The sequence below is a fragment of the Microcebus murinus genome, chromosome 19, assembly GCF_040939455.1.
Source record: "Microcebus murinus isolate Inina chromosome 19, M.murinus_Inina_mat1.0, whole genome shotgun sequence".
Lineage (NCBI taxonomy): Eukaryota > Metazoa > Chordata > Mammalia > Primates > Cheirogaleidae > Microcebus > Microcebus murinus.
Window position 1 is genome coordinate 48,333,298 of NC_134122.1, and position 216,562 is coordinate 48,549,859.

Genomic DNA, 216,562 nt, shown 5'->3' on the forward strand with positions numbered 1-216,562 from the left:
CACAGACATGCACAAAAACCCAAATGGGTTAAAAAAGACAAAAAAGTGAATAGCTAATATGAAGCCAGGAATGAGTTTTACAGAAGCATAGTATTAACCACATCCCTTTACTGTAATATACAAAGTAGATTTTAAATTTTCTGGCATCCAGGCCGAAAATGAAAGAAAACAGGAAGTATGGTCAGTTTCGCAATTCAAAATCTTGCTAAGGAGAATATTAAGACCTTGCTAAAAACTTTCCCTGGTAGAGTCTGTTAAAGACAATCTACGAGGACCCTTTAGATGAAATTCCTGGTGGGTCTTAATAAGAATAATCCACAGGTGAATTATGAACCATGTCATCTTCCTCCCTAAGGTTGTAGAAGATGCTTCAGATGGGGAAGGTGTCATTCATGGTTAATCATGAACGAAAACGAAACTAAGAATACATGCGGTAGAAAAAGAAGAAGAAAAGCTGCAAGACTGCTTAAAAAATTCCTGTCTTACACATAAAATAGTGAGTGTCCTCAATTGGTTGTGTTTTGCAAAATTTGGTTATTGCAATGAATTCCATTTTTTTTTTCTTAAAGCTGAGCTGATTGTCCTTTGGACTACTAATGGGTTAAGTGCTATCAAGGGAAATTAGCCCTGACCAAACATTCCTGCTGGCTCTCAAAGGCAGTGGGCTTTGGGCAGTATAAAAACTGAGAGAAATCAGTGTGTAGGAGAGACAGTTCTCTCCGTGGCAGAAACAACAGTTGTGAAAAATACTTCAGCAGCTATGGACTCATCTGACATTCAGAGGAAGAAGGTAGCTGTCATTGGTGGTGGCTTGGTAAGAATCTTTTTCAATGTATTGTTACTGTTGGTGGTATTATATTAATTACTATTCTTAATTATTGCTCATCACTTGTACAGATTGTTAATTTTCTTGTGAATTTTTTTCTGATACTTAAATGCACCTATTTTAAATACGTATTAGCTTTAATTGGCTCTTTTCCAGGAAAGGTATTTTATATCCATTAAATATAGCAGTATCTGTTTTTCCTCATTATTTTGGTTTAGCATTTCTTGAAAACCAAAAATAAAGCGAATTGAACCTGATTTTATCCCCAAATTGGCTGTGCTTTTAAGAGCAGGTATTGGGCTTAATATTCATTTTAATAAAAACATTTGCCTCACTTTGTTTAATAACTCAGTGAATGCTGCATAATGAGAATAAAGGGATCAGGGAATACAAGGTTATCACGTTGAATGTTGGCTAGTTACATGAGTAATTGGGAGTAATATTTATTCGATCGCCTGACTTACTTGGCTGTTCCTACAGAGCGCTTAAGGCAGTGAGCAGGGCGCTCACCTCTCACTGGCCAGGACGAAGGTGGTGGCAGTTGCCCCGCACCTGGCAAGATGTATGGAGGGGCCGCTCCTCTGCTTCCATAGTTATGGTGCCGAAGCCAGTTCTGTTTAATGCGAGTCTGCCTCAAGCAAACTGCATTTCCCCCCTTTCGGCATAATTCCTGTTTTAGACTGAAAATATCCCCATTAGTTAAAGTTCAGTTGTTTTACTTTCACCTTTGGTCAAATCACGTGCAAGCTTTTAAGTCACAGTTATTCATTCATTCGTTCAGTTACTCAACAAAAATTTATCAAGGGGCTAACACTGTTCTAGGCTGCACATAGACTGGTATATTTCATGCCACACATGTATTTATGTAATATATACTAATTTTGTCTTTTGTTCTGCCTTCCTCATTGTCTTTCCCCCAAAGTGCTAAGACAGTTCCTTTAACATTTCTGCTTCTAAATGTCAAAGTGCTAAGGAATGCTTAGCGTTCAGTTGGTCACTGAATGGGACATCATGTTGTCATTGCTGAGTACTGGGCTCGCGTCAAATTCTTTCCTATCAAAACGTTGCACAAAATGAAAATTCCTGCATTTGATAAAATCTTATTGAGTACTTGCTATGCGCCAACATTGTTTTAGGTAGTCAGGATACAGGGGAAGAGAAAGACAGTGAAGAAGAAAACAAATAAGATAATGTCAGTCAGGTATAAGCACTATGGGTGTGTGGGCAAGGAAAGCTTCTCTGAGGAGGCGCTATATGACGAATAGCTTGAATGATGACATGGGACCATCTAATTTCAGGAAAGAGCATGTCAGGCAGAGGGAACAGCAAGAAGAGAAACCCTGGGTCGATAATGAGCTGCACATGTTCAAGGAGCAAAAAGAAAGGCAGGAGCGGAGCAAAGCCAAAGAAGAGTAGCTGATGAGGCTGGAGAAGCTGACGTAGCCAGATCTTGTAGGATATTAGAGAGCCAGGCAAGAACATTGAATTTTATTTGAAGTGCGACGAAAAGCTATTGGAAGATTTTAGGTAGGAAAGCAAGCTCTAATTTTAAGAGGTCCCTCAGACTATTACATGGAGAATGACTGGGAAAATGGTAAGAAGACTAGATAGATGAGTTGGCAGGCTGTTATGTTAGTCTAAGACTTGAACTCGGGTGGCAGCACTGATGTCTCTTTTGTCTCTGAGAATTCCAAGGGGGGATGACAAATATGTGATTGGATGCATGATTTTGGAAGGCATAAAGATGTGAGTGTTATCCATGGATTTCTCCCTAAATAACACCTAAATTCTTCGTCATGTAATAACTTCATATACGTCCTGGAAAATAGAACACATGAATTACTACATATGTTCTAGAAGGTACCTAAAATTCCTCTGCAAAAGAATTCTATCCATCCTAGTGCTCAGGCCCATGCCTAGGCATCATACTTGATTTCTTTTTTAAATTTTATTTTATTTTTTTCCTCTTTCCCTCTATCTGTAAGCTGTATATCCAAACTATATTTCAATTATGGCCACTGCTATCATCCTAATCCAAGTGATCATCGCTCATCCATACTCCTACAACAGCCTCCTAAATAGTTTCCCAGCTTCAGCTCCTATCCACTTGCAATCTGTTTCATACACAGCAACTGGAATAGTCCTTTTAAAACATGAGTCTGATCATTATCACTCCCTGCTTAACACCTTTCCTTTCAATAATGTCTCGTTACAAGTAAAATAAAATCCAAACTCTTTACCAAAGGCCCTGTATGCACTAAGCCTACCTACGTTTCTGGCCTCACCCCTACCCCATTTTATGTTTTTTATACATCTATCAATATCTCAAATTGTACACTTTGGGGTTTCTTTGTTTGGTTGGTTGGGTTTTGGTTTGTTTGGTTGGTTTTTACCCATTTATCTGCTCCAACCTAAATATAAATTCTTATTTACTGATGTATTCCAGTGGCGGGAATCATACTTGACATTATAATGTATTTGACAGATGAATAAATGAGAGAAATGAGAAACCTTAAGGATATGAAAGTGAAGGAAATTTCATAACACATGCAAGTTTGAATATTCAGGAAATTATTTTTTAAGAAAGTTTTGATTAAAGAGAGCAATTCAAGAAGGTTAGATTCATTATGTAGAGGATGCATTTTTTTCCCCACTTCTTCCTTGTGTCTTTTTCGACATTTCCCATCTCCTCCTCCCCACGGGCTGTACCCTGTACCTTATGTTGTCTAACACATTAAAGCTCTCCCCTGGCCTCTAGGGGAAAAAATTAAGAGTCGAGAACCTTTTCTTAGAAGGCCAAAGAATACAGTGAACTTCCCTCGATTTTTATCAGTGGTAGCATGTCATGTCTAACAACCTTGCCCAGTGAGAAGTCACCCTGAGAATTTGTCCTTGCTCTGCTCTAGTGATCACTTGATCCTGGGCTAAATCAGGTTGATTTCCTTTGTTTGAAGACATGTCAAGTCAAAGAGGTCAGAAGGAATTAAAAGATCGGTAAAGGGAGCTCTTATTAAGAAACTAAAGTGGAATGAAACTAAACCATGATCATAAACTGGAGAGAGTTTAAATATTGAAGAAAAGAGCGGAAAAAGATGTTAAAATGGTATGTCAAGAACATTGACCTGAGTATTTGGAAAACCCACTGTATTGACTTGGACATTTTCCCTCATGTGTGAATCACAGCTCCCCCGTCCCTTCCCCACCAATTCCAGAAAATAATTCCAGTATCAACCTGTAAAGATCTTTTCCCTTTCAAATGCCCACAGGGCCTTGCCTTTATCACATGCTGCATTCTGCTAAAGTTTTGTCGTACATAGTTTACTCCTCATAGAAATATTTTCACTTCACCGATCTAAAGATTGTCTGGTCTTGGGGTCTTGCTTCTGTCCCTTTTATGAGGGTTATCCAGGTGTCTTATACTGCCAAAAACACTAAAACATTTTCTGTGCATGAGTTTGATTTCAGAACAAAGGGAAGAATCACTCTTTGAGAAGTTATGAGAAACTTGACAATGCTTTTCATCAGAGTAGTGTAAGAAATGTAGTCCTTTCAAGGACTAACTTGAAAAAGGGTTTGGAAAACAATCTTTACTTTTCAGGCCAGAAAGAGTTCTACAGGTATAGATTTCCAATTCTAACCAGTCAGCTCAGTAAACACCTGCCCTACAAAAAACTGAGACACAAACGACCTTATCATGTTAGGGTGATATGTTTCTTATTCTTCACAAAGCAAGAGAAATTTAAAAAATAAACAACAAAAAGATCATGTAACCTATACAGGTGTCCTTAAGCCATGTCCAAATTCAGGGCCCTTGGGATTCAGAAATACTGCTTCTGATGACTATTTGCAGTGTTTACGGGCACAATGCAAATGATTGATGCCACAAAGCACCATTTCAGTAACAGCTACAGCTATGTGAGCCCTCATTTTATGGCTGAGATCAAGAGCCTTGGTTAAAAGGATTATGTAGCATTCCAGGCTTAGCTGTCTTCTGCTGTTACAGTGCGTCCTCTGTTTCAGCATATATTCTGCAGATATATTTTAGGGTACCATTGAAATATTTCTTCTTTCCCTTCTACTGAAAAGCAACTCCACCACAGAGTGTGTTGAGGTCATCCATTTTCCCTGTTTGCCCCAGCAAAATTATCCATATTTATGACTTATTGTTGACACTTGTGTCCTGCCCCTGAGTATTCATGTCGATTTAGTGAAATTTAGTCAAATTAGTGAATTTCATGAAACTGCCTTTGAAGCAACTTGACTCTGACTCTATGAGAGCTTGTGTCCCACAGATACAGATATTAGATTCTGTCATGGATTTGTAGGCTCAAAATGGTCGTGGTGCCAAATTGGGCCCAAATGGTAGTTCCTGCCCTGTCTCCTTCGGGTCATTCCACCTCATCGCTTACCCTTCACCCCGTGTGGTGGGTTGGAAACACCATGATGCAGTAAGGAAACTGCACACAGAGGGGTCTGCAACCAGCTGGGATCTCAGGAAACCTTCCTCTATTGGTCTGTTTCTTCCTCTTGGGCTAAAACTAGGGCTACATCTTGTAACTCTAAAATTCTACTCCTTCTTTTTTGCACTTCCTCACTCACAGATCTCTAGTTTTGCTCTCAACCTACTCCTTTCCAAAAGCAGAAGTCAGATGCTACCCAGAATTTTCACTTTCCCCAAAGTAAACATCTTGAGCACATAGAAACCGTCCAATGTCTTACAATTTAGGGTTAAGTTCTATATATATCATTCAGTTCAAGTGTGTCCTTTCTTATTTTCTGCAAATCTTAATGAGATATATACCTTGTAAAAGACTTAATCACTATGAGCTTTATTATTCTCGTTTTATTAGTATTAAACTAAACAAAACTCTATAGACTCTACCCTTGCTTTCTACTCCACAGGCTCTGAGCCTTCTTAAATATGAAAAACCCTCATTACTGCCCGGTATCTAGAGGCCTTCTATAAACAGAGGTGGAATGAATTTCTTTGTGGCTGTAGAAGTCATTCTGAATTTGCTCCCTGTCAGGGGACCTGTTTTGATCTCCATTCCTCTTCCTGGACACTTCAGTTCCTCTCATCAAACGAGTTTTCTTTCCACTGCCTTTGTGGAGGAGCCAAGGGAAACCTTCTCTCTTGCCCTGTGAATGTTTGCTGAAAAATCAACTCACAAAAGACAAGCTAATGGGATAAAAGGCGTACCAATTTTATTAACGTGTACACAGGGAGCATCACACAATTTGCCCAATCACAGATTGCCCAACACCTAATGAGGTACAGAAGTTTATATACTATCTTGAGGTTACGAAAAGGATGGGGCTTGAATCATGGCAAACAGGTATGGAAGGGAGAGAAGAGGAGTCCTGGCTAGCAAAGGTGGTCTTGTTATGTAAATGAAATCCCACAGGTAGCAGCCCTCAGAGAGAATAGATGGTAAATGTTTCTTTCAGACCTTTAAAGGTGTCAGACTCTCAGTTCATCTTTCCTAGGTCAGGACTAAGGAAGATCTGGCCACATCAATGCAGGTTCTCTCCATGTGCAAATTTGCCCCACAAGACAGCTTTGCAGGGCTACTTCTGTATTTGGGGTAAAATACTTTGATTTTTCTTCACTTGCTATGTATCTGTATTTCTCTAACATCCCTGACCAATATTTTGACATATTTTTTTGCTACCCTGATGGACTCTTAACGTGCCTCATAAATCCCACTGTCCCCTTCATACAGAGAACTCATCCTTCCAAGGTTAGCTCATTTGCAGCTGGTACACCTGGTATCTAGAATGGAGCCAACCACTTTAGACATCTTAAAGCTTTGTTAACTGTCTACAAACAGTGTGTTTTTCCTTCCTTTCCATTTGGTCCATCCTCCCACAGAATACTCTCAGATTCTTTGTCCATCTGTTCCCATTCGCCCATTCATCCATCTATTCCTCATCTGTCCACACAAAGAAAGGAGCACTCCCATACACTGTTGATGGTAATCTAAATTGGTGGATTTTTCCTCCCTCTGGAAGACAATTTGAAAATATATACGTCTGTAGTCTTAAAAATATGGAGGACTTGCAGAAAGCAGCACCAGCTACCTCTTCCTTATAGTCAACATCAGCATGGCATCATATTCAGAGAAATAACTGTCCTTCAACTGAAGAGAAGTAGAAAGCAGTTAGAATCTTTAATGTGGTTTCTCAAAAACACTCAATCTGGAGTATATTCAAAACTCACAGCAAAATCGTCTAAAAATGATCTTGCCCCATGCACTCTGAATCTCTTTCATGCTTTGTAGCTATTCTAAAAATAAAGGAAGATTGAGCAGACTTCCCCACACACATACTCTAGGCTGTCAAAATTCTTTCTCCAACTCTCTTCAGACTTTCTTCTCTCTCCTTTCTGTCTGTTTCCTCATTCCCCTATAACTTTACTCTGTTCTTCCCTGGGAATAAGGCCCAAGAGCCAGCGGGGCATGTTCAGGAAATATGCAGTTGATTTGGTATGCCTGTTACAGATAGTGCATGAGAATAGCAAAAAATGAGTGGGAAAGAGAGGTCAGGATCATATGTAAGAATCTATTATGTCATATAGAAAATTTGGAACTCTATCCTGAAGATGTGAAAAGCCAATGAATGACATTAAGATGAAAATAAGTCAATTTCTGAGTTAGAAGATAACTAGCTCTAATACAGAGTATGGCTTGAACAGGTAAAGACCAGGAAAATAGCATTATTAGAAAACTTTTGCAGGAGTCCAGGTGAAAGATAATGAGGGCTCATGTAGGGATGGTAGGGGCGTGGGTAAAAGGAGATCTATTGTTGATTCAAGAGGAGCAATCCATAGAACTTGTAGCCTAATTACACACATATTGGTAGGTAGAGAGAGATGTTAAATATTAACTAAGCTATCCTGGTTGGGAGAATTAGTGAGTGGAGTTGCTATTCTCCAAATATGGAATATAGGAGGAAGAAGGTTTATGGAATACAGAATGCAGGAGAAGGAAAAGATTGAGGATGGGAATAAGCTGAATTTTAGGTATGTTGAGGTGAGGATGCCCATAAAGCACAGTTAGACAGGTTCAGTAGTCAGAGATGAAGTTCAGGAGAAAGATTCGAGCTAAAGAATCATAAGATTTCCTAAAAGCCTCCATGGAATGTAGGACATTGACCTTATCCTCATCAAAGGAAGGAAAAGCACGACCACTGCTTAGCTTTAGAGACCAATTCCAGATGACACAGATGAGAGAGTTCAGGGTAAAAATTAAATAATAGAGCAGTATTTGGCATAACATATGCAATTCTAGCAGATGTAATAGTTACTAACAAAGTATGAAGGCATGTTTATATGCTTATTATGTTGTAAGTAGAATTAATGATCTGATTCTTCTTATAACATTGGTATGTCCAGAGACAAATTCTTGAGAGGCTAAACTATAGTTCCATGACTACATATTTCAAGACAAGCTTTCAAAAATCCTATTAGACAACAAACTCAGCAACACCTATGGTTCTTAGGAAGAGTTTTACATGCTTCATTAAATAAAAAATAGTTGACACATGTTTAACGTTACATTATCAGCTAAATTTCAAACACACTACATAAAGAGGCATAAAATGAGTGAAACTTTTATAATCCTGATCCCCCTTCCTAATGGGGTCAGCATTTATGAATTAAAAGCTATAGTTTTCTCATAATCATTGGATACTTGCACCATCACTGCTGCAGGGGTCTCCGGGGAACCAACAGAAAACCACAACAGCTGAACACATGAGAAGCATATCTCAACATTTATATAAAAGACATTTTCAAATAATGTTTTTTAAGTGGTAAGTGGACCAGAATGTGACCAAAGCACATGACCTGTAAAGACGGAAATGTGAAGAGGCAGAAACAGGAAGTGGAGAACTGGGAGAATGACAAATTGGGTAAAAAAATCCATAATTATGTAATCAAGGAATCTCTTTAGAGCTCTTATAGAAACAAGCTAGACAGCTGTTAATAAAACTTTCAATTTGTAAATTATTTTATGACTAAAACAGTTTACTGTTGTGGACTTCTGGTGTATCTAAACAAATAAACTTTTCATAAAAGTCCATGTCTTTAATGGGAACCATTCCGTTTCTTTCAAGGCTTAATCCCAGAACTGGCATCATGAGTTCTGTTCTGTATTTCTCCCAGGTGTCTGACCCTGCTCGTTTTCTTTTCTCCTCTACCAAGTTCCTCCCTGTCTGTGCTCAGAAACCCAGCAGTGCCCTAACGGAGAGTTTGTGGTGGGCTTAGAGGAATGGCTTACACACCACATTTTCCACTCTACTCATATCTTTATGTCTTAGTCTTTTGTGGCAGTGTAACAACTAAAGATGGCAATGGCAGTTATTCCCTGTTAAACACTTCTACAGAAAGTGAGAAGGGAAAATAGAGTCTAAAATCTATGTTATTAGCCACATTACTAACCCTTCCAGCTGAACTTACCTAAGCAATATATTTTTTTCTTTTAGATTTATTTAAGCCTCAGTTACACAGAATTGGGATTATCCTAATCTTTGTTTCAGGACACACTATTGTGACTGGTCTTGAGGAAGACACTTTTATTTACATTTTTGCTTTGTTGTGTTAATAACAATAGTGAGCAACTTTGGGAGGCCGAGGCAGGAGGGTCACTTGAGGTCAGGAGATTGTGACCAGCCTGAGCAACACAGCAAGACCCCATCTCTGCAAAAAATAGAAAAATTAGCCTGAGTATGTAGTGACAGGTGCCTGTAGTTCCACCTATTCAGGAAGCTGAGGCAGGAAGATTGCTTTAGTTCAGGAGTTTGAGGTTGCAGTGAGCTATGATGACGCCACTACACTCTGGCCCGGGTAATAAAGTGACAGCCTGTCTCAAAAAATAAATAAATAAAAATAAATAAACTAAATAACAATAATAATAATGGTGAGCCCATTAACCCACCACTTGAGAGTTCAGACATTGCCAGTGATTTCCATCAACCTGTGTGCTTCTCCCCCACCCAGTAGAAGCATTGCCTAAATCTTGTTTATCATCCCCTTGCCTTTTTATATGTAGTTTTATCATATATGTTATTTATATATCTATTATGTGTACACATGAATATGCATTTCAAAAACTATGTGTATACATGTATCTATGGCTTCGTTTTGGTTGTTTTTATAAGAGTAACATGCAGTATGAAATCATCTGGGGTTTATGTTTTTCATTTACAATATTGGTAATATATTCATATTGTTGTATTTCATTATGTGAGTATACCATAATTTATTTGTCTATTCCTCTGTGATGGCTACTTAGGCTGTGCTTAGTATTTTTGTTTGTCTATTTTAGTTATGAAAAGTGCTACTCTGAACATTCTGGCATGTGTCACCAGGTCTACATACAGCAAATTTTCTTTTAGGTATATACCAGAAAGAGGCATTGCTGGTTTGTCGGCTATTGTGAATGTTTGACTTAACGAGATAATTACAAGCCATGTATGAGATCCCATTAGCCCTCATCCTCTCTAGCACTTCCTATGTTACTGAACTGAGGATTAGATTTTTTTTTTTTTTTTTTTTTTGAGACAGAGTCTCACTTTTGTTGTCCAGGCTAGAGTGAGTGCTGTGGCGTCAGCCTAGCTCACAGCAACCTCAAACTCCTGGGCTCAAGCGATCCTCCTGCCTCAGCCTCCCGAGTAGCTGGGACTACAGGCATGTGCCACCATGCCCGGCTAATTTTTTTTTATATATATATATATCAGTTGGCCAATTAATTTCTTTCTGTTTATAGTAGAGACGGGGTCTCGCTCTTGCTCAGGCTGGTTTTGAACTCCTGACCTTGAGCAATCCGCCCGCCTCGGCCTCCCAAGAGCTAGGATTACAGGCGTGAGCCACAGCGCCCGGCCTGAGGATTAGATTTAATCCTGTTATTTCCACACTGTCTGAGTTTCCTTCTGGGATGTCCTTCTATCTTGTCTGGCTTGGTCATTATGGTCCGTCAATTCAATGAGTATCGTCAACTCCTTCACTTCATTGTCTTTCCACCCACCCACATGCTGTGTTTGCTTCTGTTGGGTGGCTGTTGTTAGTGGCAATCTGATGAATGTAATCCAATTTGGACTAGAGATGATGCTCAGACAGGCTTTGGACCCTCGGACCATTGGTTTCTTTCCAGTTTGTCATACTTCTAAGATATACCTGTTAAGAGTCCTAACCCAAAGCCTGCAGGTTTATCAAAACCTGCACTCCTGAGCAGGGGCTGAGGATAGGTGTCCAAAACTCCAAATTTTGTCCTTCTAGCGTCATGAGTCTATCAGAAGTCCTACTGAACTCCTCAGCCTCTCCTGCATTCAGTAGCCGCCCCTAGGAGTGACTCCAAATGCCACATTCATCTCTCTGTTTCCTTTTCCTCTCAGCAGAGGAGTTAGTTCCAATGACCTGTGACACCATTACCCCAAGTGGGTGCTTGTGGAAAATAAATTAGCAAGATGCCAGATTAATACTAGTGGGAGAGACAGAAACTTGACATTAGCCAGGCATAATGATTCTGATAACTAGGAGCAGAATGGTGGAAATGAGATGGGTAGGCAGAAAACATTATAAGGCAGAATTGGCAGAACTGTTACTAGATGGGAGTGGCTGTGAGGGCAAGAGAGAGGCCAGGGTGACTGTCGGGTTCCTAGTTTGAGCAGCTGGATGGATGGCACTCCATCCACTGGCACAGGCAACAATATGTGAAGAGAACTGATGAGATGGGCCGCAAGGATCTCAAGTTTCAATTCAATCTGTCAATTTTGAGGTACTGTGAGACACACAAGAAGCTACATCAATTAAACATTTGTATTCTTGAGCTCAAAAAAGAGATCTGGACAGGAGATAGAAATTTTTGCACCATCATGGATGTCGAAGACAGATTAGGATGACAGACTAGACTAGTCTGAAAAACTCCAGCATTTGATTGTCTAGCTTTGCGAAAGTGAAAGAGGGAAAGAAGGAATGGCCAAAGACGAGTAAAGAAAACCAGAAAATGAGAGAAGGTCACTGTTTCAAGGTCTGGTTAACAGTGTTGACTGCTGTTGAACATTCAAGTGTGGTAATTAAATATAGATGACCTTACCAAATTCAAGTTGCTAGTGATAAAGCAGCAACCTATCTAGAGCTTCCAGGAGGGCAACACTATATAGCTTTAAGACAGAAGACAGAAAAAAAATTCCTCATGATCTCAAAATAGGGAAAATTTCTTAAATAAAACATTTGTAATTGCATTAAAAATAGAATACCAATTGCAATTACACTAATAATAAAAGATTGATAAATATGGCTACATTAAAATAAAGAGCTTCTCATCCTCAAAATATACTATAGTATTTAAAAAGCAAGGCACAGAATCAAAGGAGATATTTGTAGCATCTAAAAATGACAAAGCCTCTGCACTCAGAATCTATGAATAACTCAAAAAATCAATAGGAAATGGCAGACAATCCAATAGAAAACACATCTTACTATTTTTGCAACTGGTACTTTCCAGTAGTAACTGAGAAAATCAACATGAAAAACACGGCTAGTAAATAATAGCCACACATGGTATTTCATTTCATCACTGAAAATTCCCTATACTTGTGGAATCAGATAAAGATATGACAAAAAACTGTTTTGTTTCCTTGGTTGGATCATTAAATGCATGCTTTGTTGCAAAAGTCTTAAACAAGTACTTTGCAAAAGAGGAGACTCTAACAATCAATATATGAAAAAAATGCTCAACCTCTTTAATAATCAAGCATCTGCAAATTGAAACCACATTCTTCTCCACCTCACCTACTTCCATCCCACCATCCCTACCCCACAATATTTAAAAGTTTGAGAACACCCAAGTGCTGGCAAAGATGAACTTTCAGAAGTTGCTGGTGGGAAAACACATTGGTATGAAATTTTGAAACAGTTTGACATAATAAAGGTGAAGATACATAAACCTTTGACCAGCGACTCCACTTCCATGTACAAACCCCTAGAGAAAAATCATCACATATATACCAGAACACGTGTACACATGTGTTCTTTGAAGCATTGTTAACCGTATTCCCAGACCAGAAATAATTCAAATTTCCTTGGAGAGTAGAATGGCTAATCTGTGAGACTTAATGCAATGCAAAATCACAGAGCAACGAAAGTGGATGAACTGAAGTTTCTCTGCAATCACGCGAGTGAGTTTCGTAAGCATGATGAGGTGTCTAAAAGGCAACATGCACAAAAATTCACAGAGTGTAATTCTGCTTATATGGTTCAAAAGTGGGTGAAATTAAACCATGTTACTGAGGGATATATACCCAAATGGTAAAACAATACAACAGCAAGAATAACGTTTGCCTCTAGTTGAGAGCAAAGGGATTGTAACTGGAAAGTGGGGGGAGTTGGGGGGAGCTGTAATTCTCTTTCTTGATCTAGACTGAAGTAGTGGTTATAAGGATTATAAGGTTTTAAAGGTTTCCTTTCTAAGTATCTATAAACCGTATACATGTTTTATGCTCTTTCTGCATGAAAGTTATATCTCACTATGAAAAAAGTACAAAGAAGACAAAATCAAAACTACCTCTAAGATAATACCACTTAATCCTGAATTAATCTTACTATTTTTGCAACTGGTACTTTCCCACAGTGACTGAGAAAATCAGTAGATAAACAAGACTAGTAAAGCATAGCCACGCACAATGTTTCATCACTAAAAATTTCCTACTTTTGTGGAATCAGATAAAGATATGACAAAAAATTGTTTTGATTCCTAGGTTGGATCATTAAATGCATGCTTTCTTGCAAAGAGGAATTTCCAAATTGATGTATATGAAGCCAGGGAAGGTAAGCCAAGAGTGAAAATTGTGAAACATGGTTCTGATTCTTTTGACCTCTTCCTCTTTAGATTTTCTGAATTTAAAGTTTTTTAATAAAAGAATTTTTTTAGAAAAAGAATTGTTAGATTTTTTTGAGAATCTCAACTATCTACATTTGATTTATTTTAATACAAATTTGCTATTAGCGTTTTCTTTAGAGGAGTTAAGAAGGTCTTCCAACTTGGTTCTGAATGCATCAATTAGTCAGGTGCAATAATATACTCATCCCATACTAGGATTTAAGGTGTGTGTAACATGGAGTCTGCTTCCAATGTCCTAGATATTCGAGTGACTAAATTTACACGTGGAAGAAGCATTAACTTGGCCCTTTCACACAGAGGACGGCAAGCCTTGAAAGCAGTTGGTCTGGAAGATGAGGTATCTTATTAATGCATTTCCATTGAGAAGATAATGCCTGATGGTTTTCAACAATTGTGTGTGCTTGATTTCATCTTGATTCAAAGTACCTTATAATGCCAAGAACCTCTGCATGTAAACTTGTTCTACAAAGGTTTTCAAAATTCTAAATTTGGCAAGAGGGTGAATGTTTGACACTTGAGGCACCGGGTAGGGGGACACTGCACCGCAACCCACCTGATAATTGCTTCTGACACTGGGCTCTCAACAGGATGGTAGATCACTACTTACAGTAGATTGTCTTCATATTGACTTAATGTTGTAGAACTTCTCACTGTCTATCATGGAGCTTGGAAATGTAAACTGAAGTGATATATGTATTTTTCTTGATACTACTTTAGGGACAATGTGTCTTTAAACTGATAATTTAAGTAAATATAAGTGCCATTTGGATTTCTACAATTTTCTTCCAATAGCAGCAGCCATGCGTAGGAAAACACTTTGCATTGGATTTTAGGAGACCTGGGTTGTCATCATGAGGAAATCACCTAATCTCTCTAACACTGAATCACTTTCCTCAATCTGTGATACTTGGTTTAGATCATATAACTTCAGTCAATTCTAAGATCTAAGGTTAAAAAAAACCACACAATTCCAGGAACACCATTTTGGTTGAATTAGTTTCCACAAAGCTGGGCTTCTGTGCTTTTTTGTTTTTGTTTTATCATTTTTAAATTTAGGGGGGAAATATTTGAAAATCACATTTTAAAATCAATATCTATCTTATTTCCACAATGTCATGGTATAGTCATTGAAATCAATATTTCTGATTACATTTCAGATTGTGTCCCAGGGTATTCCCATGAAAGCCAGAATGATTCACTCCCTTTCAGGAAAAGTGTCTTCAATTCCTTATGGGACAAAGTCTCAGGTAGGTTTAGTCCAGAGATCATTGCTTATACATTGATAATAACTCAGTCTGACGTCTGGAACTTGCCACTTGCTTTATGGCCCCTTTCTTCCTCTCTAGTTTTTGACATTGCCTGCCTCAATCTAAACTCCAGTTAGCAAATTAACTCACAGGAAATGCTCAAAACAGGACCTGGCACAAAATAAGCATTTAAAAAGTGTTTACTATTATTGTTCTCATAATCAGGTTGTTTCTTGCTTTGTTCTTGATGCTCAGCTACTTGGGACACCCTTTCTCTACCTCCTCCTTTTCAATCAGATAAAGAAGATGGCCATGTCATTTGGTGTCAAGTATAATACCCAAGAACAACCCTAGACGGTTTTGTGATGTTGTTACCTTCCCCTAACTAATCCTCCTGCCCAAACTTACTTAAAGTACAGAGTGAAACAGAGATGCTTCTGGTACTGCATAATTTCTAAAACAACAGAGGCCAGAAGGTGATGGAGAGTTTATGGAAGAAGATTCACTATCCTACTTTGTACTTTCCTTATCTTTCACATAGTAACATGAAGAATTGGGCAAAATATATATTTTTTATCTAATTGTGCCTTCTAAGTTTGTTTCCTGCAGAGAGAATGAAGGCATGAAACATCCATCAATGAGAAAAAAACTTGCTTTATTTCCATCCAGCAACACCTCATTTTGTTAAGTGCAGAATCTGAGTCAGGTTCATATTCCTGAGTTTTTGACCCTCAGCAGAGCTCCTAGGGTGGGTGCATCCGCATTTCTCAAACTGAACTGGGATCTTGTTAAAGAGCAGAGTCTGATTCAGTAGCACTTGGATGTAGACTGAGTTTCTGCATTTCTAACAAGCCTCCAAGTCGTGTTCATGCTGCTGGTCTGTGGACCAACTTTGGGTAGCAAGAGATAAAGCACGTATGTTTATGGGAACAAGGTCTTCATGGCTCTTGTGATGATCAACATGGCTGAAAAGTAAAACATTCCAACAGCTAAGAGCTTTGGGGCAGAGGCAGGATGGAAATTTTCTATCTAATGACTTTTTCATAAGTAATGCACTTATTTTGGCATTATAGAAACATAGGTACAGAGTTTTAATGCATGAGACTGGCCGAGGGGAGGAGGGAATGAAAGTCCACTGAGCTATTCTTAGCGAGATAAATATTTTTAGATAATTAACATCTCCTGTTAATTAGCCTGTAATGGAGCTAGGTACTACAGGAAAGACAAAGGAATTTTCTCCTTAATGGGCAAGTAAGATGTACACATGCAAATAAGCTAAGCATACTAAGTGTATCACTCCAGGATACACTCCTATGTGCAATGTCCTGTGTTAGCTGCGGAGTATACAGAGAGGAGCTTGTGGCCTGGTAGGGACAGAGAGTAATCAAGTTCACAGCAAAAATACCTCAGATGAGTGATGGTCAGAGAGCCCAGCTGTGTGGTCGAGACACGGTTCACAGAGGGAGGAAAGTTTTAGTTTTCAGAAAAGACTTCACAGAGAAAGTTGAGACAGACATTCTGTTTGAGTCTTAAATTGGTGGTGAAATAGAGTTGTCCCAATCAAAGGGGTGTGTATCTGTGGAAGACAGTTGAATGAGACCAGATTTCTAAGAAATATAATTTTTTAATTCACAAATAATAATTTTATGTATTCATGGGGTACCTTGTGATGTTTCCACACATATATGTGGTGAGTAGATCAGGGCACTTAGTATATCCGTCATCTCAATTTCTTTGTGTTGAGAACATTCACTTTTTAAGTGCCAAATGTATACTGGATGAGAAAACTTGCAAATACATTTCAGCATGATAGAATCTTACAGTGATCAGCGACCTTAGATTCACTGAATCCAACCACCTTGTTTTATAGATGAGGAAATGGGCTACATAACTTACTTAAGGGTAACATCAGGGGAGAAACAAGGCAGGTTTCCTCACCAAGGAGTGGTCAGCCATGCACAGGACAGAAGGCCTGGGCAGTCCTGCTTACTCACATTTATTTCTGTGACTCAGTTGAGAGTGAGTTAGAATAATCATCTCACCCTTCGCTTGTATTAACATGGAATGTGCAGAGGAAGTCCATCATCACACCCATCCCCCTCGAGAGATAGAGCCCATAAAGCATCAAAAGGCCAAGGAGTAGGATATGGTTCAAATATCAGAAAAGCTAAATGAGGAAGGAGAGTGACTTAGACCTGAGATCAAAATTGGGTTCTTCACTCCCATCACTGTATGCGTGTGTGTGTGTGTGTGTGTGTGTGTGTGTGTGTGTGTGTGTGTAAGAAAGGAGAGAGGGGTAGGTAATGTGTTGTTGGGAGTTCCCATTTAAGGGCCTGCGATACATTTCAAGAGGGAAGAAATGGTCCCTCCCCCATCATTCTTGCTATTTCTCAACTCCTAAGAACTAAGTTAATGCTAAGTTTACAGCAGCCCCTCACACTTCAGTATTTCCATCATTTATATGTCAGTTGAACATGGGGGACTCTTTGCTCTTTACAAACTATATAAAATTGCTTAGAACTGCTCAATTCCACAGCCTATGGAAACACAATGCTGTCCCCATGGCCCCAGGATCTCAGCAAATCCCTGGGGAGCCCACCTTTGCCTGGCCTCCTCTTCCTCTTGGTGTTCCACTCTCTCACCTGGTATTGGCTGTGTACCACAACAGTCCAGATATGAAACTCACCCTCTTCACCAATTTCTGGAAATAACACTCACACAAAAGACACATGAGTCTGCTGAAATCCTACAGGTCATGGAGAGACCACATTGCACATGGCCCTGCAAACAATTTAAATATCTCCAATCTGCAAAATTTGACCTCCAAAATCCTTCCTGACCCCCTTCTCTGGTCTCCCTCCTTCAGATATTTTTTCTAGACCCTCTCTCCATGTGGTGCCCAAACTCCTCCTGTCTTGCTGGATCCTCCTCTCTCTCTCCTAAATTGCCTTGGGAACTGTTAAAATATTCATTACTATAAAGAGCATATCAGATTTCCTCAGTTCTTAATCCTAACCTTCTATGCTCAAAATAAATGGCACACTCGTACTAGGAAATATTCTCATTTAAAGGTATTGGGGACAGAGAAAGTAAATATTTTTCCTAAAGTATTTGAAGTAAGTATAGCACTTACAACTGTCACCTTGTAAATCTCCACAGTAGATTTTCTAACCTCTTTCAGGTTTTGCTATTATTATCTTTTTGGTAATAGGAACCACTATTAGCTCTTGTTTATTCTTCTTATTATTTATTCTTCATAAGACCAACTTCTTATAATGAATTATTAGAGAAGTTTTACTCGATGAGAATGACTCAGACTTTTGCTTATGATAAGATACTGTGCAAAGATATGAAACAGACCAGACAGGAACATTCTAGTGTTCCCATAGGACTGACTGACATATTGATGGGTTCATGGATGATATAAATGTCAACCAAGCCTGATAACCGATATGGAAAGAATATTTTCCCCATATAAATGAATCTTCATAATCTGAATGTCTCCTAACACACTTTGAATAACAGGTTTGGTTTCCATTGAAATGCAGTCTATTGATGACATAGAACACAAGAAAACAGGACTATGAAGCAGAGGATGAAGAGGTTGCAGCCCAACTTAATTTGTATAAAGACAGGAAGCTCCTCCTCAGTCATTGCCACTGTGGTATGACCAGGTTATTTTTTCGCCAAGTATAGATTTAGCTTGTCAACAGAAAAGCACCAAAACCATGTAAAATAATAAAGAGGCTTATTGTGGGTGAAATCTGCATGATCACAGCCTGGAGAACCACTCCCAAGAAGCCTTGAGCAAGTGGTCCCACCGTGGTTGGGTTACAGTTTGGTTTTATACATTTTAAGGAGACAGAAATTACACGTAAAATCATAAATCAAAATATGTGGAAGGTGTACATTGGTTTGGCTCAACAAGGCAGGACATCTTAAAGCAGGGGCTTATAGATTACAGGTGGGTTTAAAGACTCTTTGATTTGCAATTGGTTAAAGAAATGAAGTTTTGGCCGGGCATGGAGGCTCACAACTGTCATCCTAGCACTCTGGGAGGCTGAGGCAGGGGGATCACTGGAGGTCAGGAGTTTGAGACCATCCTGAGCAAGAACGAGACTCCATCTCTATCAAAAATAGAAAAAATTCGCCTATATCAAAAATAGAAAAAATTAGCCAGGCATGGTGGCATGCAACTGTAGTTCCAGCTACTTGGGAGGCTGAAGCAAGAAGATCACTTGAGCCCAGGAGTTTGAGGTTGCAGTGAGCTGTGATAATGCTAGTGCACTCTACCCAGGGCAACAGAGTGAGACTCTGTCAAAAAAAAAAAGAAAAAAAAATGAAGCTTTGTCTAAAGGTTTGGAATATTAAGATAGATAAGGATATCTGTTAATCAGAGACTAGCCACTGGACATATGCCAAGTCTCTGTGATCTGTTAAGTAAATTGATGATTTGCAAGTATGGTTTAATCTTTGCTTTATAGGTGTGTCTAACCTCTCTTCTTCTCATGGCCAGCACCTTAACTTTAACCTTTTTCTGGGATCCCATTGGCCAAGAGGGGATCCATTCTGTCAGCTGGGGAACTTAAGATTTTATTTTAGTTCACAAGCTGTTAATGTAAAACTTCTACTTTTGGATGAGGAGAAGATTCGTAAGTTAGTATATTTGTGTTAAAAATATTGTGATGGGCCAGGCACAGTGGCTCATGCCTGTAATCCTAAGCAATTTGGGAGGCTGAGGAAGGAGGATGGCTTAAGGCCAAAAGTTTGAGACCAGCTTGAGCAAGTGTGAGAAAATTTAGCCAGGCATAGTGGCATGCACCTGTAGTCCCAGCTACTCAGGAGGCTGAGGCAGGAAGATTGCTTGAGCCCAGGAGGATTTTGAGGTTGCAGTGAGCTATGATGACACCACTGCACTCCAACCTGGGCGACAGAGGTAGACCCTGTCTCACACAGACACAAAAAAATTAGTTGATGTCCCATAATTTGGAAAATTATATGCTTTTCATTTTTAAAAAACAGATTCACCCTGAATTGCAAGCTTGCATTATGGCTTTTGTGGGCTCTGGGTAGGCACTTTTGCCACTGTGGGCTTCTTTTCCCATAAAACAATAAATATTAAAAATTAGATTTTATGAGTACATTGGTATAAGGATGACTATAATGTAGGCTGTATTTATTATTATATATTCTTTATTATTGCACTTACTTTTTTCCTTCTGATTTTAAAATAAATTAAAATTAAAACATTTTCATCGACTCTTTTTTTTTTTTTTTGAGACAGAGTCTCACTCTGTTGCCTGAGCCTACAGTGAGTGCCGTGGCGTCAGCCTCGCTCACAGCAACCTCAAACTCCTGGGCTCAAGCGGTCCTCCTGCTTCAGCCTCCCAAGTAGCTGGGACTACAGACATGTGCCACCATGCCCGGCTAATTTTTTCTATATATATTAGTTTGCCAATTAATTTCTTTCTATTCATACTAGAGACGGCGTCTCGCTCTTGCTCAGGCTGGTTTTGAACTCCTGACCTCGAGCTATCCACCCGCCTGGGCCTCCCAGAATGCTAGGATTACAGATGAGAGCCACCATGCCCGGCCTTCATGGACTCTTAATAGTATTGTAGGCCCTAAGCACTGTGCCTACCTTGCCTCATGGGACAGTCAGTTTTGTGGAATTGTCCTATAAAGTTAGAAACAACCATCACACATCCAAGTAAGGGTTGGTCCTACTATCTCCAAACCCTGGCACCTCCCACAACCAACACACACACACACACACACACACACACACACACACACACACACACACACACACAAGCATACATGCCTTATAATTGAAATGAAGGCCTTCAAAGCAGTCTCTTTAGGAAATAGTGCTTTTTTTCTAGAGATTCTGTCATTACTGAAGTTTTTCTAACAGCTAAGTTTAGAGACTAAAGATGAAAACAAGACATTTATCATTTTTTTCTTAAATAAAACTTAATGAAAATGTTTTAGCTACAAGAGAAAGATTTGTTTTTTAAATTATGAATCTTTGAAAAAACCTAAGTGTAAACTTGAGTATTAGATTACATGTATTTTGTTAAAGTACTTATTTTAGCACATTGACTGCCCTAGAAAAAATTTTTTTTCCTTGGGGCAACAGTGTTTTATTATAGAAATAGAATAAAAACTTTGAAAACAAAATGATCCTTTCTAATTTATTATTTTTTATTGTTTTCTGTGTGTGCCTTATATGCAACTTAAAAAATAGTTCATGTAGCTCCCAAGGTAAAAAGATGTATGAGTTTCATATGTTTCATGAGGCGCCAGGCTCAAAACTAACATGGGTTAAATACAACTCACATGGCAGTTAATTTGTTTTAAAAAATTCCACTTAGCTAGATGGTTATAAAACTAAGCTTGCAACCTTCTGCTAAATAATAAATATTCCTATTGCTGAGTGAATAACTTAGAATTATATTCATCCATTCTCCAGAAATGAACAGTGTCTATTCTGTTTTTCTTGCAGTATATTCTTTCTATAAGCAGAGAAAATCTAAACAAGGTTCTGTTGACGGGTAAGTCCAAAGCTTTTATTCACCAGTTGCCATTTTGAGTAAAGAGTATGAGACTAATATTGTCACATGATTTATTGGGATTTGTTCACTCTTCCTTTTTATGGGTTAATGAAGAACAAGACTGTGTACATTACAAAGTCCTTCTTGAAAAGTAATAGAAATATAGCCTCCAGTGTCTATTTCATCTTATCAGTTATCTAAATTAAAATCATTAATTTAACATGTACTGAATTCCTATTGTCTCCTTGGCACTGGAATGAATGAGTGCTTACTCTCTGATGAAGAACTCACAGACTAGTGGAACAACAGAAAAACTCAAACAATTTGCAAAGTGACACAATCACATTTGCCTTTCAGAAGGAAGAAAAGCAATAGTGTGAAGACTGATAAGGGGATGCAATCTTCAGAGCATTGCTATAATCCTAGGCAGAAAAATGAGGCCCTAGAATAAAGCTATAGCAATGTGGTTAGAGGGGAGGGAATAGATTCATGAAATCTGCAGGAGACCAAATAGGAGGTAGAGAAGTTGAGAAAGAGGTAGATTTAAAATATAACCCTGGCCGGGCATGGTGGCTCTTGCCTATAATCCTAGCACTCTGAGGCAGGCGGATGGCTCAAGGAAAGAGTTTGAAACCAGCCTGAGCAAGAGCGAGACCCTGTCTCTACTAAAAATAGAAAGAAATTAATTGGCCAACTAAAAATATATAGAAAAAATTAGCCGGGGATGGTGGTGCATATCTGTAGTCCTAGCTACTCAGGAGGCTGAGGCAGAAGGATTGCTTGAGCCCAGGAGTTTGAGGTTGCTGTGAGCTAGGCTGATGCCACAACACTCTAGCCAGACAGCAGCATGAGACTCTGTCTCAAAAAAAATTTAAAAAATAAAAATAAATAAAATATAACCCTGAATTTTCTAATCTGAGTAACTACAAAGGCCTACTCATTAATGGAAAAGTCACTGGGTTGCAAATTAAATTTGTAGAGTGGATGATCAATGCAATCTTTCCCCATGGATCCCTTCCTAAACTTAAGCCTAGACTGTAGTAACTTTTCCTCTTCCTTAGAATGTATATGAAACAGTTTCGTTCCCAGCAAAACATGCCACTTAAATATTTCTGCTATCTTTTACACCAATCCCTCTTGATGTAGTTCAGCAGCCTCTGATCTTTGGAGAACAGAGTTTCCACATGATTTATCTTTGAATGAGGAAAAATCAAAAGCATTTCTGCTTAGAAATAGAACCAGACAAGGTTGCTCTCTATCACTGCTTCTATTCAACATAGTGCTGGTAGTCCTAGCCAGAGCAATCAGACAAGAGAAGGAAATCAAGGGCATCCAAATGGTAGCAGAAGAGATAAACTATTGCTCTTTGCTGACAATATTATCTTATATCTAGAAAACCCCAAATATTCTGCCAAGAGACTACTGGAATTGATAAATAAGTTCAGCAAAGTCTCAGGTTACAAAATCAATGTACGCAAATCAGTAGCATTCTTATACGGCAACAACAGTCAAACTGAGAACCTATGAAAGGCTCAATCAATACCTTTCACAATACCAACAAAGAAAATAAAATACTTAGGAATATATTTAACTAAGGAGGTGAAAGACCTCTACAGGGAGAACTATGAAACACTGAGGAAGGATATAGCAGAGGATATAAACAGATGGAAAACCATACAGTGCTCATGGGTCAGCAGAATCAATATTGTTAAAATGTCTATACTACCCAAACTGATCTACAGACTCAATGCAATCCATATTAAAATACCAACATCGTTTTTCACAGATATAGAAAAAATAGTTCTATGCTTTGTATGGAACAAGAGAAGACCCCGTATAGCTAAAGCAACCTTAAGCAAAAAGAACAAATTGAGAGGCATCAATTTATCAGACTTCAAGCTATACTACAAGGCTAGAGTAACTAAAACAGCACGTTACTGGCACAAGAACAGAGACATAGACCAAGAGAACAAAACTGAGACCCCAGATATAAAACCATCCTCATATAGCCATCTGATCTTTGACAAAGCAGACAAAAACATATACTGGGAAAAAGAATCATTATTCAATAAATGGTGCTGGAAAAATTGTATAGCCACATGTAGAAGACTGAAATAAGATCTGTACATCTTACCTCTTACCTCTCATGAAAATCAACTGCACGATGGATAACAGACTTAAACTTAAGGCATGAAACCATAAGAATTCTAGAAGAAAATGTTAGAAAAACTCTTACAGACATTGGCCTAGGCAAAGACATTTGGGGTCTTCTTATGAAGAAGCATCAGCATCAAAATCACAACATCAAAAATAAATAAATAAATGGGACCTGATCAACTTAAAAAGCTTCTGCAGAGCCAAGGAAACCTCACTAGAATGAATAAACAACCTACAGAATAGGAGAAAATATTCACATGCTACACATCTGATAAAGGACTGATAACCAGAATTTATACAGAACTCAGGAAAATCAGCACACACAAAAAAAATAATCAAAAAACTCCATTGAACAGTGGCAAAAGAACATGAACAGAAACTTTTCAAAAGAAGATAGACTAATGGCCAAGAAACATTTGAAAAAATGGTCAACATCTTGAATCATCAGGGAAATGGAAATCAAAACCACAATGACATATCATTTAACTCCAGTGAGAATAGCTTTTATCAAAAAGTCCCAAAACAATAAATGTTGGATGTGGAGAGATAGGAACACTCATATGCTGCTGATGGGACTACAAACTAGTACAACCTCAATGGAAAGTAATATGGAGATACCTCAAAGAACTAAAAGTGTAACTACTATTTGATCCCACTACTTGGCATCTACCCAAAGGAAAAAAAGACATTTTATAATAAAGACATCTTCACTCGAATGTTTATAGCAGCACAATTCACAACTGCAAAGATGTAGGAACAAGTGCTCATCAATACATGAGTGGATTCATAAAAATGTGGTATGTGTGTGCCATGGAGTACTTACTCAACCACAAAAACAGTGGTGAACTAAAACCTTTTGTATTGTCCTGGATAGAGCTGGACCCATTCTGCTAAGTGAAGCATGATAAGAATGGAAAAACAAGCACCACATATACTCATCATCAAATTGGTACTAATTGATCAACACTTATGTGCACATATGGACGTAACATTCATTGGGTGTTGGGCAAGTGGGAGGGGGGAGGAGAGGATAGGTATATTTGCACTGTCTAGGGGCTGGGCACACTTGTAGCTCTAACTTGGGCAGTGCAAAGGCAATATATGTAACCTAAACATTTGTACCCCTGTAATATTATGAAATAAAAAAAAAACTTTGTTTCTCTACAGTCTTTTCACAGAGTGAGTTTGCAATATGTCTGTTGAGTGGAATGAAAAGGAATAGAATTGAACCGAAAGGAGGAGTGCAATGGGAAAGCTCCATTCATTAGTATTTAGGATTTAGTATTCTTAATCCATTTCTTTGGTTATATTTATAAAACTGTCTTTTGGAAGGTTAGATGGGTAACGTTGGAGCAGTTTGCTAGATATATTCATGTTGATCTTTTAAAATAATTTTTTTTTTTTTTGGAGACAGAGTCTCACTTTGTTGCCCAGGCTAGAGTGAGTGCCATGGCATCAGCCTAGCTCACAGCAACCTCAAACTCCTGGGCTCAAGCAATCCTTCTGCCTCAGCCTCCCAAGTAGCTGAGACTACAGGCATGCGCCACCATGCCCGGCTAATTTTTTCTATATATATTAGTTGGCCAATTAGTTTCTTTCTATTTATAGTAGAGACCGGCTCTCACTCTTGCTCAGGCTGGTTTTGAACTCCTGACCTCGAGCAATCTGCCCGCCTCGGCCTCCCAGAGTGCTAGGATTACAGGTGTGAGCCACCGCGCCGGGCTAAAATAATTTTTTAAAATATTTTGTATAGTTGAGGGTCTTGTTATGTTGCCCAGGCTGATCTCAAACTCCTGGCCTTCAGCCATCCTCCTGCCTTGGCCTCCCAAAGTGCCGGGATTACAGGCAGAACCACGATGCCTGGCCGCAATTTAAGAATTGATCTTTAAGATCAATTCATGTTAATATTAAAGAAAGCAAATGAACGACCAAATGGCTTTTTAAGAACACAGTATAGCAGACCTAAGACAACCTTCTTTTAGCATCCTCTAAATGTATGAAGATAAAAATAATAGCAAACATTCATTGAGGGTCCGGGCACAGTTAAGCGTTTTGTATGCATTGATTTACATAACCCTCCCAGCAAGTAGGTGAGGTAGGAATTATTTTTATCTCAGTTTTACAGATGGTGAAATGGAGGCTTAGAGAGCTTGGGTCACAACAAGTAGCGTAGAATCTGGATTTCGATTTGAGTCTGTTTATTCCAAAGTGCATACTTTTAACTATTACAGTTGCTGCCTCCAATATTATATATAAAACATCTACTAATACTAAGGAGCTAAAACATAGGAAAGGTACAATCTTTGGTGTACACATCAGGAGTTCCCCTGATTGTTTTTTATTAGAAATGTGCTGCTCAGCATGCAATTGCATAAATGCCATAAGTACGTCAATAAAATGAATGCTGAGTTTCTTGAATCCTAAAATTTGTTTGGCATATAAGGTTCTTTATTTCTTTACAAGGTATGCAATGTGTCAGCTGCTCATTCCACATGTCTAATCGGTTATAAATGCTCATTCCTCCCTAACCAAACAATCTCTCCTATGAAAACATTGCCACTAAATCATTTCCCTCTATCAGCATTTCATGTAGGATTGTTTATGGTTCATTCAGTATTCTGTGAGATGTTAATAATTATGTTAAGTAAAATAATAAAACAGACAAAGTATACGTGGCCAAATAAGTTTGCCAAATCCTGCATCAAGAAGTTTTAAGTCTTTTTTTTTTTCTTGCAGTACTTCTCAGAGCTTTTATTATACCGGCGTGTGTTGTAGCCCTTCAAAGCAGCACTGTTCCAACATGTGCCCACAAATGCCAGACATATGTATAATTTTCAACTTTATAGTAACTATGTTAAAAAAAAAAACAACTAAAAAGATACAGATGAAATTACTGGTAATAAGAGATTGTCACCTAATATATCCAAAATATTATCATTTCAATGTGTAATCAACATAAGAAAGTTATTCATGAGACAGTGTCATTCTTTTCATATATGTATTTTTGTCCTAATTAGCCAAGATCCAGTGCATACAACACATCTCAGTGCAGACCGGCCACAGTCCAAGCACTCAACAGCCCCACATGGCTGGATACCAGGACAGCACAGCCCAAGACAGGGTGCTTGGTATTTCTCTACTGTCTTTGACCACGGAATGGGGTTTTTTTGTTTGTTTTTTTTTTAGGGAATATTCACCAGGACTAATATTTTGTGAAAAATTCTTTGGGATGTAATACCATATATTTATGTAAAAAAAATAAAAATAATTTCTAAAAGTAGTTAATTTCACAAATACATTTTTTTACATGTATTTCTAAAAGATAACCTTAGTTAGGTTATCTGATTTTTCCAAGGTTATTTGCCAAAATATTTCTCATACGTATTTATATTTCTTTGGCTTGAAGAAGGTAAGGTCTTAAGGTCTCTCAGATTTCAATATTCTACAATTTCCAAACTTATATTCAAGAAAGTTAAAATCTTCTAACCCCAAATCAAACTCAAACAGAACAGAATAAGACAAAACTGGACATGAAAAGGGGAGATAAGTACAGATAGGAAAATTGAGTTAGGAGTCTTGTTTTCCTTAATTTTTTTTCAAAGTCAACATTCTTTTTTATTTATGTTTTTGACATACAAAGAGTTGTACAGAGTTAATGTATACAATTTGCTGAGTTTAGTTTTTAATTTTTTACTTTGTGTGATCTCTGTCATCACACATCCTCTCTCTCCAGGACCTTGGACCTTCTCCCTTTTAAGATGAAGGGTTTTGGTCGGGCGCGGCGGCTCACACCTGTAATCCTAGCACTCTGGGAAGCCAAGGAGGGTGGATTGCTTGAGGTCAGGAGTTCAAAACCAGCCTGAGCAAGAGCAAGACCCCGTCTCTACTATAAATACAAAGAAATTAATTGACCAACTAATATATATAGAAAAAATTAGCCGGGCATGGTGGCACATGCCTGTAGTCCCAGCTATTTGGGAGGGTGAGGCAGGAGGATTGCTTGAGCCCAGGAGTTTGAGGTTCCTGTGAGCTAGGCTAACGCCATGGCACTCACGCTAGCTAGCCTGGGCATTAAAGCAAGACTCTGTCTCAAAAAAAAAAAAAAAAAAAAAAAAAAAGATGAAGCGTTTTGAACTACATCATCTCTGAGCTCTATTCCAGCTCTAACACCTGGATTCTGACTTGTACCTTTAAGAACCATAAATAGGCCATAGTTACAGATCTATAATAAAAACAAAATCATATTTTGCTACTATAACGACAAGCTTAATAATTCAGAAATTAAAATACACTCCATTCCATAGATGGCTAGCAGCTAAAATAGAAAATCACCAGAATAATTTGGTTCTATTTATTGAGGAGTTTCAAAGCTTCTTACTCACTTTTCACCCCTGAACTATTCCAGTGTTTGATTTCAAAGAGATTTAGTATCAATAATCTATATTTGTGACAAATTCCATCGGAAGTCCAGAAGACTTGCTAAACAGAGATACAAAGACATGCAAAACATGAAAAAGAAGTTTGGCTAAATATTTCCAGTCACAAATAAATCCTTATATTAGTGGCAATTTTTGAAATATGTGATGCTTGCTTCTTACCCAAGGTGCTAACAATTGCAGTGATGTGAGAGTTTGTATTAGTCCAACGGAATTTGTTGGTTTTTTTTTTAATTAAGATGAGGATAGCTGATTTTTATTCATCTATTTTACTAATAAATTACACTCGAACATTAGCCAAATGGTTTTCAAATTACCGTTGAAATGAATTTATTTTTACATAGTTAAGTACAAACATCTCTATCATACTGTTACCAGAAAGTGATCACAATTTCAATTGGATTAAGTGGAATAAAAATTGAAATTTCATTTCTATTTGCCTTCTTTCTTTGTTTCTGCAGCTGTTGAGAAATGCCCCAATGTGAAGGTGCACTTTGGCCACAAGCTGTTAAAATGTAACCCTGAGGAAGGAATGATCACAGTGCTTGGGTAATTGTGGGTCAGGTTTTTGACTTTAAGGGTAAAGAGTTGGAGTGGAGAACTGTGTCTGTAAAGTTTGTTTTTTGTGGCTCTTTTGCAAGAGTTAAATGAAAGTTACTGAAAGGGTAATTCACATGGTTTTTAGATTCAAGGAATTTTGTGTGGAAAATAAGGCCCTACTTTTCCTCTGAATACCGACACCAGCGATGCCTCTAAATTCTCACGCTCACTCACCCCTCTGCAGTACTGTGTTTGAAACTGGTGCCTCTACTCTGCTTCGGACTCTCTCCTCCCTTGAAATAAGTGCCATTTCTCTGCCTCTCCTCAGCTGATTCTAGAATATTTCCTCTAAAGTTCGGCCCTCATAACCCACTCTTGAGATGTCATGGATTCGTGGTCATGGGTTCGACAATCACTTGTAGATTCACATCTCTAAAATAAACATCTCTGGTCCGGGTTTCTTTCTTCATTCTCGATCCTGACCAAAGTCTTAATCAATCAATATTAATTTCCCCTCAAACGTCTTTGCAGGAACATCTCTCCATTATTCAAACACAACTAAAACCTTGATGATCAGTTTCTCCCAAAACATGTCCCATGCCTGTCTTCCCCAGTACTAGTGCCCAGATAATTAGAATAGTTTGTGGTGTGTCCTTTTTCACTGTTCTCTCTATAAATGCTCGCCAGTCCTTCTTACTCCCTTCTGGCTGCACAGTCTGTCTTCCCTCTTCCTGCAGCAGGACGGGGCTTGGGGCTCTGGTCCCTGCATGTGTAGGCTGTTGTTATCACCTCATCCCTGTGTTCCCCCCTCATCTGCATGCTACCTTCATTACAAACTGCCAAGCAACGTTTCTTAAATTACCACTCTTCATACATCATCCTCCCAATGGGAGAATTCATTTTCTCCCTTTTGCCAGAATAATATATTTAAACCTTTTGTCTTAAAATTCAAAACTCGCCTCTTCTCCTCCTGCCTTTCCCTCCTCACATTGTACCATTTTCTCAAGCTTATCTTCTTATACCTTCTTCTCAAGCCAAATGTTTTGCTTCTAGTCATTCATACACTTGGAATGTATGAATACATTGTTCATTCATTCTTATGTTGCCCCCTTTTCAGGATTCTCTTTCTTCCCGCAGAGTTCAACTCTTTGTCACACTTTTGTGGCGTAGCACGTCTTTGGTAATCAGTATAGTTTTGTGCAATTCTCATAGGCAAACTTATTACTGGGAAAAGTGTGGGGTTTTTTTGGTTTTTTTTTTTGAGACAGAGTCTTGCTTTGTTGCCCAGGCTAGAGTGAGTGCCGTGGCGTCAGCCTAGCTCACAGCAACCTCAAACTCCTGGGCTCGAGCGATCCTGCTGCCTCAGCCTCCCGAGTAGCTGGGACTACAGGCATGCACCACCGTGCCCGGCTAATTTTTTCTATATATATTAGTTGGCCAATTAATTTCTTTCTATTTATAGTAGAGATGGGGTCTCGCTCTTGCTCAGGCTGGTTTTGAACTCCTGACCTTGAGCAATCCGCCCGCCTCGGCCTCCCAGAGTGCTAGGATTACAGGCGAAAGCCACCGCGCCCGGCCCCTGGGAAAAGTGTTTTTAACTTAATTTTGTATCTATTGACTCTAAGTCAGATATATAAAGGTGAGTTTTTCTAGGTTAGTCATTTATCCACTACTTCTCACAGCCAAGTAGAGGCACATTATTATTATTTTCACCACGAGACTTTATTGTTTAGGATGGCTCATTCTATTTTTCAGATCTGACAAAGTTCCCAAAGACGTCACTTGCGACCTCATTGTAGGATGTGATGGGGCCTATTCGACCGTCAGAACTTACCTCATGAAGAAACCTCGCTTTGATTACAGTCAGCAGTACATTCCTCATGGGTACATGGAGCTAACCATTCCACCCAAGCGCGGGGATGTAAGTCCTGCCCCTCTTCTGTCTTCCTTCCTCAGCCCGTGTCCCGCACAAGTATGGAAGCACATCCCAGCGCAGTGGTTCTCAGCAGCACGTCTTGGTCACTCTTGAGGTCTGTCACAACCACCTTGTAATTAACAATGCCCTGATGCACAGGTATCTCTTTCGTAATACCATTCTCACTCCCTTACTCTCTGATACTCTTTCTTGAGTGAAAAAGAAAAGAGGGGAGTCACAACCACGCTACTGGAAACACTCAGAGGGTTTGCATCATATAGTAATGTTATCCACATTGTTTTTCACCAGCATTTCTGGCCTTTAATATTGCAGTCAATGATGAACAAAATTGGTTTGCTCTGTCATTTCTCTTCCCTTCCTTGCCTTTGGAGACATGAAAGATCGTAGAAGCGGTCAAAACATAGCAAGAGAGAAAAGTAAGGATATTCTCTCATCCAGCGGTTTCCTCACTACCCACCTAAAACACTGGCTCCTCTATGCCTCTTCCATTTTGCTCAGCAAGTTCACCCAACCAGAAGCCACTGTCCTTTGCATCCTACCTCATCTACACTTTCCTCTTCCTTATGAATCCTTTGTTTTAACCACTCCAGACCCACAAGTTTTTACCTGCCAAGCTTTTATCTCCTGTGCTTCTAATTTGACACCAAGCCACTCATTGTCTTTCTACCACTTGTATTGCTGTTAAAAATAAGTTATTTGGCTTTTCATATGTATCCATCTTGCCTATTCAACTGCACCGAAAGACCTCTGAGGTCAAGGAGATATGCACTTATTTATTTCTATCTGTGTGTTGGGCTTTCTCTGGGGATGAAAAAGCAAGGAAAGCATGATCCCTTCTCCTGAGACACAAATAAGTATAATATAGTATGAAAATGTTAGGTAGAAGACTATGCTGTTCTTTCAGTGTTCTTCTTACTATGTCAGATACACATGGGAGGTGCTCTCTAAATATTTGTAGAAAGTAATACAAATTGAAATACTTGGAATAGTGACTGCACATTTTTATGTATATTATTAATAACCCTGGGAACTTTCAAGAGTTTGGGTCCACTGGGTCTTTGGGTCCATTGATCTACTCAAGCAATCAATACTTACTCAGGCTGTTATTGTAGGCATTGAAGGGGAGTCCATAAGGAGACAAGATTCCCCTGTACTATTTATGTTTTAGAAAACAAATGATAAGAATGTCTTATCATTGTAGAATTGTTTTTCAAAATGTTTTGTAAAATAATTTGTAAAATTTTGATTTTGGCTCATGAAATTTAAACGTAAGACTTTTCTGTCCAGTATAGATAAGTACAAAATAAGGCAAAAAATAAAGCAAAAGACTTTTACATATATACCTACCCACATTTATATTTTTTATATATATATATTTTTAGGTGTGTATATATACATATATACACACACACACACACACACACACACATAGAGAGAGAGAGAAGTGAGAACATGTTATACTATGTTCTCAAATCTTGAATTATATTAACACCCAGTATCAAAAACCCACCTAAGGCTGAGTTTATAAGAATAGAACACAAAACATTTTTCAAGGCAACTACTACTTTATGTAGCAATAGATGTGCATATCACCATGCATATGTTACTGGTTTACATTACTATGGAAACAATTATAAAGCAGAGTTAGCTTTATAGATGTGCCATATTAAGCACTAATCAAACATATATCCTTTTTGTCCTGCAGTTTGCCATGGAACCCAACTATCTGCATATTTGGCCTAGAAACGCCTTTATGATGATTGCACTTCCTAACACGGTAGTATAAGCTCTCTTATCAACTAATTTTTCATCTATAATTAAATTTTTGCTGCTTTTGTACTTAGCATGTGAATACCTGATTGATCTTTTCATTGTTTAATCTATGTAGTGATCATACGTTTTAAACTTTGGGGTTACTGAGGAAAGACCCTAAGGGCTTCTAATCATTAGTATCTACTTTGGCAAGAAGAGTTAACTAACATCAATGAATGATGGGAGTTTATGAGCCTGTCATCTCCACCAAGATAGTGCAGGAGGGCTGGTGCTCCAAAGAAGCCAGAGAGATTTAGATTAAATATTAGGGTGCTCTTCCAACCTTTAAAGTCTGTAGGACACTGGAATATATATTGTCAAAAAAAGAGCATGGTTTTACTTTCATTGAATTTTAGGGGCTTTTTTCTACCCATTTCAACTGGTTAGTTAGTTGCTATCTGTCCTAGGGTCAGTGGCTATGGTGTTTGCCTGGTGAAAATGGACAGTTCTCAGTGTAGAAATTCTCCTGATAACCGAGGAGGCCAGGGAACACCCCTGGAACTTGGCAGAGTTTTTCTCTGGGAGGGAACAACGTGATGGTGCCTGTCTGCTTGGACATTCTTTCCAAGAGTTGGTCACAGCAAGAAGCCCTACGATTCAGGGATCAGCTTGCAGCGTCAGATCTCCCAGCCCCCATCCCCTCTCACTGTGCTCCTCTTCCCAAAGAACAAATTGTTTATGTGCACTTTGTTCCTGCCGTTGGCCCCAGTCCTTCTCACGCTGTTCCTCCTCTTCCCACAGAACAAATCATTCACGTGTACTTTGTTCATGCCCTTTGAAGAGTTTGAAAAAATTCTAACCAGTAGTGATGTGCTGGATTTCTTCCAGAAATACTTTCCAGATGCCATCCCTCTCATTGGAGAGTAAGTTTCAAGATGTACAATTGTGCCTTTAGCTCCACAGATTTAAGTTATTTCAAATTCAAAAAAAAAGATATGCATATTATTTTAGTTTTGGTTAAACTCAATGGGCCATGCACTGACCTGCACAGAAACCTACATTAGAGCAAAAGTCTAAGTGGATGTTGTGCTGTGAGCAGGAATTCTAAAAAACACCCATGCTATAGCCAGTTTCTCCAGGACAGATGAGCCACCAATGTCCCTAAGCTTTTGTGCATGGTGTGCAGCCTCCTACCTCAAAGGGTTGAGAACTAAATGAGATCATGCCTATAAATCACTCAGCACAGGGCCTAGCACGTATTAAGCTCCCCACAGTTGACAGCCAATTGTCAGGTTCATGACCTGCTGCTTCTCTGGACCATGTCAACATCACCCTCCACATGGACTTTGTCATGTATTCTCATTCAATGCCTCTGCTCCCACCATTCCTGCCTCCTGGAATCCAACTCTCTTCCCACTGCCAATGGTGTCTTCATGGAGGCAGCATAGAATTACAGAAAGAGTAGGCCTTAGTCAGCTCAGGCTACCATAACAAAACTACCATAGACTGGGTGGCCTGTAAATGACAGCAATTCATTGCTCACAGTTCTGGAGGTTGCGAAGTCCAAAATCAAGTCACCAGCAGATTCGGTATCTGGTGAGGTCCCACCCACTTCTTGGTTCATAGGTAGTAGTCTTTTCACTGTGTCCTCACAGGGTGGAAGGGACATGGGATCTTTCTGGGGTTCTGCCCTTTCATAAGAGCACTGATCCCATTCATGAGAAATTCCACTCTAAATACCTAATCACCACCCAAAGGCCCCACCTCCCAATACCATCGCATTGGGGTTTAGGAGTTCAACATATGAATTTTAGGTGGACATAAACATTTAGTCTATGGCAGAGCAAGATTTTAATACTGCTTCTGCCCCTTACTGCCTTGAGTCTCACCTTTAAAATGGGTATCAGAATACTTACCTTAGGGCAGTTGTGAAAATTAAATGAGCTAATTATGTAAAAGAGATAGCACACTGGCTCATAGCAGGTCTTATAAACAATTGCTAGTTCACATTTTTTGCTGCAGACTAATTCAGTCCATGTTGATCCCTTTTTCCCCAACCATGAAGAGAAATCTTTGTCTGCACACCAAAATTAGCCCTTATACATTTTAAAAACTGGTTCCATGGCTATTTTTCAGCTCTCTAGCCAGATTTAAGATTCTATTTACTGTTTCTCCATTTATTGCTTCCACAAAACTCTATAGATGCTTTACAAATATTAGTTGTTTTTTCCTTTTTCACTAAAAGCATTATGTATTACAATCGATCTCTTGCACTTATTTCTCCTGTCTAACTTAAATTTTGTACCCTCTGACCAACATATTCCAATCCCCCAAATACTAGTTTGAATGGTTTTGTACATTTCCAAATACATAAAGGTTCATATTAATTTTAATTTTGTTTTAACTTTATTGTTGTTTAATCAAATACATGACAGCATTTGTTTGATTTTTTTCTACAAATACACCCATGTATTTGAAATTTTTATGGTCCATATGACACAGAAATATTCAAATTATTCAAATGCAGCCAAACTTGTTCTTTTTGTGATTAACATTGTTGCAGACCAAAAAGATAAGAACAATGGAATTCTAAGATTGGAAGAAACTTTATTTTTTCTCTTTCTTTCTTTTCTTCCTGGCATTCTTGTGTATTTTTAAATAAAATTCACTGGCGAGAAATTCAGTAAATCTAAAAGAATTTAGCAATATTTAATACCTAATTTAATATCTTTACATTCTGATTATCTCCCTCTGAAGGAGAGAGCTGGTGCAAGACTTCTTTCTGTTGCCTGCCCAGCCCATGATATCTGTAAAGTGCTCTTCATTTCACTACAAATCACACTGTGTACTGATGGGAGATGCAGCTCATGCCATAGTGCCATTTTTTGGGCAAGGAATGAACGCGGTGAGTTCTTTTTTCCTAGGTAAGTCACTGAAATATCTCCATGTCAGTCTCAACTAAACAGTCTTAAATTAAAAAAAAGAGAAAACATGTCTAAGAATATCACCACATAATTTCTAAGAACACAATCAATTCAACAATCATATCAGTTGTTTAATTAGACTGATCACCAACCCACTCAGGATCTGGATTACTTGATCTAATAATCCATAGTAGAAAAAGGCAGAAAGTATATTACAGTTATTTCTTGAGAATTGGTTTCAGGACACCTGTGGATACCAAAATCTGTGGATGCCCAAGTTCCTGATATAAAATGATATAGTATTTGCACATAATCTATTGATATCCTGACATATACATTTTTCTTTTTTTAAAGAATTTATTTTTAATTATGTGGATAAATAATAGTTAGTTACATATATTTATGGGGCATATGTGATGTTTTGATACAGGCGTACAATATGTAATGGTCAAACAGAGTAATTGGAGTATCCATCACCTTAAGCATTTATCATTTATTTTTTTTTTTTATTTTTTTTTTATTTTTTTTTTTTGAGACAGAGTCTCGCTTTGTTGTCCAGGCTAGAGTGAGTGCCGTGGCGTCAGCCTAGCTCACAGCAACCTCAAACTCCTGGGCTCGAGTGATCCTTCTGCCTCAGCCTCCCGAGTAGCTGGGACTACAGGCATGCGCCACCATGCCCGGCTAATTTTTTTTTTTATATATATATCAGTTGGCCAATTAATTTCTTTCTATTTATAGTAGAGACGGGGTCTCGCTCTTGCTCAGGCTGGTTTTGAACTCCTGACCTTGAGCAATCCGCCCGCCTCGGCCTCCCAAGAGCTAGGATTACAGGCGTGAGCCACAGCGCCCGGCCTATCATTTATTTTTATTACGAACATTCCAATTCTAATCTTTTAGTTATTTTAAAATATACAATAAGTTATTGTTATTGTGCTACCAAATACTAGATCTTATTCTAACCATATTATTGTACTCATTAACCATCCCTACTTTATCCCCTCTTCCCACTACCCTTTTGAGCTTCTGGTAACCGTCATTCTACAATCTAATTCCATGAGTTTAATTTTTTTTTTTTAGCTCCCACATATGAATGAGAACATGTGATATTTGTCTTTCTGTGCCTGTCTTATTTCACTTAACATAATGTCTTCCAGTTCCATCCATGTTGTTGCAAAACACAGGATTTTATTCTTTTGTATGGCTGAATAATATTCCATTGTGTGTATGTACCACATTTTCTTTATCCATTCATCCATTGATGGTCATTTAGGTTGATTCCATGTAGTAGTGCTGTAATAAACATAGGAGTGCAGATATCTCTTTGACATACTGATTTCCTTCTTTTGGATATATACCCAGTGGTGGGATTGTTGGATCACATGGTAATTCTACTTTTAGTTTTTATGAACCTCCACACTGTTTTCCATAGTGGCTGTACTAATGTACATTCCCACTCACTGTATAAGAGGGTTCCTCTTTCTCCACATCCTTGCCAGCGTTCATTGTTGCCTGTCTTTTGGATAAAAGCCATTTTAAGTAAGATGAGATGATATTTTACTATAGGTTTGATTTGTATTTCTCTGATGATTAGTGATGTTGAGCATTTTTTCATATATCTGAAGTTAGGTAGTGTATTTGAAGTTAGGTAATGTATTTCCTCCAGTTTTTCATATATCTATTGGCCATTTCTGTGTCTTCTTTTGAGAAATGTCTAAACAGATCTTTTTTGCCCATTTCCTAATCAGATCATTTGTTGTTTTCCTATGAGTTGTTTGAGCTCTTTATATTCTGATTCTTAATCTCTTGTCAGATGAGTAGTTTGCACATATTTTCTACTATTCTTTGGGTTGTTGCTTCACTTTGTTAATTGTTTCCTTTGCTGCATAGATGCTTTTTAGCTTGATATAATCCCATCTGTCTCTTTTTGCTTTGGTTGTTTGTGTTTTTGAGGTCTTACTCAAAATGTCTTTGCCCAGACCAATGTCTTGGGATGTTTCCCAATGTTTTCTACTAGTAGTTTCATCGTTTCAGATCTTAGATTTATATTTTTTATCTACTTTGAGTTGATTTTTGTATATGGTGAAGGGTCTAGTTTTATTCTTCTGCATATGTATATCCAGTTTTCTCAGCACCCTTTTTTGAAGAGACTGTCCTTTCCCCAGTGTATGTTTTTGGGAAAATGAGTTTACTGTAGATGTGTGGATTTACTTCTGGGTTCTCTATTCTGTTCCATTGGTCTATGTGTCTGCTTTTATGCCTATATCATGCTGTTTTGTTTAGTATAGCTTTATAGTACAATTTGAAGTTAGGTAATGTATTTCCTCCAGTTTCATTTGTTTGGGTTTGGGTTTGGCTATCCTGGGTCATTTGTGTTTCCATATCAATTTTTAGGATTATTTTTTGCACTTCCATGAAGAATGTCCTTGGGGTTTTGATAGAAATTTCATTGAATATGAATATTATCCTATTGAATACCACCCCTACTGCTTGGGGTGGTAGGGACATTTTAACAATATTGATTCTTCCAATCTATGAAAATGTAATATCTTTCAATTTATTAGTGTCCTCTTCAATTTCTTTCACCACAGATTTATAGTTTTCATTGTAAAGATCTTTTACTTCTTTGGTAAAGTTTTTTGCAAGGTATTTTATTTGTAGCTATTGTAAATGATATTATTTTCTTGTTTTTTTAAATATTGTTTGCTGTTGGCATATAGAAATACTACTGATTTTTATATGTTGTTTTTGTATCCTACAACTTTATTAAATTTATCAGTCCTAATAGTTTTTTGGTGGTATCTTTAGGTTTTTCTAAATATCAGATCATATCACCTGCAAACACATATAATTTGACTGCTTCCTTTCCAATTTGGATGCCTGTTATTTCTTTCTCATGTTTAATTGCTCTGGCTAGGACTTCCAGTACAACGTTGAATAAAAGTAGTGAAAGTGGGCATACTTTTCTTGTTCCAGAAGCTTTTCCCCATTCAGTATGATATTATCTGTGGATCTGTTTTGAGTATGTTCTTTTTAGATGCAGTTTTTTGAGAGTTTTTATCACAAAGTGATGTTGAATTTTAAACAAAAATTTTGGCATCAACTAAAATGATGATATTTTTGTCCTTTACTCTGTTGATATGATATATGACATTTATTGATTTGCATGTGTCAAACCAACCAATGCAACTCAATGCATCCCTGAGATGATTCCCACTTGATCATGATGAATGTTCTTTTTAATGTGTTGTTGAATTTGGTTTGCTAGTATTTTGTTGATGATTTTTGCAACTATATTCATAAGAGATATTAGGCTGTAGTTTTCTGTTTTTGTTGTATCTTTCATTTTGGTATCATTATATGATACTGGTTTCATAGAATGAGTTTGGAAGTTTTCCCTCCTTGGTTTTTTGGAGTAGTTTGAATATAATTGCCATTAGTTCTTCTTTAAATGTTCAGTAAAATTCAGCAGTAAAGCCATCAGGTCCTGAGTTTTTCTTTGATGGGAGGCTTTTTATTACTGCTTCTATCTTGTTACTTGTTATCAGTCTATTCAGGTTTTGGATTCCTTCATGATTCAATCTTAGTAGATTGTATGTGCCTAGGAAATTATCTATTTCTTCTAGGCTTTCCAATTTATCAGCATATTGTTGCTCATAATAGTCTCTAATGATCCTTGGAATTTCTGTGGTATCAGTTGTAATGTTTCCTTTTTCATCTCTGATTTGATTTATTTAGGTCTTTCTTTTTTCCTTAGTCTGGTAAATGTTTATGAATTTTATCTTTTCAAAAAACCAACTTTTTGTTTCATTGATCTTTTGCATTTTTTAGCCTAAATTTCATTTATTTCTGCTCTGATCTTAATTATTTGTTTTCCTTTACTAAGTTTAGATTTGGCTTGCTCTTATTTTTCTATTTTTTAAGATGCATAGTTAGGTTGTTTATTTGAAGTTTTCCTACTTATGTGATGTAAAACTTTATTACTATACATTTCTGACTTAGTACTGCTTTTTCTGTATCCCATAAATTTTGGTATGTTGTGTTTTCCTTTTTCAGAATTTTTAAGATTTTCTTCTTAATTTCTTAATTGATTTGGTGTTCACTGGGGAGCATATTGTTTAATTTCCATGTGTTTGCATAGTTCCAAAGTTACTCTTGTACTTGATTTCCAGTTTAATTCCATTGTGATCAGAAAAGATACTTGATATGCTTTTAGTTTTTTAAATTTTTTGACACTTGTTTTGAAACCTAACATATGCCCTATTTTTCAAAATATTTTATGTGCGAAGGAGAAGAATTTTGTATTCAATTTCTATTGGATGAAATGCTCTGTAAATGTCAATTAGGTCCATTTGGTCTATAGTACAGATGAAGTCCAATGTTTGTTTGCCAATTCTCTGTTTGGACTATCTGTCCAATGCTGAAAGTGGGGTGTTGATGTCCCCAGTTATTATGGTATTGGGGTCTATCACTCTCTTTAGCTCTGATATTTGCTTTATATATATGAGTGCTCCAATATTTGGTTAGATATTTATAATTGTTATATCCTCTTGCTGAATTGACCTCTTTATCATTATATAATGGCTTTCTTTGTCTCTTTTTACAGGTTTTGTCTTGAAATCTATTTTATCTGTTATAAATATAGCTACTCTTGCTCTTTTTTGGTTTCCATTTGGGTGGAATATCTTTTTCCATCCCTTTATTTTCAGTCTATGTGGACTTACTACTGCCAATTTGTTATTTCTTCTCTGGCTGTTTTGTTGGTCCTCTCTTTCTTCCTTCCTTATTTCCTGTCTTACTTTTTGTAAAAGTGATTTTCTCTGGTAATATGTTTTAATTTATTGCTTTTTATTTTTAGTGTATTTGTTATAGGTTTCTGTTTTGTGGTTATCATAGGCTTGCAAATAACATCTTATTGCCAATTATTTTGAACTTATGACAGTATAACTCTAATTACAAAGCAAGAAAAAAATAAGCAAAGAGAAAACTAAAAACTCTACACTTTAACTCCATCCCTCCCACTTTTTGACATTTTGTTATCTCTATTTATATCTTTTATACTGCCTAGATCTTAAAAAGTTGTAATTATTATTTTAGCAGGTTGTCTTTTAGTCTTCCTACTAAAGATATGAGTAGTTTGCACACCACAATTGCAGTGTTAGAGTATTCTGTATTTGTTTTGTACTTACTATTATCAGTGAGTTTTATACCTTCAGATGATTTCTCGCTCATTAGCCTCCTTTTATTGAGATCTAGAAACTGCACATAGCATTTTCTGTGAGACAAGTGTGTCAATGAAATCCCTCAGATTTTATTGTTGTTGTTGTTCTGGAAAAGTCATTATTTCTCCTTCATCTATAATGAATAATTTTGTTGTATATATATTCTTGGTTGAAAGGGTTTTTGTGGTTTTTTTTTTCTTTTAGCACTTTGACTATGCCATCCCACCTTCTCCTGATGTACAGTTTCTACTGGGAAGTCTGCTGCCAGATGTAGCAGAGCTCCTTTATATGTTATTTGCTTCTTTTCTCTTGCTGATTTTAGGATCCTTTCTTTTTCCTTGAGCTTTGAGAGCTTTTACTATATTCTTTGAGATAATCTCATCTGGGTTGAATGTACTTAGTGTTCTATGACCATCTTCTACCTGATTATTCATATCTTTCTCTAGGTTTGGAAAGTCTTCTGTTATAATTTCTTTGAATAAACTTTCTACCCCAATCTCTCTCTCTCTCTCTCTCTCTCTCTCTCTCTCTCTCTCTCTCTCTCTCTCCTTCTTCTTTAAGGCCAATAACTCTTAGATTTGCCTTTTTGAGGCTATTTTCCAGATTTGGCAGACATACTTCATTCTATTTTATTCTTTTTCTTTCTTCTACTCTGACTATGTATTCTCATGTAGCCTGTCTTCAAGCTCACTATTTCTTTCTTCTCCTTGATCTGTTGAGAGACTCTGATACATTTTCAATTTGTTAATTTTGAATTTTTTATCTCTAGAATTTCTGCTTAGTTTTTAAAATTTCAATCTCTGTTAAATTTCTCTGACAGAATTCTGAATTCCTTTTCTGTGTTATCTTGCAGTTCATTAAGCTTCCTCAAGACAGTAATTTTGAATTCTCTGTCTGAAAGGCCACATGTCTCCATCACTACAGGATTGGTTACTTGTGCCTTATTTAGTTCTTTTGGTCATGTTTTCCTGGACATTCTTGAGGCTTGTGGATATTCATCACTGTCTGATCATTAAAAAGTTAGATAATTTTTCCAGTCTTCATAGTCTGGGCTTGTTTGTACCCGTTATTCTTGAAAAGGCTTTCCATATATTGAAAGGGCATTGAGTGCTGTGATCTAAGCCTGTGGTCACTGCAGATGGATCAGCACTAGGGGTCCCCTTAGCTCAGGAATGCTGAAACTCTTGTGGACTCCTAGAGGCACAGGCTCAATGGATTTGGGTAAGATAAGAGAGAATTCCTTGGACTACCAGACAAAGTCTGCTTGGGGTTGGAGAAGAAAGTCCCACATACTTTAAATCATCTGTAGATTGTTTATAATACCTAGTACAATATAAATGCTATGTAATTTTTATTATACTGTATTGTTTTCTATTTGTATTATTTTATTGTTGCATTATTTTTATTGGTTTATTTTTGGAATATTTTCAATGTGAGCTTGATTGAATCTGCAGTTGTGGAAACTGAGAATATTCCTGCAGATCAACTATATAGTATACCGTTCAGTTAGAAAACTCTATCCATAGCTCAAAATTTGGAAACTTGGCTATCAGAAATTCAGGACTTAATTTTTAACATTTTTTTCTAGAGGTTGTGCATAAGTATACAATGTTAGCTTCAAAGAAAGAAAAGAATCTCAAGTTCTCTGGTTTTTTTCCAATTTTTCTTTCCAAAGGAAAGGGAAATTTGGTTGACAAGATTAAAACAACTATGACACTTATTAAGTGTTGAATAGTATTGCCTTTATAGAAATTTTACTATTCTGGCTAGAAAAAACATTTCAGAAAAGAATAGTCTTTAAAAGTTTAACATTAATTTCAAGAAATCCTAAACTAAATGCATGTGTATGTGTGTGTGTGCTCTAATAGCTTTATAATAATTAGTTATATATTGTTTTGGTGATTGGGATATATTCCAAATAAAAAATAGGTTATGAATCTAATTTGTTATATTTTCTACAAAGTAGTGGTAAATATTTTGTCTGATAAAAACATGAGAATATGTTAATCATAGTATAATAGATAAATGCCCATCATCTGACATTAGAATATCTGGTTTCAAATCCTGGCTCCATAAATTACTACAAATATATTCTTGTACAACTTGCCTTGTTTTCTTTATCTATAAAATTGGAATTTTAATGATGCTTACCTCAGAAATTTGTGGAAAGTAAACAAATTAACATAAATAAAGAATTCTAAACTATAATCTCAGACCCATATTGTATGTTTTATTTCTAAATGCATATAGCATTCAGTCTATATAATTTATTTGACAAGTAAATTTACTTGTTACAGATGCAATCTCTATAATTGATGTGAAAATTTTAAAAATAACTTTATATTATTTCTAAAACTATAGTTTGAATTCCTAGAAAACAGAAAACCTGGTTTTCAATTTTCTTATTTCACTCTGCATTTAGCATAGTATGTTACTAATTTTGTGGACTATTATTTGAAATTTGCTTTAATCTTAAATTACAGGAGCTAAAAATTAATATGGGAGTAGTTTTATCCTATCATTAAATTGCTGTAAATGTGAACCTCAGAAACCTGAATAGTTTAAATATGATTCTAAAACTCATGGTAGAGCAATATAATTATTTGTTCTTCTCAAAGAAGCAATGGAATCCATCAAAATCACAATAATTTAAAACCTTGGTCAAATTCTAAATCCTTATATATACATATATGGGTGGGGGGAGAGAGAGGGAGGTAGATGTATGAGTTGAACTAAGACAACACCATCAAGCATGCAGTTGGTGGTCTTTTATAATCGTAATTTAATACCAGGTAACAATTCAACTACTTTGTACTGGTTGAGGATATACAGGCTATGAATTATACTTGCTAATGGAAAGTCTGTTCAAAATTGCTATGAAGTGTTTCCTTATTTTTTTTTTCTTGTTTCAGGGCTTTGAAGACTGCTTAGTGTTTGATGAGTTAATGGACAAATTCAATAATAACCTTAGTAAGTAAAATTTCTCAATTGGACATGAACTGCCTCTGCTGATTGTATACTTGTTTCTGATCCTCAGTGAACACAAACACATGATGTATATTCCCTGTTTAAGATTATACATTTTTCTGTTAACAGCCTTTGCCACTGTTGTTGTCCATTTCAGACAATGAACACCAGGAGAGGGAAACCTAGTTTCTTTTAAGTTCGTACAGGAAGGGCCGTGCCATGATCCACAAAAAGACAAAAGTTCAGAGTACCAAAGCTTGGCCATAATATGATTTCTCTCCCTTTCAATCTAGGTACATCCTGTGCCTGCATCTCATACAGGGTACCCTAAGAAACACTCCCAGAAGCTCCAGTACTTTCTTTCTTGCTTTTTGCCCTACCAAAGTTCGCATCTGATAGGTCCATTTGCTTTTTCACTAAAATTGATGCAGCCAATATATTATTTTACGAGTATTGAAGTTTTAAGTTTTTATGTAATTCTGGAATTAAATTAAATTGTATACAATTATATAAATAAATTCTATATGTACGTGTGTGTATATATAATTTTTATATATATAAGAAAATGCAAACAATAGCCTAGCAGCTAAATAACCTTTTTCTGCTTCCCAATGGCTACTTCTGAATTTAAACCCATTGCAGTAAAAGACAGACTAGAGAACTGGCCTTACACTTATACCAGATTCAAGTCCTGACTCACCAATTTATTAGCTGTGTGATCTTGAGCAAGTCACTTACTTAACCTTCCTAAAGCCTCAGTTCTTTTTCATGTATATAAATAATACCAACTTCAAAGAGTTGTAAAGATTAAATAAAATGATGTATATAAAGCTTTAAAAATAAAAAAAGAAAAAGCCTGGCATAAAATAAGTTCACAGTAAATGTTTGTTATGGTGTGATAGGAAGTCACTGCATACTGGTGCCTAGGTCTGAAGATATTATGGTTTTGGGGGAAAATTTCTTCTGTTTTATTTTTCCTTTCTTCCCCAGTCATCTCACTCAGACACTTGGGATCCAGAAGCATTTTGTTTCCTGCCTTCTTAACCCTCGCGTGATCAGTTTCCACGATGGAGGTAGATGGAAGGTTCATGTATCCGAGCGTACTGTGGTTTGGGGAACTAGAGAACGAAGATAAAACAATAATTGTGAAAAATAATGATAACTAACATCACCCAGCATTTAATGTGTTGGGTATTAGTCTGTTTTGTATTTCTATAAAGGAATACTTGAGGCTGGACAATTTATAAAGAAGAGAGGTTTATTTGGCTCACGGCTCTGCAGGCTCTACAAGAAGCATGGCACTGGCATCTGCTTCCAGCGAGGGCCTCGTGCTGCTTCCACTTGTGGTGGGAGGGGAAGGGGAGCAGGCATGTCACGTGGTGAGGGAGGGAGAAGGAGAGAGAGGGAGATGTCACACTCTTTTTAACAATCAGATCTCATGAGAACTCATAGAGTGTGAACTCACTCATTCCTGTGTGGAGAGCACCAAGCCATTCATGAGGCATCTGCCTTCATGACCCAAACACCTCCCATTAGGCCCTACCTCCCACATTGGGGATCCAATTTCAACATAAAGCCAGGCCTGGTGGCTCATGCCTGTAATCTCAGCATTTAGGGAGGCCAAGGCGAGAGGATTGCTTGAGGCCATGGGGTTTGAGACCACCCTGGGCAACATTGCAAGAGCCCATCTCTACAAAAAAATTAAAAATTAGCCAGATTGGTGACTGATTTTTAATTGACTAATTACATGCATGTAGTCCTAGTCCTAGCTAATCGGGAGGCTGAAGCTGGAGAATCGCTTGAGCCCGGGAGTTACAGTGAGCTATGATGACACCACTGCACTCAAGCCTGGGCAACAGAGTGAGACCCTATCTCTAAAAAAAAGAAAAAAAAAATTTCAGCCAGATATTTGGAAGAGACAAATAATATCCAACCTATATTAAATATCTTGCTACTTTTTAAATGTATTATCTTATTTGGTCTTCACAGAAAACATGGGATACAGGTACTGTTCTTGTTCCCATTTTATAACTGAGGAATTAAGGCTTAGAGATGGTTAAGTAACTTGCCCAAAATCATGTAGCTAGAAAGTGGTAAAGCTGGGACTTGAACTCAGGTTTTCTGACATTAGAAATGATAATCTCTAATAAGTAGAGTTGTTAGGCTATGTAGGAGTAATACCAGTTAGTCATTCATTGTCATTCATTCAATATTTACTATATACCAGGTTAAGATTTCAAACATGAAATTCAGGAGCTGCCTTCTAGGAGTTCACAGGACAATGGGGGAGGTGATGTTTAAGCTGATAAAGTGTCTCAGGCACAATGAAACAAGTGTGTACAGGGCACCAAAGGAACACAAGAAAGAGGAGCAAATTCTAAGACCTGGAGAAAGGAGAGTCAAGTACAGTAATATTTGTTATGGACTGGTTTCCATGTGTGAAATAAGAAAAATAATGATTTTACTAATCAACAAGTATAATATATATTAACTTCATTGTAACTTTTATTTAATCACAACAGGAAATTCTCTATGTGTATTGTTCAGTAGTCATAGATTGTCTCATAGAATGGTTATTCGTGGTTTTGAAAGAATAGAGAAGACATTGGTAGTGAATATACCATTTAATTTGACCTGTGTAGAGCCCAGGACATTTTTATAGATTGTTTTAGAAAAATGTAATCATTTAACTTGGTTTCTAGGTTTGTGTCTTCCCGCATTCTCAAGGTTTAGGACTCCAGATGACCACGCGATTGCAGACCTATCCATGTACAACTACATAGAGGTGAGTGAGAAGGTTTGGCTTGATTCTATGAGATGGTTCACTGATAGTCTAACAAACGTTCTTTTCTTGATCTTTGCTCCAGCCCTCATCTCACGTGTGCTGCACAAAAGTAGGTACAAACAAGAACACACACAAAGCATTGCTTAGGCTTGCACGGATGGTGACTATGTGGCTAGTTACAATGACACACACACATCATTTCTACTTACACTTCAGGGACGTTTAGGAGGTAACAGAGATGACAAACCCTCTGATAATTCACGTGCTTAAATCTTAGACATTTAATAGAGCTAGTAATATGCCATTTTAATGAAAATATAACTTTCAGATGTGTCAACATATTTAGAAAATCTAAGAAATGTTAAGTGACCTTTTCACTCTTAACATTATAACCTGCATATTTAAAGTAGCTCTAAATATCCTTTGGAGACTTTTCATACTGAAGAAATTCATGGTCAGAAAGATTAGTACTTTGAAGAAAAACACGTTACTTCTATTGTGAGCCAGTTATATGACAAACTCACAATAAGTGTTTGTGATTATAGTCTTAAAGTAATCAAATGGAAGAATTTATAAGATAAATTTAAAGAAGAGAATAGCTAGCTGTTTTCCATCTCTCCTGAAGACAGACAGAAAGAAAGTGACTTCAACTTGAGAATTGCATCATATATAGTGAAGGAAGCTCTGGAAGACACTGGAAGGCACTTTATTGATGTATCCTGCCTGAGTCTTTAAAAACAGGACAGCTACAGCACATTTGTCCTGAATAAGAAGTAGGTCAAGGCAAACACAGCTTTAAACAATCTTTTGTTGCCATAAACAGTATTTCAAACCAACCAGGAAGCAACAGAAAATTAGCCTAATCTTTGAGCTCACAGATTACTCCCATATCTGGTTGAATAAACTCTCTGCTGAAATGGAATTCTTTTATTCCATTGAGAAAAGTAGATTTCCCTAACAGGTTTTGTGTAATTGCTATGTATTTCCAAGGTAATGTCCTATACTACAGACGTTTACTAAAAGGGATTAGGAATGAGTATCATAAAAATTAAAAATTTGACTACTTTGTGTCTGGAATTGTGACGAGTAAGAATGATGAGTAATGATAAGTTGTGATAAGGAAATGCATGTACTTTGTTCAAAAGTGTTCTTTAAGACTCTCATGTGATTGCAGATGCGAGCACATGTCAACTCAAGGTGGTTCATTTTTCAAAAGAGCATAGAGAGATTTCTTCATGCTATGATGCCGTCTACCTTTATCCCTCTCTATACCATGGTAAGGTCTGGATTTAAGACTGTTTCTCATTCTAATCCTCTGTGCAGCCATTAAGGAATACCCAAAACCACATTTCAAACTTTCCTACAGGTCGTCTTTTCCAGGATGAGGTACCATGAGGCGGTGCTGCACTGGCGTTGGCAAAAAAAGGTTGGAACAGATTACACTCCATTTAAAAAAAAAAATCTAGTGTGTTGAAATGTCATAGTGTTGTGTTATGATTATATCAGGTAAATACAGAAATAGTGGGACAGACACCACCTGTTTGCCTTCCAGCCAAAAATGTCCTGAGGCACAAAGAGCAGAGAGCTCACTGAACAACATTACAAAGAAGAGGCAAAAAGAGAGCTTTTGAAGGGAAGAAATAAGAGAAAGAAATTAATGCCAGTATTTCTCAACTTTTGACTTTATTTTAGCAATGTGAACTGTTCTTGACTTTCACTTCCTGCAATAAGTCTTATGGATTTAATTTGTAAAAGTGGAAAAAATTGAATCCTGTATAAAACACTTATTCCAATGTAATGCTATGATATGTTCATGTTGGGCAGTTGACCCAGGAATACCATCAAATAGAATTTAAATTTCTGATCTTCTTTGGGAATTTTACAACAAATAGTTTTTGTTCAGTGCAGAGACATTGAGTGGCCGTGGTGACGAGCAAGACACTGCCCCTACCTTTCACATGGCTCAGAGGCTAGTGGGGGAGACAGTGGAGAGGGCTAACCTGCTCTGGGGGGAATGGCAGTGGGCTGGACAGGGGAGGCTGGAAGAACGTGAGTAGCGTGCCCAAGTAGGAAAGGCCAGGACTCCAGTAGAGCCGGAAGGCAGTGCACGTGTGTAACAATGGCCAGAGGGGAAGCTGACCGGTAAGCAGAGCCTTAAACATCTGGAATACTATCTTGAGAGAAACAGGGAGACCAAGTGGCTCATAGACTCAGGTCTGGATTTTAGAAAGATTACTCTGCTGTGTGGAGAATGGATTGGAAGCAATCAAGATTTATCCACACAAAGATGGATAAAATAGCATCCCTGGAACTAAAAGGAGCCTAAAAGACTAAAAGAGAGAGGCAGCTAGAATGCAGGACCGCAAATATGGTGAGGATGGCCCTGGAGTGTACCTGACCAGGATTAGAATGAGCCTTGGGCTGTCATTTTACTGCTGGTAGCAAAAGTATGATGTTTGAAAGTCTTTGGGCCAGTGTGTCTTCTCAGTCACAGGGGCCACCAGGCCCACTACTCTTCTTGGAGACTGTGCAGCATCTGAGAAGTGACTGAATTGTTTGTGTCCTCAGCACAGTGATCTGCTAAGACAGAATTCACAGCTCTTTCTCTAAACTGGGGGTGGGGCGGGGAAGGGTGGGTTCTGGCTGCACAAATGTTGACTGCTAAGAATTCCTCATACAGAACTGCCTGGAATCGTGATTTTCTTGAGAGAGAGGGAGGAGGGAAGCTCACAGTTCTTGACTTTACCTTGACCATTTCAATTCTTTGCCTGGTGATCATGCAATTAGATTGCTGTTTGTAGATTAAAGAATAAAAAGGAAATTGAATACTCTTTTGTCATTTAAGATGAAGTCTATTTCAAGATTTTATCTCTGGACAAATGAAATGAGAGCTCTTGCTGTCTTTACAGGTGATAAAGAAAGGACTCTTTTTCTTTGGATCGCTAATAGCCATGGGTAGTGCCTACCTACTTAGGCACTACGTATCACCAAGTCTTCTGGACTACTTGAGAAGGCCATGGAACTGGATCACTTACTTCCAAAATACAGGACATTGAAAGGTGGTCTTGCTAATAAACTAACAAAAAAAAAAAAAAAGGAAGAGAAAGATCACTATCCTGTGTTTGATTAACAGCATGGGTCTTAACTCGCTGTCTTTAAGATTAACCACTTGTGGAGATCGTTTTTTCCAGCATTTGGAAAGAGCAGAGTGTGTGAGGTTCCCTGGTGTAATGGTTAGCACTCTGGCCTCTGAAAAGAGGAGAGACGATAGAAAAGGAATGTAAATCCTCTGCCAGACCAGACTGGCCAGACCACATTCTGGAGGAGACTGATAAGACAGCTTCAAGGAGGAAAAAAAGGAAAACATGAACACCCTAACATTTCACAGCTGTCTCCTGCTAATCAGTGTACAGCAATACACTTTTTTTTTTCCCCATAAAAGTCTCGAGCCCCTTAGCCTTGGGGCCAGCACTTCTCCTTTCTTTCTCTTGTGCTGTGCCCTTCCCCCCTTCGGGAAGTAAAATAAACCTTCTTTCTTTAAAACTATTTTAATCTTTGTGCCTAGAATTCTTTCTCAGCCCGAGCTGTGAGCTCCCACCCGAACACACGTTTCCCTGCAAACTCCATGGAGGCACTAAAATAAATTCCCTGTTTCATGAGCAGGTGTTACAAAGGTTCTGAGATAGCAAATGCCTGATTTCTCTGTGGCCAAAATTAAGGATCAAAAACATGTTTCCATCACCATGTTTAATTTACTAAAGGAAGATAGTTGTCAGTTTATAATTAAATTCGATGTAAAATCTCTCTGTGTGTGCTTGTTAGGTAGATAGGCTCCCCGGCTCTTCTGGGGACAAGGGTTCCCTGTTTTGGTGCTGTCTCAAGCAATTGCTCCTCCTGGGAAGAAGGATGAGGGCGGGCCCTCCATTTTGGTGCTGCTCCACCCTTAATTCTATCTTGAGCAGCTGCTACCCCTGAGGACGGAATGAATGCTATATCAATATGGGAATTCCCAGCCCATGCAGGATAGGATTTAGAAAGTGACCTAGAGTAACCTAAGTGTAATTAATATACCATTAGCTTGAATCTGCACTGCAGTTCACACTGCAGTTCACACCCCCCCTCCCGCCCCAGCTAGTCTTTTTTAGAGGGAGCTTGTATATGCAGATGGAATTTTGAGGACACTTGTTGATCATTTGATAACTTCCTATACTTCCCAAGAGCCCTCCCCCAGACTGAGATAATAAAAGGAAATAATCCAAGAAGTTGAGGAAGTGAGTGGATAGTGAGTGAGTTGGTCTGTCTCTCTCCACCAGTGGAGACAGACCTGTTTTATGCTACAATAAAGAGCTGCTCTTGTGAAACTGTTCCCTGCCTGAATTTAGTCTGTTGTATTGGACTTGCTGGTGATTTTTCTAAGAAAGGAGTCAGGAGACTGAGATAATAGTCTGGACTTGACACTTTGCTGTGTCTGGTCATTCTGAGGCCGAAAAAACAACAAGAACTGAGGGCAGACTCCCACCCTGGCATCTTTGGTGTCAAAACCTGGGATTCTGACATGTTCATTGCAATTATTGGGGAAAATACACCACCTTCTTAAAGCTGCAACAAGCAGCTTCCCCACCATGTCATGCACGCTCAGGTCGGGTCATTCTAGCTGTAAAAGTGCAGTGGCTAAGGTCCCTTCCACTTCTCTAAAAGGCTCCAGAAGCTTCCGTGAAGGTACAAATCATGTTTTGTTTTTTTTTTTCCCTTTAGAAGACATAATAAAATTCACAATAGGATTGTCTCAACACCGGGACTAAAAATCACAACCTGCCTAACATGGTAACTGTACTTTTCATTGCCTGAATGGAACTTGTCTAACCACAGGGCTCAGATTCAATACTTGGTAAAACCAGAAGTGCAAATGAAGAATTCAGGGGAGTTCCAGAGAGTTACAAAATGAATCCATTTTATTTTCCAGTCTTCAAATGCCAGTATTACCTTCTAAAGATAAGAAACATGCTACTAATGCCATACTAAAGATAGTAAAGGGTTTTATCTGTAAGTTAAATGTCTACGTTGTATAAAGGAGACTAGAAAGGAGACCAGGGGAGATAACTCTTAGAAATACAAAGCCACTATTTTATTCCATTTCAGACCCTCAGAAGCTACCCTAGTAACTTACTCTTCAACTCTTCAACTACATACTGCAGCAGAACCAGCAATAAACTTGATTTTTAAAAGTACATTTAGTGAAAATGTTTTCTTTGATTCTTCCCTCTTCAATAGGATAATAGAGTCAGAAGTCCTTCAAACATGATTATGAAGATGTAACACTAGAAGGAGTCATCTAAGAAATAAAAATTAGGCAATAAAATAAAATGATTCATTGTTTCCTTTCTGTATTGTCAAAAAAATTCCTTGAGTTCTAATAATCTATGTTTAGTTTGTAGGGGAGGAAAAAATAATTTTTCCTTCTACACATCTTAGGTTCATTGGCTGGGGCCCTTATAACAAAAGACAGATTAACAAGAGAAAAACAAACAGAAGTTTATTAGCATGTATATTTTATATACACACGGGAGATACCAGGGAATGAGTAAATCTCAAAGAGCTGGCTTAGAACTCCCCGGCTTATACATCTTCAACAAAGAACAGTAAAATTTTAGACAAGTGACGAGACAAAGGAAAAAAATTTGAGTCTGTAGGAGCAGTAAATTGTGGGAGGCAAATATATGGGAGTTTGTTATGTAGATTCTTCTGGCGCTGGTTTCTAGGCTGATAATTATCTAAAGTTGTCTCAGGTGATCAACCTTGTCCTTCCTGATGGAGAGTGGAGGGGAGGATGTCTTTGTGAACTTATGTCCTGCTTTTAGGCAAATGGAGTAGGCAGAGATTGTCTTGTATCTGCTTCTTCTCAATTGTCTTCAGCTCAAAATAATCCTTATGCCAAAGAGGCATATTTTGGGGTAGCACATCCTGGTCTCTTAGAAGACTAAGCAATGACCCGTGGAAAAATGGCCTCTTCACTAAGATTGACTATCAGTTATGCAGTGGACTGACTGATGAGCAAAACAATTTAACACTTACTTTCATCTCCCTCCAAATTTGTCTGTTGTTTTACCTGGAACTCCTTTTCTAAATCCAGAACTCTTGGCAACATTGTGTGAAATGTGAAAAGAAGAGGATAACTCTGCCATGCTCATGTTTGAAATGAAGTAGATGGACATACCATTCTGCCATCAATACCATCTTCACCACATACATCTTCTGCAGTATAATTGTACACCATGATTACCTTAAAATTCATCATTCTCTTCTCTTTGCTATGACGCTTGTCAGCAGTACCTCCTAGAGCTCGCTCAGGAGCACGCTAACTCAAGCTCTTCTCTGTCATACTACGCATACAAGTCTTTTGCTTCTGATAAAGTTAGAGGATTGATATTCCTTTTACATTGTAGAATTATCTCCTTGATAAATTTGAGTTGGTCAAACTAGACATATGACATGACAATGAACAGAGCACAGCAGGACAGAAAATTCGATATCTTCTAGCTATTTCACACACATACATGAGACAAAGTTATTTTTACAGTGAAGTATTTTTGAGAAAAATGTATTATGTGCCTTGGAAAATATAGTCATTTAAAAAATATATTTGAAATGAAAATCTCCAGCATGTTAGAAGACGATGGTGCCAGACGGCCATCTTGTGCCACAAGTGGTTTTTCGTTATGTAAAGCACCCATTGAGTTAAAATAATTTGTTCTTATTCTATCGCTTCCTGAGGCCAGAGAGCACATAGGCGATTCAGATTTCTGGCTGGGCCGCAAATGTTCTGCTGATATCATATAGATAGAATGCGGATTCCAGAACACTCCTTATAATGGAAGTCTACAAGTGGCATCCAATTGAAGGCCCCATCTTTCATCACCTATAAAGGACGAACTTGGATTACATCAACCTTGGACCCACTGGTTTTGTCACTGTTGTCAACTGATAGTGATTCATCACTGGTGATGATAAAAATGATGGAAGAAGAGTTAAAAGTCACTTTTTTCTTTGGCCTGTCCCCATCTTTCTGTGACATCACAATAGGTCTGATCTGCATTTCACTCTCAGACGCTGGAAGGTCTTTAGCAGGCCGCTGGCATCTCAGCAGCCGGAAACATAGGAGCTGCAAGAGGGATCTTCGGAACTGGGCAGAGAAAAAATAAAGTTGAATATTAAGTAAAAGGTTTAGCCCTCAATCTGGATTAACATTCACGGAAATTAGTTGAGTTTAATTTGATTTGTTTTTTGTTTGTTAACTGATGTGGATGTGGGGTTATAGGGTAATGTCCAGATCTACCTCAGTCACCCTGGAGTTTTATGTCTTTTATTTATTATGATTCTTACTAACCAGAACACATAGTACTGTTTCAATACCTTATAATTGCCATTGCTTCAATTTGCATGCACTTACTATGAGGGCAGCTAGATCTATGAGGGATTTTAAATATTAATTCAGTCTACAAATATTCAGCGAGCACCTACTAGGTGACAACCACAGTGCTATATCTAGAGATATTCTAAGCAGCCAAAATAGACAAGGCCCTTCCTGGCAGAGGTTACGGCCTGGTGTACTCAGTAATGTTCCCTTAATTAAGAGAAGAAATTTTTTTTCTTTCAAGATTACTAATCAGTTGGGGGGAAAAATACCATAGCAAGGAGTACTCATGTCACCAATACCCAACATTATTCTCCGTGTCCTGGGTACAACACTGATACCATATGTCTCAGCTCCCTTCCAGGGGCTCCTCTCTTCTCTTCCCCTTCTGCAAGAAGCTTGGAGGCCAAGGTCTGAAGATAAGACCACCATAAAATGGAAGGAACCTAGATTTCTGAATGACTGCATGGCACAGATGCCACCTCTTCCACTGAACATATTAGACCACAGACTCTGATTTAGACCAATAAACTCTTTCTGTGTTAATCCATTGAAATGTTGGGGTTGTCAGTTACTGTAGTCAGTCTATCATGGCCAATAAAATATATAAAGTTAACGTACTTGTCATCCCCTTTGTTTAAAGTAAAATAAATTGTTTAATACATGGACTTGCCCAGATGAGGAACTATCAATACAAAATATAATAAATAGCTACATTGATTTCTATATTCATTGATCCTCAATTATATACAAGTTATCACTTAGTTTATATTCACATTTTAAAACATTTATCTGTCTGAGTCTTTATTCATCAAACCATTGTTTGGTATAGCTATGTGCTTAAGATATATTATTATAAGGGTTAAATAGATTATGTACAGCAAAAAAAAGTTTTTTGTTATAAATATCAAGTTTCTTGAGGACAAAGATTACCATCTTATTTATTTGTTTTTCTTTGCTTATTATATCTTTTAGAATTCCTGTTTAAATTGTGCCCCTGGGAACCAGAAACATCAGGACTATATGGGAGCTTGGTAGAAATGCAGAATGTTGGGCACCCAGACATACTGAATCAGAACATGCATTTTTATAAGATTGCCAGGGGTGGTGTGTGCACATTAAAGTTTTAGAAGCACTGATTATATGGCCCATTGGCTGAGACAAAGGGCGCAACAAATAATTGTCAGTGAATATGTTTAAAATTTGCCTGTTGAGGTGGCCCTTAAAATATCTTATACTCCTATAGAAAATAAATTAAAATTATAATCCATATCACTAGAAAACTTCACATGTGCACATACTCAAAAAGTTTTATAAATAATTTATAGAGTTTCAAAGGCTGTCCTGAGGCCAATTCAAGGAATTCTTAGATTCTAGGGACCAAGTTTAAAATCTCTGGGTTAAAGGAAATAGGCAAATAGAAAGCAATGAGAAAGAGGGAGACAGATCATCAGTAAAAGGAGATGAAGCCACGTGAGAATGAGCTGAGGAAGAGGGTAAGGCAACAACCATCAACGAAAAGGAAACGCATATATGAAAAGAGAGGGAGAATTAACACCGAATATAATAAAGTTACTACAAAAAAGTGTCCTCTCTCTTCTCCCAAAATCTCAGGCATTGGAAGTCAGATTAATTATTATTGCCTGTTATTATTAATATTTTTACTTATTACCTTTACAATTTCAGTGGACTAATTAACCATTATTCTTATTTTTTAAATTTTATGGATCTTTAAACTTTGAAACTTAAAGGCTCAGCTTTGTATTAATCATACTGTCAGCTCCCACAGGCAGGACTGACAGCCATTGAGTCGAAACCTCTCTACTGCAGAAATAGATAACGAGCTTTCGAATAGACCTAAAGGAAGTTTCTTGAACCAAATTAATTTTGTCTAAACGTGGGCTATGGCATGTGAATAACAACTCAGACAGATTGTTAAAAGTATCTATTACCCCAAGCAAGGAGCTAAAAACACTGGATTTGGGGATTCAAGCAAACCAGGTTCAAACCCCGGCACCGACACTTCCCAGATTAGGCAAGTTATTTACCTTCTCTGAACTTATTCATAATCCATAAATAACAAGAAATAATATTTATGGAGCTTTGTAAAGATAACGGGTGTAACCTGCATAGTACAGGAAGAATTTTAAATGTATCATTAACTTTGTAGCCATTATTATTATTACTAGGTATTAAATATTTTCTCATGAATTAAACATTAATTTTAATAGAATTTTACCTTACAAGTATGAATCTCTATAGGCAGATCTTAGAATTGTTATTATTTTCTTTGGGGATATTCTACATTTATTTCTTCCTGAACCCTGTACATTCCTATGAAATTCTTGTTTTGGGTTTTCATCATTGAAGTTGCTCTGAATTTTCCCTGTAGAGAAGTATTGTACTGTAGTTTCCAACCCCACCCCCAGGGGGGAAAGAATCAGTTAATTACAAAGTTTACCTTTCTGATCATGAAGATATAAATAATTGGATTGTATACAGTGTTCGATTTGGCAAAGAGATAGGATACAATGGATACTGTTGGGGTGACCAGATGTCTCTGACCATTAACCACCAAGAAACAGATCACAATATAAGGCATCCAGCAGACCAGGAAGGTGAATATCATTAGAAAGCACATTTTGGCCAATTTCTTTTCATATTTTAAAATCTTGATTACTTGAATTGTCTGAAGATCTTCAACACAACGAAGCTGCAGGAAGAGAGAAAGAAAGGAGGGGGCGCTGAAAAAATGAAAGAATCGGTTTTCTTTTGTTGTTTTGCCAACAGATACTCAGACACCATCTTGGCCCCACCAGAAGGGAAAGAAACCTGAATAGGATCCTTCTGATCCCAGACCTGCCGCTGGGCCCAGCCTTAACCTCGCTGGGCCATAGTCCCCTCGCCTGTAACGTGTTATGGTTGAGCTATATAGGCTCTCAGATCCTCCACTGGATTTTAATGCTTTGCTAATTTACTTAATAAGAATAAAATGAACTATTTTGCCTAGATCTTCAAGCTGCTCAAAGCCTGAGGCATGATAAAATGAAAACAACTTCCCCATGATCCTGGAAACCCTTTTATCTGGAGCATTAATTCTCAAGTTCTCAAAACAGCAAGCAAAGCCATGTCATGTCAGGAGTTCTGTGCGTTAAGCCTGTAGCGGACCCAGATGAAAACTTAATTCCCAGATGAATTATTGCTTGAAACCACTGTGTGTTTCAATTCACTGCTAATGACTATAAAGTAAAATTTGGTGAGGAATTTGTAATTGGTTTCATCAGGGGCTCATTTGCCGAGGAAAGCGCTTGATAAAACTCAGGGAGCCCCACTCCTCTAAAATCAGCATTTTTGCTCGCACTTTGTCCCATTAAAGGTATTGAGGAGCAATGACGAACAGTCTGGAGGTTCTTTGAGTTTCCTGGATATAAGTTTCTTTTAGCTGTTTCTCTTATTATTATTTATTATAAATGCATTATTAAGGTGAGGGAAAGAATATTCCAGCATACCAAAAATATGTTCATAAATAAAAAGTTATTTCTGAACATTGTAAGAAACTGTACTAATTTCACTACAAAAATACAAAAAGGCTTTATACATTGATTCTTAAAAAGGTACCAGGCATGCTGTTGACACTTAGTATTGATAATTTTAAACTTGGAAATTTACTGCATTTCAATGAACTCAAAGTGTACCTTTTAGTTCTAGCATTATCATAAAAATTAAGGGAAATTTTCCAAAAAAATCATTTAAAACATGTGCTTATAGTATTTAACATATATTTGAATTGAAATCCCTAAATTACTGATATCATCTAAAATTATATTTAAGAACCTATGTTCTAATCAAAATCATGTATTCAGGTTGACAAAGAATAAAGGGAAACATTGAAAATGGTTGATTTTTTTATTAGAGTAGAGAGAATGTATACGGGGGCATTGAATCTTAAACTTCTGGTACTGTTATATTATGTGTGTGCAATTCTATTTTAATAGAAACTATTTTACATAATGTGATAGAATATTATTCTATTTTCAGAACATCATTTGGAGGGTGATGTCTCCTTAGACTTTATAGGGAGGTCATTGGGTTCTGGTTAAAGCTCTACAGTTGGAATTTAGAAATCTGGGTTCTTATTCTAGATTCACCACTTTTGCTCCCAGTATGATATTGAGCAAGTCAATTACCCTCTATAAGAGTAAAGATGAAAGGAGGTTGAAACAAACAACCTATTAGAATTAACAGGACCTGGGTTCCAGTTCCACATACATGTGACTTTGTGGAGTATTTTCAAGATTAAATATATATTTATATTTAAAGCTGACACACTTATATGTATATGTACTTTTGTGATACTAAAGAATATTTGGAATCATTATTTTTGACTCTTCATAGTTTCAATTAACTAGTAGTAACATAACCACATCTCAATTATCTGTGCCCTCCCCTACCCGCTGCTGTCTAGGTCCCAACAGTTTTATCTGTACCATTTTTGGGGCAAGTCAGGCTTTTTCCTCTCTCATCATTTATCAAAGTGGAGCACTCATTTGTCACCTTGGAATTGCATGCACACTGGAAAAGTTAATCTAAACAAATGTTAGTCTACTTCTCAATTCCTCTTTGGTATAACGAGAGGATCCTGACTAACGTTTCAGACTGGGTTTGCGTATGTGAAGTTTTCATCATTATTTTTTATGTATCTCTTTTGGGATTTGTTTCATCACTCTCTAGTCTTTTACTCTGATCACTGGACGTTTTCTAGGTAAAGAGCTCTACTTCATGTCTCGCACCCTTTATCCAATCATTTGAGAATATTTTTCAGAATTGCTATGGATGAAGCAGGAGCACATGAACAAATTTGTCTTAAAGAATGAACCGCTTCAGACAGATTCTCCACAATTCTCTCTGAAAGTGTTCTCTGACTACACAGATGACTGATCTCTAGTTCTTAGTGATCCAGACACCTGTAGATTTTCAAAGATTTCCCTCTGAACCCTCATTCTCAAGGGAGCGGCTATGTCTTCATTGCTTCTATGAGTCTCCCCTCTCTAAGTAAGGAAATAGAGACAAAGTACTTGCACAGAGTTCTGCTGAAGTAATAGCACGGTCTGAAGTTAAACCTCCTTACATTTTCACCCCTGCCCCTCTCTTCCCCTCTCTGTGCCCTCTGCGTGTAACTCATTCCAAAAATAGGCCCGGATCACCTATTACATGCAGATGTTCTCTCAGCTATAGGTGAAAAAATAAGGTTCAGTTTCTGTTCTTGAGGAACTCGCTATTCGATAAGGGTGACCGGCACACAAATAGACTACTTCAACAGGTGCTACACACCGTCAGGGAGGTGACCAGGGAGGCTCTGGGTGTATGTAGGATGGGTAACCCGTTCTGAAGGTGAGTTCGAGCAAGAAAATCCTACTGTAGGCCTTCAGGAGTTAGCCAAGTAAGGAGGATAGACAGAATGTTCCAGAGAAAGGAGTGTGCTAAGACAAAGATGCAAAAGAACACATGTCAGGTTCTGTGAACAAGAAATATTGCAGTTGGCTGGAATCTGAGGTGGCAAGAGGAGGGGATTCTTAAGAAATGAGGCTGGAGAGATAGACAGGAGATGCCACACAAGAACCTGCTCACAGTACTCAGGGGCTTTGTTTTTATTCACAAAGACAATGGAGCCTCTGAAGGTAACATCTGAGAACAATTACCCTCGTGGCAGTGCGCACAGAATGGCTTAGAGCAAATGACAGATTAAAGAAAAGCAAGAACAAAGGAAGGAAGACTAAGACTCTTTTGAACTGAGTCTGCAGCAGGATCTATTGAAAACTATTTAAGTGGAATAGATAAGAATTGATCCTTCATTGGTTGTTGGGGGGAAACATGAATAAAAAATATTCACAAAGATTACTCCCTAATTTTTGGCTTATGTACAGAGCTAGGAAAGATGAACATTCAATGAGAAAGAGAATGGAGGAGTGGAGAATTTGAAGCAAAAGATTTGAGGCAAAAGAAGATTAATTTACCAATTAATCTTCACATATGCTGAAATTGAGTCTGTGGACCATCCAAATGTAGGTGTTCAATAGGCAATTGACTAGGAGGATCTGACAGAGGTCAGAAGACCTGGATTGGAAACAGAGATTTCAGAGTCATCAAGCCTGTGTTTGAAGGAGAAATTCTGGCAGAATACAAGATCACCCAAGGCCAGCATGAAATGAGACATAAACACAGGATGCTGGGGAGGTCTGAGGAGGAAAAGCCCTTAGAGGAGAAAAGAAGATGGGGCCAGGGAGTCAGTGATAAAGACAGCAGAGGTCCTAGAATTGATGGGAAGGGAATGTCACAAAAAAGTGGAAATTGTCAACGGTCTCAAATGCCACAGATGCCGGAAAGGAATAGAAATATGTCCATTGGATCTAACATTTGGGAACTGATCAATGACCCTAAAGAGAGGGCTGTTTTGGTGAGAACATGGTAGAGGAAGGAGGCACCAGCTTGCAATGGGTTGAGGAATAAATGCTAGAGGAATTCACTAAACTACAAACTCCTTGAACCACAACAGATCTCCCAGCTCTGGAGGCTGGGAAGTCCACGATCAAGTTGCAAGCAAGGCAGATTTTACTCTGAGGCCTCTTTTCTTGGATACTTTCTTGCTGTGTGCTCCCATGACCTCTTTTTTATGCACGTATGGGAAGAGAGCGAGCGAGCAAACTCTCTGGTGTCTCTTTTTGTTAGGACACTAATGGCATCAGACCAGAGACCTGCCCTGATGACCTCATCTAACCCTAATTACCTCCCAAAGGCCCCATCTCCCAGTACTGTCACATGTGTGATCAGGGCTTCCACATTTGAATTTGGGAGGGACGCAAACATTCAGTCTATAACAGTAAGAAATTGGTACATTTCTGATGCTCAGTAAATACTGGTTAAGTGAATGCTTATTGAGTGATGATGTGTCACTAAAAGCCACCAAAGGTTCTTTGAGTTAGCAGTGATGAGAAGGAGAGAAATAAAGTGATAGTTGGGGCAGCTGAAAGTAGATTTTCTTAAAAAAAAAAAAAATAGCATGGCAATATGCTAAAGGGAGAGAGCCAGGAGTAAGGGAGAGATGGAAGATGCAAATGAAGGAGAAAATAAACTTGAGAGAGGTCCCTGGGGCAGAGACGGGGTGGGGAGACAAGAGGAACATGGAACCAGCGTGGTCCCGGGAGACCCTCCTGTCCCACCCTGTAACTGGAGACAGAGGTCTAAGAATCAGTGGTTTGTATACAGAGAGGCAGGGGCTTGAGGAAGTCCTTGATAATGGCTTTATTTTGCCCAATAAATAAGAAGCATGGTTATTTGATATGAATGAGAGAGCAAAGCAAGAGATTAAAATGGAAAATGAGGATCTGTATTATAATGGCCTGGATGTGGAGGGATTGGGTACAAGGGATACAAAGATTGCTGGACAGGGCTGAGAGGACATCTCAGAATGAACATGTGTGGGTTTTCTTCCATCTCCTCTTTGTAGTTTGACTACAGGCAGGGAGAAAACAGAGAGATTGATCCAGGGATTTTTTTTCTCCTTTTAACAAAATGAGCGTGTGTAAAGAAAATAGGAACGTAGAAGTTGAGGGTGGTAAGTCATGATTTAAAGTGATGCATGTGGCAAAATAGGATGACTTTACAGGGGTCCTCAAACTTTTTAAACAGAGGGCCAGTTCACTGTCCCTCAGACCGTTGGAGAGTGCTGCGCACATTCCACACATGCGCACTGTGAGTCTAGGACTAGTCAGCTGCTAAGCAGGACAGGCAGCGGTGGCAAAAACACCCGGCGGCCTGGATAAATGTCCTCGGCGGGCCACATGTGGCCCTCAGGCCACAGTTTGAGGACCCCTGATTTAGAATAACGAGTGAAAGTCAGAATGGTCTGCCAGGCTGCCTGGGAGACTGGAGTGTGCTGACCACGGTAGAGAAAGGACAGAGTCGGAAGAAGCAGCGAGCAAGGAAGACACCCGTGGCTGAAGTGGGGGACTGGCACGTGGGGGGAGCCCCACACTTGGTGGGTTAGTTCAAACGTCCCTCTTGGCAGCACCAAACATGACACCTGTTTGTGGTCAGTTCTTGTCCTTTACGACGCTGGAGTTATTTCCAGACAAAACATCTGCGCCATTCTCTAGTGGTGGGTTCATGTGACCTTTGACTGAATAAAATTATAGGAAGTGTGCAATTCCTTTTTTTAGAGTTCTTAAATTTTAAGAGTGCTGGATAATGTAGGGGATTTTTGTCATTGATTTTGTCCAGAAACCTTTCTTTCCTTCCCTTGGCTTAGAGAGTGACGTAGAGAGAGTAAATGCCATTCCTCACTGGGCTTGTCAGAGAGTGACTCATAGTGCAAACCTCGACCCACTGGGAAGTCCCCTAGCGTGACTCCAGTTCAGTAACTACCAACCACGTGGGAAGAGTTTGATTCTTCTCCACACAAAATTTTCAACCCTGGATGTGGTTTGGGGGAAAGGCATTTGTAGTCTTCAACTCACCATTCGAACGGAATACAGAATATGGCCATAGCAATGGACCATCACGCCCACAGGCACCACCAGGCAGCCAAGAAATAAGAAAAGCACAAAGGAGGAATCGTTGGCATCCTTGGATTTCCAGTCCACGGTGCAGCCTAGTCCATGTACGTCCAGGATGTACCTGTTCCAGCCCAGGAGAGGCGCTCCTGCCCACGCCAGTGAGTAGAGCCAGATGTAGGTAATGGCCCTCCAGGCCCAGGAGAAATTGATCACTCTGGCGTGGACCACACGAATGTAACGTTCATAGGCCAGCACAGTTAGGGTGGCAATGGAAACAATCCCTGCAAGAAGAGAAAGCGGAAAAGTATAGCACGGTGCAGGGGAGAACCAGACATGAGAGAGCTGATACCTTCTCTACTGGAAACAGGCAGCAGTCCCCAGCCTTTTTGGCACCAGGGACTGGTTTCATGGAAGACAATTTTTACATGGACAGGGTGGGGTGGGGGAGCTTGTGCTGTGGTGCAGGTGCGAGGGATGGGAGCGGCTGTAAATACAGTTGAAGCTTTGCTCTGCTGGCTGGCCTGCCACTCACCTCCTGCCGTGCGGCCTGGTTCCTGAGTTTCACGGAAGACAGTTTTTCCACGGGGGTGTGTGTGGGGGTGGGGAGTGGGGTGTCAGGCAGTGATGTGTGGCCCAGTTCCTAACAAGCCACAGACCGGTACCCTGCTTTGGCCTGGAGGTTGGGAATGGCAGCCGGAGTATCTGAGGCAGAGAGAGTGCTCTAAAAGCTAAAAGATCTAAGAGTAATCGTGCCCCATAGTCCCCAGGAAATTTGATTGATTGAAAACGTATTTATCCGTAAAAGAAAACATAGAAAATGGCATGTGGATGGAGGAAAGACAGGAATTAAAACCCTAAAATTAGCCCCACCCCAGTGATGCAGCTATTGTATTCAATGTTCTCCTAAAGAGAAACTCTGGAGTGAGTTGGGGAGAGTTACTGGAGCAAGTGTTGCCCTCTCTCGGCTGTATCTGGCTTGGCTTAGTAGCCAGACGTAAAGTCAAAGAGGGTTCCAAAAGCTCAGACTGAGCAAAGCCGTGGTGAAATGATGCAGAGGGCTGCCTTGACCTGCCCGCTGGCAGATGGCAGCATAGGGACTGTTCACATGCAAGAATGGCTGAAAAGGGTGGGGGTCATCCTCTGTTTCCATGGTCTTCATTTATACTTATACTTTGCAACAGATCCACAGAAAAGAAAATTAACAATATTATTCATGTATTTCTCTGTGGCTCCCCAGGGAGTGATTTATTTACTCAGCAAGCACCTACTGAGTACCTACTACGTGTCGGGCACTGTGCTGACACTGAACATCCAATGCTAAGAGGAAGAACTCTAGATGTTTGAAGGGACTGTGGACGTGTAAACAACCGACACGATGCATCGGAGTCACAGAAAAGGAAGCCTTTGTGCATAAGGCACGAGAAGCACATTCCAGAAGAAGGAAGAATTATGTGCCAGAGCATGGAGGTGTAAAACGACACAGAATGGTCTGTAAATGGGGAGAGGATTCTGGGATGCCAAGGCCCAGAGGAGATGGAGAGAGAAATTTAGAGAGAGCAGATGAAGCCACACTGAGACAGACTTCCAAAATTTCTAGCTAGGGTGTTTCATGAGTCGTTGTTGTTGTTGTTTTGAAGCTTTTCCTGTATGAGACAGGAATTGTGAATTTGTTGTTGTCGCATTCTTTTTAAGCATGAAAATGACAGTTAAATTCCCCTTTTGCTTCCCTTTCTTTTTCTTCTGAAAGGACACTCATTCTAGCAGTAGTATAGAACTTAAAACACAGTCCAGAGCTGTGGAAACCAGCTTGAAAGCTACTGCAATAGTTCAAGCAAAATATGATGGGGCCCCAACGAGGGTGACGTTAAAGGCATGAACAGCGGAGACTCCAACGCAGAGACATTTAGCAACTAGTGTCGACAGAGTCCGTCTGCTTCCTGAATGGGGGAGTGAGGGGACAGAGGCGTTAACAATAACTTGGAGACTTCTAACCTGCTTAATGAGCCAAGAGTTAAGGGAAATGAGTGATAACGTTAACGGAAATAAAACTACAAGGTGTATGAGAAGATATGGGGAAGGCAACAAAATCGTGAGAACACAGAACACATCAACAGCAGTATTTGTTGAATGAGTGGACAGAGAGACGTTAGAGAAAAAGTGGCTCAAATGGAGAATGAAAATAAGACTGGGGCCCTGAGAAATAGGGGGAAGGTGTGGGGGGTAGGTTTTTAGGGCCAAGTCCCAGCCCCTCACTAAGCAGTGCTGTTGGAAGCATTCGTCTTCCCCTGGGCTTATCGTAATGTTGAGGGAAACACACCAATAATGCAGCAGGCCCCATGATTATCCCTCTACACGTGGTAGGCCTCCTTTTGGAAAAAGCGGTTTGTGGCTCAGGGGGTTAAGTAACCAATCCGTGGTGGACACAATTTTGAGAATCCACAACTGACTCCCAAACCCACGATTTTGCCTTTACACCACCTGCTGCCACTAGAGGGCGACTTGTATTTCCCCGTAAATTCTACCAGGGGTAGAGTGATGTCTGGGCTCTCCCTGCAAAGCAGCAGATTGATCAGGTGTGTATGAAGTACCTACTTATCACTGTGCTGAGTAGGTCTTGTAGGAGAAACCAGAGACTCAGGGGCCTTACCCTTGAGGAGACTACAATACTGTATTCTTATAAAACCAAGACTCATACCCAGCATTAGAGGGCAAAGTAAGATGATATGTATTCATATGTCAAGGTTATGATGCAAAAGCAAACCATAAAAAGTAAAATCCCAGTGGACTGTGTTGTGGGAATTGCTTCATTAAGAGAGAAAACTTGGCCGGGTGCAGTGGCTCTTGCCTGTAATCTTAGCACTGTGGGAGGCTGAGGTGGGAGGATAGCTTGAGGCCAAGAGTTCGTGACCAGCCTGAGCAACATAGCAAGACTCTGTCTCTACAAAAAATAGACAAATTAGCCCAGTGTCTTGGCGGGCACCTGTAGTCTCAGCTACCCGGGAGGCTGAGGCAGGAGGATGGCTTGTGCCCAGGACTTTAAGGTTGCAGTGAGCTGTGATGTTGCCACTGCACTGTAGTCTGAGCTACAGAGCAAGACCTTGTCTCAAAAATAAATCAATAAATAAACAAATAAAATAAATAAAAGAGATAAAACTTAAGTTGGTTCGCAAAATATGGGATAGGTATTAAGGGACAGAAAAGATCGGAACAGGCATGGCTGGAAGAGCAATTTCTACAAAGGCAAAGTGAGCCTCCTTGAATTCTTGCAAGAGTGCCTTGGACTCCAAGCTTGGAGCCAGGCCCGAGTGAGAAGATCAGTCACTACTAAGGATGGTACAAAGCTCATCACACTTTCCGTGGCTGTTCGTGGTCCACAGCAAGGATCTTCAATTTTTTTTTTCCTAATAGAATTTTGAAAAACTATGTACACATTCATATTTAAAGGGCAACATTTAAAAAATGGTCATATGGATTGAGTTACTAAAGTGTATAATATTATGGGATACAATTGATCAAAATATTTTGTTAAATATAGAAGTAAAAAATTCAATTAGAAATGTATCTCTTAAAGAGATCAATGTGGCTTTCTTTCATCACAAAATTGTATCTATCCATGATTACTATTACTGTTACCTAGAATGAGGCAAGATCAATTCTACTTATAATTTTTTCTATTTATAAAGTTGGAGAAAGATTTCTGGGTCACATGTATATTAAGATGGCAATGAAAGGAGATTTTTTTATTTTCAATTTTTATTAATTATACAAGCATTCTTTCTATATTCAATTACTATAACTCTTCTGAATTTATGTGCCCAAAATCACATAGTGTTTATTGTCAAAAATCATTTTTAGTGATCTATCAGCTAAAAACTCAATTTTGTTAAGAGCAAATCATGGGAAACCACCTGAGTGGCCATTCACTTCCTCAATATATTCATTAATATTTTAAATTATTCTTTTGTTTGCTATCCTGGAATCTAGCCCCTCCCCCCATTGGCAATATTCCACAGTAAGATTTTATTTTACTGGAGAAGGGTGAGGAGTTTGCTTTTTGGGGTAAAGTGGGAGAAGGGTGATTGAGGAGGGAAGTGCCTTGAGAGCAGGTAGCTGATTTCTAGGAGAGAATACAAATAGAAATTGAGAAGTTAGAAATCAACTCTCCTTGCACAACCATTGGAAAGGGTTTATGTATCCCTAGCAGATTTGAAGACAGCAGTCTATAAAATCTAATCTCATTGGCAGATCACTGGGCTTTGCCTAATCTTGCTGCATTGCTAACATCAGGAAACAAACCATGACACAAACTGCCAGCCACATTCATTGAGAGCTGGCTGCTTCGATACTGCTGTCCCTTCTGCCTGAAATGCTGACAAAGATCTCACAGTCTGCAGAAGACAGATGTGTAAGCAAATAATTCCAGGAATGTGGCAAGAGCTGAAACAAGCTGTGTCCGGGGAGCTGGAGAAGGCAATGTAGTATTGATCTCTGCCTGGATAAATACTGGGGAATGTTTTAAGAGAAAGAAATATTTGAATTGATGAATAGGAAAAGTTGATCAGTTGACAAGGATGAGGATATGCCAAATATAGTGCATCAGTTGGACTCAAACAGTTCTTTGTGATATAAATTAATGATTATACAATCATTTATGACATTCATCATCAAACATATACACATATAGTGCGCCAGGCACTGTGTTAGGCAATGGTAAAACAAATATGAATTATAAACAAAAATGTGTTTGGCCTCAAACACATTCCCCTACTGTAAAATTTATCACATTGTTTGGCCTCAAACACATTCCCCTACTGTAAAATTTATCACATTGTTTTATAATTATAAATATAAACAATGTAATAATTTTTACAGTAGGGGAATGTGTTTGAGGCCAAAAGTCCTGGATTCAATTCCAGTTTTTTCCATGTTTGCCTAACGAAAAAGGAGTGGGACTTTGGATCAATTCCAGTTTTTTTACATAATTATCACGTGATTCTGGGAAAATTAATTAACACTCTGAATCTAAATCCGCTCACTAGTAAGATAGGGATAATAGTACCAAAATATTGTCTCATTATGTGTTTGTATGTGTATATGTAAATGAGAACATGAACGTGTTTAGTAAAATGGTAATACGCAAGGTATTATTATTATTGAATAGATGAATATATGCAAACAAAATTGCTTTAAGTGGTAGAAAGTAGGCAAAGGCACAAAAGTGGGTACATCCATGATGACTTGATTAATACGTACAAAATATGAAGTTATTTTCCTACTTGGCCACTAGATGGCCACATTGAATAGCTTATTTATAGTCCAACTGCCCTAGCTCTGGGTAAGCAAGTTAAGGTACTGCCTGGGCCATGAGCCAGATCTGTTAATCCCTAACTATTAGATAAAAGAGTTAATATGACATAGTTCTTGCCTTCAAGGAGCACAACTCACTCCAGAGAAGGAGGTGGAAGGAGAAACTCTGTCTAATAGCGGGAGGAAGAACATCCAACTCAGGAGATTTTCTGTGGGAAGCAGATACCACCTGAGTGAGTCTTAAGGATTAAGTGCACTTTCACCAGGCAAAAGCAGGACGAGGGGGAAGGGGCTGCCAATCCTATTCCAGGAAGGAAGAACAGCTTATGTCAATACATGGAGACCTGGCAGAGCTGGCACCATTTGGGTGTCTGCAAATAATTCAAAATAGTAGATGCAGAGAGTTCTAGAAATAGAGCGTTGAAGGACCAAGGACTGTCCCAGGAAGAGCCTCAAGTGCCATGGGAGGAGTTTGGAGTGTATCCTGAGGGCTCCAAGGGGCCATCAAACCATTTTTGTACACTTCTGTCATTGTGCAATTCTAGAGAATTTTGTTTTCTTTTCTTTTGATTTTACTTTTGTAGATTTCCCTTACGGAAAGTTCCCTTTGGCTGCAATGAGGAAAAAGGATGGTGGGGAGGGACGAGGCTGGTCACAGGGAAACCTAGTGGCAGGGGAAGGAGAGGGGAGGAAGGTCCCACAAAGTTAAGGAAGGGCACTTTGTTGGCTGTGGGGATGGACAGAGAAGAATCAAAGGGAGTCTTGGGTTCCTGGCTTTGGTAAATGAATGGATGGTATTGCATTGACTTGGAAAGGAAATGTGAGAGAAGTAGATTCGGGAGGGAAGGTGACTAGGAGATAACTCACCTCATCATGGATTCTCTGGGGCTTTTTGAACAAATCACTCCATGTGTTTCAAATTCTCTGCCTATAAAATGGGGCAACTGTAGAAACCTGCCTTGCTGCTTTGAGAGTTGGCCAGGAGGGTGATCACACAGGAAAATCTTCCCCAAAAAGTGGGTGCACACTTTCTCAAACTAATGAAAATTCCAATTGTGTTCACTCAAAAACGTATATTGATTTGTAGAAATTTTTAAACCCACAGCGTTAATTACATTGGTCCACAGATGATAATGGACGCAAAGCTATGTGAAGGTTGCTTAATAAAGATGTTACTTTAGTAATTAGTGGCCTTTGCTCATATTTGAATGTTAAAGAAAAACACTACTTTTGATATGCCTGAAAAAGTTTGTTCTCTTAAGCAAGTAACAGTTTTTCTTTGAGATCTTGTTGACGTGGCTTATTTGTTGAGAAAGTTTCCTCACTCCTTTTTTATTTAATTAAAAATGGTAATTTCAGCTGACTAACAGAGTGCATACTATGTGTCTCTATGAGTATATAGAGTTCTAAGCAGTTCACCTGTGTTATCTCATTTAATCCTCACAACAAGTCTGTGGGACATGTAGAAATTGTTATCATTTCCATTTTACAGATGAGGAAACTGAGGCAAAATTGTCACAAGCTAATCAATAACAGAGCCAAGATTCAAATCTCACAGTCTGATTCTAAAGTCCATACTATGCTATACTTATTTTCTAATTCGCCTTTGAGAATTATCAAAAATTTTATATTAGTGATGTAGTCTCTACAGAAAGCATATTTAATCTGTTACCTACTACCTATGTTCAGTAACCATGTCCACTTTTGATATCAGAAGAGGTCATTTTTTTTAACTCAACTTCTTTTAAGCTGAAGAATTCTGGAGGAAATTAGAGAAGACCATCAATCTAAATAACTTTGCTCAACTATTGGAATGAGCAGTTTCTATTTAGTCAATAAAAGTGGTTCTCTAAAACACCAAAATGGCAGTTGGCTTTTACTGTACATTTTTTAGCCATTTACTGGATGTCTATGACAGAAGAAAATTAGTTCTAGCCAATTAATCCTTTTTACATATCTGTTTCCTTCCCTTTATTAAATTCTTTGTTTCTATTATTTGTTCCCAAACCAAATCATTTATGTTTAATATTCTTCATGTTTAGTATACAAAAATTCAGTTCCAAAGGAAACCTAGTGTAGCATAATAGTGAAAACCCTTTCAATGGGTTAAAAAATTATGATTTCAGGTAAGCAGCTTAAATAGATACTTATTTTTGACTGTCCTGTACAAACATAGCCACCCAAACAGTGCGTTAGAAACCAGGAGACCCCCAGTGAACGGCCGGGAGAGAGTGACTCAACATAGCCAGCCACAGGACACAGCTGTGGGCTGGCTGTTCACAGTTTAAGGTGACTGCTGTAGAGGACTGACATATATTTTCCTAGTTTAAGAATTAAAGTTAGTAATGTACGTGTTCTGCCCAGAATGTTTGAAAGTAATGTGCTCCAGACAAGGTCCTTGTGATAAACAAGGTTGTTGCCTAGAGGCATAACAAAGGACCTGAGTTGCAAGTAAGCAAGAGCTGCTCCGCCCCACAGCATTGGGGGTCTGGAAGCCACACAATAAACAGCCCATAAGATGGCTGGTTAGTCAATGACGGGTAAGACCCCTCAAGGGAGGGGCGACCTAAGCCAGGTACAGCCACCGGGGTTCAGTCGAAGATCTTAGGGGGTCACCCTAAGAGAAGCTGGGGATGAGAAATGCCCCCTGTGGCTCACCTTGCCCATCCTTGCTAATCTCGTTCTGTGATCTATGCCTAGTGCCTAGAGCAACCACCTTGAAATTCTGAGTTAGGGGATATCTGCTTCCCTAAGGCTACACATTCCGGAATTTATGGCTATTGCTGCCAGGCCTGGGTGGTTACATACAAGGAACTAACTTTAATCTTTTAGAGTATAAAAATAAAACTGACCCGGTGTGTTATTACTCAAGTCAACCATCTGTATGTGTGTCCGCAGTTTTTTTGTGTGTTCTGCGTTTGTGTTTTGTGTTCTGTGTTCATCCTCCGTCCTGTAAACGGCCACGACAGACTGCCCTGCTGTTTCTGCTGTGCTCGCTCATGCCACCCTTCATGGGTATTTCACATGCACTGAACAGGGAGCGCATTTTTTCCATTAAATCTGGTGACTTTTTTTTATAGGGGTGGCCCCTGCCAAATACTTGTTGATACAGCTGGCGAAACATACAGACTTTGTCCGCTCTGGATATCTGCTCCTCCTGGATGACCTTGGTAACTGTACAGTAGCTTAGAAATCATTCCAGGCTCATCTCCCCTGTTCTCTTTGATTCTTTTAATATCCTCTCCCCTTGGACTCTGACTACTCTCCCTTTAAGCTTGTCTTCTTTCCTGCCTATAACCCCATTTGCACAGATATCTCTGCTTTAGACTGTTTGACTTACCTCTGATCTGACACACTTTTAGGCTTTTTTACCTTCCCCTAATAATTGCTTAATTCCATATACCATAACCAAGGCAAAGGGGTGCCCTATCTTGGAATAAAGCCTCATCAGAATTTATTCCGTACTTTATATCTCAGCTTGTCAGAAAAGGATATTCAACAAGATGGTTAACAACAGGGGAAGGAATGGGTAATTGTTACACTAAGAGACCTGGGAAGCATCCATTGTGACTAGAGTCTACAGGTCAAGTGGGAAAGAACAGTTTGAACATAAAGCAACTTCTCTGTGGTATTATTTATGGTTTGGAAGAACCACAGACATAAGTACAGTGGGGATAAAAGCTGGCAAACAGTCAGATGGAAACACTTGTCAGGAAATAAGGTTTCTAAATTCTAATCCTAATTCAACTGCACTCATGGAGTAAGTACCTTAGGCAAAATGGAAAGCACACACTTTCCTTGGTTTCAACACTTAATCAAAATTATTTCTTGAACACATTAATCTAGATTTTGTGATAATCCACCACTGTGTGCTCAAGAAAATGCTCTCCTACCAGGGCCTTGACTCTGATGCACTTTAGGAACACATCTGAAGAGAAGAAATTTTCCATTTCTTCTCTCCCGTCTCATATTTGCATTTATAACTTTTATAACTTTTCTTTTGAAATTTTTCTAAACTCATCTCTATGTCTCATGCCATTCCCTCTATTCTAGTGCAGACTCATATTCCATAAACGATGGCAGTCACTTACTCCTACCTTATTTTTCTCTTTGTGTGGGACTTGTCATCTTCTTGTGCACCGAACACCAGATTGATCATAGACTGGACTCAGTTTATGTGCCATCCCCTTGACCCAGCTCACAAGTCCCCTCCCCCAACTGTGGGTCTTGACCATTTGCCTCGCTTCCCAGCAATGGTGGTTCTGAGACTATAGTTACAAAGTTCCAGCTGCTGCCACCATAACCACCACCACGGGCCTACATACAGGACCAAGCTGCACCTGCACCCCTGCGGAGTGGACTCATGGAGGCTCTGGCTTCCCCAGCAGCTGTCTGGACCCGGCTGCCCCAACTGAGAAGCAAAGGGATATAACACCTCATGGAGCAGTCTTGGACCAAGTGTGAACTTGGGTGTAGTATAATAGACACATGAACACTTATTGTATCATCCTTTGCACTTTTCTGTACTTAAAAACTGTTAAAATTTTTTATAAAATAAAATTAATTGAGGATATGGAGGTAGCAAGTGGTAGACAGTTAGAAGATTGGCTCTTTGCAGAAAGAATAGAGGGAGGCAGTCATAAGTCGAGGGACAGTTGGAGATGGTGGCGAGGCTGTCATATGATAGAAAAGACCCAGGAAGGAGAAAGAAGACTGTGAGTGGCAGACACAATAGCCCAAGAATTCTTGTATTCCCTACACATCTGAGAGTTAAATTTTGTAGCCTCACTATGGGCAAGTGATGACGAGGCAAAGGGTTTTATAGAATGGGGAGTGATGCTTTGGAAGCACCAGTGATACTCAACGTGTCACCTGCTACCTGGGCCTGGGGTACATGGGATGGCATGGAAAAGACAGCTGAGAGAGCTGGGAAATCAAGATCCTTGCAAGAAGCCAGGGTTAAGTTAAAGTAAGGAAGTAGAGAAAATGCTCAGAGGTGATGAAGATATAGGGGAGTTTACTGCTCATAAAGGGAGGGTCCAGAGGGGAGACCGTGGGAGCTCAGAATTGGACCAGATCAAGAAATATACTGGGTCGTAAAGAGATGTGAGTCCAGTCATGGCCAACTGGAGAAGTTTTCCCTCTGCCAACCACTAACATTAGCAGGGATGTGAGACACGATGGGGTTAATTCTGATCATCTTTTGGGGAGCAGCAGGGTAAAGAATGTTTCCAGAGTCGCATCCTGAATGATATGCTTTGGTGGTGTGCTGATTTCTGGTATGTGTGCTCTCTCAAATTTCACACTACGGACTTTTAAATTTCTTCCATTCGTCACTCTTCTAACACTGCTGTGAGGAGAGACAGCAATATAACATAGCAAGCAAACACACTGGGTTCACGTTCCATATCCCCCACTTTCTGTGTGACCTTGAACAAATTGACCTGTCTGTGCTTTAATTTCCTCAACTGTAAAATGGGCTAATAATAATATCTAACTACCTCACAAAGTTGGTATGAAGATTAAGAGTTAATTAATATGCATAAAGCTCTTACCACAGTACCTGATGTATGGTATATGCTTAATAAGTGCTAGCTATGACATTATAACCAATGTAGCTGTATATTTACAGACATCCATGATTATCTCCTTAAGAGAAATTCTTGGCAATACAATTGTTAGGTGAGAAGATGTACAAAATGTTAATGTTTTCAATACGACTTGCCAAAATACCCACCAGAAGAAAAATCAAATCCTACTACCATCTCATATCATCATATACTTGTTTGATTCCCTCTTATTTAGGCTGCAATGCATGATGATCCACTGTCCATCCAGCAATTGATTAAAATTGCCCTCTGTATACCCACTGACCCAGAATGAAGGAGTGGTGCCTGGAGACCTGCATTTTAAAGTCCCATTGGATTCATACGCACTCTTTGGTTTAAAACTATTGCTCTAGAATTTCATCAATTGATGAATCAATTGCCTAAACACTGGTTTACCCAACCTCTTTGCAGTATCAACACTGGACCATGCTCTTGTCAAAATCCTCTTGGCTTCTACCACACTTTTCTCTCCTGCATCACCTGCTATTTCTATGTCATATTTTTTTGTCTTTTAAGGAAAATACAAGTGGGTAATCTTACGTAACTGGGAAATCCAGAGAGGCACTGGCTTCAGGGACAGGGCCCAGCAAAAACATAACGTGAGCCTCATAATCTAGGGGCCTGAAGTAATGCCATAAGGGCTTTGTCTCTTTCCTCCTGTCACTAGCTTTGTTCCTCTCTATTGGGCCCAAGTCTCAGACAGACTATTTGGTAATCAAGGTGCTAGCAAGTTTCTGACTCAAATCCTTAAGTCCAGGAGAAAAAAAAGGGAGTATATACCTAGAAATCTTAGAAAAGGAATCTTTCTAGCCTAGGACTAATCCAGGGGAAGGAGTTACTATCTCAAACCGGACAGGACATCATGTTTGCCTTCCCAGCAAGTCCATATCTACCAGCTCTTTCTCAGTTTCCTCCTGATTTCTCTTCCCTTCTTGCAGCACTCACATCCCATCAATTACTGAGTCATGCTAATTGAATCTCCTCAATAGTTCTCAAATCTGTCCTTTGCAGCTCTCGCTACTATTGCCCTAATTCAGACCCTCACCAACCATCTCTTGCCAAACTATCTTAACAGCCTTCTGTCTGGTCTCCCTTCTCCATTCTTGGCTCTCTTGAATTCATCCTACATACAGCAGGTGTACGTACACACACACACACATACACACACACACACACACACACACAGACATATCCAAATGCAATCTGTTTCCTTATATATAATAATAACATTAAAGGCTTTTCCACTAGGATAAAGTCAAAAATCCTTGGCATGGCATATGAAGCCCTCCAAGACCTTTCATGCCCATAACCTCCTGATCGCCTTGTATGACCAAAAGCAAAATGCATTTGCTTTTCCTCGAAATCTGTTCCCAGTCTCGGTTAAATGTATTATTAAATACATGCATTCAGAAACCAAAGCTGAAATTTTTAGTCGTGTTCAATTCCTTTCCCTCTCTATCTTAATTGCAACACAGATATTCTCCAGGCCCTGTATCTGCAAATTGTTCTCTGCCTCTTCCACTCCCGTCACCCTGCCTTGTCCCGGCTTCATCACATCCTCCGTCTGGTTACCGCTTCCAGTCTGTGCACCTTCTTCCCAGCCTCCTCCACGCCGCCGCCACGCTAACCTTTAAACATTAAGTCTTATCTAGGAAAACCTTCCACAGTCCCTCATTATCCACAGAAGACAAGCCCCAGCCTGAGTTAGCAAGCCACTCGGGGCCACTGACACTTTGGGTTCTATCCCCAGCCCTCTCCTCGCCAGTTCAGGCACTCCACACCCAAGCCACGCAGAGGGCGTCCTCCCTGCCCCCAAGCCTTTGTGCCACACGGGATGTCACTCCTCATGTCAGCCTGTGGAAATCCTTCTCACCTTCAGGGCCCAGCACAAACACCTTTTCTTTTGTGAAGCACTCCCAGACTTCCCTAATCAGATCTAAAAATCTCTGTGCATCCATTAACGCTTATCTGTACCTACATCACAGAAATTACCGCAGCCTGATGAACGCAGTGGCTTCTCGTGCATCAGTGTCAGCCCCAGTAGACTGAGGGTTCCACTGCTTTCCAACTCTGTGACTTCGAGAAAGTTACTGAGCCTTGTTTCTTATCTACACATGGGAATGTTAATACCTACCTCACGGGGTTGTTTTAAAAATTGAGATAAAATGTGCGAAGAAGTCAGAACGGTTCCTGGCACCTAAGCAGTTACTTGTGTTCCTGGACTTCATCTGACACCTCCGTGAAGACACCACGTCACATTTCAGTCAAAGCATGTGAGCCACGGAGGCAAACTGCCTGGGTTTGAGGCCCGCTTCTACCACTTACCAACGGTGTGATCTTGGTCAAGTTCTTTGTCTTCGCAGTGTCTGTTTCCCCATCTGCAAAATGGGGATAATAACAGTACCTACCCAATCGGTTGTTTCCAGTATTAAATAAAACAAATGTAGCAAGCACACAGAACAGTACGTGGCGTTCAGGAAGTGCTGAGTGTTAGTTACAACTATCATCTCTGTTTTCCCAGAGTCTAGCACAGAAACTGGGACACAGCCCATCTCAATCAATACGGAATTGTATTGACTCCTGTGCTCCACTTTGCAGTGTAATCTAGTTAAGGTTCTTATCTGCATCAACACTGACTCATTCCGTTACAATTAGGTTAACTGTTTTCTACACTTAACATGCATCTGCAGAATGCCAAGCTGCTGCACTGTCTCACTGCTTGGTGAACCACCAGTAAGTGCCTATGTGAGTACAATCCTATTATGGATGGCTTATTTAGTCCTGCACTGGCTCCTCTGAAACTCATAGGATATTGTTATATACATGTAATTTGATTAATTTGCCAATAGTCTTGTCAAGTGCCCAGCATCCCTTCAAAAACAAGTATGCTAAAATATTGTTACATTGATTTTGAGATAGTTGTTTACAGTGTCTAGAAATATATCCTCTCATATCGATAATTGCTCTGCAGAGGAATCACATTTCTGGATGAAATGAATGCATTAAAAAAAAACCCACAAAAATTGTAATCTATACCTGACAATTGAGGCAGGATGAGAAATATTGCCTAATTCTCTGACTTTTTGTTTTGGGGTTTAAGTTGCCATACACCTCCAGAAGGAAGGCACAGTGGATTGGCAAGGAAAGGGAGAAGGGAGTGGGCGGTAGATATGGGAGCAGCAAAGGCAGTAGTTCCTATCCACAACGACGATGCTGCTGAGGAAGCACTTACAGAGTCAGAAACCCTGAGGAAAAGAGGTAGGAGTGGGGAACATAAAAGGAAAATAAATTCCTTATGAATATTCAAACCTTCACTTACTCTGATGCAGTTTCTCAGCCTTGGCACTATTGACATTTGGGGCTGGATAATTCTTTGTAATGAGGGGGCTGTCTTGTGCATTATAGGATGTTGAGCAGCACCCCTGCCCTGTGTCCGCTAGATGCCAGTCGCACGCCCTTTCCAGTTGTGACAACCGAAATGTCCCCAGGCATTGCTAAATGTCCCCTGAAGGGCAAAACAACCTGGTTTTAGAACCGTTGCTCTAATGGGAGAAAAATCAGTAAAATTATTGGATGGAACATCTTATAGATTGATTAGGTTAAATATGCACTCTTTTTAAGTCGCTTTTATTGATTCACATAGGCTTATCAGCTCTAAGAAATAACGGTGATATAGCACATCTTATATTTTCCTGGTTAGAGCTGGAACCCATACTACTAAGTGAAGTATCCCAAGAATGGAAAAACAAGCACCAGATATATTCTCCAGCAAACTGGTATTAACTGAGTAGCACCTAAGTGGACACACAGGTGCTACAGTAATAGGGTAATGGGGAGGTGGGAGGGGGGAGGGGGGCGGGTATATACATGCATAATGAGTGAGATGTGCACCATCTGGGGGATGGTCATGATGGAGACTCAGACTTTTGGGGGGAGGGGGGGAAATGGGCATTTATTGAAACCTTGACATCTGTACCCCCATAGTATGCCAAAATAAAAAAAAAAATAAATAAAATAAAATAAAATAACTAAAAGAGAAAAAAAAACAAAAAAAAAAAACAAATTCCCTGTACTAATATTATAAGCCAGGACTGTGATACATTTTCCCAGAGATGGGCCCCAGTGGTGCTCCTTACTCATGCTGGAATCTCGAAGGGGCTGAGGAAGGTTAACAGTGATGTGGAAGAAAAGAGACACTGGAAACTACTAGTTGGTCTTTCAATTAGCAAATCTTTTTTTGCATGCCTGTGATATGCAAGAAACTGTAGGGAATGCAGAAGTACAGGACACAGTCTCTTAAGGAGATTACAATCTAATGACAAATTATTTCCGGTGCAGTTCTCATCATTTGCCTGTTTTTTAATAAGCATTTATGTTTCAGTAGCAGGGGGCATTGTAAATAATGCTATGCAGTCATAAAATAAGACCAGAGGACATAGAGCTCATTTTTCTACAGTACTTCACTTAAATCATTTTAGGAAGTTAACGATTGTATTATTAGTGGCCTCAAAACAAGATTCCTGGCTTCCTCAGACAGTACATTTCTCCAAAACGTCTTCATTATTAATGGGTGATAAAAATATTGAAATTGTTACAAAACTTTATAAACTTACAAATATAATAAAACATATGATGTGAAAATACTTCCCCCATACTGGATTAGTGAGATTCCTGTTCTTATTTTTAAATATAAGAGATGAATAAATAAAGGAAGAAGTAAAAACCTCAAACAAACAAAATGAAGGGCTTTAATGATATGATACATAATAAAAAAAAAACTGGCATAAAACCCACTGCACCAGCATTCCCAAGGATTTTTATTTCTTTAAAACTATAAAATGCTCAAAGATGTTACCTCCTTTCCTGACCGAACTACAAATAGGTATTCATCTTCCTGCTACACTTTGTCAATCCTGCACCTCCGAATCCAAAGTCATTCTCATGTGTATGGTTTTATTAACATTAAACAGTTGTTTGCAGAGTGTATTAGGGTTAAATACATATTTTTAGCAACAAGCAAAGGTCAAAATCATAGGACAAAAGCAGGAACTAATAAAGAAATAAAGCTCCTGTCGTAAATATGAGGATAGTTTGTTTTGATTTTAGGAGTGAGCTTAAATAATCAACTCTCTTCTCCTTTTTCAAACCCACCTTAATTACTAAAGTTTTAATTTATAGGATTATTTTGTTATTTGCTGAAAAGTAAATGTACTCTAAAATTTTAGAAGCCACCACTTTTTAAATAGTGATTTATGTGTCATACACTACACGCAGTACATCACTCTCTTGAAAGGGAGGAAAAGCAGAACAGTAGCATTTCAATTCTTATTAATGGATCTAAATACTTACTAGGAGCGAGTTCAGACAAGTCACTTAATTCCTTCAGGTCTTATCTACAAAATAGGCACAAATACCTGCCCTTTCTTACCGTACATAATTTTCCTGAGGATCACATATGAAAATGTAGTTGTCAAGAGAAAAGCATTCCTACAAATGCCGTAGAACTGCCATCATAATATTCAAGTTATAGTCAAATTCTTTCAGTTGAATCATTCAGCTTCCGTACTGTTGTTCATGCCTTATAGAAAGCTGGAGGTACTGCATCCCCTGCCGTTGACAATGTGAATACATTCGGATGTTGGTTCAAAAAAAAAAAAGAGAGAACTATACTGGAAACAATCCCTCTTTACAATGCAGGTAAAAATTAAAAATACTAAAATAAAAATTTAAAAATCTTCAAAGAGGAAGCAGTTACCTCAATGCAATAGGAGCATGACTTCCACTTGATCCACCAAAATGAAGGAAAATAAAGTTAATCCTAATCAGAATTTTTTGGTCTTGAAATTCATCATTTGCTTCCCTCACTTTGATTTCTTTACACTTCCTCCGCCTTAAACCTTCAGTGCCTTGGGCTTCTGGACCTCCTCTCCAGGACTCCCTCTTGGATTCTCCCCCCCCACCCCCAGGCAAGAGAGAAAGCTTCTCATTTTGAGAAACTTAACTGAAAGTTAGCTTAAGTAGATGTCAGAAAGTGTTAAATTATCCAGCTTTTAACCTTGAAGCCACTTGCTTCCACTGTGTAATAAAAAGTTTTGGCACCCTTTAAAAACGAATGTCATACACAAGGCAGAGATTTATCTTTTCTTTTGCTTTTGCATGGAGAAGGGTATGATAGCTGGGGGGAGTGTGATGGGTAGAAAATGTCTTAAGTGCTCATTAAGGTAAAAAGGTACCTTACCTTAAAGTAAATGTTCCAGCAGAATATTTGTCAGGTAGAGAACTTGTCTTATTCATTTTTATATTTCTAATCCCCAGAATAATGACAATTGATAACCTGCAGTAGCTGCTTAACTGTTGTTTGCCAATGAGATCACTTTGATTTGGATCTCTCAGGCTAAGTGGAAGGCAGGCTCAGCCCACAACCTCAGCTTCCTGAGACTTCTGTTCTTAGCACAGGTTTCTCTGCAAAGCCATCTCTGGCCAGGGCTGGATCACATCTGTGAATCCAACTTTCATCTTCCTGGCCTGCAAGGCTCCCAAATGTCATGTGCGTTCTTGGATTTAGGGCCATACTTTAATTAGTATGTAATGTCTTAATGATGATGTCCTGGATGCCTGCTACTATTTCTATTATTATTCTATAATGCTGGGCAAACGATAAAAGATACAAAGTCCAACTTGAGCAAGAATTCCTTCCCACCAAGTTTGTAAAACTTTCTGCCACACATTTTTGGAGATTATCTTTTTTGACTTTAACATCTAGAAATGTATAATTTTAATTTCAAAATAATTTTAGAAGTTTCTAAGAAATCAGTAATTTTATCACCGATTCAGTAAGCCACTTTACAGTTAATCTTTTATTTTTTTATTGCACACATTTTACAGAAAAAAAAAACCCCTAATGTTAAACTGCAATTACATATATGTTGTCTTCTGACTCTTTCCAATGTAGAGACCTAAATTTTTACACAAATATAATCAATTAACATAATTTATGTTCTAATTAACATTTCTGGGTCTCACTGAACCATTTTTACATACAATTTTACACATATCAATATTGTTTAATGGTTATATAACAGTCTATGATAGCAATAACAATACACCAAAATTTACTTATCCATTTCCCAATTGTTGGGCTTTTTTCCCTTAAACTCATATGAATGGAATTGCTAGAAACATCTTTGTACAAATAACTTTTCTTTCCTTTAAATATTTTCCTAGGCATATGCTACTCAAAGTTATCATGTCAAAAGATAATAGGTTATAGAGCTCTTTTTATAGTCTTCTAAATAGTTCTTTTAAAAGAGTACTAAAATACAATGCTATGAGGATGAGGACACAGACAATTTAAAGAATTCTGCTAATATAATAGCATGAATTAAGTCAAAATTGTTTCAATTTGTATTTTTAGTATTAGGAAATTTGAATGTTTCTAATAATTTATTTTTATTTGTATCTGCTTTGTACACTATCCCTTTATAAACCTGTGTAGGAAAGAGTAGAGAGCTTTATGGATACGTATCCACTTTTTAAAAAGTATTAAGCACTTTATCCGTGTACAATACAAATAGCTTTTTAAAAATTCCATCATCTTTTGTCTTTTCTTATTTAACACACATTTTTCATTTTTCTCTTAGTTGTTCCACCTTGTCAATAGCTATGAAGTTCCTTTGTATCACTATTGGCATCATTATTTTATACTTAACATTTTAATTCATCTGGAATAAGTTGCAATACCATAGTAAAGTGGACCTAATATCTTTTTCCATACTGACAATCCAGCTACATTATTAAATAACGGCTGCTTTCCACCAACAGTTATTAAATCTTTTTCTTTCCAATTGGTTTATTAGTTTTAAACTTTCCACTCAGCACCACAGAATATTTAGAAAAGTTGCTTAACAGCATGTTTTAAGGAATTGAAGGGCAAGTCTCCATTTTTTCCTCTAAGTTGAAAAAAACATACATCTATCTTTGTTGGCTTACTTTCCTAAATAATTTATCACAATTATCTCAAATTACATAAAGCATCCAGATGGAATGCTAAATGGAATTGTAGTAAATCTGTTAATACATACTAATGTCACATGTTGGTGCTCCTTTGGCTGTGATTTCATATACGTTATCTAAGTTAATCCTCAAAATTACTCTGTGAAGTATTACTTCTATTCCATTGATGTGAAATGGAAGCTGGGAGTGATTTTCCCAAAACTATATCACTGGGAAGTAGTGAAGCAAGGACTGTAATTCTGGTTTTCAGAGGACTCCCCATTTACTACTTTTCCATTACACCTGGCTGACTCTCCCAGCAGTTTGCTGATTTTTAAAATTTAGTTCCTTAAACCTATTTCTATTTAGGCATCTTTCTTAATTTATCCCAATACAGTTGTGTAACTTTATTAATACCCGAACACTTCAAATTGCAGTTGGTCACTGTTATAATCCAGAGACAAAATTTTTAAAAATTGTATATCCTTATAACTTCCTGAATTAGTCTTTTATTGTTAGTACATTTAAGTGATACTATAGGTCTAGTCATAAAGCCACATTAATGGAAAACGTTTGTGCTTTATCTTCCTCATTTTGTGAATGCCCGTTTCTATTGCAATGACAAGTTTCTTCAACATAAATAAAAATGATGCCAACATTGTTTAGTTTTGCAGAAGACATGTTTCCTGTTTTCCCAATAGGAATAATATTACTTCTTGGTTTTAAATAATTATTCATCAGACTGCAAGAAACCTAGGAAATCATCACCAGAGGTAATTAAATCAAAGATGAAGGATGAATTTTTAAAAAGTTACCTGTAATTAATGTTTTGGATTTTTACTTTTGTTCTGTTGATGTTTAATGGTTGTTCTGTTGAATACCAGCCTCATAATCTTCAGTGACAGTAATCATTTTTATTTGTTGCTGTACTGTTTGCCAATATTTTGTTTTGCATTTTGCTCTGTGGGGACCCTTTTTAAAATGTTTGGTTTTTAGTACTGAGGCAATATTTGCCTCAAAATGCAATTAGAAGCATATTGTCTTTCATGATACATAGATATTACTTATTCTTTAAACATTTAAAAAAGTTCACCAATAAGCCCATTAGGGTCAAATTCCAACTTGTAAAAAAAATTATACAAGGTTACAATATCCCTAAATTTTTAAGTGCTTTTTATTGGTTGTAATCATTTCCCATTTTGCATTTAAGAAAATAATATTTTCATTTTCTTGGTTTTTAAACCAACACTTATTTTGGGCCAGCCTGTCACTTTTTTCCCTATTTCCACTACATGAAGCTAAACCACCGTTAGCTTCTTTCCTCAATGACTTATAAATATTGGTGATACTGGGAAACCTTTCAGTAGATCTAGATTACCATCAACACTATTTTATTTATCATCTTAATTTCTTTTCATTTTAACATTTTATAGGTCTATTTCAGGCATTTCAGTTGTTTTGACAGAGTTAAACTAGGATCCTCCCACTTTACTATATTCAGAAAAGTCAATATTAATACCAATATACAACTTTTCTACTTTAAGCTGTCAATTACCTAAATCTGTCTTTTCTTTTTTTTCACTTTTAGAAGAGCAACAAAGACTACATTCAGAACATAGTTTGGCCTAGAAACATTTGTTTTTTTGTAATTCAATCTTCAGATCAACAGATGTTAATGAAGAGCATTATTTTGTTAAAACTCAGCCAAATTCTGCTTCAATGAGATCCATGCTCTAAAATATGTTTTTAATTAATTTTAATATTCACATTTCTCCAATTTGTTATCAAGCTGCAAGACCACTGTCTGCTCTTCTTCCCCAGCACTGCTAGACTGATTTTCACGGGCACTTTTCCCTTCTCCGACAGCGTCTATACTCTTCTAACAGTGAACATAAGAGGAAATATCAAGGGTTTTAGAATCATGAAAGCCTGGGTTCTAATGTTGGCTCTTCCACACAACAGACTCTGAGCAGATTATTAATAATTCTCTATTCCTTTTAGAAAGTGTGTATCTGTCTCACAAGATTGTTGAGAAACTGTAAAAAGAAAGCACAACATTAAGTGCACATAATAAATACTGTGTTACCGGGCAAAAGCCGTCATGAAGGGCTTCGTCATTCTCTGTCTGAAAATGGAAACAGAACTACAGGAAGAGGAAGTTCAGCTCTTCTGATGGCTCCACAGGTTTTCACCAGTGGAGTACAACCAGTTTTATGACTGCTGATGGTTCTGGGAGAAAAAATTTTTTACCTTCTAGATTAAAGAGCCAAGAGGTTCAGAAGTATTTGTTCTGGAGCAGGCTGGGTTTCAATAAAAACGATAGACAGCCAACAGGTGGAAGTGATTATGAAGGCTGTTACCTCAGTAGTTGTGGGCTGGGACACAACCAAAGGGACATAGTAAACCCCACTTTGATTCACTCCTATCAGTTGTAGTTAATGTCACTAACTACAGTGGTAGAGCCAACATATGTTTCGTCCTGAGAGACCTGGATAATCTATTCAGAAAGGGTTTTAAAACCATCTGTAATTCCAGGTTAAAAATTCCTCACTCAGTTTCTCCTTAGGAATTTCACAACAGTCATTCTGAAGTATCTTTGCCTGGGGCACTTTATTTTTCCTTTTGGCCTGAGTTACTTGTTGGAAGTTCTTTCCTTTTAGGTGAAGTATTAACAGAAAATAAATCTTACCCCTTAGACTTTCTTTGGCACAAAACTGCCCCAAATGAGATTTTTAACTACTAACTGAACTCCAACTCTTGTGGTAAAGTGCAAGATGGTGGAGGTGTCATTGCGTCATCGGTTACAAGGGTCATGTAGGTGAGTTAAACTGCGAAATGTATTATAAACATCAACTTTCACAAAGAATAAAGGATCGTGCAAAGCTAGTCTTTTAACAATCTTTTAATCTATAAATGTATTTTATTATATTGGCACTTGTATTAGTTGCTATTCCTACCACCATGACTACATGTTTATATTGTATACAGAAGACACACATAACTTACTATTTGTGTGTATTTCACTATTCAGAGGTGGTAGCAATTCTAATAGTTGAAAAAGTAATTCCTTAGATATTAATTATTCTGTAGACAATAATAAAATCTGAAGATAGTTAGCAGATACAGTATTATCTTCCTTTAAGCAAAGTTGCTAATATGGAACCCTCACATATATACCCAATACTAAAATAAAGCTAATTCTGTTTTAAGATTCTGGATCATGGAGTCCATTCTGAAACAAAGCGTCCAATAATCAATGAATCAGCTAACCGACAGGTTAACAAAGACATCCAATGCTGAATGGCTCAAAGAGAGTTAAAGACAACATCTGCATAGAATTCATCATACAACCACTTCTAATTAGTCATACGGGATACTGTCCTTTAAATGAGAATATTCAGATGCCAGGATGAAGGCCCAAAGTAGCATTTCCAGTTTGTTTTTTTCTAATTTTGAAGGTGCTTCTCTGGGCTTTCTTGGTTTTTGCTTTCCTCGGAGGATTCTAGCTTGGCCATTATTAGATTATTGGTTCCAGGAGTGTCTGATTGCTTATCATCACCTTCAAAGATAATGTCCTCTGGATTTGGAGGTGGGGGGCAGAACTCTTCGTTTGGAAAGATCTCCCGGAAAAGTGTTTCGGCTTGCTTAACTGCATGCTCGTTTCCCAGGCCACCATCAGGCCCAGAGCAGACATAAACATTGGAAGGTAAACCGTCATATGAGCTTCGGCTGATTCCTGAGGAATCTCTCATATTAAAATAAAGAGCCCACAAGACTCTTGGTTTTGTAAGTTCTTCCTTGTCTATTTCTGCTTCAGCATAGGGTGTGAATAATTTCTTCACCACTGATTCTAAGTCTTCTCTTGCTGTTTTAGAAGAGGAACATGTCAGATGTACCAGGTAAGTGTCTTTCATGCATGTCATGGTTGAAGAACATAATTCTGTGACCCGAACGGCACAAGTTCCTGGTTCTGCTGGAGGCACTATCAAAATGGAAATCTGCTGATCTGAATCTGTTTTTAGCACAGACTGATCTGTAATGAGCACTGCCCTAGAGATCTGCTTATATTGCACATTTGAGCAGGTGTCCTCAGAAAGGTAACTATCCTCTACAATAAAATATTTAGCATTTATTCTTTGACCAAAGTGATCTATGATTGCTTTACATCTTCCAGATTCTTTGTCAACTACAAAACATTGTACTTTATGGCGAAGACAATAAATTCCACCAAAAACTGCACACATCCTGCAGAAACACTGGGGAATTTCTCCTTGGCCATATAAAGGAAATAAAAAGGGAGTGTTACCAAACCGTCCAAGACACTGAAGGAAGTTTTTTGTTGCTTTAAGGCCATCAACTGTAGTGCAAGATGATTCTGATGTCATTGCAATTGAGTGCAGTACAAAATGCTGGAGGTTAGGAGTTAATTTTTTAGTTTTTAAGTACTCTGAAAATGAACATTGCTTGAAAGCTTCATATTCATCAGGATGGTGTTCATAGTCTAAACAAAATGTGAGAAATTTCATTAGCATCCTCTTTTCTACCATTGTGAGTTCCTTGCTATTAAAGACGTCTGCTCTGGAACAAGGCACCTGTTCTACCTTTCCTTCCCGAAATGCAAGAATCCTAGTGACATTTTTAAATTCTGCATAACGACTAACATTTGACTTGATTAAAAGATCAATTAGCAATCCTTGAGAATATAGCAGCTTTGATACCAAATCAATGTTAAACCTCCGGCCTTCTTTAACTATTTGAGAGTAAGTAATCCTATTTTTCTTTGGCTGATCAGTGTTATCTTCTACTATAGGTTTGTTTTCATCTTTATCTTCCTCTGAAATAGTATGTATACAACTTTTAGCTCCGCAGTCCTTTCCTTCCTCCAGCGATTCCTCTACATCAGTTACTTCTAGTGCAATCTCTTCATCACTTTTCTGAGGGTGCTTGGCAGGCATTTCGAGGCCAGTAAAATATGATGAGTGCTTTTCTTCAGGTAAGGATGCAGAATCCAGAAATTCAGTGAAGGTACTAGATGCCACTGAGGAAGGACTTTTCTGCAGAGCACCAATCTCTTTAACATTGTCCTCCACATCCTGACTGGCATAACAAAAAACTTCTGTGTGTTGAATGGTTTCATCCTTCTTGCGAAGAGGGATGGCTTCTTCTGTTTCGTGGATCAGTTCTTGCCACGCAGCAGTACTTTCTTCCCCAACATCACTGTTTTGCTGATACTCCTTCAACCAGGATAGCAATCCTGAAAAGCTGAAACTAGCCCAGTTTCCTCCATAGTAACTTCTTGAGTCAATATGCAGAACCCTCTGACCACTTCTTGAACATGCAGCTGCAAGGATGGATTCAGGCAAACCTGTCCCTATTATAACCACATCAAACTCTGTGGGTAGACTGTCCGCCATCCTACGACGTAAAGCGTCTGGTGACGACTGCCGATGAAGGAAATGCGTATGAGTCTAAGCTGAGGACTCAGCTGAGGTATGATTATGGTGTAATAGAATTTCTCCTTGTGATCTTCCAGTTCGTCCCAGAAACACTGAGGTTGCAGGTCCTAGCTGCTTAACTGTGACCCTTTTAAAATATTTTTTCCTTATAAGTCAGTGGCATAAAAACATGAGAAAGTACATCTAATCACATCTGAGAATACTAAAACGGATGTGTGGTTTCATTTCTGCATTTCATCTTAGCAGTAAATGTCAAAATGCATCATATATGCATTTGTGACTGGAACTCTTCTCTGAAAGAAGAAAATTCAAGAAAGAATACAACTGTAAACAATATAAAAGTAATTTCATTCAACAGCAATTACAATCCACTGGATCCCAATTTGTTATCTGGATATAAACCTCTACTAAAACAAATCATTAAATGCTTTCTCACATATTTTCTAATTTCTTGAAAATGAATAATAGAGATATAATCCCCCCAAAAAAATCAAGGAATACAGTAATAAAGGATTGACAAAATGATGCCCCACAAAAATAAAAATTAACATAATACCATTCTCTAACTTTTTAAGTAAATTGATATTTGAATAAAACTATATACACCTGTAAGCTTAGACTAAAAGAAATGTGTTGCTCCGCTGTGTTTATGGAAACAGACTATATACTATGTGCATACTGCCATGATTAGAAATATCCCTGCAGCCAATACAGTCTTTCGGTGATTCCAGAACAGCCAAATAGAAGAACTTTCCACGCCCCAACCACACTTCAGACCTCATGGTAGCAACATGAGACTATTTCTACTGAGTTAACCAGTCAGATTATTACAAAAGGATTAATTCAGTAAAACAACTAGCATTTAAAAATATTTAGGTACATAAAAGAATAGGCCCACCGAGGAGAAAAATCTAATTATAAAAAATCTTTATATGAATGTACTTTATAAGTACATTGTGTATTTTATCATACGTATAGAGTGTTTTACAAGAATAAGTTAAAAAGGAAAATTCTTGGTTTCATGTTAACATATCTTAACATAAAAAACATCTAACATTTGAATAGGATAATGTTTGCATTTTGCCAGACCGTATCTGCAACCTCGAGTCTCTGTATCCCAAGAAAAAGGTCTGTTTAAACATCCTCTGCCAAGACAAACACGCTGTTTGTTGTTATTATTTCAGCACAATGCTGGTTATATTCCATATGCAGAACATCTGTGTGATGCCAGATGTAGCTAGAGGTGGCACAGCCAAGGGGCTGAAGGGCATACTCACCTGGAAGTCTTTAGGCCAAAGTACTGCACATACGATATAGCTAAACTTTCTATCTTTCATCATTGCATAGGAAAAGTAAGAGTTCTTTGGGTTCTGATTTTCACTACTGTTAAGTCTACTGAAATCTAATCAGTACAAACTGGACCTGATTAGGCCAAGATGACTAATTATCTTGGATATCTGTAAAACAAGCCATTCAGTTGGAACTTAGATTAAATTGTGCAGGTCACTGACCTGATTGCCATTCATAAACTGAAATGGCAATCCTAATAGTCCTATACAGTCAAAGCCTCTGCCTCAAGAATATCAGGGATTCCACTCATTTTCAGTATTCCCTGAGAAGCCAGGAACTGAAGACAGAATGAATCAGTTGCCTGGCCTACTCACGTATAAATATAAGTATGTCTGAATTACTTATTCTGCCTTCTTCCAGCAGGGTGTGAAGAGGGAGACAGAACCTATGATGGTATTTGGAGAGGTATAACCATAGTGCACACTTATTTTTGGCATAGAGGGGGATAGAGTTAAGGGTGGAAATAAGAGCTGAGGACACAGGCTCCAAGTGCTAAGCTCAGGCACACTCTCATCTACAGATAACAAAGGGGTCATCAGAATACAAAGCAAGTAGCATAACCTTAAAGAACATTAAGTTTAAATACTCAATAACAGAGATGAGAAAATTGATGGCTGGAAAGATTACACAACTTGGGGAAGCCACACAATGCATTAGCCACAAGATCAAGAGCAGGACCTACTCTCGTGCCATCAGGCCAATGGTCTTTCCACTAGATAGAGCAGCCTCCCCAAAGCCTCAGGAACAAGCAGCTACTTCTAGCATTTTTTAATTTCCTCCCTGTTTAATGCTCCACAATTGGTTATTTGCTTGATCATTGCTCCATTGCTTCAGAGAATGCGATAACAACAAGGAAGCACTCTCCCTTTTTAACCCTAATCTAGAAGCAGAAACCCTGGAATTTACTCCAGGCAAAGAAATTCTTATCTTCGCTAAGAACTTTTTAAGCTCCATGGTAACACTATTGACTTGTCCTCAAGGTTTGTTAAACAAGTCTCTGAACCTCTTAGCCCACAGTTTCAACCTCTAATTTAAAAACAGGGATAAAGTCATGGTTGAAAGCACTAACTAAATGCCTTGAGATAAAATACTCTGTGAATTTTGAAAATTACTTCTGATAGGGATGGGACAGCAGGAGGGATAGTGAAGGACAGAAAAAAGAAGGAAGAGACTAGGAGACCCAAGAGGGTGGGGTCAGCAGGAAGAGGTGAGGAACAGGATGGGTACTAGTACTTATAAACAACTCAATATATTCTTGTTTTCAAACTCCCAGGCACAGAAATAGAATTTTCTAGCACATAAAAGGCACTTCGTGAAAATAAGAACTTTAATATCTGTGAACAAACACTTGTTGCCCACCCTAGGGAGCATTATTGATGATACTTTAGGCTTGGGCTTGAATCAACTTCTTTAAAGCTTACCCTGCCTAAGAAATTGCCTGCTACGTATTTTTAATTAATATAGAGTGTAATCCCATAGCCATATATATCACGCCCTACATACACTTATAGTTCCCTCCCCAAGTTTCAAATCTTCGTACAAATGACATTTTCAGATCAATGCTTATTGGGGGGTAGGAAGAATATTATAATCATTAGGCAATCAAATAAATGAAATGATTTCTATGACATTTTCTTATTTCCTCCAAAATATCAAAAAGTGAATCATTACAAACATTGTAACATTTGGGTCTGTCATAGCATACTGCTGAATAAGAAAATATTTTTCATAATGTTACAAATATTTGTTCTCCAAAAACTACTGAACTAAAAGCAATAATAAAGTACCAATGGATTTCAGCATTGAAAAAAGGAAATTTAAAACCTAAGACATGCACATCTCTATTTCAAGTCATGGTACAAACGAAATTCCCAGAGCTCACAAAAACATTTATTTCCCAGGCTGAGAAAAAAAAAAATCACATCTTCAGTGATATGCTGGGCTGTTGATCATCCTTCAAAATGTCAAGTCTCATTATAGACTTAAATCTTCCATAATGATTAGGAGTACTGTACAAATAAATCTTCAATGAATATGCAAGTTCTACTTCAATGAAATCTACTGGCCGCACAGCTAATTATTTGTTCACCTGAGACAGGATTCTCTGAGCCATTTGTAATCTCACCTTAGATTTTGGTGTGATCGAATCTATAAGAAAAACATGGTAAAAACAGCTTATAGGGAACAGACCAATTTGCATTCTGAGGACCTGAATGACACCACCTCACTCTCCCTAGAAAGCATTCAAAGGTTCACAACTGCTAATGAGAAAGAAAAAAATAAATGACACCTTGCTATTTTAGGTCTTTACCTCTCATTTTAGGAAACAAATAATAATAGTATATAAATCAAATCTCATCACCCCCCTCTAACTTTCACGAGTTAATCACTTTTTCTTCTTGAATCTCTTGACTCTACAGGCCCTCGTCTCTGTCCCCAAAGTCTACGAGCCACTGTGCCGTGCCCTGCTGAATTACATCAGGAGGTGAAAACAGAGAAATGAGATGGAAGGGGACGAGCTTGCCAGGGGCTTGCGGAGTTAAGGAGGGGCTGGCGTCTAAGGGGACCTGGGGATGAAGACGGGCTGGGGTTCGGGGTCAGGCTGGGGAGGGATGAAGGAGCACAGGACCCGAGCCGCGGCCGGCGTGGGGTGAAGGAGGTGAAGGAAGTGAGAAGGCATGCCACGCAGCTGGGTCGAGGAGGGTGAGGGGGCCGGGGTGAGCCGAGGCCGGGCCGGAGGGAGGTGGCGGGACAGCGGGGAGCGGAGGCCGAGCGGGCAGCGGAGGCCGAGCGGAGGCCGGGCGGCTGGGCGGCAGGCGGACGCGCGAGGGGCGGCAAGGCGGGGAGTGGGAAGTTTGCCGAGGAGGGGAGGACGCTTTCTCCTCCCAGCCCAACTCACCGAAAAGGCTGCTGCTAAACCCGTCCCACACGCAGCCCACGGTGTCCCACACCCAGCCGTTCCTCAGGCAGGACACGAAGGTAAACGTGACCCCGAAGAGGGACACCAGCAGGTCGCTGAGGCTGATGTTGACCAGGAGGAGGTGGGTGGGGGTGCGGAGCCGCGGGAACTTGTAGTAGAGGACGAGCACCAGCAGGTTGTTGCCGACGCCCAGCAGCCCGATGGAGCCGAGCAGCAGCGCCAGGCGCTCGTAGGTGCCCGGGCTGAACAGCGGCGCCGGGCTCAGCGTCCCCGCCGGCGCCGGCCCCTCAGCGCCCGCGGCCCCGCCGCCCTCCCAGAACCCCTGGCCGCCGCTGCGGTTCCCCGAGTACATGGCCCGGCGCCGGCGCGCTCGGCGGGCGGACGCGCTCAGCGTGCGGCGCAGCTCGCGGCGCGCTCCGCACTGGGTGGGGCTCCGGCCCCGCGGCCCGCTCTGGCCATTGTGCACGCCGGGGCCCGCGCCGCCGCGCGCCCGCCCGCCGGCTCCGCCCCTTCCGCCTCGCGCGCCGCGCAGCCCGCCCTCCCCGCGGGCGTGTCCCCGCCGCAGCCCCGCCCCCAGCGCCCCCCGTAGCCACGCCCCCACCGCGGGCGCGCGCCCGTGCCTTCGCTTCCTTGTCCCTGCCCTCCGGACCCCTCCGCGGGCCGCCGTGGGCGCGCGCTCGGGACGCAAGTCGAGAGCAATGGCTCCTCACACTCCGTTTACCCTCGCCCAGCTTGAAAGCAGCGAGCCTTCACCCATTCACTCACTGTGACTCATGCATTCGTTCATTCATAAATATTTCCGCGCGCCTGCGCCGGCCACACGCTGAGGAGAGATTTGGGTGGATGAAGGTCTCCACCCTAGGCCGCCCCTCCTCCCTGTAAGCTGTAACAACCCACCACCAGCCTACAGAGCCTTCCCTGCCTCATATACTTAATGGAACCAGAAGAAAACAAAACACTGAAAAGCTGGGGGTAGTCTTGCAAACAGGAAAACTGAGGAAGAGAAGTGCTAAACTGATAGCCCTACCTACCTAACTACCTGAGAGCTGGGGGACACGTCCAAGGGCTGACAAAAGAGGGTGCCACCCTCAGAGAGTGTGGGATAAGGAAGGAAATGGTATTGAGTGGGACTGAGGCTAAGACCCAGCTTGGGCCCCAAGGCCTGCCCATGTCATCCTTCCTGCCCTGCTCTAAAGTATTGGCAGATCTGTCCTCTTAACCGAGGCCTGCTGAGGTCCTTCACTGGCCGTGATTGCTTAGGCTGTGCCCCCAAAGCTTCAACCTAAATCTAGCAGGTATAGAAAGGTAAGTGCTATATTTAGAACAGCACACGTTTTCCACTGGGCCTTTTCCCCGGTAGCGAAGAAAATATAGTACAAGTCAAATATAGGTTGTGGACGTCATCACACTCTGCAAGGACTGATTCTGCCCCTGTCTGAGCACAGTCCCTGGCAAGGCCCCAACAGGAGGATAGCAGTCCTGAGCCACACCTGCAGGCTGTCCCGGGCACTGGTGACCAGCACAGGGTTTGTGGAAGCTGAAGTAATTGCTCTCCATGAGGGTTTGTACCCCTCCCAACTCTGTTCAAAAGATCAATAAAGAATGACTAGCTGCAATTTCCATTCCCAATTCTCTGGAGATAGAATCTAATCAGCTGGGCCACCCTAGTGCGTGGAGCAATAGCTGAGAGGCAGTGTGTTGTGCTTTATAAAACCTTGATTTCCCTTTAAGTTTTCTGATCTGGACTTGCTATCCATGAGCCTACCTAGTCCACTCACCCCTTTAAAATTTTTTTAATTTTTTTATTTTAGACTTATACAACCGTTTAACAAGTTCTATATGTTTAATGTCTACTGTGTTTTCAGCATAGTGCCTAGTCTACACTAAGTTCTTAATAAATGTTAGTTGAATGAATGCATAAAGAGGGACCCACTATATTTTTTTCTAAAGTATTTTCTTTCACCCTTTGGTGCTACGTCCCTGTCCTCATAAAGCTTACATTCTGGTGGTGTTGGGAAAAAAGATGAAATCAAAATAAGTACATATGTAGGGTGTTAGCTGCTGACAAGTGCCATAAAATAGTGTATGTAAGGAAGTGTTGTTATTTAGAGAAGGGGTTGTTATTTAGAGAAGGTGGTTACAGATAGTAGGACTGTGCTTGGCATTTTGGAGGAACGACAAGGAAGTGAGAATGAGAATTAGGAAATAAGGACTGAGAGGTGAGAATGGTGACTGGCGAGATCATGCAGGGCACTGGCCGTTTTAATGAAAGGACTTTGACTTTTACTCTATCAATGAGAATAAAGTCCAGGGCAATGCCTATGCATGAGGAATAATAACGGTGCATGTAAAGGAGGCTTTTGACAGATGTTTAAGAATGTTGTTTCTTTCTTTATTATTATTATTATTATTTTTAAGAGAGACAGGGTCTCACTCTGTTGCCCAAGGTGGAGTACAGTGGTGCCATCACAGCTCACTGCAGCCTTGAGCTCTGGGACTCAAATGTTTTAAGAATTCTGATACAATTATTTTACTATACTATGAACTGTTATGGATATCTATTGAATTTGACAGAAACAGGCAATGATACCACACATACGATTTCATTTGTCGATAATGATACATATTTCTTTTCAATTTCAGAATTATGTAATGATGGGATAATGGCAAAATACTACAATTTAAAAAGCAAGTGCAGTGCTATCAAAAGGACAAACATATAGACCAGTCGAATAGAATAGAGAACCAGGATATAAACTCTTACATATATGGTCAATTGATTTTCAACAAGGATGTCAAGAGCATTCAGTAGGGAAAGAACAGTCTTTTCAACAAATGTTGCTGGGAAAACAGTACATCCACAAGCAAAAGAATGAAGTCTGGAGTCTTACATGACATCATATGTAAAAATTAATTCAAAATGAATCAAAGATGTAAATGTAAAAGCTAAAATTATAAACTTCATAGAAGAAAACTTATTGGGTGTGACACAAAAAGCACAGGCAACAGAAAAAAAATAGATAAGTTGAACTTCATCAAAATTTAAAGCTGTTGTGTATCAAAGGGCACTATCAAAAGAGTGAAAAGACAGCCCACAGGATGGGAGAAATATTTTCAAATCATATATCTGAGAAAGGATTAATATCCAGACTATATAAAGAACATCTACAACTCAACAACAACAAAAACTCCACCCAACCCAATTCAAAAATGGGCAAAGGACCTAAATAGACATTTCTTCAAAGATCTACAGACAGCCAATAAGTACATGAAAAAAAGCTCAACACCATTTGTCATTAGGGAAATGTAAATCAAAACCACAATGAAGTGGTTGGATGGATGAATGTATACATTAGAATTGTAGAAAAGATGTTCCTTCAAATGTCATTGCAAAGTGCTTTGAAAGCTTTATAGGAAAAATGATAAGGAACAAATGAAGGTGGGAGATTGTTTTCTGTGTAAAATCTTACTATGCTTTCTGAATAGATAGTAATCAGAGGTGGACACCAAGAAGACAGTACTGGAATTGGAGGTGTCCTGAAATGCCATCTGCTTCGCATCTGAATGCAAAGTCTTACAGGATGTTTTAAAAGATGGACTACCAAGGGGTAGAAACTTCAACTAACTCACCTAAACCATACAAAGTTATCTAATTATTGATAAAACGTTAGACAATCTTTCCTTCCCATAAAAAGTTGAAAATTGGAAAATGAATCAATAGCAATTGGACTGAATGGGATTGGGGATTGCAATTAGAAGAAAGGAGATATGTAGATAGGCCTCTTCTCATTCAGTGGCACCTGGAATGAAGTTTTCAGTGGAAAAACTTACTTAACAATCAGGAACTTCCTCAGCCTTGGCTTGCATTTTTATTTTAATTGAAGGGACGATACATAAAAAGAAGAAGAGGCATTTCTATTCCCTATAACTTCTAAAAATGTCTTCATTTGTGGTAGAAATGGCAGGTGCTGAAATACATTTTCATCATAAGAAGTTCATCAGAAGTTCAAGTTTCCATATACAGTACAGCTGCAAGAATGAATATGAACTTTCCTTCCCACAACATTGAGGAAGGCAAAAGGTTTGAGGTGAGAAGAGATAAGGAGAGAGGGAAGTAGGATGTTACAGAGATATTGTGATGCAATGAGCGCCTAAGGAGGACGCTGGTAACATTATGAGGTCAGGGTTTTTACTGCAATGTTTGCCAATATGAAATGCATCAGACCTAAGTCAGCTTTCCCACCTGCTAAAATCCTAGTGGAAACTCTTCTTCCCACCCACAGTATGGGATTTTAAGATCAAAGGAATGAGTCCTAGGGCAAAAATTGAGACAGCAGGGACGCATTGTAACAACTGGAAGGTTTTCCAAATTGGCAAGTTTGCAGTATTATTTCTGTACAGAAGTAAAAGATTACCTATTTCCCAATGGATGACAAGGAGGACATGCATCTTGCTGCTGCACTTCAGGCTAGCAATTTCCAAATGGCCTTGAAAGGGTTTGAAAAATTGGTTGAACAAACAGCAGCCCAGAAAAGAGATGAAAGAGCAGGCTTATTTATCCCAAAAGAAGGTAAGATCAGTGATTTCAGGGCAGTCCAGTTCAGTCTGTTGGTTAAAACTGGGATATGTTTTAAGCCAGCAGAGAGAAGTAACAAAGCTTAGTAGCAAAGGCTACTGAATGGGGGGGCCTTAAATAGCTAAGTGGACTAGAGGAAGCTTTTTTTTCTACTTCTCTGAACCTAAATTGTCTGGATGGTTAAATTAGGGGATTGGACTAAATGACATCTTAGGGTTCTCCTGTAGGCTCTGCCATTTGATGTCTCACTGGTTGACCTGGGACTCTCAGTAGGACGCAGTGACCATCGGTAAGCCATGTGTGCCACTCTGCCATCTCCGTACCTGAGGGTATCGTGAGACCATAGGACTTTCATAAGCAATGCAGTTGCCTGACTCACTGTAATTCCCCACTGTCTTGGCCACTCCCCGGCAGGAATGATTTGGGGGATGTCAAGGGAAGGGGAATATACTACACAGTGGTCTGCTAGGCATATTAGCAGCAGAACTTAAAAGTATACCACCATGGCCACAGTTCAAGCAAGTGAAGTGTGCAGCTTCAAGGCATTGAGGGCAGCAATAAAGAGTAGGCCAAAGAGCAGAGTAAAAGACTAACAGAACGAATCCCAGGGCTGTCATAAAAGGAGCAGGGCCCATATAACTGCTAAAGGGATAGCATGGCCAGCCACTCCATGTGCCAGGCTGTATAGTCATATGTAAGTGAAAATCCTGACTTTGGGTCCTCAAATCCAAACCGGCATTATTTAAATAGTATCCAGTAATTTATAAATCATTGTAATAAATATAATTATGCTCATTTTAATTGGGAAAAATGGGAGGTGCAGATAAATCGTTTACCTGAGTCACTCAACTTCTAAGTGTTAAAGCTAAGACATGAACCTTTTAGATATGCTCTTCAGAAGATTGTGAACTTGGCTGGGCTTTCTAAACTATTCACCAAAGCCTTCATTTTTCCCTAGTCAGTTTATTTCATCTCTCTCTGTAGTTGGTTTTCCAAACTCTTGCCACTTTTCCTGAATTCTCTGCAGGATCTCTGCTTCTCTCGGTCAAGCTTTCTGCATCATAAGAAAAAGCAAGGTCGGAAGACAAGAATTCTCTCAAGCTCCCTTTTCTCCACTTCCAAATCATCTAAAGCAGCACGTGTCCTTGCTGTCTCGCCTCCCCTTCGAGGCTATTACTTTGCTGCAGCTTCAAAATCTCCTTTTCCACTGGATTTTCCCTCTCAATCTAAAAATACACTCAAACCTCATGACCCTGGCTTTCTCTTTCCTTTAAGCTACCACCGTGTGGCTCTCCTTTGCTTCGCCACTAAACTTCTCCACCGCATGACCGCTTAATTTTCAGTCTACTCGTTTGGCTTCGCTTGTCACTTTGCTGAAAACGCTCTGACCAAGGTGTTTGATAACCTAATAAGATTGCCAAATTCAATAAATTGTTATCATTTTCCAGCCCGCTTGGCCCATTTCACTGCATTAACAGTGTTAGCTGCCTCTGTTTCCAGAAGCTTCCTTCTCCTCCGTTTCTTATTTTTCTTTTCCCCTTTCTCATTCTTTCTTTGCCCCCTTTTCTCCTTGCCTACTGCGCTCTCTCACAGCATTACTGCCTACCTGGTCTCTTAAACTAGATGTCTTGCTACAGGTTGAGCATCCCTAATATGAAAATTTGAAATCCAAGATGCTACAAAATCCAAAACTTTTCGAGTATCATGTGAGATAGTGACACCTTTGCTTTCCTATGGTCTAATGCACACAAACTTTGTTTCATGCACAGAATTATTAGAAATATTGCATAAAATTACCTTCCGGTATATATAATGCATATATAAAACATAAATAAGTAAATTTATTGTTTAGACTTGGGTCCCATCCCCAACATATCTCATTATGTACAGAACATGCAAATATTCCAAAATCCAAAAATCTTGGATACACGAAACACTTCTGGTCCCAAGAATTTCGGAGAAGGGATACTCATCCTGTATGAGCTTTGACTATGTCATGCTGTCTCTCTCTCAGGTTAATAATACCACAGCCTCTTACTATAGTGGACTTCTTGCCAAGAGTTATTCCTTTCTCTATACTTCTGCCAAGAGTTTTTCCTTTTAAACAAATTTTTGATCTGCCATATTCCTGGTTTATTAGTGCACCTCTGAAATCCATATATGTTAACTTGGCACGTAAGGCCATTCACAGTTTGCCTCAACCTACCTCTCCACCTCAGCTCCTGGAATTTCCCTTCATGCACCTTCTGCCCTGCCATGAACTTTTCAGCATTTCCAACCATGTCATCCTCTTAACAACTGTGATTTTACACATATCAATCCTCCAGTGCAGAGTGCCTTTCCTCCTTTTTGTGTGCCGGTAAACTTCTGCTCATGTTCTAAGAACCAAATTATTATTATTATTATCATTATTATTTTTGAGACAGAGTTTCACTCTGTTGCCTGAGCTAGAGTGCCACGGCGTCAGCCTCGCTCACAGCAATCTCAAACTCCTGGGCTCAAGTGATCCTTCTGCCTCAGCCTCCTGAGTAGCTGGGACAACAGGCACGCGCCACCATGCCTGGCTAATTTTTTTCTATTTTTAGTTGTTTGGCTAATTTCTTTCTATTTATAGTAGAGACGGGGTCTCGATCTTGCTCAGGCTGGTCTCGAACTCCCGAGCGCAAGCAGTCTTCCCACCTCAGCCTCCCAAAGTGCTAGGATTACAGGCGTGAGCCACCACGCCCGGCTAAGAACCAAATTAAATATTACCTCTTTGTAAAAACTTCCAAAGTTTCCCCAAGCAAAGCCAATCTCAGTACTGTTTATGCTATTGGGTTTTTTTGTTTTTGTTTTGTTTTGTTTTTTGAAACAGAGTCTCACTCTGTCACCTGGGCTAGAGTGCAGTGATGTCATCATAGCTCACTGAAACCTCAAACTCCTGGGCTCAAGCGATCCTCCTGCCTCAGCCTCCTGAGTAGCTGGGACTACAGGTGTGTGCCACCACACCTGGCTAATTTTTCTATTTTTTGTAGAGATGGAGTCTCGTTCTTGTTCAGGCTGCTCTCAAACTCCTGACCTCAAGCAATCCTCCTGCCTCAGGTTCTCAACGTGCTAGGATGACAGACATGAGCCACTGCACCCTGCGAGTTAATGCTATTGTCAATGCACTTTATTGCCATCACAGGGAATTTACCTGCTGCATTGAACCTGCTGGAATTGATATATGTGTGTGCATTCCTGCCCCTTTCCCTCTGCCTTGGACCTGTGAGTGGCTTGAAGGCTTTGGAAACCTAGGCCTGTTGCAGGGGCTGGTGTCCACGAGGTGCTCTTTAAATGTGTGCTAAATGTGCAAATTAACCTTGCTCTCATTAAGAAACTTGCAATCGCAAAGCTACAATGAAAATTTCCTTCCCCAATAGTTTTTAAGATTTGATGCAAACTAAGTACTACTAGACAAATTCTGTTCTGTGACAGAGTGGTCTGAAGGATTGAAGAGAAGAGAGATATGATCTTAACTTTTTACCAGGCTGCTAATACTGTCTGGCATAAATTTATGTTTCTTAATAAATATTGGAAAATAATGTCTACCTCTCACTAGAGGCAAGGAACTAAGAACTAGGAGCTAAGAACTAGAGAGAATATTTTTAACAGAACAAGGTCTGCCTTAAAAATTATATCAAGTAGACTGCAGGAATTAGTCCAAGCAATACTGCTCTTAAATCTCGTCGATGACCTGGTCGAATTAAAATCATCCCTGGACAAGAAAGTCTCATTATCCTCATCTAGTGACATTTACAATGAACCATATATCTTGTACTAGTTGCTGTGAATTTAAAACTATTTAGATGTCTCATACAAATTTCAAACTTAATATGACCAAAATGGAATGCTTTCTTTTCCCCAAGAATCATAGTCCTTGTTTAGTTGCTCTTGTTTGGATAAATCCAGTAGACATCCCTTCTCCAAGGGGGATAATTCTGAGACCCCCCCAGTGGATACCTGAAATCACAGATAGTACTGAACCCGACTGCCATCAGTTGGGACACATTTCTGTTCATGTAACCCACACATTTAAAGCTTTTTCCATCTTAACTAATCAATCACTTATCATACACTGTGGCTGTAACTTTTGCAATTTGAGATGCAACAGCAAAATTAGCATGAATTTCTTTTTCCTTCTTCACAATTTCACAGGTAGAAGATTTGTTCTTACCACAGACCTTAGCAACCTCAGCATTTGATTTTTTTTCTTTCCTTATTAAATTGAGAACTTCCCTCTTTTCACTCCAAAGAAGCACCTCACTGCTAGCTACTCTTCGGCATATCTAAATTGCCAATATCAGTACTCTTGTGTTTTGGGTCTTGTAAAGTAAAACAAGAGTTCCTTGAACACAAGCACTACAATGCTGTGACAGTTGATCTGATAACTGAAACAGCTGCTAAGTGCCTAATAGGCGGGCATCGTGTGCAGTGTGGATATGCTGGACACAGGGAGGAATTCCATCTTGGGCAGGATGGGGTGTGATGGCGCGTGATGTAGTCATGCTATTCAGAACAGGGTGCAATTTAAAACTTAAGATTTATTTCTGGAATTTTCCATTTAATATTATCTGACCATAGTTGACCATGGGTAACCAAAACATTGGTAAGTGAAATCACAGATAAAGGGAAACTACTGTAGGTCCAACATTTTCTGAGTTTTGAAACCAGAATTCTAGACTGGAGTTTCTTAACCTTGGCACTATTGAATTTTAGGCTGAATAATTCTTTGTTCTGTATATAAATTGGAGGGGCAGGGATGTAGTGGGGGCTGTCCTGGGCATTATAGGATGTTCAGCAGCATCCCTGGCCTCTACCCACTAGATGCCAGTAGCACACCCAGCCCTAGTTGGAACAATTACAAATGTGTCCAATTGCCAGGCCTGGTGGCTCACACCTGTAATCCCAGCACTTTGTGGGGCTGAGGCAGGAGGATGGCTATGAATTCGAGACCCAGCCAGGGCAACATAGCAAGACCCTGTCTCTATAAAGGAAAAAAAAAAAAGAATTGCTTTTTGGGAACTTCTACCTTCCACTCAAGATGAAATCTAGTAGATATTCCAATTGGTGAAATTTTTTACAATAGAAAAAAAAAGTAATTCGTTTTCTTATCTTTGTATTTCTGGAAAAAAACTCTTAAAATAGCTTAAACAAAAGTTATGGAGAAGGTACAAAACACCAAAGTAAAATATTTTCTTCTGATTTAGTAATAAATCAGTAATAACTAGGCCAAAGGCCTAGTTATATTTCCAAAGACAAGATCTTTCAAATGCAAATAAATCTGGTTTTTATACATTGAAATAAGAACGTAGAAAGTTAGGAAATAAAAAAGGCAGCTGCAATACAAAAGATAGTCCTTGAAATTTGATGAAAATATACCTGTACTTTTTCCAATGCAGATGCAATTGATTATGAGAAGTTTTATGCATCAGTACAGGAACTCTTTGGTCCAGAAGTGAAGAATCAAGATGTGAAATGCTTTTACAGGAAACTCTGCAACAACCCTCATGCATCCATGGACTGGTGTGAGGTAGTCTTTTTCATGTTTATAGTGGGAAATCCAGGTATCATGTCTTAGTTCAGAATAAATAATTAAAACAAAGTGTTACTCCCACAGGAGTTAAATCCACAATATGAATGTGGCATGTTTCAATGCCTACACCCATTAAGACGTAGCTACTGCCTACAATTGAAAGTGCGTAAACCAGATAACTGTTTAATTGTATTATTAATGAGTAACTCTTAAACACTTTTAGATAAAGCTGACAATTGGAAGAACTACTAGTGCTATTAACAACCACCAAGATTTTAATGGCCTCATTGCATTCTAGATTCCATTCACAAGAGCTACAATTGGGAGAAAATATCAAGGGATAAATCTATTAAGGAATGTATAAGACCATGAAACTTTACTGAAAGAGTAAAATAAGATCAGGAAAATAATTCAGAGGCTCAGTTTGTAAAGATAGTATACAAGTCATATACAAGTCTAATAGAAAAACTCAGGACCAGGCTCTGGGACACTGTATGTATATGAAGAGTCACTTGAGGTTTGAGAAAATGGGGCAGGAAGGTTTTTCTCTTATTGTTCTGTCATTATTCTCACCAACTACTTGTGCCAATGTTCCTAAGAGGCATTTCTATTTTAAGCCATGTGAGTTAACCTTTTTGGACTTCAGATCCATCATCTGTAAAATGGAAATTCAATGCTGGAAGACTAACTTCATTTCAGTATAGATTACTTGCTTTTTTTTTTTTTTAATCAGCCAATATCAATCTTCTCAGGTAATAAGAACCAGATTTATTATTTTCAATTCAGACACAGTCATACACATCTGATTCCAAATATAAATCTCTTTGTTGTAGCAATGCCACAAAAGGTTGCACTTTCTAAATTTTTAGATGCAAAGGCACTTGGAGAATTCATTTCATAGAATAATGAAATCTTAGAACTCAACTAAAACATCATGGAAGTCTGCCCCTTCAATTTATAATGAGAAAAATTAGATGTAAAGAGATCCAAAGAAATATGATTGCCTTAAGTTTACAAAGTTAATTACTGGAAGAGTCTGATGTAGGCACTGTCTACTTTTCCTACCAAGCCATGTTGATCTGTGCTTCCATTGGAAAACTCACAAACACATTGTTTTTTAGGAGCACACTACAAATTAATTCAAAGAAGAGGCATACCACACCATATGGATGCCTATAATTATATTCCCCCTCACAAGTGAATTTAAAGTGAATTATTATAAATCTAAAATTATATCTGCTAAATTCTAAAATGTGAAAAGAACGTTCCAGGGTGGGTTAAAAAATAAGTTGCATACAGGTTTTTATTTCTTCTATCTGTTTTTTTATTTTCTCTACATGTTCTACAATGAACATATGTTCCTTATGTAATCAGGGGGAAAAGGTAGTTAAAAATAAATCAATGAAAGCATGGAGAACGCCTTTTAAATAGCATAGTTAAAATAATATGAATACTCTAATAGAAAATACTCAAATCTTGTCAAAAATACAGTTACTGGACTGAAATTTAAAATGTTTTTTTTTTTTAAGTTTTACATATCTTTGTTTTATTTTTATTTATTTTATTTTTTTTAGCATATTATGGAGGTACAAGTGTTAAGGTTACTTATATTGCCCATGGCCCCTCTCCCCCTGGAATTTAAAATGTTGAAAGAGAAATTTGAGATCCCTGTGGCTACAGCCTGTCACAGGAAAAATGAGTATTTTCTGCTCTTCAACATCATTATTTATTTGATACATTTCCTTTCAAAATGTAAAACTTTTGCTGTCTCTTCTGAAGGAGTTTATCTGGTATATCTTAAATTTTTCCTCAATAAATTTTACTTAAAGTCCTTTAAATGGCCTATAAAAAAGAAATTTTAGTAATTTGGTGTTTTTAGTATCCTTTGGAAGTTATTTTTCATAAACTTTATAATTTTGTGTTATTACAAGTGAAAATAGCAAAATTTATCACATCCATAAGAGCCGACGTACACACAATGCCATCTATCTACGCAGAGATGTGACAATCAAATGTATGTATGATAAACTACATGGCTGATGCATTGTCTTAGCAAAGGTGCTTGGTGAACGGTTTTTAAGCTAGCAAGAAGGACACTCGAATTCTGTTTCCTATATTGTCTCTGGAAAAATTAGAAATTATAATTACTCAAATATTGACATTGATTAAGCTCCTATCTGGCACTTGGTGCAATATAAGAACTTTCCAGTCTTCCTAATTACTAAGCAATCTAATCATGCACTTCCTCATTTACTCCTTACAATAGGCCATAAGGTGGTGTTATTACTGATTATCCTCATTTTATAATACAGATGGGAAAAACTCAAGCATGGAGAAATTAAGGAACTTGCTTGAGGTCATGTGACTAGCAGAGAGTAGAACCAGGATTTGGATCCATGTCCAAGTCCTAAAGCACCTACTACTAATCTCTCATAGGGCATTGCTCCTGGGTTTCTTCTCATATTATATATGTTCTTAGACACTTAGATGCATGATCATTATGTCCACAAAAATTACACAGAGATTAAAAATCAAGTTAAATGACTGTAAACTGTTCTTTGAGTATGGCTATCATAGACATATAAGACATAATTTCAAATTACATGTCAGCACATATGGTGTAGAGTTCTCCCACCCCTGAGAAACACTGGAATTCATTAATATAGAAACAATCATCATTGTCATTGTCATCTCACATTATTATCTGAAAATTATTTTTCCACACTATTGTCTTGGGCTAAATTGGCTGCTAACATTGATCATCAATTTTTCATTTATTTGGCACAAGTAGTTTCAATTGTATTGAGTCATGTTTATAAAATGAGGCAGAATTCTAAAGGTGCTCCCCCCAAGATTCCCGTCTCCTGGTTATTCATTCAAACACTAATCTAGGGACTGCTGTGAAGGAGCTTTGTAGATGGAATTAAGGTACTAATCAGTTGACCTTAATATGGGGAAATTATTCTAGATTATCCGGGAAGGTCCAGTGTAATCACACCAGTCTTTAAAAGAGTCAGGGACCAACGTACTATTAATAAAACCGAATAAAGATCTCTAGGAGAAAAAGGCAGCCCCAGTTGACAGCCAGCAAGGTAATGGACCTCAGGCCAGCAACCTGAATGAGCTTGGAAGCAGATTGTTTCCCCAAAATCCCCAATAAAGAATACATCTCCACTGATACATTGATTTTAGAAAAATGAGATCCACTACAGGTCTGTGAGGTAGTAAACAGGCATTGGTCACTATGTTTGGGCAGCAATAGAAAACGAATTCAGAGAGGCAAGTGTCAAAGTTCGCAAACAGTGTGTCTACTGTTACAATCAACAGAAAACAAAATTTAGCTATAAGTAGATTTCAAACTGAACAGCACTGTAAGGAGGGCAATGCTTGGGCAAGGATGCTGAAGAAGGATTATTCTATTATCTATAACTGACTGTGGAAGGTTTATTGTATTTTGTTTTAAGATAAAAGAGATATGAACGTGTCTGAATGCTAAAAGGGGAAGTCAGTAGAAAGGGAGAGGTTGAAGATACTGGGAAAAGAAAAAGGAGAAAAATGGAAGAAATGAAAGGGACTAGGATGCCAAGGATAGATGGAAGGATTAGTATTGGAAAGGAGAAATGCATCCGCCTTTAAAAGGGAATGAGAAAAGACAGGATGAATCCAAGACCAGGCCGGTGTATAGGTAGGGTGGCAAGAAGCTGGGGATGCTTTTGTTTGGTGGCTTCTACTATCATCTGAAGGTGAGGTCAGCTGCTGAGAGTGACCAGGCAGCAGAGTCAAATGTTGGATGAGCTTGGACACTTGACATTGTTTCCATGGATAGTGAAAGAGATAACCTAAGGAAGCACGCATGGGTGATGGCTGGGTGGCACTGAAGCCCCAGGAAGTTGGAGCTCAAGAATAGTTAGTGGCCCCATGCACGGGCTGGGAGATTTTCTCTGTGCTGATCAGCCACAGTAGCATGGGTGCAAGGAATGCAGCAGTTGGAGCCACACAGTGGTGGAGTTTCTTGCCTGGCCGAAGCACTGGCGTGAAGGGAGAGAGGACTTGGAAATATATGACTGAGGTGAGAGACCACTGATTGATTCTAAACTGAGTAAGGAAAGAAGCAGAAGCTGTAGGGAAATGATGGGTTAGAGGGACAGGAGACTGAATTTCCTTCTTCGTTCTGATTGGCAGTGGAAGTCATACAACTTTCCTTGCAAAGTTTCTTACACCATCAATTTATCACAGTGCTCACTTGAGTAGCCTTTCCTATCAGAAAAAAACAGTTCCATCTTCAAGTGCACTGATGGTTTTAAATTACTACCTGTAAACAGAGTCTAATTTTCTCATTTAGTGGCTGGGGTCTGGCTATAATTTATAAAATATTTTCCTCTCTCCCATGAGGCCCTCTCAATCTAAGCTTTCTAATGAAAATAATAGCTAATGTTTTTTAAAATTACTATGTGCCAGGCACGGCACAAAAATGCTTTATGTGCATCGTGTCATTTAAACCTCATTAAAACAAAACAAACGAAACAAAACTCAGAGAAGTTTGTCCTTTTATTCTACTGATGAGGTGGTTGAGTATGTAAAGGAAGAAGTGGTAACATTTGTGAAGCAACCGATGAAAGGACATGTTAAAACATAATATTAAGCCACCACCTAGCATCAAAATAAGTAAATCCTATTAAGACAAATTGACAAAGGAAGTCAAATTTTCACATTTTGTGGCTGTGGTCTGGACTTAATTTATGATTCATTTTTCCTCCCTCCCATGAGGCTGATTTTTTTGTTTATTTTTAATTGGGTTGGTTACCAGTTCCTTTAAACTCAAAAGTGTGGTCTTTCCCGAGAAGCTTGTTAGAAATGCAGATTCTCAGAGCCCTGCCCAGACCTAAATCATAGCGGCAGAATCTGCGCTTTAACAGGATTCCTGGGCAGTTCGTATATTTCAAAAGCTGAACTCTGCAGTTCGTTTTGTTCATTCAACTCCATGAAAAATACTGACATATTAACTATGGAGAGATTTAATTATAAGAATTTTATTAATTAAAAAGAAATTTGTAAATAGTTCATTCTTTTTTTATTCTCACATTAATTTATAAGAGTTTTATGTCTGTTTATTAATAAGACAATTGAAGAACAGCTGCCAAATTTCTCAGAGTTACCAAATTTGACAATATCTTCACAGATAAAGAGTTCTTTTCTTCTTTGGGATATTCTCTCATGGTAATTTATTCTCATACAATGCCTAGAGAGTAGGATTTGGAACAGTTAAATAAAGAAACTGTATATAGTCTCTTAAATTCTGAAACTCTCCCTAACAGGGATGGATAATCTGGCCCTGAAAGATTTGTGGAAAATGGGTAAGATAGTCATTTGTGAGTGGCCAAATTCAGTGTCAAGCTTCTTAGCTAGGGGCCAGTATGATGAAGACTGATTTGATTTCCAAATCGGTGCCAGCTCCTAGTAGATCTATCGGTCTAAGCAAGGACACCAGCCTGACACATCACGTCTCCTATTAGAAAGAAAACTCAGTGCTCAGAAATCATGCACCGTCAGTATACAGTTTGTTGAATACATTAAACTGATTTTGGTATTGGGAGCCCCCTGATATTTATAAAGCAAGATGTTGGCTGTGAATCCAAATTAGACTTTCAATTCAGCTGACACAAAAGCTGTTACTTTACAGCCAATGCTGAGATATTGTTTACCTTTATATGTGTTGTTTGGGATTTTAGATCTTTGGATACTTCTCCTCTGAAGATGATTACCTTGCTTCCCAGATGGATGAAGAAAATTTGATTTTCCTTGTGTCTAGAAAACAGCGGGTTGTAATTTCAGGTGACATTTTCATTTTCCTTTCCAAATTAGTATGGGTTTTAATATTTTTCTCAAGAATAAATATTAGGAATATAATTTTCCATAGAATCACTTTTTATTTTATTTACTTGATCAATATTTTATTTATTTATTTATTTCAGAATTTTACGGGGGTACAAACACTTTGGTTACATATATTGCCTTGGCACCATCTGAATCAGAGCTACAAGTGTGCCCATCCCACAGAAAGTGTGCACTGCACCCATTAGGTGTGAATATACCTGTCCCTTCCATTCCCCTCCCATCTGCCCAACACCCAATGAATGTTATTGCTATATGTGCACATAAGTGTTGATCAGTTAATATCAATTTGCTGGTGAGTACATGTAGTGCTTGTTTTTCCATTCTTGGGATACTACACTTAGTAGAATGGGCTCCAGTTCCACCCAGGATAACACAAGAGGTATTAGTTCACCATTGTTTTTTTTTTTTTTTTTTTTTTTGAGACAGAGTCTCGCTTTGTTGCCCTGGCTAGAGTGAGTGCCGTGGCGTCAGCCTAGCTCACAGCAACCTCAAACTCCTGGGCTCAAGCAATCCTGCTGCTTCAGCCTCCCGAGTAGCTGGGACTACAGGCATGCGCCACCATGCCTGGCTAATTTTTTGTATATATATTAGTTGGCCAATTAATTTCTTTCTATTTATAGTAGAGATGGGGTCTCGCTCTTGCTCAGGCTGGTTTCGAACTCCTGACCTCGAGCAATCCGCCCACCTCGGCCTCCCAGAGTGCTAGGATTACAGGCGTGAGCCACCGCGCCTGGCCTCACCATTGTTTTTTATGGCTTAATAGTACTCCATGGTATACATACACCACATTTTCTTAATCCACTAATGTATTCATGGGCACTTGGGTTGTTTCCACATCTTTGCAATTGTGAATTGTGCTGCTATAAACATTCTAGTGCAGGTGTCTTTATTACAGAATGTCTTTTTTTCCTTTGGGTAAATACCGCATAGTGGGATTGCTAGAAGTCCTTGCCAAAGCAATCAGAAAGGGAAGGAAATCAAGGGTATCCAAATGGGGCAAAAAAAGTCAAACTATCATTCCTTGCTCAATAATTTATAACTGGAAGGGGGGCATGTGACAGTTTCATATGCAGTATCAGAAGAATCTCTACTATAGTTGAAATTAAAATATTATCATTGCTTTCAAGGACACTAAATAGGGCATGTGAGCAGAAAAAAAAATCACATTTTCCTAAAAAGGCTCAGACCTCCAGTTGAACCTCTCTACAATGGTATCTCAATAATGCATGTTCCAGTACCAACTGGAATCATGCTTCTTTTAAAACATTCTTAAAATTGAGTTTTCAAGTTTTCACTAAATAGGACTCTTCCCCATATGCTAATCTACCCTTGACTGTCTTAACAAAGCCTAACCCTACATCTCTAAAACTGTGAGTTGGGGCCATTTGTGGAGGGTATTGCCTCAATTTAGGAAGTCTTCAGTTTATGTGTGTTATTTTTCACATTTGAGCCTGGGACCTGGGAATTCCCATTCCTTTCCATTGGTGGCACTTTGGGATTTTCTTCCCTCCTCAGTGTGAGAAGTTCAGGAAGAAAAAAGACAAACCCTCACACCTACTCCTGTCCTCCCGCATTTCATCCCGTATTCTGACATGAAATGTGTAGTGTAGGTCGAATCTAGCGTCCCTGAAAAAAGCACCTGGACTTCAGTGCTTCCTGAACCAAGCTCGCCTTCATCCTTGACACTTCCTTAGCCTAAACGTAGGCCTCAGCGGAGCCTCGCCTCTGGCCTTGGGAACAGATGAATAAATGTTTTATTCATCAAAGAACAGACACAAAAGGGCTGTTCCTGCTGCCACTATGCTAAGCTGAGGAAGGGCCAGTGAGCAGGCCAGACGTGATGCTGGCCCCCTAGGTTAGAACTTTGAAAGCATCTTTCTAGATGGCAGTTGGGTTCTATAGTTCATTTATCACTCAACAAATATAAGGGGGCCAGGTACCTTTCTAAGTGCTGCAGATACAGCCGTGAACAAATAGGCACAGATCCCTGACATTGTGGAGTTTACATTCCAATGGGGAGAGACAGACAACGTAAAAAAGTCAGTCAAACAGACATTATGTCAGATAGTAATATGAGCTATAGAAAAATAAAATAGAATAAGCAGATTGTGGAGAAAAATAAAGCAGGAACGTGGGAAGGAGCAGTTGGTTTGGGGATGGGAATGTAGTGTTAAATAGGATGGTCCCCGGGAAGTCCCTCTGAGAACTGAAAATGACCTGAGGGAATTGAGAGAGAGCAAACCTGCCTTTCAAGCAGGGGAGAGAGAGCTAGAAGACCAAGTTGAGAGGCAGGAGTGGCCACACCGGTAAGGGGCCTTGTGGGCCCTGCTGAAGATTTCTGAGTGGGACAGAAAACTACAAAAGGGCTCCTAGCAACACGATGTGAGCTATACTTTAAATTTTCATTCCGGCTTCTGAGTTCAAAATAGTCTATAGTGAAAGAAGCGGAAGCAGAGAGAATCCTGGTGGCTTGAAATAGGACAGCATTTCTCAATCTTTTTTTCATTAGCAACTACTAAGGAGACTTTTTAGACATTTTTTTTTCCTATTCGCCTCCCCATCCTACCCTGCTCCATGACATATTAAGACTTCAGATATTAATTATTAAGTGTATCTGATTATGTATTATATGTATGCCTGTGCTTTATACACAAAAAGAGTAGGACTTATTCATGTCCCACCCAAGAACTAATTCGCACCCCCTGGGCAACAGTGTCTTTCCTGTTGAGATGTAGGGATGCCAGTGGTCATCCTGGAGTATGAGGTCTGTTCACTTGCCGTTCGTTCCTCTCTAAGAGTTTACAGTTATAAAAATTAACACCCTGGGAAGACACCCAGTATATATGGCTTTATCATTCAGTATATAGGCACAGAAACATGAAAGTGTCTAGTAAACATTTTGTTTTGCTTTTTTTTTCAAAATTCACAAAGTTAAAAAAAGCTTTAATAACAATATTAAAGTAGTTTCATTCTTTTATACTGGAAAGCCTGAGATAGTATTAGGTGTTTATTACGTGTAAACTACAATGGTAACAGTTCAAAGAGAGGATTCCTAAGAGATGTGAAAAATCTCAAAATAGAAAAGATTCCAAAAAATGTTCAGGAAACTCATTCTCTGTGAAATGTGCACACGTACTTGTTCATGTGCTAGGATGGGTGGGTGTATATATGTTACATTTTCTCTGGGAATCCATGTGCCACATTTAGTTGGAAAGCTCTATATATTCAAATTAATACCTCTGGGGATAATTTAAAGCAATGGTTGTTGGTTTTTATGGTTTTAGTTTACTTTAATTTTTAAGTAACTTGGGGCTTCCTAGCAAAAAGTTGGTTATTTTCTTTCTTTCTTTCTTTCTTTTTTAAACAAATCAAGCAAATGATTTTTAGGGTCTTTACTGCTGGAAGTTGAAATGAATATTATGCCATTGACAGGTAGTAGAAGACGGGATGTAATTAAGTGCATTGTCAAGATTCCTCAATTGGATTTACTATTAACAGCTACTCAGAGAGGAACAATAACTGTCTTTAATAGCCAGGTAAAATGAAAGCTTGGGTTCCTCCCTCCCTCCCCTCTCCTCTCTTTCTCCCTCCTTCCCTCCCTCCCTCCCTCCCTCCCTCCCTTCCTTCTTTCCTTTCTCTCTTTTGTTTGTCTATACATTATGTACATGTATCAGGTACAGCAGAAACCACAAACCATATTTCAGAGTTATTCCAAAACATAAAGCCAAATATTTAGCAACAAAGAGATCGATGGGCCTTGGGGCAATTTTTGAGATTGGTAACTGCATTTGGCATTGTTCCTCGGGGTGTTATATTGAACCATGTGGCAATGACACAATTAAAGAACGATCCTAGATAATTTCTCAGATAAAATCAGAAATACATCAGATATCGATCACATAGCAGAAAGAAAAAAAAATCAGAAATACTCACAAGCCAGGTGATTTTATCATCACCCTATTAAGTAATAAAAGGTCCCATCAAAAACCTTGGACTTAGAGTAAAAAAAAAGGCTCAAATTCTAGCTCCTCTATTTAAGTAGCTATGGCATTAAATAGGGAACTTAATGAGCCATTTATATCTTTTCACCTTTCTTTTTTCACTTCTGTAAAATGAGGACAATAGAACAAGTCTCCGTCCTCTCTCCCTCAGAGGATTGTAGTGAATGAAGGTCAAATGAGATAATGAATGCAGGAACACTTTATGAACAATAAATGCCTATATACATGTAAGGCTTTGTTACCAATGTCATTTCTTTCTAAATTTGTAAGTTTTGGACTTTCATGTTCAAAATACAAGAGATTGCAACAAAATATATGATGATACACCCTACATAACATTTCACCTTGAAAATAAAAGGGGACTGTTTGGTGTTAAATATAAAAAAAAATCTAATTATTAGTTCCATTTCCAACTAGAGGCAAGCTTTGCACAAGTAAAATATATTTGAAATAATTACCATGTGATTAAAATTTCCATACACTGTTTAGCTCTTCAGTAATCTCCAGCTCAGGGCATCTTTTAGAAGTTGAAGTTACAGGTAGCCAGATTCTGCCAGAGGAGAGGGCTCTGGGCCCCTAGGTGGTGCAGTGGGGCCTTTGGAGCGGGCATGTGGAGTCTGGATTTGGCCAATCGCTCACACTTAGAGCTGTGCATGTTCTATAATATCTCCATGCCCTGGCTCCTCATCCAGAATTGTAGAATTTCCCTCCCAAGGTAGTTGTGCTATTTAATGCTCATAAAGTGCTTACATGGTTGGAAGAACTCATAGATGGGAACAATTGCTATTGTGAACACATGATGTGAAAACAAATATGAACTTGCCTCATTTAAATATAAAAACCTTCTCGATCTTTTTTTTTTTCCTGTCTGTACATTTTTTCCCTTCTCATTGTTTTACTTTTATTTCCTCAAAAACAGAATGAAGATGGTATCTAAAAAATAATGTGAGGAGGAAAAAGATGATCTGCATAATGAAATAGTGTAGGATTATGTAAAATAAGTGAGGCTACACTTTCATATTTTCAGAGATGCTTCACACATGTGCACATACACATGCACAAACCCATGCACATGCGCACACACAAAAGCATGTATACTCGCAAACACGCACACACTCATATCTGTTTCTAATAAGATAATGCAATTGGAGAGAAAACATTGTTAAATATTACTTATTTTAAGATTTGATACATCACAAATAAATAGCATTTTATTGTTGCATGCCTTACAAATAAGATGACACATTATGTGAGAAAAGTAGGTTGGAAGTGTAGGTTACAGAAGTAATTTACTAAAAGGTAGCCACTAGTAACACAAAATATAATAGATTAATCCATAACTTAGGCTCTATCTGAAGTAGAATAAATATAGTTAAGGATTTTCTTGGTGACATAAACTGTGAATGTTATTAATAAAAAAAAAAGCTCCTGCAAAAGCTAGATATTAAAAATTCAGAATATATCTAAGGATTATGAAACTTTTAAAGAAGGTAAGAGGACTTTAAACAGGTGACTTCCAAAATAGATGGATGTAGAGAAATAGAAGAGGAAACCACAGGTGGTGTGTTCTGTTGCTCAACAATTTCCTTAATAGCATTTTATTTTTCCCATCTAGAAATAAGTCCCTGATGAGAAAAATCTTTTTCGACTTTTCAGATGAAAGACAGTTTGCAGATAGCCATGACTAATAGCGATCTTTCTGATCCACTTTTAAAAATTTCACATAATCTATTTCTTCTGGACAGCTCTTTCCTAGATATTCTCCAAGGCCATCTGAGCTTGCAAGAGAAACAAGGCCATTGAAACACTTCAACTACTTGCCTTCACCTTGGGAGCAATTATCATGCCTCAAGGGTATGAAAGGCTGCTCGTATACATACTAGTTCTCTGCCTGGGATAAATCTGCAAGTCTCAACCAGCATAGTGCCTAGTACATGATATTCGCTCAGTAGATAATTTACTGAATGAAAGAGGAGGCCCACTGGATAGAGTGTTCTTTAAGTGTTTCAATAACATGGAGAGAACTTTCTAATGAAACAATGCTATTTTTTCGACATCACTCTATATTCATATTGATCTATTTAGTATTTGCTTAAGTAGTCTTGCCATTGCTGTTGGTATTGTTTTGCATTCCCAACTTTTGGTATCAAATGTTCCTCTGAATAACTAAAGAATGTGAGGTAGTTTTCATATGGAAGGAATAAAATAATAAGTGGAAGACTCTTAAGAGCAGTCACCAGGCTTAAAGATAGGCCCTAGAGATCCAAGCCTTGTCCAAAGCAGTGTGCATTATTCCACAGAGATGTTTCAGGGGAAGGAGACGCATGGAGGGTAGAATGACAAGAGAAATCAAACCAAGGAGAGACATTGTGTTGTTATAGAGGCAGCATTCTCATCTCTAATTGTAGTGCCAACGAGTTTTCATTATTCTCTTCCTTTGTTCATAGATGAAAGTTCAGACCAGCACCAATATTACAGTAAGTATATGTTAAAAATCAAAGTTGGGGCTATGATGATGTTTCCTCCAAAATTCATCAAAATCTCAATCAAGTGCCTGAATAGGCTCCGAGCATGTTTCATAGATTGTAAATTTATGTGTGTTGATTAGGATCAAAACCAAGCCTCGAGCAACAGCAATGAGGATCCAGGTCTTGCTTTCTGGAGTTAAATTGGCTGCAGAGAATTGCTTGGAAACCGGTTATTCCTTGGAAGCTTCAATTGAAAAGCTTCTCCTAAGGTTTTCCAAGCATTCACTATCGGGGAATGTAAAAAATGGGCACAACTTAAGTTGTGGGAACAACAAGGAGGTAGCCAATAGGAATGATTTGGAAACGTTTTATTTTAAACTTGAAAGCAACGTTAAAAATTCTAGTGCCATTCTGTAATTCACTTAACTTATATTGCTAATTGGAATAGTAACCTTGCAGCAGATGCTTTAAAGCTACTGTGACTTGCTTGCAGAACCCTACCATGGATTTATGAGACAGGGGGAAGCTTGCCTTTTTCACCCTGCTTGCATGCACTCAGCACACTGAACTACAAAGCAGCATGCCATGCTGCCTGGCAAAGGAATTTGGGTTCTCTTTAAACCTCAGAGCCTGATTTCTTAAGCTGAAAAAAACCATTAGAATTTCTAATACGTTTTACAAAAGATTCAAGGACGAGCCTGAAAAGCATATAGCACTCATAAATGGGAGCTCCTAGCCAAGCTAGCTTGGTGTCTTTAGTCAAGACACAAGACAAATTCATTGACTTCAACTTATCATTGACCAGGTACTTCCTAAGATCTTTTCTAGCTAAAAATTTTAGCGTGGGGACAGGGCCAGAGAGCTTGCTCAGTCAGTGGCCTAAATCTAGTCTCCCTGTGCCCCTGTGAAGCGCAGTCTCACAGCAGTGAATGGTGCACAAAGATGCCCGGCCAGTTGCCATGCACTTCCAGGGGGCAGTTTCAGCTCTAGATGAATCACTCTCCAGATGATGGTACTGAGAAACTCAGGTAAGGGTCAAAGGGGAAAAATGGATGCACTGTGAGCCTCCCCTGTAAATAAGGCAGCGAAACGGGCTTTTCATTTAATTAAGCTACTCATTAGTAGCCATCACCATGCCATAGAAGGAAACGCATTAGGTCCTCCAACGCTATGCTTTTCTATTAGGACACCTCCTGGATTACAGGATGTGACTACCTGTCACAGCTGAAACGGATCGTTGCCACTACAGAAAGGACCATTATTGTCTGGGATTATAAAGCTCAAGGGAGCAGCCAGGTACTGTGACAAGAGAAATACTCAAAGAAATAAGATTGTCTTTTTAGTACTAGTAGGATATGAGCAATCCACTTTCTCTATTGAACGTCAGTTTCTTCATATGTAAAATGAGAGGGTTTAAGTGAATAAGTCCTTAAATCAAATTCAGCATTAATATTCCACAATTAAAAGAAAATGTTCTTTCCATTTAGTGTATATTTATTTATTTATTTTTCTTTTCTTTTTTTCATTTAGTGTATATTTAATTTGGGGCTTTTTGTTTTGTTTTGTTTTCAAGAGCAAAAGAGAGGCTAATTCCTTCTTTTATCCCCTTCTCTGAATCAAAGTATATTTCTCGTTATACTCATGTTAATAAGTTCAAATCCTTTCTCTCAAGTCTAGCTTCATTAGGTAAGAAAATTACTAAAATCAAGTGCCTAATTCTGGCAAAAAAAATCTAATGAGGCAGTCTTTAAGTGGCTGAGATGTTACCACTTAACCAATCTATAGTATTTATTGAGCATTTGCAGTCATTTAGAAGTAATGAACATGTTCTCTGCACTCAAACAAAACTCAGTCTTGAAGCACATCATGAATAAACATAATGTATATTATAATGGTCCAGAAGATTATACAGTAAAAAGGAACAAGTACAATAGGGGTTCAGGGAGAGGTGAGATCACTGAGCATAGGGGTTATAAAAAAAAGTCTTCAGGAAGCCGGCTGACTTTGCAGGACATGAGGATTAAGAAATAATTTAACCTTCCTCCATGCCTTGCTTGTTCCACACGTTGTGAAAAACTAAACTTCCTGTGCTATTTGTCCACAATGTTGTAAACAACTAACTGGTGACACCAGAATAATTGCAAAGAAGGCAGCTTGTTGCTTAGCGTACTTTATTATGTGGTGTGTTACTGTCGCCTACGATTATAGACCAGGTGATATTAATTTCCAAAACCCTAAACTGCAAAGTCCTGGACTTTGAATGTAAACTCTTCTCCTTTTAGCTCTCTACTGTGTCCACTCTTGCTTTTCAATCCCATACACAGAAGCCTCCAGTTCCTTGAAAGTATCTTCTTCCAGTCTTAAGTCCCCTACTGTTCACTTCTTCCTTTCCAGCCTGTACCCCGTAGGTGTGTCATCTGAGATGGTCAACCACGCGCTTCAATCTCTGACTTTCAACCTGGATAGATGCTCCAGCCCTTCTCTGTCCTCCACAGTGGCTAAGCATCGCTGGAGAAAAACACGAACCATGCTATTTGGCATCAGGGTCTGCAGACTTGGCTGAGCTCTTAGTAGCAGCTTCTGTCAATCTCTTTCTTGTCCTTGCCAACTCACTCTCCCATTCCTCACAAGTAATCCAAAATTTCAGTATTCTTCCCAAGCCCTCTCCCTCCAGCAGATGGACTTGCCTCTATTTTCCCCAGAAAACTGAGTCTACTCTCAGACTTGTCTTCTTCAAAATTCCAGCCCTCCCACCTACAGCTTTAACTGGAAACACATCCCTACTTCCTTCTTTTCTTCTTCCTTCCTCTCCCTGAAGACAAAATATTGTCTTCTGACACCTTCTGACACCCCTGGCCCCTCTTGTCTTGGCCAGCATAATGCTCCATAGCCTCTTTCTTATCTATCTTTGGACATTACTTTCTCCTTTTAGGTTCCTTCCTCTCAACCTCTTCTTAATCTACCTCTTAATCAATTAAGGTCTCCAGATCAAAGGTCACTTTCCCTGACCATGGGACCTAAGTGGTCTCTTCAATCATTCCGTATCATAGCACTATAATTGATTTCCTTAAGTGCACTTCTATTATCTGAAATGATCTATTTTCACTTATCTGTCTTCCCTCCACTAGAATGCTAGTTCCATAAAGTCAGAAACTTTGTCTTAATCATCATTCATTGTATAGCCATGCCTGGAATAGTTCTTGGCACATAGTAGGTGCTCAATAAATATTTTTTGATTGATTGAATAAATTTGTAGAGACTGAATTTCAGAAGAACGAATAGCTATATAGCTTAATGAACCCATTCAATAGTACAAAGTTAGCTTAACAAATACTTGCTGAAGATTTCTGATAAACTTGGATGTTAGGATTTTTTTTCTCCTGATGACTCCTTGTAACATAATTGAGACTTTGATATTTCATTTTCCTGTTTAGCACCCAATTTTATGGCAGTGATCTGGTAACACCTGAACCTTTTTATGCTTACTTTGATATTTTCTTATAAATATAAGAGAGGGCCATTTACAGTAATGGATCAGAAAATCTCATTCCTTATTGAGCCAAAGGTAGAATGCTCTACCCTCTTTCCCCACAAAACAACCAAAAGCATAATGTTAGGCTCACAGTGAGTGTTCATTAACTTTACTTAGTTAACTGTTCTTTTCAAGTTATTTTAATCACTGTAGGGGTATCTAAAATGAGAAACATCAGAAAGTAAAACTTTTATCAAATAATAGGAGCAACATTTATTAAATAGAGCCAAGTAATAATTCATTGAAAGTATTCTTCTGTTTCTAGGAAAACTATTTTGTCATAAAGCCCATGGATCACTGCCTCCTGTGTGTGTGTGTGGTGTCTCTGCCCGACCACCTTTGCCGAGACGACATCATCTTGGGGGATGATGGTGGTTTTGTGAACAGATTCACAGTAAATAGTGATGATTTTGGACTAAAGCAGGCAAAATCCAAAAAGAAATTACAAAGTCAGGTCTTAGACTCAAAGAACTTTAAAAGGTAAGGGTATTATATGGGCACTATAATCATTTTAATAATTATAGTCATTGTTCAAGCATATATAGGGGTGTGTGTGAGTGTGGTGTACATATATATGGAAAACAAGGTGCAAGACCCCCATGGTAGATATTTGAGATACAAAGCTGAAGAAGAAATGCTTCTTGCCTCAATGAACTTCCAGGATAATTGGGAAGATAGGAAAATCAAGTAACTGAAATTCCTATTTCAAATGTTATTGACGACTAAAACTTAAAGGTACTTGAAGAGTTAAATGAAAAAAATTAAATCATAAAAAAAGTATAAAAATATATGTGACTATTTACTGGCATTTGGATATGGGAAAAGATTCTGAACATAAAAGCAATGGATACAAGATTCAAAGAAAAAGTTTGATAGATTTGACTATGTACAAAATAAAGCCTTCTGGACATCAAAAGATAACATTTAAAAAGTAAATGACAAATTAGAATAAATATTTGTAACAAATATGACAGACAGTGGGTTGATATTCTTTAATAAGTGTTAGAATTCAATTAAAAAATAACAATCCCCCAAGAGAAAAATGAACAAAGGCAGGAACACATGAGTGACACACATGCACACACAGTACAAATACATTTCAAAATAATCATCAGACAAAAATGCTAACAGTTATCTCCAACTCATGATTATTATCTCCCTTCTAATTATAATATCTTTGAAGTTTTTAGAGTAAGGTATATATTACTCTTATTATCAGAAAAAAATAAATTTTGTATTAAATACATCTTCCTTAATAATCAAAGAAGTACAAGTTAAAATATAATATAATTTTTGACTTATGAAATTGGAAAAGATTAAAAATGAGAAAGATTCTGTGAGATGGGTATTCTGAGGTGCTGTTGGTAGGAAGTGTGAATTGCATCAACCTTTCTAGAAAGCAATTTGGGAAGATTAATAAAATGTCTTCATAAACATTTATAGATTGGGACCTGGGATCCCCATCTTCAAAAATGTAGGTATGGTTATCACAGCATTATTTCAAATGGTGAATTATCTAGTGTCCAATAGTAGGAAAATGACTAATTTAAATAACTAGTCATTTACATACAGAATTCAGATATATGAAAATAAAATATAAACATAATGTAATATAAGTGAAATTTATGTAACATATTGATATATAAAACACATTTTTTGTCAGACACTTAAAAATATTTAAGGTATTAAGGATATTCAATAAACCATAGTATAACTATGTTAGGGAATGCCACGTACCCATTAAACTATGTTTTAAAAATATTTAATAATATGGAAAATGTTTATGATATAATGTTAAGTAAAAAATTATTTTTGTATGTACATACGAATTCAATTTTGTAAATGCACTCGTGTGTATGTATTTTTACTTAGAAAAATATTAAGTGTAAATATCCAAAATATTAATAATGGTTTCTATAGGACTTAAGAGTGGTGATTTTTTTTTCCTTCTTTATGTTTCTTTACTTTCTAAATTGTTCTTTCATTTATTTTCTTTCATAATTAATTTTCTTAAATACAGGAGTGTACTTTGTTGTTAATGTAACAAATATTTTATCCTGGAGTTAGAATATGAAACTAAAAGCTCATTACAACTGTTCCTACATGGAATTAAAGCTAGTCCCATTGCTGAATGACACAATAAAACCACTGGCTCCATTTTCCATCCTTCACATGTGAGCAGTAGTACTCAGCCTCCCCAAAGTACGAGACACAGCGGGGGATTTCCCCAGTGTGTGATGTGCTGCTCTATATACGATCAAGCGTTGCGTTCCAGTTACGATAGGCTGTTAGAATAGGTGCTGAGACATGAGACATATGCCACCTGTCAGAAAATGCCACGGCCCTTTGTTGTCAATTCCTGTTTCCATTAGGTAGATATGTCAAAAATGAGATATGGGAATCTGAGGAATTTGAGGAATCTGGGTACAGTTAAATGAAATTAATTCTTGTGAATAATTATTTGCAAGTAGATGATTTAATGATGTAGATGATTTAAATCATCCAAGACTGGGGTGTGTATATATGCTAAGTGTTGAGGCATTTTCTTCACCAAGAGATCTTCAAACCTGAAAGAATGAAAGTATTAAAAAGAAAAATACCTTTTTAAAAGGAGTAATTAAATTCTGAGGCTATCACACAAATTTTCCTGAAGCTATCATCCACAGAATTCATTCATGTTGAATGGGTGGGGGGTGAGGGTAGCAAACACTGATATGCAAAACATTGTGCAAATTAAAAGAAAAAAGTAGTCAGCATCCAGAGTTCAAAATTAAACACAATCTGGCAAGGAAATAGAAATCTCTTTCTCCACTCTGATTAAGGCCATGTTGTGGAACTTTCATGCCTTGAGTTGTAAGCGTGTCTATCCCTCAGTTAGAAGCTAAGAAACTTGGAGACAAGAATTTTACCCGGTCTTTGGTACCTGGGATATAGTAAGTGTACAATAAATGTTTGTGAATGAGACCAGTAAACCACTAAATATGAGTAAATATAACCCCATGACGATGGCTTCTTCCAGATTAAGACAATAATGTTGAAGCAGAGATTTGGCCTCTAAGTCTCTCACTCAAATGCTTTGTGAACTGAGGGGCAACTCTCTGATAAGGAATATGGTGTATAACCCAGCCTCAGCCTCACCAGCGATCTGGGGTTATAAATTTCCCAGTTGTTCAGTTTTGAAAGTATTAATGGAAAATATAAATAAATATTTTTCAAATGAATTGACTCATATAATATATAAAATAATATGAAACACAGTGCTCCACATGGATGATCAGAATTTTTTAGTAAAATAAGGATAACAGTGCCAATATTGGGCTGGGATTCTCTAGTCTTCTAAAGTTACTTTTTCATTTTAAATATGCTTGATTATCAACATTTAGTTAAACAGTTAAAAGTGGTATAATGCATAGGACTGTATTATACATGCAGGTTTAGCACAATTCAGAGTTACAATTTAGTTAAAGTCAAGGTAAAATGCTGAGTAGAAACTCAACATCATATGTTTATGTGTCTAACACAAATCCCATCCCAACTTTTTTCAATTCCCAGTGTTAAAAGGAAGCTACATAATGACTGGGTTATGAAAGTTAAATATATTCCAGCCCTAGAATGCTTTGGATCCTGCTCCTTAGACAGTGTTCATTCATTGGTCTTGGAAACCTTGAAGAGACTCGAGGATAATTTGTAAGTACAGCAGTTTATATATGTGAACATTCTATGACTCTCAGACGTTTTACAGTGATAAGCCCATGGCAGCTTTGAAACTTTCAAACTCGTTTTAAGAAAAATCAAATGTTAACTGTTCCATTTGTTTGACGAGGTTAATTAGATTTTTTTTCAGGAGGAAATTGAATTCACTCCTGCAAATGTAAACATGATATATCCTCCTGACAATTTTGCTCATTTGTTGTTTATTGCTATAAGCTACTTAAATATGCACGTGTATCTGTGACTATATTATATAGAGTTTTGTTGGTAAAACTTTGCACTTTTAAAATCATTCTTGCAAATCAGTTGGCTAGCCAGTCACCTGTGAGTATGATCTGCAAAGCAATCATCATGTTTCATGGGTAATACACAAGATAGCATTCATAGAGGAAGGTGAATTTGAATAGTGTTCAGTATTGTTTTCAATGTGATTAAATATTAATAAGTAGAAAACAGCTATCGTGTTCCAATTTTTGTTATTAAAAGTTCATTGAGGTATATACCACAACATGGATAAATGTCAAAAACACATTATGCTAAGTGACAGAAGCCAGACATAAAAAGACTGCATATTAGATGATTCCGTTTCTGTGAAATGTCCAAACAAGGCAAATTTATAGAGACAGAAAGTACATCAGTGATTGCCCAGAACTGGCAGGAGGAGCAGGTATTCCAAATGGGCACCGGGGGACTTTCTGGGGTGACAAAAATGTTTTAAACTTATTGTGGTGACTGGTAATTGTTACACAACTCTATAAATTTACCAAGAATCATTGAATTGTACACTTACAATAGGTGAATTTTATGCATGTAAATTTTATGGTATATACTGAGGTATTATTATACCCCAATAAAGGTGTCTTAGAAAAATACATTCAGACTTCTGGTTTCCAGTCAGGCATATAAGAAGTTTGGAAGCTGTCATTCCATCCTAACAGTAAGTAAAAAGCTTAACAAACTGAAAGATAAATAACTTTTCTTAGATTTGTCAGAGAAGTAAGGTCACATGGCAATTTTGTTGCCCCCAAATTGGAGAAACAAAGAGGTAAATACTGAGAATCACAATTTACTTGAACAGAAACCCAAGAGGAGAATCCTCTGAAGTAACCAGGAGTGGGGCAGGAAAATCTTTTTGTTTTTTTATTTTAGCGTATTATGGGGGTACAAGTGTTAAGGTTACTTATATTGCCCATGCCCCCCTGCCCCCTCGAGTAAGAGCTTCAAGCATGTCCATCCCCCAAACGTTGCACATCTTACTCGTCGTGGTTGTATATACCCGTCCCCTCCTCCCCCCTCCCACCCTCCCGACACCCGATAAATGTTACTCCTATATGTCCACTTAGGTGTTGATCCATTAATACCAATTTGCTGGTGAGTACATGTGGTGCTGGTTTTTCCATTCTTGAGATACTTCACTTAGTAGAATGGGTTCCAGATGTATCTAGGAATATACAAGAGGTGCTATATCACCATTGTTTCTTAAAGCTGAGTAGCATTCCATGATATACATATACCACATTTTATTAATCCACTCATGAATTGATGGGCACTTGGATTGTTTCCAAAGCCTTGCAATTATGAATTATGCTGCTATAAACATTCGAGTGCAGGTGTCTTTTTCATTTTTGACTTTTGATCTTTTGGGTAGATGCTCAGTAGTGGAATTGCTGGATCAAATGGTAGATCTACTCGTATCGCTTTGAGGTATCTCCATATTGCTTTCCACAGATGTTGAACCAGTTTGCAGTCCCACCTGCAGTGTAGGAGTGTTCCTCTCTCCCCGCATCCATGCCAGCATTTGTTGTTTGGGTACTTTTTGATAAAAGCAATTCTCACTAGTGTTAAGTGATATCTCATTGTGGTTTTGATTTGCATTCCCTGATGAGTGGAGACATTGAACATTTTTTCTTATGTTTCTTGGTCATTAGTCTATCTTCTTTTGAAAAGTTTCTGTTCATGTTCTTTGCCCACTTTTTAATGGAGTTGTTTGATAGTTTTCTTGCTGGTTTTCCTGAGTTCTATATAGATTCTAGTTATCAGCCCTTTATCAGATGTGTAGTATATGAATATTTTCTCCCATTTAGTAGGTTGTCTGTTTGCTTTTGTGATAGTTTCCTTGGCTGTGCAGAAGCTTTAATTTGATCAGGTCCCATTTATTTATTTTTGCTGTTGTTGTGATTGCCTTTGGGGTCTTCTTCATAAATTCTTTGCCTAGGCCAATGTCTAGAAGAGTATTTCCAACATTTTCCTCTAGGATCCTAATAGTTTCACACCTAAGGTTCACACCTAAGTCTGTTACCCAGCATGAGTTGATTTTTGTGAGAGGTGAAAGGTGTGGGTCTTGTTTCAGTCTTCTACATGTGGCTATCCAGTTTTCCAAGCACCATTTATTGAATAAGGATTCTTTTCCCCAGTGTATGTTTTTGTCTGCTTTGTCGAAGATTAGTTGGACAGTTCTGTTCCACTGGTCAATGTCCCTGTTCTTGTGCCAGTCCCAAGCTATTTTAATTACTATAGCCTTGTAGTATAGTTTGAAGTCTGGTAAATTGATACCTCCTATTTTGTTTTTATTGCCTAGGATTGATTTTGCTATATGGGATCTTCTCTGGTTCCATATGAAGCGTAAAATTATTTTTTCTATATCTGTGAAAAATGATGATGGTATTTTGATAGGGATTGTGTTGACTCTGAAGGTCACTTTGGGTAGTATAGACATTTTAGCAATGTTGATTCTGCCGTCCCATGAGCATGGTATATTCTTCCATCTGTTTATGTCCTCTGCTATTTCCTTCTTCATTGTTTCATAGTTCTCCCTGTAGAGGTCTTTTACCTCCTTAGTTAAGTATATTCCAAGGTACTTCATTTTCTTTGTTGCTATTTTGAAGGGAATTGAGTCTTTGATTTGGTTCTCACTTTTACTGTTGTTGACGTATATGAATGCCTCTGATTTCTTTGTATTGATTTTGTATCCTGAGACTTTACCAAATTCATTTATCAGATCAAGGAGTCTCATGGTTGAATCCTTGGGGTTTTCTAGGTATAATATCATGTCATCAGCAAAGAATGAGAGTTTGATCTCTTCTGCTCCCATTTGGACACCCTTAATTCTGCTCTCTTGTCTGATTGCTGCAGCGAGAACTTCCAGCACTATGTTGAACAGAAGTGGAGATAGTGGGCAACCTTGTCTTGTTCCAGTTCTAAGTGGGAATGTTTTCAATTTTTCCCCATTCAGTATGATATTGGCTGTGGGTTTGTCATATATGGCTTGTATATGACATCATTGTGTCATATATGGCTTGTATCCCACATATGGGAAGCCATATGTGGCTTGTTTGTCACATATGGCTTCCCCTTAGGGAAGGGGCAGGATAATCTCAACTGCAACTGATAAATTTCTGGTGGCTCAGTATGGGCAATTATTTTTTTTTTGGCATATTATGGGGGTACAGATTTTAAGAGTATGGGCAATTTGAGAGTTAAAAATTTCAGGGTGGGGGGAGCCCAGTCATAAAGGATCTCCATACTTTTGTGAGTTTTACCTCCAGGAGTTCAACCAGGTTCTCACAGTGAATATCAACGAAAAATCACCTCATGCTTCTGTCAGGGAGAAAGGAAAAGGAACCATTTGGAACTATGCCAGAACATTCTTCTCTTCTCACCAAGGCTTGCCCTCATGAGAAACTATTTCACTGGAGCCTAAACTACTGGAGTTTTGTCAGACCATAACCAACCTAGGGAGGGAAATATCCACTCTAGGCATCTGGAGTAAACAAAACAGAAGCACTTGTGAAGTTCACGGTTCAGAGGCAGAGGCTCACTGAAAGCCTGAGACCTAATCACAGGACTGTAAACCACTTCACCTTCCTCAACAACTTGCCACCACATTACCAAAAGCCTATTTACAGCAGTTGTCTTTACAACTGTCCAGCTATCAAGAAAAAATTACAAGGCGTGCTAAAAGGCAAAAAAGAGTTTGAAGAGACAGAGCAAGCATCAGAACCAGAATCAGATATGGCAGGGAGGTTGGAATTATCAGACAATTTAAGACCACTATGATTAATATACTGAGGGCTCTAATGGACAAAGTAGACAGCATGTAAAAAAAGATGGGCATTGTAAGCAGAAAGATGGAAAATCTAAGAAAGTCAAAAAGAAATGCTGAAGATTAAAAACACAAAGAGAAATCCTTTTGATGGGCTTGTTAGTAGACTGGACATGGCTCAGGAAAAAATTTCTGAGCTGAGGATAGCCCAATAGAAACTTTCAAAACAGAAAGCAAAGAGAAAACAACTGGAAAAAAAAAAAACCCAACCAAACAGAATATCCCAAAACTGTGGATCAACTGCAAAATGTGTAACATATGTGTGATGGGAACATCAGAAGAAGGAAGGGAGAAAGGAAGAGAAGGAATATTTGAGCAATTACTAAGAATTTCTCCCAATTAAAATCAGACACCAAACTCCAGATCCAGCAGTCTCAGAGAACATCAACAAGAATAAATGCCAAAACCCCCCTATACCGAGGCATGATGTACTCAAACAGCATAAAATTAAAAATGAAGGAAAAAAACCTTGAAACAAGCCAGAGGGAAAAAAATACCTTATTTACAGAAGAGCAAGGTAAGAATTACATCTGATTTCTCCTCAGAAATCATACAAAAAGAGAATGGAGTGATATATTTAAAGTGTCTAAAAAATTCACTGGCATTTGTACCCCCATAATATCCTGAATAAAAATAAATAAATAATCTACCAGCCTATAATTGTGCACACTGTGAAATTCCCTTTAAAAATTAAGGAGAAATCATCACTAGAGGATGAGGTTTAAAAAAAAAAGTGAAGGATAAATGAAACTTTCTCAGACAAATAAAATTGGAGGGAATTTGTTGCCGGTAGACCTACCTTTCAAGATATGTTAAAGGACGTTCTTCAGAGAGAAGGAAATTTATATAGTCAGAAACTTAGATCTATATAAAGAATGAAAGCATCAGAGGAGGAAAAAGTCAAAGTAAAGTAAAAATTTTTATTTTTGTTATCTTAATTTATCTAACAGATGATTTGTTCAAAATAATAATGGCAGAATGTATTCACTTATGTATGTTTATGTGTGTGTAATATATACACACAGATGTGTATACATGGCATATATGGTATGTGTAAGTAAAATAAATGACAGCAATAATACAAGGAATGGGAGGGAGGAATTAGAGTTTTTTTGTTATTCTAAAGTAATTGTACTATCCATTTGAAAGTGAACTTGGATTAGTTGTAAATGTATATTATAAACAATAGGTCAACCTCTAAAAATGTTTTTTAAAAAGTATAATGGGTAGGCTAAGAAGATAGAGGAAACGGAATTATATAAAATGTTCTCTTAAAAACACAAAGGCATAAAAAGAGTGAAAGACAAAAATAAGAACCAAGAAAAGGGACAAAAAAACCAGTAACAAATGTAGTAGGTATCAATTTAATTATATCTATAATCACTTTAAAAGTCAATAACCTAAATACATCAATTAAGAGACAGAAGTTGCTAGAGTGATCAAAAAATAAGACCTAACTATATGTTGTCTACAAAAAACCCACTTTAAATATAAAGATATATACAGATCAAAAGTAAAAGGATAGAGAAAGATGTACCATGCTAACACCAATTAATCAAAGGAAAGTAGGAGAAGATATACTAATTTCTGAAAGAACAGAAATTAGTGCAAGGAAAGTTATCAGGTATAAAGAGGGACATTACATAATAACAAAGGAGTCAATTCTTCAAGAAGCCATAATAAGCCTTGAACATGTCTGCACCTAACAATACAGCATCAAAATTAATGAAGCAAAAACTAATAAAACTTCAAGGAGATTCTACTTCTTGCTTTCTATGAAAAAAAAAAAAAAAAAAAAACTTCAAGGAGAAATAATAAATCCACTATTATAATTGGAGACTTCAATACCCCTTTATCAGAGCCAGCAAACAGAAAGTCAGTAAAGGAAGTTGAACTCAACTGGATCAATCAACTGGATATAACTAACGTCTGTAGACTGCTTGTCAACAACAGCAGAATACACATTCTTCGCAAGCTCACATGAAACATTATCCAGGATAGACCACAGTCTGAGCCATTAAAAACTCCTTAACAGATTTTTAAAAATAGAAATCATACACTGTATACTCTCAGATCACCATAGAATTAAACCAGAAATCAGTTAACAGAAAGATAACTGGAAAATCCCAATAAACAACTTAAACAACACACTTCTAAGTAGCATGCGGGTCAAAGAAAAAACTTCAAGAGAAATTAAAACTTATTTTTAGCTAAATAAAAAGGACAATACAACTTATTCAGATTTGTGGGATATAGTGAAAGCAGTGTTTAGAAGAAACTTTATAGCATTGAATGCATATAATAGAAAAAAAGATATAAAATTAATCATCTAAATTTCCACCTTAAGAGACTAGAAAAGAAGAGCAAATTAAATCCAAAGTAAGCAGAAGATAATAAAAAAAAAATAAAGCAGAGAAATCAGTAGAGAACCAAATTGATAAGCCTAACTAAGAAAACTAACTAGCCAGGCTAACTAAGAAAAAAAAAGAGACAAGGCACAAATTACTAATATTAGAAATGAAAGATAAAATATTACTACAGATCTCAGGGACATTAAAAGGATAATAAAGGAAAATTATGGACAACTGTATGCCTACAAATTTGATAACCTAGATGAAATGGAATAATTCTTTTAAAGATACAATCTTCCAATATTCACACATAAAGAAATAGACAATGTGAAAAGGCCTATGTCTATTAAAGAAATTGAATCAATACTTAATAACCTTTCAAAACACAAAGCACCAGGCCCAGATGGGTTTGCTGGTGAATTTTATGAAACATTTAAGGAAGGAATAACACCAAGTCTCTATACTCTCTTTCAGAGGATAGAAACAAAGGGAATACTTCCTAACTCATTCTATGAGTACAATATTACCCTAATACCAAAACCAGACAAAGTTATTACAAGAAAAGAAAACTGTAGACCAATATCTCTTATGAACATAGGCACAAATACCAATAGAATATTAACAAATCCAAATATGACAGCATATAAAAAGAATGACTGTTATGAACTAAATGTTTGTGGACCCCTAAAATTTTATTTTGAAATCCTACCCCCCAAAATTATGGTATTAGGAGGTGGGCCTTTGGGAGGTAATTTAGGTCATGGGGAGAGAACCCTCAAGAATAGAATTAGTGCTTTTATAAGAGATACTCCAGACAGTTCTCTAACCCTCTTTCTGCCATGTGAGCATCTCTCAGCAATGTAGGGATAGAGGGAACATCCTTCTTTGTAGATAAATAAGATCTATAAAAAATCTACAGCTAATATCATACTTAATGGTGATAAACTCAGAGTTTTTCCATGAAGAGCAAGCATAAGGCAAGAATGTTCCCTTTCATCACTTCCTTTCATCATGATATTGGAAGTCATAGCTAATGCAATAAGACAAGAAAAGGAACTAAAAGTTATAGTGATTGCAAAGGAAGAAATAAACTGTCTTTGTTCAAAGATGATGTGATTGTCTATGTAAAAAATCCAAAAGAATCAACACAAAAACTCCTCTCAGAACTAATAAGTAATTACAGTAAGTTTGCAAAATACAAAGTTAATGTCCAAAGTCAATCACTTTCCTATATTCCAGCAATGAACAATGAATTTTAAATTAAAAACACAATACCATTTACATTAACACCCAAGAATGAAATAATAAGGTCTAACAAAATATGTACAAGATATATATGAGAAGAAGAGCAAGATATTTTGTGAATCTCAATAAACTGATTAAAAGTTTATATGGAAAGGCAAAAGATCTAGAGTAGCAAACACAATAGTGAAGGGAAAGAACATAGTAAGAAGACTGACAAATAAAGACTTATGATAAAGCTACAGTAATCAAGACAGTGTAGTATTGGCAAAAGAATAGAAAAGTAGTTCAATAAAGCAGAATACAGAGCACAGAAATAGATTCACATAAATATAGTCAGCTGATCTTTGACAAACAAAGGTACTACAACAGAGCAAAGGTATTTTTCAACAAATGGTGCTGGAATAACTAGACAATAACATGCAAAAACAAATCTAGACACAGATTTTATACCTTTCACAAAAATTAACTCAAAATTGATCATAGACCTAAAAAAAATGCAAAGTTATAAAACTCCTAGAAGGTAATATAGGAGAAAATCTAGGTGACCTTGGGGATGGAGATGTTTTCAGATACAACATCAAAGGCATGATTCAAGAAAGAAATAATCGATACACTGTACTTCATTAAAATGAACAACTTTTGCTCTGTAAAAAGACACTGTCAAGAGAATGAGAAAACAAGACACAGGATGGAAGAAAATATTTGCAAAAGACACATCTGATAAAGGACTGTTACTCAAAATATACAAAGAACTCTTTAAATTCAACAATAACTAACCAAGCAATCCAATTGAAAAATGGACAAAAAATCTGAACAGAAACCTCACCAGAGATATACAGATGGCAAATAAGCATAAGAAAAGATGCTCAACATTATATGTCATTAGAGAAATGTAAATTCAAACAAAATACCACTGCATACATATTAGAATTGCCAAAATCCAGAACACTAACACCACAAAATGCTGGTGGGGATGTGGAGCAACAGGAACTCTCATTCATTGCTGGTGGGAATGCAAAATGGTGCAGCCACTTTAGAAGACAGTTTGACAGTTTCTTACAAAACTAAACATACACTTAGCACATGATCCAGCAATCACACTCCTTGGTATTTAGCCAAAGGAGTTGAAAACATATGTCCACACAAAAACCTGTACATGGATGTTTATAACGGCTTTATTCATTATTGCCAAAACTTGGAAGCACCCAAGATGTCCTCCAGTAAGTGAATTGATAAACAAACTGTGGTAATCCAGGCGATAGAGTATTAGTCAGCACTAGCAGCAGGGAGTATATGGGAAATCTCTGCACCTTCTACTCAATTCTGCTGTGAACCCAAAACTGTTATAGAAAATAAAGTCTATTAAAAATATACTGAGCCACGAGCAAGAATCTGACTTGTTGTAAGAATAAACAACAGCCATATTGTTCAAACTTTGTTTTAAGAATAAGCATAAACCTATCTAAAATATTGGTTAAAACACATAACTGCAAAACTGATTTAATTCCATTATTAAAACTTATTTTCTAAATTCTAATCAATTTTTCTGAATTTCAGCTTTATTATCTAAATATGGGTGAATTGAAATGAGACTGAATTTTAGTGAGAGAACTTGGCTCTCCCCCACCCGTTTGAATTTAGGGTACAACTAAAAGAAGTACTATAAGTGGCAAATAGTCTGTCTAAAAAAGCACTAGTGATACCTTTTATGTACTCTTGAGCTGTTTAATGGAATGCACAGAAAAAATGGAAAACAAAAGATAGCCTCTGCTCATAAAGAGCAGAGAATTTATCTAAATTCTAAAGTTTTTAATTTAAGCAATGGAATAACAGAATTAGAAATTTCATGGAAGAACAGAATATCACATCTCTAAGATGACTAACTACCTTACTTTTTTTTAAACTGTAGACTTTATAAGAGACATATTTTTCACTCATTTAGAAAAAGATAAAAATGTTTATGTTGGTGCATAACATATTGCACTGAGAGATGAATTAAAAACTTTTCACAGCATGTTAAAAACAATTTAATTTCTTGACACCAGATTGGATTCCACAAATATCATTTATATGGCATAATTAATTGCAAAGTTTCATTTAGTTTCTGTAACAAAATTAACTGCTGGTGATTATACTCTGGCATTTTTAAAGAGTGCATTTCTGAAACATTTAATTAAGAAATGGATGCAACTTTATATCCAATTTGATTTTATATTATACTGGCAACTCATCATATATTCATAACCATAAAGAAACATTGTGAAAACACATGCAGATATAATAAATATGCCCTGTGGTCCTATAGAAGACATATATTCTACTTCAATATCCAGAAAAAGGGTTTTCATTTCCAAGATACACAAATCTATAGCTGTGATTTTACCAGGCAAATATTTCCAATACCCTTACCAGGGTAATTAGAACAGCTAGTGGTGCAACTGGAAACCTATATAAGTCATATACAGCCTTTAATCCATAAGTGTATTAATTATCCAACAAATATGTAGTAACTTACTATAGGTTAAGCACTGTAGACAATAAAAATATATTTAAGTCATGATCCCTGCCTCTACATGCTTGAAATTTAAGTGGAAGACACGGATATAAAATCAGTGGTAGGTATGCTGGAGCCAGCTCACATCAACTTATATGCTGAGTTGATTGCTAAAACTTCATGAATTTGGTAAGCCTGTTGTTAAACACTGTCATCATTAAAATTTAAATTATATAGGCTCACAATTCTATTATATTAAAAACAAAGACAATAAACATTCAAAACACCTCAGTTCCTATTTCTTTCTTTTTTTTCTTATTTTTTAAAATTTTTTGTATTTATTTTTTCTCTTTAATTAGATGATAGTTGATTGGTTGTGTAAATTTATTTCTTGTAATTTACTATTATCTGTGTTCTTAAGGTTTTTTATGTTCTCAAGAAATACTATACAGTATAATAATGCACAGCCTAATCTCTTGATTTCTATTTTATAATTTTAGCATTGGAAATAGCCAACTAAATGTACAAATGTAAAAATACTCTTTTAGAAGGAAGAAATGAGCCACTTCATCCACCTAAATGCAGACTTGGCTCGTTTATATTTTTCCCAACTCCACGTTCAGAGATGTCACATTGGTAGTTTGAAATAGGCAATGGTAGAAATATTTATACCTTGGAAAGCAGCAAACCTTACAAATCAACGACCACCTCCTCATTCCCTGGCCCCAGCTGAATACACATTTACCGGAGCACCATTGCACAGGATAATACTTAACAATGCAAAACAGGGGATGTCAGAGGCTAGTTGAATGGTTTAGGATTATAGGTAGAGTAGAAGTTCGGAAAAGAGAGTAATAAATGATAGTCTTTTAGCAAGCCCAGAAAGATAAGAACAAGGAGCCTCATGTAGAGGACTGAGAGAATAAAATTGGCAGTGATTTCATTAACAAGAAAAGCTACGGCAGCCACAATAAACATGCCAAGTCTGCATTTAGGTGGATGAAGTGGCTTATTTCTTCCTTCTTAAAGAGTATTTTTACACTGGTGCATTTAGTTGCCTATTGCCAATGCTAAAATTATAAAACATAAATCAAAAGATAAATCTGAATAACATTGACAAGCGCTAACTTACAGCACTTGCGATTTTTTTCTTCAGAAACTTCAATGTCCCTTTCTCTGACCTCTTACCTTACCAGCTCTTGAATACTCTAACTCCCACTACATCTACTCAATGACCTCATTGAGGTCTCTGATACCTTGATCTCTCTATTATCTTAAATACTGTCAGCCCACTCCTTGACTTTCTTCCCTTCCTACCCACTTGGAGCCCATGTTAATCATCTGAGCTCCTATCTCACCAGCATTCTTCTTTGCAGTACATCCCTGTCTGGCGACTGCATCAATCAGCAAAATCCCAACCCTTCTGCTCAGGATAGCCCATAGCCTGGAGTCCCAATCCTTCTACATGCCTTTGTTCTACATCCTCTCCCACTCCCCTCAGTGACTATTCCAAACTTCAACTCCTTTCCCTCTCCACTGATGTCCTGTCCTCCCATATGATGTAAAAACCTGAGGTCACAAGGTGGAATTCTTCAACACATCATACCTTTCAAAATTACCTATAGCCCCATCTATCCTTTTTTCTCTTTCAGAGGTTAAAGTATCAAACCCTGCATTGGTGACCTTGCAGTTAACCCCTTCCATCTTCTCTGGGATCTTGCCATCTCTCAGTTTCTCCTACTCTCTCATTATCCCATGATGCTGAATTCTCTTCTGATATAAGTAATCCTCTCCTTGACCTACGATCTCCTTCTAATGATCTTCCCTTCTTATTCTGTCTTCTGGAAAGAGTACTCTGCATTCACTGCTTCCATTTCCTGGACATTATTCATGCCTTCCATAATTTGCTCTAATATAACTTCTGCTTCTACTTTGTGGAATCACTTAGCCTAAGAGTTAAGATCGGTATTACTGATCTCAACCACCCTGAAATTCTACTCTCCTGGCTTTTGGGAAGCCAGAGTTTCCTCCTAGTGTCTTACTGTTTGTTTGTTTGGTTTTCTTACGATTCTTCTTTTTTGTGCCTGCCCTTAATGGTGGTGGTTTCTAGAGTTCTATCCTTATCCAGCCTTTCTTCTCACTTTCTGTGCTTTCCTGGGTGATGTTCATTTTCTGCAACACACCAATAACTATGTACTGATGAAACCCAAGCTATCTTGAATTTTGGACTTATCCCTGTTCAACATTTCCACTTGGATATCTCATGGACCCTCAAACTCATACAATCATATCTGAATTTAATTTCCCCACCCCTAACTATATCTTCTGTAGCATTTTGTATTTTGTTTAGTATTACCATGATCTACCCATCACCCCAGTTGGAAACCTGGCAACCCCATATGACTCCTTCCTCTCCCTTAATCCCCACAAATTATCAATTACCAAATTTGTGTTTATCACCTCATAAACACTCATTGAATCTGTCTTATTTTCTTTATCTCTATCTCTTTCACTTTCCAGGCTCTTATCTCCACTGGCCTCTTGCCTCCATTTTATCCCTGTCAAAACTATTGTCCATTAGTCTTCCAGGGTATTCTCCTGAAGAAGACATCCAACCACCTCAATACCTTTCATGTTTCTCCATCCCCTCTCCATAGCACTTCCATAGTCTGGCCCCTGCATGTCCCTCTACCTTATCCCCTTCAGTGCCCTTCACTGCCCTGTTATTGGCTTTCTGTAAATCTGAACTTCTTTCTGCTTCCTGGAAACTCCATGCTGGGACCTTGTACAGGTTTGGGACCTGAAACACTCTCCCCATTCTCCTTTCTCTTTCCCTTCCCAGCCTCCATTATCCTTTAAGGATTAGATGATACCTAGTCCAGGGAATTTTCCTGACCTTTCCCTATCACCTGTCTTCCGAGATGGGTTGAATACCCTTTTTATGCCTCTTCTTTGTATGTATTGCATTTTAATTATGTTTAAGGGTATGTCTTTTCAAGACACTAAGATTGTTGAGGATTGTTAATATATCCAATGTTCTCTTTCTGATTATTCCATAATTTGAGCAAAAGTACATAGAGGATTCCAAAAGAAGCTCTAGAGTAGAAGTCTGAATATTTTTTTAGTAAATACTAATTGATGAGTCACTGTGTTTGAGGCACTTGTACTAGGGGCTGGGAATTTAAAGATAAATAAGACCATGCCCTTGATTACATGGGTAATGAGGGAGAAAAACGAGTGATTCTCACAGAGGGTGATAAGTGTTGTGACATAGATGTAAGAGAGGGGTATGGGAGCAGAAGAGGGTGCTCAGAGCATCTTAGTGTAGGATTAATGGGGGCTGGGAGAGAAATAGGGGAAGGCTTCCTGAAGTTGTCATGCTTGCTGAGTTTTGAAGAATGGGTAAGAGTTGGTCAGTCGAAGCAATTGAGTGGATAAATAGACACACTAAAGAAATGGCATTTGCAAGGATATGGAAGTGAAAAAGAAGGTGGTGAGTCCTAGAAACTGCAAGTGGTTCAATACGATTGGAGCACCCAGGGGCAGAACTGTTGGGAAAGATGAGACCAGACAGGCCAATATGAAAAGACCTTCATACTATGCTAAAGAGCTGGGATTTTAATCTGAAAGCTATAGAAAGCCATTGAATGCTTTAAATAGGAGAGTGATAAAATATATGGTTTTGACAGATTTCCCTGAAGCAAGGTGGAGACTGGATTGGGGAAAGGCAAGTTAAAAAGAGGGAAAATCAATTGGGGGAGATTATGACAGTACTACTACAAAAGAGAAATGATGAAGGTTTGAACTTAACTATTGTAAGTAGGGATGGAGAGGGAACAGATTCTTGCATAATTTGCAAGAATTGATGACCTACTGGGTCAGAGGAATAAGGGGGAGAGAAGAATCTGTTTCACTTTTTAATAACATTAATTAATGTATGCCTATCATAGACCCAAAACAGACTGTTCCAAGCAGTGATATGATATGATGGTACACAAAAGAGACTAACTTCCTGTGTTCATGGAGCTCATATTCTAGTGGTAGAGACAGATAATAAACAAATAATCAAATAAATAATGCAAATTTAGGTGAGAGGATAGAGTGATGGGAAGCTGTTATATTTGATAGAATGGTCAGGAGAGACTGCTCTGAAGAGATAACATTTGAGCAGAGACCTGAGTGAGATGAAGATCAAATCATGCAAAGATCTAGAGAAAGAGTGCCCAAGAAGCGGGTCACTGTCAAGCTTCTGGTTGGAGGACTGTTTCCATGGCACTATTTACTAAGAATACAAATGAAGGAATAGGTTTGTGAGGGAGCAAAGGAGTTCTTAGGTGACTTCTGCCACTTTTTATTGGCTATGTGGTGTTGAGCATGTTATGTAAGTTATTTGAACCTCAATTGCCTTGGTTATGAGTGAGACTAGTACTAACTTTCTTACCTCACAGGATTTTTGTGATTCTCAAATAGACTAAGATGGGTGAAGGCGCTTTGAAAACTGTAAACTGAAAACTGTAAAACGTTGAAAACTTCTTCTTTCCTAAATAATGGATTTTTAAAGAAGACTTTGATTTCCATTTGTGGCCAAAATCCATGATAATAATAAATACCCCAACATTACAGGAAAGGAAAGGCACTAATATTTTCCTCTGGGAACACGTCACTATGGTGCCAACATTCCCCTTTTCCATGCATTATGATCTGACTGTCAATCAAGTTGTGAATGTTTGTGCTAGGTTTTAAGTGAGGTAGTAATCTTTTTTTATCTCACTCCGATTGGATACCTTCTTCTTTCTGTCAGGGAAAATATACCCTTCAAGTAATATGATTCTAGGCAAATGTAGTATCTTTTCTTTGGTAGGGTAACCTCAAGAGCAGAGTTGAGTTAGTCACACTCTCTCATTCTCCCTTACTTATGTTATTCCTTTTTATCCTTATCCTCCACTCTATTCACACTCAAACACACACACACACACACACACACACACACACAGAGGTAACCATTCTATTGGGTTTAATGTATCTTTTTGTTTATATGTTTTTCTCAAAATATATGTTTATAGGTATTTTTAATTTATATTATATAATGGTATTGCAGGAGATTTAAATTCCTACTCTCCATAGTGTTTTGTAGATTCGGTACTTAGTAGTTGTAAACACTTAAATTATCTAGATTTTATTTTTCGAACTAACTAGTGCATTTTAGTCTTTGCTCTGAAAAACATCTACTTTGCAGTAGTCAGGGCTTTGTCCTTAAGCCTGGTTCTGGGCTTCCTACTGTTTCCCCTATCTCCTGGAATTCAGCTGGTAACATATTCAGCTGAGAAAGAGTCAGGAAACCGTGAGATAAAAATACACAGACAAACTCAGCAAACAGTGATCATTGATCTGTTCCGTCACATTCTGCATGAGCTTCTCAACTACTTCCTCACTTGGGCCGCTTTCCTTCTAAATCTAGAAGCTGAAGAGGTTCTCAAGAGATTCGCAATCATGTTTTCCTGACCCGCCACTGCTTATGGAGAGTCATCTCAACAGAATGAGAGCCGGGTCCCCTCCATTGCTAGATTCTACATATTCCTGTTTCTGCAATTACCTACAATGGATCTTAAGTTGAGCCAGATGCAACTGCATTTATACAAATACATAATTGGCCAGCTGTTAAAATGGGACCCAATACAGCTCCCAAAAAGGCAGGAAAAAATCTCTCAAAAAATTTTCCATTTCAGAAGTGATTATCATTCTGGTTATAATTTGTATGGTAATTTCACAAATGGGGTTTTTGCATTAGCAAGAAAATAAACATCTGCAATTAATTATGCCATGTACAGCATGTTGTCTGTTGCAAGACATAAGCTGACCCTTTAACCCTTTGATAGCTTGACAATTTCCAAGAGATAAGCAACCCACTACTCAGCATTACTTTTTATTAGTTTACTCAATTCAAAGGCAGATTATTCTTTTAGAAAGAATATAGTTCCCCTCAGTAGAGTTGCTATGGAACCAGACAGAACTGGTTCTATGCTAGCACTCACGAGCTCTGTGACCGTGTAACACATTACCATTAGCTCTCCTTATCCTCAGTTTTCTGATCTTTAAATGGCAAGGAATATACCTACCTTATAGTCTTATAAAAATTACTTAAGTCAATGCATGTAAAGTACCTGGTTTAATGCCTGGAACGTAGTGCTCAATAAATATTAGTTCTTTCTCTTATTCCCCTAAGATAGATGCTGAGCTCTTTTTTTTTTTTTTTTCCTTAAGAGACAAGGTCTCACTTTGTTTTCCAGGCTTGACTTGAACTCCTGGGCTCCAGCTATCCTCCTGCCTTAGCCTCCTGAGTAGCTGGGGCTACAGACATGAGCTTTTTTAAGCATGGCACAATACTACTCACAGATATTAACACCCAAAACCTACATATTAAAATTATAGAGTTGATGCTGTATGCTTTAAGTAAAATTAACACGGTACTAGGAGAGAAAATAACTCAAAAACAATTTAGTTGGTGGGAGTGGGAAGGTGGTGTCTAAGATAGGCCTTTCTAAGAAAGTTACATTTAAGCTGACACCTAAAGAGGACAGTTGTTAGTGTGGCAGGGCTCTGGGGGAAGAACATCTTTGGCCCGTGCAAAAGCTCTGGAGTGCAGCAAGAGCTCAGTGTGTCCAGAAAGGAGGCTGATGAGAGTCAGTGTGGGCGGGTCGTAGAGCATGGGGAAGAGGAGGGCATGGGGCGAACATGGAAGGATTACCGGGATCACTCAGGGCATGGGGGCCAGGAAGAGGAACATGGCTCTTCTCCTTCGAGTATCGGGAAGCCACTGGAGAGAAGCAGTTTGATCTACTTCATATTTTACAAAGATCACTCTGGCTGCAGCATGACAACAGGGTTTGGGGTGGGAATGGAGGAAGAGGAGTGGCAGCAGTGGCAACTGAGAAAGTAGCGGTTTATTTTTTATTTTATTTTATTTTTTTTTGAAAAAGAGTCTCGCTTTGTTGCCCAGGCTAGAGTGAGTGCCGTGGTGTCAGTCTAGCTCACAGCAACCTCAAACTCCTAGGCTCAAGCAACCCTTCTGCCTCAGCCCCCGGAGTAGCTGGGACTACAGGCATGCGCCACCATGCCCGGCTAATTTTTTCTATATATATTAGTTGGCCAATTAATTTTTTCTATTTATAGTAGAGACAGGGTCTCACTCTTGCTCAGGCTGGTTTCGAACCCCTGACCTCAAGCAATCCGCCCGCCTCAGCCTCACAGAGTGCTAGGATTACAGGCGTGAGCCACCGCGCCTGGCCAAGTAGCGGTTTATTGTGATAGTTCTGGGGAGAAAGGATGGGGAGGTGAACCAAGATCTCGCAGTGGGGACAGGAAGAAGAGGTCAGATTTCAGGTATATTTTAGAGGTAAAAACAACAGAACTTGACAGCAGGTTGGATGTGGGTGGGAAGAGAGAGAGAAGTGTCCAAATGAGTTCCTGGCGTTCTGTACTACCAAAGCAGACCTGTTTAGCAACCCAATATACTTTCTGGATTAAGACTTCCTATAGCTCTGCCCCTCCTCACCACCAGCAAAACCACAAAGCCAGGGTGGAGGGCTGGATTTCTTTTTAGACAGGAACAACACAAAGTGCTCCTTCAAATATCACCACATTATAGAGTAAGTAGATTCTGTGGGTTAGCAAGGACTTAATTATTGCTAATACTTATGATCTTGTCTGTGGGTAAATGCATTTACAACCAATTTAGAAATGATCTCATTAAACACCATCGATTAATATTTATAAGTTGGAATTTGCTTTATTATAGAAAAATATATATGTTTTGCCTCTAATTTGTATTTCCCAGGCCTGTCAGAGAGTTTTCCATACCACGAGGAGCAAACACGTTTTGCTACTGTCTTAAAGCAAATGTGATTGTCACCGGAGGTAAGAGAACAGTTTATGATACACAGAGATTACTCTGCTTTGCGAACAGTGCTCTCCTTAAATTTTAGTGCTGGAAAAAAACCTATTAGGGATGTAAAAATTTGTATTAAAGTCAAATTTGTCTGTCTCTTTCTGGCTCCTGGACTTGATGACATGCTTAGAAAAGCCTTCCTTGGACCAAGAATGTGTGAAACTAATTTTCTTGTATTTTGGGCTGGGCATGGCAGCTCACGCCTGTAATCCTATCAGTTTGGGAGCCTGAGGTAGGAGGATGGCCAGGAGTTCGAGACAGGAACAACACAAAGACAGGAACAAGAGCAAGACTCCTCCTGAGCAAGAGCAAGACTCCTGTCTCTACAGAAATAGAAAGCTTAGCCGGGCATGGTGGTGCGCCCACCTATAGATAGCCCCAGCTACTTATGGGGCTGAGGCAGGACGATTGCTTGAGCTAAGGAGTTTGAGGTTGCTATGAGCTATGATAATACAACTGCCCTCCAGCTAGGGCAACAGAGCAAGCACAGTCTCTAAAAAAAAAAAAAAAAAAAAAAATCCTGTATTTTACTATAATTCATTTTTATTTTGTTTTGTATTTTACCTTTAGAGACTTAATCCATCTGGAACTTACTTTTATGCATGAGTGCACGAGTTCCTAGGCTTGAAAGGAGTCCTTGAGCTGCCTGAAGCAGAATGGCATTGTGTATCTGTGTGCCTTTTTCTAGAAAGTCCAAAACTTTATCAAATCCTCAAAAGGAGATCGTGACTAACAAGGTCAAGAGCCAATGGTTTCTAGCTAACAGAGAGCCAGGGATAAGACCTCGAAAAATACTCACATTTAAGGGATAAGTAAAGCAGAAGCCAGGAAACAAGGTTATCTTCTGAGACTAAGGGGAAAGATGACAAAATAAGAAGTCACTAGGGAAAGGCGGAGGACTGAAATTTCCTTTGAGACTCAGATGCCTCATTTCTAATACTGGGGTTTTAATACAGCGTGGTGGCCCTGAGCCTGGACTTGGGAGTCAGCCTGTTTAGGTCCATCCCAGGCTCTCTCAGTTGCAAACTGTGTGCTGGGCAGGCTGCTTACCCCTGTAAGCTTCAATCTCATCTCTGAGTGGAGCTGACACTAGTACCGACCTGTAAGATTATTATAAGAATTAAACTAATTCAAGTAAAGTACTTAGCACAACGCCTTGCACATAGTAAATGCTTAATACATGTTTGCTAGTGATGATACTGACAGTAAGAAAAGGACACCTACTTCATATGGTGGTGTTCAAGATTAACCGAGGTGATGTATGCTTGGTACGGCACCTTTTTTCCAAGATGTGGAGGTTTTGTTGGGATAAAATGGAACCTGAGATTCCAGTTAAAATGCTGTCACAGAAGACATGAGCGAGATGGAGAGGGTCTGAATTATCGTAGGTGCTGTGGAAAAAGAAAAGAGCGAGCCAGGCTCAAGACATGGGAAATGAATTATTCATGAGACCTAGAGACAGCATGATATAGGGGATTAGTAAGAGAGATTAACCAGCCCTGAGTTTTTAAGGTGAGGGAAATGGAAGAACAGTAATTGTGACGATCGTTGTACAGAAATCAGGAAGGGGGAGCTTACATGGGGAAGGACAGCAAACGAAGGCTCCATTTTGAAGTTAAATGTCAAGCGTTTATTAGGCATCCAAGAGGGTATTCCTTGTGGTGATGGGAAAAGCTCTGGTTGGTGACAAGGAATGTTAGGGCTCCCAGGCTGCCTGCATGGGGAAGAAAACGAGCTCCCAGAAGCTTCCCAAGGAGACCGGGATGGCTGTCCAGCAGACAGCAGGCATGTAGATATGCAATATGTAAATGGGCAAAACACAAACACAAACAAACAAACATCAAGAAGGCGGCTTATATTGGAAACCTGGACTTTTAAAAGCGAAAGAACAAAAAAGATTTTAAAAGAGAAAAAAACTCTGTCATCAGAGAAGTCAGTAAACGTACCACTGGCAAAAGAGCTTAGAGCAAAAATACCCATTAAAAGAGCCAAGATGTTTAATGAGTAAGTGCTATTGGCTCCTTCTATGTAAGATTTCTTCAAATGCCTTACCCATAAATACACACAGCAGGCGCTGTCTGGTTTTCTACCTACAGTATCCTGCCTCCCCACTTAAGTTCCCATATTGCTAAGAATAAAGACAGCCAAGCTTCTACTTCATGGCTAGGTAATCTCCCCTGAGGGCATAAAGTTTTTTTTTTTTTCAAGTACACTGCACATTCAAATTCATATTTACATCTGTGCTGAGCTTTGGACCTTCTACAACACTTAGTTCAAATTATAATAGCTTGTGATTTAAACATCATTACAAAAATAATACAAAAGTCTATTGAAAAGCACAACAAAGGAAAATAAGAAGCACTAGAAGTTAGAAGAGCTGTGTATAGTCATACCCTGGCCACTAATTAACTGTTATGTTCTTCATCAATCATTTAATCTCTCCCTGTTGCTCATTTTCCTTATCTGGTAAAATGCGGAAGCTGGGCTACATGCAGTCCAAGATCCCTCTGAGACTAAGATACTGTGATTTCATTCTTTAAAGAACCGCATGTTCTTAGGGAGATGAACTAAAAATGTCCTTTGGAAAATGTGGAACCTAGTTTGCCAATTTGATGCTACTCAATTTATAGTTACAGCTTTGTGCACTTAGAGCAAGAAAGCACTAATTGGCCACGAACTTCTAAAATTTCACTAAGGACATCAAGAAAAGAAAGGAAGGCATATGGGTAAGAAGCCCGTAAAGAAGTGTGTGGGCGTCATGGCTTAGACGGGGAGCCAGTTTCCTGATACTTGGTTGTGATGATTCTAAGAACAAACTGAGTCTCTCACCTGTAGTAATTATGGTTATCATTGAAAGGGCTCTACACTGAGGTCCAGAACACGCAAAGGAACAAATGCTAGAATTAGGTATTTTCAGAAAAAGAAGTAGGATACTTGTGTCCCAATTGCTTGATCCTATTGTCCCTTCCTGAATTGATGACTGCCTTGACTTACCACTTCCGAAGGAAATGAGCACGTTTCCAGGCTGGACCACAAGTCAGGAGGAGGCTTGAGGAGATGCAGGAGAGAGAGCCTGGTGGCAGAGAGAGAGTAGGCAGCAAAAACAACTGAGAATCAAACTTGCACTTGTCTTCAGTCAGGTGAAAATATTAGCCTTCTCTCCTTCAACGCAAACCCCACACATGAAAAAAATCCTTTCAAAAGCAGTGCTTGAATACATGGCTAATATGAGATTTGATTTCTAAAATCCCATTATTCTTAACCAACTTCTGTAGACAACCCTTTGTTTTCACACAAAACAATGAGAACCATTAAGAATTGGCCAGTTTTCATATACGTTGTACTCTTAGTATTTTAATCATTTCTGGGGGAAAAAATGTGTTGAGTAAAAGTTCCAGGACTAAACTAGTTCAGCGTTTCTGGATGACGGCGTTTGACTCTCATTAACCTCAGTGTTCATTATGAGACTCTCATCTACAGCTTTGAAACGTATTAATTATAGGTTTTCGAGCTCTCCTACGGAAGAAAACATTTAGCAGTATGACCGACAAGCAATTAATACTTTCGCCATGAATAATTTATTGAATTGTCACAGTTACGGAGCCTCTATTAGAAAATGCAAATCCTCAATAACTGAAAACACATTTTTCTCAGGAGAATACTCTTGTTGATTAGTGACTCAGCCGAGCACATTGCTAAATGTACAGTATGTACCAGCTGATGGCTCAAAATATACAATGAAAGCAGCTTTGCAAGGCATAGTTGAGTTGTTAAATGTGCAGGGGCATTTGATGAGCTTGAAAAAACACAAGCTCTTGCAAGAAAAAAAAAAAAGCCAAATCAGGACAGGGCAAATTTCCTGAGAGTTACTCCGGTGATCATCAAGAAGTTTTCTACCCAATAGTGTCTCTACTAACCATTTTAAGAATTAAGCTCCTAATGTGGAAGTTTCAGCATATAAACACAATATCTCCCATCCAAGATGTCTTGGGGACTCTGCATGTATTTCTTCATGTTTTATTAAAAATGTTACGGACTAGGCAGGGCTCACACCTGTAATCCTAGCACTCTGGGAGGCTGAGGCGGGAGGCTTGTTTGAGCTTAGGAATTCGGGAGACCAGCCTGAGCAAGAGCAAGACCCTGTCTCTACTAAAAAAATAGAGAGAAATTAGCTGGACAATTAAAAATTATATATATAAATTATATAAAAATATACATATTAAAAAATTATCCAGGCATGGTGGCACATGCCTGTAGTCCCAGCTACTCAGGAGGCTGAGGCAGAAGGATCGCTTGAGCCCAAGAGTTTGAGGTTGCTGTGAGCGAGGCTGATGCCACGGCACTCTAGCCCAGGCAACAGAGTGAGACTCTGACCAAAAAAAGTTATGAACTAGGCACTATAAACCTTATAAAGATCAGGTTGTATTCCTAACCTTCAAGAACTGAGAATCTAATAGTATAAATAAGACAAGTCTATGAAGAACTATAATATAAAGTAGAGCATGAGTCAACAGATGATGATGATGATCATGGCGTACTTGAGGCACGCCCATGAGGAGATCAGCTACTTCTCTCCACGGAGCCAAGTCCCTAAGATATGGGTCACCACAGAGGATAAGGAAATTGATAGGCAACAGAGAGAAATAAAAGAAATACACAGAAACTAAGGTATAGTTTATAGTTTTATATATATATAAAGATCAGATATAACACAGTGGGGGGCACCTAGGAGACTGGCGTATCTCCATAAACACCAGCAATATGGTTAGATTCATACAGGTTTTAATAATCACAGACATCAATTACCAGTTGTCAGGGTAACATATTTGCATATCAGGGAATGCAGTTGCTAGGGGATACAGGTAGTGGGTTAGGGTCAAAAGTCCTCTCAAGGGGCTTCTAATCTATCTAGGTGAACAAACAGGCACAAAGTTGGGGGCTAACTTCTAAGTTTTAAGAGGTAGTTGTCAATTAACAAAGGTAAAACAAAAGAGATATAGTGACTCTATGTTTCTTTGATTAGTTATGATGGACTTAAAGGTAGACAGCCCATCTCTAATAAACAGGTTGTTTATAACCACCAGGGCGCTCCTCTGGGCAAAGTGCACTCATTATCTCCGGCTCCCATCCTGTGGGCCATGTTTGCCTTGCCTTGTCTTTCAAGACACAGGGAAGCTCACAGATTTTGAGATACCGGGAAGCCTTCCTGGAAAACATCCCTACCAGAGATTTGAGAGCTCTCCCATGAGAGCAGCCTCTAATAAGTGAACCACTGAGTCCACACATTCCTTCAGGGCAAAACCCTGCACACTCCTGTTTCTGTCTTTAATATAGCAATATTGGGTTAAACAATAAAATAATGATCTTATGAGCCACATTTCATTAATTCCTCAATCATATTTTCCCAACAGATAATGATGATAGTGTAACAATAATACAGAAGAAATACTATAGGCATTGAGAGCTTAGTATCATGTCCCTTTCTGTTCATTCAGGCTCCAAAAAAGCACACAAACTATATAAGGATTCCATTCCTATCAACAAAAACAAGCAGAGCTGGAAGACTTCTGGTAGCGGCAATATGGAACCTGTAGAAGATTGGGTTTCCTTCACAGTGCATGCTGAACGAAGCCCGTAGTTTAAGAGGCCTGAACAATTCCCAGGTGGCAGTCCTCTACTGCATCCTTCTTCATGTGATACACAAGTTTATAGATTTTCTTCTGGGGATAGCCTGGCCTCATCCTTCAGGAAGGATAACACCCATTTCAGGGGATGCCCCACCAACATTGGGTGGGAGTATCTGTGGGCATGAGGCTTAGGCTCTGAACATACCTGAGCAACATGGTAACGTCTTGGTCATTGCCAGTGAAATGCAGGCAAGATGCTGCATTGTTGGAATTATTTAGTTTGAATCACGTAACTGAAACTCCTGGAGAGTTTCTCATTACCTGTATAAATTCCAGACTGTGCTCTCCTGTCACAGTCGTCATCTCTCCCTCCAGAGCATACAGTTATAAAACTTTAGAGCTGGAAGGAACCTTGAAGGTCATAGCTTTACACGAGGAAATAGAGGCCACAGAAAACAATTTGCCATGAGTCACATGACTAGTTAGCTGGCAGAGTTGAGACTGAGTCACTTCTCTTTGCTCCCACCCAGCCCTGTGATTCCTCCTGGATTACAACAGTCTGGTTCACTGGAGGCGCTTTCACTCTCTTTCTCTCCCTCTCTCTGTCTTGCTTTTCTCTGTGAACTGAGCCAGCTCATCTCATCAAGAGTAATGCATTTAGATCAAGTGACTCACCAACTGAGATAAGAGCTTGCTAAAGGAAAGAAAATCCTATCTTTGATGTGCGGCTTTATCTAAATCCTGGCTAGGCAAAAAAGAAAGAGAAATAAATAGAAAATAATAAAGAAAGAGAATTAACTCCTTATGAGCCATAATATATTTTTTATAGTATAAAGTCCTGTCTTCAGATTTGAAATACTCTCTATGACTATTTGTTTTCCCTCTATATGTGCCTGCCTTATTGCTACTGCTAGATTATAAACTCTCAAGAGCAAGGACCATGTTTCATATATCTATGTATCAGTTCCTCTTTCCCAAACATTCTGTAACTGAATTAGAAATGTCAGAGACTTAGAATAATAATGGTAGTAGTATTTATTGTCAGTTCATGGCTCAGGAGCTTTCAGTTATACATGTACGATTCCTTTTAACACGATAAAACTATGACTTAAATTCCATTATTTCCATTTCTTAAATAAGAAAACTCAGACGCAGAGAGGTGAAGCAACTTACTCAATATCATAAAGCTATTTAATAGTTAAGTAATAGAGCCAGATTTCAAATCAAAGTAGATTTGTTTAAAATGTGTATGCTCAACCACTTTATGAGTGACTCTAGTAGGCAACTCATTTACTTAGAAAACATGTATTAAGCACTTACTACTTAGCAAACGTTGCTATGAATGAGAAATATAGAGGCTCACTGGATAATGGATCCATATAGATACATACAGATATGTAAACAACTACCATTGAATAGGATTAGTGCTATAAAAGGAATCCTAAGAAAATACCCTAAGAACACAGAAGGACTCTTAACTCCACCTGAGGCTGAGGAAGGGGATTAGGAAAGGCACAGGTGAAAACAATGTTAGAACTAAGTCTAAAAGGGTAATGGTCTTTTGAAAAAGTAGACTTTGGGCAGGAATGATATCCAGAATTTCTTTGTACCCTTAACATTCAGCAAAATACTAAGTGTACAGTAATTTCTAAAGACATGTTTGTACTTGTAAATAAAGTTAGAATGGAAATTTAAATTTTAAGAAAATATCCTACTTGCTCATTGACTATAGTCCCTAAAATATCTTAGCTGATGTCTTAGTCAGCTTGAGCTGCCATAACAAAATATCATAGACTGCGTGGCTTAAACAACAGAAATATATTGTCTTACATTTCTGGGGGCTAGAAGTCCAAGCTCAAGGTGCTAGCGTGGTCGGTGTCTGGCAGGAGCTCTCTTCCTGACTTGCAGACAGCCGCCCTTCTGCTGTGTCCTCACATGGCGGGGAGAGACAGAGAAAGAGGAAGCAAGCTCTGGTGTCATTTCTTGAAGGGCACAAATCCTATCATGAAGGTGCACCCTCATGACCTCATCTAAACCTAATTGTCTCCCAAAGGCCCCATCTCCAAATACCATCATGTTGGGGGTTAGAGCTTCAACATATTAATTTGGGGGAAAATGAATTCAGTCCATAGCAGTTGCTTGAGAAATGGAAACTAGGAATTGTCTGTGCCTGAATTTTTTCATCCGGCCTCTAATAACACTCCAAGATAAGACAGCCTCTGAAATGAACAGTTGGCCTTCCCCCAAAATTCAGATGAACTTTTAACCAAGACTCATTTTTTGATTGGATGCATGTTTTCCCCCTCTTCTGGCACTTGATGGTTAAACTTCTGGGCTGTGGCTCATCATCTCAACAGTGAAGTTATTGAAGTTGTTCAATAAATATTTGTTTTAACTCTTAGTTTACACACTAGAGATAGGACAGTAAAAAAGAAAAAGTTCTGTCCTCAGCGCACTTAGAGTTCAATAGATGGTCCAGATAAATAAATTATTTAGTATGAAAGATATGGTGATGAAGGAGGAACATAGACAAGGCATGCAGTTTTGAAGAGTATGAAGGGTTTTAGAATATTCTTGGAGGAACAGCTGTCCTGAGACTGAAAGGATGGATTGGGACACTCAAAGGAAATAGGAAAAAAACTTTTTCTTGGGGCATGATGACATGATAGAATTATGGAAGCGTATGTGTCTATCATATTTGCCTGGCTTATGAATATCCATCCGGGTCACCTAATTACCTGTTTGTATCTGGCTGGTTCTGTCAGCATGGATAAATCTTTTGACATAAAAACTCAATACATATTAGCAAATACATCTACAGGTGTTCAAATATATGCTACCAGATTACCTAAAATGACCATTTTGAATTTTGGGTTTTTTATATGTAAATTGTGACTTCATAACTTAGGTTGTATGCAAATTATAACTTAGGTTATATATACTACAATGCATTGTAGTATTCCTAACTTTATTCCATTTTCTGGTAAGTGATTCTGAACAACTCACATTTAAATGATTGACTTAAATTAAATCATTTAAGTAAAATTATTTAATCTTTGGTAGTTAGTTTCTTTCTTTTGTGATATAAGTATGTTGGATCATACAACATGTAAGGTTCCAACTTTAAATTTCTTGATATTCTTATGACCCAACTTCCAGGATGGCATTCCATAAGTTATTCATGAAATAGAAAAATCCAATATTTTAAACATAGTCTGTACTTTGTAAACTATTATGCACAGTTTAGATTACTCTTTTTAAAAATACAATTAGATTACAATTGTGCATTCGTTAAGGTAATGCTAGCTGCTGTAGCAAATAAACCCCAAAATGTAAGTGGTTAGACACAATGAAAATTTATTTATTTTTGGTTATATAAAATCTAAAATCAGCTCTCACAATTCACTGGCTGAAGGTCAGTACCTGACCACACCTCACTGCAAGGGAGCCTGGGAAATATAATCTAGCTGTGTACTCAGGAAGACAGGATATGGGTTTAGTGAATATCTAGCCAATCTTTGTATTAAAACTGGATGTGTGTGTATGTGTGTGTGCGGGCAAGCTCATCTACACACCAAATGATAATAAATTTCTGATTCAATTTTTTTGAATATCATCATAATTCCTACAGATGATGGCTAAAAGATATAGTCTAACAATTTACAGAAGAAGCAGATACAATTAGCAGACACATATCAGAGAAAATACTCAACAGCATTACTTATGAAATTTAATTAAAACAAAAATAAAGTATCATTTTGGACCTACTAAAATAGCAAACATTTTAAGTAATAATCATGTTTATGTGCACGTGTAAATACAATTATTACAAAACAGCCTTAGCAAGAGCAGCAGACCTAAAACAAGTCAATCTCAGAATGTGTCCTGGAAGAAATAAACTGTGATTTGATATTAGAAGAGAGATAAGAGTATGATTGGGTGAGAGATACATGTGGAACTTCGACTACCTGAGAAAATAAATAATCTTTCCCTGTCCTCCTCTACAGGGGATGATAAAATCCTCCGATTGTGGCACCCCAATATTAGCACCAAGCCAGTGGGGAAACTCGTGGGGCACATGTTCAGTATCACCGAGATAGCAACCAATGAAAAAGATCAACATGTCATCAGCCTTTCCTCTTCAAAGGTAACAAAAAGAATTAAAACAAAACAAAACAATTTTTTCCTTAAAATTAACTTTTGGAAAACATAAGGGTATGTACAGTTTTTGACTGAAATAGCTGATGATCACTGAGAAAAATATTGTCAATATGGAAAAGGAAATGATGGGCCACTGTTCTCTGTTTCTATTGATTATAGCATAAGAAAGAACATGTTTAAAGACAAGTGTGGAATAAATATAATATTGGAAGGAGAGCCAGTGTTATCCTCTACACTAAAACATAAGAGGCCTTACTATATATAGAAATATCATCATTAAAGACAGAAAAAATAAGGATTTCTGTTATTGTTGCTATTATTAAACACTGTTTGAAAAATCTTACCAATGTAGTAAAACAAAAAAAATGAGTTATAAATGTCATGAGACTGAATTATATTTGCAAATAATGTGACTGCTTGATTTATTAAATCAATTTAACATTTTTAGAATAGATAAGTTTGATAAGGGTTGGTTACAGTAGCAATTAATTAAAAAGAAATAAATTTCTATATATAAACAATAGTGAGGGAAAAAATGGTCTAAGAAGTAGCATTCACAACAGCCAAAAATATGAAATACCTAGGAATAATCCTAATAAGCAATATTCACTATTAACATTAAGATAACAATGAAATTTTACTGGGATTTTTTCTTTTTTTCTTTTTTTTTATTTACGGATTCTCAGCAGAATTTTTTTTTTTTTTTTTTTTTTTTTTTTTTTTTTTTTTTTTTTTTTTGAGACAGAGTCTCGCTTTGTTGCCCAGGCTAGAGTGAGTGCCGTGGCGTCAGCCTAGCTCACAGCAACCTCAAACTCCTGGGCTCGAGTGATCCTTCTGCCTCAGCCTCCCAAGTAGCTGGGACTACAGGCATGTGCCACCATGCCCGGCTAATTTTTTTTTTTATATATATATATTAGTTGGCCAATTGATTTCTTTCTATTTATGGTAGAGACAGGGTCTCGCTCTTGCTCAGGCTGGTTTTGAACTCCTGACCTTGAGCAATCCGCCCGCCTCGGCCTCCCAAGAGCTAGGATTACAGGCGTGAGCCACAGCGCCCGGCCTGGGATTTTTTAATTTAAGAACATGAATAGACATACTATGTTCCTATATGAGAACATTATGCTGTAAAAGATATTCAGATTAATCTATATATTTATTGGTATGGTATTCAGGGTTATTTAAGTATCAGTTTGCCAAGTTTAAAGCTAATGTAAAAATATTCTATACAAGACTATCCTAGAAACTTTAGAAGATATAATTAGGAGATGGAACTTTCCATGTCATATATTAAGACATTATAAAACTTAAATAAATAAAACAGAGCAGGGGTCAATGCAGGAATAGTCACATCTATGAAACAAAAGAAAAAATGTAGGAATTAGTTCATGAGTGAGGGAATTTTGTATATGATAGAAGTAACATTTCAAATATATAAACAAAGAATGATCTGTTCAATAAATTTTGGGAAAACTGATTAGCCATAAAGGAAAAAAATATGTAACCAGATCATCACTTCATTAATAAACAGCACAATACATTCCATATGGATTAAAGATTTCAAATGTAAAATATAAAACTATAGAAGTTCTAGAATTTTCCAGAAGAAAACACAAGTGAATATTCATATAGCTTTAAGGTAATATGTAAGCATACTGCCTATGGCTAAAGGGAACATAGATATGACTATATAAACATTCAAATTTTCTGTAACTTATAATAATAGCTATCGCTCGTTAAATGTTTACTCAATGCCAGGCTCTCTGCTCAGTATTTTACATACACAACAGATTAGTGATAATAACAACCCTATAAAGTAATTATCCCAGTTTTAGACATGTAAAGGAAAACAAGATCTAAGTAATTGCACAAAATCACTGAGCTATCTAGAGGCTGAGATAGGATTGGCTACATTTAGCCTGTAGAAAGCTTTGTGACTTCGTGCACCTCCCTATACTCATAAAGTTAAAGGCAGACAGCAGATGGGGCAGAAATGCAATACAAAGAACAGAAACTGGAATTATATCACTGTACAGGTAAACGAAAATCTTTAGCAAATCAGTAGGGAAAAAAAGAGAAGTGAAGTGGAAAAGGTTTAAGAACAAAGGCGTGTTTACACACTGCCGGATGGAGGTAAGAATGGCAAAAAATTTCCTAGACATTTATTCTAATAAAATAAAATGTAAAAGGATGTTCATTGCATTATTGCTTATATTGATTTAAGGGGGAAAAAAGGAACAAAAGAAAAAAGGAAGGAAGGAGAGAATAAAGGGAAAAAAGAAGAAAGAAAGAGGGAAGGAAAGGGAAAGGAAAAAAATGAGAAATTTAATCTCTAGACATGAGGGGTTTTTTTACAAAAAAGCATGGCTGAAAACTTTCCAAATATAGTGAAAGACATAATCCTACAAATTCAAGAAGCTGAGTGAACCTCAAATATAATAAACCCAAACATCATAATTAAACTTTTGAAAACTAAAGACAAAGAAAAATTCTTGCAAGCAGCCAAAGAAAAATGACACATTATTTATAGAAAAACACTGATTTGAATGACAGATTTCTCATCTGAAAACTCAAAGTCCAAAAAGAAGTGTAACAACATTTTTGGAGTAGTGAAAGAAAAGAATTGTCAACCATGAATTCTATAGCTGGCAAAAATATCCTTCAGAAATAAAGGGAGAATGTAAAGACATTCTTAGACAAAACAAAACTAAGAGCATTTGTTGCCAGTATAACTACCCTTATCAAATGGCTAAAGTAAGTTCTCTAAATAGAAAGAAAATGGCAGAAGGTGGCATGGAATTTCCAAAAGGAAAGAAGAATATTGGAACGGGCAAAAGAAGGGGTATAAATAATATTCTAGCATACTTCCCATGAGTTTCTTAAATAATATTTGATTGTTAAAACAAAAGTTGTTGTTAAACAATTGTTAAATATATGTGGAAGAAATACTTAGAAAATTATCTTTTAACATTGGAGAGAGTAAAGAGAGCCAAAGAGAAGCAAGGTTTCTATACTTTATTCATAGCAGCAGAAACACATTCTCATTTGAACTGTGCATGGCTGCGATGGTGAGGGGTGGGGTGATCTCGGGCTCCAGAAGAATGCTCACGAGGAGAAGGGTGGACACCCTCTCTTCTAGTTTTGCAGTCTTTCCACCAGGATATTATTTTCTTACCCAACTGCTAAAATTATACGTCTAGTCACAGAGCCCGAGTGTTGAACAGCTATGTCACAGCTACTGCTTCTGAATAGGAATTGGCAAAGGTTGAAAAATTCAGAGACAAATATAAACTTCACTCACATTCATTTCATGAGCAAAACCAATGGGAACAAATGGTTGGCAACCTTCTCAAGCACAACTCTAGTTACCAAACGGATGATTTCTTTTCTTCTTTTCTATGAAGATGAGAAATATACATGCTTTGATTATTTATAACAGATTGCAAATGGGTGTAAAAGTGGCTATTTTTCTTAAATTTTCACTTTGGAAGTGACATGCAGAAACCTGAGAAAAGGAAAAGTTTGACTAGATTGTGAGTGGGCTTTAGAGCAAAAACTAATGGCCTGAAATCAGGTGCCAGGTGGATAATGTCACCAACTTGGCCTATAGGTCAGCTGGGCTTCATCTCATCAATGACTACATCTAAAATATTCTCACAAATGAAGATTTTAATTCTGTTCCAGGCAGCATAGCTAAGAGAATGGACTGTAGAATCAGATAAACCTAAATTGAATTCCTGGCTCTGACAATTACTAGCAGTGACCTTGGCTGAGACCAATAAGATCACTGAGGAGGATAACTGAGTACCAGTACTTTCCTCATAGGGTTGATGTGAGGATTAAATGAGATAATGCAAGTCAAGAACATAACACAGTATCTGGTATATAACCAGTCCTCAATAAATGCCAGCAGTGAGCAGACAGTCACGTGATCTCACCCATGGTCTCTCCAATAGTGGTGATGGGACTTATGTTGATCTATCCATACTTGTCCTGGACCTCCTTAGTGACCACACAGGTAGAGATCATGGGTGTGGTCCATGGTGTAGAATAGGGTGAGCCTTTCTTTTAAAAAAAATGCTTTGGATGCTATGCAGCAAGATATTCATATCTTGCTGATGGTTAGACAAATCTTCTCTATGCTCACTGAGCCCTTAATACTACCCTCACTTTCCACAAGCAATCTCATCTTCTCCTGATCATTTTTTTTTATTTCAGCATATTACGGGGGTACAAATGTTTAGGTTACATATATTTCCTCTGGACCACCCAAATCAGAGCTTCAATTATGTCCATCCCCCAGAAGGTGTGCACTGCATCCATTAGGTGTGAATATACCCATCTCCTCCTTCCCTCTCCCACCTGCCTGACACCCGATGAATGTTACTACTATATGTGCACTTAAGTGTTGATCAGTCAATATCAATTTGATGGTAAGTACATGTAGTGCTTGTTTTTCCATTCTTGGGATACTTTACTTAGTAGAATGGGTTCCAGCTGTATCCAGGATAATACAAAAGGCACTAGATCACCATTGTTTTTTGTGGCCGAGTAGAACTCCATGGTATACATATGCCACATTTTATTAATCCACTCATGTATTGATGGGCATCTGGGTTGTTTCCACATCTTTGCAATTCTGAATTGTGCTGCTATAAACATTCAAGTGCAGATGCCCTTTTTATGAAATTTCTTTTTTTCATTTGGTTAGATGCCCAGTAATGAGATTGCTGGATCAAATGGTAGATCTACTTGTATCTCTTTAAGGTATCTCCATATTACTTTCCACGGAGGTTGCACTAGTTTGCAGTCCCACCAGCAGTGTAGGAGTGTTCTTATCTCTCCACATCCACGTCAACATTTATTGTTTGGGTACTTTTTGATAAAAGCCATTCTCACTGGAGTTAAGTGATATCTCATTGTGGTTTTGATTTGCATTCCCCAATGAGTAGAGATGTTGAACATGTTTTCTTATGTTTGTTAGTCATTAGTCTATCTTCTTTTGAAAAATTTCTGTTCATGTTCTTTTCCCACTTTTTAATGGAGTTGTTTGATATTTTTCTTGCTGGTTTTCCTGAGTTCTACATAGATTCTAGTTATCAGCCCTTTATCAGATGTGTAGTATACGAATATTTTCTCCCATTCGGTAGGTTGTCTGTTTGCTCTTGTGATAGTTTCCTTGGCTGTGCAGAAGCTTGAATTTGATCAGGTCCCATTTATTTATTTTTGTTGTTGTTGTGATTGCCTTTGGGGTCTTCTTCATAAATTCTTTCCCTAGGCCAATATCTATAAGTCCAGAGGAAATGTTAGGGTAGGAAGAGGAAGTTTGGTTTTTGTATATCCTAAATTTGTTTATTAGGTATATGTATGTAATAAATTGGTAGTTAAAAAGTTAATTTTTAAAGACATACTGGATGTCTTCATTTTCCATTTGCCAGTTATCACACAGGAAAAATGTGAAAACAAGATGATAAAATTAACAGATTTAGTTTCACACACATTGCTAAAAATATAATTTTTCTTACTAAGTTATTTGTAAGAACTTAATACATGTTTTGCACTGAATTCTCTACACGGGTAGTGTTGAATGCCTACCGTTTGTACTGCACTGTTACATATACCTTGATTTTCAAATATATCATTTTTCTATGTACTATATTAATTCTCAAAAGTGTTTTACAATCTCATATATATTCAGGCTCTTCCACGTAAAGCCACCTAATCAATTGAGTGGCTCTAATTTGATTTATTTGGAGACTAAAAATCTTATTAGCCTCTTGTGGCCATTAAGTAAAATTAGGAAGGCAATCCCTCCACCCCCACTGGTCCCACGTCTTTCAAAAAGCTGTATCTCCAGCTCACGCCTGTAATCCTAGCTCTTGGGAGGCCGAGGCGGGCGGATTGCTCAAGGTCAGGAGTTCAAAACCAGCCTGAGCAAGAGCGAGACCCCGTCTCTACTATAAATAGAAAGAAATTAATTGGCCAACTGATATATATATATAAAATTAGCCGGGCATGGTGGCGCATGCCTGTAGTCCCAGCTACCCGGGAGGCTGAGGCAGGAGGATCACTCGAGCCCAGGAGTGTGAGGTTGCTGTGAGCTAGGCTGACGCCACGGCACTCACTCTAGCCTGTGCAACAAAGCGAGACTCTGTCTCAAAAAAAAAAAAAAAAAAGCTGTATCTCCAGATAAGAGCAGAGCACAGCCAATTGCTTCCCAGTCTCCCTGTTCTGAACTGGGAGACCTGCTGCTGCCTCTGCCATGGGATGCTTCTGGTCCTGTCTGTCCCGCAGAGGCTGCTCTGCTTCAACTGCCTGCTCCAGACCCCATGCCCAGCTCTCTGGCTTCAGCCCAGTCATTGTTTTGTGCTTCTCTCCCATTGAGATCTAGAGGGATATGTATCTGGCTTTGGAGCCTTGATGTTTCTTTTTGCTTTCTCTCTTTTATATTTTCTCTATGTTTGGAGAAGAAATGGCACATCACGGTATAAACTTCTAGCACTGTTCTGACCTGAACCCTAACTCTTCAGTCCTCTTTATGGAAGAATTTAAAAAGTGAGTAGGAGTGAGCTAGATGGGGAAGACTGTTGAGAGGAAATTACAGATGAGAGGAAGAATCTGTGTGAATGTACAGAGAATGGAGTAAGAAAGGGGCTTTGGGGGAATTAGAAGCACTTTGGTATGACAGTAACAAAGGGGGCATGTAGGGAGAGGGGCAGCAGAAAAACCTAGAGGATAGGAGCGGTATAAAGAGGAAGGTCTTTGCCTCCCACAGTCTAGCAATTGCCACCTCCCTAAAATACATATAAAAGACCCAAAGAGCTGAACACTGAAGAAGAGAGAGAAGAAAAAGAGAAAACAGTATTTACCCTAGAGAGAACATCACATATTTCACAATGTATTCACATCATTTCAATTAGGCAGGAGGTGCCAGTGTCAATATGTCCATTCTAGAAACAGGAAAATTGAGATTCAAGGAGTTTAAATTATGGATTAGAACTGGATCCCTAGTCATCTTTTGCCTAGTCCCTTGTTCTTCCCACCAACTGCAATTCTGTGTGTACAAACACACAGCAAGAAGAAGCCATGAACATATCTCAGCCAAAGCAATAAAATCAGAAACTATTTGCATAGAGATAAATGTCTTTGCTTCACTCTTTGATTCCACTTTTGTGTCTCTTCCTCTGTTTGTCTCTCATCTAGGCTCAGAACCTAAATTCATAAACAGTCCATTATACTTGTTTATGAACAAAAGTTCAATGTTTTATCTACTCCCTCAAAATTTGCATTTTCACTAGAACAAAGGAAATAAATTTCAACTGTACACGTCTGAGAAATATTAGCCTACGGAGGGTGTACATTTGAGAAAAGCCTCCTTGCCAGTGTTCCCTAAATCATATGACTTAGACATCTTAGTGTTCTTACATATAAGACCAACCTGCCTTAGAGATAGTGAAGGTTTGAACTCAGTTAACAAATAATTAACTCAATTATAAGTGCCTCAAATTAGAAGTTAGTATTTCTGTTAACTAAACTACTTACTAAAGTTTTATATGTAGTTCTGTAAATGGTCACCCATTTATTCAACAAATACTCCGATGTAAGAGGTTAATAACAACTATTATAATATGAAAATATTGCTTAAGGCTGATGCATGGCTATAAAAATGTTATTCTTGACCAAATCACATTTATTTCTGAAATTCAATCACACTGTAACTTGCTAACAAAAAAAAAAAGACAAAACAGAATAATGAAGACTATGACCAGTTATTTTTGGGAAAACACTTGACCTAGTTTTGCTGAATTTGTATTTCATTGTTCTTTCTATTCTCTAATATCAACTCAAGTTCTACTTGAGTAACTACATAGTTCTCTTTCTTTCCTAATAACCCATTTCCCCATACTCTTACTATATCTATATCATCCCTAAAAACTGCTGTTAATATAATTCTTACATTTCTGGGCACAAGGAGGGGAAAGTTCTTAGAAACCTCAGTAAGTAAGATGTTCCTGTCTTCATAAGTCAGGAAAGAACAATTTGAAAACTTCCACTTAAATATAAGTCTTCTCCTTATTTTCCTCATCCATAGTAGAAAGAGAAATGTGCTTTAACTGTACATGATGATCAGTCTTTTATTATTTCTTCAAATTGTAAAGAGTAATAAATACTAAATACTTGTTCCTCTCCTCTATAATAATAGAAATATCTAATTCCTAAATGTATACATTTAAGCAAAGTATAAATCACTGCTGCTATTTTCCTCTGGTATTGATAAACAATGATTGAACCAACAACTAAATTGGAGCTTAGCAAATGTGTGCTCAATATAAAAATCATACTTCGTTGCAAGTTTATAAGAGCACATTTCAGACTTTTAAAGGCTTCCTTCACCTAAAAATATTGCATGGGAAAGGTAAAGTATAAACAGTGGTGAACTGTGTTTTTTGTTCTCCCAGGTTTTCAGAGTGTGGGATATACAGACTCTGTCAATATTACAAGTCTTCCACGACAGCCAGGGAGGACCAGGAGACATGCAGATTTATTCTATGATATATGATACCAATCATGGCATGCTTATTACAGGTAAGTGTACCCAATTAATACCAAATGAACTTATATCTTGATTTTTAACCTTTTTAAAACTAGCACTAGAGCACTAACTAGAAGAAAAACAAAACTAAAAAAGTAATTTATAAGCCATGATTCTTTGCAGTAGATATTTAATTGAATTCTGCTCTTTCCTACCTTTCTATGGCTGGGTATATGAAATGTACCCGCACTTCTCTGAAAATACCAAGTTATTACTTCTAACTTCTTGAACCTAGGAAGACATGGCTTGGGTTAAACAGAGAGGTGGGATGTAACTTCTTGCTACATAAAGGGCAAACCCAGCATCCACACTCAGCTCTGTTTTGACTCTTGGGAGCAGGAATATGATCCTATCTTAGACCAGCTGCACCACATGCCAAGTCAACACCCCTTTTCTGCACTTTGGCCCTATGCATTCTGGTAATGAGGCAATTAATCAGTAAGGAGGGTGCCTAGCCCTCTCACTTGCCTTTGCTTCTAGACAAAGACTAGTGGAGAGTGAGGATGGAGTCCCAGTGCCAATGCCAACAGATTTGTGGCCAATTTTTCTTGTGGTTTCTTAGAAAGACAGGCTTACTAAACAGACAAGGGGCCCTGCTAGACATTAAGGTTGAATGCTGTTCATATGCATACCCTTAGGCTTTGGAAGAAAAATGAACAATATTAGTAGTTCAATATTAGAATAGTAGAACAATATTAGTAGTTTTGATACAGGGAACTGGAACCAGCAGGCATTACTTTGGGCATTGCTTAATTGTGCAGGCATTGCCTAACTGAGTCAGGAAGTCTTGAAACCTTGCTTTGAGCTACCCTGATCTAAACAAGGTGAAGGCAGGACAAGTTCTAGTTGGTTAGAACCAAGATGGTGGAGAAATTGATGGCTGCTTGACCTTGTGGCTCATTACCATAAAGCTTTCTAAGAAAACCTCCCACTCCCATCATGCACCTGAGGCCATGACACTTCCTGTTTGACCATATTTAGTCAAATGGAGGGCATCACCCTAAGTCCAGGAAAACACTACCCCTTCCCAAGAAATAACATGAATATCCCTCCCCTTGTTTAGCCTATAATGAAGCTGTTGCTTATACAGAAGGACTAAAGCTAAAGGAACCACGGGGCCGGTTATCCACAGAGAGAGCTAGCTTTTACTCTGTGGGATATATTTTCTATACTTTTTAAATAAAACTCACTTTCACTTTATACTGTTGGCTCATTCCTGAATTCTTTCTTGCGCAAAGCCAAGGGCCTACTTGGACTTCAAGTGATTCCCAGCATTGGCAGTCACTTCCCTGTGTCAGTTTCTCCTTCTGGAACACTAACCCAGAAGGCATTTCCTAAGCATTTTCCCACTGACCACCTGCTCTGAGTTCCTGTGAGATTCATTAAGGCAGAGAGGGTGGTGGTGCTATCTCTGCTGGTACACAATATATTATTTTTAACTTTTGGTGGTTTTCCCCCTGGATTAGGAGTAAACTAGTACTTCATGATTGATAAATAATTTTCCATCTCATAAAATAGAAGTTAGTTCTAGTTGTAAGCACCCCTCCTCTATATTACCTCCTCTATACTAATGACTATAAGCAAATTTTTTCTTAGTGCTTCAACTCAAATGTTTGATTACTGGATTCAGTATTTCTGTCCCATTTATCATCAATGTAACTAAGGACTCAAGTAGCAAGATAAAGATGAAGACAAAGAAGAAGAAGAGGAGGAAGATATAAAAAAAATCAACATTTCTTCCCAATTATACAGCTTTGTGTATTGCATAATCACTAAACTTGCAGACATTGACAGTAAACATCAACTTGACATCAGAATTGCATGAAATTTCTCTCTCAGATTTTAATTCCTCTCTGATTCAAATGAATTAGCCATTGTCATCTTCTAAACCCCAATGACAGCCGCGCCAGGTTCTGGAAATGTTTTGCAGAATACGTTGTTGTTACTGTCATTATTACTCTTATTAAGATAACTACCATTTGTATAGTTCTTTTACAAAATGTCTCATACTTTTTCATGTGATCTGGACAACCACTACATGAGGCAGTAAGTATTATTTTTCTTGTTTTATAAATGACAAAACAGAATCTCAAAAAGCCAAATTGACTGTTAGAAGGACAAAAGGTTAAAACACAGACCTGGGATTTGATCTCAAAAAATTTCTGACTCCCGAATCCACATTCTTTCTCTGCACTGCAATGTTTCCAAAGTAGTAGCGGAACTAGCCAAAGAAGTAGAAGATGGCCACTTGTCCATAAACATATCAAGCTTTGTTGATGTCCATTCTGAATAAAGTTAGTTACTGTCAGTATAACATAAAAGGATCTAGCGAGAAGCTCCAAGTGTGGTTTGATAATCTGGCTACCATATTCCTCTCACATTTCTATATTGAGGTCTCTGAATTGAAAAATACTACCAGATGAGCTGCCTTAGTCCCTCTTTACACATGAACAGATTTTATCTTAAAATTTAAACACTTAGGCAAGTGTTTAGTAACTCCTGTTGAAACTTCTCCTAAAGTTGAGAATTCTTTGGAGAGACCTGAGAAACTCAATGCAAAGTCTGCCTTTGGTAACTTAATCTCTGCATCAATAAAATAGGAAAGAAGTTTCATTTTTGTCTGAGCCACAGAATGCTTTGAGATTCGTATTTATATTTCCAGACATTACACTGAAACAGAACACACACAATTAGTTGATTTTGAGACTTAAATCATACTTGCAGTTTATAGTATTACTATAACCAAACCAAACACCCTTGGAAAAATGCAAGTAAAGAATACTTGCTCCCTTGACACCGGTAGTTTCACAGAAGAAGAAAAAAAAAAAGAATACTTGCTCCCTATCTACTTCACAGTGGTGATTTGGAAATTAATCTTATTTAATACTGATATTGCAAGCCCTGGTTTGCAATCATTCTCATTCATTACATTTACTAAGAACATGTTTACAGAATGCTTTATCAATTTGTTGGTTGAAAGGGGCTCTGTAACAATAAATTTCAATCACTAAATGTAAGCTTACCTTCAGCAAAAAGCTGTGCAGCATTGCCGTGCACCAGATGGAGAGGCATGCTGTAGGCACAACAAAGAACGGAAAAAGTGGACTATAAAAAACAGGAAAATGAGGGTCACTGGAAGGATATCAATGAAGTCCAAATGGCCTGCACTTGAAAAGTAATGAAGTCAAAAATGAACACTTTTCTCTGGCTGAATCACATTTACTTTTTCCAAAATGTTTTAGAATAAACGAATGTATTTTCAGGCATTGATATTTCTAATCTCACTGACTGGCTATTTCTAAACCCAACTGGTTGGGTAAAATCCTTTGTGATACAAAACTGCTAATATTGGCCATTTATAAGATGTTTACTTCTATTCTAGGGTCTAGTGTGATGGACATGTATCCATTAACCAGAATGGTACAAGATACAAAACAGATTCCTCATACGCATGAACGAGAAATCAATGTCATGCTTTACAACAAATATTTTCACCAAGTACTCACTATCTGCTCTGAATCCATAATTAAGGTAAGTATTAGCTCTTGAGGAAGGAAAAGGCAATGCAGATAGACTTTTCTCATCTTAAAGGTAAAGTGCTGAGTGATTAAGCAAAGGCAATAGCACATATGAAACTGTACATTAGAGAAACTTACAAGCTTTCATGAGTACATGAAAACCAAGTATTTTAAGCCAGCTCAGACTGCTTGCTGTCAAGCCACATGCTCAACTAAATAAACAAAGCTAGTTCTTACAATCAAAATAGGAATATATATATATATTTTTTGAAACAGAGTCTCACTATGTTTCCTGGGCTAGAGTGCTTAGAGTGCTGGGGCGTCAGCCTAGCTCACAGCAACCTCAAACTCCTGGGCTCAAGTGATCCTTCTGCCTCAGCCTCCTGAGTACCTGGGACTACAGGCATGCGCCACCATGCCCAGCTAATTTTTTCTATATATTTTTAGCTGTCCAAGCAATTTTTTCTTTCTATTTTTAGTAGAGATGGGGTCTCGCTCTTGCTCAGGCTGGTCTTGAACTCTGGAGCTCAAACGATCCACCAGCCTCGACCTCCCAGAGTGCTAGGATTATAGGAGTGAGCCACCGCGCCAGGCCAAAACAGGAATTTTAAAGGAAATATATCAAGAAGAGAGAACTACTCTGTATTTTGATGTTTTTTTAAACCTAGCTATGGGAAGAGAGTATATATATATATATGTATTTACTATTAATATAACCTCTACAGGCTCAGGATATGTACCAAGAGCCTTAAGTCTAGGATCTCATTTAATCTCCTAACAGTTCTCTGTGCATAGATAAAGAGTTTAATTGTAAACATGAGGAAATGAGGGCTCAGAGACATGAAGCAACACACCCCAGAGCATAAGCGGGAGGCTTGGATAGAAACCCAAGTTTGCCTGACATGAGGACCCATGCCCTTTGCACTGCATTCCTCTAGCCCTGCCGTTACTGGGTCCCTAGAAGCCAGTGTGCTTGGCTATGCTAACCGTGTCTGTCATTAGGACGACCGAAGTCATCCGGTAGTGATGGTTGGAGGTGTTTGCTGCAGGTGTTTATCCTTTTATTTCATGCATGCTCTCCAAAACGAGACATATGGACCAGTCGAAAGCATTCCTCTGGAGACCCTTCAAATTCCCTCTAAGTCTTTGACCTTCCGTGCTCATCTGCTACAGATTTTCTCAGGCCCAAATCTGAGTTTAGTTGATTATCACTTATTTCTGGTAATGCCTAAAGAGAGAGCAAGTAGAGGGAAACTAAAACTAAACTGTCCTGCTAAACTAAACTAAACTAAACTAAAACTAAACTAAACTAAAACTGTCCTGCTTTCATGCAATACTGACCTCTTAAAGGGAAAATGTGGTCCCTGTGTGGGACAGAAGAGGCGAAAGGAATACATCTAGGTGAGTTTCATACCTGATTGGTTGGAGAGGGATGGTACTTCAGGCCAGGAGGTGGATGACCCCTGAGAGCCATTCATGCAGTGACCCACATCCCTCCTTCTCCCTGCCATCAAAAGCCCGGGACGCACAGAGGTTAAGAGCATGGGCTCAAGCTTCAGATCGACTTCATCCAAATTCCAGCTCTAGCACTTCCCGGCCAGTGGCCTTCATCTTCTGGCCCCCTGACTATTTCCTCAGCTACATGTCCTTCCTGCCCCTCTCGCCCAGCTGCAACAGCTCTCTTTCAGTTCCCCGGAGGAAAGACGCACCTTCCCATCTCTGGGCCTTTGAGTATGCTGCCCCCACCCCCACCCCATCCACCCCATCTCGAGTGCATCCATTCTGTGTTGCCAGTTCAGCTCTCTTACTCACTGGCAGTCTAGTTTACATCTGAACATGGCAGATCACGAAGACGGAGAGATTCAGACCACAAGTCTGTAGGTCTAAAGCCTGTGCAGTATTTCCAAAGAGAAAAAATGAGTCTCGATATGTTTCTGGATTTTCTAGTGACACCCAGCCTGATTACACTGATGCCTCCTCTGAAGTCTCAGCCTCTCTCTCTCTCTCTCTCTCCCCCTGCCCCACTCCCCAGGCCCATGTCCTTAGTCAGAACACTCCTTGGAAAGGTCAGTGAGCTCTTTCCTCAGGGTTCTCTTAGTACCATGCTGTTAATCACAGAGCCTGTTCTGTGACCCCTGGCTACTTTGGATGAGTGTCAACAGAAAACAAATCCCGTTTGGCTTTTTTGTCTGCTGCACTTGTAATAGTTCCACGTCTATCTTGCAGCTAGACTGGCTTCAGTTGCCACTGACCACTTCCTCCACAGCGAGGGGCTGCCTGGAATAGAGTCACTGCCTGTTTCAGCCACCTACATTTGCAGCAGACACCGTCCAGGATGGCTCAGCAACCAGCAGACAGCACTTTACCTGTTAGACCTTTCTTTGCCCAAACTAACTTTCAGGAGAGAGTGTAGGGAAAGTTATTAGATGTGATGAGTACCAATTTTGAGGCTGTTTTGAATATGGTAAAATTCTGATAAGAATTGAAGGGCATATGGATTGATTGATATTTTTGTTCTTTCCTATAGGTATGGGAACTCGAGACTGGCCTCCAAATCTACCAGATTTTAGACCCTCATGGCTTGAATATTGAACTGACTTCTGCAGCTATCAATGAAAGTGGATTTCTTTTTGCCACAGGAGCATATAATGGTCAGACTAACAGCCAGAATATGGCCTCCCTGCTTTAGTGTCCGGAGAATTTGTGCTAGGGACATGTTAATTCTTTGGGGTAGAGGCAGAGCATGAATAAGGCTGGAATATAGAAGCCTGTCATAAAATTCCTGTGCCTGAGTGAACATTGCTAGACTTTCTTATCTAATGAGCATCAATGTCTTGATGTTGATATTAAAAATAATCAATAGCTTACATTGCATTTATATAGTTGCATTAGTGGTTTACAAAAGTCTTTCACATGTACCATCTCATGTAATCTTTGGTGGGGCTCATCTCTGTTGCACTAACTCATTCTATCCTTCTACTCTTGGCTGCCATCAGCTGAGAGATACACATCAGATTCAGTGCTTGCTAGCCATGGTTTTACTGACATATTTTTGAACCTGACAAAATACCCAGCCAGCTTTGTTATATAACCCCTAGAATTCTACACTGGACTTGTTTGTGTGTCCAGGTTCCTGGAGGGTGTGTGTCATGCCAAACCGAAGAGGATGTCAGGCCCAGGTTGTGTCACATCCTTTGATGTTCCCCATGTTGTGGAGCACTGCATGGAACTTCCAGAAGAAGATGCCCTGCCTTTCACCTCCCTTTGTTCTGAAGCCCCAGGAAAGAATTGCTTTATCTAGGTGATGTGAGCAACTGCCCACACTACTTAGGATATATATTTATTCATGGCATGTATACACTAAATAAGTGCTGGCTCATAAGCCAATGGATGAATGGAATGAGCATCCTGATGTGAAAGTCTGATTTTTAAAAGTGTGAGCAGATGACAACACCACATGCAATAAAATCACAAATGCCGAGTTGATGGGGTATGAATAAATGCAACTGCCCTTCATGTGGAACAGTTCTTAAGAAAATAGTCTTACCGTTCCATAAGCACACCCTGCATGCACACGAAAATTAGTCTTACTGGAAATTCTGAGCAATGTACACAATCATTATCAGGCATAAGCATTAAGCAATTCAATATATGACTGACGATAGTGTTATTTCCAGGTAGGCGAGCCACATTTTACTGTTAGTCTTAGAATCTAGAATTCTTTTAAATATTGACAGTTTGTCCTCCTGAGAGGTGCATATATTAAATTGACAAGGATCCAGGACACCCTAGAAAGTGGAATTCTCTGACTCCCAGGGCAGCTCTACCTATAAGAAACCTGTGTCCTCTCATTCTCACCCACATGCCACCTAGGAAGAGCTGGGAAGTACCTCTCCCTGACCTCTGCCCCTCAAAATTGGACTGCTAAAGTCCCAAGGCAGCAGGGGCCACGAGACTCTGGTCTGCATAACCCAGGAATGTATCAGAAATGAAAACTTTTTTTTAATTGTTTGTATGACTATTTTCCTATATACCACAGAGGCCTTGAGGGAAGGAACTATGATTACTCACTTTATATCCCTAGCTCCTACCACAGTGCTGGGTATACAGGGAGTATTTAATCAAGGATGTTGTTAGTGACTAACAACACACAAATGGCGGGGTCATGAGTATTGCTGATGGGGAGGACCTGGCACCAGGGAAGGAAAGGAGCACAGGAAAAATACTCTGTTCAGCAGGATTAGAACTGAGGGGTAATTAGTTTGCGGGGGGCTGGAGGGGGAAGGTTAAAGGTCAAGAGAAAAGGTGCTGTAAGGAGTGGTCCGCCGGATTCTAAACCTGAAGGTAGAATCCACTATAGAACCCTATGTGAGAAGATAATTCTCTACACCGAGCAATGACCTGGAAATAGGCATTCCACAACTACACCGATTATCATCCCTTGTGGCCCCTTCATCCAGGTCCCCTAAATGAATAAGATTAACAACAGATATACTAAGTATCTTAGTCCATTTGGGTATGACAGAATATGACAAAATGCCATAACTGGAAGTTTTTAAAGAACAGAAATTTATTTCTTACGGTTCTGGAGGCTGGGAAACCCAAGATCAAGGCGCCGGCAGATATTCGGTGTCGGGCGAGGGCCCACTTCCCTGTTTATAGACGGGGCCCTCTCACTGTGTCCTCACATGCTAGAAGGGGCAAGGCAGCTCTCTGGGGCCTGTTTTATAAGAGCATTAATCCCATGTATGAGGGCTGCACCCTTTGACCTAATCCTTTCCAAATGTCGTTGCACTGGGGATTGGGTTTCAAACAGAAAGTATGATTTCAAGTGCAAGAAAAAACTTGACACTGCTTTTTCATATCCCTGCCATGCAACCAACAAAACAACTTGATAGCTTCTTACCTTCTGGGGGTTCCCTCAAATCTTTTATTATCCAGTGAGAACTAAAGTCAGCACCTTAGGAAACGCGACAGATTATTGGAGTGATCTTTTACTGTTAATAATAATTGTGACGTGATATCTAATATTCCCATGTTGGGAAGGGAGTGTTTAGTACACTGGAAAACACTGGGGCAATAAAGACAGAAAAGATCCACTTATGAGAAAAAGCTCAGATAGAAGAGTCTGAGGGTAGATTTCAAGACATTACCCCTGTTTATTTATTTATATTTCTGTTTGTTTGTTTGGTGTTTTTTGAAAGGGTCTTGCTCTGCTTGCTGCCCCAGCTAGAGTGCAGGGGCATCATCTTAGCTCACTGCAGCCTCCAACTCCTGGGATCAAATGATTCTCCTGCCTCAGGCTCCAGAGTAGCGGGGACTATAGGCCTGTGCCACTACACCCAGCTAATTTTTTTAAATTTGTGTAGAGATGGGGTCTTGCTACTGCCCAGGCTGGTCTGGAACTCCTGGCCTCAAGTGATCCTCCTGCCTCGCCCTCCCAAAGTGCCGGGATTACAGGTGTGAACCACCTCGCCCGTTTATTTTTTATAGGCCTGTGATAAATCAAGGCATCCAGAAATATATTTCATGCGCAGCAAGCCTGGGAAGACTCACCCATCAGTCTTAGTAGGAAATAAATATAGGGTAAATTCTTGGCAGAAAGCTTTCAATTGGATGAATTTTCTCTGAGCTAAAAGCTAAGCTTTCTATAAATCATTTTTACCCACATGGTCTTTTCTCTGTGTGCTCAGGAACACTCAAAATTTGGGACTTTGGCAGTGGGCAGGAGATGAAAGTGCTGCCAGAAGGAAAGGACTGGAAGGAAGAAGAGCACTGGCTGCACCGCCTGATTTTCCTCAAATCCCAGGAGAAGCACCAGTACCTGGTCCTGGCCTTGGAGCGCAATGGAACCATCAAGATGATCCAGGTTTACGATCCCATCTTTATATTTGTACCGAAGGTGCCCTCCTTGGGAAAATCAAATGAGTCAGTGAATAATCCCCGTTTAACTCCTCTCTTGCCAGCCAGCTGGAGCTAGTGTTTATCCTCAATCTCCCTGGGATGCTCCTAAGTAACTCTGCCCAGTTTCAAGCAAAGGAGGAAAAAGAATAGCTGCCCAGTCACAGCATCCTGCCAATCAGGCTTTGCTGAAGGATTAGTCAGGGTCCTCTAAAGCTGGGACTGGAAAGGTCAAATTCCCTCACAGCTGCCACCTCCGACATTGTTTATACCCTGGCTTGGGAATAATTCGCTGGTGGATCCACTCCCCGGCAGGCTCTGTCCTTTATAAATCATAATGCATTCAGGGATGCTCAAGTCACTTTTTCAGTTTGTCATTAAAATTGCTTTGTTTATTTTAAGGTTAATGATGCAATCTGCTCAGGGCTGTTTCGGGAGGATTGAGGCAGGCTAATTTATTTTTCCTGTGAATCTATCACCACCCAGGAATGCTAATGCCTTTTTCAAATTTGAAATGAAGGCTAGACTAGATCATTTATTCTGGCTGTTGAGTGGTTCTCACCCTGTCACCTAGAACTCAAGGGCTCATTGCCTTCATTATTCCCCTTCTGACAGCTAAGAACAGAAAAACGTCTTGACTGGTATAGCAATCATGAAGTACTAGCTTGATTAAGATAACTGATGACCTTAAGGATAGAAGGAGGAGTGAAAAACTTCCCTGATGTAATAATATACTCCTTCTTTGCTGTCTGAGCAACCCAAAATGGCACCGTAGAAAGGCATTTCTTACCAATATACTCGAAAGCACAGCAATATGTTGATTTTCCTTCTTTAAGTTGGTGCAATTGGTAATCAGGAAGCCCCGTTGTCTCAAACACTCCTTTTTTATAGGCTACAAAAAGTAGCAGGGAACTATTAACATGTCAAAATGTTGAGGGGTTCTACTGTAGCATTTTTCACTTTGATTATTCTGAATCTCCACTCAGAATCTGTAGATTGAGCTTGGTAAGGGCTGAGAACCTTCTCTTATTCATATTTGTGTTCTTGTCCTGCCCAGAGTAGGTGCTCATTAAAGATGGAAAGAATGAGGAAATATAAGAAACCTCTTGTAAAATAGAGAATAGTAAATGTATGGGGAGGGGTATTTGGAAAGTTTCACTAATGTTGGAGGGGGCAGCTTTACAATATGGATAATGTTGAAAGCATACTTACTGATTTATTATTAATGTATGATTATTATTTACCTATTATTTATTATTAGTGTTGCCTATTCAAAAATATGGTTTGATTTACATACTTATATTCTAGAATGCTTTCATTCATTCATTTGTTCAGTGACCATTTAACAAATGTTTGCCATGTACCAGAAAGATATCTTTCCTTTCACCATGGAATTTACAATTTGATAAGAAGGACTGACACTGATCCACCCACTACAAGTGTTATAAGTGTTTGCACAAAGTGCTACAGAAGCTTATGTTGGGGTGGTTCTCAGCCTAACTTGGGAACCAAAAGAGATTCCTCTTTCCACTGATTTCCAATTAAATTGAACACAATTCAAGAAATATTTTGTGCACTCCCACTTATGCTAGGAATTATTTCAAACCTCAGGATTCTGAGGAAAATAAAGTATTGATGTGGTAGGTTACTCAGACCCCCCCCCCCGCGCCCCCACCCCGCTGAAAACAACTAAAAGTTCTGATAAAATATGTTTTAAATCTCCTAACTAGCATGAAAGAGCTGACAATATAGTAAGTAAATAGCAGACCAAAATTTAAATGAAAGTGGAGACTGAGAGAAGTAAATGAAGAATCAAAACACCACTGCTACTTTTGCCCCCAGGACATTTCCCAAAGCAAACTGAGGTTCCAAGACATGGCAGATTAGGAGAGGCCAAAGATTTCAAAGTCTAAGGCCTACCTAAGACAAGGAGTTAAATACCATGGACACAATATGCTGGTTCCCAAAAGTTATACTATCTGTCCTGACACTGAACCAAGCAGGATAAAAGGGAAGAGAAGTAGTAGGAAAAAAGACCTGGGAAAATCTTGTCCCTGAGAAACTGTGGTCCCATATGGAATCTCATATGCATTTGCAAACCAGAATATCAATGCATAGGTGGGTGGTCAAGGAAATCTCATTTAAGATGGTTCAAAACTGGTAGTTCCACCAGGCATCTGGCAGAAACAAAAACACATCCATTCTGGAGGAAGGTACCTTTTTCATCTCAGTCCAGCCACAGGCAAAATAATCAAGCACATGAGGAAGCAAGACAACAAGATTTGGGCACAGGGATATATGTAAGAGAGAAACAGAACAAAAACAAGTCCACATTTGACAGAAGTGGCACAGCAGATTCATGTGACAAGAATAGGCTCTTCAATAAATGGTTTTGGAGCTACTAGAAAAACATATGGAAAAAAATACCCTAAATTTTGGTCTCCCATCTAAGACTATCTATTCCTTGACTTAAAGCTACTAATTGAAAGGCAGAACAATACAATTTTTTAGCAATTAAAATAGAAGATGGTCTTCATGACCTCAGTATAAATAAATGTCTTAAATAAGACTTAAAGATCACTAATTATAAAGGAAAAGATGAATGTATTTGACTACATTAAACCAAAATTAGTATCCAACTAGATTAATATACAAAATACTTAGATAAGAAATAAGATAAACAGTTCAATAGAAAAATGGGGGGAAAAAGTAGGCTTCATAAAACAGAAAATCTAAATGGTCAGTAAACATATAAAAAGCTGCTAAATATCATTAGTAATCAGGGGAATTCAAATTAGAATTACAATAAATAACATACACCCAATAGTTTGGCTGTAATATGCTGAAATAAAAAAATATATAAAAAAAAAAAATAAATAAATAAGTCTGATAATACCAAGTTTTAGCCGGGCTGTGGAACAATAGTAGTGCTCATCTACTGCTAATGTTGCTGTAAATTGGCCCCCACCCTTGGAAAACATTTTGGCATTGTTGAGTTACAGGATCTTCTATTGAGAAGTCTGTATATGTCACTTCTGTGACAATGTTGCCAGTGATAAATTCAATGCTGTTCTGATTCTTTTTCCTTCATAAGTAACTTACTACTTCTCTCCGAAAACTTACAAGATGTCATTTCTGTCCTTGAAGTCTAAAGACTGTGCCTATTTTTTTCTCAATTCCATAGGACAGTTTTCAATCTGCAATCTTAAGTATTTCTTCCAGCTCTGGGAATTTTTATATTATTATTTGTTTATCAAATGTCTCTCTGGTATCTGTTCTTTTTCCCTAATCCAGGAGCTCATACTATTTGCATATTAGGTCTCTGAAATCTATCCTCCAAATCTCTTATCTTTCCATTTATCACATTTCATTATTTAGGAAATATTGCTGATACATTATGAGCTGAGAAAGAGTCTCCAAAAGTTTTATGTACTTTTTTAATGTGCTCACACAATTCTTAATGGCTTAAGTGTAATAACTCTCTTTCACTTATATTCTTCTTGATTTTATTTTGTGAAGTCTTAGGAAAATGCTTGTGCAACTTCCTGGTCTGGGCACAAATTATCACTGTACTAAATTTTGGGGGCATACTCTTCAAGCCAATGTAATAACAGGGCAGATTACAAATTGGCCTATTAATACAATTTCATAGATCACAAGAGAAGAAAATAAATTTTTCATAATCTCAATTTTAAGAGGATTCTGTCTACATAAAACTTGGTAAATTTGAGGTAAGTTTGCCCCCAAATTCTTGTTGACAAAACCATAAGTTGGTGGGAGATTATTGTTCTAACATTATGAACAAAGCGGTGTGGGAGTTCAGAAAGAAGATGATTAATTGACCCAAAATAGTTCAAATTCTAAAGATCAATTTGTTTCTCTTTATTTTTCCTTCCATTTATCCACATTACTTTATCATTCCACTCAGATAGCCCCTGTTGTGTGTTCCTTAAATAAAAAGATCTTTCTGGCCGGGCGCGGTGGCTCACGCCTGTAATCCTAGCTCTCTGGGAGGCCGAGGCGGGCGGATTGCTCGAGGTCAGGAGTTCGAAACCAGCCTTAGCAAGAGCGAGACCCCGTCTCTACTATAAATAGAAAGAAATTAATTGGCCAACTACTATATATATAGAAAAAATTAGCCGGGCATGGTGGCGCATGCCTGTAGTCCCAGCCACTTGGGAGGCTGAGGCAGAAGGATTGCTTGAGCCCAGGAGTTTGAGGTTGCTGTGAGCTAGGCTGACGCCACGGCACTCATTCTAGCCTAGGCAACAAAGCGAGACTCTGTCTCCAAAAAAAAAAAAAAAAAAAAAAAGATCTTTCTTTTTTTTTTTTTTTTTTTTGAGACAGAGTCTCACTTTGTTGCCCAGGCTAGAGTGAGTGCCGTGGCGTCAGCCTAGCTCACAGCAACCTCAAACTCCTGGGCTCGAGTGATCCTTCTGCCTCAGCCTCCCGGGTAGCTGGGACTACAGGCATGCGCCACCATGCCCGGCTAATTTTTTATATATATATCAGTTGGCCAATTAATTTCTTTCTATTTATAGTAGAGACGGGGTCTCGCTCTTGCTCAGGCTGGTTTTGAACTCCTGACCTTGAGCAATCCGCCCGCCTCGGCCTCCCAAGAGCTAGAATTACAGGCGTGAGCCACAGCGCCCGGCCAAAAGATCTTTCTTAATGAAACAATTAACATAATACATGCTCTCAGTATTGTGTGAACTATTTTCCTTGATCGATGATTCCTTAAGGACTATCTGCCAATATAAATCTAAGATAAAAGGTTTCACTAATTAGGGATGAAATATACAAAACAAAAGTAATTTTTCACAAAGTTAATTTTACTTTTAAAATTTTAAGAATGTATCTTCCCTACTGTTTTGTATTAATTATAGCCTTTCTTTTCATAAAATGGGGATAGCAAGAGTTTCCCATTGCCCTCTCTTTTGTAAAAATTAAATAGTGGTAAAATTAAATGTTATACTTGGTAAAAATTAAATGTTAATAAGTCAGTGAAATTAAATGTTAATAACTCTAAGTCAATCTTCAAATATTGTTTTTTAAATGTTACTGCTCCATAAATTCAGAAAAGTCTGAGAGGCACTGTCCTAAGTGGTTCAGTTGAAACCAGTTAAACCTACTAAAACCACAACAGCCAACTCACACCATCAAGGGAGCACATGAATCTAACCTATTACACAATGTATCAATATCTGGTCACTCTTCCGATGTTGTTGAGATTCATCCTACTATCACAGTGGCACACACTCTAACCAAAGAATTCACCAATAGGCAGGAGTACTATTGGCTCATATTTTAAATTAACATAGATATGAGAAAATAGAGGCCTCAGGGCTATACCTAGAATCATAAAGCTTTAAAAAATGGAAGTAGTTTTATCCATCAACTAGCTAAAGTCCTCATTTTACAAATAAAAAAATAAGGCCAAAGAAGATATGTATCTTGCCTAAGGTTCCACTAGAACTAAGACTAGAAACTTGATGGCTTCCCTCCTAGAATATATACTCCACTTTTCCACAGCTACTTTTCAACCTAGAAAGATCCTACTCTGAGAGAAAAAAAACCAACTTAAATAATTTGGCTTTTATTCCCATATAAAAATTCAAAAATCAAAAACTAATGGCATCTCACCAATAATAAACACTTAGAAAAATAAACAAAGTACAGGCAGAATAAATGATCACATTACAATAGCAAACAAAAATGTAAGGTAGCTAAAAATAAATTTATCAAAAAATATGCAAGAGTTTTGTGTAAAAAAAAAAACAAAAAACTTGGAGGAAATTAAACAAAAACCCCAATGGAATAAATTGAGAAGTAGACCATATTCACAAATGGGATATCACAAAGGTGTCATTACTACATTAAAATTTAAAATAAAAGCTCATCTTTAAAAACAAAAGGAAAAGACAAGTCACAGACTGTGGAAAGGTTATTGCAACCGAGGTAACTAAGGAAGGGTTAGTAACCAGAATATCTAAAGAAATTCTAAAAATTCAGAAGAATAACAGCCTAATCAAAAAATGGACAAAGCGGGGGTGGGGGGGGAATGAAGATGGCAGACAAGAAACACCGCCAGACACAGTGTCTCTGCAGAAAAGACAGATTCTAGCAGAAATTAGAAGAAAGAAGCAAGAAGACAAGCATACAGCAGACGAGGGTCGGAAGGAGGGGTACCTGAAACCATGGGAGACTCCACAGGAGGAGGTTGCGGAGGAGAATTGGAAGCTGAGACCGCCAGAGGAGCCCAGAGCCCAGTGGGAAGGGTAGGCCAAGTTTCCCCTCCCTTGAATCTCGGACTGCTGGTGGGCTCCCCAGTGGGTGGAGAGACCTGCGTATACCAGCCCAGAGACAGCCGCCACCAGTGAATGGTAAGCCTGTAGTGGACGCGGCACCAGGCCCCCAAATCCCTTGGGGCACCTCCCTGTGCACAGACCCGAGCCACGCGTAAGGCACCATATTGCCTCATTCTCCCCTCCACCGACCCTACCCATGGCTGCCCAGAGAGACAATATATACACCAGCCGAGGGCACCTCCAGGGAACGTGACCTTCCCTTTTGGGGCTCTACAGCTGACTAAGGGAAACTCAGACGGTGAGCTCCCTACCTGCCAGCCCTCCAAGGTGCTGTTGGCATGGTGATCCCAGGAAAACGGGGCAGACCCTGAGGCTGAGAGACATAGACCCAGCTTGGACTCCTTGTGGGTGAATTGGGACCGGAACTCCTCTCCCTGGTGGGGATACAGTTTGAACTCTGGGGCCCAGAGGTCAGACCTGCAGACCAGATCCGGTGCACCCAGGTCTCACATTGCCCGGGGCACAGAAGGGATATATGTGAACAGCCTACTGAGGTGTGTGTGCCTTCAGAGGCAGATCAGCATCCTAGAGGGCAACCCTCCTCCCAAAGGGAGGCCCTGTGCCCAGCCCAGGTGGCGTTCCTGCACAGGGAACCTCCCCGCCTGCATCACAGTCTGGGGAGGCTTGGTGGCGTGAGGTCTGGCCTGCTTGCAGAGGCCCAGGAGAAGCCACCGAGTTGGGGACTATGGAAAGAAAGGATGCCCGCTTCAGACTGCGGGTCTCAGACAGCCCCACCCCCACACGCAGACTTTCTGGCTGAGCCTGGCCATTCCAGCCCTGCCCTGACAGCTTTTTGTGGAAGCAGAGAACGGAACTTTGACCCCTGCTAACCGCATTGGTGGTGCCTGAGGGCAGGCTGACCCAACCCAGCTCCGTCCAGACTCTCTCCTAGACCAGCTCTCACTGAGGGGGAGAAAAGGACACACCTGGAGGTCCCAGGGTCCCACCCACCACCTGAGGCACTAGAGTTCTCTCTACAGGAACAAGAGCTGATAACAGGACACAAAAACAACTGTTCCTCCAAGCAAGCACCACTTACTGACAGGGAGGACATCCTGCAAACCCTTTTCACAGCACCTACTGACTCATTATACAGGGAGTGGTTGAATCTCACCCACAGATACCACCTACCAGCTCAGAAACTAAACAAGGCGTGTGAACACCCAAACTAAAACCTAAAGGAAAAAAACAACAACTGATCGACATGGGAAGAAATCAGCGAAGGAACTCTGGAAATATGAAGAACCAAACAGAAACCCCCCCCCCTCACCAAAGAGGAGCCCCAGCCCCCTAGAAACAGACACCAACCAAAATCAGGCAACCAAAATGACAGAAAAAGAATTTCGAATGTGGATCATAAGAAAATTCAACAACCTCGAAGAACAACTCCATAACCAACACAAAGAAATCACAAAAAGACTCCAGGACCCGGAACAAAAGTTGACTAAAGAAATTGACACAATGAAGAAAAGTTTAACTGAACTACTGGAAATGAAGAATTAATTCAGGGAACTACAAAATACAGTGGAAAGTCTCAAGAACAGGGTAGATCAAACGGAAGAAAGAATCTCAGAGATTGAAGATAACACCCTCCAACTAAATAAAACCATCACAGAGATAGAGCAGAGAAACAACAGAAAAGAGCAAAGCCTACAAGAGATGTGGGATTATGTGAAGAAACCTAATGTGAGGGTCATAGGGTTACCAGAAGGAGAGGAAGACAACACTCAAGGGTTGGACAAGCTATTTGAAGATATAATGGAGGAAAATTTCCCAGGCTTTGCTAAAAATCTTGATATACAAGTTCAAGAAGCTCAGAGGACCCCTGGGAGATTCAATGCAAACAGGAACACGTGACGGCATGCAGTCATCAAACTGACCAAAATATCAACTAAAGAGGCCCTTCTAAGAGCTGTAAGACGAAACAAGCAAGTAACATACAAGGGAAAGCCAATTCGAATAACACCAGACTTCTCTACTGAGACTTTACAAGCAAGGAGAGACTGGGGCCCCATTCTCACTCTTCTGAAACAAAACAATGCCCACCCTAGAATCTTTTTCCCTGCAAAACTAAGCTTCTTATATGAAGGAGAAATAAATACATACTCAGATAAGCAAAGTCTCAGAGAATTCACCAAGACAAGACCAGCCCTACAAGAAGTACTCAAAACAGTGTTACACATGGAACACCATAATAAAAACTCATGAATATAAAAACAACCAAACCCCAAAGATTAAAGGCCAGATATTACGATGGCTCAAGAGAGAAATCAAAGCAACAACATCCAACCAAACAAAATGAACAGTAATCTACCTTACCTATCAGTTCTCTCAATAAACGTGAATGGCTTAAACTCTCCACTCAAGAAACACAGGCTGGCTGAATGGATAAGAAAATACAGGCCAAGTATATGCTGTCTTCAGGAAACACATCTAACCTGCAAGGATGCATATAGACTAAAAGTAAAAGGGTGGAGATCAGTATTCCAAACAAGTGGAAGCCAAAAGAAGGCTGGCGTGGCAGTTCTAATTTCAGACAATTTAGTTTTTAAACCAACAAAACTAGTGAAAGACAAAGAGGGTCATTATATAATGGTGACGGACAAAGTTCAACAAGAAGAGATAACAATTTTAAATATATATGCACCCAACTTAGGTGCACCCAGATTCATAACGCAAACCTTACTGGATCTAAGCAAATGGATTAATAGCAACTCCATAATCACCGGAGATTTCAACACCCCACTGATGGCACAAGACAGATCCTCCAAACAGAAAATTAATAAAGAAATAATGGACTTAAACAAAACTCTAGAACAATTGGGTCTGACTGATATTTACAGGACATTCCACCCCAAATCCACTGAATATACATTCTCTTCATCAGCTCATGGGACATTCTCTAAGATTCACCATATCCTAGGACACAAAGTAAACCTCAAGAAATTTAAAAAAATAGAAATCATACCATGTATCTTCTCAGATCACAGTGGAATAAAAGTAGAAATCAACCCTAACAGAAACTCACATTTCTACACAAAAACGTGGAAATTAAACAACCTCCTACTAAATGATTACTTCATAAATGAAGAAATCAAGATGGAAATTAAAAAATTCTATGAACAAAATGACAATGGAGAGACAAGTTATCAAATCCTCTGGGACACAGCTAAAGTAGTTCTGAGAGGAAAGTTTATCTCCATAAATGCCTATAACCAAAAGTCAAAAAGATCACAAATAGATAATTTAATGAAACGACTCAAAGAGCTGGAAAAAGAAGAACAGACCAACCCCAAACCCAGCAGAAGAACTGAAATCAACAAGATTAAATCAGAACTCAATGAAATCGAAAACAGGGAAGCTATTCAGGAGATTAATAAAACTAAAAGTTGGTTCTTTGAAAAAATAAACAAAATTGACACACCATTGGCTAAGCTAACGAAAAGCAGAAAAGAGAAATCTCTAATAAGCTCCATCAGGAACAAAAAAGGAGATATCACAACTGATCCCAAAGAGATACAAGATATAATTTATGAATACTACAAAAATCTCTATGCACACAAACTGAAAAATGTGGAGGAAATGGACAAATTTCTAGAAACACACAGCCTCCCTAGGCTCAACCAGGAAGAAATAGATTTCCTGAACAGACCAATCTCAAGAGCTGAAATAGAAACAGCAATTAAAAATCTCCCGAAAAAGAAAAGTCCCGGTCCAGATGGTTTCACACCCGAATTTTACCACACTTACAAAGAAGTAGTAGTACCTATCATACAGAAACTATTCCACAACATTGAGAAGAATGGAAACCTCCCTGACACCTTCTATGAAGCGAATATTCCTCTTATACCAAAACCAGGAAAGGATGCAACAAAAAAAGAAAACTACAGACCAATATCCCTAATGAATATAGAGGCAAAAATTTTCAACAAAATCTTAGCTAACCGAATCCAGGCGCTTATCAAAAAAATAATCCATCCTACGACCAAGTGGGCTTCATCCCAGGGATGCAGGGATGGTTCAACATACGTAAATCTATAAATGCAATTCACCATATAAACAGAAGCAAAAACAAAGACCACATGATTCTTTCAATAGATGCAGAAAAAGCTTTTGACAAAATTCAACACCCTTTCATGATACGAACACTTAAGAAAATAGGCATAGAAGGGACATACCTAAAAATGATACAAGCCATATATGACAGACCCATAGCCAACATCATACTGAATGGGGAAAAATTGAAAGAATTCCCACTTAGAACTGGAACTAGACAAGGCTGCCCACTATCTCCACTTCTGTTCAATATAGTGGTGGAAGTCCTAGCTACAGCAATCAGACAGGAAAGTGGAATTAAAGGTATCCAAATAGGGGCAGAAGAGATCAAACTTTCACTGTTTGCTGATGATATGATATTATATTTAGAAAACCCCAAAGATTCAACCAAGAAACTCCTGGAACTGATCAATGAATTTAGTAAAGTCTCAGGATACAAAATCAATACACAGAAATTAGAGGCATTCATATACGCCAACAACAATCAAATTGAGAACCAAATCAAAGACTCAATTCCCTTTACAATAGCAACAAAGAAATTAAAGTACCTAGGAATATACTTAACCAAGGAGGTAAAAGACCTCTATAAGGAGAACTATGAAACACTGAGGAAGGAAATAGCAGAGGATGTAAACAGATGGAAATCCATACCATGCTAGTGGATCGGCAGACTCAACATCATTAAAATGTCTATACTACCCAAACTGATCTACAGATTCATGCAATACCTATTAAAATCCCATCGGCATTCTTCACAGATATAGAAAAAATAATTTTACGCATCATATGGAACCAAAGAAGACCCCAAATATCAAAAGCAATTCTAGGCAATGAAAACAAAATGGGAGATATTAATATGCGAGATATCAAACTATACTACAAAGCTGTAGTAATTAAATCAATATGGTATTGGCACAAAAATAGGAATATTGACCAGTGGAACAGATCTGAGAATCCTGATATAAAACCATTCTCATATAGCCATCTAATCTTTGACAAAGCAGACAAAAACATACGCTGGGGAAAAGAACCCCTTTTCGATAAATGGTGCTGGGAAGACTGGATAGCCATCTGTAGAAGGCTAAAGCAGGACCCACACCTTTCACCTCTCACAAAAACCAACTCACACTGGATAACAGACTTAAACCTAAGGTATGAAACTATTAGAATTCTAGAGGAAAAAGTTGGAAACACTCTCCTAGACATTGGCCTAGGCAAAGAATTTATGAAGAAGTCCCCAAAGGCAATCACAGCAGCAACAAAAATAAATAAATGGGACGTGATCAAACTAAAAAGCTTCTGCACAGCCAAAGAAACAGTCATGAAAATAAACAGACAACCAAAACAAAACAAAACAAAAATAAACAGACAACCTATAGAATGGGAGAAAATTTTTCATCCTACCCATCTGATAAGGGGCTGATAACTAGAATATACTTAGAACTCATGAAAATCAGCAAGAAAAAATCAAAGATCCCTATTAAAAAGTGGGCAAAGGACTTGAACAGAAACCTTTCTAAAGAAGACAGAAGAATCACCAACAAACATATGAAAAAATGCTCAACATCTCTAATCATCAGGGAAAGGCAAATCAAAACCACAATGAGGTATCACTTAACTCCAGTGAGAATGGCCTTTATCAAAAAGTCTCCAAACAATAGTTGCTGGCGTGGATTCGGAGAGAGAGGAACACTCCTACACTGCTGGTGGGACTGCAAACTAGTTCAACCTCTGTGGAAAGCAATATGGAGATACCTTAAAGCGATACAAGTGAATCTACCATTTGATCCAGCAATCCCATTGCTGGGCATCTACCCAAAAGATCCAGTGACACTCTACAAAAAAGACACCTGCATTCGAATGTTTATAGCAGCACAAGTAATAATTGCAAGGCTGTGGAAACAGCCCAAGTGCCCATAAATCCAAGAATGGATTAATAAAATGTGGTATATGTATACCATGGAGTATTATTCAGCTCTAAGAAACAATGGTGATATAGCACATCTTATATTTTCCTGGTTAGAGCGGGAACCCATACTACTAAGTGAAGTATCCCAAGAATGGAAAAACAAGCACCACATATACTCACCAGCAAACTGGTATTAACTGAGCAGCACCTAAGTGGACACATAGGTACTACAGTAATAGGGTATTGGGCAGGTGGGAGGGGGAAGGGGGGCGGGTATATACATACATAATGAGTGAGATGTGCACCATCTGGGGGAGGGTCATGCTGGAGACCCAGACTTGTGGGGGTTGGGGGGGAAAAGGCATTTATTGAAACTTTAAAATCTGTACCCCTATAATATGCTGAAATTTAAAAAAAAAGGTTAAAAAAAAAGAAAAAATAGTAATTAAAAAAATAAAAATAAATGGACAAAGGATGGGTAAGGAAACCCAGATAGCTCACAAACACATGAAAAAAATGCTTAAGTCACTAAATTAGGGAAATGTGATTAATGAAATTAATTAATTTAAAATTAGTTTTTATTTTTTTATTTTTTTTATTTTTTTTTTTAGAACCTTGGTCACTCTTTGAAAAAATTAGTTTTTAAATGTCCCATTTCAAATCCATCTGACCAGCAAAAAAAAAAAAAAAAAAATTAGTCAATTAATACCAAGAGTTAGTAAGAATGTGAAGAAAGGGGAACTCTCATCTATTCTCGGTGAGAATGGACATGGATAACACCATCTGGAAAAGCAATTAGGGATATCAAGGTTGATGATGCACATATCTCACAATGAAGTAATTATCCTCTAGGCATATGCCCTAGAAACTTTGGCACCCAGTGACAAGCAAAAAAAAAAACTGCCCCTAAAAACAAGCAGCGAAAAATTGGCAACAACCTGAACATCCATCAATAGGAGAATTGATAAGTACACTGTAATGTGTTCATACAATACTAAAAAGCAGTTAAAAATAAATGAACTAGAGTTCCATGAAATAACTCAGATAAATCTCAAAGATATAAGGAGTGAAATATGCAAGTTGAAGAAAAGTTCATATAGTTTGATAATATCATAAAATGGTTTAAAGTCTGAAAGCAATATCATATATATGTAGAAGATATGTGTGCATATGTAGAAATAGTAAAATTTTCATGACTAATATCATATCTAGGTTACTGGTTACTCGGGGAAGAAAGATAAATTGTATTAGCAAGGGATAGACGGGGCTTAAGATTTGCTAACGCTGGTTTATGGGTATATCAGAGCATGTGCTATTTTTCTCCGTCTCTTGAAAATAACTTAAAATAAAACAATTAATTGAATTTTTCATGCACCCCCTGGATTTCTATTAAAGGGAAGGGAAGATGATATGTACCTCATGGTGGCATGGGAGCTGCCTGTCGCCGTGCCTTACCTGCAAGACGGGAATCGAGTTGTGCATCTGAGGATGTCTCATAGAGACAAGAACATGGCTCTTCCTTTCCCAGACGTTGAGCTAATAGTCGAGAGAAAATTGTCTTCACGGGCTCATGTAAGTTTCATTTCTTGTTTTTTTTTTTTTTTCAATGTTTACTTTTTGTTATGGAAAAAGTTACAAACATATATAAAAATACAGAAAATAATAAAGAGAACTTCTATGTACCATTGCTCAGCTTCAAAAATTTTCTATGCATGGCCAAATATTCTCTTTTCTCACCACTTCCTCATGACCACCACCAATGGATGTGAAAGCAAGTCACAGACATTATGCCATGTAATCTCTATATATTTCAGGGTGTATCTCCGAACAATAATGACTCTCAAAAATAATAACAATAATACCATTATTTTCTAAAAATATTTTTAAAATAGTCTACAAGAAGTCCTTAATATTATCACATATTCACTCAGTGTTCAAATTTCCCAGATTTCCTCATAATTTGTTTTTATAGTTTGCTTCAATCAAGACCCACATGAAGTCCATTTGTTGCACTTCGTTGATAAATCTATTAAATACCTTTTAATCTATGACTATCTTTCCATCTATCTTTCCTTGCAATTTATATATTAAGGAAACTGGACAGTTGGTGCCACAGTTACTCAATTTCTGGAATTTGCTGATTGCATCCGTGTGCTGTCGTCTAAGACGTTCCTCGGCACTTCCTGCACTCTGCTAGTTAAAGCTGGTGGCTTCATTGACTGCAACTCTTTTTTTCCTCAGCAAGACCCCTTCACAGATGGTGTCCTGTACTTCCATATGATTCGCATAATGACTGGTGGTCTTTTTTGGTACATCAGCAGCCACTGATGATCCCTACCTGTGTCTGTTATTTCATTCAGAGTTGCTGTTTTGCCGTTCCATTTCGTTTATTACTAGAATGCGTCTTTAGAGAAAAGTTCTCCTTCATCAAATATCTGGCTACACTGAGGCACAGTTCATACAGAAAAGCAAAATAATTGATGACTTGTTCCCTATACTTATTAGCTTTCAAAATAAGGGATATGTTCTCCAGCATCTTCCAAAGGTGGCCAGTAAATTTTGTTTATTTAATAACATTATCAACTCACAAATTTAAATATTCTTGATGTGTTCCAGTCAATTTCATTTGTTGTTATTATGAATGCTCCATTTGTCCCATCTCAAGCTGGTGACAGTCTCTTCAGCCTCCTGAGTTCTTTTGACAAGACCCCAGTAGTTCTAGATAGCTCTGGGTATGACAAGATGTTCCAGGCTCATGTTGCACATTTTTTGATCTAAGCTGTTGTTTTTTCTTCTAATGTTTTAAAATATTTTGGTATATTAGGAATATATATGTATGTATAAATAATTAGGTAGATACTGTGGATATCAGTCCTTTGTGATATAAATTCCATATATTTTTTCCAATTTCTTATTAGTATTTACATGTGTGCCATGGCAATGCTAACTTCTGAAAAGCTGGGCATAGATGAGGCTTCTGGTTATCAGGAGGCACCTCTTGGAAACCATCACAGGCTTCTTCAGGCTTCCTTTGGTGATCTAAAAATAGCTCATCCATCTGATAAAGGGCTGATAACTAGAATCTATTCAGAATTCAGGAAAATCAGCAAGAAAAAATCAGACAACCCTATCAAAAAGTGGGCAAAGAACATGAACAGAACCTTTTCAAAAGAAGACAGAACCATGGCCAACAAACATATGAAAAAATGCTCAACATCTCTAATGATAAAGGAGATGAAAATCAAAACCACAGTGAGGTATCACTTATCTCCAGTGTGAATGGCCTCCAGTGACAATGTCCCAAAACAATAAATGTTGCGGAGAGACAGGAACACTCCTACACTACTTGTAGGACTGCAAATAGTGCAACCTCTGTGTGAAGCACTATGAAGATACCTTAAAGAGATACAAGTAGATCTACCATTTGATCCAGCAATCCCATTACTGGGCATCTACCCAAAAGAACAAAAGACATTCTCTAAAAAGGACAGCTGCACTCAAATGTTTATAGCAGCACAATTCACAATTGCGAAGATGTGGAAATAACCCAAGTGCCCATCATATGTTTCCTCTCATGAAACATTTCTCTGTAGCATAAGATGCTATTTGATAGCATTTTACCAATAGTAGAACTTCTTTCAAAATTGAAGTCAATCCTCTCAAACCCTGCCACTGTTTTACGAACTAAGTCTATATAATATAATATAATATAATATAATATAATATAATATAATATAATATAATACAATACATGAGTGGATTAATGATATGTGGTATATGTATACCATAGAGTACTATTCAGCTCTAAGAAACAACAGTGATATAGCACCTCTTGTATTTTCCTGGATAGAGCTGGAGCCCATTTTACTAAGTGAAGTATCCCAAGAATGAAAAAACAAGCACCACATGTACTCTCCATCAAATTGGTTTCACTGATCAACACCTAAGTGCACATATAAGAATAACATTTATCGGGCAGCAGGCAGAGGAGATGAGGGAGGAGGGGATGGGTATATGCATACATAATGAATGTGATGCACACCATCTGGGGGATGGACACGCTTGAAGCTCTGACTCAAGGGGGGAGGGAGGGCATGGGCAATATATGTAACTTTAACGTTTATACCCCCATAATATGCTGAAAAAAAAATTGTACCCCTATAATATGCTGAAATAAAAAAAAGCAATCCATGTAACCAAAAACATTTGTACCCCCTTAATATTTTGAAATAAAGATTTTAAAAAGAAAATAAATAAAATAGCTCATCTATCTAAAAATAATTCATCTATAAAATAACTCATTTTATAATATAAAAATAATATAAAAATACCTAGGTCTTTTAAATTCTTTTAGATTTTAATATGAAGGTTAAGTTTGGGACCATTTCACAAGGTCATGAAGTCATTTTAATATCATATAATTTTAACTAGACTTTTTGAAGTTAGTTAATACAATTCCAGCTTTCTCTTTTCATAGGTTTCTTTTTTTTTTTTTTTAAAGCTTCTCCTCTTGCTCTGGTGTGATTTCTTCCAATCCATCTTATTCTGAAAATATATTTCAAAGTAAGATGAAGGCATCAGTACATACCACCTGATATGTGCATGTATCACTAGCGCTCCCTGTTTATGTTTATTTAGGGAAATTAACATGAAATAAAATGCACAAATTTTAAATGTGTTGTTTAATGATTTTGAAGAAGAACAAAAATAATTCAACCCCTTATCAAGATTAAAAAATCATCTGTACCCCCATAATATGCCGAAATAAAAAAAAAAAAAGATTAAAAAATCACCATCATCCCAGAAAGTTTCCTCATGCCCCTGCCAGGTCAATACCTGCTCCTCACCCAAAGGCAACTGCTGTTCTAATCTTTTTCACCAAAGATTTTTTTTTCCTATTCTACAATGTCACAGAAGTGGAATAATATAATCTATACTTAAGGTTTCATTTATTTAGCATAATGCTTTTGAGATTTGCCTATGTCATAGCATGCATCAGTAGCTCACTCTCTTTTATGTTTGAGTTGTATTCCATTGTATTCCACTATAACTTTTTTTTTTAAAGATTCTTGAGGTGTTTGTGATCAAGGAAAGGTTAATAATAAGAAACACACTTTGGAAATATTGCAGGTCTGGTTCCAAATCACTGCAGTAAACCAAATATTACAATAGAGTCGCACAAAATTTTTGGTTTCTCAGTGCATGGAAAAGTTACGTTTACACTATACTGTAGTCTATTAAGTGTACGATAGCCTTATGTCTAAAAAAAAATGTACATACTTTGATTAAAAAATAGTTTATTGCTAAAAAATGCTAACAATTCTGAGCCTTCGGCAAGTCATAATCCTTTTGCTGGTGTAGGGTCTTGCCTGGATGTTGATGGCTGCTGACTGATCAGGGTGCTGGTTGCTGAAGGCTTGGGTGGCTGTGGCAATTTCTTAAAATAAGACAATGATGAAATTTGCCCCATTGATTGACTTTTTCTTTCATGAAACATTTCTCTGTAGCATGAGATGCTATTTGATAGCATTTTACCAATAGTAGAACTTCTTTCAAAATTGAAGTCAATCCTCTCAAACCCTGCTGCTGTTTTATGAACTAAGTCTATATAATATTCTAAATCTTCTTTTTTGTCATTTCAACAACGTTCACAGCATCTTCACCAGAAGATTCCATCTCAAGAAACCACTTTCTTTGCTCATCCATAAGAAGCAATTCCTCATCTGTTCAAGTTTTATCATGGATTATAACAATTGAGTCACATCTTCAGGCTCCACTTCTAATTCTAGTTCTCTTGCTATTTTCACCATATCTTCAGTGACTTCCACCACTTACGTCTTGTTGAATCCCTCTAAGTCATCCACCAGAGTTGGAATCAACTTCTTCCAAACTCCTGTTAATGTTGCTATTTTTGACCTCCTCCCATGAATTGCAAATGTTAGAATGTTGCATCTTAGAATGGTGAATTCTTTTCAGAAGGCTTTCAATTGACTTTGTTCAGATCAATCACTATCTATGGCAGCTATAGCCTTACAAAATGTATTTCTTAAATAATAAGACTTGAAAGCTGAAACTACGCCTTGATCCATGGACTGCAGAATGGTTGTTGTGTTAGCAGGCATGAAAACAACATCAATATCCTTGTACATCCATGGAAGTCAAGAGGCTAAAAAACAAAACAGAACAACTCCTTGTACATATCCATAAGAGCTCTTAGATGACTAGGTGTATGGTCAATGAACAGTAATATTTGGAACAGAATCTTTTTTCCAGAGCACTAAGTCTCAACAATGGGCTTAAAATATTCAGTAAACCATGATGTAAACAGCTATGCTGTCATTCAGGCTTTGTTTTTCCATTTACAGAGCACAGACAGAGTAGATTTAGCATAATTCTTAAGGGCCCCCGGATTTTCAGAATGGAAAATGAGCACTGGCTTCAACTTAAAGTCACCAGATGCATTAGCACCTAACAAGAGTCAGCCTATCCTTTGAAGCTTTGAAGGCAGATATTGACTTCTCTCTTTTTCCAATAGAAGCTGTTTTGCCTGCAATGAGAATCTGTTGTTTAGTGTAGCCACCTTCATCAGTTATCTTAGCTAGATCTTCTGGATACTTGTTGCAGCTTCTCCAAAAGCACTTGCTGCTTCAACGTGCAGTTTTCTGTTATAGAGATGGCTTCTTTACTTAAACCTCATGAACCAATGTCTGCTACCTTTAAGCTTTTCTTTTGCAGCTTCCTGACCTCTTTCAGCCTTCATAAGAGAATTAGGCCCTTGTTCTGGACTAGACTTTGGCTTAAGGGAATGTTGTGGCGGTTTTGATCTATCCACACCACTTGAACTTTCTCTCCACATCAGCAAGACTGTTTCACTTTTTTATCATTTGTGTGTTTATTGGAGTAGCACTTTTAATTTCCTTCAAGAACTTTTCCTTCACATTCACGACTTGGCAATTTGGTAAAAGAGGCGATCTCAGCTTGCAGTGTGCCTTCCTCACTAAGCTTAATCATTTTTAGCTTTTGATTTAAAATGAGAAATGTGTGACTCTTCCTTTCACTTGAATACTTAGAGGCCATTGTAGGTTTATTAATTGGCCTAATTTTATTTTTTTATTTTATTTTATTTTATTTTATTTTTTTTGAGACAGAGTCTCGCTTTGTTGCCCAGGCTAGAGTGAGTGCCATGGCATCGGCCTAGCTCACAGCAACCTCAAACTCCTGGGCTCAAGCGATCCTCCTGCCTCAGCCTCCCTCCTGAGTAGCTGGGACTACAGGCATGCGCCACCACTCCCGGCTAATTTTTTGTATATATATTAGTTGGCCAATTAATTTCTTTCTATTTGTAGTAGAGACGGGGTCTGGCTCTTGCTCAGGCTGGTTTCGACCTTGAGCGATCCGCCCTGACCTTGAGCAATCCACCCACCTCGGCCTCACAGAGTGCTAAGATTACAGGCGTGAGCCACTGCACCTGGCCAATTGGCCTAATTTTAATATTCTTGTATCTCAGGGAATAGGGGGGCCCAAGGAGGTGGGGAGGGAGAGGAATGGTGGAGCAGTCAGAAAACACACAGCATTTCTCTATTAAGTTTGCCATCTTATCAGTGCAGTTTGTGGCACCCCAAAACAATTGCGATGATAACATTGAAGATCGCTGACCAGAGATCACCATAACAGATATAATAATAATTTAAAAGTTTGAAATATTGCAAGGATTACTAAAATGTGGCACAGAGACACAAAGTAAACACATGCTGTTAAAAAAAAAAAAATCACACCAATAGACTTACTTGACACAAGGTCACCACAACCTTCAATTCACAAAATACACAATATCTGCAAAGCACAATATCTGTGATGCACAATGAAACGAGGTGCATCTGTACTAACTGGAGTTTGGATGCCTTTGACTATATTTCAGGGAAGTAGCCATATATATTGAGTTAGACAACCTAATTTAAAATCTCTTTGGAAAGGTATTTTTGTGAGATGCTGCCACTTCTTCAACAAGACAGGCTAATGTGTGCACATATGAGGGATGAAGTGTTTGGGGCATATGTTTGATGCTGAAGAATAGAGAAATGAGAAAGCTGTCCCTTTTTGTTCCTATAAAAATATAAACCAATTGATTTTTTTCAATGAGAATCTTCATCAACTTTGTTTGATCTAATATTAGCTCAAACCACTCATTTTTTTCAGCTTTTACAGAGATAAGCAGTCAGACATTGAAGAATGCAAGAAAACTGCATTCATAGAGAGAGCAATTAAAGTCTTTTTTCTTCTATGCCATTAGTGTAACAACCATAATATAATTTAAGAGAGAATAATACAGCTTGTGTTATAGAATTTGGAAACTATCATTTTATCTTAGGACAGAGAGATATTGTATTATTTTTCCTCATATTGAAACAAATGTCACTTTAGCACTGCAATTTGAATTTTACTACTGGTAGTTTAAATAAGTTGTATTGTTAGCTAAAAGGACTTTGAAATCAATATATACAGTGGCTTTGTCATAATAACATCACCATGTGCACAAAAGATAGAACAAAATGCATCTCTTCATAGAGTAATTCTAGTCTACTTCTCTTCCCAACTCTATACATCATTGGAAACTCTGGGTTCAGTTATATGTATTTGATATGTGAAACCTTATTTATAGCCAATGAAAACAGAAAGAAGATGAATGTGTAGTGAGTCAGAAACAAGGCAGCTGGCAAATAACTGCATGGGTAATATGAAATGATTGTTTCTAAAAAAGGAGTAAAACTATTGCAATATGTTATAGAATAAATAATTGAAGGACAATAAAATTGTCCTTTAGGATTTTAATGTAAGTGTAAATTATCTCTAATTTTGAACCCTTATATTTTGTATTTGTCATAATTAGTATGATGGAACTTCCTTTTTGCAACATATTTTAAAATTTTAATATAGGTAGAAAATTTGCAAAGGTCACTTGGGAAAAAAATTGGATTGCGCATGGAAATTCTTTTGCTAAACATTTATTAATATTTATGAAGTATTTTTTATTAAATACCTACTATGTATCATGTACTGTTCTCAGCACTGGAATGCCAAGATTAATGTGGTATGGTACCTATGTACTGTAGGAGTACAGCAGAGATCTTAGAAGGGTGGGGAGAGAGGGATGTTCCTGGAGAATATAATTGCTGAATTAAATCTAAGGAATTATCAGAAGTTACCTTGATCCAGATACGGAATTTCTAGAGAGAGATTAAAAGGCAAAGTGGATCCCAAGTGGAGGACACATGAACAAAGTTATGGAGGCAAGATGTTACATGGTTTGTGAAAGATAACTACAAGTATCTCCGAGTGGCTAGAGTAAGACCAGGAGTGGTGGAAGATGGACAAATCCACAGAGACTGGACTATGCTTGCAGTGGTAAGGAGCTTGGGTATCCTTACCATTGAAGAAATGGAAAACCACTAAAAGGCTTAAATGAGAAATGGCATGAGCAGATTTCTGTTGTAGGTAGCTCATCTTTGATGCTACTTGGATGATAGATTTGAATGGGATAAGATTAATGGCAGAAGATTCCAGCAATATGTTACTGTTTTAGTTCAAAGGCCATAAAGCAGAGATGGTAAGGAAAAAATGGCTTCAAAAAATTTACAGGCAGTAAAAGTAGCAGAACTTGCAGTTGAGTAATTATTGCTTGGTGCCATGCAGTTGAGAAAGGAGGATACTGAGAGTAAGGAAGAAATCAAAGACGACTCCAGGATTTCTACCTTGAATGATGGAGATCATTCAAGAGATAAAGAATAAAGTGAAGGAGTATGCTTAAAGGAGGCGATGTTAGATATGTTAACTTTGAGATACCAGTAAAAATGTCTAAGTAATTGCGCATACAAGCCTGAAGCTTGCGGGAGGTGACCAGAGTAGATTATTAGGTCATTAACATTGAGATGATTATTAAAACATAAGGGGATGAGTTTGCTCAACAAGAGTTGGAAAAAAGAAAAAAGTAAATGAACTGGAGGTAAGCCGTAAGAATACTAATATTTTAAATTTTCTGTTCTCAGAGTAAGAGGGAACCAAATAGGAAACAGGAAAGGAAGGGTCCTAGAGACAAGCAAAACCAGAAAAACTTGGTGTTGAGGATGTCAAAACAGTAAAGAATTTCAGGAAGAAGAGAGCAATTGGGAGTGGTAATAGACCTCTAATCTTTAGATGTCATTCTTCATTGTTTCCATCAAATCTTGTGCATGCCTGATATAGCACTTTCAAATTGCCCAGAAATCATCACTTTATCTGAATACTTTAAATTATTACAAGTTTCTCCAGGTGACAGACATCTTGTTTGTCTTTGTATTCTATGAACTTAACATTGTAGGCACCCAAGAAAGGCTTGAGTACCAAATAGCACTGGCAATAGGAAGTCCTCAGTGAGAAATAGAGAAAGCTCCCACAGAATGGCTGGAGCAGAAGCCAGACCATGAGAGTTGTCAATTGAAAGGAAGGTCAGTAAGTGGGCAAAGTGAATGTTGGATGTTCTTTCAAAAACTTTGAAGGGAAGAGAAAGATGAGAAGGTAATCTAATGATTGATAAGGAAGAATAAATCAAGGGTTGAGAGAAAGCAGCCAGCAAAGAGGGAGAATATATTTTCTTGTTTTAAGGAATTCTGCAAGTTAAAAATGTTTAATGCCAGAAAGAATAGATTTTACTAAATTTTATGCTCGAGGATTTAAAAAATTATCATAAATAATTGTCTTAAGTCAATCACAAAGTGTGCACATAGCATTTGTACTGTGATTAGATATTAGGACAGTTGGTGAGTCTGTTTGCTTCTCCCCTCAGAATCCTGCCATCAGTATTGCAGTGAACTGCATTGATATATTACAAATAGAAGGATATAATTTGATAGCCACTGGAACCTTACATGGTATGATCGTCTTATGGAATTTTGTAACGTCTACTGTCAAAGAAGTGTAAGTTGTGTCTTTTCCTTGAGTGCTGTAAAAACTGTACTGTGGAAGAACCAAACGAACATGCAATGCTCAAAAAAAGAAAAGAGCAATAAATAAAAGTGGTGATAACTCTCAAGAGAAACCCTCCTGGGGTTATATTCATGAAGAGACTATGTTCTAATTGTCTAAATCCCAGAACAATATGACTAGGGTGAACTTTAAGTATCTGTAACACATATCCAATTTCCTGTTGGCAATTTACAACCGGATTGCTTCCAAGACCCCTAAAGCTCCACGTGCCTAAAACTTGTTTCCAATCTATCACCCGCACAAACTTCTCTTCCTGCATTCCCAGTGCCACCACCATCCACTCAGGCATGAAAGTCAAATGGTAAGAGGCAGCCTGGATAGATTTCCTTCTCATTGACCAATCCAACACATCCAACGTATTACAGGATGGTGCAAACAAGGACCAGTGTGGCAGATGCAATTCTACATCTCAATCAATAGATTTGCCCTGTACCATAGCCAAAATATTTACCCTCCCCCTGCCATCCATTTCTAAACATTCTTGCCATTGGCTGTAAAAGAACTAATGTAACACTGAATTATTTGTGTGGATGGATTGTAAATAATAAGCTCTTCCAAGTTGTGCAATTGGTATGTATGCAAGGGCCAAGTGTGGACACCCGATGTCAAGGGGGTTTGTAAAATTTTTCTTTGAGGTACCAGATGGCCAAGAACCTTAACAAGAAAGAAAATATAATCAAGTTCAGCTAAGCATTTGGGAGAATAGGAGAGGTATAAAAGAGGAGAGAAGGGAGATTTGGAAAGGACAAGGGAAAAGAAGAGAAAGAGACAAAAGAAATCTCTGCCTCTCTATTTACAGTCCTGGTCCACCTGGACCCTTTCCCAATCAGCTCTGAGTCATTACTTTAACCAGCTTCTGAGAGGAAACAATCTCTTCTTGTTTGGATTCTGCATTTATTCTCATTGAAGCTTTAGTTGAAACAGCTTTTTCTACAGTCCCCTCTCTCTCTACACTTCAGCCCATGTGCCCCTAGCCCTACTCCTAGAATTCCTGTCATCCTCCTTTTCCCTCTCTTCAGCCCTTGCCCTTCGGCTTTTCTCACAGACTGTATACTTGTCATTTTATACCTACACCTCTATGCACTGCACACTTCCTCGCCCTCTTATTAGTGTTCTCACACTGTAAGTGTCAGCTCATGTATGACTCACGACTAAAAAGGGAAAGCAGACCGACTAAAAAGACCAGAGTCTTGAGCCACAGCCTAAAGAGGCAGGCAATTCCCTGAGAATAATCCAAATAATCCAATAATTCAAAGGTGCAGATGCTCCTTGTTAAAGTTCCAGGCATTTTGCCAAGGGATGATGCAAATTCAATACCCAATCAGAGAGAAACACACACAAAAGATTATATAAAAACAATTGATTTGGAATCACTGCAGTAATTCTGAAAACATATAATTTGGCACAGAATGGCACAGAGTGGAAGGTAATTTAGGTCCAGCATTAACGGTTCTAAAATTGAAAATGGTTTCCATATTCAAGGTGGAGGCCATCTCTATGTCTACCTCAAACTTTGCCTAAGACCACTTCACCAATCAGGTGAAATAACCCCGCACTAATATTGTTCTTGTTAATTAATAATCTACTTCATCATTAAGCTCATCTGTAGAGCAGAAACAGCTAAAAAAATTTGAGCTCAATAAGACATCATAGGCTTCTCTTTTGAGTTTGGTTCACTTTCCATGATGCGCCTTCATCACTCATCAGCTCAAATTAGAAGTAATTTCCATTAAAGGAAAAGGGAAATTTTGCTATAAAGTCTATTTGTAATAAGGAATGCCTTAAGTGTCAAGCATGAAGTTCAGGTGTTCAGGGACTGTCGCTTTGTTCCCAGGAAACTGCCCGGGAAGGTGCAGGTTCCTTGGACTCTGGGCCAACAGCAATGTAATCACGGAATGACCTGTCCTTGTCCACTCAGTAATAAGCTCCTTGGGGGTAATAACCATGTTCTATTCAAATTTGTCACTCCACTTATTCAAAGAGTAGAATTCTATTCTTTAAACTGTATGAAACTTCTAAGAGATTCCTCCATGGAATCTACATAACCCCACCGTCTGATCCATAGGCAGGAAGACTAGACCAATTAATTGAACGGAAAGACTTTTAAACTACTAATGATCGTGTTGTTATACAGAATCTTATTAAAGATGTGTTCAAACTCTACTCCCCTGGGTTTTCTTTTCATGTTCAGTGATATCCATATTGGAAGAATCCATTAGTTCTGCAGGGGACCTATGAAAGTAGTGTAAATTACCTAATCTGTGAATTTGTATTATGTAAATGTATACTTATTTCCAGGTACCGACCTGAAGATTGCTTGGTTGAAGACCCTGACTTGGATCCCAAGCGCTTTAGAATTAATGACATATTGTTCCTCTTCCGCACCCCTGAATGTGCAAGGTAACTCAATACTTAATGATCAAGGGATAATGTCTGGGACTTATGTGGGTGATATAAAAAGAGTTCTGTTCATCCTAGCATTAAGGAAGGTACAACTGAAGGAAACCGGACCGTGGCTTCAACTTTCTTCCCAGTTACTGTCATTTTGTAGATGAGTCATCCTCAGGGATCTAATATGCTATGTGGTCCCCTTACCACGTCAGTCTTACAGTAGCAGAAATGGAAAAATGCTCGCCTGGCCACACTTTTAGCCAAAATCTAATGCTACAAGCACTGATGTGAAGAAGGAAGGACACACTTGCAGGGCAAGTATGGGAATATCACATGGCAAGCAGTGTCAGATACCAGCCACTATAACTGGAGCAATCACCATCCATTTCTGAGGAAGCAGGGGGTCGTTTTTTAAGTATTTAAGAAAAACTATTTTTTCCTATTTATATTTGCTTGAGAGCTTTTGTTTGCAGGCAATAGACAATATCAAATACATTTTTGGAGAAAAATCAAAAAAGTTTCTGTGCTAGTTTTGGGTCACCCAGCAGTGAGCCAGAACATAGCATCCTACCTACCCCTTGGCTTGAAATTTCATCAAAACTGTTCTGAGAATATTTTGAGAGCTTGTTCTGTATACATTTGCGCCAGCACCCTATCTACTTTTCAGCCCATTTTCAGCAAAACCGGGCAGAGGCAGGATCAGGCTGGAGCTAGACTCTGTAGAGCAGAAAGTTAGACAGACTTGTAGGGCGAAACCACTCCCCACCATTTCAGTGTAAGAGCCTCTGGGACTAAATCTAGCCTAAGCAGCGGAACAGGCCAGACTTTTACGTTCCACACCCAGGCAGCAATGAACCTTATTTTCTGAGGCTTCCTAGCTGTCTTGGACAACACCATGCTGATGACCATTTGTTACGTAAAATATAAAGGGTGATTTGTTTCATAAGTGAGTGGCCCAGTATCCACAGATGGTCAAAGAAGTAATCAACCCACATTAAAGCAGAGAAGACCACCCTTTGAGTATGACAGAATATTTTAACTTTTCATCCTTGGGCTTCCTCCCTCCCTTTGCAGGAGATCAAGTCAGGAGTCTGTTTGTTCTTCCTCCCATTGTGATTCTAGCAAGGGTCCTCAGAGTAGCAAGGTAAGCAAGAAACAGAGAGAGTTCTGTCCTCCTGCTACACTCAACATTGGTTTAAAAATAGCAATTGCACATTGGAGCCCCTCCTTTGACAGAAGGTAATGCTGGAAAAACTCTATGTGTATGTGAACACTTTTTTTGTCCCCCCAATCATGTCTAAAGTCTTTACTTCAATTCTTTCCATTGTTTTCAAAGTTTTCAATTCTTTCTATTGATTTCACATCATCTGTAAATAATCAATACATGATCATGAATAAAATAAATTGTGCGTGTTGTTTTACATTTGTCAGATAATAAAGTGATTTTAGACTTTCTCTTTTGCTAAAAAGTATTACACATATTTAACAGGGAGAAGAGACAGCAGGTAATGTAATTACTTTACAACGCATAATGCAATGCAGTGGTTTTCGAACTGTGTTCTCAGTTCCAACTTTACATATTTTTACACATTGCATTTCTAGTTAGGATTTTATTTGAAGGAAAGTTTGCAATGTTTTAAAATCAGTTTAAAATCACCTGCAAGCGTGGTGGAAAGAATAAACTTAAATAGGCATGAAAGACAGACTTGTACTTGAATCCAAGTCCTCCATTTATTATCTGATTAGCTTTAGAGATATCACTTAATCTGAGTTTCTGTTTCTTCATCAGTAATACAGGGAATAATGAAGATTAAGTTGTATAGTTATTAATAGAATGACAGATAATATACATCAAGAACTGAGCATGCTTTGGGCACTTCATTACTCTTGTCGTTATGTTCTACCTGAGCCACTAGAAAATGTTGTTGAGTTATGGATTCTTTATTTCTGGGCATGAAAATCTCTGCAATACATTTTTTTTCAAAAAACAAAAAAAATTCTGAGAAAGGCAAACTCAACTATCTAGAGAACTTACTAATCCAGTATATCTCATTTTCTTATAACATCAAAGAAATATTTTCTTTTTCTCTCCTAATTCAGGGAAGCAAGCAAAGCATACATGACAGTGAGGTTAAAGGTCAGTATAAAATTACCTCTCTTCTGTATAATAAAATTCCTTTACAAGAGGAAGTTCAGGTGTTAGAATACTCTTAATGAATATATATTCTTTTTGTGACCAAACATTGAGATGCTGTAGGATTTGCTAGTTCAAGAGGCAAAATTTCCATTATCATGATGCCTTTTCTGATCCTAATTGTAGGTTTTAAGAATCCCAAATATTATTAAGCTTCTTAGTCTTTAGCCTATTTTTCTAAAACATATACTAGATTTATAAGCCATTCTGCATGCGTAAGATTGATACTGGATGAATATTTAGTTTTAGTTTTAGCTATTATGTATAGTATAGACACCTTTGCAATAGGACCAAAAATAAGCTTTTTGGATTTTTCCAAGGATTCCATTTTTTAATACTTTTTTGTTCTCTGCCCTGATTAATGTTCTTGGGGTTTAAAAAAATTCTAGAGAAAAGGATGTGTTATTTTTGCTATTTTCTTGCCTGCCTTCTCTTTTATGTTCCATAAAATTTGGAATTCCAAGTATTGCAAATTCCATAGTAGCTCATAAGTTTCTTCAATAGGTGAACAAGCAGATGTCATGGTGGGAGAGCAACAGCCAGCGGACAAAAAACATCCAGGAGGTGTCAATTTACCAGAAGCTCAGCCACCTATCCTTGTCACTGCTCATGAGGATGGACACCTCCGCTTGTGGTCTATGGAGGTGATGGAGCCCAGTAAATCTGAGAATAGGAAAGAATGGGAAAGATAAAAAAGATACTTAAATAAATCTTAGCCTTCTTCCATATGGCATCCACTTCTAGCCAAATTGCAGCCTGCACACTGATGTTGCTACTCAAGCTTTACAAGAGGCCAGCTTTATAACTCAAGAGATCAAATAACCAAAACTGCTAATTTAGCTATTTTAAATCTTTTAGGTTGAGCTATGAATACGTGTGGCTAAGTATTTCATTGGATATTCAAATAATATTAAAGGGCATTAGTGATGTATTATAGTGAAACAGTATAAGAACTCTGAAATGTTGAGTATAAATGATTTGGGGCAGGGTTTGAATTAGGAGGATAGAAGATGATGAAAAGAAAGATCTGGACTAACCTGGGGATGAGGACAATGAAATCCTTGGAGAAGCAAGGGAGGTGGCCTCACTTGCAGTAAGGCTCTTTCCTACAGGAAAACCCAAAAAACAGCCACCGTTTTGTATGGCAGATAATGGGATTCCACAGCACAGAACAGCATGGCTTGGCTGTCTACCTGGATGAAGCTCCAAGTCTATCGGTAGATCCTACCTCATTGGTGGGAACCTCCTGGTTTGAAAACACAAAATATTCTGAACAGTAACTTTCCCTGAGATGATTTTGGTGTTAGAGCAATGCCTTTTTATTTTTCTGACAGAGAAATAAAAGAGTGAGAGAAATTGGAGAAGTAAAATAAAGTCTCAGGAAATGAGTAGCAGATTGAAACTCTCTCTTCTCAAATTCGGATGTTTATTCCCTAAGCAAGATAATACATGTGAGAGCCCTTCCCAGAGCTGGCCTACACTAAGCGCTGACAAACAAGCTGTCTGAATTTGAATCTCTTATAATCCCTTACCTTGCACCAATATTCAAAAATAAATACTTCTGAAATGGCAACTGTTTCTGTTTAAAACAATTGAGATGCGCTTAAACCTGAAAAGAATGTTTGTTTAAAAAGAGAATATGTAAGAGTCAATAAAGTCTGAGGAATTTCTTGAAAAGGATCATGGGATGTGCAAAAACAACCCTAAGCATAGAGACAATCTATAATAATCAGAGTCTAGATGCTTATAATTAACAGTAGTGTATACCTTTAGAATATTTAATTTCAAGGAAATAAGTCCCTATGGATGGCTTCAAATTATTTTTTATTACCAGAAGAGAATCGTGTTTCAGTAGTGAAGATAATTTTTAAGATATGTTATTTATAGAGAAAATCAACTTCAATGTTAAGATTTTATGGAATTTATTGTCATAGAAAAAGCCTTATTTGCATTATATTTTACTTAGGGAAGACTACTGAAAGACATGCTACCTTTCACAAAACATTCTGCCATTTCTCTGACGTCGCTGTATACTGATTCATGTACCAGGATACTACTGGCTGGAAACGTAGGTAAGTCATTACTATTACATAATCAGTTACAGGCATCTTACCAACCTGCATGATATAAAAATGGCTATAGGAAAAATACGTAGCATTTATGGAAACAAAAGAAAGACTAAGAGGTATGGTCAAGCATGACAGAGTGTCATGAATAAATAAATAGAAGTGAATAAATAGGTTCTCCTGACATTCATTTATTCTTCTATTTCATTCCTAGCACTTTAGTTAGAGCAAGGCATTCTATTTCTTACATCTTTAAAAGGGGTATATGTCTCCTGCTTTTATCTCTTGGTTCTTAAAAAAAAAAATGGGTATATCTCTACACATCCTTGTACTTTAATTTTTGGGGAAGAATATAAAGTTTTAATTTTTAATCTTCATTATTAAAGGGAGTAGTAGTAGTAACACAATTAGAAAATGGATTACTTGTTCTCAGTAGGGGACTTTATATTATATTAGTTATAATTAATATTGTTGGGCTTAATTCTTTCATCAAATACAATTCTTTTTTATTATTCCTATTTCTCTTCTTCTGTCTTTTAAAGTAATCCTACATTTCTTCATCTCTCCCACACTTTGAAAGATTATGCTTATGTGAATGCATCTACATGTGTAAAAATGGTTTTTAATTTTACTAGTGTTTACCTTCAAGTTTTCAAACCAATCTGTTAAAATTAGAATGAAACAGCATCTTTTCAGTTAAAACAGAAAACTTAGCCCACTTTAACTTTCTCTTTTCTCCACATCTACTCCTTTGTTTATTGTTGTTTGCTAATTTGCACACAGATTAGATCTATTATATTAATACTTAATTTTCATCCTCTGTTTTAAGAGCATTTTTTCTCATTTCAAAATTCATCTTAAAAAGTCAAAACAAACCATTTTGTACTGTCAATTATTTAAGTCCTTTGGACATTATTGAAAATAATTGTTTATATTTGCATTCAGTATTATCAGTAAATTTACAATATTTATTTAAAGTTATCTCTATTTTATCTGATTTTATTGCTCACTATCAGTCCTTTATATTCTGATATTCTTATTCTTAACTTTTAATTTTCATTTTTCTATAAATATTTATTGTTTAGACTTCTGTTTACAATCAGAATAGTAGAGAAAGCTAAGGTCAGGAAAATTTTGTTCCTTTTTAAAAATAGCCTGCTTATTCTTGCATTAACTGTGCCTACTATGTAGTAAGCCTTTCTAGTAAAATACACAGAATTAAAATTTGAAACTATCTACAGAATTCCCAGAATGCACTTCTGTTAGTGTTAGTCCTCTCTCTGCCTCTGCCAAGAATACTCCACTATCACATAGCTCATCCTTGGGCTGAGATTTATAGTTTTTGCCCTTGATCCAGAAAAATAGACTGGGGGTGGGCTTGGGATCCAATCCAGACTCATCTGCATTATAACTAAAGTGGACTTCTCATAGATTCTGGCCTCAGACTGCCTTTTTCTGTACCTCAGTAGATGCTAAAATAACTTCTTTGTGGGTTGCCATCTAGTCACTTGTTTAAATCAGGCATTCTCAAAAATCTAGTTTTGCCTTTTCCAGAATGTCATATAGTTGGAATCATAGTGTGTAGCCATTTCGGATTAGCTTTTTCCACTTAGTAATATGCATTTAATTTTCCTCCATGTCTTTCCATGTCTTGACAGTTCATTTCTTTTTTAGTTCAGCATATTCCATTGTCTAGATATATAGTTTATTTATTCAGGCACCTTCTTGAAGGACATCTTGGTTACTTTCAAGTGTTGACAATAATGAATAAAGCTGCCATAAACATCCATGTACACATTTTTGTGTGGACATAAGTTTTCAACCCCTTAGGATAGTGAATGCTGGATCATATGGAAAGAGTATATTAACTTTTTAAAGAAACTGTCAAACTGCCTTACAAAGTGGCTGCACCATTTTGCACTCCTACCAGCAGTGAATGACAATTCCTGTTTTTCCTTATCACTATCAGAATTTGGTGTTGTCAATGTTCTGGATTTTGGCCATTCTTTTAATAAGAAGCATGTAATGGTATCTCATTTTAATTTGCATTTCCCTAATGGCAGTTGATGTGAGCATCTTTTCATATGCTTATTTGTCACCTGTATATCCTCTTTGGTGAGGTGTCTATTCAGCTCATTTGCTTGTTTTTTAATTGTGTAATTCTTTTTTTCGGTTGAATTTTAAGAGATGTTTGATGTAATTCTTATCTTTGTGTTTTTTTTCCCAATCTGGTTCATTTCAATACTTTTTTCTTTACCTTTGTTTCCATATAGTTTAAATATGATATGTGTAGGTGTAGTCATTGTTGCTTTTTAATATCTAGTTTTTGTAACTATTATTTGGATTGTAGGGTGAATATCTCTGTAGTAGTTTGGACTCTGGTAGTCATATGTTCATATCTATTATCCACCCTGATCTCTAGAAGAACTTTGACTCTGGATGGATAAAGCAACCTCATCATAACTTACTAAGCCTGAAGCAGAATAATTGCTACATATACAAATTTATGTGAAATTTCTGCTTTTGTTTCTGGTTTCTCAAATTCTATTTTTTTACCATTGCCTGAATCAACATAACTTGGCAATCTGGGTAATACTTATTTGGACAACATGATATCTAATTAAAGATTCCAATGTTTAAATTTTATACAGAAGGACACGTTATCCTTTGCAGTATTAGTTCTTTCCTGGATCCACCTCATGATGATAAGGTAAGAACTTTAGTTTTCCACTTTACTTAATGAGTCATCACATATTTATTGAGCATTTCTTTGTGCTAGATGCCACAAAAGATAGAAATATAAGACTCCCTCCTTTCAGTGCACATATACTATTGAAATGTAAGCTATACAGCCATTGACAATGGTCTGTTTATGGAAAGGGGGGATGAATAAGTACATGAGGGAGAGAGAGAGAGATGGAATGAGTATGCCAGACCACTGGTCACTTTGCATCTTCTTCATGTTTTGACTTATTTGTGAAAATGTATATAGCATTGCAGAGGTTAAAGAGTTCATAGGTCATCTAGTCTAAATGAATTGGGGACTCATATGAGAACTCCAAGCTGCCAGGGCTCCAGGCACACAGTGCCCTGAGGTAGATGATCCAGGAAAAAGTACAGTGTTAGTCTAGGTTTATCAATGACAAAGATGAAATAAACTCAAAGGGAGTGCTAATGCAGAGCAGGCTCCCAGTGGACAGCTCTAGTTCATGTAATTTTGGAATGTCTTCTGAGGCCCATTAGGGTCTCTAAACTTGAGGAAAAACCACATCCTAAAGAAACATAACCAATCAGTCCTCATGATGTTTTTGAAAGAGAATGAGCTGGGATGATCCTTGTTCTTAATTCCTTGTAGCATATACCTCCCATCCCACACCCCTAAGAAAGAACAAAACAGGCAGCACTACTTCTAGATAAATTTGGAAATAGGAAAAGTCTTTTTGCCAATTTCATCTTTGGCTTTCGCCTTCCAGCCCTGTTTCCTTCTATTCTTGGCTATATTCACTCTCAGTACCCCTGCACCTTTTCCTAAGGCATTTCTTTCATCTAACCATCGACTACTAATCACGAATTAATGAAATGTTAATTCTCAATTATGTGATAAATTGCTAAAGACGTAAGATACTGCCTCTCTTAGGGATATGTGCAGATTAATAAATTTCTAAAAATGAGACCTTGGGTACCCCAACAAGCAAGAGAAGAGCTAACTGGGGGTAGGAACTTAACCATCTAGCACAGATGTCTACACCATGCACTCATAATCTTAGCTCAGTGAGAAATGATTTTGTTCAAGATTATATTTTGACCAGCATATACTTACTCCAAGGGATATGCCTTATTGTTACTATCTAGAAATTTAAGCAGCTGCTTTCCTGGCGTGCTCATTCTTTGCAAATTGTTCAAGTGATCTATGTGGAAGAAAAACAAGTGGTACTTACTGCTTCCGTCGATGGCTCAGTGAGGTAAGCCAAGAGGGCCTCAGACTGTGAATTCGGGGTCTTGAGAGAGAGGTGAAGGATTTTGAGCTAAAAAGTTGAAGTATATAGCTCCAATACAATCTTGGTAAACTGATTAAAATAAATAAATAGATAATAAAATAAAAGGTAGCACAAAAGGGCTTTAAGAAGGTGGCCACTGATTTGGAATCCTCTTCCATGCCCAAGGAAATGAATGCCATACTCATCTGTGTTAAAAAAATATACTAAATGCTTTCAATAAAAGTGGGTTTTTGTAGAATTATTTCAAAGAATTAAACAAGATAGATAGCTCAGAGAGTTAGACCCAAGCCCAGAGAGAGTCACAGAAGGAAGCTCAGGATCAGAAGTTGTAGAAAAGTAATAGAAAGGAGAAATGAATGCTGAGAAAAGTGAGTTAATTATTTCATCCACACTTTTATTGATTTTGAAAAGCTTAGTTTTTTTAATTACCTAGGTAATGCTAAGTACCTATAAATAAAATGCTAAAAACATATACATATATAAAGAGAAAGAAAGGAAATGTGGTGGTATTTCTAGAATCAAATTGCTGCATATTGACAGGTCTTAAAATCATAGTAATAAATTATCCTCTTCAAAGAATGAAGTTAGGTAAGATTGAGAGAGGTAGAGAGACTTCAAAGTATACTAAAGTATTTAAAAATAATAAAAACAGAAATGGACTGCAATTCCGCAGACCCTAGCTAACCATGTGGGCTTGAGGCTAGAGAGTTAGGCAGGGGCGAGGCTTGCGATCTCTAGCAGCCATTGATAAGCATTTGGATCTTTCCTCTTAAAGAAATAGCCACTGAAGGATTTTAAGCAGGGGAGTAATATGATCTGATTTACATTTTTAAAAGATGATGTGCGGGGAATGGGTTGCAGGGCAGCGAAAGTGGGAGCAAGGAGACCAGTTGGAAGTCCACGGTGAATACAGTGGCTTGGATTAGAGGAGTGGCAACAGTGCTGGAAATAAAGTGGTTTAGATTTGAGCTATCTGGGAGGTAACACCAAGAAGACGTCAACTTTAACTGAAAGGGGAGGTAAGTGACAAATGTCAAGAATGACACCTGGCATGTACAACGAGGTGAATGTTAGTGCCATTCGTCAAGATAGGAGGCACTAAAAGAGGAAAATATTTAGAATGTTGGAAAGGTGAAGGAAAACCTATAGAAATGTTGAATTCGAGGTGAATCCAGGGGCAGGAAGGTCCTATTTGGAGGCAAACACTTATAGCTACTTCCTCCGTCAGAAAGGACATTTGCTGTTTTATTTTTAGGAAAAGATTAAGAACATGACCTTTCATTATTAGATATGTTTTTAACAACTCAGTCTGTCGGTCTCTGCTCCGGCTTATTTTCAGCAGCAAAAGTGTTAAGTGGAGATTGAAACACACACACAAACACACCTAAACACACCTAACCACTCGTGGCCCCACAGGCCCCTTTTATAAGAGTACTAATTCCATTTAGATGGCTCTTCCCTCATGACCTAAACACCTCCCAAAGGCTCTACTCAACACCACTGCATTGGGGATTAGGCTTCAACATACGAATTTTGGGGAAACACAAACATTCAGACCATCACACTGCTCAAACCAGTTATTCTTGGCACGGAGAAATTACTTTCATGACTCCTTCAGGTGAAAATCTCCCAAGATACTCAGTTCAAAGAGCTTAGCTCTATTAATAGCTATCTCTAGAACAAGGCTCTTTTCATAAAAAAAATCATGTCCTTTTGCAAACACTAGCCGCCACTTTCTAAAGAGGTAGGCAATTTTAACATTCTAACTCTCATTCGTCAAAAAGATTATGATTTTTAATAGGAAACAAAAATAATGGAGGCTTAACTTTGGAACACAGGACAAGTAATCAGTCTGAAGATGTAAGCTCAGGGTGGAAAAATGAGGCTCAGGGTGGCTAAGGGTCCATACCTGAGGCCCAGGAGATGATGCTGAGAGGCAGGATCAGTTATCTGGGGGACTTCCACATGTAGCAGGAAAGACCTTGAACCAGGGAGACCGAAAATCACTGCAGTCCTAGCCTAAAGCAGAATGAATTTAGAGTTGTTCTGAAATTAGTCCCGCACTCTTCTAGCTTTTGCATTTAAAAGGAGGGTCTATTTCCCTTTGGTAAACGCTCTGGTAAGGCCATGACATTTCTGTAATGCTGGAGAATTAACATATTTAAGGGATATAAAGATACTCACATTAAGTCCTCAGGACACTGTCAAGTATGAGGAGTCCCAGCTGGACATCTCTGTTTCTGCCTCCTCCTCAGGATCTACCTCTTTGAGGTGGAACACTACTAGGACTTTGTAGAATCGACTCTTAGTTCCTTTAGCCCATCCTCCTTTTGAGTCATTGCAGCAGAACACATGATGACTGTTTCCATCATTTCCTACTCTGCGGTTGAAACCAAGAAATAAAAGGAAGATCTTCCAAATACTATTTTATCTTTCCACATGACATAGGGTACACATGCCTGCTAATGGTATTCTGTATCACTTTAAACCACACGGATTATTTAGAGGGACCTCTTGGAGTACACTGATGGCGAAATTATGCATATGGATAAAGAGCCACTTCTTTTGCCATCTGACTTCAGAACTCAGTTGTAAAAATGAGTGTGGTATTTCCACAATTGTAGCAATTGTAGATGGAGGTTAAGAAGAATTTGATAATAATGAAATCATCGCTAGGTTTATATTCCTACAAGTTCTGTTGATGTTGTTTCCAAAAGTAGATAGCTGACATATAGCCCATTCTATGGCCTAGTTCAACTAACAGACTGCCTGTAAATGTGGGTTCTGATGAGTTTTAGTGAGCTGTGTTATTTGGGGAAACATCTGTTTCTTGTTTTTTGGCTTTGATAAATAGATATCAAAAGTACAGGTTCAAATTAATGTTTCCCCAAAAGGTTGTAGACTAGAGTCTGATAAAAATGTTTACATTATGATTAGCTCCACAGTATTTAATAGGAAGTCTTGGACTCAAGTTTAGAATCCTTGATGGGCCAGAGCAAATCTTATACAAATGATCTAATGAACAGAATAATTTCCACTAAATTTTCCCGTTACTTTCTCCTCCCTTCCCTTATCTTCCTTCAGGCTCTGGCATGCTGTCAATGGTCATTATTGTGGATATTTGGGGCAGCGAAGGATCTTTGAATTATCACAGCCAGGTGACTTCATTTTGCCTTGTGATGTTGGTGAATATCCCATAGAAATAAAAGAAGAAAGCAAGTTCACAGAGAAGCAGCAAAAATATGAATATCCTCTGATATTTGACCGGGAAAGGTAAGACTATTGGCTTTTCTTTAGATGAAGACATAAGAGTTAAACTATCACTGTACTGTGACACTGTGCTGGACATGGAGAATTCAAAGGTGAAAGACCCAGAACTTTTCAATGATTTTACAATCCAGTGGAAGGGAGAAATGTGTAAACAAAAAGCTATAATTCAGTATATACAATAGTACCTCAGGGAATATTTAATTCTTAAAATAATGAGACAAAGATAAATAGGATTTAACCAAAGAAGACCAAAGAAGTAACTGCTTATTTGTAGAGGGAGGGGAGTTGAGCATGCTTAAAGGCATAGAGGAGGGAGGATAGAGAATAGAATGTTAGTGAGAGGCTGTTTTGTGCTTTTGCAAATTTCAGTCCTAGTTTTGGCTAGGGTTGGGCTTTAGTCATAATGGAAGAGATAGATATTCATCTGACCTTTCACCATCAGCAAAGATTAACTCTACATGGTGAATGTTTCAGTGTCTAGCCCTACGGGACCAGACCCACCTAGAATAGTGACATCCAGCAGACTGGAACTGAGGGAGCTGACAGGATGAGTCCAAATGGGGAAGAATCAGAGGGAGCTGTCAAAGATAAAGTCCTTTAGAGAAATCCTAACTGAGTCAAAGATAAGAAGACCTGATGTTATCTAATCCAAAGGATGGTAGAAGGGCTATAAATAGGAATACAAGTTGAGAGAGAGGCCACACAAATTTGGATCAAAATAGGAGTGATTTGAGAATAATCAAGAAGGGCTTCAGATGAGTGCCAAAACCCCATCAGTGTTTAAGGCTTGCTTTGGCTGGCAGGTAAGGAGCACTAGAGAGGAGGGCTGGCTAAAAGGTAAGAGGTGGTGTGGCAGAGCCAAGCCTCATTAAGAGGTGGTAAAACTCACCAAGCAAAGTTGATCAGTCCTACCTTTTGGGTGACTGCTTTGTCTTGAACATCCATCTTAGTACTTAAGACAATGGATTCTAACTTATTAATATATGTCTTCGCTATATTGTGAGTTCTTTGAGGACTGAGACTCTGTTTTATGTATCTTTGTATCCCCAGTTCTTAGCTCGGTGCCTAGCACACAGTAGGAGCTCAAAAGATATTTGTGGAACTCATAAAGAATGACTAATTGACAACATCACAAGCAGTGGGAACTGTTGTAAATGGTAGATATAAACGTATGGAAGGGTATGGTCTATTTGGTATAGCTTAAATGTAGGCTACATGCTCACATTATGTTGCCATTCCTAAATAATTGTGGCTTCTTAGTTGTAAAATAGGCCTTCTTCTGTAGAATGACTTCATCTCAGGACATATTTATTGTCTTTTGAGAATGTTTAGTCATGACTTTCTAAATATATATATATATATATATATATATATATATATATATATATATAATTAAGTTTTGACTGTAGGGGAAGCTTCCCTGAGACACTCAAAAGTCAAGTTTCATAAAACAGGTTTCTCCATCCCTACTATACAGTTTTTTTTTCCCCCAATGGCTATTAATGAATTTAAATACAGAATGTCCTGGCTGAGTAGAAATGGCTGTGGCTTCCACAGAGGGAAACCTGGAAAGCAAAGTGGAATAAAAGATAGGTGCAGCAATGATGTCATTGGGACTGATGCCATGGGATCCAAGAAATTTGGGCACCAGAGAAGAAAGACATAATGGATATTTTTTTTAATTTGCAGAAAATAAAAGGTGTGGGTATGTACTTAAAAGGTGTGGGTATGTACTTAACATTTTTTCTTGTATATTTATATATAGATGGAAAAATATGAGTTCAATGTCTTTACTTTTCAAACGTACACCTCCCAAAGCCTTTGAAGTGGAGCACGATTTCAAGTTTTTCAAGTCTCTTTCTTCTCCCAAGGTAGCTTAAAAAACAAAAACAAAAAAAAAAAAAACCTTTGTTTTTATTTTGATGAATTCAAGTATGTCCGGTAATGTAGTATATTAGTTTTTTATTGCTGCTGTTACAAATTACCACAAACTTGGCAGCTTAAACAATCCAAATTGATTATCTTATAATTCTGTAGGTCAGCAGTTCAACATGGGTCTCACTGGGCTACAATTCAGGTGTAAGCAGTGCTGAGTTTCTTTCTGGAGGTTCTAGGAGAAAATCCCATATTCTTTAGTTTGTGGTCCCCTTCCTTCATCTTCAAAGCCAGAAATGTTTCATCTCTCCAAGCGGTCACATGTCCCTCTGATCCAGGAAAAAAGATTCTCTGCTTTTAAAGATTCACATGATTAGATTAGGCCTATCTAGATAATTCAGAATAATCTCCCCATCCCAAGGATCTTAACAGAAACCACATCTGCAAAGTCCCTTTTGCCAAGTAAACCAGTACATGCACAGGTTGGGAATGGGAAGAATAGGGTGTGGACATCTTTGGTAAAGATTACTCTACCTTTCACAGACAGACACATTTTTCTTCAGTGCAGATAAAAGTGTGCTGCTATTCATTCTATTTCTAACATGTCTAGAGAATGTATATAGCATAAGTCTTTAGAATAAGATCTGGCATTAATTAATTAAAATTGATTTCCTCAAGATAGTCCACAAAATAAACCAAACATACCTTTCTAAATGTATCTACCAATACTAACCTATGGTTACCCCACTCACTACAAATCAGAATAATTGTTTCCAGAACTGAGAATTCTCAGTGTTCTGCCCCTGTGATTTTGTTCACTTGGGGTCTGTTTGCCATACCCATAACCTCTCTCTATCTATTCAAGCTGGACAGGGTAGCCTACCCTTGTAATACATACAACTGACAAAAGATTAACACATAGAATGTATAAAGAATCCCGAAAAGTCAATGACAAAAAAAAAAAAAAAAAAACCAGTCCAATTAAAAATGGTTGAAAACAAGGGGGAAGATTAGTTTGAGGTTTTTTTGTAGATTGTGGTTATCAGCCCTTTATCAGATATATAGCATGCAAATATTTTCTCCCATTCTGTAGTATGTCTATTTGCTCTATTGATTGTGTGCTTGGCTGTGAAGAAACTTTCTAATTTTATCAGGTCCCATTTATTTATTTTTGTTGTTGCTATGATTGCTTTGGTGTCTTCTTCATAAATTCTTTGCCTAGGTGAAGATCTATAAGAGTTTTACCAACATTTTCTTCTAGTGTTCTTATAGTTTCATGCCTTAGGTTTAAGTCTGTTACCCATCGTGAATTAATTTTTAGGAGTGGTAAGAGGTGCAGATCTTGTTTCAGTCTTTTATATGTGGCTATCCAATTTTCCCAGCATCATTTATTGAATAGGGATTATTTTCCCCAGTGTATGTTTTTGTTTGCTTTGTCAAAAATCAGATGGTAATAGGAGGATGGTTTCATTTCTGGGTTCTCTGTTCTGATCCATAAGTCTATGTCTCTGTTCTTGTGCTAGTACCGTGCTGTTTTGGTTACTACAGCCTTTTAGGATAGCTTGGAGTCTGGTAAAGTGATGCCTCCCAATTTGTTCTTATTGCATAAGGTTGCATTGGCTATTCAGGGTCTTTTCTGCTTCCACACAAAGCACAGAACTATTTTTTCTAGATCTATGAAAAAAATGATGTTGGTATTTTAATGGGGATTGTATTGAATCTCTAAATCACTTTGCATACTATGGCTGTTTTAACAATGTTGATTCTGCTAATCCATGAGCATGATGTTTTCCCATCTATTTACATCCTCTGCAATTTCCTCCCTCAGTATTTCAAAGTTCTCCCTATAGAGGTCTTTCACCTCCCTAGTTAAATATATTCCTAGGTACTTCATTTTCTTTGTTGCTATTGTAAAAGATATTGAGTCTCGATTTGATTCACAATTTGACTGTTATTGGTGTATATGAAAGCTACTGATTTGTGTACATTGATTTTGTTACCTGAGACTTTGCTGAATTTGTTTATCAGTTTCAGTAGTCTCATGGAAGAATCTTTGGGGTTTTTTAGATATAAGATCATATCATCAGCAAAGAGCAATAGTTTGACCTTTTCTGCCCCCATTTGGATGCCCTTGATTTCTTTCTCTTGTCTGATTGCTCTGGCTAGGACTTTCAGCACTAGGTTGAATATAAGTGGTGATAGTGGTCAACCTTGTCTGGTTCTAATTCTAAGCAGGAAGGCTTTCAGTTTTTCCCCATTCAGTATGATGTTGGCTGTGAGTTTGTTGTGTATGGCTCTTATAATTTTAAGATATGTAACATCTATACCTATTTTGTTAAGCGTTTTCATCCAAAAAGGGTGCTAAATTTTGTCAAATGCTTTTTCTGCATCTATTGAGAGGATGATATGGTCTTTGTTTTTGCTTCTATTTATGTGGTAAATGACATTTATAGAAAAATCAAACAACCATTAAAAAGAGAGCAAAAGACATGAACAGAAACTTTTCACATGAAGATAGACTAATGGCCAATAAACACATGAAAAAATGCTCAACATCTCTAATCATAAGGACAATGCAAATTAAAACCACAATGAGATATTACCTAACTCCAGTGAAAATGGCTCTTATAAAAAAGTCTCCAAATAACAGATGCCGGCATGGATGTAGAGAGAAAGGAACTCTTATACAATGTTGATGGAAATGCAAACAGTACAATCTCTATGGAAAGTAGTATGGAGATGCCTCAAAGAACTAAAAGTAGGTTTATCATTTGATCCAGCAATCTCACTACTAGGTATTTACCCAAAGGAAAAAAAGATATTTTATAAAAAAGACACTTGCACTTGGATGTTTATAGCAGCACAATTCACAATCACAAAGATGTGGAAACAACCCAAGTGCCCACCAATTCAAGAGTGAATTAATAAAATGTGGCATATGTATACCATGGAGTATTACTCAGCTATAAAAAATGGTGATCTAGTATCTTTTGTAACATTGGACTGGAATTCAGTTGTTAAAGTGAAGTATCGCAAGAATGGAAAAGCAAACACCACATAGATTCAATACTAAATTGGAACTAATTGATCAACTCTTTGTTCACATATGAAAATAAAACTTAACGGAAATCAAGCAGGTGGGAGGCAGGCAGAAGGAATGGGTAAATTCACAGCTAATGGGTACAATGCATACTATTTGGGTGAAGGGCACACTTATAACTTTGACTCAAACTGTACAAAAGCAAATTATGTAACCAAATGTGTATAACCTCATAATATTCTGAAATTTAAAAAAAAAAAGGAGCAGAGCAAGATGGCAGAGTAGAACTACCCAGCAATTATCCCTCACTGAAACCAGATTGACAAATATAGAAAAGTCTGATGATAGCAAGTGTTGGTGTTTTGTGGCACAATCTTAACACTTATCTGTTCATGATAGTAGTGTAAATAAGTAGAGGAACTTTGGAAAGCAACTTGGTATTATCTAGTAAAGTTGAAAATAGGCATATCCTATTAAATGAGCCTGGGGAAACTGTCAAACATGTGCTTAGGAAACAGGTACAGGAATGTTTAGAGGAAGTACTGTTTGTAACAGTAAACACCTGAAAGCAGCCTAAATGCTCAGTAATGGTGTAATGGGCAAATAAATTATGGCATATTCATAAATCTAGAGTAACACCTATGTGAATGAATTCAACATGTTATTGAATGAGAAAAGTTTTACACTGGCATATATTAATACTTAATTTCATTTATGTAAAAGTCAAGAACAGGCAAAGCTAAGAAAATATTTGACAAGAAGAATACAAGGTAAAATTATATAAACAAAAGAAAGAGAATTAAAAGCACGAAATTCAAGACTCTTCTTATTAATGGATTGTTAACATTAATGTCTAAGGTCAAATGAGCAGGAGTGAGACCAGGGATTTATACACTGAGAAGTTTAAAGTTGAAGGTGTTGTTCCAATTTGTAAAACAGGGCAGTGGATCTATGAATGTCCACTGAAAGTTCAGTATGTCTTTATTTTTTAATAGTGTCTACTTCATATTGAATGACTATTTAATATTTTTCAAATAAAACAATTTTCAAAAACTCTACTTTCTGTCCAAATGGAACTCAGCTTTTTTTCCCCAAAGATAGAGTGATAAGGAGGGAAGAAACAAGGTGTGGAGTCTAACAGGCCTAGTTTAATTTTAGATAAGTTATTTTATTTCTTTCCTCATCTGAACATTCCTCAAAGAGTTGTGAGGATTAAATGAGTACATTTTAGATTCTCAATAAATGTTAGTTCCTCTTTTCTACAAAGGCCCCAATCTCTCCCTGCTTTGTGTCTCATAACATGCTGTCTTAGCATGTTCTACATTAAATTAGAATTTTTTATTTGCATACTTACCTTTACTTCCTACACTCACAATTAAATCATAAGCTCTTTATGAGCAAAGATATGTACATAGCATGTAACAGATACTCAATTTTGTTAACAGGATTAAAATAGTATAAGCTAGAAATAAAGGTTGGTATTCACTTTTAATATTCTCTTTAAATTAAGAGGTAAAAAATCATGTTTTTAAGAAGTAACTTAAATGAAACATTAAATAAATTTGGGGAAGTCTTTAGAAAGGTTTTTAGAGCCCTTGAAATAACTGAATGCTCCAAATATTTCAAACCTTGCCCTCTTCTTACCTCAGTTGGTTGGTAAAATAACAAAGGTTCAATGCTGAAGTTGAATGAAAATGCCTTTCACTTAGGATTATCTGATTTTCACCAGTAATGTTAGTTTTGCCCATTCCTTTTCATTCTCGATTATGTAATGTTTATCTTTTCACTTATTTCCTGTTAATTTCTATTTCCTGTTAATTTCTTTTTTTAACAACTCATGACATGTGATTAATTTCTTTTTTATATATTGCTACCAGTGATAATATGATGATACCAACTCTTACATTTGAATAGCACTTTAGTTATTTATATAGAGAGATATAGATATAGATAGATAGATAGATAGATAGATAGATAGATAGATAGATAGATAGATAGATAGATAGATAGATAGATTCTTGGAACTAGATGACAGGCAAGGACCTTGCCTGAGATCATGCAGCTAATAAGTGACAGAGTCAGGATATGAACCTAGGTATTTTGCCACTGATGGAATGTGCCCTTTTCTTTAAACATTCTTTCCTTTGTTTTGCAGATTCGAAGACATCCTTTGGAAGGTTTTATGAGTGAAAACAGAGAGGCAGGGATTGTTTTTGGTTCTCTGCCTATATACAGGGTGAGCTGGAGGTTCCTGGGACTAGAGGGTAACAGAGCAATAGGGAATCTGTCATCTCATTTCTGACCCCGGGCTACCAAGCGAGGTTGGAGAAAATCACATAACCAAGTTGACAGAAGCTTCCATAAATGTATGGTGTCCAGGAAATGAGAAACCAAAGACCAAATATTTCGACTTAATCTTAACTTTTTATATTAAATGTTACTTATCTTTGCCAAGAACATGTTCATCGTAATAGGTATCAAACACTTATGTTAACAGGTGATTCTAAGGGTGAACGCTCAAGAATTAAAAGTGGGCAACTGGGGGGCTGTAATTTGAAGAAGGTGGGCCTTCTCACCCTTCACCCCCTGAATTCATATTACAGAAGTAATCACTTAAAGTCTGTCTGACTAACTTACTTATGACTTCCCAGGTGCCAAGCCCCACTAGTTTACGATACCTTCCACTCATTGGTACAGAAGCACAAAGGGACTCTTCAGATGGCATTTCAGGGAAGAAGAAGGGAGGTCACGTTCAACATGAAAGAGTAAGTTAGCACTAATTTTGCTGTTGAGTTCTACTTCCACAGTGCATCCCATTTCTGTTTGGTTTTTAATTATTTCTCTGTTCCCAGAAACGTTCTGGGTCTAAAATTATTTCAGTTCATACTGAAATATTCATTTATGAATATTCCAGATGTGTATGCTTTAGCTCAATGAAATGAAAATCATAAATTTGCTGGACAGACAGGACCTGAGCTAATGAAGTTTTCCTAGAGTTTTACCACTGAAATTCAATGAGTTGGTCTAGAAACTAGGCATTTCTACACAACATAGCTGAGGGCTATGGAACCACCCTTGCTTCTTAATCTTATTGTACCCCCAGGATGAAGCCATGACATCAATAAGTTTCTGGGTCACAGGAAACACTTTTCTTATATGTTAAGAGGAATAACTAATATACAATGCTTTACAGTTTACAAAGTGTTTTTATAAATAGTTCCTTTGATTTGCACAATAAATACAAAGAAAATGTTAGACCCATCTTAGAGTTGGGGAAAACTGGAACCTTAAGCAAGGTCAAGTGCCTTGTCAAAGATCACATACTAATTAAGTGATAAGCTGAAATCTACTCTGACTCCAAATTTCAGGCTCTTTCTATTAAACCATAACATCCTACACAATGCAAACTCTATCACTTTTCTACTAGTTTTAGAAACTTGCATGAGCCTAATTTAACCTCTGGCCATTTATCTAGTCATTAAGATAGATTAAACATTAAGAGAAAGATCCAATCCATAGTAATTTCTATAAGCCTCCTCTCTATGAAGTCAGACTAAAAACAAAAAAGAGATGGTTCATATTGTCTGTGCCTAATTCAATAACACATAACAAACACAATGACAACAATAGCAATTTTAAAAAGCTGCTTTATTTAATATAGAAATCTTTACCATAATTTTGTTAGCTTGTGCATTTCATGAGAATATGAATGATTCCTGTTAATCATCAACTCTGCCAATCATCCAAGTAAGAATTTTTGGCAACAGAAGAGATTTCTATAAAAACAATATCATTTACTTTTAGTTGTTTTGAGTAACAGGTAAAACACAGTGTTATAAATAATCCCAAACTAAAAACTAATCAAAAAGTATTTGTATTGGGTTTTATAATTTGTGTATTTTATGCCCCATATTTGCATTCTTATTTAAGTTTTGCCTCACCTAATATTATTAAATGTACTTTACATTCTCTAAGTAAACACTAAGTGGCAGAAGGAAGATGGCCAAGTATGTCTTAAGCACCAGGGGGAAGACAATATGGAATTAAAAATTAGTCATTTTTTGTTGTTTGTTTGGGGGTTTGTTGTTGTTGTTGTTGTTTTGAGACTGAGTCTCATTCTGTTGCCCAGGCTAGAGTGCCATAGCATCAGCCTAGCTCACAGCAACCTCAAACTCCTCAGCTCAAGTAATCCTACTGCCTCCGATTCCTAAGTAGTTGGAACTATAGGTGTGCACCACCACGCCCTGCTAATTTTTTCTGTTTTTAGTTGCCAGCTAATTTTTTTTTTCTATTTTTAGTAGATACGGGGTTTCACTCTTGCTCAGGCTGCTCTCAATCTTCTGAGCTCAAGCGATCCTCCTGCCTCAGCCTCCCAGAGTGCTAGGATTACAGATGTAAACCACCACACCCAGCCAAAAATTAGTCATTATTAATCTACATAATGACTAATCCACACTCTAATAATCAGAAGTTGACTCTGCTATAATTAATTTTATCAGAGATCATGAAGAATGATAAAGTATTTGTCCAAATACAAAGAAAATTTTAATATACCTGATATTCAAATAGATGCTTTATTTTCTCTTAATCACTCTGATAGGTCATTGACTACATAAGAAAGGCAAAGGGAGCAGATGTCTCCATTTGCTTACAGAAAAGAGGGCACAAAACCATGATTAAAAATTCTTTTCTGGTTTAATGAAGAAAAGAGTTAAGAGTGGCCATGGGGGTTGAAATTAGTTTTCAAGATAAAATTAAGTCCTTTGCAGAAAATTGTGTACTTAGTAAGATGACAATAAAATCTGGAAACTAGGATAGATTAAAGCACCACCATGTTGACTGTCTGCAATTTTAGGAACCCAAAGAGCCTAAGTGGGAAAATAGTGGATGAAATAAAATTAATAAATACACATCAAATGCCTGTTTTCATAAAAAACACTCCCAGAGAGGTAGGTATAAAATTACCTCACAAAGTTTGGGGTAGAAATTTCATTTTAGTGAAACAGGTATTTTGGAATAATTACAGAAAAACCGTAAAATAGCCATGATGTGCCTTGTACCATTACAGGCACCAAGAATCCATTTATAGAACAAGAAGCTCATAGTACAGAGGAGAGAAAAATCCTCTGAGCAAAGAGTCTAATAACAGAGATCTTAATCTCTTTTAACTTATTATTTTTAAATATAGAAATTCTGATTCTGACTTTTAACTTCTTTAAATGGTTTGTAAATCTCTTTAGAATTAAACAACCGATTACAAAATATTAACCATAATACAGCAAAACATAAATTAGAACATGAGTTTATATTTCCTTTTTAGTTTAAATATGGGAAGAGAAGGGGAGAATGTGAACTTTGTGAAGTGTAACCCATATTCAAAATTGTGGAAACATATCCAATCACAGAAAAATGGTCAGGTGCAGTGGCTCACACCTGCAATCCAAGCACTTTGCGAGGCTGAGGCGGGAGGATCACTTGAGGCCGGAGTTGGAGACCAGCCTGGGCAACATAGCAAGACCCCATCTCTAAAAAAAACCTGAAAATTTAGCCAGGCATGGTGGCACATGCCTCCAGCTACACAGGAGGCTAAGGGTGGTTGGTGGTTTCCTTGAGCCCAGGAGTTTGTGGCTGCAGTGAGCTGTGATTACACCATTGCACTCCAGCCTAGGCAGCAGAGCTAGACCTGCTCTCAAAAAAATAAAGAAAGAAAAAATAAAAATGCCCAAGTGAAAAATAATATATAGTACAACATAATGCATAGTTTCCAAAGAATAGTTAATGACAAAGAAATTCTCACAATTTTATTTTGGGTGAAAAAAGTATATAAACCCAGTTATAACTCAGTGATATTGCTAATCATAATGGTGAACATTTCTTTTCAAGTTAGTAATGGTATGATACTATGTACTTGATATCACACTCTTTCACTTAATCTTTGCAACACTTTGAGGTAGTTACAGTGATCATCCCCATGTTATAAATGAGAAAACCGAAGCACAGAGGACAAGCAATTTACTTGTGATCCCTAAAGGAGCAAGTAATAGAGCTGGGATTTAAAACTGGCAGTTAAGCTGCAGAGTTTAGCTGGTTAATACAATGCAATTCAGACATGGGTGAGCTGCTGGGTCTCTCCTGGTCAGAATAACCTTATGAGAGTATACAAATAATAAACACTGAAAAAGCACTCCCTTCTCATCATGTTCTATGCCTTCACCTGGCTTTACTTTTCTTCATAGCTCTGATCATGACCTGATGTTGCATTGTATAAGAATTCATTTTATTTCCTAGGAGCATGTTCCATGGCATCGTTTTGTTTTTTTTTCTTAAAATAATTATTTATTTTTATTGTTTCTATCCCACTAGAATGCAAGACCTGTGAAGGCAGAAACTCAGTCATGCTTATTTTCTCTGCTGTAACCCCAGCGTCTAGAACATAAAAAGAAACTCAAAGAACATTTGCCAAACCAAATAAGGAATGAATTTTAGAAAGAAGTAGAAGAAGAAAAACAGGAAATAAAAGAAAGAAAGATCCATGCAGCTTGGGAAGTTCCCACAGCTGGGGTTCCACAGGTTGATCTAGGGGTTCCACAGGTTGATCTAAGCCTCCTGCCTTGTCTCAGGAAAAAAGAGTTGTCAATGTGACCTGCTGGTATCCAAGCCTGAGGATCTTTATGCAGTTGAATCCTGACCTTCAGGGGTCATTCATTGTCTTGATTTTATCTTCTTATGAGTCAATGGACTCTGAAATTATCAATATACGGTTTTAATTATTAATTAACTAATTCTTGGGGTTTTTTTGCTTTGAACCAACCCTTTTCAGATTATACAGTTGAGTCCCAGAACGGAGAACTAACTGCCCCGTTAAATAGTTTACAGCTTCTGCTCTTGAACCCCCGCAACCTTCAGGAGCCCCACCTCCTATTTTTAAGACACTTTTACCCCAGAGGCACATAGGATTGTTGAGTAAATAACTATACTTTTTTTCTAGGAGGATTAATGTCTCTGTATAAATTAGCGATGTAACTTGCCTCTGGAAAATTGTGTTTGTCCAGTATGCCAGTTACTAACTGACATGCTCTTTATTTCACAGTCAACACGGAGGAGGAGTTTGAAGAAAAATGTAATCCCGCAAGTAAATCTGGCTTCTTCCTTCTTCTTATCCCACCACAAATAAAGAGAAAAATCACACGTGGCTGCTGCACATAAAATGGCAAAGTCTGGACGATACCCTGGTCTGGGTGAGAGGGAGAGTCCACCACATGCGGTCGGCCACCTCTGTATCCTCGGGCTGCTGATGGAGACGCTTAGGAGGCTCTGGGGACCTCGACTTGGAACACCAAGCAAGCAGCAAGCAGCCAATAGTTTAGGCAACGTTTCTTGTTTACTGTGAGCAAAATGACATCATAAGGAAATAAATGAAACCAATAGCATAATGCCAGACCTAAAATAATATCGTTATCAGTGATTAGCTTTCCACCTCCTCCCATTGTTCACCTTAATCCATAACCAGAATTATTATCAGAACATACGCAGTAAGTGGCAAATCACTTATGTGCCATGCTATGCAGTATGCAGAGAATTATTGTTAAAAAGAAAAATGCACCAGGCAGGCCTCTAGCTACTCTTCTTCTTCATTTAGAGAAATGTCATTGGGAAGAAAATGTCTAGCATTTCCTAGATAAAGTCAGAAATTATTTATATTTAGTCTAAAAATAATTCCAGGTAAATAGAATTTGAATTATCTGACCTTTCCGAGGTTCGTCTTTTATTAATTGATTTGGTATTTTGACCAAATGATCAATTTCATTTTTCATTTCACATGTAAAAATTGAGAGCATGTAAATATGATCATTAATAAATGAG

General features: G+C 38.1%; 4 protein-coding genes across 7 annotated transcripts; 2 read left to right on the forward strand and 2 right to left on the reverse strand.

Annotated features, from left to right (window-relative positions):
• The first annotated feature begins 228 nt into the window (after positions 1-228).
• On the forward strand, positions 229-49,791 carry KMO (kynurenine 3-monooxygenase). 2 transcript variants are annotated; one of them, XM_012751272.3, is made up of 15 exons: positions 231-814; positions 13,583-13,652; positions 13,965-14,062; positions 14,883-14,972; positions 21,481-21,529; positions 28,584-28,671; positions 30,418-30,583; positions 32,304-32,375; positions 33,152-33,273; positions 35,108-35,255; positions 43,406-43,463; positions 46,163-46,245; positions 47,420-47,521; positions 47,612-47,671; positions 49,155-49,791. In XM_012751272.3, exons 1-15 carry the CDS (start codon positions 761-763, stop codon positions 49,299-49,301), a joined length of 1,407 nt encoding a protein of 468 aa, XP_012606726.1. In that variant the 5' UTR covers positions 231-760; the 3' UTR covers positions 49,302-49,791. The 2 variants fall into 2 exon arrangements, with proteins under 2 accessions (XP_012606727.1, XP_012606726.1); XM_012751273.3 differs by lacking the exons at positions 47,420-47,521; positions 47,612-47,671; positions 49,155-49,791 and adding an exon at positions 44,451-44,533 and having other exon boundaries at positions 229-814.
• Positions 49,792-51,111: 1,320 nt separating this feature from the next.
• OPN3 (opsin 3) lies at positions 51,112-91,364 on the reverse strand. 3 transcript variants are annotated; one of them, XM_012751274.3, is made up of 4 exons: positions 90,822-91,364; positions 62,170-62,489; positions 56,118-56,369; positions 51,112-53,425 (listed from the first exon to the last, which is right to left on the reverse strand). In XM_012751274.3, exons 1-4 carry the CDS (start codon positions 91,192-91,194, stop codon positions 53,162-53,164), a joined length of 1,209 nt encoding a protein of 402 aa, XP_012606728.1. In that variant the 5' UTR covers positions 91,195-91,364; the 3' UTR covers positions 51,112-53,161. The 3 variants fall into 3 exon arrangements, with proteins under 3 accessions (XP_012606728.1, XP_075851626.1, XP_075851625.1); XM_075995511.1 differs by lacking the exons at positions 51,112-53,425; positions 56,118-56,369; positions 62,170-62,489 and adding an exon at positions 86,491-86,557 and having other exon boundaries at positions 90,818-91,363; XM_075995510.1 differs by lacking the exons at positions 51,112-53,425; positions 56,118-56,369; positions 62,170-62,489 and adding an exon at positions 86,729-86,865 and having other exon boundaries at positions 90,822-91,357.
• CHML (CHM like Rab escort protein) lies at positions 79,966-86,530 on the reverse strand. The gene has a single exon (XM_012751270.3). The coding sequence runs from the start codon at positions 86,528-86,530 to the stop codon at positions 84,563-84,565; it is 1,968 nt and encodes a 655-aa protein (XP_012606724.2). The 3' UTR covers positions 79,966-84,562.
• A 3,705-nt stretch (positions 91,365-95,069) lies between the features above and the next one.
• On the forward strand, positions 95,070-216,102 carry WDR64 (WD repeat domain 64). Its single transcript, XM_012751342.3, has 28 exons — positions 95,070-95,412; positions 100,839-100,969; positions 106,702-106,804; positions 110,300-110,403; positions 113,316-113,345; positions 114,522-114,632; positions 117,134-117,348; positions 120,421-120,555; positions 138,606-138,685; positions 148,351-148,490; positions 156,961-157,087; positions 160,477-160,625; positions 163,140-163,263; positions 166,306-166,481; positions 180,242-180,418; positions 189,666-189,796; positions 192,164-192,265; positions 193,331-193,400; positions 194,357-194,393; positions 194,955-195,094; positions 196,417-196,522; positions 199,168-199,226; positions 200,369-200,478; positions 203,599-203,787; positions 205,550-205,655; positions 210,855-210,935; positions 211,351-211,464; positions 215,790-216,102. The coding sequence occupies exons 1-28, from the start codon at positions 95,268-95,270 to the stop codon at positions 215,871-215,873; spliced, it is 3,276 nt and encodes a 1,091-aa protein (XP_012606796.2). The 5' UTR covers positions 95,070-95,267; the 3' UTR covers positions 215,874-216,102.
• The last annotated feature ends 460 nt before the right edge of the window (positions 216,103-216,562 follow it).

Excerpts from the sequence above, each read along its gene's own strand:
- KMO (XM_012751272.3), top strand. The coding sequence starts at position 761 with ATGGACTCATCTGACATTCAGAGGAAGAAGGTAGCTGTCATTGGTGGT. Across the intron at positions 14,063-14,882 it reads CAGTTGGTCTGGAAGATGAG|ATTGTGTCCCAGGGTATTCC; the intron begins GTATCTTATTAA and ends ATTACATTTCAG. Across the intron at positions 14,973-21,480 it reads CTTATGGGACAAAGTCTCAG|TATATTCTTTCTATAAGCAG; the intron begins GTAGGTTTAGTC and ends TTTTTCTTGCAG.
- CHML (XM_012751270.3), bottom strand. The coding sequence starts at position 86,530 with ATGGCGGACAGTCTACCCACAGAGTTTGATGTGGTTATAATAGGGACA.
- OPN3 (XM_012751274.3), bottom strand. The coding sequence starts at position 91,194 with ATGTACTCGGGGAACCGCAGCGGCGGCCAGGGGTTCTGGGAGGGCGGC. Across the intron at positions 62,490-90,821 it reads GTTTAGCAGCAGCCTTTTCG|GGATTGTTTCCATTGCCACC; the intron begins GTGAGTTGGGCT and ends CTCTTCTTGCAG. Across the intron at positions 53,426-56,117 it reads ATATCTTCATGATCAGAAAG|TTCCGAAGATCCCTCTTGCA; the intron begins GTAAACTTTGTA and ends TTCTCTGCCCAG.
- WDR64 (XM_012751342.3), top strand. The coding sequence starts at position 95,268 with ATGGATGACAAGGAGGACATGCATCTTGCTGCTGCACTTCAGGCTAGC. Across the intron at positions 113,346-114,521 it reads AGACCAGCACCAATATTACA|GACACCTCCTGGATTACAGG; the intron begins GTAAGTATATGT and ends CTTTTCTATTAG. Across the intron at positions 211,465-215,789 it reads GTCACGTTCAACATGAAAGA|TCAACACGGAGGAGGAGTTT; the intron begins GTAAGTTAGCAC and ends TTTATTTCACAG.